Here is a 249926-nt window from a genome sequence, read left to right on the forward strand (position 1 = left end):
TGGGTTTCTGACACAGGTGGGTGAACCGTTTTATCTGCGGAGAACACGATATAAAAGAGGGAAATGCAGTTGTTTAGCTTTCTGAATATTGATATCACTAAAAAAAAAAAAACATCTGTATGACAAAGTTTGGTGTGAAATATTGTGAAATAGTATTACAATTTGAAATGACTGTTTTCTATTAATATAACAAACTACATTTGAGGTCAAAAGTTTACATCCCCCTTTCAGAATCTGCAAAATGTTCATTCTTTTACCAAAATAGGAGGGATCATATAAAAATGCACATTATTGTTTATTTAGTACTGATCTGAATAAGATATTTCACATAAAAGATCAAAGTGATAGTTGTTCATGAGTCTCTTGTTTGTCCTGAACAGTTAAACTGCCCACTGTTCTTCAGAAAAATCCTTCAGGTCCCACAAATTCTTTTTTTTTTCAGCATTTTTTCCCCCAGCATTTTCCAACAATGACTGTATGACTGTGTGATCCATCTTTTCACACTGAGGACAACTGAGAGCATCATATGCAACTATTACAGAAGGTTCAAACGTTCACTGATGCTCCAGAAGGAAAAACCATGCATAAGCCAGGGGGTGAAAACTTTTTGAATATGAAGATCAGGGTAAATTTAACTTAGTTTGTATTCTGGGAAACATGTAACTATCTCCTGTAGCTTCTGAAGGGCAGTACTAAATGAAAAAATATGATATTAAGGCAAAATAAGAAAATTGTACACATCTCTATTCTGTTCAAAAGTTTTCACCCCCCAGCACTTAATGCATGATTTTTCTTTCTGGAGCATCAGTGAGATTTGAACCTTTTGTAATAGTTGCATATGAGTCCCTCAGTTGTCCTCAGTGTGAAAAGATGGATCTCAAAATCATACAGTCATTGTTGGAAAGGATTCAAATACACAAAAATGCTGCAAAACCAAAGAATTTGCAGGACCTGAAGGATTTTTCTGAACAACAGCAGGCAGTTTAACTGTTCAGGACAAACAAGGGACTCATGAACAACTATCACTAAACAAAAAAACACAGCTGTAGATCATTCAGGTAACAACAGTATTAAGAGTCAAGGGGATGTAAACTTTTGAACGGGATCATTTTTTATGAATTCAACTATTATTTTCTCTTGTGGACTGTATGTACACATCTTTTGTGTGAAATATGTGTGAAAAATAAATAACAACTTGCTGATTCTGAAAGGGGGATGCAAACTTTTGACCTCAACTGTATTTAAAATATCCGACTTCAAAGAACAAATCTTTCATTGGGCATCGCTTTTTTCCATTAACACATCAAGTATTGTTTTCATTAAAATGTATTTAATTCTGTTCCTCACTTGGTCATATTGGACAAAAAGACTGTCCCGTATTAGCATATTTACACCTCAGCCAGTTGCACGCTGTCTGTCATTTTCTCCGCGCTCGAGCTGCTGTGGCAACAACGTCTCGTAAGCAATGCAGGTGTTTTGTATTTGGATGCAAAAGTGAACATAAGAGTCTTCATGTTTCCCCAACATCAGAGCCACTGAGGACGCAGTGGTTTAGTTTTGTTTTTGATGGTAACACGCCACCAAATATATAAAAAACGGAAGAGGAGGCGGAGTGAGCAGTAGCTTATCATCATTTAAAGAGACACACACCGAAATGGCTCAATGTGAACAGAGCTGTTTTTGACAAGATAAATAGAGGTTTTACATGACCATTGAGGAATTTTAACAAAGTATTTTGCAGACATTTCATGAAGACCCTAAAGAATCATACCAACTTGTGGAAATTGGACATCCGATGTTCCCTTTAAAATTTTCCATTTACCGCACATTAGACATAAAACCATTTTGGCTATAAAATCCTGATTCTTGTATATAAATCATCAACCCTCAGAATATGTCCTTCAGAAAACTGGTTCAACCCACCTGCAGATACAGAGGACTCCGGCATCTCCTCATAAGTACTGAGGTCCAGAGGTCGGCCACCCAGCTCCTCCTGCAGGTAACGTGCAGTGGTCCTGCAGAAGCTCTGCATGGACAGAGAGATGTACTTCTCTCTGATGAACAGAGCTTTGACCACACATTTAGCAGCATCCAGTAGATCAGTAAATGGAACCTTGGGGTGTGTGAGAAAACAAGACTCACTTAAACATTGTCTGTCTGTCTGTCCATCTATCTGTCTATCAGAGGTGGGGATTTTTCAGTGACCACTTCTTTGGGTCAGTGATTAATTTACAAAAGTGCATTCCATACTGTATGAATATGGGCAGTAGCAGACGTTTAAATGTTCTATATTTTTTACTATTAACATTCTGTATTTTCCTCATTCAGCTATGCTTTTTCTTGTGAAAACCCCTCAGCTGTGTAGTTGTCAGCTCATGTTTCCCTCAGGAGTTTGTGTATTTTGTGTGGATGTATGAAACTTGGTTCTCCCTTAGGAGTTTATATAATGTCTGTAGTGTCCACTTCGGTTCTGCCAACAATATCTTGTTTTTGTATAACACAAACAACAGGAAAGTGAAAAACAGAGCTGTCGCTACCCCACATTTCTCCTCTCCAGAGATCGCGACTCTCTGATACTCCCTCTCAGGGACGAGCTCTCTTTCAGGATAGGGTTCTTTGGGCGCCTGGCTTTGTTCTTTCATATACCTGAAAAAGAGTAAAGGCAGAGCATGCTGATACTAGTTAAAAAACACTGGGACTCACATGATAATCTTAAAGAAACTCACTCCAGATCTGTTGCACTGTCAGTTTTCATGAAGTCCTGTTTGGCTCGCAGTAGGATATCAGGCTCAAACCTCAAGAGAAACGGCATTTAATTAACTCACTGTGGGTCAAAGGTCACATGTGCATACAGAGCAGAAAATGTTGGACTAATATTGGTACATGAAGGGTGGAGTGAATTTTTCATTACGTATTCCTAGCTGAAAAGACTTGTACAGTTGGACATCAGCATGCAGTATGTGTGTTTCAATTGCTGGATTATAACATGGAATATTAATTTTAAGCAAATATAATTTTAAGCAAATATTCATTTCATTTAGTATGGAAGCCGTTTCAGCCACTGAATCAAAAAAAAAAAAAAGGTTGTTGTGACTCACAACTGAGTTATAAAGTCAGAATTGCAATATATAAGCTCACAATTCTGACTTTTTTTCTTAGAATTGTGAGATATAAACACAATTGTGAGAAATATTTTTCTCGCAAATATGAGTTTGTATCTTCTCGCAATTCTGACTTTTCTTGCAGTTGCAAGTTTATTTCTTGCATTTCTGACTTTTTTCTCAGAATTGTGATCTATAAACTCGCAGTTCTGAGAAATCAAGTCAGAATTGCAAGACATAAACTTATAATTGTGAGTTATAAAGTCAGAATTGCAAGATACAAACACAATTCTGACTTTCTTCTCAGAATTGCTTGATATGAACAATTGAGAGAAATACTTTTTTTCTCAGAATTGTGAGATAAACTCACATTTGCGAGTTTCAGAGATTCAGAGATTTTCACTATTTTAAGTTTATATCTCACAGTTCTGACTTTATTTCTCAGAATTGTGGCTTTATGTAACGCAATTGTGACTTTATAACTTGCAATTGCGAGAAAAAAGTCAGAATTGTGAGATAAAAAGTTGCAATTACGTTTTTTATTTTTTTTATTCAGTGGCTGAAATGGGCTTCCATAATTTAGCCTTTTTGTGGTAACAGAGTTATTTTTTTTTTTCCTTTATAATTTTTTGATGAATAGAAAGCAGTTTTTTTGGAATAGAATTTGTAACCTTTTACTGTTATTTACTGCTGAATAAAAGTAATAATTTATTAAAAAAGAAAAAATCTTACTGACCCCTAACTTTTGAATGTCATTAGCAATAGTACATCCATTAAACAGCATATTGGTTGACTAACTTTACTAGCATTAGTTTTACTTTGACATTAAAAGTTTGTTGGCCATCTGGCTTTAGCAACAGAATTTTGGGTTTAAGGGAACTGTGGAATTTTAGGTTACAAACATGGCTAAGTTTAATATTAAGGATTTCTTTCTGTATCTACACAGAGAAAAAGTCAAAAAGCTTGTGTATTGCAACCACTACAGCTACTGGTCGAGTTTCATGATGAATTATGGTATGTAGTACTTGATATCCTGGCTGATTTGCCGCTCCAGTCGGTGTCGCCTCTCCTCCAGCTGCTCAATAGGGCTCTCCTCAGGGAACTCGTATGGAGCGCTCCGCATCTCGCTCTCCGCCAGGCTGCGGGAGAACAGCTCCTAAACGCACACAATTACGCACTCATTTATATAACAGCAGAAACAAACACAAAAATGCTCTCATGCATCCTGATTATTGTGATTGCTGCTTTGTTTACCTCCGCAATCTCTTTGTATTTGCCATCCATGGATGTGCGCAGGTCAATTTGGCCGTGCTTGGTTACAGGGTTGCCAGGCAAAGAATACTGGGATGTGAGGAGGTGTCGGCCAACACGGAGATCCACTAGGAACATAATGAGAAAGAGATCTTTATATTTCAACAGAAATGGCTTGATTCTGATTTTGCGGATGTGAACATGGAGGGGAAAAACATCCATTTTATTCAGCCTTGTTTTTCTGCTGTCCAAAGAAAGGCAGGGTCAGAAAGCTGCTGAAGATCTGCAACTGTTTGTCTCACAAAACAATGGAGCATTTAGGTGGGAGGACATTAGTTTGTATGTGACTGTGTGTTGGCCTTAGTCTTAGTATGCCCACTTAACTTGTGGGCAAGTATAGACCTAGCGCCCACTCAAATTACAGCATTGCTACACTGCAAAAAGTCACTGCAATATACAAGATATTAAGCATTTAGATATCAACGTGGTTACATGTTAGAAATGTTTTTAATGTTTTTGAAAAGTCTTTTATGCTCGCCATGGCTGCATTTGTTTGAATAAAATTCAGTAAAAACAGTTACAGAGTCAAATATTATTACAATTTAACTTTTTTAAATTTATTTTTCTGGATTTTTTTAAAAGAATTATTTGATGTACAGACAGTTAAAAAGAACAGTGTTTATTTGAAATAGAATGTTTTTATGTCAATGATCAATTTAATGCATTGCTAAATAAAAGTATTAATTTATTTAAAAAAACATGTATATTTTTGTTTGCTTATCTCATTAGGAATACACTTTCAAGCATAATTCATTAAGATAAAATACTTTAAATAAGGATATATAGATATTTTTACAAGAACACAGGACAAAAAAAATACTGATTGCCTTTTTTTTTTGTATAGTGTAACCCAAAGAAAGAAAAAGATTTTCCGTTCACATTCAAAGTTATTACAGATCAGAAATATTTTAAGATTCACAATATTGTGCTTCACCAACGAATGCTTCCAAACACTTTCACTTTAATGTGAAGCTCGACCCTTCTGCTCAAGTTCCATAGTTCCCGTGAGTGATATCAATCTTCCTAAACTCTGACGCTTGATCAAATATTCATAAGCCTGATGAATAATTAAGCAGCCATGTCTAGCCTCTGCACTGCAGAGAACAGGACATCTCGTCCCACCGTGAAAGCACACAGGAAACGGACCGAGTATAGATGGATTCCCCTTTTTACAGCCACCAGCAAAATTCATGAAGCTCCCGAAGGTCTAAAAATGTAGCAAATCTCAAAAATGGTTTGCAGTACCAATGTACGTACAGTAACAGCACTTCAGAGCAAACTATACGTAGCCTGCTGCCTACAGTAGATCCGCAGTGGTTACAATACAGATAACAGCTGTTTTTCTGGCCTGAATTCATCCTGAGATCATGTGATGAGCTCAGCAGTTAGTATATTGACATATTCATCACTGTTTTACTAAGAAGAGCTGAAACTTCCCATTTTGAGCCTGAGACGAATCCATTATTATGAAAAGCTACACTTAACATGAGGGTTTTTTTGACTGTGGAAGCTTTTTCATCGTAGCAGCGTAATCATTTCTTTCATATTTTAAATCCCTTGCTGTATAATTCTTAATCTGTATAAATGCATGTGCTTGCTAATCGCTGTTATTTTGATCTCCTGGTTTTAGAGTTTCACCCTTAATCTGAATTATTCATATAAATTAATCCAAATGACTTCTTCAACACTGGACTGTATAGATACTGCACTACATTGACAAAAAAAAAAACAAAAAAAAAAATTCTCAACCTCCTTAAATAAAACATTGTTAAAATAAATTTGATCAAGAAGAAAACCATAAATGTGATTGAGATATTAAGACTTAAACAGAGAAAAGTTCTTAAAAAGACAATAGTGATATTTACAGAACAGTAAAGTCTCATCTTTAAGATTATTGTCTAGTTTTTATTTTGGTGTAAATGTAAACATTTATGCTTAAAAGCATGAAAAATTCTTCAACTTTATTAAATATTTTTTTAAATCTTAACATATAAGATTTTGCTTCTCAGGTATTCATCCATTCAAAAGTTTGGGGTCAGAAAGTTAAGCAGTACAACTGTTTTCAACAACTGATAATAATGAGAAATGTTTCTTGAGCACCAAATCAGCATTAAGAGGTGGCCCAGAATCCACATCTGAAGTGGCATTTCTGAAGACGCTTTCACAGACTGTTAAACAGACTGTTTAATGCACATTATTTAGCCAGCAGTTACAAATGCATATTTAATGCTTTAATGTTTAAAATGCTGAATACTGATATTTGAAATTATTTGGAGGAAAACAGGAAAAATATACTTTAAATATAAACCTAAAATCACCAGTGGGTGGCAGCAAATCAGTCACCGAGTCATTCATTTAACCAATTCTTTCAAATGTCCGAACGTTGTTGTCAAAATACAGCAAAAGCTAGAAAAAACTAGACATAAAGCGTCTAAAGTATCAGTCAATTCATGTTAACTTCTAGTTTATTGAGCTGTTTATAAAATCAATGTCACATTTGCAATCATGCTGATATTTGGAGAAAAACACCACTCTTCGTGTGATATTAACTATATCAAATGATATAGAGCATTTCGCTAGATGTAAACATACTGGTCCCGATACACTTCCTGTTTCTTTTTTTTTTTTTTTTACTTTACACAAACATCACAAAAAAATACAACCAACATAACATTTGACTGGATGAAAATGTTACATTAGCACCTTTAAGATGTATTTGTACATGTGAAATTAAAAAAAAAAAAAAAAACAGGAAGCGCTTCTGAACCAGTGTTGTTTACATCTAGCAAAATGGTCTATAAATATGAAAGACATATAAAAGTAATATTTGTAAGTAATAAAAGGGCATATTTGCTTCCTTATCTTGAATTTTAGGTGAATTCTGAATGTATTTTAATAAACTAAATCACGCAGTGAAATCGTGAACTCTAAAAGTGCTCGAGCAGTGCGGGTGCACTCTCTGATTGTGTTTTTGTTTGGTTTTTGCAATATACTCGATAATGTCAAATCTATGGAAGTCCATTTCTGTCACTGAATAAAAAAGAAAAAAAATGTCATGACTTTTTAAATCTCACAAACTAATAAAAACTTGCAGTAGCTACGTACAATGTCAGAACTGCATAATATAAATTAGCAATTGCGAGTTATAAAGTCAGAACTGAGATCTGAGAAAAACTTGCAATTCTCACTTTCTCACAAATGTTAGTATCTCACAATTCTGACTTCTTTCCTCGCAGTTGTGAGTTTATAGAGAGAAAAGAGAAAAAGTTACATTTTTTAAAAATTGCGAGATATAAACTTGCAATTCTGAGAAAAAAGTCAAAATTGAGAGATATAAACACGCAATTCTGAAAATAAATCAGAACCGTGAGTTTTTGTTTCGCAATTCTGACTATAACATGCAATTGCAAGGTTTTATCATGCAATTCATGCAAGTCAGTATGATACAAACTTGCAATTCTGACTTTTTTCCTCGCAATTCTGATTTTTATTTTTATAGAACTGTGTGAACCAAAGTCAGATTTGTGAGATGTAAATTCGCAATTGCGAGAAAAAAAGTCAGAATTGTGAGATAATAAATAAATAAATAAATAAAAATTCACAATTACCTTGTTTATTTTTTATTCAGTGGCGGAAACTGGCTTTCATACAAAACATACATTGTTTAAAAACAATTACGATACTATCATAGATGATATATATCACACACCCCTAATCAGCATATTAAAATGCTTTGTATTTTTAATAAAAAAAAAAAAAAAATGCAGTCTTGGTGAGAGTAAGAGACTTATTTAAAAAAAAATGTACAAAATCATACCAACCCAATTTGCACCAATAGCCTCGTAGTTAGCGTGTCAACATATAGCGCCACTGCGCTGCAGGCGACCTGAGTTCGAATCCCGGTTCGTGGGCCTTTCCCGATCCCACCCCCTTCTCTCTCTCCCACTTCGCTTCCTGTCAAAACTACACTGTCCTATCTAACTAAAAGCGTAAAAACAGCAAAAATAAATAATAAAAAAAATCGTACCAACCCTACAGTGTAAAACTGATAATGTTTTACTGTTAAACTAGATAAAAATGTAAGAAAACTTGACATATCATGTTAAGATCAAAAACACATGATAAACACAGTTTAATTTTGAGTAAATAAAACACATTGTTTGGCTTTCTAAATGCAGCAGACTTTGAGTATACAGTACTTTTTCAATAAACAAACTTGAGTCACTGTCATCCTCTAAGGGACTGACGTCTGTTGTTTTTCTAGAGCTTTACCATGATTCCTATTCATAACCTCAATAACAAAGACTTTGTTATAACAATGCACGCATTCTCCCTGCAGAAAGTAGGAATCGCCATCCGCCTTCTTAGACTCAAGTACTAATCACAAACTGCTGCCGTGTAATTATCCACAGCGCTCAAACACAAACGAGAGTAGCAGAACTGAATAATTTAAAGTTCGGTATCAGCGGATGCGGCCCATAGCTGCCCGAATGGAGTCATGTTATACTAACCCTCATTCTACTGGAGTTTACATAATGCTTTATAAGACCCTGCTCCTCATTGTTTTACTGTTCTGGTAAAGTTAATGTGCAACATACTTATCAGTGAGTTTACTGAAGGTAATTAACGACAGGATTGTCTAGGAGATAAACTTGTTGCTAAAATCCGTGTGGCCTTTTCGCAGGCCCAGATGGGTAAACTAATTATGACAATGGTAGCTTATTAACACACAACACAGATAGACACAGCATGAGATGCACGCACAACCTCACACACTTATAATCACACTCTCTTTTCACACTTCTCATTTACCTCCACACAATCACGGCCCACATATTTCTCACTTAACTGCAAGCTAAAGCATAAAGAAGAGTATAGCAGGAACTTTTGTCAGGATTTTTGATGTTCGTGTGTGTGTATAGACCAGTGGAAAGCCACAGGTGGAGACTGATATACCCACTGGCTTGTGTATAATCTTCTCATGCGTGTTATTTTGGGAGTTTCATGCTTGTTATATAACCACCATCCCCTTCAAACACTGGATCACTACATAAACAGCAAAGCAGAAAAACACTCAAAACAGGTCAGAGTGGCTAACCTCTCCTGTACGAATGAGCTTCAACCATGCAATTACAAAACACAGGTAATGGAGCATTCTAAACATTCTAGAATGAGGGTCTATAAATGTCACATAATAATGAATGGGAGAGGTGAATAATCAGTGTAGTGAGATACAGAGCTGAGAGATAAGAACAGCACTAGAATGACCAGCGCCCCATATGACACAGAAGATGAGGTCAAAGATTAGACTGTAAGTTAAGACACCATCTCGCTCAGAAAATTGCGTAATATTTGTGTATTTATCCGCTTTTGTGCACTTCATATTTAATGAATTATTTTATTTTTAAAATAAAAATAATCAATAACATTTTATTTAAATTTATTCTGCTTTCTATCAAATATACACTACCAGTCAAATGTTTTTGAACAGTAATATTCAGAATAGTTTTTCTTCTGCTCAGCAAGCCTGCATTTATTTGATCTAAAATACAGCAAAAGCAGTAATATTGTGAAATATTTGTACTATTTACTGTTTTCAACATAATAATAATAATAATTATTATTATTATTATTGATTGTTTTTGGAGCAGCAAATCAGAATATCAGAATGATTTCTGAAGGATCATGTGACTGGAGTAATGATGCTAAAAATTCAGCTTTGAAATCACAGCAATAAAATACATTTTTAAATATTTTCAAATAGAAAACAGTTATTTTAAATTGTAAAAATATTTCAAAATATTACTGTTTTTGCTGTATTTTGGATCAAATAAATGCAGGCTTACTGAGCAGATGAGACATCTTTAAAAACATTAAAAAAATCTTACTGTTTAAAATCTTTTGACTGGTAGTGAAAGTATGTACAATGTTTCTTGAGCAGCAAATCAGCATGATTTCTGAAGGATCACGTAACAATAAAGACTGAACTGCTGAAAATTCAGATTTGTTATTACAGAATAAGTCACATATTAAAATGTTTTAATGTTGATACCGATAACTAAAGATCAAGTAGACCAACAGCCGATATTTTGAACCGATATGCATGTCTGGTGTAAAAATGAAAATTAAGAATGAGTGCTCTGACAAAAACTTTCTGTAAATGCTTTTAAATTATATTATCGAAATACCGATAACCATAAAAATGCTTAATATCGGCGCTGATAATAGTCCAAATCGATAATCGGTCAACCCTAGTTTTAATACAGTTCTTATGTATATACACTGTATTTAACCTGTTAGTTAAGTGAGGATTTGTGAGGGTTTTTTTTTTACTTTTCTTTTTGCTGTTGTAAACATTTAATTAATAAAAATTTTTATAATATTTATATATATTTATATTTCACAATATGATTTTTTACTGTATTTTTTGATCAAATACACAGCCTTGGTGAACATAAGAGACAATAATACTTTACAACAGGGTCATTAGTCAACATTAGGTAACTACATTAGTTAACATGCACTAAGAATGAATAATACTTATACAGCATTTGATAATCTGAGTTAATGTTTAACTAACGCATTACTAAAAATCACAATTTGTGTTTATTAACATTAGTTAATGCACTGTGAACTAACACGAACAATGAATGACTATTTTTATAAACTAACTTTAACAAAGATTAAAAATAGTGTAATAAATGTATTATTCATTGTCCATTCACATTAGTTAATACATCAAATAATGTTAACAAATGACACCTTTTTGTAAAGTTTTACCAAGACTTCTTTATAAAATGTTTTTAATAATATCTTGTACATATGTAGATAATGAAATATCTCAGAATACAATAACTGATGTGCCATTTCAGGCATTAATGTTTCATATACACAGAAACATACAAACATCATTGAGGCAGCTGAGTGAAGTCTTATATAACAATGCCTAACGTGTGATCTAAATTTATATTAGCAGCTGGTTCTAATGCTAACTCTGACATACTTCGTTAAATCCTGAGCAAAACCGAGCCACGCTGAGGATTACAGTTACCTCACTATCTCCAATCAGGGCCACTCACTGTCACCATGGCAACCTGATGTTGCGTTCCTTTGTTCGCTCACTTGACACCTGACATGACCCTACAAGATTGGTGTAAATTAACCTGGAGCTGAGTAGAGCCTCAATCGCTATTTAGTATATAAAACTAACTATGGAACACATTCAAGGTTTACGTGAAATCGCATGACTACAACTACAGTTTGCGGTGATGCATTTAGAATAATAAACTGTGTCCATGTGTTTCCTTCATGTTTTGATTGAAACATAGTAGCTGGTTTCTAACCGGTCGACCACCTGGCACTGAGAGCTGGTTTGCTGATCATCCAAGAGGATTTACCAATGTGGACCCATTAGAAACCAGCTGTAAGAAACCAAAACACGTCGACCAGCTTAAACTGGATTTCCCAGTAGGGTTTGGAGGCCTCAAAACCTCTTTTCCTTTAAACAGACACAATCTCATACACAGACCACATCCAAGCAGCATCGTTCTCTATTACTTCTTCAACTGTCCACTTAGTCTGTCATCAGTGAAACACAACGCTAACCACAACACCTTTAAAACAGGACAATACTGAGGACAATCAATACATCCACACAGTATCTTTCAGCACACACACACACACACGTGCATGACTCCCAAGGGAAAAACATGAGCTGACAGCAACACAGCTGAGAGCTTAGAGATGGAGCGAAGCAGGGAATGAAAAGACACTGAAAGAAATAAACATCTCAGAATACGTGCAAGCCATTGCTGGAAATCTCCCAAAACAAGTCAGAAAAGAGAAAAGAATGAAAGGCAGACAGAAAGAACATGTTGCAAACACAAAGCTACACTTTATAAACCAACACACATCTTCAGCAAAGCATGACTGTCATTCATTCATTCACTCACTCACTCGCACACATTGTCTCATGATTCAATCTGTCCCACATACATACAGTAAACACAGCTGATGGAGCCGAAGCATCCACTCTCCCCTCCCTCCTCTTCCTGGTTCCTGCCAGCTGTCTGGGCTAGCCACTGTCATCCCCCTCTCATTTAAATATCCCTGACACATGGCTGGATCGTACCACCTGGCCTTCAGGGGCAGGGGGAGCTCGACAGCATCACTGCCGTCTCTGTGACGGAGTGGGCTCGACGGCGTCTCTCTACACCCCCCTGTCCTTCACCTCTGTGACGCGTCAGCAGGACTGCAGTGCATGCGAAAACGCTGGAGGATGTTTTGAGAAAGGGACAGAGAAACAGAGACTCCCTTGGAAGCTGAAATAGAGGTCATGGCAGCTTTTTCGTCAACAGACAAAGAAACTAGAGACTGATATAAGATCTGGCGCGTTTAGATTATTAAGATTATGGGTTTGTCATTATACTACAGCTGTCAACAAACCATTACTGTCAACAGAATATTGAGCTGAGCATTACTGTGAACGCAGTTGCTTAAACCCATGTAGAGTGTAAATGATTCTGCTCTTGCATTCGGAGGGTTTGAAAGGTGTTTCTGATCATCTGAAGCTGTTTAATCAGAGGGAACAATAGCATCCCTGAATCCTGCTCTGCTTTTAGAGGGAAAAGGCTTTGATGAAGACATCAGAGAGAGAAAAAGAGACAAAGATTGCACTGATGAGGCTTTTGTGAGCCTTTGGAGACCAACTGCTTTTATTTGCTCCTGTGATTCCCCTTGGTTTATTTTAGGGAAAAATAAAATAAAATAAAAATGGACCAGTCTTATTTAGATTACTATGAAAGCCAGTTTCCACCACTGAATAAAAAATAAAAAAGCTAATTGTGACTTTTTATCTTACAATTCTTTACATTCAGCAAATCTTACTTTTTTCTCTAAATTACGAGTTTATCTCGCAACTGTGATTTTTTTCTCTGAAATGTGTGTATATATCTTGCAATTCTGACTTCATAACATGTAATTGCAAGTTATGAAGTAAGAATTGTAAGATATAAATCCGCATTTCAGAAAAAAATATTTAAAAAATTATAGATATAAACTCACAATTTTGAGTTATAAAATCACAATTCAGACTTTTTTTCTCGTAGTTGTGAGTTTATATATTGCAATTCTGACTTTTTTTCCCCCAAACTGTAAGAAATGAATGGAGTCAAAACAACTGTGAGTTTTAAAGTCCAATTTTGAGGAGAAAAAAACTTTGATGTTCTCAGAATTGCGAGATATAAACTTACATTTTAGCAAAGAAAAAAAAAATCACAATTGCAAGATATGAACTCACAATTGAGAAAAAAAGTGAGATTTTTATCTCACAATTCTGACTTTTTTCTCACAACTGTGAATTTATAGGTCACAAATATCACTTTTTTCTCTCTAAATTGCGAGTTTATATCTCGCAATTGTGATTTTTCTCTCTAAAATGCAAGTTAATATCTCACAATTCTGAGAACATCAATCTTTTTTTCCCCCTCAAAACTGGACTTTATAACTCGCAATTGTTTCATCTGCATTCATATCTCACAGTTCTGAATTGCGACTTTTTTCTAATAATTCTGATTTTATAACTCAAAATCGTATTTATATCTTGCAATTCTGAGGAAAAAAAAAGTCTGAATTGCAAGTTTGTATCACAATTCTGAGGGAAAAAAAGTCACAATAACCTTTTTTTTATTCAGTGGCAGAAATGGGTTTCCATAATGTCCATAATGTATTAAGAAACAAATATGATCTAAAAATGACACTTAATGCATTAAAGAAATAGTTCACCCAAAAATGAAAGCTGTCATCATTTACTCACCCTACGCTAGTTCCAAACCAGTATAAGTATGGAAACAGTTGATGATAGCCATTGACTTCCACAGTATTTTTTCCATTCTTCTTTTGTTTCACAGAAGAAAGAAACTCATATATGTTTGGAAGAAGAGCAGGGTTAGTAAAAAATGACAGAAATTAATTTTTGGGTGAATTTTACACAGTGTTGTAAAGCTTTTACAAATATATACTGAAGCCTATTTTACCTATGAGTTTCATTAGTTGTCAGTTATTTATTTGTATGCTCTTTTTACTTTAAATTGTAGATAAGCAACCTCAAAGAAAACAAACAGAAGCAGGAATAATGTATATTTGAAATCTTGAGATACAGCAAATGAATATGAAGTATGCTTGCCTGAAACGATGTCTTGCTAGTTCCACCTAGTGGACAACAGCAAAACAGTTTGTTCTTTGGATTCTACGATCATAGAAAAACTCATTCTTTCAGTGGACTTTTTAACTACTGTGCTTAATTCAATCCACAAACACTCAAGTACATATGCACCTATACATATTAAGAGTCTAACTACCCTGTTGTAAAAGCACAAGGGTCTTTAACAAACCATAAACTTCCTACCTCACCGGTGAAGTCCCTGGGAATCTTGGGAAGCAACGGGTTGGGTAGATTGGAAAAAAACAACTCTAAATAGTAGCTATGTGGTGGCTGAGAGGGGAGGCAGTAAAAGGGCTCCTTCAAAGAATCCCTCCTCTTCTATACCACATTGAAGGCAAAGGGAGGCGCCACAGGGGTTAAAGTTCAAGGCGTAGCAACATCTGATGTGTGGTATATACAGAAAGCTGGAGGCTGAAATATGAACTATGACCAAGTTATAACACTAAAATTTTTAACTTACCACTACAAAGAGGAGCACAAATTGGTTTATGTATGCTTTTGAGAACAGTTTAAGTAATCAATCAGATCAGCCTTATCTTCTCCATCGTTAATGATCAAAGAAAAAGTGAGAAACATTTCAGCGATCGTAACCCAGACAGGGTCCCGAGTGACATAACAGGAAGAGCTCTGTGTACAGAACTCAAGTGACTCATCAGGTAGCGGTCATAATCAAAACAAACAGCAATATAATTGTACATTGACTGCTGGTAGATTAAAGTGAAGGTTAGTCAAAGGTTATTCAAGGCATGTTATTAGAGGCCTCTAAAATGAGAGGTAAATGCAAAGAAACATGTTATTTGCTTTATTTTTCCATGATGCTGTAATTCTATGTAACCTCTAAGAATAAATATATACAGTAATACAAGTCTTAGACCGCTAGTATTTTCACCAACAAAAACTGGTTTTAAGTCAGCTATTTCTATCTTTTGCTGTGGTGTGTCAGTAGGAAATATCAGTTTACATTTCCAAACATGAAGAAACAAAAAACTGAGACAGATTAAATCCAGAAGAACTGGGGCAAATTCGACAAAATGCTTCAAGAAACCTACCTGCAAGTGTATCTAGGGCAAAAGCTGCTTTAAATGCAAAGAATGTTCACACCAAATATTGATCTAATTTAGCTAATAGAAATTAATTGATACTTATCTATTTATGACATTATTTTTGACAGCATCCACATTTTACAGCATTTTTACACAAGTGCCTAAAACTTTTAACAGTACTGTAGCTTTGTAGGTCTCTTGAACCATCTTGGAGACGTTGACACAGTTCTTCTACATTTAACCTATCTCCGTTTTTTCTGAATTTTGGCCAATACAATAATCAATCAATATTTGACTAACTGCAGGTCCACATATACAAATTTTGTGTAATAGGTTTCCCCGACGCGTCATCAATTGGTCTCATTGGCGGCACTGAATGTAAACAACGCCACTGAACCAAACAAAATTCGCATATTTTGCTGATTATTTCTGCTTAAGTTTTGGGCTGTACTAATTAGTCGAACCGGGTAAAACATTTTTGGAGTACTACAGACTGCCAAAAGTTACAACAAATCAAGGAGAAGAGTGCAAAAAACTGTCTGAGGAACAAAGGGAGTTTGTGGTTGGCCAAACTAAACCAGGATTTCAAGGGCAAGAATCGTGACAACATTAGTGTTTTTTCTTATAATTTCCAGACAGGTAGGTGAAATATTAGGCTAATATCTTAATTAATACTGCTCAAACATATCTTTACCGCCTATCAAATTCTAAGTTCCTCACATATTGCGCCATTACCTGCTTACTAAGTCCTTCTCTATATGATTTAGCAGCTTCCACGCGTTTTTTTCCCATGGTTTAGACAGCAAATTAGCACAACAACGTATTCTGTAATACATTAACCGTGCAATCCATTTTGGTGTTTACATCCATGACGTAAGTGCAAACCCAGATACAACCTAGGGCTCTATGATTTCCACAATGTAGAAAACGCATACAACGCGGAATGTCACTTAATTTGGCCAATTTGGGGTGATTAAATCAAAAGTAGGTCAGTACACTGAAATCGAAACGCGATATATACTAGTTAATATTAAGTTGCAAAAATATAATTTAAACACGAACCTGCATGTCTCCCTCTGTATAAATGGCGCAGACACATGGTTTTATTTATACTGAAACGCGCCTGGCGCTTGTGGTGTTTTTTTTTTTAGCTTCAGCCGCCTCAATACAGGAGTACATAAACAGATAATCTCTAGAATTGATCTGAGAGTCCCTTAATGAGCATTCTACCGTTTCTTTTGAGAAAAAACTATTATATACAAAAAGAAACTTAAAGGTCTTCACAGCAACCCGTCAAAATAAAAGTCCAGTTTTACTTGAAGAAACTGTGACAGAAATATATTACTTAAAGGGGTCATCGGATGCTAAGTTCACTTTTACATGTTGTTTGAACATTAATGTGTGTTGGCAGTGCATGTACAAATCAAATAATGATAAAAATCCATGCAGTGGTTTTTAATTAATCTATAAAAATAATATTCCTTTTTTTAAAATCGAGCTGTTCTCAAATGCCTGTCCTTGTGGTGTCACACCCACAGAGGCCACTCCCACGATAGTTGATTGACATGAGCGTTTTACCTCAGATCAGCTGTCAGAGTCCGTCCTCTTTGTTTTGATGCTGGAGCAGGGATGTAAGTTAGACAAGAATATCTCCGACTGAGCGATTGAGGTGTTGTGTTGCTGGATGTAATAATGAACATAGTGGTCGTCATTTACTCCCGACATCTGAGCCGCTGAAGATGCAGTTGATTACGTTTGTTTGTGAAGGGAATGCGCCTCCCGATCTACGTATATCCATTTATGTTCGCGAGAACATTTATGATCCAGCTTCACTTACAGCAGAAGTGAGTATAAGGGTTTTTTATGAATCTTTGCGATCTTTGCTAATAAAGTGCTAGTTAGCAAGTTTAGCGGGTAAATGCGGCTAAAGTAAACAGGCTCATCTCTCCACAGAGAGAAGAGAGGGGCGGGGCGAGCAGAGCTCATTTGCATTTAAAGCAGCCTCGACCAGAATGAGATGATTTTTGTAGAGTTGATTTTGACAAGGTAAAAAGGGTGTTGTTTTACACAACCATTGAGAATTTTTAACCAAAGTATATTATAGACTTTTCATTAAGACCCTAAAGAATCATATCGACTTGTGGAAAATGGGCATCCGATGACCCCTTTAATGTATTGATAGTACTATTACTATTCCTATGGCATAGAAATAAATTCAGGTACGTTTAGACTACAAGAAATGTGGATCTGAAATTTCTTCAAAGCGAAAGGGAGCATTTATTCATCCATGCGTTTTCACTGAGGCCTTTCTTCCAAATCATACCTTGTATTTGCACATTCACGGCCCATTAACATGTCAAGAATGAGGCACAGTAAAAGCGCACACAGGCTTTCAGTAATCAGACACTTGATTGCTGCTGAAATGCGAGAGGAATTTTAAATATTGCATGTCGCAGTGTCTCTAAAAACACTATTTAAAGGACTTTTTATTTAAAGCAAAGCACAGACTATATACTTATTGCAGCGTGTGTGCATTTGTGAGAGAAAGAGAACTGTTTTGTGCCTGCTTTATTACTGTGGTTGTTTAAAACTGCACGGAATTGCTTTTGATTTAGCCTAGTGTCATTTTTTAAAGGTGGCAGCAATATGCCACCTGCTATGCATCCATGAAAATGTGAAGATGCTTTTGATAACATTTCCCTCAGACTCATGAAATCATCCTGCCACAGCAGGACAAATGAGTCTCAACAGAGATAAATGCACATTCCAGAACATTGTTTCAGGTTTTAACCACAATATCCAAGGCACGAAGAACTAATGAAAACATGCACCGCCTAAGTAAATGTGTTTGTGCTTCCAGCACTGGATAAAATCACAGTTTCTCTGCAGGAGAGAGGTGTGAAGTGGTTTTTGGATCACATCTTATGTAAGCCTTACGCAATGCTGGCCTGACCACAGACAATGTGTTGCATGCATTTTATGGATGTGGTCTAGACCAGACACTGCCGTAATTGGTGCATGTTTGATTTCCCTCAGCTGGCTTTCTTGCAATTGAATCAGGAACATTATCTGGATGAATTTATTCAGGAACTGAGGCATTATGGTTGCAAACACAATCAGCTAAGTACTGCCAATGTAATTATAGCTAAGAAATAATGTGTAATACATAACTTCCTTTTTCCACTCATCAGAGAAATATCAAATACAGACCCAGGAGGTATTATTACAATTCAGAGAGAAAAACATTGATGTGCAGTAGTAGTTTTAGCTCTGCAGGGACCCGTAGGAAAGAAAGAGACAGGAAAAAAGAACACAGTCGTGCAATAGTTTCAACAGTGTCCCTCAAATCAACAGGTATAAAAGTTTCTCGATTATGTGGATGCTCGATTACAGAAACTCTCCTGAACATTTAGCACATGAAACTCAAATGTGAAAGGGAACTTACATGAAAATATGCTGAATATATGAAATGTACATGTAAAAATGTACATCTAATGACACATTTTCACCGCACTCTCACGCACACACTTTTATAAACCCATATTGTTTTTGAACAAACACTTACCTCCACTGGCTGTGTACTGCAGGCTGCCTCTCTTCCTGAAAGGGGACGTGGGTTTGCCTGAAGGCAGCTTAGAAGACATTTTGGCTTGAGATTCACCAGAGACGGACAAAACACTGGTTGATTAGGCACTGAGAATTCCTAGTGGGGGACGAAAGAGGGGGGACACACTCGGTCCAGAGGGGCTTTGAGAAGGATGTTCAGTCGTGTGTGTGTGTGTGTTTGTGCGTGCGTGCGTGCGTAAAAGAGAGATCCCCGCTCTTCGGATGCTGCAGTGGGGGAACTGGCTCCTCCCCACACCTCCCAGTGCCCACTCACACGCTACCACACGCTGCCTGCATGCTGTCACTCCGCACCGTTTCCATGGAAACCTCCGAGCCAGGTGGAACGTGACAGCGAGAGTACGGTGGGCATCTAAATAATGCGGTGATGATGATGAAGGAATGCTTCTCATGTCACTTTTCTCACAGCCCCAGGAGACGAGAAGAAGCATGATGAGCCACACGCTGGCTCAGGGCTCAAAGTTTAGTCAGTCGGAAGAGGTGCACCATGCGCTGGGTGGGGGAGGTTACTGACTCTGAGTTGCCTTTGTGATGAGGAACAGCTGGAATCATCTCTGTGAAATGGAACATAGCACATATGAGATGCACAATATCAAAACTTGAGGAAAATCCATTAAAGAGTCAAGAATGTTTTTTGTTGAGCATCTAAATTACCAACACACAGGAAAAAATTAAATGAGAGGATCATATGGATCATAACAGTCAGACTCTAATTATAACATGAAAATTAGTTAACAGTCAAGCAAAGTCACTACCTAAAAACTATCTTCACTATCATTCCACTGCATGTTAAAACAGAAGCTGATTTGGAAATTTAATGAATTGCAATTAAAAAGAATTTAACACAATCATAGAACAGGTTTTTCCAAATGATTTTGAACAAAACATAAATATAGCAGTTTTAGCTATTAGTTATATCTATTTATTCCTGATACTGTAGAACATTCTTTTTTAACTCAATTTTTCTTAACTAATTAACTAAAATAATTTGAAAAATAAATGTAAAAAAAATGTTACATGTTGTAATACACATCACATACACAGTATCATTTTATAATAAGATTTTGAGCGTTATATACATATAGGGCTGTCAAATTGATTAATTGTGATTAATCACATCCAAAATTAACGTTTTCGTAATGTTTTTGTGTTTATTTGGTAATGAGGGCTGTGTGGACACAATAATTTAATTAATTTATTAATTTTAATAATTTAATGGGTCTAGCTTCTGGTCTCATCAGCGCCCAGCTATTTTTAGCAGTACAAAACCGCTTGTTTTGCTGCTTGATATTGCAGATTGGTGTGTCTTACCATATTATTTTAATGTACTATCTTAAATGAAGAAAACAATTTTAAAGAGAACATTTTCCAGAATAAAAAATACAGTAATTTACTCACCCCCTATGTTTTTGTTTTGTTTTTTTGAAGAATACATTTCAGGATTTCTCTCCATATAGTGGACTTCTATGGTGCCCACAAGTTATATATGGGTGTGTGTGTGTTACTGTTTTTGCTACATTGTGGGGACCAAATGTCCCCACAAGGATAGTAAAGCCTGAATTTTTGACATTGTTAAAAAATATTAAAAATAGTAAATGATGTTTATCTGAAAGTGTAACAATGCAAACATGTTTTCTGTGAGGGCTAGGTTTAGGGTTAGGGTTGGGTTAGGAGATAGACAATATCATTTGGTCAGTATAAAAACTATAGAATAAATAAAGTCCCCACAATTCACAAAAACAAACGTGTGTGTGTGTGTGTGTGTGTGTGTGTGTGTGTATATATATATATATATATGAAGAATTCAGATGCAAAAGCCTCTAAATCCATCTAACGTATTTCTTTAAAATTAGTATTTTATTCTGGCTACTTTGTATAGGTTTCTATGTAAGTACTGGTACTTCTGATTGGGCTGAGGCTGGGATTTAGCGAGTTTGAAGTAAAAGTTCATTAAATATAATTTAAAAAAAAAAAAAAACTAAGTTATGTATTGACTATTAATATACGCTGATGTTACTGAAATATGTATGCTGTGTGTCATGTATTAATGGGAAATTCATATTAAAAGTGAATTCTAAAAAATTAGAAACAATTTAAAAACTGCATTTTAATTTAATTTTATCTAACTTCAAATTTGCTTCATAATTCTGCATCTCAACAGGTACTGCAATTCCAACTCAAAAGACAAAAGACATTCTCAATTCTCTTCTAAATGTCACACAACCCTGCAGTCAAGTAATGCTGTCACTTCATGAGCTGCTCATTTTTACTTGTCAATAATGAGAATGCCTGTGAAATGCTAGTGACAGCATACACTGACCCTCATCAGCAATGTACAGCGAGGGGTCTTTACATAACAAAAGAATCTTTCTGTCTCTGTGCTGACTGGACATGTCAATGCAACGCTAAAAATGCAGCTCCATGGGCCCTGGAAACAGCATTAGCTTACATACAGAGCCAAAGGCTCAAAAAAAAAATGTATTAGGTATTAGCCTCCTGCGAAAAAAGCATTTAATGGCATTACAAAACATAGGGTCTTCGAAGGAAATCAATATATTAAGTAAGTTAATTTTGAAGAGATACTTGTTGAGATTTCCCTCCTCATAAGCGAACGTGTATAACATGCAGAATGTATTAAAGCAATGGGTTATACCTCCCTCTTGTGGAGACTGAGTAATGCATTCACGTTTGTTCAATAATGCCCTGTTTATATTAATGCATCAATAGCACAACAAAACCTATATTGCTTAGAGTTAATTCAAAAACCTCAATAACAAAATACCAAAATCAATATCAAATCACTGGCAAATAAATAGCATTATTTGCACAAAAAGTGTGCATGTTTTTACCCATGTACTGCAACAGGACAGAGCATTTCACTGAGGTTTACAAGCAAATGTCATGAACAATAGTGCCTGATCTCACAAGAGACCGTAGGCGTCTACTGTACAAGCTACACCTTTATATGAGTGCAAGAATGAGTCATTAATGATTCAAACAGTCCTTCCACTGGGAAAACCTCTCATGCTGTTTAAATTCTGTGTCATGCCTGAATGCAGTTCAGGTCTCTGCAAAAGCATGCATTTAGCTATTCCGTTCGCTCTCTGTCACATACTAATTGAAATGCATGCGTATTAGCATGTAAAATGGTGACATCTGTTTATGCATAATCAGGATTAAAATATCTAGAATGCTGGATTGAGCATTTAATATAACCTGCAGAGAAATAATATCAGAAATATATGGAATGCAATTTTTTGCATGGATCCAGTCCAGTGAGCAAATATTTCAGTAAAAAAATATTCACAAGACTTCCTGTCTTCAGTGCCACTGATAACAGTCCCAGATGTGCAGGGCTTTTGGTTCATCTCAGCCTTGTACTAGTCCACCAAGCTTGTGCTCGGTCTTTCTTCAAAAAATCCCCTCATCATTCATCAGTTCTAACCAGAAGGACAGGAAATAACCATCTAAAATAATCCCGCTCCACTGTCACCCACCCTGACCCACGAGGACCTCGGCTAGTAATCTTGTCAGCAGCGTGGAAGCCGTCCTGGAGTGTTAGAGGCAGGCCTGGAGCACAGAAACCTTAATGAGATTGGCTCTGATGAAGAGAAGGATACCATGATTAGCTTGCTATATTCCTCTTGGAAGCATTTAGGGATTTGGGTGCTCACAACCTGCCACAAGCAGTAAGAAAAAATCTGCTTACCTAAAGTGACGTGGGTTGAAATCTCGCTTTCACAGAGAAGTTGGTTCGTCCCATCATCCATCTGGGGAACGGAGAACAGGTGACGGCCTGCACAAGCTACCGAGTGGGAGGGTCTGGATATGTTTCTGGTTTTAGATCAGTGTAAATGGATTTATTTAAAATCAACTGAAAGCAGAGCTAATGATTCGCTGAGGAGCGATTGTTGACATGTAGGCCTGTTCATTTTGTAGCGATTTAGCAGTAGTTGAGACGCTCAGAACGCGATTTTGCATTCCGCTTCTTTTAAATCGTTGTGTTCTACGTAAACATGCGGGAGACGGACGCTGTGTCAATTTAGAAGTCTTTTAAAATACTTGATTTTTCCATATTTCACAAAATCTTAACACATGTAATAAATGGCTGTGCTTTTCATAACTTAATTTCATCTGAATATACGCATTTATAAGATTTAGTCAGTCAAAACAGTTTTGAGGTTAATTTATCATTGGTATCATAGATCTCTCTGGAAAACTATGACGCTGTATTATAATAAAAAAAAAAAAAAAAAAAATGTTTTTATGTTTATTTGGTAATGAGGGCTGTATGGACACAATAATTAAATTAATTTATTAATTTTAATAATTTAATGGGTGTGGCTTCCGGTCTCATCAGCGTCCAGCTATTTTTAGCAGTACAAAAGGGCTTGTTTTGCTGCTTGATGTTAAATGGGAAGTTTGCTACCAGAACAAAAAATACAGATCATTTACTCACCCCCTTGCCAGATGTCCTTCAGTCGTGAAGAAATTATGTTTTTGTTTTGTTTTTTTGAAGAATACATTTCAGGATTTCTCTCCATATAATGGACTTTTATGGTGCCCACAAGTTTGAACTTCCAAAATTCATTTTAAATGCAGCTTCAAATGGCTCTGAACAATCCCAGCCAAAGTAGAGGGGTCTTATCTATCAAAACAATTGGTTATAAGTTTATATACTTTTTAACCTCAAATGCTTGTCTTGTCTAGGTCTGAGTATTCTGGTTCAAGACAGTTAGTGTAGGTCGAAAAACTCCCATCTAATTTTCTCCTCCAACTTCAAAATCTCCTACGTCGCTGTTTAACTTTTTTTGTAAAGGGCGTTTGATCTTTGCACGTTAACACTGCATTTTGGAAGTTCAAACTCTTGGGCACCATAGAAGTCCACTATATGGAGAGAAATCCTGAAATGATTTCCTCAAAAAACATAATTTCTTTGCGACTGAAGATAGAAAGACATGAACATCTTGGATGACAAGGGGGTGAGTAAATTATTTCACTATAGCGACTAATGAACTGGAAGTTTTGCCCATATGCTTACTTCTGCATTAAAGAATAAGGAGGACAGGCAAATTGAGTGAAATTTTACATTTTGTGTCTCACAACTAAATTAACAAATGTTTCTGTATATTTCCCTTAATAATGCATTGACTGATGCATCATCATCCTGCACATGCAAAACTTAAATCTAAACATGTCACAATTTTAAATTAAATACATAAAAAGCATGGCATCTTCCCCAATTATACTCAGGAGATTTGCCTTAATAGATGCACGTTAGCAAGAACAATTTGTACTTATTAATCCTTGGGACATTCTGTAAAGAGTATATTGTCTGTCATTGTTCAAAATTAACAAACAAAACCAGCAAATGAAATCAGTTTATTTGAGATCATTGACATACACAGAAATAAATAGGAAACAGCCGCCTCATATTGGATGGATGAGTAATACAGACAGTCATTTTTGGACTGCATTACTAGGTTGATTCATTTAATGCAAGCTTTAAGCCAGGATAAAAATAAATCAGTTTTCACAGCCCAAAGAGAATAAATCTTATTGATCAGTTACAGCGGACGGTTAATGCAGATTCATTCCCTTAAGCGCAGTGGGTGGTGGAGATAAAGATCTGTTCAATGGTGTTAAAGATGATGTTAGAGAGAAGAACGGTGATCGCATGGCAACTTCAGCGCTGACTTCACCACTCCCATCTACCGGAAATGAGACACACTGACCTGTAAGCTCTCCTCCTTTACCTCTAGTCCCCCAAGCTCGAGGTTACATAACACGTGAAACTGCTTGTGTGTGTATGTGTGTGCATCGAATAGAAAATGCTATACATGTGTCAACCCCGCAGAAGAGTCTGCCAAGGACAAGAGTAAAACCCTTCATCCTCTGACCTCTATAAACTAAATCAGTTCAACAGACTGAAAATATTAAGAAAACTGAGTTTGTGGTGCCAATGGACTAAGAATACAAAGAATCAGATTTTTAATACATGCATATTACTGTAAAACTTCAACTTCATTTTCCTAAAACTTCTAGAACGAACAAAACCTTCACCATATGAGCCACAAATCCGAACAGGCTCCAACTGATCACACACTATCGCCTGATCAATGTCAAAAGCTAGTTCACTAGAAGCACTGGTCCTAATTTTTACAACCTTCATTTCTGTCCTTGTTAGCTGAGCTAATAGGATTGGCTGGTTCACACAGGAAGATCAGCAAAGCCCTCCCCAATCCTAAGCTAAGACTTTTGAGGTGGACAAGGAGGAATTAGAGGGGATAGAGCGACCAAAGGAGGAAGCAGGGCATTCCGCTTCAGTCTCTGTGCCTGTCTCTATCCACTCGTCCGCATCGCGAGGTAGGTCAGTCACACCTCGAAGAAGAATCAACACTTTTGCGACCCTCCTCCTGCCACGTGATCCAAAGTACAGGGCCACCTGTATCCATTTCTCTCTCTGCAAAGCACAGGGGGAAGCCGGCAAAATTTCTTTCCTTGAGGAACTTGACAGGGAACCGTCAGACGACGAGATGGGTAGCGGAGCGAGCGCAGAGGATAAGGAAATGGCCAAGAAGTCCAAAGAGCTGGAAAAACAGCTCCAGGAAGATGCCGATAAAGAAGCAAAAACGGTCAAACTTCTGCTGCTGGGTAAGACTTTGGTGTTTGTTTGATTTCTCTAGTCCACTGATGTTGAGTTAAGAGATTCTACCTCTAGAATGAGCTTCTGATGCAGAACCTTCAGATGCTTTACGTACATTTGTACCTGCAACAGGTGGTCAGATGAAATCCAGTAAAATGCAGGGCAGAACTTTGCTGCAGATCTTAAGTAGTTTCTGAACATAAGGTATGTGCATCTTTGATGAGCGACAAGAACTAACCAGTACCGAACAGTGACTTTAAAATTGACGACACTATGAGGAATTTTGTTCATCTGTTTTTCTTCAAGGATTAAGAGTTACAGATGCACTGAGGCTGTAAGCAGACAAATCTGACTTACAACGGATTTGAGACAACCACAGGTTGTGTAATTATATTATAAATGACACAATTGTAATCAGTTGTCATGACTTCATAAGGTGGCCTTTAAATACAATAACAGATTACATGCAAACATTTTTTACACATGGTAACCATATAACACCTATTTGACAACATTTCAGATGGTTTTGCATGTGAATTAGGTGATGCACGTCATCTCTTTTTTAGTATAAATGATATTTACATCTCATTAATTTATTAATGTTTTCAAAATTAGCTTTAAAAAAAATGTTCAACTCCAGCTTTGCTTAAGCAACACGTCCGCATTTTCACTCCAAATGAAGTCGCCTTAAAAGATCACAACCTGAGGAACCCTGTGAATTGTGGCATATTGACAATAAGACCAGAATCCGATTACTGTGATGATTTAAGCCCCGATCCTCTTAAGCTCAGGTTCAGTTTATCTTCCAACGGGAACAGAAAGCAAAGGTGGCCAGTTTCAGTGCTCCTAACAGTTTATTACATCAAGACACCTTACATCAGCCATTTCAGCAAATCACTGTGAGACTGATGCATTGATTAAGTACTGACCTGATTTCTTGCAGCTTGACAAGTAACTTCCTGTTTGAAACGGAAGTTTATAACCTGCTGTTCTCAGATAATAATAACATCACATAAACATAATAAAACACTACACTGTAAAAAGTTTTCACCACACTGTAAAAAACAATTTGTTGAGTCAACTTAAAATAATTAGTAACCTGGCTGCCTTAAAAACTCAAAAAAAGTTTATTCAACTTAAAATTTTAAGGCAGCTGGGTTACCCATCAGTTAAGTTTAGCAAACACAAATATCTAAGTTGTTACTTAGTACAACTTAACATTTCAAGTTGACTAAACTTATTTTAGTTGACTGAACTTAAAATTTTAAGGCAGCAGGGTAACAAATTATTTTAAGCTGACTCAACAAATTATGTTTTTTATTTTTTACAGTGCAGTTTCAACTTAGAAACTTAAGTTCAGCAGCTGCCTTAAAATTTTAAGTTAAATCAAGTTAAAACTACAAGTCATTTTAACTAATTACAATTAAATGAGTTAAAATGACTAGTACTTTTAAGTTGATTTAACTTTAAATTCTGATCTAGTAATTAAAGTATTTAGTAATTAAAATATTTAAGTATAGCTGATAGATACATATTCTGTAGTAAATTTTGAAAAAGCATTTTGAAGGTTTTCTCAATAAATCAGCAAATCACTTCGAATTTTTCTTGCACGATAAAAGATAAAGGGTGTAGTAATAATAGCACTGATATGTGTTCATACCTGAGATTTAGGAAGCAGAATGCTGTTTTTCAAATAATTTAATCTAGTTGCTAAACTAAGCAGTCGAATGAACCAACGGGGATGACGCATGTTCTCTGAACACATCTCCACGGCTACGCTAACTCAAGAAGTAAAGGGCACATAAGAGTGACAGTTGCCACGGGAGATGGTTGAGCCCCACCCCCTTGCCCTGGACTGACTGGAGCTCCAAGACGAATCAAAGTGTCAGTGATCTTCTGAGAAGCTTTCCCTAACACAAATCCAATTGGGTCACTTTATAAGCAGGTTAAAGAGCCTTCCTTTGACCTGGCCATCAATGACAGTCGATAAGTTTATTTTTAACAGAGCATGTAATGCTTTTCATTGGCCTTGATGTTACAGAAAATAAACAATTCAAATAAATTCAGTGTTAAGACTTACAGTAACCATCATGCACACTGTGAAATTATGTGTTTTACTGCGAAATAGTCAGTCTTTCTGCTTCAGAATTTTACAGTGTGTTAATTGCTGTGGTTTTGTAATTATGTGTGAAATTTACTAGCAATTTAAAGGCTAGAAGTCATAGAGAGACATATGATTTAGCTGGAAGATTGTCTGGAGTTCAGTTTAAGTGCATTTGAGAGCTCCTCATCTGTTCTTATGTTGCTCATACATTGTTCTGTATCATATTTCTCTCTCTGTCTTGTAGGTGCTGGTGAGTCAGGGAAGAGCACCATTGTAAAACAGATGAAGTGAGTTTAAATTCACGAAACATCCAAAACATATGCTTAAAACAGTCAGTTTGTGTCTTTAGAGGCTGTGGAAGTATGTAATTTAGGATGTATATTTTATCAAACCTTAAGTGAAATTAAAATCTCATCCATGCATTCTAGACTTTAACAGCTGGTGTGCGTTTGGGAAATGTTAGTACTTACACTATTCTACCTCTTGTAATGCTAATTTGTGACCACCAGGTGGTAGTGAATGTGAAGCCTGATCTGTATGTGCTCAACTTCAAAACATTAATCAAAAACACTTTGTCCCCCCAAGAATTCTCCATCAAGGTGGTTATACAAAAGAAGAACAAATGGAGTTTCGATCTATTATTTTTGGCAACATCCTGCAATCTGCTCTGGCCATCATCAGAGGCATGGAGATGCTGGATATCAACTATGGGTCACCAGCATCACAGGTCTGCAAAACAACTCCAAAACACAAACAGAGCAATGATTGTTATGTTCACACGCTGAAACGCTACACCATACACAGATTTGGCATTAAATAAAAATGTAAACTGTCTTCTAACTTAATTATAAAAAATGAAACATTGTGTACGGATGAACTGTTCACAATAAAATCAATGTTAATTGTGAACACACTGGTTTGTAGTGCAAACAGTTTTACCGTTTACTACACTTTGTTATTCTGCTCATTATTTCCCTACAGCGGCTAATGAATCGGAAGTCTGGCTAACAGTGGGCCGTTTCTTTGTCTCATGCAGGAGGACGGTCAGAAGCTCCAGAATCTGTCTGACTCCATCGAGGAGGGCACCATGCCCCCAGAGCTGGCAGATGTCATCAAGAGGCTATGGAAGGATTCGGGTGTACAGGCCTCGTTTGAGAGAGCTGCTGAGTACCAGCTGAACGACTCCGCTGGATAGTGAGTACAACTCTCTTGTGCTTACATTGTCCATAATTCACTTTGTATTATGGGAGGTTCAAAACTCAGTCCTGCAGAGTTTAGTTCCAACCCTGCTTCAACAAACATGCCTGTAGTTTTTGAAATAATTCTGAAGGAGCTAGATCAGGTATGTTTAAATAGGGTTAAAGCCTAACTCTGTGGCCCTCTGTGGCCCTCCAGGAACAAAGTTTGACACCCCTATAGAACACAGATGTTATTTTTTTGAAGATTTCCAGGAATTTAGCAGATGAACAATTCATGTGTGTCTGCAAATTTATGGCTGATTTATGGCTCATCTCCAACAGCTACTTGAGCGAAATGGACAGAATCTGCAAACCCGACTACCTCCCCACTGAGCAGGATGTGCTGAGATCTCGAGTCAAGACTACTGGTATCATCGAGGAACAGTTCTCCTGCAAAGAGCTCCATTTCAGGTGTGTCTTACCTGGCTAACATGATCGAATCAACTGTTGTGTGAGCCACAAAAATTGCTACTGTGAAGAAACTCAAGACCAAAAATGTGACCATCCACGTGAGAGGACCATATTAAGTAGATTTCAGCTGAGCTTGTGTAACTAGAGCAAAATACATTTTGAATGAAAGCTTTTCATGATTTTTCACTGGGCCGCAGGATGTTTGATGTGGGTGGCCAGAGGTCCGAGAGGAAGAAGTGGATTCATTGTTTCGAAGGTGTGACTTGCATCATCTTCTGTGGAGCCCTGAGCGCTTACGACATGGTGCTGGTAGAAGACGATGAAGTGGTAAGTGCTGATCTTAAGCCAACACCAAAAAATAAAAGTTCTTTATTGCCATCTGTGGTTCCAAAATAAGCTTTTAACATTCCATAGAATGTTTCCATTGAACCAACGGTTCTTTTTCATGGCATAAGGTACTTATATTTTTAAAATATTCTTTACACTAAGAAAAAATGGTTCTTTTTAAAAAAAAAAAAACATTTGTTTACTGAAAGAAAAATGGTTCTTCAATGGCATTATTTATATTCTAAATATCACAGAGACCATTAAATAGATTTGATACTGATGTTTGAGGTTCTAGCAGTGCACCTCAACTTATATTATCTTCTTGTGTCTCACGTTTCTCCCAGAACCGCATGCACGAGAGTCTCCATCTCTTCAACAGTATCTGCAACCACAGGTTCTTCGCCACAACTTCCATTGTGCTTTTCCTCAACAAGAAAGATCTCTTCCAGGAGAAGATCAAGAAAGTCCACCTGAGCATCTGTTTCCCTGAATATGATGGTGAGGAAACAGTAATTTACCCCAAAATGAATTCTCTCACTCATTCTGTTCCAATTTTGTATGATTTGACTGTGAGATTTTTTTTCAAGAAAACATCCTGGCCACTCTTTCAAATATACTGAAGGTGAATGAGGACTAGAGCTGTTAAGATACAGAGTGACAAAAAAGTATCATACAAGAGGTCAATACGACTTATGACTCTTTAGAAGCCACATGATAGCTTTGTGTGCGGTACAGACTTAAATTTAAAGTTAATAATCTCTTAAAAAACCTCAATGGACTATTTGACTTGAAATAATCACAATGATTAAAGGTGACGACAATATTAGTGAATAATGACTTTAATTCAGTCTGTTTCTAATATGCCTTTTAATGGCTGGCATGGACTTTTTATGATGCTTTTCTGTTGTTTTTTAAGCTTAAATACAAATACAACAGTCATAACCATCTTTATTCAATTTCCTCACCAAATGTGATGTTGAAAATCCAATTTTCCAGGTCCAAACACATATGACGATGCCAGCAACTATATCAAGGCTCAATTTCAAGATCTGAACATGAAGAAGGGAGTGAAGGAGATCTACGCACACATGACCTGTGCCACGGACACAAAGAACGTCGAGATCGTGTTTAACGCTGTGACAGACATTATCATCAAAGAAAACCTTAAGGACTGCGGTCTGTTCTAAACACTCTCTGCTTTTTCAAAGGTATGTTCCTTAAAAAAACCAAAGAAGATTCTTATTCTGTGTACACTGGGTGTAAGTAAATCTTTAAATTGAATAACTCCCATTGCCTTCAATTGACGGGTGCCACGTTTCTACTTGTATCATCTGAAGATGGCGTAAAACTTCCACGCTTCCAGTGTAGACAGTGTTAGAACTTCAGAAAGTTCTATAAAATCTCTTTGAATTTAAGAACTGACTCAAAAAAGTTTTTTTCCAGATCTTTCTGCCCCATCCCCACCTGCATGATTGGATTTACTCTGGTGAAGTTGCCACAGTAACAAAAGAACATCCACAGGTGGCATGAAGGTGAACTCTACAGCAAGCAGTCAAGTGTGGTCAGCGGATCCCCAGCCAAAGAACAACTTTAACAACTTAACCAAACCTCACAGACTAGATCCTGATTAGACTAATGGCCTCTGCTCTCCAAAAGGACTCTAAAAACATTTCCTGTCAAACCACTAGTAGAGTCAATGAGAGAAGGATTACCAAAGAAAGTGGACTTTTGATGCTATGAGTTATCAATGCTTGTAGAGAAGCTTCCTCTCAATGTGTTTTAATATTAAACTTATAGAGGTTTGACTGTTAGATGTTTTTTTCCATTCATTCCAGAAAAAAAGGAAAGCAATTAAATATTGCTGTATTAAACTGTAGTGGGACCCCATCACATCCCATGTGAATAATTAGAAACATTCTTATGTACAGCATTTGGTTTCCGCTGAGAGAGTTCAAACTTGCATATCAGCAAGACCTGATTGTTTGAATTCAGCCAGCTCACACAATATATGAAGGATGTTGTATGCCCCAAACATAGTAGGGCAGTATGTTTTGTAAATAAGAGTAGGAAAAAAAATTGTTTGGAAAAAGATTCTATATAAAATATATATATGGAGACATAAATCTATATATTTATGATACAGTATTACAGTAACAAGTAAAAATTCTAGAATGGCCTGTTGCTTTGTAAAACCTGAGGTCTGAATATGTGGAGATGTTCTGGAATGTAAATGTAGGCACATGAAATAAAGACTTGCATCAGTTCCACTGGTTGCTGGTGTTGAATTTGCTATAATGTGCTGCAAATGGCTGGCCATTAGCGCTACTGTAATTGCACACTTTCACAAAACACTGACCTTACATTGTTTTAATTGGGATTTTCAAACACTGATCCTTTGTGTCAGAGCTAATTTTGAATGAACCACAGTACAAAACACTCTTTTTGCTAAGAGTATTATGTAATCAAAAAAACAGGTGTCTTTATGACAGCTAAAATGAGTAGTAAAGATATCTAACAATCGTGAGGGTACACATATATACACATTCAGAGCCACAGGCACAATCAGAGAAACAATTGGAATTGTAGGAAATAAAGAGCCAAAAATGGCAATTGCACATTTGAAGTAATAGACCAGATACACAAGACAAAATACATCTAGGTATGATTTAAGTAAAAATGTGTCTTCACTGTTTCAACATAATCTTGGATCCATTTAAAAAACAGATTATTTTCAACTCATGTTGTAGTTCTGATTATGATTACGTATATACTATATGTTTCTTTAAAGGGGTCATCGGATGCCCATTTTCCACAAGTTGATATATTCTTTAGGGTCTTAATGAAAAGTCCATAATATACTTTGGTTAAAAATTCTCAATGGTTGTGTAAAACAACACCCTTTATACCTTGTCAAAATGAGCTCTGCAAAAATCATTTTGTTCTGGTCGACGTTGCTTTAATTGTTAATGAGCTCTGCTCGCCCCGCCCCTCTCTTCTCTCTGTGGAGTGACGAGCCTGTTTACTTTAGCCGCATTTAGCCACTAAACTTGCTAACTAGCACGTTATTAGGAATATATGAATATACTAGGAATATACTCACTTCTGCTGTAAGTGAAGCTGGATCACGAATAATTCGCCCAAACATAATGGATACATGTAGATCGGGAGGCGCGTTCCCTTCACAAACAAACATAATCCATTGCATCTTCAGCAGCTCAGGTGTTGGTACTAAATGACCAGTATGTTCATTATTACATCCAGCAACACAACACCTCAATCGCTCAATCGGAGATATTCTTGTCTAACTTATATCCTTGCTCCGGCATCGAAACAATGGAGGTTGGACTGTTACAGCTGACACTCATGTCAATCAACTATTGTGGGAGCGGCCTCTGTTGGTGTGACACCACACTGACAGGCATCTGAGAATGGCTCAATTTGAAAAAGGGGATATTATTTTTACATATTAATTAAAAACCACTGCATGGATTTTTATCATTGTAGGGTAGATTTGTACATACACTGCCAACACACATTAATGTTCAAACAACATGTAAAAGTGAACTTCGCATCCGATGAACCCTTTAAACAAATGTTATTTGATTGTATTTTTTCAAAAGTGCAGCAATTGGTGACATTGTACTTTGGAGTTACACATGATCTAAAAAGACTGAAAATTAAGGTTTTTAATAACACTCAATAGAAAGGTGTTCGAAAAATTAAACAAACCAAGTTATTAGCATATTAGTGATTCAGTGCTGTCATTAACGTTAGTTGTTCATTTGCACTTTCATGTTTACAATAGCTAAAATACATTACCAGTCAAAAGTTTTTGAACGGTTAGATTTTTAATTTAAATTTAACAATTTAATTTATTTTTCTTAAAGAAGTCTCTTCTGCTCACCAAGCCTGCATTTATTTGATCCAAAGTACAACAAAAACGGTACAATTTTAAAATATTTTTTCTATTTAAAATAACTGTTTACTATTTGAATATATTTTCAAATGTAATTTATTCCTGTGATTTTAAAGCTGAAATTTTCCTGTGATTTTTAGCATCATCACATCATCATGATCCTTCAGAAATCATTCTAATATTCTGATTTGCTGCTCAAAAACATGTATTCTTATTATTATGGTTTGAAAAGTTGTTGTTCAGGTTTCTTTGATAAATAGAAAGTTCAGAAGAACAGCATTTGAAATAATGAAAATAATGATGTAGTCTTTTGTAACATTATAAATTTCTTTATCATTACTTTTGATTAATTTAAAGCATAAAAATATTATTCTTATAATTTATCTGTAATTTAAAATCTTCCTATTTATCAAAGAATCCTGAAAAAAAAAATGTACTCAACTGTTCAATAATAATAATAAATGTTTCTTGAACAGCAAATCAGCATATTATAATGATTTCTGAATGATCATGTGACACTGAAGACTGGAGTAATGATGGAGAAAATTTAGCTTTGATCACAGAAATAAAATTCATTTTAAAATATATTCAAATAGAAAGCAGTTATTTTAAATATTAAAAATATTTCACAATATTACCGCTTTTGCTGTATTTTGGATCAAATATATGCAGGCTTGGTGAGCAGAAGAGAATTTTTTAAAAAACATTAAAACTCCTACTGTTCAAAAACTTTTGACTGGTAGTGAAGTTAAAAAAAGCACAGTGATATAGAAAAGAAATCACAGATTGTTGCATGAAACCAAACCAAGTAGATGAATGTACCAGCATTGGAATACCATACTTTTTACTTGCACATGCTGGTAACTCTGGCTGTTTGGCATGTTTTGGGAACAAGATATTACAGACATCGAACTTGATGTCAACCCTTTTCATATTAAATACAGGTATTACAAACCAGATCACATTGTGTCAGTTTGTTTAAAAATACTGAAATCCACAGGATTAAACAAAAGCACATCACACTAGTTTTAGAAAAATCTGTACTCCATCAAGAATGCAAATCTGTTGTGTTTTCATGGCATTTGTTCCCAAGTGTTCCTGACCCAACATAAGGTCATTATTTTTGCACCATTCAGAAATGTATCTGTGAGAAAAACATTTTTTCACCCCTTTACTGGTCCTTATGAGATACAAAAATAGTGTGTTATATAAAGTGTTATATAAAGTGATCCATGTCTAATTAGTGAAAAAATAAACTGTGTCCTGTTGGTGTGTGATCGGGCTGTGAATTACTAAAGTATGACAATAACACAATATACAACAATAGTTCCCACACTAGCTCAGTTTCACTTCTCATCATAGTGACTTAATTCTGAGAAATTCTGATATGTATGCAAACTTAAAGACAGATCTAAAAAATTAATAAATTAGCTAAATAATCACTATGAAAAACTTGGCAAAATGGTAACTTTCCCACAAGAACTGATATATTGTTATTAAAAGGACTCGAAATCTGCTTGCAGTGTTTTAAAAAAAAAGATATTTGATGCAACGGCGGTTAGCATATAGTCACATTTTACCATCCATTGTGGATTATGATCAATGCATAGTGGTGTGTCATGTAATACCTATAGAGGAAACAGGAAATGAATATAATGGAGCTGTATGGGCAATAAAATAAAGACTAAAAGGAAGTGGAAAAGAAATAATGTCCATAACAGACTGTCATTAAGAAAGGATACGGGAAAAATGTCCATGGGCATAGGTACCGCACTTAGCGTGAAGAGTGCATGCTGATGGAAGTCTCTCTCGCTCATTCGCCACCGGAGGAAACAGACGAAACCAGGAGCAACCAGACAGTGAACCTTGGAAATCTTCCATAAATAACTGTAAATAAAAAACATGTCTTAATGATACATATGAAACATTTTTCATGTTGTTAAAAAGTTAATTCACTCAAAACTGTAAATTCTGTCATTAATTACTGACTCTTATGTCGTTCCAAACCCATAAGACCTTCATTCATCTTCAGAACACAAATTAAGATATTTTTGATGAGTTTCGAGAAATTTCTGACCCTGCATAGACAACAATGCAACTACCACGTTCAAGGTCCAGAAACGTAGTAAGAACACTGCATGTAGACATTTGCTGAATAAAGTCATTATTTTAGTTTGCTTTGCACACAAAAAGTATTATCATAATTTCATAAAACTTTTAACATGTATTTTAGTAATGTACTTACTACTTTTCTGGGCCTTGGACATGTCAGTTGTGTTGCTGTCTATGCAGGGTCAGAAAACTCTCGGATTTCATCAAAAATATCTTAATTTGTGTTCCGAAGATGAAGGTCTTACGGAATTTGAACGACATGAGTGTGAGTAATTACTGACACAATTTTATTTTTGGGTGAACTATCCCTTTAAGACCATCCAGGGGTCTGTGTTTTTTGATACATACGGTTCTATATTTTAAACTTACAAGAAAATAAGTGCAAACATTAATCGATGATTTCAGTATAAAAACATTTGCATAGAAAACTATGCAGTTGGTGAAAAAGATTGACTGTATTTCTCACAATTTGTCCTGTAGGCCCTTTTCTCTTTTCGCTGCACTGACCTTAGCAGACAGAAGATGCTTCAATAGAGGCCACACTCTATGAGGTTATTCTTGATGATGACATCAGTGACCGCATCAAACACAAACTGTACGTTCTTGGTGTCCGTGGCACAAGTGAAGTGTGTGTAGATCTCCTTTGTGTCCTTTCTTCTGTTCAGATCCTCAAACTGGCACTGGATGTAGGCCGCTGCCTCCTCGTATGTGTTTGTTCCTGAACATCATATGACGGAGATGAGTTTTAAGATTTTTGTGATTTTGTCATTTTTGACTTGTTTATTTATTGAAAGAAATCAAAACTTTTATTCAGCAAAGATGCATTAAAAGAGAAGTTCATTTCCAGAATACACTTTTAGTCGTAAAGAAATTAAGGTTTTGAGGAAACATTCCAGGATTTTTCTCCATATAGTGGACTTTAATGGGAGCCAATGGGTTGAAGATCCAAATTACAGTTTCAATGCAGCTTCAAAGGGCTCTACATGATCCCAGCTGAGGAATAAGGGTCTTACCTAGCAAAACGAATGGTCATTTTCTTAAAAAAATACAAATTTATATACTTTCTAACCACAAATGCTCGTCTTGGCACCAGCCTGACCTTGTGCATTACATAATAATGTTGGAAAGGTCACACAATACATGTGGAGTACCGACCCAGTGTTTACAATGTAAACGTGCAAAGAAAGTCAAACACCCTTTACAAAAAAAAAAGGTAAAACAACGATGTTGGATGATTTTGAAGTTGGAGAAAAAAATTAGATGCAGTTTTTCGCCCTTCACTACTTTTTTTGAACCACAGTACATAGACGAAAAACTAATCAAGCATGACTTTTCCAATGTGATTACGAAATGTGTCAAGCATTTGTGGTTAAAAAGTATATAAATATTAACTTTTTAAAGAAAATTGCAGATAATTTCACTAGATAAGACCCTAATTCCTCGGCTGGGATTGTGTAGAGCCCTTTGAAGCTGCATTGAAACTGTAATTTGGATCTGGCTCCCATTGAAGTCCACTATATGGAGAAAAATCCTGGAAAGTTTTCTCAAAAAACGTAATTTCTGTTTGACCGAAGAAAGACATGAACATCTTGGGTGACATGGGGGTGAGTAAATTATCAGAAAATTTTTATTCTGAAAGTGAACTTCTTTAAACTGATCAAAAGTGACAGTAAAGACATTTAAATTTCTAGAGATTTAGATTTCTACTTCAAATAAATGCTGTACTTCTACTTCTATTCATTAAAGAATCCTGTAAAAAAAATGTAGAATGTGTATTTTATGGAGACTGTCACATCAATAAACCCAAAATAAGATGATGATTTGGGGAACAAAATAAAAATACTCAGTTACATTTGGAGGAGTGTATTAAAGCATCTCAGTGATTCAAGGTTTTTAGTCCAAATTGAAAAACTACTAATTCATCATTTTGAAAATGAAGTGAGGCAAAAGTTTCTGCTAATGGTCCAGCCCACTGGCAAAATAAACTCTGCCACTTTTCATACATGACTGATTTCAATGAAACACGCAGAGGACAAACCAACATCTGTAAAGGTACTGTGTTTAAAATATAAAGACTGTGAGAGACGCTAAAACGTCTCCAAACCGGCAAGACTCAGCTGTCACCGGCCCTGAAGGATGATGACTAGCAGACACAAAACAGAGTTTTCCACAGTGCTTGGACAACGAAAAGCTCCCCTCCTCTGATAGGCTGTTCAAACTCAACCTCACATAGTCCCTACTTCAGTTTTACACCGTTCTATAAACAAGCAGTAATTCATCCACTCTGTCTTTTGCCCTAAAGGCTCCACCAATATAATGATGCTCGAGTAGAAATATGACTTTCTGATTATCTGCAGATCCATCTAATTTTAGACATGATTCAAAAAGTTCATGTTTTCCAGGGCTGAACCAAGTTATCAGGAGTAACACAAGTAGTTCTGAAACACACTTTTTCCTGAGTGGGATCGTCATTAGCCACATGCAAATTCAACACTGAGTTTAAGTGCAAGTTACTAACGTATGCATGTTATTTAAACCACTAAATAGCCTTACAATCATAAGGACAATAATTCAACATTTTATATATTCTCACCAGAGTATTCTGGGTAGCATATCGTGAGTGGACTTCTCTTGATCTTCTCCTCGAACAGATCCTTCTTATTGAGGAAGAGAATGATGGATGTGTCTGTGAACCATTTGTTGTTGCAGATGCTGTCAAAAAGCTTCATGCTCTCATGCATACGGTTCTGTGGACACATTGAGATCATATGACTAATGTTCATATTTGATTGGACGTTGCTTAGTTTGACATTTGAGAGTTGAGATTTTCAAAAAGTACATTTGAAAAAAATCAAAAGTGCGCTGCAAGGGAATCAAGGGTTAATTCGTTCTATAACACTGTGCATATTGACTCCACTGAAAATCAATATGCAACCTCAAATCAACCTTGTATGGAAAAATAGTCAGTGTATTTTAAGAAATTAGGTCTCATGAGGAAACTATGCAGCCTTTCCAGAAGCTATGAGGAAATCGCTTTAACACAACCAGGACGAATGGAACATCCTCTGTGGTTCTGAAATATCGAGATCTGGAAGTAGCCTTTCTCACTGATCACATTATTTTGCGAAATTTTCATTAATCCATCATATCAAATGAATTGGCCCTGTGATCTTGTTAACAGACTAGTGTGGCATTCTGATTCATCTCCGTAGGGATTACTTCAGGATGGTGAAGGAAACTCACCATCTCTTCATCCTCCGCCAGCACCAGGTCATAGTCGCTGAGTGCCACACAGAAGATAATAGCGGTGACGCCTTCAAAACAATGAATCCATTTCTTCCGCTCTGAACGCTGGCCACCAACATCAAACATCCTGTTTGGACACAAGAAGTATACAGTGATCAGGACATGAGAGACAAAGAAAGAAAGACAAAAAGAAAGAAAGAAAGAAAGAAAGAAAAATACTAATAAGAAACACACAAGTTCACACATAAACACAGTTGGTTATGTCTAAAGAGAAAGTAAACAGTTGAGAGAAAAACGGATGCCTGTATATTAGATGCGTGCAGATCTCAAACAGCAGACTAATGCTGCCTTCACGTGCTGTCGGAATTACTGTAAATACGAATATCCTAATCGGAAATTGGACATGAACAGCTTCTCAAGTCGTACTACTGGGAAACTCAGATTATTTTGAGGTGCATTCACGCCATGTTGAAATTACTGTAATTTTGAGGTTTCAACATGTAAATGGCTTTCATGTCCTCAGTGAACTCATAATTACAGCTTGTAAGATGGGACTTTTCTGTGAGCTCATATAAGAAAGAAAGAAAGAAAAAAAGAAAGAAAAAGAAAGAAAGAAAAGAAGAGTGGAGACTTACTTGAAGTAGAGCTCTTTGAAGGTGAAGTGTGTTTCCACAATGCCAGTGGTCTTGACTCGAGTCCTCAGCACATCTTGTTGAGTGGGCATGTAGGTGGGCTGGGATATCCTATCCAGATCATTCAGATAGCTGGACAAGAGACAAACCGAAGTGAGCATTTTAAGTGGAACTATTTAAAAAACAACAATGAAAATGTCAAGATGATTTAATGAGTATTTAGAAGAATATCACCTAATCAAATCCTGTTTATTTTCTCTTTATTTTCTTCACGAGTTAATAATACTACCAAATTAAATAATACTACCAAATTATCATGCAGGCTCTATTACATAAACAGACTCAGTTTTTGGATGGAACACATTTAAAAAGGCTGAACTCTTTCTGAGATCTGCATAATTATGAATATCAGCGGATATTACTTTACTTTTATTATATGTTTTTTTGAAGCTGGCAACCGGGGTCTGTACGATTTTTAAATGTTTTTGAAAGACATTTCTTATGCTCACCAAGGCTCCATTTATTTGATCACAAATACAGTGGTGTGAAATTTAAAATAACTGTTTTTATTTTAATATATTTCAACATACCGTAGTGAAAAAAGATGCACTAAAATATATCTGAAATATATTTTGTGCTAAGTATACTACAAATACATTTACATATTTATGCGTTTAATAAAAATAGCCTGCAGCTGTACTTGGTACTGGTATACCTAAAGTCTGCTAAATTGGAACAACTAATTTTGTTTTTAATGCACTTTAATTGTGTGGAACTTGTGCTGAGGTACAACTAAAGATATACTGAAGTATATCTGATTGTGCTAAAGTGGAACTTTTGCAAGGTGCACTTTAAACATCCTGCATTTAAAGACTGGTATTATATAGAGATCATACAATCCGTATTAATAGTGATATTAAAACACATGGTATAGGCATAAAATTAAGAAATGTGGATTGTGCAATAAAGAAAATTACATACATACATCTTAAGTGATATGTCAATAAATATGTTAATAGATTTGAAATATACTTATATATTATACTTATATATTTCAGGATATATTTTTGAAGATTCTTTGATGAATAGAGATTTTTTTTAAATACAATTTTTGAAACAGTACAAATACCTTACTTTTGATCAGTTTGTGTCCTAACAAAAAAAACTTATTGACTGTGGTGTATCTTTTCTACTAATATTGTAGGATTAAAAAATTATTATGGTGGTAAAATCTTCCCATTCAGGAAACCAAAAATGTCCATATTGGATCCTGTGACTCTATTGAGTGTTTTAAATCTAATCTGAAGACAGATCTCTACTCTTTTGCATGTGACCCTGGACCACAAAACCAGTGTTTTGTATAAACATTTTCATGTATAAACCCAGATTCAAATAAGCTTTCCATTGATGTATGGTTTGTTATGATAGGACAATATTTGTCCAAGATGCATCTATTTGAAAATCTGGAATCTGAGGGTGCCAAAAAATAAAAATATTGAGAAAATCGCCTTTAAAGTTGTCCAAATGAAGTTCTTAGAAATGCATATTACTAAGCAAAAATTCAGTTTTAATATATTTATGGTAGAAAATTTACATGGAACATAATCTTTCTGTAATATCCTAATGATTTCTGGCATAAAAGAAATGCCAACATTTTTTTTTTTTTTGACCCATACAATGTATTGTTGGCTATTGCTACAAATATACTTGTGCTACTTGTGCTAGACTGGTTTTGTGGTCAAGGTTCACATACAATTTTCCTTAGATGCATTGAAACGGACAGTGTTTTGTTTTAGTGGATATGTGTAAAAGGTGTTTTGTATTTTTAAATGTACAAAGCACTTTTGTCAACCTGTGTTTTAAAGGGCACCTATTGCGCAAAATTCACTTTCACATGTTTGAACATAAATGTGTGTTGGCAGTGTGTGTACACAACCACACTGTAATGATACAAATCCACCCACTCCTTTTTTTCCAGTCTCCATAAATCATAAGCAGTGTCTCAGAACAAGCCGTTCACATTAATCCATAAAATTTGACGTCACATTTTACAGACCTCATCCACGGCTGTTGACGGACATTAAGAAATATCTTCTTATTATAGCTATAGACTTTATTCAGTCCAGAGCAGTGAGTGATTTTGTTTATTTTATTGTTTGAATCATATTAACAGCATAGACTCCAGTAGGTACTGTATATTATGCTGCTGTCACGGTCACAGATCTAATATAAACATGCAATTTCTTTCCCAGCTGTTTACCTTCACAAACATAACCGACAGTGTTTTTGTAACTTATGTGTGTTTTCAACATAAACTTGTGTGTATTTGACCATTTAAGCACAGTTTGGTACTCTGGCAGCCGCTTTCTGTGTGCGTGCTTTGAATGTGAGCTCAGTAAATCGTATATCAGAAATTGAAACTGATTTGGCTATAAAACGCATGATTTCAGTGCGATAGACATGATAATCAAAACCAAACAGATGTTTTTTAGCAAAGTATCTGAGGTACAAGCTGTAAAGGTACAGCCCTTTTCTGGAAAAGTGGGCGGGGAGCAGCAGCTCATTTGCATTTAAGGACACATGCACGAAAACAGAGTGTTTCTGCTTGCACTCAAAATAGGCATTTTCAAAATGATATAATAAATGATCTGTGGTCTATTTTGAGCTGAAACTTCACAGACACATTGGGGCCCTTTAAATGTGCTGTAGACTTAAATATTGATTGACTGACTGATGGGGAGGGGGTGCGAAAAATTAAGAATCACTGCAATACAGGCCTGGTGATACTAAAGCACTGCTGTCCCAACCCTCCAGTGTTAATTTCGTCAACGAAGACGACGATGAAAAATATTCATTAACAAACATTTTTTCTGTGACGAAGATGTTGACGAGCTAAAACTAATATGTGATGCTAAAAAGTATGGTGAAATTTATGCCGCCTCCTCATTAACAAGACGGGACGAGAAAGTTATTTGAGGACTACTGGAAATTGAAAATACACCCTATAAGCTTACCGTCCTCTTTCAAAATGTGCGTCTCTGTCATTAGATTGCAATTGGATAAGGGGCGTTTGCATGTTTAGTCTCAGCATGCCAGCCGCAATGGAAAGATAGGCTACCAAAATGCGAACCTGTGATTTGACACAACGGCCTCAGCACCTGAAGGGCTAGGGATAGACTCACCAGATGTCCCGTTTTTTGTAGTCACAATTTGTTGTCAATTAACTTAAAGTTAGCGAACGTAAACAGATGGGTAAAAACTGAACGTGTCAGTATTACATGCATGCCTTCCGTATTAAAGGGACAGCATTCCTAATTAAATATTATCTGTCTTTAATGTTAGCCAACAAAATATGTTAAATAAATGTATAGCCTACATGTTAATTAAACTAACTGTATCTGAAAAATGAGTTTAATTTGTATCTCTAGCGTATTTGTCTTATTGTGCCTCTTTTTCAAAAGTGATAAATTATATATATATATATATATATATATAAAAATGAACAACTATAATTATAATAATTTTATAATAATAAGTAAAAGTACAAGTATAACAATAAGTACTCCTTCTTCCATACTGTTAAAGGGATGGTTCACCCAAAAATGAAAATTGTCATAATTGATTCAAGTTTTCCCAGATTCAATCCTTGACTCAAATGTATCATAAGCTTTAATTTTTGTGTAAAGAATTAATGATTATTTTTGTTTGAAGACTAAAATAGCTACCAAAATAAATGCTGGTAACTTCAGTGTGACTAAAAGTAATGATTAAGAGTTGACAAAAATGCAGTGAGTTTTCTTCGACTAAAACTAGACTAAAACTATGAAAGACTCAAATGACTAAAATGTGACTAGGACTATTAATCATTTTAGTCTCAAGATAAAGACTGTCAAATGCCTGTCAAAATTAACACTGAAACCCTCAGATTTTGCTAAAACACAGAAGCACAAAGCTTCTCTCTCACTAGAAGATTTGTCTCTATAGTTTCGCTGCATTAAAGCATGAGTTCACTGAGAGGAAAGAACTTTGCTCATGATTATTATCACTGGAAACATTCTTAGTGGCTACCAAAGCTGAAAACAGAGCAAAAGAATGACTGTAACATGGAAAAATCTGAGGGAAAAAAGTTGGGCAATGCAATTCAGAAAGCCACAAATTTCCCCACACTCAATGAGCTGGAATCCACCAGGTAAAAAATGCTGAACAAGTTCGCACAAGCAAAATTAAGTACAAATGTGCCTCAAACCTGAATCTTTCCCATTCAGGAAACCACAACCTAATTTTTTGTTAATCAATCACTTCAAACAAAAGCATGATTCGTGGAGACAAATTATGGCACATTAAACCAAATGTACTGTAAATTAAAATAATATTTACTAAAGTTATAAGCCAAAATAAACACTGGAATATTTTGTTCGAATAATTGTTTACTTTAAGCCAGTTTCTCTAAACAGTGTACCAAAAAAGACTCTTAAATGTTTACGAATGTTACTCCATTATAACAGAATTGCATTGCAAGAAACAAATTACAAATTACACATATTTATATATTATTTGGACACTTTCTGGTTGTCAGACATGTTAATGTGATGAACTACGTCTGTGGTCTCTCTGCTGTGCTGCACAGAAAAGCTTGTGATAAACCTCTATAGAGCACTTAGGTGCACTTACTAGGCTGCTGAATCATTGAGCTGATACTCTCGTGATCTGACGAAACACGTCTGCACTCCTTCATCCCTCCATAGCCGGCGAATGACCCCGGAGAGCTCAGGGGTCATGACTCCTTCCTCTGCAGTGCCGGCAAGCACAAAGAGCTGCCGAGCATCGTCCTGATGTTGAACAGAACAACATTAGAAGACAATCTGATTACTGGTCTCCAATACACACTGTCGGTCAATTCCAGCTGAGTTTGTTATCCATAAATCGTTGGCTGATTCAAACCAAACTCTTTTTGACTGACAGACGTTTATTTTTGTGTGATAGCAATTAGAAATACATTGCTGATTGTTTATTCTATTACTTTGTTGTATTCTTCACATTCAAGTCAGGTATAATATAATTTCTTTCTGAACAAATAGATATGTTTTCCTCCATGGCATTTTTCATAAACTGTTTTAGTTAAAACGTGGGTAAATACTGCTATTTATTACTATGTGTATTACTGCATAGAAATATGATAACATAACATTCTTCTTTGTTCATGTAGTAAAAAACACTGTGAAAACAAAGCTGGATTCTTAGAACGGTGACCAATTATGGTGGTACACAGCGTCATGATTTTATAAACGATCTGAAATATTTTTGTCCTGGGAAGGCTGAAAAAAGAAACATTTTTCCAAGTACTAAACTCTGTTTGGGTTGAATTTTTTAATAGGCATCACTGAAGTCAAATTCCAGTCTAGACAAGAGAAGTTATAGATGATTGTTTATTCTGTGGGTGTTTTAATTTATTTATCTTACCGCTCTTGCAGGATCCCCAAAGTCGATCTTTAAACGGCCCATGGCCCTGATAATGGCAATGATGGATTGAATAGTGTTGCTGTAAACCACGACTTTGTACTGCTTGCACTCTTCGTCTGAGTAGCCATCTTCATGAATGATCCTTAAGTAAAACAAATCAGATAACGACACCTACTACACATCAAACAAAACAATTATATCAACAAGATCCAATAAGCCAGTAACGTTCCCTCTGTGTGCTGTGTGCACAGCCAGCCTTTTAATTCTGATGGTGGTCCTGCACAAACCAAAAAATTCAGTTCAAGAAGTAAAAACATTGAGGGAAAAATGTGATTTCTTTAATGGCTATATAATTATTCATTTCTATATGTTTTAGTATAAAACATTTATTATATACAATGATTTTATATGTATTTTGATTACAATTATTAACTGTATTATTTCATTTTTATATATGCTCTAATAATTCATATTAATAAACGACATATATGTATGTGTGTGTGTGTGTGTGTGTGTGTGTGTGTGTGTGAAATCTCTGTATAATATACATATAAATTTATGTATAATATTAAATAATTTAATTTAAAACAATATAATATTAATAGAACAACAGAAATTAATCATTAATAATTTTATAAAGATACATTTAAAAATGATATATACAATGACTATATATTTCTTTTGATTACAATTATTAGTTATATTATTAAACATTTATATGTTCTGATCATTCATATTAACAAATTATGCGTGTGTGTGTATACACAGAAATGTCTGTATAATATATACATATACATTTATGTATAATATAAAAGAATAACATATAACAATATAATATTAATACAACAATACAAACTAATAATTACTGATTTTATTAAGATATTTAAAATATTATATACAATGATCTTATATTTATGTGGATTATACTCATAATAATTTTTAAGTTGTTATAATCAATGTTCATTTATTTTCATTATATATATATATATATATATATATATATATATATATGTATATATATATATATATGTGTGTGTGTGTGTGTGTGTGTGTGTGTAAAATTACTTATCAATAATATTTAAAATATTATATACAATGATTTTATATTTATTTGGATTGTACTCATATAATAACTATATTAAGTAATATTTACATATTTCTAAGTATATATATATATATATATATATATATATATATATATATATATATATGTATATATATCTATATATAAAAAATTACTTACAATATAATCAATAATACACATATATAATATTTATAATATATATTTATTTATATATATTATATATATTTATAAAATACTATATATATATATATATATATATATATATATATATATACTTAGAAATATGTAAATATTACTTATAAATTATATACATGTATATTACATAATACATAGAAATGTGTAATTACATATATAAATAAATATATAATACACAAACACACACCCATACATATATATATATATATATATATATATATGTATGTATATATATATTAAGAAATATTAATAAATATAAAGCCTCAAGGTTTTGCACAAAATCTAGAGGGAACACTGACTACTAGTCTCATTCTTGCATATCAGCATAAAGAAGATTAAAAGATTTTTGATCAAAAATCAGAACACTCACTTCATCTGCTTAACTATTGTACTCTTCCCTGATTCCCCAGCACCTAAAAGAGGACAAACAACACAAAACGTTGTTGATGAGGTTGATATAGCAAATCGATAAATGCAGTTTACTCGCCTGACCCCAAACATCACACGCTCAGGAGAAGGTCTACATTAGATGAATAGAAGCTTTCAACCTCTGCCTCCCACATCACAAGCCCAGCATGAGCTGCAGAACGAGCTCTCTATTTCGGGTTCTGCTTGCCATACGGTGAGATTAAATGCCCTGAAGATGAAAGCTTTGTCTGATGTTAGTTCCCCCAGCCCAAGTGTTTGTGAGGACAGTGGGAGCTACGATAGGTGAGCTTTTTATAACCGAGTCAAATGACTCACTTAAATGGCTTATTAACTAACACACCAGAAAGACATATTTGTACCAACATGAGCCAACAGGCCAGTGGACACATGGCGTGTATGTAATCCAATGCTTTACTTCTGAGCTGACGAGTAAAATGAGTAACAGGAATAAATTGTGCATGGTTTACATTCATATGCTATTTAGCAGGAACTGCATTACATTTTTAGCACATTTTGGATCACTTATATATTGGTTACCTATGTTTGTTTTATTGAAATGAATAAGACTTGAACTTGAAACATCCTTTGGCTTGCCATTCTGGTGAAAAATTCAGTCCAGTAACAGTTGGTCGACTGTTCAGTCTTCAGGATAATTTGTGCCGGCGGTTGCATGCAGCAAATCTACTGTAGGATGCATTACTGGTTAGATCAATAATGTCTGCTTCTGAGGTGTGGCTTGCTGCCATATTAGCCCAAATTTATGGCATGGTGAAGGAATAACTGTGGGTCTTGGGGGCTAGAGAATCATGTGGAAAATTTCTTCAGAGAGTCTTGAACCACAGGCATGCTGCAGCTGAAAATAAGAAAGCCAAAAACGTCCTGCCACGTCTGATGAGGCCCTGGCACAAGTAAAAGGTCAATGAGTTATCAATGGTTGAGTGAAACAGAGGTTTCATGAAAATCAGTTCTGGACATGCCAAAAATTCTTGCCAAACAGATTGAGAACACGCAAACCTATTGACCTTTCCACCCGTGTAGAGTTAAGCAAGCCTGATGTGGGTTAGTCATTATTTTAAAGGAGTAGTTCACACAAAAAAAAGCTGAATCAGTTCAATTTGTGCATGAATCATTAGGGATAGTTCACCCAAATATGAAAATTCAGTCATTATTTACTCATCCTCAAACCTGTATGAGATTCTTTCTTCTGTTGTGAGTAACCAAACAGTTGCTGGTCTCCACTGACTGGGGATCAGAAATGTTTGGTTACCCACATTCTTCAAAATATCTTCTTGTGTTAAAGGGATAGTTCACCCAAAAATTAAAAATACCCCATGATTTACTCACCCTCAAGCCGTTCTATGTGTATATGACTCTGTTCTTTCAAACGAATACAACTGGAGTTATATTAAAAATGTCATGGCTCTTCCAAGCTATAATGGCAGTGAATGGCTGTTGAGATTTTGAAGTCCAATAAAGTGCATCCATCCATCATAAAAAGTACTCCACATGGCGGATGAAGTAGGATGTAGGTGTAGTGTAAGCTCCGGTGATAATATGCTGGTCTCGTGAGAACCAAGTTCTGTTTACAGCAAAGGAAAACCAGTCTCCTCTCGGCTTATACTGAAATCCTTCAGTTTTTTTTTTTTTTATGAATCCTTGTTTTATATTCCTAATTTTCCTAATTCCTTCAAAATTTCAACATCCATTCACTGCCATTGTAAAGAGCCAAGGAAGAGCCAGGACATTTTTTAATATAACTGATTGTATTCGTCTGAAAGAAGAAAGTCATATACACCTGGAATCACTTGAGGGCGAGTAAATCATGGTGTAATTTTCATTTTTGGGTGAAAAATCCCTTTTAGCCAAAAAAAAACAAAAAACGTATTGTTTCATACAGGTTTGAAACAATTTGAGGGTATAATGACAAAACTTTCATTTTTTGGGTGAACATTATTTTTGCATGAACTGGATAAATTAATTCACTAAAGAGACTTTTTTTTTGCAAAAAATCATGAACCTGGCATTATTACTTCTCTCATTAACATACCGCATGTAAAATCAGCAATAAAAATTTGACAACAATACTACCATAGATTTTGCTTCTTCAGATCAAACATACAGAAAGTGTATTAGTTAGGGATCTCACAATACAATAATATCGCGATACAAAGTCCACGATACAACATTTATTGTACCTGAACTTTAAAGGGGACTCAACCCTCTTTTTATTTGTGATATACTGTCTCAGTCTAATTTACATTTACACTGAAATAAATAATTTAAAAAAAAATAGAAAAACAACAATGACGATAATAGCCATATACTGTAAAACAACTGCACTGCAAAATAAATGAAAATTAATATTTCATAGGTATATTATTTTTGCTTTCCACCACAGTAGGGAAATTACAATACTTCTTTCCTAATTTCTACAGTTGAAAGAGATGGCAGTAGAGCTTTTATTTTGAAGCTTACAAAAACACGTCTCATTTCAATCATCTGGCACGAACAATAAGCATAACTGGTGGCCATAGTATTAGTTATTATTGCAAAAACTGTTATGTGTGTTACAAAGTAAAATGAACCATCAACTGGTCCACATGAATGAATGAATTATTCAATCAATCAATCAATTAATCACTTATTTTGAGGTTCTCATTGTAAGAACTCTGATTTAGAATCAGCCAAAGTCAACGTATTCATTCATTCTACACAACACTTTTTCCTAACAACCACAGCTCTGCATTTACAGCCACTTGACTGAGAGCCACACATGGTCTGGATGCTGTCCGAGCTTCAGGTCTCGCACTGGGACTGTGTAGCACAGCCACAACCAGAATCTCCACATACACATCTGTCAGTGCTTTGATTGGGCATGTGAATGGCTTGCTTCTGCTGTAATTATACAGTTAGCTGCAGTGGCATGTGCAGTGTGGTTAAGATGGCCGCTATTATCAAGCCCAGCTGAGCAGAGCCATGCTTTATAACTTTTTCTTTTGCCATTTATTACAGCATTTCAACAGTACAGGTTTATATTGAGCAGTGAGCTGACCTTTAAAGACAAACCCCCTACTAAGCAATATCCTCCTGTGGGATAATCATGGTATTATCAAACAGAAAACTAATTTTACATTGAGAAGTCATCCCTCAGTTGACAAGCAAAAAGTTTCTTTAGATGCAGCTTTTGTATCAATGCTAAATTTGTTTGTTTTTTTAAATGATTTTTTGCGTTACGTGTCCAAAATTTGGACAGTTTTATACAATATCTGATGCACATTCATCATCTTTTTACGACACCAGACGTCCTAATTACGAGTTTCCAGAAAGAGATGAACAACTATGGACTTGCTTTTCTCTGTGGAACATCAAAAAGACATTTTGAGAATTGTTTCCATGTTTTTTGTCAATAAAATGGAATTCAGTATGCTCCAGTGTAGTTTGGTTCCTGATTTTCTTCAAAATATCTTCTTGACAGAAAGCTATACAGGTTTGGAAAAACATCAGGGTGAGTAAATGATAACAAAATTTTCATCTTTTGGGAGGAAAAGATGAAATCTCTTTAAACAAACCACTTGAATTGCAGTTCAGCCAGAAGTAATAGTAGAGTCATCATAGCCTAATGCCCCTGAAACTGCTGATGTCAGGAGACTCAGAGAGAGCACAAAGAAAAAGCCACAAGTGAGTTCCCACAATGTGATTAAGCGCAGAGCTCATTGTGCAATGCAAATTACAACTCATCCATACTCAACTCTGCTAGACAGTTGCAATCCTCTTGCCTACAGGGACGTAGCCATGCTGTCTAATCTCGCCAGCGGCATTCAAACGGCAAGATCGTATAAAAATAACTGGCAACTCAGGATGAAGCGCAAGTTCTCTGTGATCAGGCCAAAGGAGTTGATCTTCGTCCAGCTGTAATGTCAGAACTCGCTGTCCTTGGACAGTTCTTTCAGCGCGGCTTTTATTTATGAACTGCATTCTGTGTTTAACGGAGCATGTAATATTCGCCTCATTGAAATGCTCGCCCCACTTCCAGCATACTGTGGGTTTCTGCATTCAGAGTAAAAAGCCATCACCCCCCTCCCCAAACTTGCCCCAATGCACGATTTAAATGCCAAGAAAGAAAGGGTTTCATAACTTAAGAAAATAGACACAAAAGGAGGATTTTTATGCACACAAAGACTTGTACAAATGGTGATCCACAGACATGAATGCTGTCTCGTATATGCCATGTCTAATCTTTCTTGAAAACATTGCATAAGAATATGACAACATCACCAACTGACCAAACAGCTGATCATACGTTTTGATTTTGTAAGCTACTGCAATAGCTTTAACCTGTTTTAAAGGAGTAGTTCACTTCCAGAATAAAAATGTACAGATAATGTACTCACCTCCTTGTCATCAAAGATGTTCATGTCTTTCTTTCTTCAGTCATAAAGAAATTATGTTTTTGGAGGAAAACATTTCAGGATTTCTCTCCATGTAACAGACTTCTATGGTGCCCCAAATTTGAACTTCAAAATGCAGTTTAAATGCAGCTTCAAAGGACTCTAAACAATCCCAGCCGAGGAAGAAGGGTCTTATCTAGCCAAAAGATCATTTATTTCCTAAAAAAAAAAAAAAAAAAAAAAAAAAAAAAAAAAAAGTACAATTTATATGTTTTTTAACCTCAAACCCTCGTCTTGTCTAGCTGTGAACTGTTTTTTTTTTTCAGGTCATGACAGTTAGGGTATGTCTAAAAACTCCCATCTTATTTTCTCCTCCAACTTCAAAATTGCTGTATTTTTTTTTTTTTATCTTTTTTGCATTATCACTTTGTAAACTCTGGGTTTGTACTTCTGCAGCGATGTAGGATGATTTAGTTGGAGGAGAAAATGAGATGGGAATTTTTAGACGTACCCTAACTGTCATAACCGGAAAAAAGTTCACACGCAGCTGGTTAAAAAGAATATAAATTGTAATTTAAAAAAATAATAAATAACCAATCGTTTCACTAGATAAGACCCTTTTTCCTTGGTTGGGATCGCTTAGAGCCCTTTGAAGCTGCAATTAAACTGCATTTTGGAAGTTCAAATTTGGGGGCACTATAAAAGTCCATTACATGGAGAGAAATCCTGAAATGTTTTCCTCAAAAAAACATAGATTTTTACAACTGAAGAAAGAAAGACATGAACATCTTGGATGACAAGGGGGTGAGTACAATTATCTGTACATTTTTGTTCTGGAAGTGGATTTCTCCTTTAACTGAGAATGGATGTAGAAGAATATCACAGTCCAAAGGAAAACAATCCCACACAGAAATAACAGATGTCATTCCATATTTGACCACTCCTTAACAAACCACACTGTAAATTAACCCGAGAAACCACCTCTCTGTCACAAGCCACTTGCTACTTTATGAGAATATCTATTTCTGTTAATTCATTCAGCACTTTTTATCCAAAGCAACCCAAACGGTCACAAATATCTGAGACATTTCTATAGTTTTGTCTACAGCTACTAAACACTAGCTGACTGCCTGCTTCTGTTATCTAGGGTGCTTCTGTCTCTAAAAAATTAGTATTCTACCGACAAAGCATGCAGAAACAAACAGACAGACAAAACTCTAATGGTGCAAATCAGCCATTATCTTCTGCATTCCATCACGCATTGATAGCTGGAATACTGCCATAATCACACCATTACTTTCCACTCTTTTGCTGTGATTCCCAAGTGTGTGAGTATGTGGGTTTGCTTCTGGTGTCACACAGTGCAACCAAATGCTGTAGGTTAAATATGGTAATAAAATGTGATGCTCACTGGATGTTTGGGACACTGGGGGAGGATTACCACTGGGAAACATGTTTTGACAGCACACTGAGCCAAGACTAGTACAAACACAACACATTCTGAACCCACTGCAAATTAGCCGACAGGTCTGAATAACATTCAACAGGTTGTCGATCTTTGTTTTACACTCTGCAACCTATTACAGCTGAATGCTAAGTTTGATTGCTGGCTTAAATGTTAACATGACAACATGCAGTGATAAGTTCACGTTTTGGAGCAGTTGGCATTGAGTGCATTAGTGAAGATAATCGAGTTAAACCGTGAAATGACAGAAAAAGAATCAAAATATACACATTGTATTCGCAAAAAAAAGCATGCATTTGCATTTTCAAAAACATTTATATTAGCAAAGTCTACTGTGTCATACCGAGCAGCAGTAGTTTGACTTCTCTCGATGCTTTTTCTCCGTCCTGTCGCAGGTCCCGATCAATCATCTTACTCCTCTCCATCGCTGCTTTATCTTCAGCACTTAACGTGCAACCCATTTTGCAAAACGTTTATAAAACGATTAATAAAAGCCTTTAAAACTGAACGTTGTAGTAAATGTCCTACAGCTTGAAGAATAACGATGCCAAAGAGAGGGAAGGCGTTGGCAGGTTCGCACCAGCGTATGAAAACGGCTACTTTAAAACATATTAAAGCGGCGGTTCTGATAACACCAAGCTTATACGGGACCGCGGTCCACTGGCTGGGACAGAGCAAATGATCCAAAACCAAGGACCAGAAACCCTGAAGAACAATGTTTCCGTGACTAAAAACTTTCCACTGATGAGGTTCTGCGGTCTGCTGTGAAAGCCAGATTAAGTTTTTTCGCGCAAATACGGTATCCAAGAGTGTATCCAAAACATGTAGCTAAATGTCTCGAAGTGGATCACAGTTAGAGCTGTTAACGACTCGGTGTTTTTGAACGAATCTTTTAAATGAACGAATCGTTCTCGTTCACTTCCATGCACTGACTCACATGTTTCGTTTGCTGGAGTCTCTCCCTTTTGAAGCGCGTGACTGCTTCCCTCCCTGCAAAGACTGACGCCTGAACCAATAGAATTCCACTGCGGCTTGTGAGGAAGCAATATTATTGGTTGGACCCATTGAATGAACACGCCCATTTTACTAAACGAGTCATTTTTGAGTCTGAACGACAGTCGGAGCGGCGCTAATCGAGACATCTAGTTCTTAAACGAAGATTTAATTATCATTGTGTAGAAAGACTAAGTATATACATCTAAAACGACGTAGGATTGTTATTAAAACTTTTGCTTTGTTACTTTTTGTAACACATTTTAATGAAAGACATGCTTCTTTCATTCTTAAAGGGATAGTTCACAAAATGAAAATTATGTCATAATTATTCACCCTCATGTCTACCAAACCTGTAAGACCTTCGTTCATCTTCGGAACACAAATTAAGATATTTTTGATGAAATATGAGAGCTTTCTGACCCTTTATAGACAGCAACGCAACTACCACGTTTAAGACCCAGAAAGGTAGTAAAACAGTCCATGTGACATCAGTAGTTCTGAACCGTATAATTGTTATAAACTAAGAATACTTTTTGTGCGTGAACAAAACAAAAACAAAAACATTTCTTCTCTTCCGTGTCAGTCTTTGACGCACCTTTACAAGAGTATTACGACGTACTTCGTTATGTCATAACTGTTTCGAAACGCTTCGAAATTGAAATAGTTTGCCGTTGGGGGGTGAGCTCTGTGAACCCGTGAATCATTCACTGAGATCAGAGATGTGAACCACTGAATCAGAGTCTGTGGTTTTTCCCTTATCTTGGATCAGTTTAGTCAATATGTAGACATTTTTAACGACACATATGTGTAATTAAAAGGATGAGATGTAGTTAATAGAACAATTTATAGTAGAACGTCACAGTTATGTCACTTGCAGTTGCACACGCATAGTGGTGGTAGAAAAACACTGGTAACAAGTGGAGGGAAACGGGTAAAATCCATGGAATAAGAGAAAATAAAAATAAATATTTGTGCCATTTGATGCCAGAATCAAAATGCAAATAATTTCTATAGAATACTGTTGTCAAAGATGCCATTCAAAGTTAAACTGCAACGATTACTCTACTTTTAAAGGATACATTTGATTTAAACAATATGTCTACATAATATTCACATATGCTGTTTGTAGGGGATGCATTGTATTCACCCTACAGTTCAGCATGACAATATTTAAACCTATTACTATTAACATTTAACATAACATTTATTTATTTTATCTCACAATCTCCTAGTTGGGCCTTCATAACTCAGTTTAACTCAACAATAGTGAGTCTGTCAATTGTCAGGGGGAAAAAAAAAGCCAGAGCCTAGACAAAAAGAATGAACGATGAGTTGGTTTTTCTTATCAGAATTGCGAGAATAAAATCAGAATTTTGAAATATAAACTCAGATTTACTTTTTAAAATTCTTTTATTCCATGGTTCAGTAGATCGCTACTTGAAAAACGTCATTTTCTGCAACCAGATAGGCTCCGCCTACAAAAAAAAACATCATCACTGTTTGCAAACACTAAATTGGTCTATAATCTCTTACTGGCCTCTATATACAAGCTGTCCATAAAACAAACAAAGCAAGCCCTGCAAATTAATATCCGCTGAAATACTTTGAAAACCACATATTATCTGGACACCTTATATTTAATGTTATTTTATTGCATTTAATATATTATACTTTTAAAAAAAAATTTGCAATGGGTTTTTTTTGTTGCATTTACACAGTTTTGGCCATCAGGCATCACTAGCGTGTGGTGTTTCGAGCGCTTCGAAGCAGTGAATCATTTTGCGTTTGGTTCAATTCGAAGCTTCGAAAAAAGTTTGTTTCTCCCATCGTTATCACATGGACTATTATAACAATATCCTTACTACCTTTCAGCTACCTTGAACGTGGCAGTTGTGTTGCTGTCTGTGCAGGGTCAGAAAGCTTTTGGATTTTATCAAAAATATCTTAATTTGTGTTCTGAAAATGAACAACGCTCTTAAAGGTTTGGAATGACATGAGGGTGAGTAATTAATAACAGGCTTTAAATTTTTTGGTGAACTATGCATTTTAAGTAATCATTTAAGTGATGATTCACTCATAACCCTCAAAAAGGCACTTATGCTGCACAAACACTGAATGAATCGGTGAATCTTTTAAGTGCATGACTCAAGAATCAACTCACTGGAATAGGATCTGTTCAAGAGAGCACTGCGCATAACCGTTTGATTATTTAGGATAGTTTAGTTTTAAAAAAAACGTTTGTTAAAAAATGTAAATACAAACTAGACTGTCGTCTCAGTGCATGTTTACAGACAGAGATACAAACTTCTGCATTGTTGCTTTGTAAAGTGATGCAGCAGGTTATGATAAGGGTCTTTTGCTCATGAACGCACTCCCTTAGCCAGAGAAATGTCACAGAGGATAAGTTACCATGGAAACACCAAGTCCCACAGTGGTTGAGAATAAAGCCTGTGTTCCGCCACTGAATCACAGTTGAGCTGAGTCTGGATTTGTTTAGTCTCACTGTGGATCTCGGACTTAAAAACAGGAATGTTCCTTTACCTGCCATCAGATGCAATATAGGGATGCTTTTACACAGAGGCAGGTCTCAAAATTAGCTTAATTGTTTAATACATATAGAAACACTTTTAATAACTGGGATCTCTTAATTAATCACTCACCCCTGTCTAAGATCACATGAAGTCAGGTTATACTGATTATTTATTCATCTATAGGTGATGCTACCTGTTGGGTTTATCTCTGCAGTTTATCACATCCTAATATTATCCACCATATTCCTAAATGTGGAAGTAAGCCTATGGGTGAGACTTTAGGTTCATTAGGTGCTATAGGGAAATAATGAGAAGAATAACATTGTGCAGTAAATGGTAAAACTGTTTGCACGACAAACCAGCGCGTTCACAATTAAGATAATACATTAAAATAAAATAGTAATACACAGCCGTTTGCAATATCAAGCAGGAAGACAAGCTGTTTTGTATGGATAAAAAAAGGTGGACGTGAATGAGACAAATGAGGGAATCAGACCAATAAAATTTACAAATGGCTGCGCCCACTGTTATGTGAAAAATGGTGGATAGTTGAATATGCATACAGATTTCAACATTACAGACTCCCAATGCTTCTGCTAATGATTAATCAAGTTATACACATAATATAGCAAATAATGTTTAGAAACCTTTTCAGAGATTTAAAGTTGGTTTATTTTGATTTTAATGAAGCCATTATCTTTTGTTAATCCAAACAGCTACTGAAAACTCTCTGGCTGGAGCGCTATATGAGAGGACGCACAAACTGATCTCTAATCAGCGACGAGGAGCAACCTCCCCCAGTGCTGCAAATGACTTCACAAAGCTCTCAACACCTTCATCTCTCAGCAGAGCTAAAAGGTCAGGTTGTTTGAACTTCACCACTAGGGGCCTCCCTCTTACTTACCAAACATCAAAGTACACACTGATGTGAGTTGCACTGATGTGTGTTTGTGCACAAGTGTGTGTCTACATCTGTTTGTGTGTGCGTATTAGTAAATATTTGAATATATATAAATAAATAAATATATGAAGAGTTCATTTGCAAAAACAGATAAAATCATGTTTTTTTTGTCATTGTGCATTCCAGTTAATCTCAATCAAACTGCAGTTGGGTTATTTTGATTAAGTAATAATAACTAAAAAAAAAAAAAGTAAGTAACACAGTAAAATACAACAAAACATGATAAAACATGATTTTTGAGTTATTTGTTTAAACTCTTCATATATATATATATATATATATATATATATATGAGAAGAGGAGAAGAGAGGGGACAACATGATGTGAAATAGGGAATTTCATAATAATGGTATTTGCACTCTTAAATAATGGTTTGTTATACTGATTCAATTTCAGTTAAGTTGAGTTTACTGAATTATTTGAGATCTCCTTCAAGGCAGTTATTAATAGTGGAGGAGCTTTAACGTGATTATGATGGTATCATTAGCTTTCATTCAGCCAAAAGCCTAGTAGGTGAATCAAAAAAATATATAGTTATTATATTTTAAATGTTATTTATACAGTTCTAACCAAAAAACTATTTATAATTCTAAATGTAAAATTATAATTTATATTATAAATTATAAATACACTACGGTTCAAAAGCTGAGGTCTCTAAAACTCTAAAAGTCTTATTTACTTACCAAATACTACAAGTCAAAAGTTTCTGAACAGTAAGATTTTTAATGTTTTTTTTAAAGAAAACCTCACCAAGCCTGCATTGATCCAAAGTGTGTGTGTGTGTGTGTGTGTTTTTTAACTATTTTCACTATTTTAAATAACTGTTTTCTATTTGAATATATTTTAAAATGTAATTTATTCCTATGATTTCAAAGCTGAATTTTTAGCATCATTACTCACATGATCCTTCAGAAATCTTCATAATATTATGATTTGCTGCTCAAAAAACATCATCAAAACTTAATCAAAGAATCTGAAAAATGTACTCAATTGTTTTAAATATTGATAATAATAAAAAATGTTTCTTGAACAGCAAATCAGCATATTAGAATGATTTTTGAAGGATCATGTGACACTGAAGACTGGCGTTATGATGCTGAAAATTTAGATTTGGTCACAGAAATAAATTACATTTTAAAATATATTCAAAAAGAAAGCAGTTATTTTAAATAGTAAAAATATTTCACAGTATTTCTGCTTTTTCTGTATTTTGAATCAAATAAATGCAGGCGTGGTGAGAAGTATTCTTTAAAAAAACATGAAAAATCTGACGGTTCAACATCTTTTGATTGGTAGTATAGTAATAAATAAGAAAAAATATCTTTATTCTATATTTATTTTATTAAAAACACTAAAATAGTAACAAATAAAATGAATTTACAGCACCAGAAACCACTTTAATCTTTTTTTTTATTATTATTTATTATTGTATTTTTAAAAACACTGTATTCCGTGATATCTTTACGCTTATATATTTTCCCAGGCTTTTTTGATGAATAGAAAATTCAAAAGAAAATAATTTATTTAAAACGATATGATAAATGTCATTTTTGATCAATTTATTATGTCCTTAATCATTTTTTTTTTTAATGGCTGACCCAAAGAAACTGACCTAAGATTTTGAATGTGTATAAACAGTTAAGAATGCACCTCTGTTTCTATTTACATTTGAGTTGCTTTGTTGCTTTTTTTGACCCAGCATAATCTTCTCTCCATTTTATCAGAAAAACCATCAGCGCTCATGTCATTACGATGGAAAATTAGAAACCATGTGTTTCTACTGTCTTTCACCTCAAACTCTCAAAATAGCAACCACCAAAATAGCACCCACCAAATTTGGTTTTATGGAAATTAACTTTACTGTATTTTTGTATGCTGCTCATTCTGCTTATGGCAAAACATAGCAGCACTCACACTGCACTGACACAAGAACACATGCTAGGTTTACCCATAAACAAAAGGCCATTGACACTGAGATGAATCTTGTCTGCATCACAAGAACAACGAAGAAACAACACAGCTTCTTTTAATAAAGCAGAAGACTGCTGAGAATATCATCTTGTTGTTATAAACTCTTTTTCAATCCTTGGAATATTGTTCAAGTACTATGGTAACATGCTTTAAGCAATGCAATAGAATTACCATGCATGTCCAAAAGTTTGTGTACCATGCCCAGAAAACATGTTTAGTGATACATCAAAATTCAAACAGTCTGGATAGCTATATTAATATTTTGATGATATAAAACAAGGAATATATGTATACATATCTTGTCTCAAAGACATTTTGCATATGCAAGTGTTCTGTTTTTGGACTGGCTGATATCACTGATCTCTGTCTGGATGTTTTTATAGTCCATGCAGTGAAGAGAGAGATACGAAATGCCATAATTTTCTACCAATATCTGAGAACTCAGCTGATGATTCAGATCTAATGTGAAACTTGCTAATGAGTGAAATACCGCAGGTGTAGTACAATCTTCATTACATCTAAGAAATGAAAAAAATAATTATAACAGCAGTGTTGCTATCTTAAGGAAGTGGGTGGAAAAGTACAAAATCTAAAAGGACATCTTTAATGGCACATGTTTGCAGCTGACCTGATTGTTAACCTTTTGTCAGAGACTATCTGATTGTCCCTCGCCATTTTGTGGATCAGGTGCTTCAGCAAACCGAGGCCCCGGGGTGGAAACCACCATCTTCATGTCACAAGGTGTGGAAAATGTGACTGAGTAAACCGAGGCAGTTTTTACTCTCTGTAAACACACTTTACTTTTTTTTTTTCCAATCTGAGATTGTATCTCTTTATGGCTGATTAGCGAGTCTTGCCATATGAATGTGCAGTTTTTAGAACTTTTGCAATTTTGGAATTTATCACATTCTCTTAGGGTTGTTCTTTTGCATGTCCGTCAATATTCAAATGACTAGAATAAACAAATATTTTTATCATCAACTTTTGTAAACGCTCTCCGAATTTTTTTTCTACAGGTCAGAGTATACACTACTGTTCAATAGTTTGTTGTCAGTAATATTTTTTTTTTTAAAAGACTTTAATTCAACAAGGAGGGGTATAATCCAATGGGGTTTTGGACAATATTGGCATGAACCCTTTTTAATTTGTGCTAATTGTGCACTGATAAGGGACAACATAAACTACGAAAACATATTTTATTACATAAACAGTTTATACATAGAAAAAACTTAAATTTTCGATTCATCAAAATATCCACCATTAGCAGCTATTACAAATCTGCATAATCTGGGCCTAAATTCATTGTATTCTAAACTTAATTGTTAAAGCTATTAAGGTGTGCTGGCCCAAAAATCTTTTAAAAACCTGGGCCAAGTTTAAAGCAGTAACCAGGCATCACAGCTGGCAAAGGGGCATGTCTGACTTTGACATGTATATATAGCCATTATTATGTAATCAAAATGAAAATTATTATTGCTGGTCTTCAATGATAACGTCAAGTTACTTTAATGTATTTGCACCAAAAAATTATAAGGATTTATGCTGATGTTGTCCAAAACCACACTTTGCCAGGGGTGTTTCCAAACTTTTGGAGGGCAGTGTATATACATTATAAAATATTTAATTATATATTTCATAATATTAATGTTTTTTTTTTGTTTTTTTTTTTACTGTAGCAGCTTTAAAAGTTCACTTCCAGATTAAGAAATTCCTTATAATTCCCCGAGATACTCACGTCTTTCTTCTTTCGCAAAGAAATTAAGGTTTTTGAGGAAAAAATTCCAGGATTTTTGTCCATATAGTGGACTTCAATGGTGGCCAGCCGTTTAAAGGTCAAAACTGCAGTTTCAATGCAGCTTCAAAGGGTTCTACACGATCCCAGCCAAGGAATAAGGGTCCTGTCTAGCAAAATGATTGGTCATTTTTTTTAGAACAATAAATATTTATATACTTTAAACTACAAATGCTCGTCTTGCACCAGCCTGACCTTGTGCATTGAGTAGTGATGTTGGAAAAGTCATGCGTGACGTTGGCGGAAGTACCGACCCAGTGTTTAAAAGAAAGTCAAACACCCTTTACAAAAAAAAAGGTAAAACAACGATGTTGAATGATTTTGAAGTTGGAGGAGAAAATGAAATGGAGTTTTTCGCCCTGCCCTACTTTTAAACCGAAGTACACAGAACTAACCGTGCCCTTTCCAACGTCACACATCGCAGAGCTAGTGCAAGACTAGCATTTGTGGTTAAAAAGTATATAAATATATATATTTTTATGACAATTGCAGATCGTTTTGCTAGATAAGACCCTTATTCCTTGACTGGAATTGTACAGAGCCCTTTGAAGCTGCAATTTGGACCTTCAAACTGTTGGCCACCATAGAAGTCCATGATATGGAGGAAAAATCCTGAAATGTTTTTCCCAAAAAACTTAATTTCTTTGCCACTGAAGAAAGAAAGACATGAACATCTTGAAATTTTTACTCTAAAAATTAAAAGACTTTTTTCAAAAACATTTTAATCAAAATCTTACATCAACTGACTTTTGAACATTAGTGTACAAAGAAAGGATAAAAACCCTTGTACACCACAACCACCACAGACTACATGTGTTTCAATGTTTTTAATTTATTTTTTGAGGAAAAAAACAAAAATTCGAAATATGACATTGCTGACGGCCATAATTTTACGGCAACTAAAGAATTAGAATCTACCCACCACACAAACAACCTTGGTTCAATATTAGTGCATGCTCCAGATTTAGTTGTTACAGTAATACTGAGTTATTAACCAATTTTATACTCATTTATCGTCTGAATGAACATTAGGAGCCTTAAAAATTTGTAACATCAACCACTTGCGGTACACACCGCTTTTTGAGTACAGATTCCACGTCACAATGTTGCTTTCATGTTACATTGTTCAGACAAATATCGCTGAATCTATGTAAATAAATTTCTGTCTAGTGGTAATGTGCTGGAATGAGGTCACTTCATCAGTCCAACATCTCTCCTCAAAAGAAAAAACTATGCTTTGGGAATGACAGAAACCTACCAACCAAAAATTCAAAACAAGCTATGTACAAATTCATTGTATCGGCAGAGTATAAAAAGATCCAATGGTAAAACGTAGCAACAATATCTGATACATTAAATATAGATTTCACATCTGAAAATATCAACCTTGCAGTTCCGATTTTGTCTTGATACAATTGTCTGATATATTAAGATCGTTCATGTGTTGGTGCTCTATGAACTCCGAGGTCTCCTCCATGATCTGGCCAGGAATGTGGAAGTCAACAGATGGCCTGCGGAGCTCGGTGGAGAGAGGATTGTCCTCCTCCTGTTGAGGGATGGAGATGCTTTGGGAATTCCTTGGCCGCATATTGCAACCGGTGCCCTGAAGAAACTGGAGAAAGTTCTCCTCGATAGAAGCCTCTCGACTGGGCAGCTGTTCATCTTCGCCGGGACGCCCCCACTTGAAAACGAAGGCCAGGTTTCTGGCCAGCTCTTCCCTGATCTGCCGATTTAGACAGCCGTAGAAAAAAGGATTGGAGGTGAAGCAGAAGTACCCGATCCAGGTGAACACGTCCTCCAGCTGGGCCATGCGTGCGAGGGACTCGTGAGAGGACGGCATGACGGCGCAGTACAAGTGGAAGGAGAAGTAAGGCAGCCAGCACCCGAGGAACTGACCTCCTACGGCGACTAGGACCACCGCGGCCTTGCCCCCGCTGAAAGTCCTCTGAGGGGTGGTCCGGGCTCCGCTGAGGCTGGCCGCCATGCTGGAGCGGCTGCTCAGAGATTCAGAGCGCGGCCGAGGAGTCTCCATCCAAGTGGGGACTGGTCCCTGCTGCATGGCAGCCACCCTGGCCACCTTAAACATGTTGCAGTACACCACAAAGATGATAAGGACTGGACACAGGAAGTACATGAGGGTAAAAAGGACCATGAACACCAGCCGTTGGGGCCCTTCCTCCATCCAGTGGAGCGAGCAGCACTTTGGTTCAACGATTTTCCCCACAACCTTCCCCAGAGCCAGTCCCGGCTCCTCTCTATCGAGCGCCCAGCCGAGTAAAGGGAATGCGGACATGAGGATGGCTTTGATCCATATTCCAATCAAAACTGAAACCACCAACCCCACGGTCATTTTCACCTCGTAGCGCATGGGATGAACGACATAGTAGTATCTCTCGACGTTGATGGCCGAGATAGTGAGGATAGCAGCACTGATCAGTCCCACGCTCAGACACAGGTAACCCTGACAAAGAGCCTTGCTGAAAAAGCCCTGACCTGACAGCATACCCAGAGGCATTAACACCAGGGCCGCAATGAGATCCACCAGGCAGAGATGGAAGACGAACACAAATTTACGTAGTCGCGGCGTCCTGGCGATGACTGTCATTACGGATAAGTTGCCCACTATGGCCAGTATGTCCATCAGGAGCATGGTGCACAAGCCGAGCCTCTGGAGGAGGTGTCCATCTCTGGGCTCGCTCAGTCCTGAGGCGTTAGGCTGGGTTGTGTTCGGACGCCAAGAGGTGGCGTGGGTGATGTTCCACAGTGAGTTGTAGGCGGTTGTATGCTCCATGAGAGGATGGAATGAGGATTGTGGGCGGAGGTGATTCTCATGGGACTATCACCCATCCTCCCCTGCTGAAGAGTGGGATCCAGCAGTACCGTTCGATGGTGGAGTTCTGTCGGCGTTACGACATGCTTGTAGAGGTCGGAGTCTGGAGTTGGGGCTGATTAGGGTTGAGATGTCCAGTTTCATCATTAAATATTCACCTCTGAAGTCCCTGGAGCTCCACTGTGCTCAAAGTCCAGCAGCTCCAAATGAGACATGATGGAACTGTAAAAAGAGAAAATAATTAGCAGGCAACTTTTAAGGAATAAGCCATGCTAGTGCTGAATAAAAATATAGATTTTATGAATAACAGCGATATTCTTTTAAACAAACTTGATTTTTAAAATCCTAAGGATTTAAATATTTTAATTTACTGAATCCATCAGAGCAGTTACTAAATTAACAATACATTAACCTGTCAGGGCCAATAGCCTATTGGGCAGTGCGTTGACATATGGCGCCATTGCACTTTGAGCGCCCCGTGTTTGAGTCCCGAGTTCCTGATCCAGCCTGCCTGCCCCCTCCCAGTTTGCTTCCTGTCTAACTACTGTCCTATCAAATAAAAGGTAAAAAGAAATGCCAAAAATAAATCTTTACAAAAAAAACCAAAAACAATACCTTAGCCTTGCAAGTTATTATATGTAACCCGCACAACAAAACCAGTCTTAAGTATCAGGTATATTTGTAGCAATAACCAAAAAAATATTGTATGGGTCAAAATGATCGATTTTTCTTTTACACCATAAAACATTAGGATATTATGTAAAGATCACGAGATCACGTTCCATGAAGATATTTTGTAAATTTACTACCGCAAACATAACAAAACATATTTTTTTTCTTTGATAGGACAGTGGAGATGAGACAGGAAGTGAGCAGGAGAGAGGGATCAGGAAAGGTCCATGAGGCAGGATTTGAACTCAGGACACCCACTGCACAACTGCACCATATGTTGCACTGTCCACAAGGCTATTGGTGCCAACATCAAAACAATTTTTTTATTAGTAATATGCATTGCTAAGGACTTAATTTGGGCACCTTTAAAGGCGATTTTCTCAGTATTTTGATTTTTTTGCACTCTCAGATTCTAGATGTTCAAATAGTTGTATCTCTGCCAAATATTGTCATTTAGCAAACCAGCAAACCATACATCAATGAAAAGCTTATTAATTCAGCTTTCATGTGATATATAAATCACAATTTCGTAAAATTGACCCTTATGACTGGTTATGTGGTCCAGGGTCACATATTATAATACATTTACATAGGGGTGGGCAATATGGCCAAAATCTTATACTGCGATATGAGTCATTTTATTTCATAGTAATGATATCATATCACAATATAGTTATTATAAGGTCTTTATGACATTAACATTTTTGATACCATAGAAATTTCACAAATTTCTTGTCACCAGTGTCAATATCACAAAAAACTTTAAATTAAAAAAAAAAAATATCCTCACGCTCACTGAAGACAAGTAAACAGTCAGCGATTAAAAAATAATAAGAAACTAATTACAAGCAATAGGATGAAAAAAGTACAGTAGAACAAATGAATAAGAAACGTTACGTACATTGTATAAAGTGATCAAATGTATAAAAACACAGCATATTCTTAACTGTGTAAATTAAATAGGGCTGCCCTCGACTAAAGATTTTTCTGGTCGACTAGTAGTCGTTCACTTTAGGCATTATTCGACTGTTAGTCGCAAGTTTATTAATAAATCATAAAAATCATAATAATCAGCCGTTAATTGCCTACATAGCTTAATGAGTGCTCAAGTTCAAAAAGCAAAAATCTTGCCACAGCACACCGGCAGATATAATAATTATGAATGTGTCAGGGAAAAACAACAAAGAAACTGCATTAACGTTTATTTATTGATAAACTAGTGCTTTCTTTGTTTTCGGCTTACGAGATGAAGTCGACGACACTGACTCATCATTTCTGCAGTAGTGATGCGCCTGTTTGCATCATACGGATTACATAATCTGAGAATATTTGTTTTCCATTTAAATTGGTTCATTTGAAAGTAGACATTTTGCTATCTATAGATATATATTTAATGTCTAGGCAAGTAAACACAGTTTCGGTTAATTCTTTTTTTCTTGACGAGCTCAAGTTCACAGAGACTGAGACAGGCGAAAGCGCATTTGCTTTCATTACTTTACAAAAGCGCAACGTTTTGTTATTGTGAGTGCACACAAATAAATGTAGAATCTTTACAGATTCAAAAAATGTATTACTCTTATCTGTATGACCAAGAATGACGGATTATTTTAAAAGACCGCACCAACACCTCCATTTCATTCATTAATAGTGTCTACTGGTATATCACCCACCCCTACATTCATATGTAAGTAAAATGGATATTATAACTGAAATATATGCCCAAATGTATTGGAATCAAATCAAAATCTGAATGGAGTCAAAGGTTTATGAATCAGAATCAGATCCAGTAATGTAAAATTCAGTAAAATCCTCATCAATACCCAGCTCTAAAATTACTCAAACGTACAGTATGTGAATGAAAGACACCCTTTAAAATCCTTTACACTGTTGGCAGTCATGTGCTCGGTGTTTATGTTCGTAACCTCACCTTGCATACTACCTCACATGCATCATCAAATTTACAATGTAATATTTTACTGTAAAGACACTGGACCAGCTTTGTTTCTCCACAGCATCAATCCATCCTGTTCTTTCTCTGAGGGCACAAACTCTCCCTTGTGACACAATGTGGTCAGTGTTGTGACAAGAACTCCAAAGCATCTCTAATTCAGCTATAAACTGTTGTTTTAGTACATCTCTGTAAGCATAGAGACTCTGTTTTCTGCCTAAGGCTTGTGTCCACAATGATCTCATGGTTCACTATTGTAGTAGTGAAGGGAAGGAGCTGTTCTGTACCTGGAAGGTATCACAACTGTGGTTTGGCTAGACAAAAAGCAGTTAGAGCTACAGTGGCATGATTATCCACATGACTGTGATCAGCTTGATTGTGATGATAATAGTGATCATTTTTAGCCTATCATCTTCATCATAAGGTTTGGGTGCTTCAGAGGCTTTTTTAGTTTTAAGTTAGCATTAAAAAAATACGAGTTTGAGTCCCAACTCGCTGTCCTTTGCCAATTCCGTTCTCAACTGTCCATCTCATGCCATGTCATTCTCTACTGTCCTGTCTGTTAAAAGGCATAAAAACTTTCTGATCTGAGATGAAGGGGCTCAATGACACTATAGTGATTGGTGAACTCAATACATTTCTAGATAACCTCCTGGGATTTACCTGTGATGTTTACATAACTAGGCCAGAACCATTAAGATACCACTAGGCCAGGATTTCCGTTGTGCTAGGCAATCCAGCACTGTTAAATGCGAAACAGGAAGCTGTTACCTTAAAGGTAAAGCATGCAATTTGTGGTTTAAATTCTTCCTTCTGTCACAGTTACATGTACAGAAACTTTCACAAAAGGCTCTTTCATAAAATAGACTACACTGACATGCAAAGTTATAATTGAGCTGCAGCAAGTATACTGTCCATGACAGAAAGATAATCAATTTTTGAAGGATTAACACGCATAAAGCGTGTCTTTGTGAACAAACGCACGCTTCCAAAGTAAAAGAGATAAATATGAAAATTATGTTATCACTTACTCACCATCATGCAATTTCTAACCTGCAGGACTTTCTTTCTTCTTTAGAACACAAAAGATAATGAGAAATTCCACTTTTTTTTTTCTCATACAATAAAAGTAAACAAAATAGTTGGTTACCAATATTCTTCAGGATATCTTCTTTTACGTTACGTAAAATAAAGAAAGTCAAAGGAAGTTCAAGGTTTGAAATGACATGAACGTAAATAACTGAAAATTTTCAGTTTTTTAATTGTAGTCATATTAACATGTTTACACTACCATTCAGAGATTTGGGGTTGGTACAATTTTATGTTTTTGAAAGAAGTGTCTTATGCTCACCCAGGCTGCATTTATTTGATCAAGTTATAGTAAAAACAGTAATATTGTGAAAAATATTATTCGATTTACAATAATTGTTTTCCATTTGAATATATTTCAAAATGTAATTTATTTCTGTGATTGCACAGCTGAATTTTCAGCAGCCTAAACTCCAGTCTTCAGTGTCACATGATCTTTCAGAAAGCATTCTAATATGCTGATTCAGTGCTGAAGAAACATTTATTGTTATTATAAATTTGAATAACTGTTTAAAATAAGCTGCTTAATATTTTTCTGGAAACTGTGATACTTTTTCCCGTAATTTTTATAGAACAGAAAGTTCAAAAGCATTTATTTTAAATAAAAATATCTTGTAACATAATAAATGTATAAATTATTTTACCGAATGGCAGTAAACATTTCTAGACAAAGCCGTTCTACAGTCACACAATCTAGGCCTGTTAGACTGACTTCACAAAAATCAGACCCATAGGGTTTCAAGTTCAAAAATTGAACTTTGATTGTAAACAAATTGCTATTCATTCCATTTGCTATTTCATTAACGGTAATGGTGCATGCTTCACCTTAAGGAGCCATTTCCACATTTGTGCTTTAAAAAGTTGGTACAGCCTAATGTTTTCTGGTTGAGTTATATTAAATATAATATTTGAATCATAAAGCCACTTAATTAAGATTTCACCTGCTACCAGTACATTTTACAAGCTACATCTGACAAGCTTTGCTTTTAGTTTACAGTCACTACAGCTTCATAATAAGCACTACGGAGAAATGCTCATTCGTTATGTCAAGATCTGTGATCTAGAAACCTACATATCCATTACCCATGTCATGGCGTACTGTAAATAATCATGAAAAAACATTTCTATCAAAGTTTGCAATCATCAGCCAGTGAGGACTCTAACACTCATGCACATGAACAGAAACATAAACACATGATTTAGTATTTGTTCAGTGAGTTTCATTTGTGTTTGGTTGTGGGAGAATTTAGGGTTTTAAAAACAACCTGCGCTTAGGATTCAGATTAGCGGTTATGCTCTCAAATGCATCTGCAGGGCCGAGATGAAGCCCGCAAATGCGTTTTAAAACAGTCGACTTTCTGTGAACCCTCCTGCACTTTGTGAGACAAGAATCTGCGAGCAACTAACAATCTCAGGGGCTGCCAACTGAGAAACATATGACCCTGTAATATGCACATGACTCAGTATTTACTGCGATGAAAACTAGCTCTGTTGTTCAAAAACCTTGTGTTTTCCCCCTCCCTTCTTGTTCTTCTTCTCCTTCTCCTTTCCTCCCTTAGGGTGACCAGTGCTGGCACTTTACAACTAATAGCCCACTCTTATAAACATGATGTCTGCTGTCATCACCTAAATAATCCACTATCACCCCAACGAGCGCCAAGTTCATTGTCTGCTTCCAAACAGTTCCCATAATCCCCCGAGGTGAGCTGTTTCAGTGCTAAATTACATATATGTCATGTATGTCAACACCTTCATTCAAGGCCACCGCTGGCTTAGATTCCTAAGAAAAGATACAAACAGCTATTCATCCATCTCACTGCCTGGTGATGGACCCTACAAAGCAAGACCTGAGAAGCGTCTAACTGCAAGAGCGAGATCTTGAAAACCATTTCCAACTCGTCCGTCTGGAAATACTACAACATATGCATGTCATCCAGGATGCACAAGTTTAAACAGGCGTCGATGTGAGCTATGGAGTTAAAGGAACCGTAGCTCCATGAGATGTGGATGAGGAGAACGTACCTGTAGTGGAGAGGTCCAGCAGCGAGGATCTCCTCTTCAGCTTCCAGGGTTAGTGTCGCGCGACAGTGAGAGAGGGATAAAAAGAGGGGGAGAGAGAGAGCGAGAAAGCTAGAGAGAGAGGTACCCAATACCCCTCCTCACCTGGCCCTTTCATCTCTCCGCCCCTCACCCTTTCACCCGCCCACACGCATGTACACACACACACACATTCACACAAACACACAGAGAGAGAGAGAGAGAGAGAGAGAGAGATATCGCCCCCTCCCCCGTCAGCGATGCTTCAGGCAGGCGGCTGGTCCAGGTGGTCAGGCTGATGTTCACGCTGCTGAGAAGATGGAGAGATAACAAAAAGCGTTGTCTCTTTAGGCGACGCCGTACGAAACCCGCTCTCGCCCCTTTTCTGACACACACACATCCACACAAACACACATAAACATGTGCTCTCCCTCACACGCGCACAGGGCAACTGCAGAGCAGAATGGAGAGGAGACAGGGATGCAGGCAGGCAGGCAACCCTCCTCGCTTCACCAGGTCCTAGTGCCCTCCCGTTCCCCGCGCGTCCGTCCACTGGCTCTCTTAGGCGCATACGCTCGTACACATGGGCTGCGGTACGAGGTCACGTCGGGTTCTTTGGATCCATGGGGGGGTGTTGCAAAGAAAAACAGTCGCTTTTCCCCCCCTCATTCAGTCTCTTACTCGGGCTTGGGTTGATCTCTATGGCCAATCCGTTAAAAGCCCTCTCATGAGACCCTGATTACTGTTTGTTTGTGGTTGCAAAGTCTGCCAAGGCGCAAAGGGACTGCGAGAAAAGATCAGCGGTTGTGTCGTTTCGGTGATGCCAAGAACACAGAAAATTACTCTAAAACTAAGGCTTTGGAGGACATCAAGTGTCAAATAAAAACATATTTATTTAAATTAAAATGGAAATTTAGCACAGTTTATTTAAAATGACTTTCTCTGTCAAATAGTTATTTCTCCAATAGAATATTTCTTGCATTAAGCCACCCCCCAAAAAATGTATAAATATGGCTCAAATAAAAAAGCTGAATTGTAATTAGTGAATATATATATATATATATATATATAAAATTATTTTTAATTTTAATTTTCAGAACTAACATACATATTAGTGCTGTGCAACGATTAATCGCAATTAATCAAATCCATCAGTTAATCGTTTTTGTTTACACACATATATCATATATCATATGGATTTGTCATGTAAACAAAAACTTTTTGGATGCGATTAATCGTTTCACAGCACTAATGCATATTTCCCTCAATGCACTTCAATTTTAGTTTCAACTTTAATTGTTGTCTTAAAATTTCACTAGCTGGAATTCCCTTATGTCAAATTATCTGTGGCAAACTTGTAGTTAATGTGCAGCAAATTTATGGCAAGTAAAACTTACATGTGATCTCACAGCAACATTGCAGCCATATTTCTGTAAGGGATTCCATATATCTTTTTCGCACTAAAATCAATACTGTACAGCTTTGCATCTTTTTAGGGTGCACAGGAGTCATCTAGGAAACAAGATACTGTATAAAAATGATGCGCACTATCACTAAAACAGCTAAGAGCACAAAAGTAACAGCAACCACTCATTTGGCACTCACACCGCTGGATACAAAACTCTTGTTGCATATGGAGCAGTCTTACAAAAAGAATGACTCATTTATTTATTTCAGCAAACCGGACAAACTACAGAACCAAATAAACAAATTCCTGATGCCTCGTTTTCCGCTTATTTATTAGCATCAGATAAACAATGCCTAATTGCTAACATATGCTCAATGGTTAAAAATCACAAGTATGCACTAAAATAGAAGTCACATTGGAGATTTGGATAACACTCAAAGAAAAACTGGTTTAGGTATATTTTGCACTCTCTTCTGCTTCTTTTGTGATTTAAAGCATTTCTTGCCTTTTCAGGACTTAGGTGTGGCCACAGTGACATTTTGGCGAAATTCCGCAGACAAAAAACTACTGTTTTTTGTCAGTAGTGTGACGTATTAAAGGCATGTAAAGCAATGTTAAATATGTGTTCTGAGTAGGGTTGGATGATGTCTACCAAACTGGCATCAGACGATGTCTACAGTAAAACATTGTGATGGACAATGACATATGCCCGAAGTGCGAATCCGTATTCGGAAAGGCACAAATAATACCATTCTACGGAGCCACAAAAGTGACATGGTTAGCCACTTGCTAGCGGTAGTCTATTATATTACAGTACATAAAATTGACTTACAGATGCCTTATAGAATGATGGTGAATGATTTGCAGATCCTGAGCACCACTGATAAACATCCAATCTTGTAAAATGTGTGGTAAGTACTGCACTCCATAGTATAAACAGAGTATGTGTGATCGCGTATCCAGAAAGTGAAAGTAAAAAGCGAGCACATTCAAAAGCAATTTAAATAGCGTCTCCCAGGGGGGCGGGGGATATCACAATGCTGGCTTTTTTTTGTCATCCAATTGGACATTGTGATGTCTATCCATTGATGGACAATGACATCGGCACAAGCCAAGATCTGAGTTTGTCACACCATAGACGAATGTGTTATCAAACACCCAGCCAAACTGGAATGATAAAAAAAAGCCAAGTAAATAAAATAAGTTACTAAAATCTTTAAAAAAAGGCAGTATTCTCTGCTCTCAAACACTGGGGGCGTGTCGGCTGTCTGTGCTGAAACCACGCCCACTGCCATACGCCACCAAAAGTGTTTTTTCCCAAGGCTGGTGTATTTTTCCAATTGTTCTCAATTAGAGTGCTGCGTTTTTTAAAACGCCAGGAGCATGCCTAGCGCTTTTTTTCTCTGTACCGAGAGTTGAAGAATGTTGACCTTTGAGTAAAACGCTGTGCTCATCACTGTCACTTTCTAGTCAGCTAACCAATCAGAGTGGAGTTGGGACGGGACTAATACCGACCATCCTGCTTGTACTATGACTAAACAACATTAAGAGAAATGAATATTGCTTGTCTCTGAGTATTTATGTCTTTACTGTAACTTGCAATTTAAAGGGCGAACCACTAATGCTAATGCGCTCTAGTTATTAGGTGAGGACCCACGCCCAGTGGCTCCAGTGCGTCAGAGACATGATTTCAAGCCCACCCAAAAAATCCTAAACACCAAAATGGTGAAAAACTGTTTAACAGTCTAATTCCACAATTCATTTCTACATAGTTCACAGTATTTGTAACGTGTTTTCAGCAACGTTTCTAACATTTATAAAGTGTTTAGAAACAATTCTTTGAATTGCTTTTACACTGACTGGGATGGTTCACCCAAAAATGAAAATTCTGTCATTAATTACTCACCCTCATGTCGTTCCAAACCCGTAAGACTTTCGTTCATCTTCAGAACACAATTTAAGATATTTTAGATGAAATCCAAGAGCTCTCCGACCCTCCATAGACAGCAACGGTCCTACCACGGTCAAAGCACAGAAACGTAGTAGGGACATTCTTAAAATGGTCCATGTGACATCAGTGGTTCAACCATAATTTTACAAAGCTACAAAAATAGTATTATTCAGCAATTCTTTTCCTCCGCATCTCCCTAGTGCTATTATAGAGAGTACCACGTGGCGCAGCGCATGCATGTTCTACGTCAGCAGCACCACGCGTATGTGCCGTGATACTCTCCATAATGGTGCTAGGCTAGGGTGACACGAAGAAGAAAAATGGTTGAATGAAGTTGTTGTTTTTTTTCTTTGCACACAAAAAGTGTTTTTGTAGCTTCGTAAAATTACTGTTGAACCACTGATGTCACATGGATTAACCAATTTATTTATTTTAAAAAAAAAAAAAACATTTTTTTGGCATTTTGCCTATGTTAGGATGAGACAAATCTGAACTGTCATGAAGCGAAGTGGGCGAGAAATAGGGGGCGGGATCGGGAAAGGTCCTCGAGTCAGGATTCAAACTCGGGACGCCCTGTAGCGCTATCGGCGCTGACACATAGACTGTTTTAACGATGTCCTTACTACGTTTGTGCCTTGACTGTGGTAGGACCCTTGGTGTCTATGCAGGATCAGAAAGCTCTCGGATTTTATTAAAAATATCTTAATTTGTGTTCCAAAGATGAACAAAGGTCTTACGGGTTTGGAACGACAGGAAGGTGAGTAATCAATGACGGAATTTTCATTTTTTCTTTCACTTTAAGCAGTAGAAGTCACTTTCAAATCAAGCAACTTTCTTTTGTTCAACACAGTGAACCTGTGTTACCAACTTAAATTTTTTTTAAATGAATTAACCTTATTTGAACAGACATTTTTGTCTTTCAACAAAATTTAATCACTAATGATTTGCAAAGCAAACTGACACCCTTAATTGTAGTCCTATGTAGCAATGCATGTTTTGTAAAAACATTTGCTTCCAAGTTTGAGGTACTGTATGACCGAGTAATTTATGACGTAAAACACTGAAGTCTTTTTAAGTAATGTTCACCACAGATCTTACTTCAGTCATAAATCAAAAACTGCTAATCTAAAAACCCATTAGAAATTCCCAAGGGACCCCATGGCTAATTCTCTTTAGAGTTTTAGGACTACAAACTGAACCGCTCTATATGACTGAACATTCTCTTTCTCTGGGAGTAAAACTCACCCAGAGAAGAAATAATAATAAAACTCTTATGAATAATTAATAAAACGATGAACAGGACTGCAGGACTTGCAATAAGACAATTTTATTCTAGTCGCACTGATTTTATAGTGCAAGAAACCACACATATTTAGTTATTACAACACAAGTGTGAATTTTTTTAAAGAGGAAAACAAACATTTATGAAGACAAGCTTAGCTTTGCTAAGAGGATGAATTGCTTTAGCTCCGCTGCCTATGTAAACAAAGCATATTGAGAGACCAGCCCTAAGACACTAGGGGGGTTGCAAGGCAACGCATTTAGACACATGAGACCCCTCTCATTTGAGATGCTGTAACTTTTTGCTCATGAGAAAACACAGCCACAGGGGCACAGAGATGTTGTTGGATGATCAGAATCTGCGATTGAAAGATGAGACTAGATCACAGCGGTGCACAGCTTGATCTGGTTCTCGGTTCACTGACACGAGTCTTCCTCCCTTTGTTTGCGGACAACAAGTAGAGCGGCTTACATGGGATCGCGCCATCAATTAATCAATAGATCAATAGCGAGACGCATGGAAAGACGGTCGGTGGGCTGACTGTCAATAAAAGGATTAATGGAATGGGAAAAGATAACAATAGGAGCGAAACAAGAACACTTGTGTGTGAGTGAGGAGGCAGAGAAAGACAGCAGGCTGAAGGTGTTGAAAAAGACAGAAATAGCATATACTTGCTCAACCCGGCAGCACCAATCACGGGAGAGGCAAAATACAATGGTCTCCATGACAACTCAGGAGACCATAGACTCCAGGCTGCCTCTGAGCAATAACAGTCCAACCATCTCCCTGTGCGACAGCCAGTTATAACCGACTGTATTTTTAGCACGACGCTCCAAAAATAAACACATACACACGTACACGCCCTGTCACAGAGGTATGACTCATCCTTAATATCTTTAATACCACCAATTAATCATGGCTGAAGGTGATATTGCTGCAATTACAAATTTCTTCAAATTAAAAAGCACTCAATAATGATTTGCCTTTCTATGCACAGAGCATGTTTGACACCAGTGGAGATATTTAAAAATGGAGAGGCATTTCATTCATTGTATTTGGCTGAAATATCACACCCATAATAATGCATAAAAATGACTAGCCTAATGATGACAAATATACATGGCAATGTGGGAATGAAAGGGATTTCATTTTTGTAATGGTAAACAATAATCTAGATGTTCTCATTTTTGTACAATAGAGTATGTTGACTGTAGGGGGCACTCTTAGATTAGAGAAATTGGGTAACACAGCTCTGCAGGATTGCTAAAATACTTTACAGTGCTCCTCATCTGTGCCAGCCTCAGACAATACATATTTTTATTCAACATGAGTGACAAAATTAGTGTACATCAACATGAGATTAGTCCATTTGTCAGTGCTTACCAAACAAATTCAGTTAAAAGCATTTTAAATACTTGTTACAAAATGTTCCTATAGATCACCAACTGAAATAAGTGAGGTAAAGACTTTGTTTTTTAAATCATTGGACAGTTTTAAATGCTTGTCTTTTCTGACCCTGTGCGTTTGTGTGTGTTCAATCGTAAGTACCTTACAATTGTCATGGCCACAATTAAAGATTTCTACCTTTTCAACCTTTGCTGTTTTAATTTTTCTAGACTCTGTTTTAGTGGTTAGATAAAAAAAAAATAATCACAAAGCATGTCTAATTAATTAAAATCAGGAAACATAAAAACAATTTAACAGCAATATATTAAAAATGTAACAAAAAAAATATTTTAAGGCCCTGTGAAATATGGTTCTTTTTTTCCTTAAATTTAGCTTTATTTTTTTTTAGCAAATTCTGTGTTTTCCATTAATTTTAAATTTTAATGGTTTCATTACATTTTAATAATAAAAGCATCTATAACAATTGATTTTATAAACAATTAATTTATTATTATTTTATTTATTTAAATTTAGAAATGCTGTGTTGTGTATTTACATTTTTCTGATAAATAAATTATGGTAAATATTTTCTTCTGGTAAATATTCCTTTAAAAATAATGATTTAATAATTTCATTAGTAGTTGTACTATCATTACATTAAGTAATATATTTCTGTCACAATTACTTCAAGTTAAACCAAACTTTTATTTTGAAAGGCTGCTGTGGAGACTTTTAAGTTTCTGTTTGTATATGATACGATGATAGTTTTTCTCAAAATAAACTGTAAACTGCTCATGAAGTGACTCTCAGAGCAGCTCTAGAGATTATGTTTATGTGTTCACGTACCGAGACGGCATAGGCTGAAAACACTGCGAGCATCACACTTCACTGTGTGTAGCAAACAAAACCACACATCTACACCATTCATTCACGCAGAGACACATAGAACATGCAGGATTCATATTTAAATAATATTTTTGAGGCTTAATATTCACAGACACTAGTCCATATCGTGTTTTGATTGACTTGACTGACCTACTTTTGATTTATTCATCCAAAATTTGGCAAATTCCGTGACATTCCGCGTTATACAGTAAATTCCATTTTTATGACTGGATTCCGAAATTCCATTTCCGCATTGCAAAAATCTTTGGATATGTTTACACTAGTGCGTTTTATTCTGAAAACTCCAGGGTTGTGTTTCAGTGTAAACAGGACAAAACGGAGACTTTGGAAAACAATGGCGTGGCTGCCCATATACTCTCTTTGTATCCTTGGCGAACATGTAAACAGTAACATCATGCTCATTATCAACAGTCATGCGATATGCGTTTTAGTTGTGTAGTGTAGACGAAGATTGTTTCTGAAATGCAGTGAAAACGCCAGTGTAGACGAGGATCGTTTTTATTTTAAAACGTTTTAAAATAAAAATCACTCTAGTGTAAACAGGGCCTTAGGGCACTATACGAGTGTCAAGGGTGATCAAACAGCCAGAGATTGTATGTTTTTCACAGTCAGCTGACTGTTTGATCACCCTGGACAAACTAAATGAAATCATGATGATAGATTTGAGTTGACAGTAGATGTGTTTCCATTACATATGTAAAATTTTGGCAAAATTTTATAAATGTTAAAAAAAGTGTTGCGAAATGATGCCGTTTTCATTAACCAATATTTTGCGACTAAACTTAATTTTTTCCCTCTCGCGAGAAGTCATGGCAACAGATTTTAATGGGATTTTGACTATATTTAATCAAAGGAGGCGCATGCGTGTATCTTTACAGAAGCAGCACAGAGCACCACTTCTGAAACGTGCGCGGCGCGGCTGGTATGAGCACAAGCATTGACTACAGTGGCCGTGATCAGCTCCGGTGGCCGTGTCAGAGCTGTAATGCTAAGCATTAATGCCAAGAAAAGCCCCTTATACTTGAGAGCGGCCATGTATGAAGTGTTTTTTGGAGGTTACAATACATTGAAGAATGATCATATGACTTTTTACATACGCCATGTGACCTGTAAATGCGAATATGTATATATATATATAAAATATTGTTTTTGCAAATTGCCTGAAAACCACCTCATGTGAGCATAAAAACGTTTCTGTCATATATGGGCATTTTTGCGAAATTGTATTTTCAATTCGCAATTTCAATTTGTGCAGTTTGAAGGGTAATGGAAACGCAGCTTAAGTTGTAAGTAATAAGACTGCAGGATACAGCTACTGACATTTTTGTGATGATTGCCTCTTTGGGCTTTGGTAGCAGTGAAAAGAGAAGCTCTTCTCTTGTTCTGACCTACTTACAGTTTCTTGAGAGCAGGAAAGTGTACAGCATTTTAACATACACATACACAGAGGAACACACACAGGCAATTACACACCAGCACAAGCCTCACTCCTGCTGGTCAGATGGACTTTTCACACTTCACACATCTCCTCCCATCCAGCATACACTCAAATACGCCCTTCATAGGAGCATTTTTGTTTTTACACAAATTAAACTACTTGGAAGTTCTTTGAACAAGTAAATTTGATATATAGTCTGCAGAATTAATTTAGTTAAAACATGTATACACACACACACACACACACATACAAATATATATATATATATATATATATATATTTTTTTTTTTTTTTTACACAAGACAGGGTTTAACAGAGGGCAAATGTCTTTCAACAAAACATTTTGCAGCATTATATATAATGCCAGTAATATGTGTTAAAAGGGCACATTTTCTGCCTGCATGGGAGTCTGTGTAATTATTTTAATTGGTTTTTATAGAGCACGCAGTGCATCCATTGGCAACAGCTAAAGCCCAGGGGAGCCTGTGTGAAGTCCACAGGATTGCACTCACTGCATTAATGCCTAAGCAACGCAGAGTAACTGTAATTATTTAAAAAAAAAAAAACATGGAAAAGACAAGACCTTGGGTCTGAATTCCTGTCACAGACACAGATAATAAATAGATCACAAGTCTTAAATAATGAATTACCCCTCCTCTGTATGCGCACTATGCAAAAGGGTTAGGGTTAGGGAATGTATTAGATGGCCTAGTACCACCATCCAGCAAAGAGCTATGAATGAAAGCACAGGGCCTGCCAAATACACGCACATCCAAGCATCCATGTGTGGGTGCACTGTACATCTCTAGAGCATGTAAGAGGCTGTTTACATACAGTATGACGTGTTCTAATGTCCATCTGCAGTTTTACTTTTATATAACATATTTATCCATCCATAGTGTATATAGTGGCCTCAAAATACGAGCATTGAAGTCTGACGTGGAAGAGAAGAAATGGTTGAATAAAGTTATTTTTGTTTACTTTGCACACAAAAAGTATTCTCATAGCTTCATAATATTAAGACTGAACCACTGATGTCACATGGATTATTTTAAAGATATTCTTACTACCTTTCTATGCCTTGAGCATAGTATCTGTGTTGCTGTCTGTGCAGTGTCAGAAAGCTCTCTGATTTCATCAAAAATATCTTCATTTGTGTTCCAAAGATGAATGAAGATCTTACAAGTTTGAAACGACATGAGGGTGAGCAATAAATGACAAAATTGTAATTTTTGGGTGAACTAACTAGGGCTGCAATGATTTCTCAATTCTATTTGAGTAACTGATTTTTAAAAATACTTGATTGCATTTTGCCTGTGTCGAGTAATCAGCAAAATACCAGAAGTGGCGCGTTCCACATATTAAACCCATTTAAAAATCATAATAAATCATAATGCTATTAAGAATTCACAAATGCTACGATTCAATTAGTTAAATAAATATATGTGATGCAGGCTTAATATATGGGCTTTAATTATTTATATGCATGTAGGTTACATACGTGCATATCAGAGCAGCCTGGTTCACAGTAAATGGTGCTACAAAATCTGCTATCATTTACAAGTGTGGACTGTCTCAAACTTCATTTCTGCATGTTGTTGTGAGGACGGGTTTATTATAGCGTTCATCTGGGAATTCAGTGTGCGCTATTTCATCGGCTTTGTAAGGTAAATCATTTATAAACCTACGCAAACACAAGAGAATACATCAATATATCTCTCGATATGACAACTGTTCTTCACAATTTCAAAATAAAGGTTTAAACTTTTACTCTGAGTTTACATGTTTTAATGTCCACGTATTCAAGAAATTACAGTGGCTGTAGCTTTTCTATCATAAGGAAATGGACAAATATTAAAAGATTAAGTAGAGATTTGAATTAAATGTTGTTTAGTCAATATTAAACAAAGATTAGATCACAGAGTAAAGTGTAAAAAACAACTGTCAGGCTGTTGGCGTCCTCTGCAGGCATTTGTTGTGTAATGTAGCTCTGTTTTTAATAATACATTATGTATTTTAACAGATTTGTTCTTGTAAAACCATATTACTTGCTTATGATACTTTATTTGAACTAATTATTATTGCCTCATTGCTATTATATATGTATTTTAAGTCATTTTAAAGACTATTGTTCACTTAGGTCTCTTTTTATTACTACAAAAATTAATTAGAAAGATCTGATTAGAATCAGAACCAGATCAGAATAATCGTCAGATTACTCAATTACCAAGATAATCGTTAGTGACAGCCCTAGAACCAACCCTTTAATATTTACACTTTTTATACGCATTATTTTCATTAAAAAAAAACTGTCAAATCTAGAGATGTTTTTACCGTATTCTATTACATGGCCGTTCAAACACAACTTGACCAAAATGAGACAATATGGAGACTTCAGAAAGTTCAGTGCTGAGCACATGACACCAGCATCTTAGTGATTATGAAGCTGGGTATCGGCCAAACAAAACTCCATGACAGCTGCACAGGTACTACTGCTTCACCTAACCACATCCATTACAATCTAAGTTCCAGTAATCTACATCCTTTTGACTGATCGATTGACTGGTGGCTATTTTAAAGAAGCAACTCAACCATGTGGAACTGGCTGACAGTGGTAGACAGATGACAGAGGACAGTGAAGTTAAGAGGAACACTGGAACAACTGGATCAACAACAATGTCAAGCCTTTATGCATAAGTATATGCACTCCATTGAAAACCATATGACCAGAGAGCAATTAACCACAGCTTGAAAAGCAAAGGCACCTTACGCTGATGAAGCTGAAGAGAGCATCTCATTCACTTCTCTCTAAGAGCATTATGATTATCTGCAGCACTTCACACCTCACACACCTCCTAAGTGACTCCATACATCACGTCTAAACACCAAGATGTTCATTGAGAGATTCTCAATACTCCTCATATTTATGAGCCAGTGTCTGTATCATTCTGCTTTCCATTATCTGACAGAATAGGGTCTGGCAAATTCAGCCTTGCCTTCTTTTGACATATCCCTAACCTGACTGCTATGCAGAAATTTTTTAATTGCCATACATGCAGAATACCAATGCCTGCTCTGCTTGTGAGGATCTCATTAGAAACATTTTCACCTACAAAGAGTTTTTAAGCCTCAGCTCAAAAAACAGTTTGCATGTCAGATTTTAAGCAAAAATATGGCAACCTCAACCCACATCAAAGTAAAATTATTTATAATTTAACGATTGTTCACTTAAAAACTACCAGTTTAAATTTTTTTGAAATATCTGTAATCTGTAGTATCTGTAGTATTTTATCATAAAAAAGTACTACCATTCGAAAGTAAAATATAATGTTTCTCTTATTCTCACCAAGGCTCCATTTATTTTAGATAAAATCTATTTTAAAAATCACAATATTGTGACATATTAATTTAATAATAACAATAATAGTAAAATTATTTTTTGTAACATATTTCAGAATTGTATTTATTCCTGTGATGGCAAATCAGAATTTTCAGCAGCCATTACTTAATTTATAATGTTACATGATCTATCAGAAATCAATTAGTGCTCAAGAAAGATTTCTTTATTTTCTTTTTACTTTCAGATTATTTTATTAATTCTTAATTTTTTATTTTCTTTGCTAATTTATTTTCAGCATTTATTTAGCAAAAAAAAAAAAAATATATATATATATATATATATATATATATATATATATATATATTTAAAATGGAATCTTTTTTAACATTGTAAATGTTTTACAGTCACTTTTGATAAATTTAATAATACCTGAATAAAAATATTAATTTCTTTAAAATAAAAAATCTGACTCCAATCTTTTTAACAGTAATACAAGAGGACACATAAGAACAAGTAAATGTTAGATATAGTGCTGGGCAACGATTAATGGCATCCAAAATAAAAGTTTTTGTTTATGTAATATATGTGTGTACTGTGTATATTTATTCTGTATATATAAATACACACACATACAGTATATATTTTGAAAAAAATATTTACATGTATATATTTATACTCATATAATTTATATTATATAAAAATGTATTTAATATATAAACAATATATATTTTCTTAAATATATAAATATGTGTGTACATATATATACATAATAAATATATACATACAAACTTTTATTTTGGATGTGATTAACCGCAATTAATCGCTGCGCAGCACTAGTTAGATATTAACATAATAATTCAATTTTTTTTGTACTTGAAATCATCTCTACCTCAGGGCTGTTTACTAACTTTCGGCAGGGCGGCATGAGATCACAGTCTTTCCTGTGGAACCAAACTGGAGTCACTGAACTGAATACAATAAATACATAAATGAATCAAAAACAAGATATTCCAGTGGCCTAAATTTGAGAACCGCAGAAAGAAAAGAGCTCCTCTCACATTCCGACTGAAACGGAGAGAAAATGAGCAGTAACATCATTAGCCATTGTATTTACAGGGGCTGTGTTTCAATGCTTTTAGTCCTCAACCAAAGCCCTGTAAGATGAGCATGATGGGAAATGTTTGCTTAGACTTTGGAGAGAGTTGACAGACAAGCAGAGCTACATTGCATGGTCTGTTTTATATTGTGATAATTCCTCAACCTGGGCTGTGTCCTCTTTAATCCCTGGGTATGATCACGTTACCAGAATGACTCAATTTAGTGACTAGTTCACACAGGCAGGGATGATCTTGAATGACTGTGCACTTCTCTAGCTGCCTGTACTACTGAAATGTTCTCTAGGGGGCGCCCATGTTTACAGCATGCTGAGGGTTGTAGATCTTGCACAGCACATACTAAAGTCCCTCAGCCAACACAGAAAAACTGAACAAGTTTAATTCAAATTATACGAGTGGGTGGGAATAAAACATATTGAAACATTGAAAGGTTATTCCACCATTACAGGTTATAAGGCATAACCTGTATAGAAACAAATGCATCTGATTTGCAATCTCAAAATAAGGTTCCTTTGGGTCAGAAAGCTCTCAGGTTTTATCAAAAATATCTTAATTTGTGTTTTGAAGAAGAACAAAGGTTCTACAGAATTAGAATGACATGTGGGTGAATAATTAGTGACAGAATTTTCATTTTTGGGTGAATTATCTCTTTAGATGTGTCCTTTTTAACTGTTCTTGTGTCTTATATGGCTGCAGTGTCCTTGGTTGAGAGTTATGGGATCCCAAGTGAATTAACTGCGCACTGCAGCAGGACATGACCCCATCCAGAACATTGCAAGGTGTTTCATCCTGTTAGTCTATGGCTTCCTTTGACTAATGAGCTGTTGAGGACAACAGACCCATTCTCAAGATGCCTCTTATGCCTGAAAATATCAGGCTGTAAGCACAACAGAGCGCATTTGCCCTGAATATGTCCTATATAGTTACAGCCCTGCAGAGTGCCAAATAGATATTTATAAGCCCAACACTGGGTACTGCAAAAATATAACAACCCATAAAAAATAAAATAAACCAGCAAATACACAACACTTTTAAACTACACCACACTGCTATAGTTCAGGGTCGCATGATTTTTTTCAAATATTTTGAAAGAAATATGCTCACCAAGACTGCATTTATTTAAAATAGCCGTTTTCTATTTAAATATATACTAAAATGATTTATATATTTATGAATGTCTTTACTGTCACTTTTGCTGTACAAAAGTATTAATAAAACAACTTACAAACTTTTGAACGGTAGGGTATGCAAGAGGGTACAAATTACTATTATTTTTAAACAATGTGGAATGACTTGTGCCATAAATTATGTAATTTTAAAGGTGGCATATCATAAAAATCCAACTTTTTTCGTGTTTAAATGCTATATTTGTGTCCCCAGTACATCTACCAACCCAGAAAAAGACAACCCAGTAACCTTGTTCTGCAAACATGAAAAAACTAGCGTGTCAGATTTCATTTGTGATGTAGTAGGGGGATCTTATTATAATATTTTCGCCCCCTTAATCTGCATGTTTCCACTCACGGCGCCATGTTTTTAAAAGTGACAATGGTGTAGAGGTCGACCGATTTATCGGTTTTGCCGAAAAAGGCAAAAGGCAAAAATCCATGCCGATAGTTTTTTCTGGGTTGGGTCCGTTGCTGGAGCGGCTGAGAAGGTCGTCATTATCCAGCAAAGTCCCTATAGTCTTTGTTATACAGCAGGAGACCGGCCTCTAGTGGCGGAAATCACTGACAGCACGTGTCGTTTGTTTAGACACGTGACACTGCACTTCAAAGGCAGATATAAAACATGGACAACATAACGGTGTGTACAGTATACCGTAATGTATTGTCGCACGGTGAAGAATTACACAACCAGGTGATGACAGTGCAAGCCCCGGAGGGTGGATTTTATTGACAGTTCAAATAAAAACGTGCAATAAACTCTGTTGCCTTTCCCCTGTGCGTGCTGCTGTGCTCTCTGTGCTCGGTGCTTGTCTCAGTGGGGGTGAGGCCGATCAGGTCACGAGCTGCTGTCTGTGGGTACAAGGGAGAAAGAGCGTTAGTGTCTGTCACCATGAGGAGAGCGATCTCCCCGTCTGTGCTTCCAGCAGCTCTTCTTATCCGGCCAGGTAAGTGGCTGCAGCTGTGCCTGATCGGCGTGTGATGGCGTGTTGCAGGTGTGGTGAATCCGTTGCCAGGGCGACGCTGACGAGAGCTCGGGAGACGTGTCACACTCCCCCCCCCTAAGCGTCGAGCTGGTCCTGCAACGAGAGACGTTAGCGTAGTATGGGGAATATAGGGGGGGGCGGGGAGTGCGCCCTGACAGACCTGCAAAAGCTCACCACAGCCTGGAGAGTCCGTCTGCGTTTGCGTTGTCGGCCCCGGCCCGGTGTTTCACTGCGAAGTTGAAGTCCTGGAGCGCAAGGAACCACCGCGTCACTCTGGCGTTGGTGTCTTTAGCTCGGGACATCCACTGTAGGGGGGGCGTGGTCTGTCAACAGAGTGAAGCGGCGGCCCAGCAGGTAGTAACGCAGTTCCAGGACTGCCCACTTGATGGCCAGGGCTTCCTTCTCCACGGCGGCATACTTGGACTCTGCTGTGGTCAGCTTCCTGCTGATGTACACGACTGGATGTTCCTCGCCCTCCTGGACCTGGGAGAGGACCGCGCCCAGGCCCGTGTCGGAAGCGTCGGTTTGCAGCAGGAAGGGGCAGCTGAAATCCAGAGCTCGGAGGACCGGCTCGGAGGTGAGGGCGGCCTTGACCCTCCGGAATGCCTCTTCACGTGCTGCGTTCCACTGCACCTTCTCCGGCTGCCCCTTCCTTGTCAGGTCTGTCAGGGGAGATGCTAGCGTAGAGAAGTTAGGAATAAAGCAGCGGTAGTACCCCGCCAACCCCAAGAAAGCTCGCACCTGGGTCTTGGTCCTAGGAAGGGGGGCGTTGAGGATGGCCTCCACTTTCCGCTGCTGAGGCCGGATCAGCCCCCGGCCGACTTGGAACCCCAGGTACTGAGCTTCTGCGAGGGCAAGATGGCATTTGCGGGGGTTGGCGGTAAGCCCAGCCCGGCGTAGTTCCGTCAGCACCCTCCGCAGCCGTCCCAGATGTTCCTCCCAGGTCTCCGAGTGTATGGCGACGTCGTCAAGGTACGCCGCAGCATAGGACTGGTGGGGGCGGAGCAGGACGTCCATCATGCGTTGGAAGGTCGCCGGCGCCCCGTGGAGGCCAAAGGGGAGGGTCCGGTATTGCCAGTGGCCACTAGGGGTGGAAAAAGCAGTTTTAGGTTTAGCGGATTTAGTGAGTGTTACTTGCCAGTACCCCTTTGTGAGATCGAGTGTTGAAATGAACCGGGCCCTCCCCAGGCGTTCCAGCAACTCATCCACACGGGGCATGGGGTAGCTGTCAAACTCGGAGACCTCGTTGAGACGGCGGAAATCATTACAAAAGCGGAGGGAGCCGTCGGGCTTAGGTACCATTACGATGGGGCTGGACCAGGCGCTGCGAGATGGCTCTATTATTCCTAACTTCAGCATCTCTTGGATCTCATCCTCAATGGCCTGTCTCCGAGCCTCGGGGACCCGATAGGGCCGCTGCCTGACAATGACCCCGGGTGGCGTGCGGATATCATGCTCGATGATGGAGGTCCGCCCAGGGCGAGTCGAGAACACATCGGAGAACTGACTGACCAGCTGTTGTAGCTCGGTACGTTGGGCGGCCGAAAGTTCTCCTCCCATGTCGACAACCACGGGATCGGTGACGGCGAGTGCGGCAAGCTGGTCCCTGGTTCCCACCCAACGCTTTAGTAGGTTGATGTGATAAATCTGTTCCTCTCTTCGTCTTCCAGGTTGGCGCAGACGGTAAGTTACCGGTCCAATTCTTTCCGTGATGGTGTATGGCCCCTGCCAGGTTGCGAGGAACTTACATGCGCTGGTGGGAACGAGTACCATTACCCGGTCACCAGGATGGAACTCCCATGGTTGCGCCACCCGGTCGTACCGGCGTTGTTGGGACTGCTGCGCCTTCGTCAGATGTTCCTTGACCAATGGCATGACCCTCTCGATCCGCTCGCGCATCTCTCTGACGTGTTCGATCGTCGAGCGGAGAGGTGCCGGCTGCTGCTGCTCCCATGCCTCCTTGGCGACATCCAGGAGCCCTCTAGGCTGCCTGCCAAAGAGGAGTTCAAATGGAGTGAACCCGGTGGAGGCTTGGGGAACTTCGCGGATTCCAAATAGAACATACGGAATCAGCAGGTCCCAATCCTTTCTATCTTCAGCAGCCACTCTCTTTAACATCTGTTTAAGGGTCTGATTAAAACGTTCGACCAGGCCGTCCGTTTGAGGGTGGTATATCGTGGTCCTGAGCTGTTTTACCCGCAGCAGCCGGCAGAGGTCAGCCATGAGTCTTGACATGAAGGGGGTCCCTTGGTCAGTCAGTATCTCGGAGGGGATGCCGACACGGGTGCAGAGGAGAAACAGCTCTTGTGCGATGTTCTTAGCGGTGGCTTTCCGTAGGGGGATGGCTTCGGGATACCTGGTTGCGTAATCCACCACCACTAGGATGTGCTCGTGGCCCCGGGCAGACTTTGGCAGCGGCCCTACCAGATCCATTCCAATCCGCTCGAAGGGCACCTCAATGATGGGTAGCGGAATCAGCGGGCTGGGGGGAGGCATTCGGGGTGCTGTTCGTTGGCAGGTTGGGCACGCTTGACAGAATCTTTTGACATCTCCATCGAGGCCGGGCCAGTGAAAACGATCACGGAGACGCTGGACGGTGTTGGCTGCTCCCAGATGCCCGGCCATTGGATGCGCGTGTGCCAACTCCATTACCACTTCCGTTTTGCTCTTCGGGACTACTAGCAGCTGTTTCCTCTCCCCCCTCCGCTCTGCGACACAGTACAACAGGCCGTTTTGGACAATGAAATGCGGGAGAGGATGGGGTGCAGGCTGATGTTCCTGGCCTTCAAGTACACGCACTTGGTTCCAGCAGTTTTTAAGTCGATCATCTTCTCTTTGTGCCTTGGCAAAAGAGCCCCCTCCTGTTACCTGCTGGAACACGTCAAAGAACACGTTAGAATTTTGGGAGGGGGACTCACCATCTCTCCCGCTGTCCGAAGCTAACAGGGCCGGGCGTGGTGGTTTCCTTCCGACTCTGCGCTGCTGGCGGCTCCCGGTCAAGCGGGCTGGCTGGGTGCTGTAGCGGAGAAGCTGATCAAAGCCGGGCCAGTCTCTTCCAAGCAGTAAGGGGACCGGTAGGTCCTCAATGATCCCCAGTTCTACAGGCCAGGAGCCGGTGGCTGCAGCTATGTTGACACGCCGCGCTGGGACATGGCGGGTGTCACCGTGGACACACGTGATGGGTAATAACGCTTTAGAGTTTTGGCGGGGTTGCAGGATGGCGGCTTGGGCGAGACTGATGGTGCTGCCAGAGTCTAGGAGGGCGATGACTGGGCGTCCGTTCAGCTTGACCTCCGCTCGCGGTGCACCTCGTGGCGGCTCTCGATGAACAATACAGCCAGCCAGCCAAGCTCGTGCAGGTGGTAGAGGTTCCTCGGTGGGCATGGGTTCATCGGCGGGGCCGGGAGCTGCGGGCCTGTGCACGTGTCGCGAGGTGCCCTCCGGCGTGTGCCGCTCCTGGACCACCCTCCGAGGGAAGGACAGTGCTCGCTCCCCTGGGTCACGGTGATGCGCTGCCTCCGCCAACTCGATGGATTCAACCAACTCTGCGACGGTGGAGGGGTTCCTCATGCCCACCGCTCTTCTTGCGGCAGGGGGAAGAGCTCTGAGGAACCGGTCAATGATGACACGCTCCGCTACCTGGATGACGGTGGGGTTTCCAGTCAACAACCAGTGATGGGCGAGTCGGGCAAGTTCGGCAGCTTGGGCGCGGGCTGGGCGGCGAGCTTTGTACTCCCAGTCTTGAAACAGTTGGGCGGCAGAAATCGGGGAGAGACCTAGGCGGCCGAGAATTTCTCGCTTCAGGTCGTCGTAATTCTCCATAGAGTCAGCGGGTAGTGCGAAGTAAGCCCTCTGCGCCTCGCCCGTGAGCAGCGGACCCAGCAACCGCGCCCATTCCTCTTTGTCCCATCCTTCCCGGACGGCAATCGTCTCAAACATCTGCAGATAAAGTTCTACATCATCATGACTTGTTAACTTTTGCATAAGTTGGGTCACCTTAACCCGTGGGTCGGGTAGCGGAGTGTGCTGAGCGTTGGAGAGGCGGAGAGCAGCGAGTCCTTCCTCCGTCGCCCCCTGGCGGCTAGCAATGTGCTCCATTATTTGCTGTTGTCGTACACTGACTTCGGTGAGACACTTTAAGATTTCCTCCATGCTTGGGGAGGAGCACTGTCCGGTTTTCCGGTGCACTGAAAAAAATTAACAAATAAGGGAAAAAAAAAATCAGTCTTCGGAACGGCGGGGTTGTGTAATTCTTCACTGCAATGCCCGCATTCTCCACCAGATGTCGCACGGTGAAGAATTACACAACCAGGTGATGACAGTGCAAGCCCCGGAGGGTGGATTTTATTGACAGTTCAAATAAAAACGTGCAATAAACTCTGTTGCCTTTCCCCTGTGCGTGCTGCTGTGCTCTCTGTGCTCGGTGCTTGTCTCAGTGGGGGTGAGGCCGATCAGGTCACGAGCTGCTGTCTGTGGGTACAAGGGAGAAAGAGCGTTAGTGTCTGTCACCATGAGGAGAGCGATCTCCCCGTCTGTGCTTCCAGCAGCTCTTCTTATCCGGCCAGGTAAGTGGCTGCAGCTGTGCCTGATCGGCGTGTGATGGCGTGTTGCAGGTGTGGTGAATCTGTTGCCAGGGCGACGCTGACGAGAGCTCGGGAGACGTGTCACAGTATGTTTTCATGTCATTACTAAGCAATGAATTTGTTGACTAGATGCTGCATTAGTGAGGAAAGGACAGCAGTATACTTTTGCCCATTTGGTGATCAAATAAAGTCTTGTAGACGCGTCCAGTGTGTGTGATACCGGATCTTCTAGACGTGGCACTGCACTTTTGTCTATTGTGTGACTAACATATTTTTATATTTTGATTAGATTACCACAAATGTTCTAGAATAGAAGCAGTTAAATTGTGAAAGTACACAATATCCATATGTATGCAATTTCAATACTGTGGCCTTTGTGTAGATATTTAAAGATGGCCATCTTTACACTGTGTGCATAATTATTAGGCACGTTGATATTCTGGTCATATTTTTTTACCAAGCACATTTTACCAATTCCAAACCACATCAATCTTAATAACTACTATTAATTTTGTATTTAATCATTTATACATGATATATATTTGTCCATGAAGGCTGGAAGTGAAAAACTCCTTATATTCAGGTTATGCATAATTATTAGGCACGTTTTCTTTTACATATAAATAAGCCAAAAAAGAGATTTAACCCAGACTGAAAAGTCAAAAATTATTAAATGCCCAAGAGAAGGATGCAAAACTAATGCAATACTAGAATTTGCAAAGTTAAGGCTTGACCACTGGACAGAGAAATGCTCGCTGGGTCAGCAGGGTAAGAAAAAAAATGGTGGAGAAGAAAAGACACGTTAACTGCAAAAGAATTAAGAATTAAAGTAAAGAATTAGCTGTGAAACCATCAGGAACCATTTAGTCTCCAGCGCTACCATTTTCCAGAGCTGCAACCTACCTGGAGTCTTCAGAAGTTCAATGTGTCAGGTTCTCAGAGACTTTGCTCGAGAAAAAAACCTAAAAAAGGACCCTCACTTAATAAGAATAACATTCTGAAGTGTTAAGAAATACATGAAGACAGTTTTTTATAGGCTTTATAGACAGATAAGTTGAGAGTGACTCTTGAAGGACCAGCACCACATCCTCTTGTACTTCTGATTCAAGAATTTGTCTTCCAGAATCTAGCAGTACATTTTGGGAGTTCATGTTTAGGTCTGTCTCCTATCCTGAAAAGTCTGACTTGCAGAGATGGACTAAAATGAACTCCCAAAACTTACTGCCAGATTTTGGATGATAAATTCTTGAAAGAGTGGTATAAGAGGATTTGATGCTGGTCCTTCAAAAGTCACTCTCAACTTATCTGTCTATAAAGCCTATAGAAAACAGTCTTCATGTATTTCACAACACTTCAGCATGTTATTCTCTTTAAATGAGGGTCATTTTTTAGGATTTTTCACCCAAGAAAAGTCTCTGAGAACCTGACACATTGAACTTCTGAAGACTCCAGGTAGGTTGCAGCTCTGGAAAATGGTGGCGCTGGAGACTAAATGGCTCCTGATGGTTTCACAGCTAATTCTTCACTTTAATTCTTAATTCTTTTGCAGTTAACGTGTCTTTTCTTCTCCACTGTTTTTTTCTCACCGTGCTGGTTTCTCTGTCCAATGGTCAAGCCTTAACTTTGCAAATTCTAGTATTGCATTAGTATTGCATCCTTCTCATGGGCATTTAATAATTTTTGACTTTTCAGTCTGGGTTAAATCTCTTTTTTAGCTTTTTTATATGTAAAAGAAAACGTGCCTAATAATTATGCACACCTGAATATAAGGAGTTTTTCACTTCTAGCCTTCATGGACAAATATATCACGTATAAATGATTAAATACAAAATTAATAGCAGTTATTAAGATTGATGTGGTTTGGTAAATTGGTAAAATGTGCTTGGAAAAAAAATATGACCAGAATATTAGCGTGCCTAATAATTATGCACACAGTGTAGCTTGATTGTTGATGTAATGGTAACACTTTACAATATGAGTCCATTTGTAACATTAAGATTGATCAAAGCTGTAGAATAGAAGTATCGTTCCTTTTTAGAGTGTTAATTTCAGCATTTACTGATATATTTTAAACATTTTAGTTGCTTTTGTTAACATTAATGAACAATGAACTAACTGTAATGATCAATATATAATCAATATTAATATTTTTATTCATTTACAATGTATGGTTTAGCAGGCTACTTTTTTTAATAGTATAACACTATTTATGTTCCGTTCAGTATTCATTTTAAAAACTATTGCTCGATTAATAGGTATCAGCTAGTGTGGTCCGACCAAGTTATCAGTATCGGTAAAATCCAATATCGGTCGACCTCTACGATGGAGTCCCAGCCTCAGAGGAGACAAGAGAGCAGTGGATTTATTTATGTATTTACTGTATATTATGCTGTTGCAACACAGATCTAATATAAACATGCCATTTCTTTCCCAGCTCTTTACCTGGGAAAGAGCTGGGAACATAACCAACTTTTTTTTGTTTGCTCACATGCCGTGTGACAGCCGCTTTCTGTGCATGTGCATCAGATGTGTGTGCTCAGAAAATACATGATATGGCTTTCAAATGCATGATTTCAGCACGATAGACATGATAATCAAAACCAAACAGCTTGTTTGCATTTAAACAGACAAGCATGAAAACACTGTGTTTCTGCTTCCACTCAAAACAGGCATTTTCAAAACAATATAATAAATGACCTGTGGGGTATTTTGAGTAGAATCCTCACAGACACATTCTGGGGACACCTGAGACTTACATTACATCTTGTAAAAAGAGGCATAATAGGTCAACTTTAAAGTGCGCAAAAGCATAAAGCTTTCAATGAACAACCACCATTGTCTATACAGCCTACTAAATTGCAATGGTCAACCATATCTAATGTTTGTCAGGTCTCTTATATTTTTTTTTAATGGAAAAGCTGCTCAATTTCCCTCCAGGGATCGATAGTTTCTTATTATAACAGAACACCAAAGGTTGATATTCAATACCACATGCAAAATGAAGAGTTTGAGATTACAGAGGAGGATTTTAGTAAGCGAGAGGAAGGTTATTCTCATGCATTGAACTGAAGGTTAAAGCAATAAATCGTCGGCTTGACTGCAGGTTTGTTTAACGGAGCTCTCTACACAAAGACTCAAGGCTATTGGCAGTCTTTGACAGGCCTGCTAGATTTCATTACCTGATTTGTGAGGTTATGAAGATGCATTGTGTAGTAAACATTACTGTTTAGCCTTGCAGGCAGATTTAAATACAGTGGAAAAACAATGCCTCCCACACCTTACAACAAGTTTACTTTCAAATTGAAGGTATTTTTAGGGTAGAACAATACTATTCAATAGGTTACGCCAAGATTCAGCCATTGTACGGTAAGCATCAACATTGTACACCAGCAAGTAAACAATTCTGCAGTATTTACAAACAGAAAACTGTTTCAGTTTTTTGAGCGATGCACATTATACAAAACTATCCTTAAAAAAAACAGCATTCAAAGCATTCAAAGAAAGTAATCTGATGTGAAGCACTACATGCTTCCCTGCTTTCCAGAAGAAAAAGAGAAAGCATTTCATAATAAGAGTGTTGATCTTACATTCATGAAAGCATGACATTGTAGCAGACATCTGACCCTTAGTCATTCATTCTGCACAAATCCATACACACAGATTTAAACTCACAGGAATGCACACACACACCTTAATCACAATCCTTAATCTCTTTCCTCTTAGCGAGTCCATATTGTACACGTGTGTGTGAGTGTGTTTCTGTGAGAAGAGAGACAGCTAGTCTAGGGCAGGATGGAAGTTCTCACTTTAGATAGATGTTGGCTGCTTATTATAAACTTAATGCCAGCAAGCATGTTGGAGGAGACCAGCTGTTTGTTCTCTGGACAAACTGCCAGTCACATCCTGTCCAGTCTCTTGGTCTAACACAGTTTGATTACATTATTTGGCCATAGTCTTTCTTAAAAATAATAAATAATAAAAAACAACTTACAGATGAAAAGACAAAACAGAAGCCTGCAATTATTGCAAAAATAGACAATATTGTCATATACTTACCCTGGTGTTGGTCCAAACCAGTGTGACTGCATCATGGCATTTGTCACTATCAAGCTCCAAAAAACACAAAAGTAGTTCATATGATTTCCGTGTGTGTTATTGCGTTATTCCAAGTCTCATATGATATATATAAAAAAGGACCAAAATTTAAGTCGTTATTTACTAAAAAGAACTGCGCTCTTCCCGCGTTGGAATGTGGCGCGTGCTTGAACTTCTGTTTGTTTACACTGGCACAGCTCAGTGAGCATGCTCAACACCATATAAGGAAATAAAGGCGGAGCAAAGGAAATGGAAATCTCATTGGTTCCCATGCTTATCGTCAATGCAGTTTTTTTGGGTTTTTGTGTTTATTTTACATCAAGGTAGATTTTGATGTGTCAAAGTGACTATCTCTGTGAATATACTAAGCGATTTTGCTAAATTAAAATTTTGTGTAACATATTATATAGAATTCTTAGCATCCCATTGATGTGATAATTGTAAATTATGTGATAATTTAGTGAAATATTAAGATTCAAAATCCTGAATGTGAATTAACTTGAAGAGTAGGCCTACTTTAGTTATCATATGAGGCTATAACAGGGATGTGCAACGTTGGTCCTAGAGTGCTGACATCCTGCAGAGTTTGGTTCCAAAAAAAAGCCTGCAGCCCTAGTAATTCTGAAGACCTTGATTAGCTTGTTGTGTGTGTTTGATTAGGGTTGGAGCTAAACTCTGCAGGACAGTGGCACTCCAGGACCGACGTTGCCTATCCCTGGGCAATACTGTTAGCATGATGTTACACTTACTGCCAGATGATGCAAGTTTGTTAAAATGGTAGGAGTGGGGTAATCTGAGCCAGTGGCTTGCACCTTCTTATTATTGTAAAGTATTATTTTACTGTAATTCTACATTATATTTCATTAATTTTAGACCAAACATTTTTGATTTTGTTTTTTTGTTGTTTTAAATTTGATTTTGTCAGTTGCACAGTCCATTCATTCAACAGTCAGGTCAGTTGCAGTACATTCATTCAGTAATTTATTTATTTGTTTATACAGTTGAGGTCAAAAGCTTACATCCCCCTTTCAGAATCTGCAAAATGTTAATTATTTTTTTAAGAGGGATCATACAAAATGCATGTTATTGTTTATTTAGTACTGACCTGAATAAGATATTTCACAAAGATGTTTACATATAGTGCACAAGAGAAAATAATAGTTGAATTTATAAAAATGACCCTGTTCAAAAGTTTACATCCCCATGATTCTTAATACTGTGTTGTTACCTAAATGATCCACCGCTGTGTTTTTTTGTCCAGTGATAGTTGTTCATGAGTCCCTTGTTTGTCCTGAACAGTTAAACTGCCTGCTGTTCTTCAGAAAAATCCTTTAGGTCCCACAAATTGTTCGGTTTTTCAGCATTTTTGTGTATTTGAACCCTCTACGGCAATGACTGTACGCTTTTGAGATCTATCTTTTCTCACTGAGGACAACTGAGGGACTCATATGAGAGCTGAGGGTTGAAAACTTTTGAACAGAATGGAGATGTGTACATTTTTTTTATCTTGATCAAAATAAATAGTACTGCCCTTTAGAAGATACAGAACTTTTGATAGTTACATGTTTCCCAGAAGGCAAAATAAGTACATTCATCCTCATCTTTCAATTCAAAAAGTTTTCACCCCCCAGCTCTTTAATGCATGTTTTTTCCTTATATGTATATAATTCCTTATATGAACTGTATCTTTAAATAAAACCTTTAAGAAGTCATCCAACAATCCATTCAATTATCCAAACCTCTTTGTCCTTATTAGGGCTGCAGGGAGCTGGATCCTAACCAAGCATCTTGAGCCACAGGTGGGGAAAGTCCCTGAATGAATGGCTCAATTTACCCCACATGGGGGGCAAGTTGAGCCAAGACACTACTTTTCTCCGAAAAGGCATATTTTGAAATCAATCAGATCATTAAATCATTAGATCCAATATGATTATCACCCCACTGCCCCCTACATTAGACCAATACGTGATTTTTAACATTTATGTGGTTACATTACAATAATAAGGAAAGACACAAGTAAATCTTATCCGTCTCTAAGAATTTGCTTCTACTGTATTAGATGGCTGTATAGCACAGAATGTCAAAGATTAATGTGGGGGAAAGGATGTCACTAAAGCCCTTAAATCTCACCACAAGGCTGTGTGGCTGAGCACAAGATTACTACAGCTGAATAAGAGCTTTACTTAACACCATGAAACAAATCAGTGTAATATAACATAGCGGGACTGACAGAAAAAAAATCATGCTTTCTTCGCATTCTCTGAAGATAAACAGAGAAAACGCACAGCTGCTGTGCTCCTTTTACAGGCAGCAGATTCACAAGAGTGCAATAACTTTCTTTGATATATTCTTTTTTAAAAATGATTTATCTGACAAAAATTACGTAGATTATATAGAGATTAATGTGCTTTTTTCATGACACATACCTGCAAAATAATATGAAACCCTTTCTAAAGAACAGGAAAAAAAGAAGAGAAAGAGAGATTTCACATAAGTGTAAACCGATGCCATTCATCTTAAACATATGAAAAACAAACTGCTTCCCAAATCTGCACCTCCTGCTGAATGATTACGTAGAGGTATTGCAACTGAATAAAAACATTACAGCACAGTCTGTCTTCTGATTACATAAGCTCATAGTTGCCAGGGCCTTCAGGGACACATTGTGCCCATCACATGGACGGAACTCGCTCTGAAAGGACACTTGAGTTAAGATCCCTCTGATTTTAGGAAGTATTTTAAAGCTACAGTCATCCATTTGTCATTTAAGAGAGGCCAATGGAGCTTTGCAGGTCAGCCTCATTTTATTACCAAAGGAAATGTATTATATAGTGATTGTACTTTTTAAACTGTTAAAATATCAATATGTTGCACACAATACAATTTGTCTGAGATGTGTTTGAGATGTTGGACAAACTGTTCTCTATGTCTATCTCTTTGTGTCAAATTAAATACAGCATCTAAGGCCTATTGATGTAAAATTTCATTGTTGGGTTTTTCTCAACAGTGCCACATGTTCGTTAATGACACATAAGTTCTACATCCGCACAATGGGCTGCATTAATCCTGCAATTAGTGGGATAATTATCTTGTAAATCCACAAGCATCTGAGCCTTCAGTCAGAACACTTGGCGGTTTATTGCGCAATAATCAATAACGTTGGCTGTGATCCTCCTCAGTCATCACACACTTGCAGCCAGCTGAATGTTATGCGTAAGAGCGATGCATGTTGGGACAGAAATATAGGAGCTTGTTCTCTGTCATTAGTATACAGAGTAACACATTTCTACTCTTTTTCATCTGCATTACTGGACACAGCCATTGCATAATCAAACTAGTCATTATGTGAGGGGGTGGAGTCTACAGTCAGAGATCACAGCAGGAGAACATCATCTGGGCCGGTTCTTAAGAAAAAGCTGATGCTGGGGAAACTTTTGGCAGACGACCAGCTGCTATTGTCAACAAGAGAAAGCTCCGAATGAAAATTAAAACACAGACAGATATAGGGATATGAGGGTTCTTAAGAGGGTAAAATGATTGAATAAATTCTAGCTGAACATCCTAAATCCACCAAAATGCAACATCCTTTTTCTGTTCAGTTTTCCTTACATGACCTGCATGTGATTCACTTGTACAGTCTGGTCAGTATCAAAAGGGAAACGGATACTCTGGACGCTATGTGGTGAAATCATATTTATGATTTCTAATATGGCCATAATACGCACCCAGTCATATGACACAAGTCTTTACTAATTCCGTTGCCTTTGCATTCTGCACTTTGAGACACTCCCTGCTGTTTCATGTTTCCTGGGTGCATTTGCTGCAGTGACTTCCCTCCTATTTTTCATTATTCAAGCCTAGTGATAAATAAATAAAGACCACAGTCCAAGAAAAAAGCAGGCAGGAAACAGGACATTTGATCCTGCAATGAATTAAACCAGCAGGACACAGTATCGCTCTGTTATCGGTTTGTATCTCTGTTAAATAAGACACTTGTTGCCCTCACAGACGGGTCACTTAAACCCAGGTGTGCCTGTTTACGTGCAGATGCATCTGCAGGTTACAAAAGAACTTTAGTGTGTTTTGCTACTATTTTTCTTTACTATACTGACTTCTTTTTTGTCTGAATATTCAGCAATAATAAAAAACATCTTTTTTATTGTGTTTATATGTGTTTTTATTTATCCATTCAATCCTGAAAATGCCACAACAGACATATTTTAGTGAAAATATGATGGGCAGCTTGTGCTTAAAGAGATGTAAATTTGATCCTTTTTTGACAAGGTGGTATTTGGATGGTCAGATTTGATCAAATGTAGTCCTTTTAATATTTAAACTCTTGTCTGTGAATTTTGTGCCTTGTAAAGACCTACAGATATGAAAGCTGCTGATGGTATCTGAGGATAGATGGCTGGGTTATTACATTAGCCTGATTGGATGCTGCTGTACTGGAGAGAAATGGTTTTGTGGCCTGAAATGGCTTACAAATCTTCTCCCATGAGCAAATGCATTTCCTTTCTGGTAAAATCTCACTATCCCAAGCCAGAAGGCAATTCTACTTTCATAATCACAGTATTTGATAGTCTTTAATACTCCATAACAACCACTTTTGCCAACTGGAAATGTCACAGATAGGTAAGCCCAGTATACAGTTGAAAAAAATACGGGGCAGGATACTCTACTCACTAGTTTGCTTTTAAAGCCTTGTTGTGTTTATGTAAACTACTATAAAACAATAGAAACCATCACAGAATTTGTAAATTGGTTATAATGGGAATAATATTGGTTTTAATGGAAACAGTGCCTGCTGGTCTCTATTGATCATTGGTCGCCTTCTACTGGTGGCTTGTTAAAAACCACTAAATCCTAATGGAATATGTCCTAAAACACACTACAGGAAACCATTTTGTAATGGTTTTAATGGTTAAACGTTGATGGTTTATAATGTTCGTAATGGTATTTGTAGTGGAAACCATTAGAATTTCTGGGATGGTTTCTATTGTTTTGTCTTACTTACGTCAGGATTTGGTCAGTTACCCAGATGCGCAGCCATATTGGCGATACTTGGATGTAGAGGTCACATTAACCGAAAATTGTATTTAAAACTGTGAATTGGTAATCTACCGATTTGTTTTCCAAAATGCCAGCTATGGGTCAAAGTAAACCAAATGCTGTGGGGTAAGTTGAGCCAACACTTTAATTTACACCAATATAAGGCACTGAAATTAAGTTAAATCTCTAAAGTGTAAACTGGTATTTTAATGTGATTTTACACAAACTGGTTTAGTTTATCATATATATATTAGGGGTGTAACGATACATTGTCCGTACCGATACGTCACGGTACGGACATCTCAGTTCGGTGCATGAGGCCTTACAACGAATACAGGCAATTCACCCTCAATCCAGAAGGGGGTGCCCGCAGTAATGCAACGCTGTTTGATAACCGCTAACAGAAGAACAGCGAATGCCGTGAGTTGCGCATTTGAAAATAAAGCCCACTAGACAGTGACCATGTGCTGATTCTGAATGTGTCTCTCACTGACAAAGGAGTATAACGTTACTTTAAAGGCTTGCGCATTCAACTGTTTGCTAAATGGAGCTTTGTGCTCGTGTGTCCTATCTCATTCGGCAAAAATCCAAATATTCCATAATATTTCCATATTTGCGATGTATCCAAATGCTAAACTATTATTTAGTATGTAAATTATAGGCTGTTTTACTTCCAACGTTGAAACAATAAGGCGGGCGCGTTAGGTTCACTGTGTTTTATTTTGATAAAGTACCAACTGCGCTGTCAAGTTAGCAATGCTGGAAGCCTGGAACTGATAAGTTTTGTGTGTGTGTGCACCGGTGCGATTATTTTAACTGTTTCCCTATACCAGCAAAATCAACTTAAAACACACTCATTTATTGTCCTATTAATAATGCATCACTGTAAAATGTCTTTTGTAAATTAAAGAAAACAAATAGGATGTTTGCAAAAATAGGATGTTTCCTTTTTGTCACAAAAAGGAACTGAAACTCAGCATATGGGCTACGTTATGTGTTGTGTGTTGTTAACTAAATCAAATATATTTCAAGTATTTATTCCTTGTATGCATATGTACTGCAGATATATATATATATATATATATATATATATATATAACATTATAATTTGATATAATATTTAGTATTCTCACATCTAGGTGGGAAAAAATGTCATTTGTACTACTGTCTGTTCAAAAGAATTGAAAAGAAACTAAGCATAGCAAGCATAGTAGATTTGTTATTGTTTTTTCCTGTTGTACCGAAATCGTACCGAACCGTGACCCCCGACCTGAGATACGTACTGAACCGTGACATCTGTATACTGTTACACCCCTAATATATATACATATTATTTGTAGTTTATTTGATAGGGACAGTCTACAAGTGCGCCAAATCCTTCTCTAAGATTCCAGAAGATGATTTTCATCACATTATAATCAAATACATCTTTCCACCTGTAGTCCCTGGTCTGTTCAACATTGCAGAAAAGCCACCATGCCAAGAATCTTTTGACTAAAATGTTTCTTAGTTTCAGTGACATTTATTCCGTCTGTCTAATTGAGTTGTTGTTTCATTTTACTCAACAAACTCTCCATTTAGTCTGTTTTGGGAAGGTTAACACTTTTGTTCAACATATTGTTTCAGAAATGTTTTGATTTTTCATTTGATTGGTTTTGTTTCACTTAGATAAGAAATGAAATATGACTGTTTGTAAAATGAAATTTGATTATTAAGTTCAAAAGAGGTAAATTATCTTTAAAATTTCACGTGGGGTTGAATCAGATTCAGTCAGATGGTGTGGTGAGTTTTTTACCCAGATGGTTCATCTTACCCACTGACTCGGGTCAACTTACCCCCACTGAGCAAACGACGTCCAAACGACGTCATTTCAACGTCTTTGTCGGAATATAGACATGATCTGCACGTCGGGTGGACGTCTCATGTTTGTTGGGCCCCTAACCTGGCTTTTTTAAGAAGCCAGATTTTTTGAACCCTTTGTCAGAGCTACATTCTGATGATTTAAAATGATAGGAAACATTCTAAAAATACTGTCATTGTACTTCGGCCTTATTTTTAAAATGGCTCATCTTACCCCACTCTCCCCTACACTCCACCACCCAGCAGTTGAGAAACACTGCTCTATCACCTTTTTTTTGCCGTAAGAGCAAGGCCATTTGTAAATTTTATGGGTCAGGCTTCCGATCTCATCCAGCCAGCTATTTTTAATAAAAAGTATTATCTTAATTATGAACTTACTTCCACGTTGAAGAAAAAGGTGGATAGCAACCATGCTACTTACTGTATTTCATAAACAGTGGCTATCAATTCTACTATTTTAGCCTTTTTGACATTATAGTAAGGCAGGATTCAGTCTCAGGTCACCCAAAGCACTGTTGTACTAGCCTGTGTGCTGGAGCTCTGCCCACAATGCTATGGCTCCAACACTACTAACATCTTCAAACAAAACAATGTGCTCTGCATAAACGGCCCCTTACTGCACCCATAATTCTAATGCTACACTGTCTGCCAACTTGCATTGCTATAAATTACCATAAAAATCTAAAAACAACAGCTTTGGCTCAGAAATATGCTCTCCCTGCTGACCTAGAAAGCGTTAGCCTGAGACTCATTAAGGAAAATGTTTATTTTCACATATGCTTGCAGTGCAACTACTGACTGAACAAGAGATGAGTGGGAGAGTGAACTAAGTCTAGCAGTGTGCCGCTCTCAGTAAAAATCTTTTGGCAGTGTGTCTTTGAAGCAGCCTACTCAGACAGAGGGACAGTCTCTTACCAGTGATAACAACTAGATCCAAAAAGCAGGTGCAAAATCTCTCCAGCTGCTTGAACAAATCTTAGTTATTAGCTGAGGATGGGGGCGACTTCCTGTCTGTGCTGACTAATGAGCCCTCATAGTGCTGTTCATCTGGAAAACAAGAGAAAAATCAGAGTTAACCTTTTTGCATTAAACCCTTGGAATATTATGATGCAATTGCAAAAGCTGTCGCTGCATATGCTTCAATCTGTGTCTGTTTGACAAATTAATTCTGAGAAATAAAGACATTCTGATCATCGTAGTTAAGTTTGCAATCAATAAGCATTGAATACTTAGGAAGATAAAGAAGAAGTGCTAGAATATTTGAGTGTGCGCAAGCATTAGCAGCTCTCTGGGTTTTTAAGTGCACTTCAAACCGCCATGAAGCCGCAGATTTAAGAGATCTCGTGTAAGACGGGCCCTGAGCGAAGACCTCTTAAAGGAGCTGGCAAAGTCATGAGCATGAAAGGGAATCCATCAGTCCACTAAAGAATGACCAAATCCCTGCGGTTATACACTGAAGTAACAGATAATTCTGGATCATTTAGCTGCATATTGACTGAGCTCTCCCCATGGAAGCTGAAAGCAAATACTGCAGAAGGGGAACTGCCCCCATGAATAAACCACCTGCTCCTCTATTGTTACCCTCGTCAGTCTAATTATGTTATAAATAACCAGTATTTTCTGGTGTACTTAGGAGTTATGTGTTATTCACTTTGCATTGACTGTTGTTGCCGTGCTTTAACTGTTGCTGCAAAACAACAAGCTAATTTAACAAAAAAAAATGTATTTGCTCACTGCATTTTTTCCATAAAATACTCAATTATGTCAATTAATAAAATATCCTAAACAATAAAAAAAAATTTACATGAGAAGAAAAAATATTTATTTTTTCTAAGAGAACATTTCTAGAACAGTAATATATATATATATATGTATATAAGTCATATGGGTCAACTTTTTGAAATTGAGATTTCTTAGTATAGGACAATATTTGCTACAGATACAACTAGATACAACTATTTAAAAATCTGGAATCTGAGGGTATTGAAACATTGAGAAAACAGAAAAGCCTTTAAAGTTGTTCAAATGAAGTTCTTAGCAATGCATATTACTAATCAAAATTTAAAGGGTTACACCACCCTAAAATGAAAATTTTGTCATTAATCACTTACCTCAATGTCGTTACAAACCCGTAAAAGATTTGTTCGTCTTCGAAACACAATTTTAAGATATTTTATATGAGTGCTTGAGACTGTCCCATTGACTGCCATGTAAATACCACTGTCAAGACCCAGAAAAGTATGAAAGACATCGTCAAAATAGTCCATCTGCTATCAGTTGTTCAATCTGAATTTTATGAAGCGACGAGAATACGTTTTGTACGCAAAGAAAAAAAAATGATTTCATTTAACAATTCGTCTCCTCCAAGTCACCGTAGCGCCATTTTGGAGAGTATCCGCTGGACGCAAACTGCGTACGCCATTCTGTGTTAGCCACACCACACGGATACGTTTTCTACGTTTATTTACGTTTTGATTTGAACGAAAACAGCGTAACCGGCGTACGCAGTTTCCGAAGACGAACCAAGCTTTTATGGATTTGGAACGACATGGGGGTAAGTGATCAATGACCAGATTTTTTCATTTTGGGATGGAGTAACCCTTTAAGTTTTGATATATTTATGATAGGAAGTTTAAAATATTTTAATGGAACATGATCTTTACCTAATATCCTAATGATCTTTGGCATAAAAGAAAAATAAATCGCTAATTTTGATCCATACTAGGGTTGTGACGATGAGGAAATTTCCCCACCGGTTAATCGACATGTGACAACACCGGTAATACCGGTATCACCGTGGGGGTGGGGGTTTCCTCTTTTCCTCTTTTTTTCTGCGTTTAAATAGCTTATAAATGCGTGCGTATTATACTTTCACTTTCAGTTTTGCGGGAATTGGCAATTCGGCGTCAATTGTTTGAATGGACGACAACGAAAGAACAAAAAAAAAAAAAAAAAATCACTGATATTAAACAGAACTTTTATTAACATAACGAAAAAAAAAAACAACAACGCCATTCTCTTTCTGTAAATTCGACTCCTCTCGTTCTCCTCACGTGATAAATGAAATATGACGTATTGTAGCCATGTTCAGTTTTTAATTATAGTGCATGCTCTCGTCTTAAGTAAATTATTTAGAATTATATTTTCCATTTAATTCAAATAAATATTTAATAAAAAAACGAATACTTAAAAAAAAAAAAAAAAAAAAAATGTGGGGACGGTGTCACGGTGGAAAAGTGATGTCACCGGTGTTGCGTCTTAAAACCGGTAACACCGTCAACACCGTCTATCGTGGCAAGCCTAATCCATACAATGTATTGTTGGCTATTACTACAAATATACCCTTGCTACTGGTTTTGTGGTCCAGGGTCAAATATATATCCATTTAAAATATTTGAAAAAAAAAAAAATTGTAATATTATTTAACATTATATTTTACTGTATTTGTAATCCAATATATGTAGCTTTGGTGAGGATTGGAGACCTATTTTGTTACTCCACATTTTGGTTTTCGTATGTTTTTAGCATACTTAAAACAAGAAAATAATGCAAATGTGAGAAAACTAAGTTTTTAATACAAAATCAACTTTTTCTAGTTTTATAAATGATTAGAAATTTATGACAATACTACTGATTCAAAAACAGTGATGTGAACTTAAATGTGGAAATTAATTAATAATTTATCTTTTTTACCAGCCCTTTTCACTCTCACGTTTTGCTGTATTTATACCACAACTGACATTAAACGCACCTGCCGGAGACCAAAGAATGTGTTTACCATCTGTATGTGTCAGCCAGGTGGAGCACAGACATTGACTACAGCTCTGTTTACCATTGTGGAGACAACACAGGGATCCAATTGTCTCTTTAGCATTGCAAGCTATTGTTAGAGGGATGAGTAATTGTTGGAAAGCAAGAACAGAAAAGGAAAGATTCTTAGGATCTCTCTTAGTTCAATATATTTAAATGCTAATTTGTAATCAAGCGGTGAGCGTCCTATATTGTGACTTGTGTTATCAACAGCAGTTTTTTCCTCATATTTTTTTGTTTGTTTTCTGCCTCTTTCTCACTATATATCTGTTGTCTTCCTCCCTGGTAAACCCCGGCTAAGCAGACATCCCAACAACAATCAGAGGGTGGGCAACCCAACCGCCACGGCTCATGTAAAACCACAACAGTTGCCAGGCAACACTGTTCCCTCCACAGCAGGAGCAGGAGTCCAATAGAACATTAATGATTCTGAGCACAAATGCACTGGACTGCTGGTGTCTGCCAGATATTTTACTATGGTTAATTACGCAAGAAAGTGACTGCAAAAACACATAGAATTTTACAGTTCATCTGGGCTAATGAAGAGGCTAATGGAAGCTCAATCTTAGGCCTGATCTGGAGGCTGTGATGTGGATCTGTACAGTATCACTTTTAAATTTCCAGCAGGTTTAATTACATGAATGACTCCTACCTGTACATGTCCTTGTATGGTTTGTGTTTGACATCCTAATTCATCTTGCTGCTTGTTCTCACTTTAACAATGATTTAAGATGTTCTGCTGGCAGTTTTCCCTTGCACTCAACCCTGGTCTTTGGGTCCCACATAACAGCTAACAGACACAGTGATTGTGATTGTGATTGTATGTTTTTTTTGGCCTGTTATGGTATTGAGTACACGAAAGTCTCCATGATATTTTTCAGTATTTCTTCATTTAATTGAGCTTTTTACAAAAATGAAAAATTCTGTTATTATTTATGACATCTCATGTTGTTCCAAACCTGTATTACTGTGGAAATGCAAAGAAGATATTTAGATTTTTTTCTCTCCATATAATCATATCATAATCCATAACCCAGTCAGTGGCCAACATCATGACTGGACCCCACTGACTTTCACTGAAAAAAAAAAAAAAAAGTAAAAACCAGTCATAAGGGTCAATTTTTTAAAACTGAGATTTATACACTGTCTGAAAGCTTAATAAATAAGCTTTCCATTGATGTATGGTTTGTTAGGATAGGACAATATTTGGCTGAGATCTGAGAGCGCAAAAAATCTAAATATTGAAAAAATCGCCTTTAAAGTTGTCCAAATAAAGTTCTTAGCACTGCATATTACTAATCAAAAATTAAGTTTTGATATATTTACAGTTGGGAATTTACAAAATATCTTCATGGAACATGATCTTTACTTTAATATACTAATGATTTTTGGCACAAAAGAAAAATCGATAATTTTGACCCATACAATGTATTTTTGGCTATTGCTACAAATATACCTGTGCTACTTAAGACTTAAGGTTTTGTGGTCCAGGGTCACATATGTAGCAAGTGTTTGCAGCTATATATAATAGCAGGGTTCAAGTGCTTTAAGGCATTTAAGAAAATATGAAAAAGACATTACGTATTATTTAGCAAACCAGTGTCTACCTAAATCAATGATTAAAATAGGCATTTTTGGCAATTCCATTTTTTTTTTTTTTTTTTTTTTTTTTTGCTTTTTTTTGCTTTATGATAGGACAGTTATTAGACAGGAAGCAAGTCCAGAGAATTGTACTGCAGTGGTTTTCTTGAGGTTAAGCAAAAAATCTAGGACTAGTTCGCAAAAGTAGTTAAATAATCTTGAATAATTAACGAACGATTTGATTGACAGCAGTCACGCAATATACAATCGTTTACACAAGTCCGCAGGAGGCTGGTCCCAGTCATAAACCCCGCCCTCTCCATGTAATCCAATGGGACGTGAGACAAACTAAGGGTGTAATCACACCAGAAAGTCCGCTAGTTCACTTGCTTTGGTCCAGAAAAAATACAATGTTGATTTTTTTTTTTGTTTGTTTGTTTGGTGTGGTTAGCTTTCACACTGCCCTTTTTGCAAGTGAACCAGAAATTGTAAACAAAACCACACGTGTGCTTAAGGTCATCCATTCATTGGTTCATCCATTCCACCGTACTAGAGTTCATTTGGAACCACCACATGCGACAAGCTCTTTAGGAGTTATGAGTGATTTCGTACCTTTGATCGCTATAGCGCCGCTGTCCGGCCAATAAAGGTGAGTCTGCACTTGAACCCCTAAAAAAAAAATAAATAAATAAAAACAATTAAAAAAAATCTCCTTTTGTGTTTTGTTTTTAGCTGTACCTGATGCATGCATAATTTGGCCTACGCTCTTAAAAATAAAGTATCCAAAAGACGTTTTTTTTAGTGGTGCAACACAAGAACCAATTTTGTTTCCTTGAACCTTTCAGTGAACAATTCTTTGAAGAAGATTTTTGTTTTGTAATAATGTAAAGAACCTTTTTTCCGTTATGAAGAATCTTTTGTTCAGTTGAAAGGTTCCATGGATGTTAAACTTAGACATGGAACAATAAATCCCCAAAGTAAAATTTACTTTTAAGAGTTAATTCTAACTCCTCTTTTCAGTTATAATCAACATAGACTGTAAAATCCTTTAAAAAGAAACATAATCAAGGTATTAATAAATCTTTGTGCATTTGGAATGGTTTAGATAATAGGCGAATGATTTATTGAGGATTATATGGATTCATCCTTTAGTTCTGCAACATCTCCAGCCCACCTACTGTGATCACCTTTGTTCTCTGGCTCTGAGATTTATGGAGCAGTTCAAAAGCTCCCGCTGGAAAGAGAATCTGAGAGAGAAAAGAATGACAGAAAGAGAGCTTGATGTCATTTTGCAGGTCTTAAATGTCAATGGTCATTGCAAGAACATGAATTTAGCCAACACACTCTCATCCAAATGGACACAATAACCTTCCAAATCAACCCGAGTCATGCTATTAATATAGACATTAATTAATACGGAACACGTCAGCAGAGAAGACAAGCGATCTCGGTATCAGCAGAGCTAAAATATCAGTATCGGATATCAGTAAGAGCTAAAATGCGTCTAACAAATTAGTTATGGCGGCTCAATTCTGGGAAGTTGTGGAATTATTTATTTACTGGCATTTTTAGCTAGCATATTGTGTGCATTCTGAGACTTTTATTCATGGGATGTTGTTTTAAGGTACATTTTTTATTAGATAAAAGGAGAAAGGCAATTAATTAAAGACCAGACTAATGCAATTACGTATGCAAGAGTGCAATTACAAACCTGGAAGAGCATCAGTGTCAGCCTGTCGCCTACTCTCCTGGGTTTTCATGGAAGAGAATTACACTTGCCGTCTTGATGTTTGTTACAAGTGTCAAATTTCTATCTTTAAATAACATATTATGCAATAAAGGCTCTATTACTGTATATTGCTTTGGGTATTTTTTTTACAAACAACACTTTACAATAAGTTTCTATTCTTTAACATTAGTTAACTACATTAGTTAACATGAACTAACAATGAAAATTACACCTGAAACATTTATTATTCTTAGTTAAAGGATTAGTTCACTTCCAGAACAAAAATTTACAGATAATTTACTCACCCCCTTGTCATTCAAAATGTTCATGTCTTTCTTTCTTCAGTTGTAAAGAAATTAAGGTTATTGAGGAAAACATTTCGGGATATTTCTCCATATAGTAGACTTCAGTGGTGCCTGCGAGTTTCAGCTTCAAAATGCAGTTTAAATGCAGCTTCAAAGGGCTCTATACAATCCCAGCCGAGGAAGAAAGGACTTATCTAGTGAAATGATCAGGCACCATATAAGTCCACTATATGGAGAAAAATCCTGAAATGTTTTTTCTCAAAAAAAAAAAAAAAAAAAATAATAATAATAATAATAATAATAATAGTAATAATTTCTTTACAACTGAGGAAAGACATGAACATCTAGGATGACCAGGCGGTGAGTATTTTCTCTGTAAATTTCTGGAAATTAACTAATCCTTTAATGTTAATTTATACATTTGCTAATACATTATTAAAATCAAAAGTTGTACCTGTTAATATTATTTAATGAACCTGAGCTAACATAATGAACTGTTGATGTATTAACTAACATTAACAAATATATTGCTCATTGTTGGTTAGTCAATTCATAAATGTTAATGGAACCTTATTGTAAAGAGTAACTGTAACGGAGGCCACCGGGTAGGTGCTGTGCAGGTAAACCTCACTCCCCTGATCTCAAGAGGTGCACTAGCAACTGATGGTAGTGGCTGTAGTTGTTAGCCATTTTGTTAGTACGCCTGCCTCCCATGCCTGAGACCCGGGTTCTAGTACTGCTCGGGAAGGGGTTACATAACCATAACATATGGATTTAAATGAAATGATGTTGATTTCCAATAACTGCTACATTAACTAAAACATAACAGCATAAAGGAAAAACTGTACGTATTTATTATGTATGTATTATCATTCCCTTTCTCCTGCAGTTGCCTCATGTGTGTCAGAAAATCCATGATGTTTACTCTGTTTTGGAACATGATAGGTGGCTTAACTGGTATAAGCTCGTCATTCAACCCGGTATTACGCCAAAGCGTGTAATACCAGCTATCATGTTCTAAAACACATCTATCAGTAGGCTACAAGCTAAAATAGATATAAAACAAAATTCTAAAACAGATTCTTTCTTCCCAACATTACTTTAAAGGAGAAGTCCACTTCCAGAACAACAATTTACAAATCATTTACTCACCCCCTTGTCATCCAAGATGTTCAAGTCTTTCTGTCTTCAGTCGTAAAGAAATTATGGTTTTTGAGGAAAACATTTCAGGATTTTTCTTCATATAATGGACTTGATTAGTGCCCAGATTTTGAAAAAAAGCTTCAAAGGGCTCTAAACAATCCCAGTCAAGGAAGAAGGGTCTTATCTAGTGAAACAATCTGTCATTTTTTCGAAAAATAAACGTTTGTATACTTTTTAAGCACAAAAGCTCGTGTAGCACAGGCTCTGGGATGTGCGTCCATGATGCTACGAATTAGTAATGGGTCGTTCTTGAATGATTCTTTCATTTTGTACGAATCTTTAATGTGACTCGGGAAGAACGAGTCATCTCGGGGAATGATTCGTTCAGTCGCGCATGCGCAACATCCTATTATGTTCTGTACTGGAATTATTTCACCTGTTTCAAGTCTTCGGGTTTTTCAAGTTGTTTGTTCATCTTATGGGGCTGTCACATGATGAATGAACAACTCAAACCCAAAAACTTGTCAGATGGTGAGGTGAGCTAATCATAGACCAAAGACCGCGTTCGCTTTGTAAACACTGGATCTGTAGTTCTGCCTACGTTCCGCATGACATTACGACATGATTCAATAGTACGTAGCATTGTGAATGCGCATCCCAGAGCCTGTGCTACACTGTAAAAAACAATTTGTTGAGTTAACTTAAAATAATTTGTAACCTGGCTGCCTTAAAATTTTAAATTCAGTCAACTCAGAAAAAGTTTATTCAACTTGAAATGTTAAATTATACTAAGTGACAACTTAGATATTTGAGTTGAATCAACTTAAAATTTTAAGGCAGTTTTACCCATCTGTTAAGTTTAGCAAACACAAATATCTAAGTTGTTAATTAGTACAACTTAACATTTCAAGTTGACTAAACTTATTTTTGTTGACTGAACTTAAAATTTTAAGGCAGCAGGGTAACAAATTATTTTAAGCTGACTCAACAAATTGTGTTTTTTATTTTTTACAGTGTACACAAGCTTTTGTGCTTAAAAGGTATAAAAATTGACAGATAAAAAAAAAAAAATGACAGATCATTTCGCTAGATAAGACCCTTCTTCAGCGTCTGGGATTGTTTAGAGCCCTTTAAAGCTGCATTTAAACTACATTTTGAAAGTTCAAAATCGGGGCACCAATGAAGTCCATTATATGGAGAAAAATCTTGAAATGCTTTCCTCAAAAAACAATTTCTTCACGACTGAAAACAGAAAGACATGAACATCTTGGATGACAAGGGGGTGATGACAAGGGGGTGAGTAAATTATTTGTGAATTGTTGTTCTAGAAGTGGACTTCTCCTTTAAATTTCACCAATCTGATTACTTACAAGTAAAAACTTCCACAGATCATTTTTCCATGTCATTTTAAGTATTATCTTGACATAACAAAGTATTCATACCAAAGTGTGTTAGCTCTGCACTTACTTTTTTTGAATTAGTTTTCCTATTAAAGGCAATTATATATGGTTAATTCAGATGATTTAAATGAGGAAAGCAACGAACGCAAGAGGCGGGATTTATTCAATGAACCAATCACAGCCGAACATAACCATTCTTATCCAATCATATCGCGATGGAGGCATTGCCCACACTCACATGACTCTCCCCTCTTCAGGGGGTCTGTTTTGTTAAAACTCAATGGGCTCACGGGAGTCGAGAAAGACCTACTCCCGCTGTAACTTTCCCTGCTGCTGGTATCGCTGTAGAAAAATGAGTGATACACTAATGTAATATTTTGTAATATTGGCGATGTTTTGTTTTTGTACTACGAATTTTTTTCTCATCCAAAATTTTGAGGAGGCCCCCCTTTCCTCCTCGAAGAAAACACCCATAATAGACAGACAGATAGACAGATAGATAATTTATTGTAAATAACCTAGCCTTATTGTGACAAGAATAAGCTAATTTCATTAATGTGTAATTATTGTACACACAATGCTGTATGTATTCACTGCTTTGAATGTAAATCAAAACGAGAGCAAACCGTCAGTTCAGCTGAGAGATGGACCTCTTCACGGATGCTTCGCCTATGCGGACACAGACTCAAGTGCTCCAGTAGGAGCCGCTGATTGTGTGTGTGTGTGTGTGTGTGTGTGTGTGTGCAGGTCTGCTCATGCGCCCATGAAGAGATGCTGCTGCTGCTGATCAGAGGTGTGTGCGCTGCGGCGGGCTTATTTACACCCGTTTAGTCACACTGCATCATAGAAAAGCTCTGGCGCTCCTTAGGAAATGGACTTTCTAAAGGGATTAATGTGTCTCTGCGGTGATACATCTCAAGGTTAGTACTGAGATATGGCGTTGAGTCTGTTTCTTTACGTAATGTTATTCTTGTCCGTGTTAAGCGCTATCGGTGCGTCTGCCATCATTTATCGCGCTGCGCTCGTGCTGGAAACGTTTTATTTTCAGTCTCTCTGAAGACTACACGTCTACACCTCTTCCTCGTCGTTTCCGTTTTGCTTTTCTTTAAATGGGGAAGACGTGTTACACTGCTGTGATGTGAAATGGATAAAAAGAAAATGTTTTACTTTGAAATGACATTTTTAGGCACAGCAGAATGCAGGTAATATATTTATGCGGTTTCGGGGACTGTGTAGTATTTTATCCTATTAAATTCACGGGTTACTGCATGCATACGGTAAATGGTGCAATGCTACACCATGTTGAGTCCGTAGAGGCCATAACACAGAGATCTTAACACTTACAATGAGTTTTGCCCGGAGCGTTCATCAGTTTTTTTTAATGACATGCAAACATATAAAAATACATAAACGATTAAAATAATAAATAAAACACATTGTTTTTATACATTTAAACACCGGCATGTGGGCCACGTACTCTTATCTGAATGAATATCAGAGCTTGTTTGTAAACCTGTGCACATGCATAAGGTTGTGGCACGCTTGTCTTGACAATACTGTTTTCACATTCATTCATGTTCCCTTAACCCGTTCATAACCGAATTATGTTCCAAGGGACACAAAACATGACCGTGCTACTCAAAAACCTTGTTGGAAAATCCATGGTGGTTTGTGGTTAATAGTCTTTAGTTGGCGCAAGCTAGCTCATTGACCAGCTACCATGTAATAGAGACTTGTTTGACAACCTTATGACCACATGGTAGCTGGTCCAACACGCTCTGCCAGCTGTTACCAGCTGACATGTTCTAAAACAATTTTTACCAACCATAAACTTGGTCATAAAGTCAAAAAAGTGTTAATGATAATGTTGTAATAAGTAAATGGTTCTGAAGGGTTCAGGTTATATTCTGTTTTATCAGTTTAAGGTGAACTAATAATTATAATTTATATAGCAAAGTGTGTACACTTACAGGGACGGTCCTGTGGATCAACTTCTCAAACCTGCGCTCTTTCTGTGACCAACTCAGAGTTTTTATTTTCTTCACAGTGCCACACCACCTACAACTTTGGCATGTTTCGGACAGACGTAGAAGTTGAATATTAATACATAGCCTAGGCAATGTAGTGCAGTAGACGTCTCTGATTTTTACAGGTAAATGACTTAATTTAAATATAATTAAATTATAAATATAGCAGATAGAATTATGTCATTTTTTTTCAACACTACATTTCAAAACAAAAATATGTTGTCAAAATGCAGTAATGAAATAAAAGGGACAGTTCACCCAAAAATGAAAATTCTGTCATTAATTGCTCACCGTCTTGTTGTTCCAAACCTGTAAGACCTTCATCTTCAGAACATAAATTAACATACCCTGCACAGACAGCAACGTAACTGACACGTTCAAGGCCCAGAAAAGTAGTAAGGTCATTGTTAAAAAAATCCATGTGAAATCAGTGGTTCAACTGTAATTTTATAAAGCTATGAGAATACTTTTTGTGCATATAGAAAACAAAAATAACGACTTTATTCCAGTGTTAATTTTGATAGCAATTTTTGATTTAGTTTTAGTCATAGTCTTTTGTCTGAGTTGTTTTAGTTAGTAGTCTAGTTTTAGTTGACTAAACAGCATAAGATTTTAGTCGACTAAATCTACAGTAGATTCAGTCAGCTAAAATCTAATGGGTTTAGTTACAGTGAAATGCATTTATTAAGAATTTCTCTAAAATTACCATAGGTTTGTATAGGTTTGATATTAAGGTTTTATCAAGGTCGACACCGATTTAACTGCTGTGACACACAACATGCCTTTATATTAAAATTTAACGAAACCACTTCTTATAAAGAAACAAGAACATGGTCTTCTTTTCAGTGAAATGCCTATGGTTATATAGGCTACTTATGCATTCTTTATAACAACTTATTTATCACATTCTTCATTCTTTCAAGCAGACATATTCATTTATATAAATAAATTTAGATAAATCTTTATAAGGGCTACTTAAGTGATTCAGTCAAGAGCAGTGAGTGATTTTCTGTCTTTCTTTTGTTGCTTGATTAACATCAGTGCCACAGACAATGGCAACTAAATTAGGCTGCTGTCCCTTTAAAACCAAATGCACGTTTGCAATGTACTGATACTGATCTTTTTTTTACAGTCCATGACTGATACACGTCCGATATTCTCCCAACTGTTTATGTTCACCTAAGACCCTTCTTCGAGTGTGTTTATGTGAATACTCGTCAAAATGGACAATCCGACATCATTTTGTGTATTTCATTTGTGTATTTCTGTTCAAGCGACATGAAAGACTACCCATGTGCTGTGTGAGAGGCACTGCTTCAGTGCCTGCGCAGAGAAAACCAGATCAAATTGAGTTTTCCTATGCTTCATCAAATTTATCCATGTCTGCTCTTCTCTTACTCCCAGATATTGACATTTTTGAACGTTTAATGAGATGTGCAGCAAATCATATAGATCAATAGGTTAATCTGGATAGATCAATAGGTTATGATACAGTTCAAATGTTCGCATCTAAACTCCTAACCGCAGCAGATTCGGTTTGAATGAATCTCTTCTCAAATCATCCCTCCCTAACATTTTCGTCTCTCTTAGTTCATCATCTGTATATTCTGGTTCAAAAAAGTAAGGTTGGGCAAAACATTGCAATTTATCCTCTCTGTTGAAATCTTTAGACTTGTTTACAGAGACCGTTGTACAGCATGTATAGCATACATCATTGTTTGCTTGTAAAAAAGGTGAAGTGCATCCGGGTTCTGCATCAGAAATCCGGCTTCTTTGTCAGCAGCTTCACACACATACGTCGTGCTACTCTTGTGAACATGCAGTGAAGTCTGACACGGAAGGGAAGAAATTGTTAAATAAAGTTATTTTTGTTTTCTTTGCACACAAAAAGTATTGTCACAGTTCATAAAATTATGGTTGAACCAGTGATGTCACATGTCCTTACTACCTTTCTGGGCCTTGGACGTGTCAGTTGCATTGCTGTCTATGCAGGGTCAAAAAGCTCTCGGATTTCACCAAAAATATCTTAATTTGTGTTTTGAAGATAAACTAAGGTCTTACATGTTTGGAACAACATTAGGGTGAGTAATTAATGACAGAATTTTCATTTTTGGTTGAACTATTTCTTTAAGCATTTACTCTGTAGCTAAACATTCTATGATTTGATTTGTAAATGACATAAAAATAAAACAATAAATAGACAGTGGGTCTAAACAGGTTAACTATTGAGATAATTTGTTTCTAGTAAAGTACATCAAACATAAATCACTTTTGTTTCTTTTTGTCTTGTAGCTCTAAATTTGCATCATCAGTCCCACAAGCTGTTCCTCCAAACAGTGTGGAAAGGATTTACACAGCCACATTACTGAAGAGGATTCTGTGACTTATGCTACATCCCCATTTTAACTGCGTGTCAGAAATGCCCCCTTCCATAAAGTGGTGCATTAGGTGGGCTGTCTGCTTGTCCTTTATCCTTGCACTGATCCCCAGGTCCAGAGCATCGACGCTGAATTGTCACAAAATGTGCATATGCGCCAGCAACATCGTCAGCTGCTCCAAGATGAACTTGACGACGGTTCCATCCGACCTGCCCAGCTACACAACTGTGCTTGACGTTAGTTTTAACGAGATAACCGGACTACGCGCACAATGGACCAAGCACAAACTTCCCAACCTCCACAACCTCTTGCTTAGCCACAACGGTTTGTCGTTCATCTCCTCTGAGGCGTTCATTTTCGTAAAGCAGTTGCGTTACTTGGATCTGTCATCGAATACCCTCCGACAGCTGGACGAGTTTATTTTCGAGCCGCTCGTACATCTGGAGGTTCTGCTGCTCTACAACAACCAGATCTCGCAGATCGACCGCACAGCCTTCACAGGCCTCAGCAGCCTGCAGAAGCTCTACCTGAGCCAGAACCAGGTGTCCCGCTTCCCTCTGGAGCTCGTCAAGGACAAGAGCCGACTGGACAAGCTGAGCCTGTTGGACTTGTCTTCCAATCGGATCAAAGTTCTCCCCATTCAAGACCTCCAGGCGCTGCCGGCCTGGATCAAGAACGGGCTGTACTTCCACAACAACACCCTAAACTGCGACTGCGCGCTGTACAGTTTAATGGCTCATTGGTATATCCGACGGCTCAATTCAGCTGTGGACTTCAAGGACGATCACACCTGCTTGCATCCTGGCCCGGATAAACGGGTGCGTTTATACGATCTCAACGTTCATATGAACTGCAGCACGTTTAAAGAAACCGACCAAGAGGCTTATTTGGAGCAGACACTCACCCTCAGCTGTGATACCAGACATCGGAACATGTCCAAGACCTGGATGCTACCTGGAAACATAGTGTTGCCGCTTGGCAATAACCAGAGCATTGTGGTTCTTCAAGACGGCAGCCTTGAGATAAAATCGATACGACCTGAGGACTCAGGTGTGTACACTTGCTTTGCCGTGAGTGAATACCTCAATGAAACGCTCTACGTGGTGGTCAAAGTCCACAACTTTACCCTCAACGGCAACGGCGAGACCCTCAACACCGCTTACACCACTTTGGTGGGCTGCTTGGCCAGCGTAGTCCTGGTTCTTATCTATCTGTACATGACGCCCTGTCGCTGCTTCTGCTGTCCCGACCAGGGCAAAAAGAACCAGCATGAAGACAGCATCCACTCCTCCATGCTCAGTGCCACCCCGACGCACGAGGACATGGCAACCAAAGCAGAGCTCAACAGGCACGTGGCCTTCATAGATCCCAAGGACTTGCAGGGACAGAACGGAAAGGTGAATCCAAACGGAGAGGAAGAAGTGGATGAGGAGGCCATGCAAGGAAAAGGAAAGCGAAAGAAATCAGTGGCAGACTCGATTAGTTCAGTCTTTTCTGATACTCCCATTGTAGTCTGAGGGAGAGGATGTGTATTTTTGGCTAGAGACAGTTCTTTGTTGTGGCTTTCTCGGACAAAGAGACTGAAGTACACAGTTTGCCATCCTCAGTGTTTGGCTGTTTCTGCAAAACCTTTCCAGCATTTTAATCTGTAGCATTTAAGTATATACTGTGAAAAGGTCTTGCCATATTAGTGGAATCTAAACTTGGAGTGTTTAGATGTTCCTGTGAGTTTAAGCCCACTAGGTGTGACTAGAGGTAGTCTGGGTAAACAACAAATGCAATTTGCAAATTCTCAATGATCAAGCTAGGAAGCTAGGTTGAGACACATTAATACATCCTCTATATAATCACATCATAAGCATGAGCTTTGCAGACTGCTAATGTTAAGAAGAATATAGCATAGAATGAAGCCCTTGTAGCTAATCATATTTACCACATTTTATGCTAACTGACCAACCTTACCACTTTATGTAAAGCCATACGCAGTTGGTCAATGCACTATAGTGTTTGAGAGTACAGTCACAAGAAAAGGTTGGAAACTGATGGTTTCTATGGAACATTAGAAGTTGTTTTGAATGAAAGTCAAACAGTAAACTGAACATTAATTTTTCACTTTAAAGGGAAAAAAAATATTCTGGTAAAACTCGAATGGCTGTTTGAATCTAGATCTTTTCAGTCTGGTTTCATTAGCAGTTTTAGAAGTTCAAATGTTGGAAACCAAATTGTTAGAACTTAGACAGTTCCATCTATATGAAACTATATTTAAACGCAGCCGTTTTTGAACGCAATACCCGTCACATAAAAAATGCAGAACGTGTGCATTTTCAGCCGCTTGAGCTCATCTGTCATGACAACCAGGGAGTGACATATAACCGAAATGCTAATGCAATCTTTTAATAGAATGACGTGTCCCATCTGCTTGCGTTTTCATCTCTAAAGCTATAATGATTTGAGCCTGGATTCAACAGCCAAAAGGGTTTCGGACACTCAGACCTCTTCTCACTCTGCGTTCATTTGCACTTGTGGTGGTTGGAGTCGGTGCTGACTCATCCATTGTCAGAATGGATGTCATTTTTTTTAAGCCTTTGAAGCGCCGAGGTAATCTTCATCAGATAAAAAGCCAAAGGCTGAGGGAATTTTTAATGACTTTTTTTTTTTTTAGCTCACACCTTTGTAATTTTCAGAATTAATAAAAAATCAAGTTTGAAGTTTGAACTCAGGTTAAAACGCAGTGATTAGCCGAATGTTCTGAAATCAGCGGTTCTCAATTCCCCCGCTCTGCATATTTTGCGTGTCTTTCTTATTTATCGCACCTGATTCAGATAACCAGCTCATTAGAAGAGAGCTCCATGCATGATTGACACACAGTCCCTACACACACAGTGTTCATTGCTCCCTACTCCCTGAGCACGGGAAATACGTTGAAGTTTACTTTAAGACGGAACATTCATTCACCGATTTGCGTTAGCGTGTTTACTCAGGTGAAACTTACTAGAGAAGTGTGGAGTATGACACAATACACCGCTGTAAATAAATACAATTTAAATTTACGTCTCAGACGCTTTAACGCCCTTTGAATGGAACACGCTCCGTTCGAACTGGGTTCATGGCGGAATATTCTGTTAAGTCCACTTCGCAGGGCACTTACGGTCGAAAAAAACAACAACTATAGAACTATAGAACCATCACAGAAAATTCTAAAGGTTTCCACTACAAATACCATTACAAACATTACAAACCATCAACTTTTAACCATTAAAACTATTAAAAATGGTTTTCTGTAGTGTGTTTTGGGACATATTCCATTAGGATTTATTGGTTTTAACAAGCCACCAATAGAAAGTGACAAATTACCAGTAGAGACCAGGGTCCATTACAGTTTCCATTAAAACCAATACAAGTCCCATTATAACAAATAAAACCATTACAAATTTTGTGATGGTGGCTATTGTTTTTTTCAGCAGGGTTATGCTCATTCCAGACAAGTTTGGAAGAGGGAATATCCAGGTTGACTTCCAACTTCTGGGAATTTTAGTCAATCACACGTCACGTTAACATATTTCTGTCATTTATGGCAAAAACAGAAGAAAACTGCTAACGAAAAGATAAAATTAGGTTGTTTTATAAACGCAATGTCTGATGTTTTTTAATTTGACAAAAGGTAACTTCACACTATGCTTGTTGGAAGCAGTGACGCCAAATGACGCGTTCTGGTGAGGTTGGGGTAGATTGATTTCCCCACAAGTCAGATATCCAACTTTAAGAGGTATTACAGACATTATTTCCAAGTAAGAGATGGGGAAAATCCTAATTTTGAGTTGTCTGGAATGCAGCATTATTCTTTAACGCAGAAGTAAGCCTATGGTCGAGATTCAGGTTCATTTGCCGCAATAAGGAAATAACGAGAAGAATAACAACGTGCAGTAAACGATAAAACTGTTGGCACTACAAACCAGTGTGTTCATAATTAAGATATTATATTAAAACTATATGGAAAGACACCAATCAGTATGAAGCAGCAAAACAAGCTCTTTTGTACAGCTAAAAATAGCCGGACGCAGATGAGAAAAATAAGGTGGATATGCTCCCTTCGAACTGGAATCATGGTGAAATACGCTGTGAAGTCCACTTCGCAGGGCTCTATGTGGCTGAATAGAACAAACGTCTGAAGCAGTGTTGCCAGATTGGAAATGTCCAAGTATTGTACCAGAAGCTCAAAATTATAGTATTTGGAAGAAAATTAACATACAGTCGAACGTACAGAATACAGCTATTTATCTAGACCCATAACTTTCTGACACAACCTGCAAATTACCACAATATATAAATAACTAGACGTACCTTAGTGGGAAGGTCAAAACTCCACCTCTAAATCTCTGCCATCGGAAACCTGCATCTTGTCAGATGTTGAGGTGGTCCTTCTGAGTTACAGATGGATGTCATGGGCTGCAACATAGTACTCGTTGGCTTAAAAGCAGGCCATGGTAGACATAGGATCCACAGCTAGATCAGTCAGTGTAGAAGTCATCATTTGAAGTGTCACGAAATTCTGAAATTATCATACATAATGGGATTTTTCATTATTCGTCATACAGAGGTCAAATTATCGTACTTCCGGCTACACTGGTCAGAACTGATAAGAGATACATACAAAATGTGAGCGGGGGTCGTGAGGACTGGAATTGAGAACCACTGTTCTGAATTATTACTACAGGCATACAGCAGTGATCTCTCACAGACCAATATTATATTTGCATATACAATGCCATAGGAATCTAAAAACACTGCTATGAATCATAATGTAATGTGTAAAGGTTGTTGGCTGTGCTCAAGGAAGATATGACTAGATGCATTCCAACCAGATATCAACATTACGCATTTCTGTTGCAACATTATTGTCCTGGTGGACTTGAAAGCCATGATAGGACTGTTCTAGAACACCGGTCAATGATGTTAGAAAACCATACATGGACTTAGAAAGTCCAGCTTCTCTAGAACCCTTAATTCTGGGAATGCCGCTTGCGTTCTTCCGTTCCTAGAAAGAAATCGGACACATCTCACGTGTTAACCATCACCACGTATTTATAACAGGGTCTGGTTGGGATCAGCGGGAGCAGTCTTAGTTTCCTCCGACCTCTTTCCCTAGTAACATCGTAATTACATCCTGTTTTGCGAGCGAGGGAGTGGGTGAAGCTATTAAATGTTTGATAGGTGGATGAACTCACAAACAGTATTATCTCAGGGAGAGGGAATGACAGATAATAGCAGCTATGGCAGACTGCAGTCATGGGCAGTTACGGTCTCTTACACGTCTCTCCAGCTGCAATCCAAAATTAGTGTGGAGGGGAGGGAAAGGCCTTACCATCACGAGCGCTGTGGGAGGAGGCCTGAGATCTCTGCGGTCGGTTCGCAAAGAGACAGAAAAGCCAAGTGCTCCCCCTAAAACCACATCCAGCAGCTTTTCGCCCCTGTCGTGTGTGTGTTCCTCTGAACCGTGTGTCCTTGGCTATTTCGCTATGAGCAGAGTTCTTGTGAAAGACCACTGTTCATTACTCAGCATTTGACAGTACATCTGTGCTTTTGTATGTGCAAACAGTGTTTGTTTTTACAGTGTTTATGAGATTGTGTCATTTTAGGTAGCTTTTTTCCCCTTGAGGTTCCAAAGAGACTGAATTAATTCCTTGTTCTTCTGTGTGTTGTTGTTCCTATACAGTTGTCTAGATTCCACTTGTGACTATAGGATATTGGTAAACCTATTTTAATGACACTGACTGTAAAGGTCTCTCTCTGTCATGTATTTTGAAATCTGATCATCTATTTGTCTATTATATGTTGTTACTTAGGCACATAAATTGAGATTTTATTAATGTCGCTTAATTAAATCGCAAGAAGCATCACAGACTGTATCTAAGTACCAAAACTCTGTTGTGTTAATTTGAAATTAACCTGAATTGCTGTTTGCAGCCATTTTACTTGTGTAATCAGACGTATTTCTGAGTGAAACGTGATATTCAACAAAAAAAAAAAATATTGGGGCGGGAAATTGATTGAATTGTGAAAAGTGGCCGTTATAATACAGAATGGAGCCAGACCGAATGCAAGTTTGATAAATAAAATGAAGAGCTCTATGAACATATTTAAAAAACAAAACAAAACAAAAAAAACAAAAACAAAAGTTATTTCAGGAAAAGTTATTCTGATCAATATTTTAAAGACCGTCTTGGGTTACGCATGTAACCATGATTCCCCGAGAGGAAACGAGACACTGTGTCCCCTAGTGGACACTTTGAGGATGCTGCGTGAGTTCCCTAGAAGGGGAACATCTTGGGTTATGCCCTAAACCATGGTTCCCCAAGAAGCAACAAAGTGCTGCATCCCCAATTCCAGTCCTGGGGGACCTCTCCCTTATTTACCACACCTGATTGAGATCATCAGCCTGTTAGTTCAGTTCATCAATCTCTCTACTAATAATCTGACGATCTCAATCAGCTGTGTTAAATAAGGGAGACATGCAGAATGTGCAGAGCAGGGGTCTCTCAGGAATTGAGAACCACTGCTCTGGAGGACACTTTTAGGACACAGTGCGAGTTCCCTAGAAGAATAAAAACTCACCTGCCTGTAGCTTCCTAGTAACCCTTCAGACCTTGATTAGCTTGTTCAGGTGTGTTTGATATGGGTTGAAGCAAAACTAAGCAGGGCTGCGACTCTCCAGGACTGACGTTCGCCACCCCTGCACTAAACCATGGTTCCCTGAGAAGAAATGAGACACTGCGTCCTCTAGTGGACACTTTGAGAATGCAGCACAAGTTCCCTAGAAGGGGAGCGTTTTGGGTTACGCGTGCAACTATGGTTCCCCGAGAAGGAGGGAGACGTTTCGTCCTCTAGTGCAGTGGTTCTCAAATCCAGTCCTGGGGCACCCCTGCGCTGCATATTTTGCATGTCTCCCTTTATTTAACACACCTGATTGAGATCATCAGCTCCCAGGACTGGAATTTAGAACCACTGCTTTAGTGGACACTTTGAGGATGCAGCATGTTCCCTAGAAGGGGGAATGTCTCACACTTTGGGACACTTTGGAGACTCAATGTGAGTTCCCAATATGGAGAATATCTTGGGTTAGGCACTTAAACCATGGTTCCCCTGAGAAGGAACGAGATGCTGCGTCCTCTAGTGGACACTTTCAGGATGCAGCGCAAGTTCTCTAGAATGTCTCAGGTTAGATGTGTTACCATGGTTCCCCAAGAGGGAAAGAGATGCCTTGTCCTCTAGAGCAGTGGTTTTTAAACCTGTCCTGGGGGCACCCCTGCCCTGCACATTTTGTATGTCTCCCTTATCAGACACACCTCCAGGACAGATTCTAAAACCACTGCTCTACACATTTTGTATGTCTCCCTCATTTAATGCACCTGATTCAGATCATCAGCTCATTAGAAGAAAGATCCATTCACTGAACTGAGTGTGTCAGATTCAAAAACATACAAAATGTGTAGAGCAGTGAGCCCCGAGGACTGGAGTTGAGAACCACTGCTCTAGAAGACACTTTGAAGACACGGCGCAAGTTCCCTAAAAGGGGAATGTCTCTGGTTACGCACTAAACCACAATTCCCCCAGAAGGAACAGGGCACTGCATCCTCTAGTGGACACTTTGAGGATGCAGTTTGAGTTCCCTAGAAGGGGAATGTCTCGGGTCACGCATGTAACCATGGTTCTCCAAGAAGGAACGAGACGCTGCATCCTCAAAGTGTCCACTAGAGGATGCAACATGAGTTCCCTAGAAGGGGAACTATTTTTTCCTTGAACTGAAGATTTGTTCACAATAAATCTAGTAAATAATAAGGAGATAGGGTGAATTTTGATTACATGTTGACTTGCAGCCTCTTAGAATGTCAAAATAGATATTAATAATTAATAATAGATATATTAGAAGCACTTGTGCAAACTGTCCTATATTAGCTTTAGTACCAGTTTAAAGGCCTGTTCGCACCAAGGACGATAACTAATAATAACTAAAAAAGCTTTAATAATCTTTCTAATTCTTTGGGAATAGTAGAGTCCAAACCTAACTTTAACGATAATGAGCCAGAGAAAACAATATGGTTAGAATCACTTTCACATATTTTTTTTTCTGCTGACTAACGATAAAAAAAAATCTGAATCCAACTTTGAAAAACTTGAGCATTTAAAGTGCCAAATGACATAACTGCAGCACATACCTATAATAGACATAACGTTTTGCTAATGTGGACACTAATATATTCATTCTTAGTTATCATTTTTGATATGAACGGCCTTAAAAACCAGTTGTACTAGAGACTAGATCAAGTCCATTCTGTTCTTTACCAACACTTAGACTCTTAAACTCTAGATTAACAGAATTGAAAATAAGTAACAATATCAACAGAATTTGATAGTTGTGACTAATTCTAGTAAGTCTAGATTTAAGTACATAAAATGCATAAACACAGAAGTAGACTAACACAAATCTACCAGAATTTCAGCAATGCATATTTATCTATACCAATTCTTAGTAAGCAAGCATAATACACTGTGTAAACCCTAAATGGTTTGAATTCTAAAGTCTCAGACATCATTACTGGTCTCTGAAAGTGAGAAAAAAATAGAAATGTTGTCAAGTCCAGTATTAGAGCGAGAGGCCTTACTGTAAAAGCTTATTTAGTCTGAATGTCAAAAACGAGACTGATGAGTGCCGGGTGTCGTGGATCCCTGTCCTAGAGTGAAACCGACTGATTCCAGATCAGCAGTTCTCCCACATGGAAGTTTACTTATGAGAAGTATTATTCATCAATAATATAAAAGTGAATAAAAACATAATTGACTGTTTTTGCCTGTTTTATGGTTTCTGTCCAGTCAGACATACAGAAAAGTGTTAGATTACATTTAGACACTATTTATCTAAAGCAGCTTACAGTTGCATAAACCATTAGTTTCCACAATAACCGCATTATATATCAACTATATTTAAAGATAAACAGGAGATGTATTATTGCCATGATTATATTAATTGTCTAATCTGAATTAAACACTGGCCCAGAGGGACGAGATTAAATTATTTTCTGTGTTAAATTGACAGTGTGCCACAAATACTGATTTTTATTTAACCCAAAATACTCTTTTAAAGCAGCACTCACTTGGTTATTTCTACGACATCTGTAAACTAAACCTCGCAGCATCTACGCTGAAGTGAATGACCATTGTTGATCCAGCGCAACAAACAAAAATTGACCCTTTGGCCTGTCTGTGTAAAATGGAGGTATTTAGCTGTTTAGTGTCATCTAGTGGTGAGATCAAGCAGTTCAATTCATAAAGAGCAAGACAACAGAAACTTGTTGGCATATTTATTTCCAAGTCCATTATCTGACAGTCCATTTAGCAGCATAAGGAAGGTCTTGAGGTATTTCTATATTCATTTGCAGGTCATTCACAAATACATTCATTCACATAGAAATCCAGTATACAAAACAGACACACATACATACATACATACATACAGATACGTCCTCCTACAGCAAACTTCAAATGATTTCATCATCCTGTGCATAAAGTCTGTGGCAAATACATGGCAGTAAGCCTGTGCTTCTGGAGGAGTTTAAGGCAGACTCCCTCAGTGAAGAAGCTTTGGCTGTAGGGAGAAAAGAAGAGCAGATGGTCAGGAAAAGGATCTAAATTCAAAGCTGAGACTCAACCACTGTGCTGAATTAAACCTTGATGATTCATCTTAACAGACTATCAATCTGTGACTTCCGATACTTGTTGTTCTAACACTGTGTATTTTTATCTTTGAAGTGTTTAAAAAGTAAGCACTTGCCAATTTTCTTCAATAACTTTAATTTATTTCCTTTCCCTAATAAGAGGATTATATGTCTACCAAGAGCTTCTTGAGCTTCCAGATTCCTAAATACTGGTCATATTAGGTTATTATTTAAAGGGGTCATCGGATGCTAAATTCTAGCCTCGTGGTTAGCGCATCAACATATAGCGCCATTGTGCTGCGGGTGACCGGAGTTTGAATCCCGGCTCGTGGACCTTATTGCACCCCCTTCTCTCTCTCCCACTTCACTTCCTGTCAAAACTACATTGTCTAAATAAAGGCATAAAAAACACACACAAAAAAACAACAAACAAAAAAAACAAAAAACAAACAAACAAACAAAAAAAAAAAAAAAAAAAAAAAAAAATATATATATATATATATATATATATATATATATATATATATATATATATATATATATATATATATATATATATATATATACACACACACACACACATATATTAAAAACTATAATTATATATATATATATATATATAAAAATGTGCTAATAATTTTTTATATATATATATATATATATATATATATATATATATATATATATATATAGCTTTTTTAAATTAGATTTCATCTAAACTATTCATTAAAACAGTGAAGAAATACAAGAGAAGTCTATTTCTCCATATTTCTCCCAAAACTGCATGATTAATTGTAACATACTGAAAGTTGATAATTGACAATCTTACTATAAATCCAAGACAAGACATGCAACAAATGGTTAAAAAAATAAAATAAAATAATGCACCTTTTGTTAAACATACCTTCTGTGCACCTATTTTCTTTGGCAGACTGTGGGAGGTTGATGCTGGTCTGCCATCCCCACCCCAGGACACCAGGCTGGAGTGAGTTTGGGAAAGGGAGGAGAGGAAATTGGGTTTAGGGGCACACAAATTGTTTTTGACGGGAGAGGCGTCACTGGTCTTACGTTTCCTTCCAGGCCCTTTATGCTCGTACCCAACAGCCCTTTGATTGAGCCCTGAGACCCCTCCCTTATCAGACTCTGGGGAGGGAGAAGGGGAGACGTGGGAGGGGCTTTGCTTAATCAGCCCCTTAATTTCAGGCGGGTGTGTTTTGTTGCCAGGTGGGTGTGCGCCATTAAATGGTCCATGTGGTGACGAAATCGCAGTTCTGTTTAAGGAGGACTGGCGGTCCTTGTGGTGGGGGAGAAATAGGATTTTAGACTGTCCTGGTGAGTCCTTGTCCTCTTTGGGAGATTTCCGCCGCTTGCTGGCTGTGGGACTCTCCTGAAGATCCCTGAAACCTGTTTGCAAAGCCTGTTTGCTAGTCCGACCCGCAGGGTTACGGGGCCGGGCGGGGCCTGAGATCGTCTGGGCTTTTGTTGGTTGTTTGGAGGTGGCTGCTAGGTTAGTGGGCTCTGATTGTCCTGAGGTGCTTGTCCTGAGAGTAGAGGTGCTGCGGATGGGTACTGAGCTGCGCGTGGCATCATGAGAATTGTAGGTGTTTGTGGTGACTAGGGGTTGATGTGAGCATAGTTCTGACACCTGAGGGATTTTCCTGCAGATAGAGGATATACTTAAAAATTCAGAGGCACAAGAAAAAAATACATTGTTGCACAAATACATTTAAAAACATCCCTATTTGTAACTTAAGCAAATAAATGAATATAAACTTATTTAAAAATATGTATGCATGTATATATATATATATATATATATAAATTATTATTAATATTTAATAATAGTAACAGTAATAGTAACAGATCAATTAAATATAAAAAAAATGTGAACAATTTATTTTTTAATCTTTAGACAATTATACTGATAAAATATTTGTAATGAAAAATAATTTAAATATAAAAAGATAAAAAGAAATAAAAGAAATAAAACACAAACATTAGATGAAAATTAGTGCTGTCAAACTGATAAATCGTGATTAACTGAACCCCAAATAAAAGTTTGTGTTTACATAATATATGTGTGTGTGTTGTGTATATTTATGTGTATATACACACGTACACATTTAATAACTATTAACATTAATGCATTAATAGCAATATTTTGGATTTTATTAGTTGTGATTAATCGATTTGGCTAGTGATGTCAAATAGATAAATCATGATTAACCGTATCCAAAATAAAAGTTTGTGTTTACATAATATATGTGTGTGTACTGTGTATAATTATATTTAGATATACATGTTCACATTCAATAAATATTAACATTAACATATTAATATTAATATTTTGGATGCGGTTAGTCGTGATTAATTGATTTTCACTAGATTTGACACGTCAAATCGATTAATCACGACTAACCACATCCAAAATAAAGTTTGTGTTTACATAACGTGTGTATACTGTGTATATTTATATGTATATATACACATGTACACATTCAATAAATATTAACATTAACATATTACTAATAGTATTTTGGATGTGATTAGTTAATTAATTGATTTGACTAGTGCAGTCAAATCGATTAATCATGATTAAACCGCATCCAAAACAAAAGTTTGTATTTGCATAATATATGTGTGTGTACTGTGTATATTTATATGTATATAATTGTACACATTCAGTAAATATTAACATTAACATAATATTAATATTTTGAATGCGATTAGTCATGATTAATTGATTTGACAGCACTATCAAAACATAACTGAAAATGAGAAATGCTGCCTTGGCAACTAGCTGAAATAAGTTTAAGTTGAAGTAATAAAATGAAATAAAAATGCAATAAAAATACTAAAAGCTATATAGAAATACTAAACTCAGCACATTACTAAAACTTGAACTAAAATACTCAAAATATAAAAATTCCAATTCAGAAGCTAATTCCAAATATTTCTTATTTGTTTACTTTTTTTCAACACATTTGTTATGCTGATCATATTCATAAGAAAAATACTGAACTAGAAGGATTTTTATAGTGGTCTCAGACTTCTAACCCACTGCATTTTCTCAATCGGCTAAGTGCTGAAAACACACAAAATAAGCCTTGTGAATGTCACAAGCTCATCATCCTGATGTAAAACATCTTACTTCCATAGATAAGTGCTGAGGTGCTGCTCCATCATGACACTGAATGCTGACCGCAGGTGGAGCAACCTTCGGTCAAACGCTAACACACTACGGCCAAGTACACGTGCCCCGAAGGTGCAAAGCTGGGTAGAAAATGAGAGAGGAGACAAACATGGGTTCAATTTACTCCAAATGGGATATTATTGAATGAAACTGGGTTTTTTTTTTATTCTGAACATCATTTTACATTATGATTTAGAGGGATTTTCGCACTTTTTAGTTTAAAAAGTGCTTACATTTTGTAAAATACTTACAGCTAGGGGTTTAGGGTGCAAGGTACTTGCTGGTAAATGAGCAAAGTCTTCACGGTTCTCCCCATCACTCTCCTCACTGGAGAGATCGGCTGAGAGAGACTCCACCTGAGGCTCCTCAGAGCGCATCACCTCCTCCTTCATCTCTACAACATCCTCTGATGGATTCATGGACCTGTAAACACACACAGTAAGATAAATGTCCTGTCCAAGTACCAAACAAGCTTGACAGCTTTCAGTCTCCATTCACTGCAAGTCACTTGACTTGAATTTTGAACAAGTACCCTACGTTTTTTTTGTACCAAAACAACAGACCTGAGAATAGAAGAGTTAGTTATTTGGCATTTGTAGTGCAGAGGCCCAATCTGAGACGCAGGGGTCTCATGGTGGGCTGAGCCTCCATCAGGAACCTCTCTGGGCAAAGGGGGGCGCTCTCGAGGCTTTGAGCTCATCTTCAGCTCCATTACAAGCTGGTCGAAGGGTTTCCGCCTCCCTACCACCTGCCGGCGCTGATGGATGGAATGGATCTGCGGGAGAGGAGATAACATAGAAATATCAGACAAAGTTTAATGCTTCAGTCCGAAATCAGTCAAATTTTATGTTGGCGTACTTGTTTCTGTATATAGAATATATACTCACATTACAGGTCAGGAGTCTGGTGCACAATTTCTTTCTCTCAGGATCCATCACCCCACAGTGCTTGTCCAAGTCACATTCTTTCTCTGAAATAAACAAACTGGTTTTAACAAGAGAAAACATTCGAAATGGGCAATGCATATTAAAGACTGACACGGAAGAGCAGAAATTGTTGAATTAAGTCATTATTTTGTTTTCTTCGCACACAAAAAGTATTCTCGTAGCTTCATAAAATTACGGTACAACCACTGATGTCACATGGACTATTTCAACAATGTCCTTAGTACCTTTCTGGACAGTTGTGTTGCTGTCTATGCAGGGTCAGAAAGCTCTCAGGTTTCATCATAAACAGGCTCCAGACTGTGACCAAATGGTTGCATTTTGCGACTATTTTTTCCGTCAATGCGATCTAATTTTGTGACCAGTCGCACTGGCGCAACCACCGCGTTGTTCAACTCATTAGTGCTGCCATTTCTGTTGCATACGTGAAACATCAAATAGCAAATGAAACAAAAGCATAACAAAACCATCCTAGGTTTGAGCTGCGCAGCACGGGCCGTTTATCAGCTCGGACTGCAAAGCAAACAAACTTGCCCAAACCCAAAGCAGCCTTCCTCGGGAACCAAAGTTCATTTTGCGACACTGTTACTCTACAGTACCTCACGATCCAGTGAGAAGCATTGAATTCGTTGCAGAATGAATAAGGGTTGCTGCGAGATCTACTAAAAAGCATTCAAATTCTGCCCAAAACTCTGTTGACATACGTTAGAAAATTAGAAGTAGCAACACTAACTAGAGACTAGAAATAGTCGAATGTTATTACATTATTCATGGATTGTACAACCTTTTGAGAGAGAAATTCAAGCATTTTTCATTGACTTTCAAGCATTTCACACAACTATTACCAGCACTTTAAAGTGCTAAAGTGATCCAATTTGAATGTTTTAATGGGATGAGCAAAATATACTTAGTAGTAAACAAATGCTTATATAAAATTAAAAAAAAATACATAAAACTACCATTATAACCAGTGGATGGCAGCAGAGGAGCACTTACTGGCTTATTAGTTATTCATTTCTACTTTTTGCTATTATAAAATATCAAATCAAAAGGAAATCAGATTTTGTCAGAGTTTTACACTTTTTGTGTATAAAGTAAGAAAAGTCACAAAGTGCCTTGGAAAACAAACTTTTCCTCAATGTGTGACTAAATCACACAATCACTTTAGTTCAGGGGTGTCAAACTCATTTCCTGGAGGGCCGCAGCCCTGCAGAGTTTTGTTCCAACCTTGCTTCAACACACATACTATGCAGTTTTCAATTAAAGGGGTCATCGGATGCCCATTTTCCACAAGCTGATATGTTTCTCTAGGGTCTTAATAAAGGTCTATAATATACTTTGGTTAAAAATTCTCAATGGTTGTGTTAAACAACACCCTTTTTACAATGTCAAAATGAGCTCTGCAAAAATCATCAAATTCTGAGGGGATTGCTTCTTTAAATGCAAATGAGCTCTGCTCACCCCGCCCCTCTCTTCCCTCTGTGGAGTGACGAGCCTGTTTACTTTAGCCGCATTTACGCGTTAAGCTTGCTAACTAGCACATTATTAGGAAAGGTGATCGCAAAGATTCATAAAAAACACTTATACTCACTTTTGCCGTAAGTGAAGCTGGATCACGAATGATTTGCGCGAACATAGACACATTTATGTAGATCGGGAGGCACATTCCCTTCACAAACAAACATAATCCATTGCATCTTCAGCGGCTCAGATGTCAGGATTAAATGACGACCACTATGTTCTTTATTAGATCCAGCAACACAACAACTCAATCGCTCAGTCGGAGATATTCTTGTCTAACTTACATCCCTGCTCCGGCATCGAAACAATGGAGGTCGGACTGTCATAGCTGATCTGAGGTAAGACGCTCATGTCAATCAACTATCATGGGAGTGGTGACACCACACCGACAGGCATCTGAGAATGGCTCGATTTGAAAAAGGGGATATTATTTTTACAGATTAATAAAAAACCACTGCATGGATTTTTAATCTGATCCTGACGCCACCATCTGTAGAGTCGGTGCCACTGCTCTTAAATGTTAGTCTGGAGCCCTGATAAATATTTTAATTTGTGTTCTGAAGATGCACGAAGGTCTTACGGGTTTGGAACAGGTGAGTAATTATTAATAGAATTTTCATTTTTAATGGATTAAAATAATCACAACCTTTCTTAATTTGAAATATTATCCATGTGACAGCATGTCTGAAATACTATCAAGCTTGTAGACACAAAAAAAAAAAAATTAATTCCCCATTATGGGTTGCATCAGAGACTTACTAAGTACTTTCTTGTAGGTTCTGCTGTATGTTCTTGGTCCGTGTGGATGAGTGTGTGAGTCCAAACTCTTCTGAATTGGTTTCTCAACTGATGGGGCTGCTTTTTTTGGTGGTGTGGTCAAACGTTTCGGTGATGGAGGGGTTTCATGGGAAAATTTATCCACCTGCTGAACACTGGAATATAACATTGGAATGAAATAACACTGAAATAAACAGTGGACACGTTAGGACAAGTCAAACTGCGCTTCACTTTTCCTCACCTGGGTCCTTCACGCTGTGGTTTGGAATGTCCCTGGTGGGGAGAATGAGTTGGTGGGACTCGTGGGGGTCCAGCCCCCTGGAGCCTGCTGTCTTGACTCTCACATATGCTTCCGTGTTGGGAAGGGGGGTCTCCCCTGTCGGGGTCGGTCAGGAGAGCAGTTGAATGGTGTGTCGTAAATCTCGCTAAAGAGGCCATGGTGACGCTCACAATGCTTCTCAAATGCCTGTGGCTTCACCACCTGCCCACAGTGGCTGCACACTACCAGGAAGAAGTCATCATGTGCTGGGCAGTGGCCATATATCGACATGTCTGTGAAGACAAGTAAAATGTTTTCATGTCTGGCAAGGCTTCACTTTGAATGTCAAAATCATTTTATTCGTCATCATTGCAATTGCATTTACAAACGCCTCCTCACCCTCTTTCTTAAGAGTCATGGTTTCCATCCGTTTCTTCACATTTTTGCCACACTCTTCCAGAGAGGACCCTAAAAGAGGCAGTGAAACAAACGGACGATCAAAACAGGAAATTAAGCACTGAGCAAAGTCCATTCACACTGACACACCCTTTGAGTGTCCATATATTAAATAACTAACTGAATTTAATTTGGTAATTTCAGATGTTTCAAGAACTGTACGATGTTTAAAGGGAAAGTTCAGCCAAAAATGACAATTACCCAATGATTTACTCACCCTCAAGCCATCCCAGGTGTATATGACTTCCTTCTTTCAGACGAATACCATCGGAGTCCTGACTCTTCAAACTTTATAATGGCAGTGAATAAGTGTAAAAATTTGAAGTCCAATAAAATGCATCCATCCATTATAAAAAGTGCTCCATGTAGCTCCGGAGGTTAATAAAGGCCTTTGAAGGTGAATCGATGCTTTTGTGTAAGAAAAATAAATTTTTTATAAACCGTAATCTCTAGCTTCCGCTAACTGACACACACGCTTTCACGAGAGTGTGGAGTTACAAGTACAAAACGAGGATTTGTAAAGAAAAAGGATGCACAAATGCATCGACTCACTTCAGGAGGCCTGTATTAACCCCCCAGAGCTATGTGGAGCATTTTTTTTATGATGGATGCATTTTTTGGACTTCTGTTGGACTATCAAACAGCCATTCACTGCCCTTGTAAAGTGTGGAAAAGCTCCAATTGTATTCATCTGAAAGAATGATATATACATGATGGCTTGAGGTTGAGTAAATCATAAGGTAATTTTCATTTTTGGGTGAACTATCCCTTTAACAGAATCAACATATGTTCAGGTATGTGTATTAGCTTAGAAAATCCTTGACAAAGTTTTTATTTTTGCAGTCGAAAAAAACAATTTATTGTTAGCAATGCGTTCACGGTGTGTAAAGGTTGAGTCAAATTAGGAGTCAGTAGGTGTGATGTGAAACCTGCAAAGTTTAGTGATGAATTTTAACCACAAATGTGACGTCACTTTACTTGCTGTTGGCCTACATCTCTTCCAGCAGTTTTAGCAATTTGTTTATTATTTTGATATAGCATTATTTGTAACCCATTTTATTTCACATCCAGCTTAGGCTCTAAGATCTTAACCTCCTGAGACCCAGGAAAAGCATTTAGTAAAAAATTTGTATTTTTTCATGTCATTACATTGTTTACAGCATTAATAAAATGTAAAAATATAATAATAATAATTACAAAATTAAAATTTTAAATGATATTTTATTCATAAGTTATGATATGTTCTCAGTAGATAAAAAAACATGAATAAACGTGCATAGGCAAAAATAGCTGTTTTTTTTTTTAATCAATATATTTTTAGTTTTCAGGATTTTTCGGTATAAAGATGAGTCTCAACTGTGTTATAACAATGATTTTATGTGCCATTTTTCTTTATGCAAAATGTGTGTAAAATGGCCATAAACAGGTTTACTCATTATATACAGTGTATCTATAAACTAAATCTAATTTGCATGTTAATGTGTTTTTGGGACAAAATGTAATGAAAAAAGAAGTGCAATAATGGGAGTAATAACTGACAAGATTTTCATAATAATATATAATATTTCATAGGAATACTGAAATATAATTTCTCTCCCTATTCATTTGTTGTGTCTCCCAAAATGTGTAAAAAAAACATGCTTTTAGTCCCAGTGTCCTCATATGAGGACATGTATGAAATCAACGCCCTGTTTTGTAAAAGAAAGTCATATTTTGATTTGACACCCCATAACATTTTCCTGAGATGTTGATTTATGACACACAGTTTAAAAATGAGTCAGATTTAAATGATAATTACAAAATAGTATCATATTTACATAAGAGGACATTTTTGAAGACCAAGGAGAGGGAGTGGTCATGGTGAAACATCCCAACATTTAGTATCTCTGAAAATCCCTGAATGTGCTCTGTAGGAGAAAATCACTAAAACATAATGTCCTCATACTGTATGAGGATGCAGGGTCTCAGGAGGTTAAGGTGGGCTATTAGACTTCAGGGTGGGCTGTAGAATTGTGAAGATGGCTGATGTCAAGTTCATAACTGGGTCACTCCTTTAGACCCTGGACTGTTCTTTTGAAAGTTTGCCGAGGCCCCCTATTCGGCCCTGGTCCCCCAGTTGAGAACTGCTTTAGATATACCATCAAATGTCAAAGCAACAGCGCCGAACGTTCCCACTTGTAATGGCCACAGCTCACTGCATTCATAAATATGGGTCATTTCCTGTTTTACATGAACCACATACATGAAAAATGCAATTCTTATTATTAACCAGTTGATAAGCAAGACAGACAGAGAGAGACCAACTCAGTATGCTATATACAGATGTAATGTAAAAAAAAAAGTCAGAGCAAGGGCAGTTTGATGTAAAGATGCCTCTGGCTATTGCAGAGGGAAATATCAGCCTAGCGTTTCACGTACTGTCACTGCGTGAAAATCTGATAATAATGAGATTTTCTCGCGGCGACCAGAACAATTATAAACCTTTGAGTGTGTAAATGGGTTCAGATATTTATTTATCTTGATAGTTCTCTGGCCAGAGACTCGTCTCCACCTTTACTTCCCGTCGCGCTGGCTGTCAGATCACCAAAGATGACATACTGAGCCGCATCTTTCGGCTTTAAAACGCTAACCAACACGACAACATACATAATCCGTTTAGGCAAATTACAAACTCATTTTCAAGACTGTACATTATAATAAAAGAGATATTCATCGGCTAAACGGAGCGCTAGGACCTGGGAGATTTTCCAAAAGTACAGTGTGTCGGCTTGCAACCCGTGCGGCGCTAGGACCCGGCGGGGCCTTTGTTTGGGTCGTGGTGGCCGGGGTTTGCTCTTTTCGAACAAATCCATTTCCTGTGCTCGCTCGACGCGATTATAGCCGAAAGTATCGAGAGCTCGACGTTATTTTACTCACCATCCGACGTGGATAGGTTCGCTTTGTCGATCCAAGCGGCCCAGCTTTGCCCTACAAAGTCAAGGATGGAAATCCGCCGATCTAGGGCAGCCATTACTGTCTTAGCGCGTGCACGATCCGCCACCATCACGACGGGAACGCATTGCGACGTCATCTTGCGCGTTCACTACGGATTACCTTCTAGTGATGAGAGGTCCGACTCAATTCGGCGAGTCGGCTCTTTTGAAATGTTCGTTTCAAAGAATCAGTTCACTCAAACAGATTCAGTGATTATTTTACGTTCCAGCCAATAAAGAAACCTGTCTCCATAAATCAGAAAATAAAAAAGACAGAAACCAATTCACCAGACGGCTTTTAGAAATTAAAAATATCCCTCTGTTAAAAAAAACACGTAGAAATAAACTAAAAAGTTTGGTTAAAAGTGCTGAAGTGGGGATTTCTAGCTCAGTCAAAAATCAAAACTCCTTTTGAGAAATGTGTATAATATAAGAGTAATAATATAAATGATGATATTTGTTTTTGGATGTTATCTTTCCACTGGAAGGAAGACGTTATGGAAGTAAAGTAGTCCAAAATATATGTATATAAAAAAAAGATCAAAGCATTAAAAACAATATTTTTGCATGTTGTGCCTTTTCTTTAAGTAACTTAAAATTTCGGTTCACTCCAAACACTTAACTCAAGAGAAATAAATGTCCGAAACAGAAGACTTGTTGAATCGAGATCTGCTCAGATCGATTCAATTAGATTCGTGAACAAATTGTTCACTCTGTGACCGAGTTCAACGATTCATTGAAAAGATCCGTTTCAAAAGAATTACCTCACGAATCGGACATCGCTTCATGCTCGTGTCCGTACATTTGCTGGAAATACCCATTAAGGAAATACCCAATTTTCTGTATATTACATCATACTGTGTAAACTCGGTTAAAAAAGGCAAAAAGAAGAAATAGCAAGTTAATAAATCATAATAGTAATAAAAACATCCTTACAACTCACCAACAGTTGTTCACAATAATGCAAGCTGATTCTGTTTACATTTTGTCTAAGAAATGTGTTTTGCCTTTTATGCAGTTTGTAGCCAAAGTAAATTAAAATGATTAATTTTCATAAATAATTTATCGAATAGAAATTACAAATATGTGGGCTAACTAACAATATGATGCACACACACACACACACACACAAACCAGTTTGTTTATTTATTGATTTATATCCTTATTTTAAGAAAGCCTCAAACAGTATTAAACACAAGCAAAAACAGTCGTGCCTGATATAATGTAAACATTTCTTAAATACAGGCTACAAGGCACACAGTTCAATTAATAACAGTACATTTCAACCACAAAAAGCACAGTGGAAATGTTAAGCCGAGATGATATTTTATAAAGGCAAAACTGACTAAACATAACAGAATTGTGTACTGCACAGCTTTCTTTGTTATAAAAAGGGAACAACATCAAAACAAATTCAAATTCAAGTTATATATCAAATTCAAAATATAGTAATTCAGTGAACAGGAGCTAAAAACATTACGTACATTTTGCTCATGATTGTAACAGTAAAGAGATGAAATATAACATTTTAATGAAGCAATTTACTTCGTACAAACTTCTTTTTTTTTTTGCTAAGGTGCCCTTGTACCTTTCCTAAGTATACAGCTGTGCTGTAGTGTGTAAAATGCACATCTAAATTTGACCATATTTGAATATAAGGACCTTTAGTGAATTTGTGACACAGGTCAAGTAAGGACCACAGTAGCACCACATTAATACTGCAACAACACCTGCTTGATGAATGTGGATGTGACCTGCTGTTTAATTATGGCTGTCCTGCTCCCGCTTGCTGATTGGCTGACTTGTGTAATGGCGTCTCCTTGTAAAGGAACCAGCAGTTGCCTCCCCACAGGATAAGGTTGAGGAATCCCAAGATCTATAATAGATTCATAGGTTCACATTATGTGCATTAGTAACCTCATTTGATTTTTTTTTTATTAATTTGATTCACATTACATATGTACAGACAAAGGATGGCAGTAAAAATAAGCGGGAAAATAGGATAAATAAATCATAAACAAGTAAAATAAATGATCCATGTATTATGTCATGGGTTTAGCATTTTACTATACATTATAGTCCTCTTACCACTGAAGAATTGAGGCGGCCCATTAAGGGGATGTGCCCAGCAGTACACTTGTTTACTACTTTGGCACACAATTCAGTCGTGTGCACAAGCGTATTTGGATTGGTTGAATGTTTCACACCCGTAAGGCCTTTTCCCCATGCAGATGAACACACCAGCCAGAGAAACGCAAAGATCCAAGTTAACAGTAGATCCTAATGAAAGTAACATGTAAAAATATATACATGTAAATTATTAAATGTATTATTAATAATATTATTATAGTTATTCTAATATACCTGTCAGATGTTTGGAATAAATATAATTCTTAATGTTTTTGAAGTCTTATGTTTACCAAGACTGCATTTATATGATTAAAAATACAGAAAACAAAAAAACATCAGAAAGATCAGAATATTCAAAAGAAACTAGCTTTCTTTTTATATATTTTATATATATTTTACTTCAGTCTTTAGTGTCACATGATTCTTCAGAAATCATTGTAATATGCCGATTTGATGCTCAAGAAATATTTCTTCCTATTATCAATGTTGAAAACAGCTGAACAGTTTTTTTTATGAATATTAAATACAAAATAATTGAATTTTTTTGGAAAAAGAAATCTTCTGTAACATTATTTCTTTCTTTATGGTTAATTTTTCTCAGTTTAATGTGTCCTTGCTAAATAAAAGTATTAATTTCCTATTTATTTAATTTATTTTAATTTCATTTAAAGAATTGAATTCCTTAGTTTCTTTTCTTAAATTAAAACAAATGATAAAAGGGTAACTTAAAGGGTTAGTTCACCCAAAATAAAAATTCGGTCACTAATTATTCACCCTCATGTTGTTCCAAACCCATAAGACCTTTATTTTAAATATCAAATTAAGATATTTTTGATGAAATCCTAGAGCTTTCTGACCCTCCATAGACAGCAACACAACTACCACGTTCAAGGCCCAGAAACGTAATAAGGATGTCAAAATAGTCCATGTGACATCATTGGTCCACGAGAATCCTTTTTTTCTTTTTTTATTCTTGTAGCTTTATAATTACATTTGAACCACTGATGTCACATGGACTATTTTGTTATTCTTGTTACCTTTCTGGGCCTTGAACGTGGAAGGACCTTCGCTGTCTAAGCAGGGTCAGAAAGCATGTAGATTTCAACAAAAATATCTTAATTTGTGTTTTGAAGATGAACAAAGGCCTAATGGGTTTGGAACAACATGAGGGTGAGTAATTAATGACAGAATTTTCATTTTTGGTGAACTAACCCTTTAATTCCGCTGTGCCATTGCAGTAATAAGTTACAGAAACTAAGCATACATTGACTTCTTTTAAAAATCCTAATTATTCCATAGGTTTTATGTTCATATGTGTTATTAATGCACCAGTGTTTTATATTTAACACTCAAATGCCTTTACTTTATCCTCAAGACACTTTGTTTGGACTAACAGTTGCAGCTGTTGTCAGAAAAACCCACCCGTCTGTTTCTTCATTTACACACAAGCGGAACTCTTCCCACCCCCACACAGCTCAGAAACAGCTCACAAAACTTCATACAACCAAGTGATGCTGAAATCCAGCATAATATCGAACAGGCTAATTTAATAACAGTCAGGAAGTGTGTAAATTAACTTTTCAGACATGCAGTGACTGGCATTCACTTCCCATACAACATCTCAGTCAGCCACTGAATATGAATTGAATATGCAACATGAATATGAAGGCATGCAAAGACATAGCAGTGGTTAAGAATGCACACAGAAGTATTAAAACAGATACAGTGTGAGCTTAAACCTATACACACTCACAATGCTGGGGCCACGAGGAGATTCACGGTAGATGTGCTGGTAACCCAGATACAACACGAGAGTAACTGTGCTGTACAGGAAAGCCAGAACTCCAATAGCTACAAAGAACTCGGCGGAAGATGAATAATCTCCAATCAGATGTTTGGTTTTAAACGTGGTTCCATTTACTGTGCAGTTTGGGATGTTGTAACTGTGGGTACTGAGCCTTTGCAACAAAGAACAAAATTATTACAAATATATTTATTAAAAACAATGAGTTTCAGATACATTTTAATCATATCATTTACCTAAAAGGATAGCTGAAGGATACATTTATTTCCTTGTTGACACTGTTCTGGCACTTGACGTTGAAACTGCTAGAGCCAGAATAACCCCCAGTTGTAGCAAAAGCAAAAATAGCAAATATCTGTAAACACAGTTAGTGAATACAAAGAGATGGAATGAATGAACGTTCATATGAATACCACAGGAAGCGTGTATATAATTAAACTAAAACTAGCATATGAAGAAATGCAAATAATCTATCTGAATCAGCATTAAAAGCCTCACACAGCCTCAATGCTTTGTGGTTCCTCTTTTTAACGCCATCTTTTTACAAAAAAAAAACAAAAACTTATAGACAAAGACAATACAGAAATTGTTTACAGACACCTTATCTTTAAGCTATCTGATAAACCACAAAGATAAACTGGGTCACACAGCTGAATCAAGGAAAAAATGTACACCACATTAACCCAAAAAAAAGGATTCGTTCGGTGACTTAAATAAGGAGAATACTGCCATATGTTGTGACTTTCTTTCTAATAACGTGTGATGTACATACACAGAATAGTTCAAAATCGTAAGTACATTAACAGAAAAGCACGTACCCATTCCAGTACACGTATAAATCCCAGGGGCTCATTCAGAGGGCTGATATCTAACTGAAACCCGCTCATCATGTTCTGCAAATAAAACAGCATCAGTAGCGGCCCATCAAACAACCGTTAAAAAGGGTGCGATAACCAAACATCCGGTGTTCTGACAATTTGTGCTACCCTGTCAGATTTTGCTACCTCCCATTAAAACAGATGGTAGCATAATTCGACAGCGAAAAATGCTACCTATCAGATTTTGCTTCCAGCATGATATTAATATTGTGTGAGGCTTTATTAACGTGTACACCTACCCCAACCCTAAACATAACATTACAGTATGAAAAACACAGTGTTGGTAGCACAATCTGACAGGTAGCATTATTTGTTAAAACACCGGAAACATTTGCTGCAGCATTTTCTCGAAAACTCTTTTCGCCCCTATTTCATCATATCTGAACAAAATTCTGCATTTAGCTTGAGCGAATTAAAGTCTGTAAAGCGCAAAGCGCTGAAAGCTTTTTGTTGCACTGAAGAAAAGGGGAGATTAAGAAACATTACCTTGTCCTAATAGGGGTTCGATCTTCAACTGGCTGGCAGGAGCCGCCACTGACAGGTCATGTGGTGGCAGCTGCCAGTCTGCCTGTCAGTGGCTGGTGGCAGCTGCCAGTCTGATGCTGGCAGGTCACGTGACCTGCCAGTGGCGGGCTGGTGGCTGGCAGTCTCAACCGCTTTAGATCTGTGAGTATAACGCGTTCTCTGTCACTCTAGCTGCAAGGAAATACACTGTTTTATTGTTATTAATGTATTCTTATAACTCTGTTCTTTAGTATGATTGACGTTTTAGTTTTTTTTTCCACAATTAAAAAGATCAAATGAAGGTGATCAGGACTGGTTGCTTACTGACGCTTCGCCTAAACTCGGAGCGCTCTCGCGGCTGTCAGACCTGCCAGTGGAAGCTACAATAAGCTGCCAGTTGAGAACACGGCCATTTGAACACTTTATTCATAATAAACCTCATAAAATGTCGACAAATTAAAAGACTAGACCCATAAGAATATATTAATGATCATCAAGTAATATATTTCCTTGTAGCAAGAGTGGCAGAGAACGCGTTAACCTCGGAGCGCTCTCGCGGCTGACTGAACTGCCAGTGGAAGCGACAATAAGCTGCCAGTTGAAATCACGGCCATTTTAACCGTTTATTCGTAAGAAACCTCCATAAAACGTCGGCATATAAAAAGACTAGACCCACAAGAATATATTAACGATAATAAAATAATATATTTCCTTGTAGCAAGAGTGGCAGAGAACGCGTTAACCTCGGAGCGCTCTCGCGGCTGACTGAACTGGTAGTGGAAGCGACAATAAGCTGCCAGTTGAAATCACGGCCATTTAAACACTTTATTCATAATTAGACTCCATAAAATGTGAATAAACTAAAAGACTAGACCCACAAGAATATATTAACGATAATAAAATAATATATTTCCTTGTAGCAAGAGTGGCAGAGAACGCGTTAACCTCGGAGCGCTCTCGCGGCTGACTGAACTGCCAGTGGAAACGACAATAAGCTGCCAGTTGAAACCACGGCCATTTTAACCATTCATTCGTAAGAAACCTCCATAAAACGTCGGCATATAAAAAGACTAGACCCACAAGAATATATTAACGATCATAAAATAATATATTTCCTTGTAGCAAGAGTGGCAGAGAACGCGTTAACCTCGGAGCGCTCTCGCGGCTGACTGAACTGGTAGTGGAAGCGACAATAAGCTGCCAGTTGAAACCACGGCCATTTATACACTTTATTCATAATATAACTCCATAAAATGTGGATAAATTAAAAGACTAGACCTATAAGAAGATATTAAAGATCATAAAATAATAATCTGCCGAAAATCTGTTGTTGCTGAAACTTGTTGAGGCATACTGCCAGCTGGCAGCTGCCAGTCAGCCCGCCACTGGCAGGTCACGTGACCTGCCAGAATCAGACTGGCAGCTGCCACCAGCCACTGACAGGTCACGTGACCTGCCAGTGGCGGGCTGACTGGCAGCTGCCAGCTGAAGATTGAACCCCCTCTCCTTGTCCAGCCGCCAGACAACTTTCACAAAGTTGTCAAAGTTCCTTTCCCTTTTCTTGTTTCTGCCTTAGACATGGTTTTGACCACGTGATTTGTGACGTGTTACCATCACCCAGACAAACTGAGGCATGGGCGAGCTAAAAAAAAAAAAAAAAAAAAACGTTTTTCAGTTACCAAGCTTTTTCTGTCACATCTTATCGTTGTTTATCATCTTAGCTGTTTATATTAAATATTTAATGCGTACAAACTGTATTGTGCGTAAATGTTGGAAGATATTATTTGGTGACATTCCTAGGAATTTTCAGTCATTATAAAATTATAAAGTCTTAAACTTGATTTACAGCATTCAGCGTTGCTCTAATCTGACCACAAGAGGACGCACTTATCTAGATGTAGTTCTCACACGAGGCGGCTCATTCCCATAGGTTGTTCCTCATTAACGTGTAAATCTGGCTTTTGCTATGAATAGCCGATACTGTCTTTTAATATTTGTTATTACAGACGGCCTGTTACATTAATTCATATTATAAGTGCCTTTTTTCATTTTGCCATTTTTGCTCTGTCCCCACTCCTGTGTTTATATCTTCTTGCTATTAACCTAGCAAATGCACAATGTGATGGAAAAAAGGAAAGCTACATTTTTAAGCATTGCTGTATTTTAAAATTTGTACATTTGGTTTAAAATTACATCACGCATTAAAGGCATAGTTCACCCAAAACCAGAAATTCTGTTATCAAATATTCGTAGACATTGTCTTTAATAGTATGGAAAAATACTATGGAGGGTTTAAAGTTCATGTCATGATTTAGTCACGGCTATATTGGCGATATTCGGTGTAAACAACAGATTGCATGGTTAATGTACTACTGAATACGTTGTTGTGCTAATGTATGCTGTTTAAACAATGGGCAAAATATGTGCTAAATTATATAGAGAAGGAGAAGGACATAGGACATAGTAAGCAGGAGAGGGTGCAATATTTTGACAAACTAAATTTAATAGGTGGTACAGATACATACGAGCAATATTATTTAAAATATTAGCCTAATATTTCACCTACCTGACTGGAAATGATAAGAACAAACAGGAATTTTGTCAAAATTCTTGCCCTGGAAATCCTGGTTCAGTCTGGCCAACCACAAACACCTTTTGTTCCTAAGATAGTTTTTGCGGTCTTCTGCTTGATTTGTTCCATATGTTTTTCCTGGTCTGACCAATTAATACAGCCCAAAACATGACATTGACCATTTTTAGCAGCAGTAATCAGCAAAATGTCTGAGTTTCATTCAGTTCAGTGGCATTGTTTACATTCAGACCGCTTGTGTCATGAAAACACTCTAGAAAACTATAGAAGTCAGTGGTTACAGTCAACTGTTTAGTTACCAGCATTCTTCAAAATCTTTGGGGTTCAGCTGAAGAAAGAAGCTCATACAGGTTTGTAGGCTGAGTAAATTATTACAGAACTTTCATTTTGTGGTGAACTATCCCTTTAAATGTCTTTCCCATGTTGTGTAAAATAATGTTGAGTGAACATCATGTTGCAAAAGGGTCTCATGTGGCCTAAAATTTGCAACTGATGGTGAAAAGGAACAGTCTGTCATTGGGAGTTTCTTGATCCACTTGTTTTCAACTTAACTTTGAAAAGTTGCCTAGCTCTCAGTGGACAGGAGGTGCCCAGACGTTACAAAGTACAGTCACTAGTGAGGAATTCAGGTCACACCATCTTTACTTGTATGACAGGTTTTTCCACCCATACAGAATTTTATTGTGCACTGCAGAGTTAAAAGGACATTACTGCAGTCACATTGGGCTGACATTTAGAATGATAATCTTCCTTGAAAAAGCAATGACGTCCATACTTCGCCTCTTTAGCAAATAGCAAAATGTTAGCTGCTAATAGAAGACACAGGATGAATTGGAAGCACGTGGCTCTCGGCCATCAGTGCAGATCTAGAATAAGCATGACTGCAGATCAGAATTACAGAGAACCGATGGGAATCACAATAAGCCTTTTTTCTGTGTCACATGGTTTGTGATCATGGGATAGGCTATTCCAGGCCAGAGCCTGAAATAATCACATGTACACACGCACACACAAAATATAACTGGTAATTAAAAATTCTACAATTTGGTTATGTTGGTAAATGTTATTTAACTTTAACACAATGCTGAAATCTAAACTTATAAACAGTTTAAAAGAAAAAACAGGGATGAAATCAAATGGCTGATCACAACTAAACAACTAACCCTTTACTTTGTTGTATTTTACATGTTCCCACGTGTCTTCAGTAACTGTGAAAAATCTTGTTGGTGTAATACAATGATAAAACTGTTAGAATCTGGGGGAAGATGCACTAAATTCATCCAGAATGATATGAGTCAGAGACTGATGATAATGCACTGTTACATTGTAGGCTGATCTGTGAAGTGCATGAACAGATGCTTCTTTCTTCCACGATGCACACTGGAAGACCACACTAAATTTTCCACTGTGATCTCACTGAGAATGTATTGACAATATGAGTCATGCACTTGCTCTTGTTTCATGAAATTATTTTGCTGATATAAAAATAAGCAGAGCATGTGTGCAGCCAAAGTAGGCATTGTTATTTGACCTCTAAAAGAAATTAGGATTTAAATAAGGAAGACAATGCATGGCTTTGGTCAAATTATGAAAACTGCATTCAGCCAAAAAGACTCGAATAATCTGAAAAAAAACATATCTTATCTTTAATGTTAAATCATATTAAATAGGTGAAAATGGAAAAGTGGTTCACTGATAATATGCATGTACAGCCGTTAAATTTATATTTCACCTAAGACAATTTTATGTATGAAACGGATTAAACATGATACTGTCCTCTGAAGTGTGTCGTGTCAAACTAACTTGACCGCACTAGGTGCAGCTACAGACCAATCAGAAACTCGCACCAGTCGCTGCAGCCAATCAGGTGCAGGCTCTGCAAGGTGCATTCTTCTCACCGTTATTTTTTTTTTTTTTTGGTAGCTCTTACTTGCAAGTGTTTAACACGAAATACTGTCAAGGATACTGTCAGTCTATTAGAGCAACTTGCCTGGTGTGCGATTTTTTTGCCACCTTGATAATTATCAATTGTCATTGCTCAAATAAAAAAGGGCGTTGATGTGCTCTCTTAGGAGGCAGCACTAATAATATGAGCAGTAGGGACCTTTCGCTGTCACAGGCAGTCTGTTTTTGTTGATACCGTCAGCAGCCGCTTAGGAGGGAGACACAGAGGAATTAATGCGTATTTAAACAGCAACACAGTCGTGTTGGAAAATACACTGAAGACGAAAAATGAGAGGCCAAGGATACTTTATTGCACTTTTATTCTTTCCCATGGCATTTGCGGTGGATTTCCATGTAGAGCCAGGATCCTATAACGCGCACCGGGTGTATATGAAGTCTCCCGTAGCTGCCAGAAGTCTAATCGGGACGGAATCGGATGCAGATATTTCTCAAATCCACCGTCACATCCAGAAAAGGAGCGCAGATGGTGGATCAGACTCCTGTAATGGGTTGGAGGGATTTGAGAGCAAGTTAACTAGAAATACGCACAACGTAAGTTCACTCGATGCTGCCCCACGGTCGTGTCTCAAAACCTAGGGATCTTTCCCTAACTAGACAGCATTTTTGACAGCATATGTGCGTCTTAACTGAGAGTTCTCAAAATCCGTTTTAACATTTACACCTGCAGACTAGCTAGTATATGTTTTATATGTTGCTAGTAACTCAATAACTAATATTTTTACTATGATGCCTCGTATCAAATGAATATATGAAGTAATATGTATGTAGTGAATAACCAGTAACAGTAAAAATAGTACTAGCGACGTAAAAATAAATACTAACGTTAGTTGTTCCTAAAGAATACATGTTTTGTTGTTATTTAAACCTCACTAGATTTTGAAACACAGCCAGTCACATTTGCTTAGCTTAGAAGCATGCAAATGTATTATGAAAGCACTTTTGTGATAAACAGAAATTGAAATAATGTAAACTGTGATTAAAAATGCTCATTTTCCTTTTTAGTAGAACATTTTCAAAACGAAACTGATTTGAAGACGCATAAGATTTTACATAATTTTCTTTACAACTTGTTTTTATAGCAATAAGACGTTGCATTTGGAGTTCCTCTTTGGCAAGGAGGTGTAGTTCTTTTTTCACAAGCTGTACAACCAGTTAAACTGGTGTGACAACCTGTGTAACCCTTCTTTTTTTCCAACTGGCTAGGCGTTTTTAATGCATGCTAATTTGTGCTAAACCATATACTTTATAATACAAGCAAGTCTTAATATTACAAAATGGAACAGTGAATAACACTTGCGATCTAAAATGACTTCCTTTTCTCAGAAATACTTGTGGTTGCTTCGTGAACTGGCACAAAGAGTTGTTTGAGGGTTGGATAAAGCTTCATTATCTCACCTCTACCTCAGGTCCCTCAGAACTAGAACTTCCTTTGCTCATTACTCACAGCGGTGTAAACCTTCTCAAGACAGTGATATTGTGGCTTGTCTTTCTGTAGAAGGCTATCATGAATTTACAAGAGGTGACAGGAACTACCACAACTGTGTTAATCAGCAGAAAACAGCCTGTAATTGTTTTATGATCATGCTTGCTCTGACCTTTTGGTGTTTATATAGTGTTTGGATATTATGTTCAATTCTAGAATGGGTTCAGAAACACTAGATGGGATTAGAAGATTTAACTGTTATTTAAAGGGTCGCAGATGAAGGCCTAGAGCAACAAAGTGAAAGTATTTCAGTCGTTCACTGCATTCTTTCTAGGTGTATCCGCATGAGAAATGAGAAAAGAGACAGTCGGAAATCTAGCCGTTTGAGATTTTCACGAGTCTCACATTTGCTTTGACAGTGTAATGGAACTTTTTTTTAGACAGATCAATAATGCATCACCATTCTTTTTAATACAAGTTACAAAACATATAAACCAGTTGTCAAACAACCACTTTTAAAAATTAAGAATTAAAAAAATCAAGATCTAAATGAAAATTATTATTTTTCCCCTTTAATAACTATTGATCTTATTGAAAAACATGCAAATCTTGAATCTTATAGAATCACATGTTAAATTGCGTTTAATGAATTTACTATATCAACACCCGCAATTTATGTTAATAAAGGTTTGTCATTACAGCAGAAATACTAGAGGAAATATCTTTATATAAAGTATTATATTTACAAGTCAAAAAGGTTGAGAGTCACTTAAAGTGTCAAAACCAAACGGATGATGAAAATATAACACTGTTTTGATATGTTATCTTCAGTTTCACAATTTATTTCGTTTTTCATCTATGTAATTTGTCAGATCAGTCCTTCTGGTACTGTTTTGAGTTCATTGATGTGGGTATAGTCGCGAGGTTTTTGATTTAGTGTTTTGTTTAAGATCAGCATGTGTTTTGCATAGCCTGATATTTGCAGTGTCTTTCTAGGACATGCAATAAAATCCTTTATAGTGTGTATAAAAACTCTTATAAAACTAGTTTGTTCATGATGATACACTTTGCATTGCTTTTGTTTAAAATTAATAAAATGTGTGTGGTTTTTTTTTCAGTTTACCTTTCAAGATATGAGTCGATCTGTGTCTCTGGCCTGGGTGGGGGATGGAACTGGGGTGAGTTTCACTTTTTGATAAATTATGTTTACACGCTATTGTACGCTTGCCGATCTGAGACGAAGTCGCCGGAAGATCCTACCACCATGCTAAAAATTCCTTTCAAGGTTAGATGAGGACTTTTTTAGCTTTAGGTTTAAATTTATCTTGATAATCTTCCCAGATCTCTTTGGCTGTTCACAAAAGCTCATGAAGGACATAAACACAACTATCAATATGGCCAAATGCAAACTCATAACTAGTTTGACCTCTCTCATGCCCCAGTGCACATTCAATGGCCATGTCAAGAAGTCCTTATTTTTACCCTGCCTATTACTGCAGTGAAAACAATGCATATACTACCATTTAATTACAGTTAACTGCTTTCTGTTTTATTGTGTTTTAAAATGTCATTTATTTGTGCAATGGCAAAGCTGAATTTTCAGCATTTTCCATTCTTGAAGATTTGTGTCTTCATGTCTCAATCTTAGGTGGTACTGGCCCTGACAACATTCCAGGTGCCAATAGTCTTCCTGCGATTCGGTCAGTCTAAACTGTACAGGAGGTGAGTGCTGGTTTTAATCGTGTGTTTGTTTTTGTAATACCAATGTAGTATTTGCTTAACCTAATTTCTTTCTGAAACCTCCATTCTTTGTCACAGTGAAAACTATGGAAAGACATTTGAGGATGTCACAGAACTTATCAACAACACCTTCATCAGCACCGACTTTGGGATCGCAATTGGGCCGGAAAACTCTGGAAAGGTGGGCAAGAAATGTCGAAAATCCAGTGTTTTAGCAACTCCTCATATGTCCACATGAGCTGGGAAGCTGTAATGTTAAAGATTTTCTCAAACTGCTGAATTAGCCTGTAGATGCAGCTTTGTCAATCACAGTAAAAATAGACCTTTCTGCTTTGCTGATGTTTCAATACTCAGTGCATTGGATTTGTGACTGCACTTTGAAGCCCTGATATTGTTTCCCACAGGTGATCCTCACGGGAGATGCTTCCGGAGGGAGTGGTGCCAGAATTTTCCGTTCAAAAGATTTTGGCAAGAGTTTCATCCACACAGAATTGCCCTTCCACCCACTAATGCAAATAATGTACAACCCTCAAAACTCGGATGTTCTTGTAGCCATCAGCGTCACGGTGAGAGCCTTTAAAACTTTTGTTATTTCCTCTTAGTTTAAAACTTTTTGGTGTCAAATTGAAAGTTACTAAGAGCCATTTGATCACTTTAAATTGATCAATTTTATTAGTGTAAATTTGTACACCTATTTCAGAAAGCATGCATTATGACCACATATTGCATTTAAGCCCTTAGTTTATCTCACAGCAAAGTTCAAAACTGTCAATCCACACATATTGGGTTTCCTGAACTGATAAGAGTTCTTGTTTTGTGGTTATCTAAATGACATGATAACATATTAAATATAGTAAATGTTTGCTATTCACTTCCTCCTCAAGTATGTTTTTAACGGGGTCATGACATGGATTTTTTTTTTTATCATTTTAATATGTTCCTTGAGGTTTACTTGTAATGTTAATAAAGTTTTTTGCACAAAAAAAGACAAATAAATTATTTTTTTTTAACCATTCATTCTGACCCTCTGTCTAAAACTACCTGTTTTAAGGGGCGGGTCCTTTAAAGCATCATTGCATAGGAAACAGTATCAACGCACAACGCCATAGTCATGTTTTGACAACATGATCAAAATAAAACTGTCATTTCCAGACAAAGCATTATGAAATAATTTACTTACCGTTTGTGATGCAGCTGCAGTCAGATCTAGACATTGTGCCTCTTTTACAAAACAAAATATTCTGAACAATTATCTGACACGATCTGGGATGCCGTTAAAAATAAACTATCCACTTGTTCCTTATGCTGGGATCCTTCCGATATCTGTACAAAGATGCGGACAAGCTGTTTAAACCGAACATGTCAAAGCGAACGTTCTTTCACTCCTATTGATGACAGACTCAAGCGTGTGGGCTGTGTTAGAAAGTGAACACGCGTCTGTATACTGTATTCAGTGTAGACAAGCTAGCGGCAGTGATTGTAATTAGGGGTTCAAGCGTGTAGAGTTGAAACTCTATTGTAATTGTTAGAATGGTCACGGATCAGCGCTCTCCACGTAAAGCTGATCTTGCAGAACAAAAGCGCTACAGCAATTAAAAATACGAAATCCCTCACAACTTCTAAACCGTCAGTCACAGGCTTAATGTCTTATGTCATTGGAATCCTTGGCCTCAGATTATATTGCGATCCTGGTGAAATTTTGGGGTATTTCGCATTTTTTGAAAAACCTACTTTTGCGAACTAGTCTTAGGTTTTCGATCGGAACCGAACCAGTACAGAAAGATTCTCTGGAGAATGAATATCTATAATTATCAAAAAAAATAAAATTGAACTTTTGTCGCAAAGGGGCGCCAAAACTTTTGAAAGTGGCAGGGACACTTTTAATAAAAAGCCTATAACTCATGAACGGATGAAATATCGTTGCCAAACTCAGAACACTTGTAAGAGGTCAGTCTGAGGCCACGGGAAAAAATTGCGGAGCTTGGACACTTGGTGGTGCTGTAAGAGGGAAAAAACATAAAAATGGCTATAACTTCACAACCATTTGTCCTTTCAACATAAAAATAAGTGTGCACGGTCTTAGTCCGAAGTGCCATCAGTGTCTACAAGGACATTTGTGTATCTCAAAAAACATGGATGACATTGGGTGATGAAGTTTGAGCACCTGTTAGGCAAGGTTAACGGACGCCGATTGGAACAAAACTCAGTGGGCCTGTTCAACTCATGGCCCCAAAGGTCTGAAAGAAACTTGAAAGAAATTGGCCACTGGGGGGTGATATTGTATTCTTCAAGTGCGTAAAAGATTTTACGTCGCACAATTTTTTGCACATTTGCGCGATATCCATATCATATGACAGAACTCCTCATTCCGGACAACTTTGCCTCTAGAACCACTGCTGTCAATCAAATCATTTGTTAAATGATTGAGAAGATGTAAAAAACCTACTTTTGCGAACTGGAAAAAAACACTGCAGTACTAGGTCAATAATTGTCGAAAAAAAATTTACATTTACCCTTTGGGAGGCTATAACGGGGCCATTTAGAAAAGGGGCCTGTCCAAATTTACCCAAAATCCTGTAAAGCGTAAAAGAAAACTCAAAAATTGACGAAACCTGCTGAGCACATGCGACAGTTGATTCTAAACAAGCATACAAAGTTTTAAGGGGATCGGGGATTCAAACGAGCTGTTTTCTGAGGGATATTACTTAAATGCTTTTTTACTGATGATGAGGACATTTTAAGTTATGAAACTTACAGGATGTATTAAGCATATAAAGACCTATGTCAAAAGATCAAGGGAAATTTGGTTTCATGTCATGACCTCTTTAAAAACAAAAAGATATACTTTCATAGTGCTTTTATCCTCCTTATGCTTTTCAAGCGGTGCGTGATATCATTATAATATTCATAATATCATCTTATTGCTGTTGTTTTAGCATGATCTCTGGATCTCTAAAGACTTTGGTGCAGAATGGAAGAAAATCCACGAGATGGTGTGTGTGGTCAAATGGTAAGCTCTTTATGATTGTTAAAACCACTCTAGGAATGAGTTTTATTTTTGTGAAGACACAAGGGATTCAGGGTTGAGTGACTTTATATAGTAGGGCCTGTTTTGTTTTAGGTTTTGACCAGTGTTCTGGATCGTTCTGTACATCCAGGACACACAAAAACACAAACATGCAAATATGGCCACCATGGCAGCAACACGAGACATTCTCTGCTGAGTCACCCTGTTTTTCCACACGGCTCAGCTTTCAAATGTCCGAGGAAGCTTGCCTGCTCCAGATAAACTGCTGCATCAAACCTTAGTCGGATTCTCCAGTTGTTTGAACTTGAATTCAACAGTCTTTTATTTATACACTTCAACAGGGAAGTAGTTATATTGACAAGGAAGTTCAGTAAGGCTAATCATTTATTTGTACATTTAATGTTTGACCAAGGGAGCCGGATCTGTTTGGGAACCTTTTGGTTTATATATATATATACTGTATAGTTCCTTCAGTCCTCCTCTGAGCATTCCTGACTGTAGGTTATAGTTTCATTCTCAGTGGTCCCTGCGGCGTTCCAAGTAACCTAGTTTTAAAAAAAGAACACTATCCCACCTTTTTCGAAAGACAGGATCAAAACGGCAGTAGGAAATTGGGTCAGATCAGTCAGACGTTATCTTGAGAGCTTGAGTCTACAGTGTGTGGCACTAAACATGAAAAGAGGATGCAAAGGTCGCATATGACTTCAGAAGCCAGGGAAGTCACACAAGAAAAACTAGGTTATTTTTGTTATGCAGTTCCTTTTCAATGGAAATCATATTCATATTCAAATTACAACATTCAGAATATGACTGTGCTGCAGTTTAAGGAAATATCAGTGTAAGTGTACAGTTTCTGAAATGGCCAGTTAAGCTTGGACTCTTTATTTAAGGAGACATGAAAATCTGACTTTTACTGTGTCTAAGTGCTATAACCGGGTCCCTGGTGCATCTACTAACCCAGAAAATGTGAAAAAGGACAACCTAATAACTTTTTGAGAAGATTTCTGTTTTTTTTTTTAATGGGCTTGGGATGATTTAGAGTGATACCACAAAACAACTCAGAATGTATCCGAATCTTTTGCTAAAGTTATATTTCTGCTGTTTTCTTGCCACGAATGGTATCGCTTCCTGGAGGATGAAGTCATTAAAAGAATACCAGAATAGTAAATGATACTGAGGACAGCTAAATGATACTGAGAAGAAACCTATGAAATTATTATAAGTTAAGATGTTTTGATTAGAGAAAGGTGAAAATGAAGATGCACTGAATGATTCAGATCTACCTGAAGGATTCACAGCTGTTTTTTTGTTTAGTGATAATTGTTCGTGATTCTCTTGTTTGTCCTTAACAGTTAAACTGCCCGCTGTTCTTCAGAAAAATTCTTCAGGTCCCACAAATTCTTTGGTTTTGCAGCATTTTTGTGTATTTGAACCCTTTTTAACAATGACTGTATGATTTTGAGATCTATCTTTTCATACTGACGACAACTGAGGGACTCCACAATTACAGAAGGTTTAAATGCTCACTGATTCTCCAGAAGGAAAAACCATGCATTATGAGCTGGTGGGTGAAAACTTTTGAACATAATGGAGATTCAAAAGTTTTTTTCTTATTTTGCCTGATTTTCATATTTTTTTCATTTAGTACTGCCCTTTAGAGGCTACAGAAGATAGATACATGTTTCTCAAAAGACAAAATAAGTTAAATTTACCCTGATCAAAAAGTTTTCACCCCTCAGCTTTTCCTTTTGGAGCATCAGTGAGCATTTGAACCTTCTGTAATAGTTGCATATGAGTCCCTTAGTTGTCCTCAGTGTGAAAAGATGGATCTCAAAATCATACAGACATTGCTGAAAAGGGTTCAAAAACACAAAAATGCTGAAAAACCAAAAAATTGGTGGGACCTGAAGGATTTTTCTGAAGAATAGCAGGTAGTTTAACTGTTTAGGACAAACAAGGGACTCATGAATTATCACTAAACAAAAACACAGCTGTGGATCATTCAGGTAACAATGCAGTATTAAGACTCAAGGGGATGTAAACTTTTGAATAGGGTCATAAAATGAAAATAAGAAATGCTGCTTAGGCAACTAACTGATTAATTTCAGTTAATGCTGATTTTATTTCACATTTTAGTTTTAGTTAACTATAACAACTCTGGTTTGTTGATAATATTCCTTTAGTGTGGCAACCTGAAGACTCCTCAACCTGAGTCACTCCCTTAAGTCTTGTCTTAACAATACGCCATATGATCTGAGACAATCCTAGCTATCCTGTTACGACAATGCCATGAATTTTAATGAAGAATCAATCGCTATGTAACCAGCTTCTTGTTGCATTGTTCGTTTGTTATATATATTGCAAAAATATGATTTGTGTGGTGATTATCATGACCTATGTCTCATTTGTTGACATTTTAATGGTCAGCATGTTTGTACTTGTTAAGCTGCAAACAAATGAGTGATCTGAACTGATCTGACTGCTGTTGTTTCATAAGGTCTCCAGAGTTTAATCTCACGGATCAATTCTCTCTTCCTCTTTTTCACAGGGGAATGGATACTCTGTTCTTCTCCACCAACCTTAACGGATCATGCTGTGAGTAGTATTTATAGCTTTGTTGATCTAAGGTGTGGTGACACGAATTAAACTGTACAGTTTAAACTCTATGCATTTTTTTCCTGATGTTTGGTAATATATGCATGTGCTTTTTTGCGAGGTGATTGCACCAGTGTTAGACTGGATGATGCAGCATCCTGTGAGTGGGGTTGCTCAAGAGCTCATTAATAGCATTTAGATTAAATGTTGTTAGAAGCTTTTTGGATTAGAATTCAGCATCCCACCGTGGATTTGAGTCAGCAAACCTTATGTAATTATTACTGTGGAAAGCACGCTACCACTGCCGCCCAATGCGGTAACAGCAACTCATAAAACCATTTCTCTAGTAATGTTGCTGTTTGATGTTTTTTTTGTTTTTAGATGATAAAGGGGTGCTGGTGCTGAGAAAGTCAGCTGACCTTGGTGCTACCTTTAAGACGGTCGCCGAAAGGATCTACTCCTTTGGGATCGGTGGACGCTTCCTGTTTGCTTCAGTTATGGCTGGATCAGGAAACGTAATGCCGTCAGCATCAGAGGTGTGTGAGGGTGCACCTGAGTATGTGTGTTTGTGTGCATATATGAATGCAATGTGTCAAGTGTATGCATGTTTTTTAGGATATGATACGGGCAATACATGTGTCGGTGGACAAAGGTGAGACGTGGAACATGGCACAACTTCCTCCCGTCGGCCATGAGCAATTTTATTCAATACTGGCAGCCAATGATGAAATGGTCTTCATGCATGTGGATGAACCAGGAGGTGAGTTTTTCCTTTTTATGTACCATAACCATAATGTGCTTGCAACCTAGCATTTCCTATGGTGTAAACCATCATAAAATCATCTGTGCTGCCATTGAGAAACATTGTTTATTGTTTTGAAAACTTTTATTGGTCAACCACTGGCTTCTAGTAACATCAATGAGTGGACCGTTGATAAAATGCCAAATTAAACACAAAAAACACAGAATTTTGAACAGTACTGCTTGGTAGACCTCAGTGTTTCTGTGTCTTTTAACTGTATTGTGTGTGTGTTTCTTTCTTTTTCAGACACTGGGTTTGGCACCATCTATGTATCAGATGACAGAGGCACTGTGTATTCCAAGTCTCTAGAACGCCATCTGTATACGACCCCAGGGGGTGAGACAGACTTCACGAACGTCACTTCCCTCAGAGGAGTCTACACTACTAGCGTGCTGGCTGAGGGTATGACTGCATCCTACACAAGACGGACATATGCTTATAATCTGGCCGTAATATTTAACATCCGATTGCTCCAGAGGGGCCGAACCACAAAATATTAGCCTGTTGTTACTTTTTTAAATATAAACATGATTATGCATATGATATTTAACATCACACAGACCACTGTTCAAACGTTTGGGGTCGGTAAGATTTTTTTATGTTGTATATGGCCACATTTATATGATTAAAAATACAGTAAAAACAGTAATAATTTTCTGTTTTAATGTATTTTAAAATAGTTTATTTCTGTGATGGCAAAACAGTGTTATTTTTGTATCATTTAGAAACTATTGTAGTTTTAAATAATATTTTTAAATTAGTTTCATTAGTGAGAAAAAACATTTATATTATATGGTTTTAATTTTAGTTCACTATAATAATCTGAATTTTCAACAGCCATTACTTCAGTCGTCAGTATCACATGATCCTTCACAAGTCATTCTAATATGCTGATTTGGTATTTAAGAAAAATTTCTTATTACTATCAGCGTTAAAAATAGTTGTGCTGCTTAATATTTTTGTTGAAACTATGATATATAACTATATATTAACTGTCACTCCCATTTTTGAACACAGACATAAAAATGCATTATCCAGACTTAAATATTTATAATTCATGAATGAAAACATTTTGTAATATGATTTTAATGCACATTTTCCATGGTAATGCACTCTAATGCATGTCTGATTTTAAAATGCCTTTCAGGGATGAATTTTGAGATTTTAAGTTTTGAACTGATATTTAATTTCTTTTGATTTCTAAAACGTGGTAGGGAAAAAGGCTAAGGTCAGAACTCATGTTATGATGTAGATTTTTGTCACTCTTGACATATATTAATCTATTACTTTTCCCACATAATTTGTAACACATAAATATGGTCCAATATCTTTAGTCTTAGACTTTTCCAACAATGTATAGTTTGTCTTTTGTCAAGTAAAATTAGCCGTCCCACAGGGGGGGACAGTGACAGTTAAAGGGTTAAAGGGTTAAAGGGTTAAAAAAAAAAAGCTAATTGCGACTTTTTATCTTACAATTGCAAGTTTACGTCTTGCAATTCTGACTTTTTTCTCAGAACTGTGAGATATAAACTCACAATTGTGAGTTATAAAGTCAGAATGGTGAGACATAAACTTGCAATTCTAAGAATGTATCAGTCATTTTTTCCCTCAAAATTGTTATAACAATTCAGAATTGCAAGATATAAACTTGCAGTTATAAAAAAAAAGTCAGAATTGTGAGATAAAAATTAAAATTCAGACTTTTTTCTCACAAATGCGAGTTTTTATCATGTAATTCTGACTTCATAACTTGCAACTGCAAGTTTATATCACGCAATTCTGAGAAAAAAAAATCTGAATTGTTTTTATCTTGCAATTCTGACTTTATAACTTGCAGTTGTGATTTTATATGCCGCAGTTCTGACTTTGTATCTCAGAATTGTGAGTTTGTATCACACAATTCTCATTTAAAAAAAACTGTGAGATAAAAAGTCGCAATAGCCTTTTTTAAATTTTTAAATGTTTTTGTGTTCTCTCTATTTCTCTTTTCTGCTAAAGACGGCTCTGTACAGACAGTAATATCGTTTGATCAGGGTGGAGAATGGGTTCCTTTGAAGAAACCAGAGAACACCAAGTGCGATTCTACAGCCAAAGATCCAGAAATGGTAAGAACCACTTTTAAGGGATGTTGTATTAATTGGGCAGATGTGGCCAAATAGTTAAACTACTTGAGAAGACTACCTCCAACAGTATGTCTTTATACTTACCTTGTGTTGTCTTCCTCCTGTGCAGTGTAGTCTGCATATTCACGCCTCATATAGCTCCTCCATGAAGCTGACTGTTCCCATGCTGCCTCTGAGTGAACCTAATGCTGTGGGACTTATATTGGCTCATGGTAATGCACGCACACTATTAGAAACCATCCAAAGACCAATTCAGTTCTGTGACAAATTGAAATAAGTTTTTTGTTTGTTTTAGTGTTTTAATTTAATTGGCAGTAATAATAACTTGCATTGAACGAAACTTTGAACTATTTCACTCACCCTTTTTCAGGCAGCGTAGGTGACGCAATCTCATTGATGACTCCTGACGTGTACGTTTCTGATGACGGAGGCTACACCTGGATGGAGGCTCTGAAGGGGCCGCACCATTACGCCATCCTAGACTCTGGAGGCCTGCTGGTGGCCGTGGAGCACAACGAAGCCAAACCCATCTCTGAGATTAAGTGAGCATCGTTTTATTATAGTTTTTTTTTAATATTTTGAAATATTTGTATTTTTATTGTAGTACATTGAGTTAAACTAAATGAAAAAGGCAACTAGCTGAAATAAAATACATTTTTAAATAATAAAATTAAAGGGTTAGTTTAATGAGATAGGTTAAGAATTCCAAGAATGAAAATTCTGTCATTAATTACCCTTTTTTGTGTTTAAGACCGTTTATCTTCAGAACATAAATTAAAATATTTTTATTGAAATTCAAGAGCTTTCTGACCCTGCAACGACAGCAACACAACTACCACGTTTAAGGCTTAGAAAGGTAGTAAGGACATCGATAAAATAGTCCATGTGACATCAGTGGTTTAACCGTAATTTTACGAAGCTACAAGAATAATTTTTGTGTGCAAAGAAAACAAAAATAATGACTTTATGATTGGCGTTTACATGGCCGGTTTTCTATGCCAACCTAAAAATATGCAAATATGCGAACTATATCCGGTAAAACTCTCTACTTGTGTGTCTCTCAGGTTCTCCACCGATGAGGGGCAATGCTGGCACGTTCATAAGTTCACCCAGACGCCCATGTTCTTCACAGGGCTGGCCTCAGAGCCTGGTGCCCGCTCAGTGAATGTCAGTCTGTGGGGTTATGAAGATGCTCTGATCAGCCACTGGGTAACTTACACCATTGACTTTAAAGACCTGCTGACACGTAACTGTGAGTGACCAGTTCTGTTTGAACCACACAAAATCAAAGGCATGTTGCACTTATATAATTCGGTTGAGCACAAACTAATCTTTTTGTCTGCTTCCCAGGCAAGGACAGCGATTACATCCAGTGGCTGGCACACTCTGATGACATCAGCGACCCAGAAGATGGTTGCATGTTGGGTTATAAGGAACGTTTCCTGCGTGTGAGAAAGGACTCTGTGTGTTGGATTGGCAGAGATTACATAGTCACAAAGCAGCCCACGCCATGCAAGTGTACACTGGATGACTTCCTGTGGTGAGTGGGAACCAAAGTTATAGCTTTGCTTTTTTCAAAATGAACTTTAAATTTCATTTTAGTTTTAGTTTAAGGAATGCATTGTTTTGTTGGACTTCAGTTATTTTATATACGTTTCTATTTCATTTCTAAATATTTTCTAGTCGTATCCCACACTGACACACATTTAAAGTCATTTACAGTAATTTATCATGTTTAAATATTGATAAATTTAGACCTTTAATTGTGATTTGTTTCATATTGTTCGAAATTATGAATAAAGACATGAAAGTTTTCAGATATGTCAAATATTCTCTGCCCTCTTCCTTAGTGACTTTGGATACTACCGTAAAGAGAACAGCTCAGAATGTATTGAACAGGCTGATCTCAAAGGCCACGATTTGGAGATCTGCATCCATGGGAAAAAGGAACAGCTGCAGACCAGCGGGTAATGTCCTCTTTATTGTTTTCCATTGCTTTAAGAATAATGGTTTGTCCTAGCATTATTTAGAAGACAGTTTTTACTTTATTCTCTATCATCTTGTATCTGGTTAGCACATGCTTGTCCCTGACATATTAGGAAAGCTCTAGAAACAACATGGAGATTGTTTCATGGTTGTTATTCTTTAATAGGTACCGAAAGATTCCAGGTGATAAGTGTGAAGGAGGGGAACAACCAGAAAGGAGGATGATTGACATGAGCAAGAGATGCGTTAGCGACCTGCTGGAGCCTCAACTGCTGGTTAGTATGCATTTAGCATGCTAGCTTAATCATTCAGACAGGAATTCAAATGTGTTTTAACCTCAGTCATTTATTCAGTATGTATATATACGCAAATGTTAATAGGTTACCCTAAAAATTAGTATTTTTTTAATTTTTATAATATAAAATAATTAGTGCTATTAAAATGAGCGCAGTTTCCCATTAAACGTATATTTAACGTATTTAACGCAGGGGCGGGGCTAGCGTTGGCCACCCCACTCACAACTGCTGCTTCTGTCTCTTTTTTCTTGACAAGAAGTGTTTATTTAGTCGCACAACGTCTTTATGACCACATCAAGCAAGAGGCTTTTCAGATGCGCACTCAAACTTCACCTCAGCGCCAGGCGCTAGTCAAACAAGCGTTGGAAAGTTACAGGTGATGAGGGAGAACAACAGTCAGATGAGATGTTGTCAGGCCATATGTCAGTAAAAACAAATTTTCCTGTCTTGTCAGCCTTTATACTGTGTTCGTAGCATGCGCACTTCGATTGCACAGATCCGTCAGATCCGCGTCACGTTCAGCAGCGGCAGCTCTTAAAGTAATAGCAGCCAAATAAGCTAATAACCCAGCTGTTGTGATGCCTGTTAATCAAAGAACGAAAGAAAAAAAAGAAGAGGAATCAATTACTTACAATTACTACGTAGCTTTAAGGATTCATCTATATTTAATTTAGTATTTAGTGTTTGACAAGTTTATACAGTTTCTGTATATTTTTTATATGCTTTATACTTGCCAGTCATAAAGAAAAATGTAACAAATATTAAAAATATACTGTTTATTTTGTTTCTACATTAACTTGAAGTTTGAATGTGAAATAATTGCAATATAAAGGTATGTTTAAATAGTTAGGTGGGATTAATCTGGATTATTTTCAGAAAAAGTGTGTGATTAATTAGTTCATTTTTTTTATTAATTGACAGCACTAAAAATAATATAGAGAGAAGTATTTTCTACTGGAAAATCCAGTTATGACATTTTGATTAAAAACATACACATGGATGAATAGATGCGTTTAGAAAATAGATGAATTTGCACTCACGTGCCTCTTTTTACCTTGTATCTCTGTAATCCACAGACAGATAAACCTACCTCACATACCGCCCCTATCATTGCGATCGTCATAGCCGTCCTGCTGACCGGTGTAGTGATTGCAGTTTTGTTTGTAAAGAAGTACATCTGTGGTGGAAGGTCAGTCTATTCTCCAAAACTTTTAAATGTTTCATATAGACTACATTTAAATATATCAAATAAAATAAACATCACTCTTTTTATTTTACAGGTTCCTTGTACACAGATACTCTGTCTTACAACATAATGCGGAAGCCAACGGCATAGATGATCCACTAGAGACAGATGTTGCTGGAGCACCCAAGAATGATTTCCATGATGACTCAGATGAGGTACAGCTTCGGGCACTAATCGAGTCACCTAACCATTCGTCTTAAAGGCTTAGTTCACTCCAGAATTAAACTTTCCTGATAATTTACTCACCCCCATGTCATCCAAGATGTTCATGCCTTTCTTTCTTCTGTCAAAAAGAAAGAAGGTTTCTGAGGAAAACATTTAAGGATTTTTCTCCATATAGAGGACTTAAATGGGAATCTGCAGGTTGAAGGTCCAAATTGCAGTTTCAGTGCAGCTTCAAAGGCGATCCCAGCCGAGGAATAAGGGTCTTATCTAGCGAAACAATTGTTCATTTTCTAAAAAAATGTAAAATGTGTATACTTTTTAACCACAAATGCTCATCATGCACTAGCTTGATCTCACACACTACGGAATCACATTGAAAAGGTCACACGTGACGTAGGCGGAAGTACCGACCCAGTGTTTACAAAGCAAACAGGCAAAGAAAGTCAAAAGTCCTTTACAAAAACAGGTAATACAAAAATGTTGGACGATTTTAAAGCTGGAGGAGAAAATGAGATGGAGTTTTTTGTTTTACCCTTCCCTTTTGAACCAAAGTACACAGACAAAGAATTAACCACGTGTGACCTCTTCAACGTAATTACGTTATAATCATGCATCGCAGAGTGCAAGACGAGCATTTGAGGTTAAAAAGTATGTGCTTTTTTTTTTTTTTAAATGACCGATCATTTTGCTAGACAAGACCCTTATTCCTTGGCTGGGATTGTGTAGAGGCCTTTGAAGCTGCAATGAAACTGCATTTTGGACCTTCAACCCGTTGATCCCCATTGAAGTCAACTATATGGAGAAAAATCCTGGAATGTTTTTCTCAGAAACCTTAATTGCTTTTCGACTGATGAAAGAAAGACACGAACATCTTGGATGACATGCGGGTGAGTAAATTAACAGGTAATTTGAATTCAGGAGTGAACTTATCCTTTAATTATTTACTAGCTGCCCATACACTGTCTTTTTCCCTGGCTAGGATTTGAAATGGATGCCATGATAGCACGCTATTGGTCAAACTTCTTTTCAGTCAGTACCTTTAGCAAGTATGAAAAATAATAGGAACCAAAACCTAAACATTTTAGGCAACTGAGAAATCCTGGCCAGAAACAAAGAGGACGTATGATCAGCATATTTATATTTAGTATTCAACTTTCATATTTCAAATAGTTGTACTTATCTTTCTAAACGATTGTGTCTTTGGCAGGACCTGCTTGAGTAAAGAACATTGAGTGAGCAGAAGAAGCTACATTTCCTGTCATTCAGGCATTACTGCTGCTGTCTCTATCTTCCTAAAGCACAAACCAGCCGTCAGCTTTCTCAGATTTAATCTACCAGCTAACGTCATGCACTTCCTTGCTTCTCGACCAACGGGAGGGAACCTGGTTGCTTCTCCACCAATAGAAAGCTGTTCTCGAGATAGAAGAGTCTTGTGAATGTAACACTGCTAAAAGCAGTGAAGAAGTGTTTAAACTGCTGTTTGTGGGAGTTTTACAATTTTCTTTTGACATTGGGGTCTTTCCGGGCGCGATTTGAATAATCAAACCTTTGTTCGATGAGACTGTCAATGGGGTACTTGTAAAATACTTGCTTTCTTTTTATGTACAGAACTAGAGGTATTGTTTATCCTCATGCTGATATCAGATTTTAAAATTGTTTGAGCAGAAATTTCAGAATACAGTGAATCATATCAAACGCATGTAATGCAAGCATCCCAGGTTTAAATACTGTGCTACTGAACCCTGACTGTGTTTTTCACTAGAATGTGATCAGAACTGCTGTCAATGTCCACTTTGCTGTAAGTAATCAGGTGTGTGAATGAAAATAGCAATAAAATGAAACAGGCAATAGATTTGGCTTCACAAAAAGTGAAAATATTTAAGATTTATGAACATTATGTACTGATACTGTGTAGCTATATCATAGGCTGTGAGTTTGATAAAGGGAGACAAATAACTATAAAACATGGAGATCATTTTCACATATTACATGATCGATTTGTAAGCTACTGTTACACTTCAAACCATTTCTGTGACAGTTAGGAAAATTTTTGTAATAATAAATATTTTTATGAATGAAGCAATGATGCAAATGCATGTAAAATAGAATACAGTTGTAGTTTGTGTACAACCTTGCACATTTTGCCCGAATCCAATTTTGTAGTTAAATCATTTCGTAGCTTTCAACACATATGCTGTTTTTTGCTTCATCTTGACAGCAGGAAAGTCCCTTAACATCAAGCAGAAAAAAGTGTGACTTTTTTTTTTAAACCATTGCACACAGATACACCTAAAACTTGACTAAGTGTTTGTGTGACAAACCATTAGTCGCAATAACTTTGCATGTGCTATTTTCATATGCTGCAAACTTCAGTGTGGTGAGAACAATTCCAGTGGTCTGAGGTCTTTGATCATGTGATTATCATTTTGAATATTCAAATGCAATAGAGCATTTTTAACATCTTCCTGTTTGATGTTTAATGTCTGATGCAGTGAGTTTCCTACTAAGTGTCTATTTAAATATCAGCCATTTTCAAATTCTAATTCTCAAAAGTCTCATTTTCTTGAAGACAATCTCCTTCGCAAAGACTCAGATTATGAGTTACATAGTGTTTAATAGGTATAAAAATCCTAGTGTATATTTTGATTCAAGTGCCTAGCATGGAGGCATAGCTTGTGCCTTCCCATGAAATATAGATCTCATCTTCAATAATTCTAAAACGAGAATGACAAATTTATTAGTTGACAAGTTATATGTGAATATACAACAAAATACAAGTATGCCCCTAAATTACTTAATACTTGCTACTAAATTGAGTTGCTCTCCATGCTTGGGGTAATAATAATAATAATAAATGCAGTGCAATTGAAATGTAACAGTGCAATTTCCATTGTGACAGTGATTTTATTTATAAGAGGTGTTATGCTTTTCTTGCTGTGCAAAATCAATGTACATATTAGTTGTGAAGCTCTGTACATATACAGCAATTCCGACTTTGTATCTTTTATTTTTGCTCTGTATATTTGGAAAAGAACTGTTTGAGAAATAAATTGATTTGTCCCATTGATTTTTTTATTTTTATTTGTGCACAAGAGCAAAAAAGCAAATTCGACAGAAAACAAATTTAAAGGGAATTATCAGACTTATGTTTTAGCAGCCAAATGTTTTAGCAAATGTTTTAGCAGCCACTTAAATTCTGTACAGGAAGTTACCTTCACTATCAAAAAACTCTCTTCCCTTCTGTTCCACTGGACTGGGTTTTTCCTTCAGCGTTTGTGCGATATGCTCCAATTCTTCCTCTGTTAGAATTACTCCATCCCACTCCTCCTCCATCTCTATATCATCCCTCATGTCCGTTTCAGCTGTAGCGCCAGGTTGCTCTTGTAAAGCAGGTGTCGCTTTCTGTTTAGCTGGTAGCTGTGATGCTACTATGCTACCACTAGAGGGCACAAGTCCAGTCTCAGTGTCCCTCACTGTAAGCGCTCCTGTGTTTCCAGAGGGGAGCACGGCTGGCGTTGGAGTATTTGGCAGTCTAGATTGTTCCGTTTTTCCATCTCTGAGATACTGGGGCCCAATACTAGTTAACACTTTCGAATCCTGCTTTAGCTTTCGAACTGCTGATGGGGTGAATTTACTCCGGAGGACTCTGGAAATGACATCAGGGCTTACAGAGAAACCCTCCGCTAATCTCTGTAGTGTCCATTCCTCTGGTGACTCCTGCTTTAAGTACCTGTAAGAAGAGACATATGATTGGTCAGTGTTTGGAGGGACAGCAGATAACTATAGTTTTATTGGCTAGACATAAAATGTTATAGAGGGTCAGTTATCCGGATGCACGACCATATTGGTGATACTCGGATGTAAACAACAGTGTGAACTGCACGGTTAATGTACTACTGAATATGTTGTTCTGCTAGTTTATGCTGTCTAAACCATGAAAAAAATGTGTGGAACCTGCTAAATCATAGAGAAGGACTTAGTAAGCAGGAAAGAATGCTATATTTTGAAAAACCAAAGTTAAGATGCGTACGAGCTTATATTTCACCTACCTGACCGGAAATGATAAGCACAAACACAAATGTTGTTCTTGCCCTGGAAATCCTGGTTCAGTTTGGCCAACCACAAACGCCTTTTGTTCCTCAGACTGTTTTTTGCACTCTTCTCCTTTATTTTCTTATAACTTTTGGCAGTCTATAGTACTCCAAATGTTTATTCCCGGTCCGAGCGACTAGTACAGCCCATGACATGACAATAACTGACCATTTTCAGCAGCAATAATCTATATATGCTAGATTCATTCGGTTCAGTCGCATTGTTTACGTTCAGTGTTGCCAATATAGCTGACTGATAACGCGTCATGTGACACTGAAGACTGGCGTAATGGCTGCTGAAAATTTAGATTTGCCATCACAGAATAAATGATTAAATTTTAAAATACATTTAAAAAAAATTGTTTTAAAATTTAATAATATTTCACAATATTACTGTTTTTACTGTATTTTGATCAAACGAACATTTAAACAGTGGCCACAGCAAAAAGATAAACACTGCAAAATATTACATAATACTAATCTGCTGTCCACACTACTTTTTCTGAAGAAAGATTTTGTCCTTAACAAATACTAAAATTACTAAAGTCCTCCTAGGTGATTTTGTAATATAGTCACATGCACATGGTGCAGTCAAATGCTGGTTATGAACACACTGTAATATATAAAAGCGCTTGACCAATCAGAAGCAGGTATTCCAAAGAGCTTTGTAATAAGCAGACATATTCATAACTGGCCACTTTCACAAGGCAACAGAATACGGTCATCAGTAATGTATTTGAGTCCTTAAGATGGTTACGTTCACACACAGTACTGTTATTTACGGGTGTGACACCCGCATACTACAGCCGAACTCACACTGGTACATTTTCAGGACTCACAACGGGCTTGAAATACGGGCTTGGCTCCCGTTGCACGTTCATACAGACAGTATTCAAGACGCTTCTGTTAGCTGCTGTGTGAACGGGACATTTCGACACGTACACCTTTAAGTAAATCTGGTTGTCAATCCCAAAAACTGACAGTGTGAACGCAGCCACTAATACCTTATCTGCTGAATTGCATCCCAGCTAAGTCTTCTCTCTGGGGCTCCAGGGTTGTTCATTTTCCTCTTGATGATGTGAAATTTTGCTGCTTTACGCATTCTCTTCTCTTCACTGCACAGGAAATATTGTTACTGGATGATGACAGCAGTATTTGATTTTGTGCTTCTGTATAAGGACTTACCTAATAATAGAGTTCAGTTTGGCTTCTACTGCATCCATATCATTGTCTTCTTCAAACATGTCTTCCTCTTGTTTCTGTTTTGGATGCGAATCAGGATACCTCTGTGACATCCACCCATGTGCATATCGACTGGCATGGCGACAAACCTGGCAAGCAGCGGGTCCTGGGAGAGGGGCCAGTTTGGTGGCCAAAATGCAGGCCATTCTCCACGGTGTGGCCATTCTGTACAGTCAGGGCCACAAAAAACAGTGACATCTTAAATCTAAAATTGCAACTGAATCCAATATAAAAAGAGTATTTATCAAATAATACCTATTTGATAAGAGTCTGAAGAAAAGAGTACACAAAGTACAGTGTTTGATTTTTTTTGTGCACTTGTCAATTTTGAATTTGCATCTGTAGATTTCCGTTTCAATACATATACAATAAATCATGCACTGCTATTTTTTACTGGCTGTTGACAGTTTCTGATTTATTAAGTGATAAAAAGAGATATCCAAAAACACCTCTATAAAAACCTTAAAGCTTTAGCTTAATAAAACAAGAATTTTTAATCTGGTTTCATCAAATATTCAGATTTTTTCTTATGTATCACTACCAGTCAAACGTTTTTGAACAGTATGATTTTTAATGTGTGCTTTTTTTTTTAAATAATTATCTTCTGCTCACCAAGCCTGCATTTATTTGATCCAAAAATACAGCAAAAGCAGTAATGTTGTAAAATGTTTTTTACTATTCATCACTCTTACTGGATTTATTTGAATATATTCTGAAACATAATGTATTTCTGTGATCAAAGCTACATTTTCAGCATCATTACTCCAGTCTTTAGTGTTACATGATCCTTCAGAAATCATTCTAATATGCTGCTCAAGAAATATTTGTATTATTATTATCAATGTTTAAAACAGTTGAGTACATTTTTTCAGGATTCTTTAATGAACAGAAAGATCAGCACTTATCTGAAATAATAATAATAATAATAAAAAAAAAACTTTTGTAACATTACACACTATACCATTCAAAAGCTTGGAGTTTTTTTTTTTTTTTTTTTTTTGGAAATACTTTTATTTAGCAAGGATGCTTTAAAATGACCAAAAGTGATGATACATTTATAATGTTACAAAAGATTTCTATTTCAGGTAAATGCTGTTCTGAACTTTCTATTCATCAAATAAATCTGAGAAAATTCAGATCAGCTATTTTCAACATAATAATAATAGTAAATGTTTTTTTGAACAGCAAATCAGAATATTAGTATGATTCCTGAAGGATCATTTGACTGCAGTAATGATGCTAAAAATTCAGCTTTGAAACCACAGCAATAAATTACATTTTAAAATATATTCAAATATAAAACAGTTAATGTAAATAGTACAAATATTTCGAAATCGTACTATTTTTGCTATACTCTGAATCAAATAAAGGCAGTCTTGGTGAGCAGAAGAGACTTTTTTAAAAAAAAAAAAAAACATTGCAAATCTCTGCTGTTCAAAAACTTTTAACTGGTAGTGTAAATATATCATGTTCATATTTAGTATGTACAGCATTTCAGAAAACTTGTAAAACAAAACAATTGTTTGATGTATTGTGATTAGTCAGCTGAGAAAGTATGGTAATACGTATAATTTATTTCTATTGTTTTTTTTTTTTTCTTTTTTTTTTTTTACCGTATTCATCTGTGGTGTTTTGCTTTAAATATGTAGTTTCAAACTAAAAAAACACGCTTATTCATTAAATAAAATTATGACACTTATCAAACGTAAGCCTACTTGTAAAACAGAGCATTTCAATCTTATTAAATCTGCGCTATTTCTACAAAGTTAATTTCCACATACAAAAGGTCACATTTATCGTACTCTTTTTCATAACTCCGACTTTGGTCTTAACAACCATACAATGTCAAATACTACGTGAACACATTTTGTAAACAGTGCTTGTAAAAACACTCACATGTACCTCTTGCTCTTCTTTCACGATGACATTACACCGGAAGCATTTGGTTTAACCGCGCATGCGCAACAGTCATTCGATTCTTTCCGACTCGGATCGTTTCTACTCGGCAAATCTCGGCTCCGTTCGTCGATCACATGCGTCAAGCCTGCCCCCTTTCTTCTCTGTGTGGCTCATTTTGCGCCATTTTGTCCGCACCACTGTGTTGATTGGGTTTTTGAGATCTGTAGTGGAGCCAATCAGAAGGGTACCGGACAACCGGAGAAACGGTAAAGGGTTGCGCTTGCTCTAAGGGAAATGGTAGCTGACAACACGGATTGGTTTGTCAGTGACCAACCAAATGACTAATTCTGAAAAATACAGAAATCAAATCGGTTAATGCGAGAGGGAAAGAAGAACGCGAGCCATAAGCGATGCGTGCGTGACAGTATACGCTAGACGTGTATGATACTGTTAGTGCAGTCCCAAACAAAGACAGACCTGCTATGTTTGTGAAATATGAGGCTGTTTTGTGCTAATTAAAGAGTAGGTCTAATTTCAGCCCATTTTAGTTACCTTGGTTTGCTCATGTTAAGTAAAAAATGTTGTTTGCTAAACAAACCCCCTTGAAAGGGTTTGTGAAATGCTTTACATTTGTCAATTATTTAAACCTTATTGTTAACTTCTCAGCCCTTTACTGTGTATATGTAGCTAAATACATCAGACATACCCTTAGTAGGTAATACAAGACTCTGTTCATAATGTTAAGCACCTTCAACAAGGAAACACTCAGTCTCAAAATACACCTGGCTTGTGGCCCAAACCTACAACTAGGGACAACATCAGACTTCATTTGTTTTTGTAGAAATCTACTAGTTGTGATTATGCTGAATAAAAAGTATGATATTCCTTGGACTAATATTACATTTATTTTTTGTTTTTGTGACAAAAATTAGGTGAGGAAGGAAAGATGGAGCAATACACCGCTACAACCAGTGGGGATCAGATAGTGGTTCAAGCTGCCAATGGACAAATCCAGCAGCAGGTAAGAGCCAATGTAAACAGGTTGCTGTTTAATCAGTTACCTTTATTATGGAAAAAAAAAAAAAAAAAAATACCATGAGTGTGGTTTTTATTTGTTTTTCCGTGCATTTTAAAAACTTATCTAAATTGTAAAAGTTTGTATATCAGGTGCAGTAGTATTTTTAAAATAGCAGGAGGGTAATCTGCTTCAGGAAGTGGTTTCCAATTCAAGGAAAGGACTGGATAAATAGTTCTTGTAGTGGCCTACAGTCGTTCCTTTGAAATGAACTTTCTCAGTCCTGATAAAAACAAGGTTTATGTGACACAAGCACACCCAGTGTGTTTTGCAACATGCTTTTAAACAGAAATGTGAGTCAGAAAGAAAATATTTGTTTTTCTTTGAGTTCTATGTTTAATTGTTTTTTTTCGTTTTTTTTTTTTTTTTTTTGGACAAAGGAGCTGTTGTATTATTACTGTAGAACTGGTTGTCGAACTGTTTTGCTTCAGGACCCAGATTTAATTTCTTAAAGCATGTTACTGGTCTTGCTATGAGCAATTTTGTTGGTACATGTTATTCTACTGAAAGCTAATTTTGAGTCACAATGTTACAACATTTTCTTTCTCTGTTATAACTGTAATTTTCACTAAAAAGGTCGACCAAGAGTCAGATATATTTCTTAAGATGTATGAAAAAATTTTATTGACTAAATAAATAAATACATTTCCAGTCAAAACAATAAGATTTTTAGTGTTTTTTGTATTTGATCCAAAGTACAGTAAAATTTGTAAATATTTTTACTATTTAAAATAACTGTTTTCTATTTGAATATATTTTAAAATGTAGTTTATTCCTGTGATTTCGAAGCTGAATTTTTAGCATCATTACTCCAGTTCTAATATTCTGATGTGCTGCTCAAAAACATTTATTAATATGATGTCGAAAACAACTGAGTATAGATTTTTTCAGGTTTCTTGATGAATAGAAAGTTCAGAAGAACAGCCGAAATAGTAATCTTTTGTAACATTATAAATGTCTTTATCATCACTTTTGATCAATTTAAACCATCCTTGCTAAATAAAAGTATTAATTTTTATCATTTTTATCAAAGAAAAATTATATTGACTCCAAGCTTTTGAATGTTCTAATGTGCAATGTTACAAAAGCTTTTTATTTCAGATAAATGCTGATCTTTGCTTCTTACTGTTCATCAAAGAATCCTGAAAAAATGAACTGAGCTGTTTTAAATATTGATAGTAATCATAAAAAATGTTTCTTGAACAGCAAATCAGCATATTAGAATGATTTCTGATGGATCATGTGACTGGATAATGATGCTGAAGTGAAAGTTTAGTTTTGATCACAAGAATAAATTACATTTTAAAATATATTCAAATAGAAAGCAGTTATTTTAAATAGTACAAATATTTTAAAATTGTACTGTTTATGCTGTACTTTGGATCAAATAAATGCATGCTTGGTGAGCAGAAGAGACAATCTTACTGTTCAAAAACTTTTGACTGGCACTGTATTTATTTATTTAGTCAATTCAATTTTTTTCATACATTTTAAGAAATGTATCTGTCACTTGGTCGACCTTTTCAGTGAAAAAAGACATAACAGAGAAAGAAAAAGTTATGACATTTTGACTCATACTGAATCTTACAGTTTAAAAACTTTTGACTGGCTCTGTACATTTAAATAAAAAAATAAATATCGGGACTTTGCTCCTCCATTTAAGAAAATTCCTAAACCGTTGTGGGGTTGTGAATGTAGAATATCAGTCTGAAATGGACATTGTGAATTACAGGAGTAGCTTAGGATTTAAAAAATAGGGCACGCATTCATTACTAGTGCATTTCTGTAAGAGATGATGCAGAGCAAGGTGTGATGTGGGATTGTCCACAGGCTCAGGGCACCGTAACAGCAGTTCAGCTGCAAACAGAAGCACCCGTCGCTACTACAGGCCAGCAAGTGCAGACGCTCCAGGTAGTTGTGTGAACTCCGACCTTCAGGCTTGTGATGTTGCATGCATCATGTCACACTGTCTGTGAGGATGTGAGCTCGTCCAGCATGACTTGCTTTTACTTACAATAGATCGGGATTGTCCAGTGGGCTTTCTGCCATGCTCCATGTTGCTAATGGAGTCTAAGCATCTGCTTAGGACACATTTTGAAAAAGGATTCACCTTTTTTAATGTGTCTGGAACAGAATAAGGAATAGCTGTGGAGACAGTACTATAAAATCACCTGTGTTTGTCTTCAGTGTGTGTTGCATGTTATAACCACTTCATACTGATCACATCTGAGTTGACAACACTGTATGGATTTTGATGAACTGCATGATTCTCACTGATCATGTTTGTGTCAAAATACAAACATGGAATGAAACGCTATCTACCTTTTTACAGCCATTACCACCAGCCCAAATTAAAGAGGCCTTAGTAATTAGAAAGTAACTAGAAAAACAGCTATTAAAAGTGTATTTTTCAGGTTGCATTGTAAATGTTACCATATGTCCTGTGTAATGCCTTCAGTTGCATGAATATCTATATCTGACCCTTTGGCCCCATGCTAATGTTCAGTGCATTTGTGCGCTCAGGTCCAGGGTCAGCCGCTGATGGTCCAGGTGAGTGGCGGGCAGCTAATTACATCCTCAGGTCAGCCTATCATGGTACAGGCCATGTCTGGAGCTCAGGGCCAGACGATCATGCAGGTGCCCGTGTCTGGAGCTCAAGGCCTTCAACAGGTAAGTGCAACTTCTTAATGTTAGAAGAGAGCAACTTAAATAGATCTACAGATTGTCTTATTATACTTGAAGGGAAAGTTTACCCACATGTCGTTCCAAACCCGTGAGACCTTCGTTCATCTTCAGAACACAAAAGATATTTTTGATGAAATCCGGGAGCTTTCTGACCCTGCATAGATGGCAACACAACTGAAACTTTTGAGGCTCAGAAAGATAGTAAGGACATTGTTAAAATAGTCTATGTGACATCAGTGGCTAAACCATAATGTTATAAAGCTACGAGAATACTTTCTGTGCACAAAGAAAACAAAAATAACGACTTTATTCAACAATTTTTATCTCTTTCTTGTCAGACTCTGCCATGCATTCACAAGAGTACCATGATGTATGCGTCTGGTGCTGCTGACGCAGGAGCTGGCGTTCTGACGTAGAACCCAGATGTACAAGCAGTTTCGAAAAATTACAGTTACCACTGATGCCACATGGATTAATTTATTATTCTGAGTCAGTTGTGCTGCTGTCTATGCAGAGTCAGAAAGCTCTTGAATTTCATCAAAAATATCTTAATTTCTGTTCTGAAAATGAACGAAGGTCTTATGGGTTTACAACAACAGGAGGGTAAGTAATTAATTACAGAATTTAAATTTTTGGGTGAACTATGCCTTTAACAGTATAATGATCTAAATATCTCTGCTAAGTTTATTATTAGTAGTGCACATATTTTATGAAGCAATGGATGATAATTTTGTTTTTTTTTTATATATTATTAATTTTAAACTTAAGAGTAAACTGATCTTAATGTCTTCTTCTTAATGCTCATAGTTGATGATTTTCAAAGTCTGCATTTACAAAGTTGAGGTTAAAAGTTTCCATACACTTCAAAATCTTCAAAATGTAAATTATTTTTCCAAAATAAGAGAAATCATACAAGTCCACAAGAGAAAATAATAGCGTTTATAAAAATGCCCATGTCCAAAAGTTTGCATATACTTAATTTTAATACTGTTGTTACCTGAATGATCCACAGCTGTGTTTTTTTGTTTACTGATAGTTGTTTATGAGTCCCTTGTTTGTCCTGAACAGTTAATCTGCTCGTTGTTCTTCAGAAAAATCCCTCAAAGTCCCACAAATTCTTTGGTTTTCCAGCATTTTTGTGTATTTGAACCCTTTCCAGCAATGATTGTATGATCTTGAGATCCATCTTTTCACACTGAGGACAACTGAGGGGCTCATATGGAACTGTTACAGAAGGTTCAAACACTCACTGATGCTTCAGAAGGAAACACGATGCATTAAGGGGGGGTGAAAACTTTTGAACAGAATAGAGATGTGTACATTTTTCTTATTTTGCCTAAATATCATATTTCTTTCATTTAGTACTGCCCTTCAAAAACTACAGACGATACTTACATGTTTCCCAGAAGGCAAAATAAGTTAAATTTACTTTGATTTTCAAATTCCAAAAGTTTTCACCCCCTGGCTCTTAATGCATCGTGTTTCAACAGTATTAAATATATATTAATTATTAACACAGTATTAAGGATATGTTAATTATTAACACAGTATTAAGTATTAAGTACATGTAAACCTTTGAACAGGGTCATTTTTATCAGTTCAACTATTATTTTACTCTTGTGGTCTATATGTAAGCGTATTTTATCTGAAATATCTTATTCAGGTGAGTATTAAATAAAAAAAAAAAAAACATGCATTTGGTATGATCCATCTTATTTTGGTAAAATAATAAACATTTTGCAGATGTTGCAAGGTGTATGTAAACTTTTGACCTCAACTATTTGTGTTTTTGAATTCTTGACTGAAATTCATATCTGCCATGTTATCTCTGTTTGTGTATATGTAGATCCAGTTGGTTCAGCCGGGTCAGATTCAGTTGCAGGGTGGTCAGACTCTCCAGCTGCAGGGTCAGCAGGGTCAGGCTCAACAGATCATCATACAGCAGCCTCAGACTGCCATTACCGCGGGCCAGAACCAGGTCTCAAACACACTCTAAGAAAATGATGCCCTATTAACTATAATGACCAGAGATAAGGCAGATTATATTACTGCACACAGGTTTTGTTGTGTAGACTATAAATGAATTTGTGTTGTGTTTCACAGGGGCAGCAGATTACAGTTCAGGGACAGCAGGTTGCCCAAACAGCTGAAGGACAGACCATTGTATACCAGCCTGTGAATGCTGATGGCACAGTTCTGCAGCAGGGTATTTAAATACACAAACAATATCTACACCTGGGTTATCTGTCTTCTATTAATGTACATTGTGTTGGTTTTTTTTCAGTTAACTCTTGAAAAGATTTTCAAGCCAAATATAGTTTTGGAGTTTTTAGCAGTACTAAATTGTGAAAACATGATATAATTCAGCCATAATATTTCTCGCTATGAAAATAGCCACAGAAGCTGGAATGGTGGTAAACACAAACAAATACTATTAATGTACATTATATCTGACATGAACAACATAAAATCAGTCAGGGTTTTAACACACGTGATTATACCATTCTACACACGTGTACTGAAGGTTATTCAGGTTAAAACTGTTTGTTCTCTCTCCTCCATAGGCATGATCACCATCCCAGCAGGCACCCTGGCAGGCACTCAGATTGTCCAGGCAGCAGGGGCCGCTAACACCTCCACAACCAACAGCGGGCAGGGTACAGTTACCGTTACCTTGCCAGTATCTGGAAACATGGTGAACGCTGGGGGAATGGTCATGGTAAGACCTCCTGATGAGGTATCTAACAAACTTAAACCGTCCCTTTCATTTGTGATCACAGGTGTGGGGGGGTTGCATGCTGTGTTAATACTCAATCACCTTGCTTTTGGATTTGGCTTTTCACGTGCAAATCCATCAAACTAAAAGTAAACACAGAAATCATCCAAGTGATTTCACGTTAAAGGGAAAGTTCACCCACGTGTTGTTTCAAACCCACATGAATTTCACTTTTGTGTTATTTTAGTATTGTTTATTTTGTTTTAGTATTTGTTATTTTTGAAGTAGCTTTTATATTTTCAGTTTTCATTATATTATATATATATATATATATATATACACACACTCACACAACCCGTTTTACCATTTAAAAGTTTAGTGTTTTTTCAAAGAAGTCTCTTATGCTCATCAAATTTGCATTTATTTGATCAAAAATACAGAAAAAATTAGTAATATTGTGAAATATTATTGCAATTTAAAATAATGGTTTACTATTTAAATATACTTTAAATCATAATTTATTCCTGTAATGCAAAGCTGAATTTTCAGCATCATTACTCCAGTCTTCAGTGTCACGTGATCCTTCAGAAAACATTCCAATATGTAGATTTATTATCAATTCTGGAAACAGTTTTTGCTGCTTAATATTTTCTTTGAACTTGTGATATTTTTTCAGGATCCTTTGTAAAAAAAAAAAAAAAAAAAAAAAAAAAAGGACAGCATTTAAAAAAAAAATAATCTTTTATAATATTTTTTTAACAATGTCCTTTTATAATATTTTTTTCATTAAGAATTAGTTACATTAATAAAAGGCGATGGTAAAGACATATATTGTTAGAAAATATTTCTATTTTGAATAAATGCTGTTTTTTTTCACTTCTTATTCATCAAAGAATCCTGAAAATAAGTAATAAATCAGCATATTAGAATGATTTCTGAATGATCATGTGACACTGAAGACTGGATGAAGGATGCTGAAAATTAAATTTTCCATAACAAGAATAAATTACACAATATTTCACAATATTACCTTTTTTCTGTACTTTTGATCAAATAAATGCATCTGTTGTGGTTGTGTATTATCCATCATATATTATTTTAGCTTTAGCAATTTTAGTACTTCAAAATATTTATTTCGGTTAGTTGTCACATTTCTAATTTTCGTTTTTTATCTGATACTTACATTTTATTTTAGTTACACATACAAAATTGCAAAATCTGGGATCTGGGCTGTCAAGTTTCAAAATGACGAAAAAGTACCATCAAAGTATCATAAAAGTGGTGAAATTTAAGTAATTAACTTCAACTCAAAAACACTGATTTCAGTTTGATGTGAGGAGTCATCATAGATGATTTTAAGATTGACTGATGATGATGTGGAAAATGTGTTTGAATATGCAGAAGTGGGAATGAGACATGAAAACTACACAAGAAGGGAAGTTTATTAGTGACTACAGTTGGGTCTCTTTATCAAACCAAATAAAATTATGACTTAAGAAGATTTGAATTTAAATATAATACCATATTGTCAAATATAAATTCAAACTGGCCACTTTTATGAAATGTGAATGGTACTTTCTTTGTCATTTGTCACCCTGGATCTCCTTTCACTTTTATTACATGCAAAAAAGTGACTAGGATACTTTTTTTTGTTTTGTTTTGAGTCCCATGAAATAAAGTGATACAGGTTTGAAACAACACAAGGGTGTAAATAATGACAGAATATATATGTATTCATAGACAAACTATTATTTTAATACATAATAGCATTCAGTGTTTTAAAAAATCCTAGTTTCAGGAATCTCCCTAGAATTTGATGATTTACTCAGAAGCATGTGAAAAGTAGCAACCTCCATCCGCTGTGTTAATCTTTAGCACTGATTCAAGTGTAAGGCTTGTCTCTTCACAAATGATCCACTCAGATGTTCTGTGGGTGTCCTTTTCTCACGCTAGCGTGTCATCGTATTTCAGTCCATTTACGTTAGCTGTCACCTGACTGATCACTTGATTTGCTAATAATTTGATTTGATTTGATTGATTGAAGTTGTTACATTTGCAAAAACATTTTTATGTGTTTGGACATAGCAGACTGAATTAATTCTACGTGCCCCTTTTATTGCCCGCTCTGCCAGATGGTGCCAGGCGGTGGTGCCGTGCCAGCCATCCAACGAATCCCTCTGCCAGGGGCCGAGATGCTCGAAGAGGAGCCACTATATGTTAACGCCAAGCAATATCATCGCATCTTAAAGAGACGACAAGCTCGTGCCAAGTTAGAGGCAGAGGGCAAGATCCCTAAAGAAAGAAGGGTGAGTTTTCCTCTTGTCAATGCCAAAATAGACATTTTGAACTGTGCCTCATTCCTTACTCTCTCCTACAGAAATATCTTCACGAGTCACGCCACAGACACGCCATGCAGAGGAAGCGTGGCGACGGGGGCCGGTTCTTCTCACCTAAAGAGAAAGAAGAAATGGCCTTGGCCATGCAGGTGAGAGCGCAGGGCCACATCAAGCAGGAAGACCTACACAACGCCACCGAACTCGCAAATGCGCATTGGCTGCCCGAGCATACTTCGCCCCTCGCATAGACTGAACTTCTTAGCAGATTCGTTCTCACTGCTTGCTTTGTGACATGCTGTCATTGGCTGCTCTTGCACGCATCACCTCCTGCTTTTTCCTGTGCTTGTTGGCTGTCCCATCATGTCTCATTGCTAGTTAAGCATTCGTGCGTAGACTGCATGATCTGCTAAATCTGCTGTGTGGTATTTTATGAGCTGTCTGTGTGAACTTGGATTTCCAGTTCTGCCATATTTAACAGAAAAAGATAATCTCTTCACTGTCGTGACATAATCAGGATGAAAACGCTGATATTTCTGCATTGTACTGATGCAGCTCTTCAGGACTGAGAATTGCCAATGTGATGTGACTTTATCAAGTGATTGTGTGTTTGGTCCAAGCGTTGCTATTATTAACATTGTCATTGGTAAACTGTGGCAAAGTCTCTGCCTAAAAAATATGAAAATTATTTTTTTGAGGGGACCAGTTTAAAAGAAACATGATTTGTTTGAATATATATATTTTTATGTTGTTTTCTACATTTCTTTTGAGAATGCATTTCTGTTGGGTTTTTTTTTGGATGTGGTTCTGTTCTTGTGCTTGGCTTTCATGCATATGCAGTGTCACCACTGTGTTCATATTTGTCACATGTTGTGATTTTTATTCTGAATAAACATTCTGACCGACTTCAAAAAGGTTCACTGGGAAAAATAACAGCTTGTGGCCAAATTAAACTACTTTTCAAAAAGTTTAAAGATAGATTAGCTCACTTACAAAATAAAAATTTTCTGATAATTTACTCACCCCCATCTCATCCAGAATGGTCATGTCTTTCTTTCTTCAGTTGAAATTAAGCTTTTTGAAGAAAACATTCCAGGATTTTTGTCTATATAGTGGACTTCAGTGGGGATAAACGGGTTGAAGGTCCAAATTGTAGTTTCAATGCAGCTTCAAAGGGCTCTACACGATCCCAGCTGAGGAATAAGTGTCTTATCTAGTGAAACAATCTGTCATTTTCTTGGGGAAAAAAAACAAAAAAAAACACACACACACAAATGCTCGGCTATGACGTTGGAAAGCTTATGCATGGTTAGTTCTTCACTTGCGTACTTCGGTTCAAAAAGGTAGAGAAAAACGTTGTTTTACCTCTTTTTGTAAAGGGCGCTTGACTTTCTTTGCACGCTTACTTTGTTAACTCTGGGTTGGTAATTCCGCCTACGTCATGCGTGACCTTTCCAGCCTGATTACATAATGCATCATAAAGTCCAACTTGTGCAAGACAAGCATTTGCGGTTAAAAAGTATAGATATTTTTTAATTTTTAAAAAAAACGACCAATCGTTTTGCTAGATAACAGCCTTATTCCTCGTCTGGGATCATTTAGAGCCCTTTAAAGCTGCATTGAAACTGCAATTTGGACCTTCAAATCGTTGATCCCCATTGAAATCCACCACATGGAGAAAAATCCTGGAATGTTTTCCTCAAAAACCTTAATTTCTTTTCAACTTTTTGAAAAAAGAAAGACATCTTGAAAGACGTGGGGGTGAGAAAATTATCAGGAAATTTTTGATTCTGGAAGTGAACAAACCCTTTAAATTGATCAAATGTGACAAGACCTTATAAATCTGAAAAAATGTATCAGTCTGAAATTTAACATTATTTTAAATTGTAATAATATTGAATTGTATTATATATATCATTGTATTTTTAATCAATTAAATGCAGCCTAGGTGAGCAGAAGAGACTTTCAAAAACATTTAAAATCTTACCAAACTTACCAAATGGTATTGTAAACTGTGCTTTGTGATACATATTCCTGTTTATCAAGTCTTGTCAAGTCATTTTTATTTTATTTAACGTTAAACAGTTCTGTAGAACAGAACTCTAAATAGCTGCCTTTTCTCTGAAATCAATGATGTTGCTGCTTGGTAAACATAAACCTTCCTCTGTTTTTTCTTGGTTATTCAGTGTTTTTCTTGATGCTGTAAATCATGGTGTCCCGACCCCAGTGAAAATACTAGTGTGTGAAATGTGGTCTAGAGGTGCTGAGTGAAGCAAATCTGAATTAGTTGTGAGGGTAATAATTGACCCTTTTCTTCTCCCATTCCCCAGCAGGAGCAACAGGAACAGAACCAAACCGGAGACGAAGCGGTGGCCCAGATGATCCGGGTGTCATAGCACTAGAACTAGAAATGTTTTTTTAAGTGACTCTGAAGGCCCAAATTTTCACCATTGTGAATCACCGTCTCCAACGCAACACTAACAGACAGTCCTAATTCATCATGGCCTGTGTTCCTCCTGTCTCATGTCTTCCACTGAAAGGAGGGGCCCATCTGTTTTCTCTTCACGGTCTTGTATTGCTCCAGAGGACACGCATAGAGCCATTACTGTTAATGTACAGCGTAATGAATTCAGCTTGTGGTTTAAAAAGCAATTAAATAGCAAAACATAAATTAACCCACAGAGAGACAGAAAATACGCAGTAAGTAATGACTCATTTACTGTGATGTTTTTTCAAAGTTGACAGTCGAACAAAGAATTTTGCCAAGGAATTGCATGAAGACCAAGGTGGTCTGTTTGATTTTCTACTTTTTTAGCCTTACGGACAGTTCTTGTCAGGTCTGACTGGGATGTTACATGGAAATGATGTAGGTTTGTCTCTTACAAGCTAATTGTGGTGTTTTTCAGCGTATTGTACATGTTTGGCATGGGGAAAAGAGCATTGGGAAAACAATGCAAAGGCAAAAAGGGCAACATTTTCCAGAAATCAGCCCTCATCTCCAAGGAAACACTTGACATATAGGGTGTTCTTGCTTACAAAGCTTTTAGGTTTCGCCCATAACATCAAGTCATTTTACATTAGTGTTTTGATACAACATTCGTAATTTAAGTGAGGTTTGTGTATCCAGTCACTGTCTTCCTGGGTCATCTAGTTCCTACTTGGAAATGCAAATACTCTTATTATGTTGGACAATGAAGTCGTCTAACCTGCATTTTGATAAAAATTGTGTGCAAAACACATTGTGAAATATCTTTGTGAACTTGTCTTTATTATCATAAACTGTGTGAGCACAAGAAGGCTGAAAATGATACTAATTCAAACTGTGCAGTGTTTTAATCTACTTAGCTTTTTTGTTTTTGTTATTTTTACAGCAAAAGTACCAGAGTTACATATCAGTTAAGGTATGAGGAATACTTTCTTGAAAAAAGGCACCAGAAGGTTAAAGTGGTAGTTGACCCAAAAATGAAAATTCTGTCATTAATTACTCACCCTCAAGTCGTTCCAAGCCTGTAAGACGTATGTTTATCTTTAGAACATAAATGAAGATATTTTTGATGAAATCGACGAGCTTTCTGACCCTGCATAGACAGCAACGCGACTGACACGTTCAGTGCGTCGTGGTATTTTTGTGAAACGCGGGTCGAAGACTGACACGGAAAAGACGAAATTATTGAATAAAGTATTTATTTTTGTTTTTACTCAAGATGAATGAAGGTCTTGCGGGTTTGAATGACATGAAGTGAGTAATTAATGACAGAATTTCATTTTTGGGCGACCTATCCCTTTAAGAAGCACAGTTTTAAAAGGGCAGTTAAAACGATAGTTTACCCAAAAAAATGACAAAAAAGTTTCCTACTTGTATGACTTTCTTTAAATAAGATGTTAGACATGCACATTCACCGTTTTCTTTTATTGTATTGAAAAGATGCAACCTTTTTGCGTCTCACAGAAGAAAGAAAATCTCGAAAAACGACCGTTAAGTAAATTATTATTATGTGTGTGTGCGTGTCGATTTATTTTCAGTATTCTGCAGGTCATTCTATTCGTGTTTGTCTTCCGTTATCATTCTGAATAAGTTTTGACATTTCTCAAAAACATATTTAACTGGGTTTAATAATGTTATATACATTTTTCCCGCATTTTCATGAGGTTAACCGCTCAAAGTCAATATAATATCGTAAACATTAGTTGTCTTCGACAAGAACTGTGTAAAATAACGTCTTACAAGCGAGAGATTACGGTAAATGTACCGTTAAAGACAGTTCTCGTGCAACTTCCTCTGCGTGCAGGTGCTCGCCTCTAAGCCCCGCCCATCGCTGATGCTGCTGCTGGCCGTCAACCGGACAGTCAAATATAATAATCTGTGGTCCACTGCAGCTTGAAGTGATATTACGTTCTTATAAACTAGCATCCGCATCCGTTTTCTACCCGCAGCTTGTTCCTCTCCTGCAGACGTTTTTTGCGCAATCACCCCTTCCGCTTTTGAGATAGTCGGAGCTTTTGAAGCGCTCCAGCAACGTAAGGACGAATCGAAAGGTTACAGTAACAGCTGAAGGACTAGCGCGTAAAACCACCGGCAACGGCTCGCAAAGCGTGTAGATACAGATTGCCATGACAGAGTGTGGTGGGGATGCAAAGCTGGAGGTGAAACAGGCCAGCAAAGAGTTTAAAGAGAGCGAAAACGTTGCCGAGAAATACTCCGCGATGACAGGCACGAAGAACAGCGACATGAACATGAACGTCGGCGAGCTGTCCGCCGCATTCACTGCGGTCCCGACCCACAAATCCATGAAAAAGGTAAGAGGGACGTGTCTTTTTCTCCAAGCTAGCTGTTTTTTAAGGGCTAAACACACGTTATGTGTGTCCTGAAAACATCGCACTTGAGTTTGGGACATGTTGCTCAGTTTACTGGGATCATTAGGAAAGATTATCCCCGGCAGGAGTTGAACTAGAGGTGTGCTGGAGCCTATTACAATCACGTGACGTATGTTTCAAGCGTTTCTTTAGTTCTTTCTTGCCGCATCCAGTGATTTTCCCTGAGCTGTCACATCTGTAATAGCCACCGACCTTTGTCCACTGTAGTTTACAAAGGGTCAAATGCTGGAATCTATCGTATAAGCTAAAGGAAATGTGGAGAAATATGTGTTTCGTGAATGTATTTAGATTTTTTAGAAAGAAAAAAATCGACCTACAATTGCATGTAGGACAGCTGACGGTGTCAGAGCACTTCACTGCATAGATCAAAGAGTGAAGATGCAGCATAGATAGATAGATAGCTAGATAGGTCGTTTACACTGGAGAGGAAAGATGATCCAGTCCAGATTGTGAAAATGTATTCTCTGTGGCCCTCTGAAGTGTGTGTATTTGTGTGTGTGTGAGTGGGTGGTAAAAGAGGCACACTACTCTGCCCACTCGCTCATGGAGTTGTCAGCTGGTTATACAACAGAGCCAAGGGCTGCTCTGCTGCTTCTCTTCAGCTGCATTACACTCAGCGCCAAATCAAATTCAGTGCTGACGTTCAGATGTACTCTTTAATATTTAAAAAAAAAAAATCCAGTTTTGGATAGTGTGTAATTTAGCATTGTTATAAATCTTTCAACAGCAACATTTTACACTTTTGCACTCTTGAAAAAGACTGCATGCGCAGTACTGGAAAAACTGGGTGTAGGATTTACTTTGAAACAATTTTAACTCAGAAATATTATAAATGATAAAGAAACAAGTAACACATTCAGTTAAACATTGCATTTTTAGGTAGAAAGGCTGAAGTAGTATTTTCTTGTCAAACGTACAATAATCTTCAAAGTAATTTTTTAAGTGTCAAAAGTTTTTGAACTGTAAGATTTTTAATGTTTCTTTTTTTTTTTAAAGAAGTCTCTTCTGCTCACCAAGGCTGCATTTATTTAATTCAAAATACAGCAACATTTTTCTATTTAAAAATTTGTTTTCTATTTGAATATATTTTAAAATGTAATTTATTCTTGTGATTTCAAAGCTGAATTTTTAGCATCATTACTCCAGTCACATGATCCTTCAGAAATCATTCCAATATTCTGATTTGCTGCTCAAAAAACATTTATTATTATCATGTTGAAAACAGCTAAGTAGATTTTTTTTCAGGTTTCTTTGATGAATAGAAAGTTCAGAAGAACAGCATTTATCTGAAATATAAATCTTTTGTAACATTAGAAATGTCTTTATCATCACTTTTGAGCAATTTAAAGCATCCTTGCTAAATAAAAGTATTAATTTCTATAATGTCTTTCCCAAAAAGCTTTTGAATGGTATAGTGTATAATGTTACAAAAGCTTTTTATTTCAGATAAATGCTGATCTTTGGTTCTTTTTATTCATCAAAGAATCCTGGAAAAATGTACTCAATTTTTACTGTACTCCTGTAGTTACATGGACTCACTAGCAGATCTCTGATTCTTGTGTTTATCTGGTGCAACAACCCTAACATAACGTGTTCATCTTTCAGCGCACAAATGAGCTCATAAGAGCTGAAGTCTCTTTTGAGAAACACTCAATGGTTTGAGTATAGCATCTGTTTTCCCCTCTGATCTTGTGTATTCCCTCTTTTGTATGTACTGGCAGTGCTTTCCCCTTGTAATCACAGTATTTTTGTGTAATTGTATCCTTTTCTCCTCACAGTTTGAGGGTGTGAGAAAGTTTCTCTCTCTGTACCTCCGCTAGCTTTGTCCCTGTGTGAGCGGGAGGCTCTGATAACATTGTGAAAGAAAGTTGCATTGAGCTGAGAAATATGACACACATCTACTGAGTCGCTCAGGAACATTTTCCCCTGTTTCTGGGACCGAGACTTGGCATGGAGCCGTGGTCCGGCCCTACCTGCTGAGAGCCATGCGGTGACCTTGGGTTCTTCTTGTTGTAATTGTTCTGTGTTTTCTCTTCAAATGTTCATCCTGTAGTTGTAGTAACAGTTTAGTTACTCAGTCTCTTTCTTTGAATAGATCTGTTCCGCTCATGTGTACTTTGACTTACAAAGTTTCTTTATGATACATCCATCATAATGAAATGACTCCTTTTGTTGCCATACTGCTTGTTATACGTAATGCCCATAGTTTTGGAGATTAGATCAATTTTCAGAGAAGCTATTGGTTGCTCGTCCAGTTTTGCTGAATAGATGCATTGAGGGTTTTAGACCGATGTTGCTGCTTCAGTGCTTGAGCCGCTATTAGGGTCTCTTTACACCAAGCAGTCATCTGAGAGAGCTTAGATCACGTTTCATTTATTCACGTTAGACCATTGGCACTTCAGAGCCCAATTATTTCATTCTCTCAAGTGGTTTGAGCAGGACGATTATTTTTGACTTGGTTGAGCAGATTGCTGATATGTCTTTAAACAGAGTTTCAGAATGAAACTCAGCCAAATCATGTTAGGCCAATTCAGTTGACTTTAAAAAAAAAAGGTTGAAAACTAAACAGCTCAATCAGCTGTTTAATTAATCAGCCTGTTAATGGTAAAAGTCTGTCACAGTCTGTTCATCGTTAGGCTGTGACACTGTGAGTCGTGTATAAAGTGGGGACTTTATGGTACATGGCCTTTTGTAGTTCATTTATTTATTATTTTAAAAAAAAATCACAAGAAAACAGAAACTATGTTTCTGATAAAAGGTAATTTATTATGCCGCCCTCTGAATGTAAAATTCTACAAAAAGTAATTTTTTATGCTATCAGAGTAATGGTCAAAAACTTTAGTCTGCTTGTGTATATAGACATGTAAAAGTATAAGATGTATGTGTGTATATATATATATATATGTGTGTGTGTGTGTGTGTGTGTGTGTGTGTGTGTGTATATATATATATATATATATATATACACTACCGGTCAAAAATTTTTGAACAGTAAGATTTGTAATGTTTTTAAAGAAGTCTCTTCTGCTCACCAAGCCTGCGTTTATCTGATCCAAAATACAGCAAAAGCTCTAATATTGTGAAATATTTTTACTATTTAAAATAACTGCTTTCTATTTGAATATATTTTAAAATGTCTTATTCCTGTGATCAAAGCAAAATTGTCAGCATCATTACTCCAGTCTTCAGTGTAATAATTCTTCAGAAATCATACTAATGACTTTCCAGGATTCTTTGATGAATATATATATATATATATATATATATATATATAAAGAAATAAATTATATAAATTAATACTTTTATTTAGCAAGGATGCTTTACATTAATCAAAGTGATGATAAAAACATTTATAATGTTGCAAAAGATTTCTATTTCAGATAAATGCTGTTCTTCTGAACTTTCTACTCATCAAAGAAACCTGAACAAATTTTACTCAGCAGTTTTCAACATAATAATAATAATAATAATCGTTTTTTTAAACAGCAAATCAGAATATTGGAATGATTTCCGAAGGATCATGTGACTGGAGTAATGTTGCTAAAAATTCAGCTTTGAAATCACAGGAATAAATTACATTTTAAAATATATTCAAATGGAAAACAAGTTATTTAAATAGTAAAACTATTTCAAAATTTTACTGTTTTTGCTGTACTTTGGATCAAATAAATGCAAGCTTGGTGAGCAGAAGATACTTCTTTAAAAAACATTTAAATCTTACTGTTCACAAACTTTTGACTGGTAGCGTATATGTGGACTGTAGGCCAGTGGTTGTTATTAGGGTTATTATAATGTTTTCTGCCACAATAATGACATTTCATTTAAGGGTAATATTAGTATTTGCAATAAATGTGATTCATTTGATTGTTTAATAGGTGTATCATGTAAGAAACTCATAAGAAATGTATATTTAATTGACAGCCCTGCATTTTCACTATTAAATCAAAAACCCAATACTATGTGGAGTGCAGTAGAGTTCTTTGTTTTTGTTGTCAATCATGTGGAGTGTAGCGTACACTGCATGACCTCGGCCTGGGATTAGAGAGACTGTGGCTGAAAGCCAGACTGGTTACATTAGGACTACAGCAGGTATTGGCAGAGTCACGGTAAACGGCTCAACAGCGTCTACTTAACGCTTGAGCGTCTGCTGGCCTAGTATTGCCTGTCTGTTTGGACCACGATGGATCATTGTGAGCTGTAAAGCGGAACAGTCAATGAACTGGATGGATTTCTTTTTCTTCTATTTTTAGTCAGATCTTGGAATAGAGTTGACCAACGTGACCTATAGTGGATGCTTTAGGGGTTTACAGAAACATGGTTTAATTCCCTCCAGATCCCTGTTTTATTAGCTGCCCTGAATGAACTCTGCAGGAGAGTCGGTTTCTGACGGCACTGGGAGAACCAGTTGGATTAAAACACTCCGGGGCAACAAGTACACCCTTCCTTTAGTATTCCTGAAACATTTAGTCACCACAAACAGACGGGTCGACGGCCCTTATGGTGGTTGCAGGGAATGGTAGATTACAGAAGAGAGTGAGAGCAAAAGTAGGCTGGCCGGGTTTGTGAGTGCTTGATTTATTGGTTCCCTTGTCACCTCCCATACCCTCATGTCCGCTGTAAGAACTCCACTCAGAAACTCCCCCCTACACCCGCCCGTGTGGAAAACTACATTGGTGAAACACCAGTTGTAACAATACACAGGCACACAGGCCAGAGACAGCCGGCACAGACAGGGACCATGAACCATGGTTATGACTTTCCCAGGGTAAGTGCCACATTACTTTTCCATCCTGTAGAGCACAGGAAAAAAGCTTAGATTTTTTTGGTGACAGTCTGTGCTTTTGGAAGTATATATGGTTTATAGACATAACGTCTATATATTAAGAGACAGAAAGACTATATGTGACCCTGGACCACAAAACAAGTCGTAAGTAGCACGGGTATATTTGTAGCAATAGCCAACAATACATTGTATGGGTCAAAATTATCGATTTTTCTTTTTTTATGCCAAAAATCATTAGGATATTATGTAAAGATCATGTTCCGTGAAGATATTTTGTAAATTTCCAATCATAAATATATCAAAACTTAATTTTTGATTAGTAATATGCTTTGCTAAGAACTTCATTTGAACAACTTTAAAGGCGATTTTCTCAATATTTTGATTTTTTCGCACCCTCAGATTCCAGATTTTCAAATAGTTGTATCTCGGCCAAATATTGTCCTATTCTAACAAAACATACATCAGTGGAAAGCTTATTTATTCAAAACCAGTCAAATTGACCCTTATGACTGGTTTTGTGGTCCAGGGTCACATATACGATACTTATACGATACGAAATATACGATACTGAAAAAAAGGAATTTAAATATATCAAAATATGAATAGAAAACGGTTAAAAGTAGTATTTTTTCCATATGTATACTATATATAAATATATTATAAAAAAAGTAAAATTATATATATATATTTTAGAAACTGATATTGATATATAATATATATATATATATATATATATATTTTTTTTTTTTTTTTTTTTTGATAAGTAGTTATATATGTGTATTTTTTTCTCATGTGTATATATATATATACATTTTCATTTTTTATTTTCATATTCTACATTTTCACTTACATTGTTGAATTGACCTCATAATGGCCCTTGTCTGTGATCAAGTCAACTGATTTGGTAGAAATCACACATAAAAATCATTTAAATAAAAATAAAAAAATGTAAAGTTCTCAGTTCTTCTCTGAGTAGGACATTTTGAGACATGATGTGCTGTTTTTCCAGGGACTGATGGACTAAAATAGACTTGAGAAATTATTACTCAAAATATGGTGAAGTCATGAGTCTGACTGTGTCAAACAGAGATATTTACATCTGCCACAGTCATACGTTGTGAGTTTAAGTCAGTTAGGCTATGTCTTTTGACACTTTCATTGGACTGTCCCACTACATAACACTGGCTGGGGCAGTTAAGTCTGGTTTAACATAATCCACAACCTTTTAGATCATTACAGCACATTGCCAGTGTGTTATAAAAAAGAATATGGTGCAGTTTAATAATTTAACTGACAGTGTAATCAGCGAAATGAGCTGGAAGTGATGTTAATGCTTATAAGGCTTCATCACGGTCCATAGATTTTTCTTCGTCTCTGTCTTTTGACTGAAGAATTATACTCCAATATTCTCTGATCATAACCATCCAGTTATTTCAAGAACTTTCAGTTCAAAGCCTTGCCTCGGGGTCACAATACCGCCTCGCAACGGCATTTTTATTATCACTCCAATTTCCTTGAAACATCAGCTGTGTGTTGTGTCAACTTCACTGGCATGTCCCGCAGTTTTGTGTCCAAACATACCTAACTCAGGACTTGATGCTGTCTGGCAAATCACATGCTAGATAACAGATAAACCTATTTATGATAGTGTTAAAGCAATGGTGCAGGGGGTTGGAAAGTAGATTGTTGACTGTTTTGAGTAAAGCGAAATGTGTAGTGGGTCACTGCTTATCAAACTGAAATCTGAAGTCATGTAAAGTTAGATTATAAGAAAATTCCCAGATGTCTTTGAGTGTCCTTATTCTTCGATATAAAAAATCAATACTTTTATTCAGCAAGGATGCATTAAATCGTGACAGAATGTTGATAATTTGATAAATGTTTGTTAAATGTGTTTCAGTGGTTTCTTTACGCACAAAAAATATTCTCATAGCTTCATAAAATTAAGGTTGAACCACTGATGTCACATGGACTATTTTAGCCACGTCCTCACTACCTTTCTTGGCCTTGAACATGGTAGTTGCGATCCTGTCTATTCAGGGTCAGAAAGCTATTGGATTTCATCAAAAAAATCTTAATTTGTGTTCCAAGGATGAACAAAGGTCTTACTTGTTTGGAACGACATTGGTGTGAATAATTTTTGCTGAATTGTCCCTCTGGGTCTTTCCATATTGTCTATATTTCACAGTAGGAGTTGTGATGGCAGCTGTGTTTTGTAAGAGTGAGGGATCTGCTGTTTTGCCTGGAAAAAGTATCGGATTCATGAGTGCTATTGAACTATCCAGAACCCTTTCCTAAGGATGTGGTAGTCTGTCTGTCATCAGTTGCATTTAATTAAATCTCCTGTTTTCATATACTACACAGACAGATGTTCTGCCCTTTCTATCTGTCTGTGGTGCGGTTGGACAGTAAATATATTAGATGTTTTGGATTATTTGACTGCTTATAACCAAACACAAACACACACGCAAGCACAATCAGATAAATGTCACTTGTTAAGGTCACAGGTTAGAGCTTCAGCCTGAAGCTTCAGGCATCTTAGATTTTGCGACCTTTTGTAAAGTATTTGCTTTGGTCGTATCTTGCCACCTCAAAACATTCTTAAAGCACCTGACGTCGGCTAATAATTGTGATGATGCAGTGATTCTACAGTGAGAGCAAACATGTTTTTTTTGTTTGTGCCAGATGCAAATGTGCACTACCTGTGGTTACATATCAAACCAAGTGATTTTGTAATGATCAGCTCAGTTTTCTAAAGCCCATATTGCAGTTCACAGTAAATCTGGGTTTGCAGTTGCTTTGAAGCTGAGCGGCTGGTGATCCGTGTCTGTAGATGAGACATCTGTGTATGAAAGAAACATAAATCAGGTCTAAAAAAGGAGCACAGTCAGAACCAGAGCTCTGCTTCTGTGATTTACCTGCACATTATTGTGTAAATCTAATAGTCCATCCCAGACGCCCCGACCCTCCCCATCCTCCCTTCCTTTTCAGACGTATGATCACTCCTACATGAAGTGTTATGTGATGAATCTGTCTTCATTAGGTATTTTTATACAGAAGCATTTGTCATTCATGATAGCGTTAAAGGAGAAGTCCACTTCCAGAACTAAAATTTACAGATAATGTACTCACTCCCTTGTCATCCAAGATGTTTGCGTCTTTCTTTCTTCAGTCGTAAAGAAATTTAGTTTTTTGAGGAAAACATTTCAGGATTTTTCTTCATATAATGGACTGCTATGGTGCCCCGAGTTTGAACTTCCAAAATGCAGTTTAAATGCGGCTTCAAACGATCCCAAATGCGGTTGTAAATGATCCCAGCCGAGGAAGAAGGGTCTTATCTAGCAAAACGTTCGGTTATTTATTTTCATTAAAAAAACTACAATTTGAAAACTTTTTAATCTCAAATACTCGTCTTGTCTTACTTTGCCTGGACTCTGTGTATTGTGGTTCATTATTTAAAATCATCCTACATCGCTGCAGAATTACTGACCCAATCTATGCAACATGAACATGCAAAGATCATCAAACACCATTAACAAAAAACGTAAAATTTTGAAGTTGAGGGAGAACATGAGATGGGAGTTTTTCGACATACCCTAACTGTCATGAACCGGAAAAAAACAGAGTTCAGGCAGAGTAAGACAAGATGAGCGTTTGACATTAAAAAAGTATTTAAATAGTATTATTTTTATGAAAATAACATAATTTTGCTAGATTAGACCCTTCTTCCGTGGCTGAGATCGTTTACAACCGCATTTGAAGCCGCATTTGGAAGTTCAAACTCGGGGCACCATAGAAGTCCACTATATGGAGAAAAATGCTGAATTTTTCTCCTTAAAAAAACATAATTTCTTTACGACTGAAGCAAGACATGAACATCTTGGATGACAAGGGGGTGAGTACATTATCTGTAAAGTTTTGTTCTGGAAGGACTTCTCCTTTAATGTTTCTGTCAGCCTGTGTGCACTGTGAGATTTAACTTTCAGCTTATATTACTTTGCTTAATCACTTTAATGACCTCTTGAAATTAAAATGTAAATAAATTAGGCCATGTTTTTCTAATATCTTTTTTTAACCGAATGAGAATGTCTCTCGACCTAATATATCACACATCAAGGCACATCCGCTTAAATATCCGCATCACATTCTGTCTACTAAGTCAGTTTTTTAAATGGACCATAATTGTGTCCTTTACTGGCATGAAATCCTGTGCATGTGGTTCAGTGATTTGTGGGCGTCTAAAAGGGTGGTTACTAGTAAATTCATTCATAAATGTCTATTCTTTTCTTTTTCTTTCACTGCAGTCACTAAATATTTGCTTGGTTATATCAAATGCTTTCTTTATCTTGTTTTAGATCATTAGACATGACGTTGTGGAGTATGTTTCCTTACAAGGTGCATTAATACACAGAACACTGACTGATTGGGCAACATAAACTTAACTCAAAACAGCACTGTTTCAGTGCTAATTTGAGTTTACTGGAAAAAATAACACTACTATCAGAGTCACTTCTATAGTGACTTTTGCTTGTGATCTTCATGCTCAAGCTATACTCAAGCTGTAATTTAACAGTCAGGTTCATCTGCATTCTCCACAAAACAAGATCACACACAGCACACACACAGAAAACTGCAGTACACAACCTTCATCGGCCTGCAAGCACATATCCTATGAATATTTAAAGTTTTGCATTATTAAAACGACTGAAATGGAACTGAAATCCCCTGATGAGATCCGTTCCCCACATCTGTTATGTAATTGTAAAATATTTCAATACAGCAGCGAGCGGATGCTATTTATAGTATCTTTTTAGGCTATATTAAGAGTCTGCTTGTTTGAAGCTGTGCTGTTCCCTAGAGTATTTTAGTGTATTTAATGTTCAATAGTTATGTTTCAAAGTTATATATTCGTAGTGTGTTTGATTATAGTTGAACTACTTGAAATCAAACCTTAAGTTCTGAAATGTGACCCTGGACCTTGGACAGTCGATCACCTGAAAGGTGAATAAATAAGCTTTCCATTGATGTATTTAATGTTTGTTAGGATAGGACAATATTTGGCTGAGATACAACTATTTGAAAATCTGGAATTTTGAGTGTGCAAAAAAAAATCCAGGGTCACAAATATAAAATATAAGGAGATATTGGTGCTGTTTGCCATTTTTAAGGTAAATTCAGATGCAGAATGATATATATTTCCAGTGTATGTCTTGGAGTAATTACTTAGCTCATCCAAAAATGAAAATTCTGTCATCATTTCAATCCAAACCCATAAGACTTATCATATTTTTTCCCCTCTATTGAACGTCTAGTAAATTATGATAGAATTTTCATTTTTGGGTGAACTATTCCTTTAACTACATGCAAATGTACTGCTCACATGTTCATGTTTCTGTCTCTCCCCCACCCTCTCTTTTTCCATGCCTTCATCTTACTGTAGCAGATTCAGTTTGCCAACCAGGAGGAAAAACAGGAGTTCAGCAAGTTCCCTACAAAGACCGGCCGTCGCTCCTTGTCCCGCTCCATCTCTCAGTCCTCCACGGACAGCTACAGCTCAGGTCAGACCCTCATCCACCCTCACTGCAAGCCAAGCATAGACACATGTATGTCAATACAGTTCAGTAGTTCGGAAGAACAAAAACACAAACATCACGTGGTGTGAAGCATTAAAGGCATGCAAATTTACAATTGAGGTCCAAAGTTTAAATACACCTTGCAGAGTCTGCAAAATTATTTGACCAAAATAAAAGGGATTATACAAAATGCATGTTATTTTTATTTAGTACTGACCCGTATAAGATATTTCACATAAAAGATGTTTACATATAGTCCACAAGAGAAAATAGTAGTTTGTCCTGAACAGTTAAACCGCTTGCTGTTCTTCAGAAAAATCCTTCAAGTCCCACAAATTCTTTGGTTTTTCAGTTTTTTGTGTATTTGAACCTTTTCCAGCAATGGCTGTATGATTTTGAGATCCCTCTTTTCACACTAAGGACAGCTGAGGGACTCATATGCAACTATTACAGAAGGTTCAAATGCTCACTGATGCTTCAGGAGCAAACAGTGCATTAAGAGCCAGGGTGTAAACTTTTGAACAGAATGAAGATGTGTACATTTTGAGTTATTTTGACTAAATATCATAATTTTTTATTTAGTACTGCCCTTCAGAAGCTACAGAAGATACTCGTACTTTGTAATGTTTCACAGAAGACAAAATAAGGTACATTAACCCTGATCTTTAAATTCAAAAAGTTTTCACCCCCTGGCTCTTAATGCATAATTTTTTTCTTCTGGCACATCAGTTAGCATTTGAACCTTCTGTAATAGTTGCATATGAGTCCCTTAGTGTGAAAAGATGGATCTCAAAGTCATACAGTCATTGTTGGAAAGGGTTCAAATACACAAAAGTGCTGAATTTTTTTTTTTGTTGGACCTGAAGGATTTTTCTGAAGAACAGCAGGCAGTTCAGTAACTGTTCAGGACAAACAAGTGATTAATGAACAACTATCACTAAAGAAAAAAAAAAACACAACTATGGATTAATCAGGTAACAACACAGTATTGTAAGCGTATGTAAACTTTTGAACGGGGTAATTTTTATAAATTCAGCTATTATTTTCTCTATATATCCTATGTGTAAACGTCTTTTATGTGAAATGACTTATTCAGGTCAGTACTAAATAAAAAATAACATGCATTTAGCATGTTCCCTCTTATTTTGCAGTATTAACTTTTGACCTCAGCTGTATACAGTTTTAGGTCTAACACCTACTTAATAGGTAAATGGTTTTATTTTAAAGAAATAGTTCACTCAGAAATGAAAATGTACTCACCCTCAGGCCATCCAAAGTGTGGATGAGTTTGTTTTTTCATTCTAACAGAATAGAAGAAATTTAGCAGTACAATATTGTCTCAACAATGGATCCTTTGCTGTGAAGGGTGCCATCAGAATAAGAATCCAAACAGCTGAAAAAATCACAATGATTCACAAGTAATTTACACTACTCCAGTCCATAAATTAATGCCTTGTGAGAAACGGTACATGTTTGTAAGAAAAAAAAACATTATTAAGATGTTTAAAAGCTCAAAAAACTCGACTTGTCTAAATCAGGAGAGAAATATGCACATATCAAGCACTGTTTCTAAGCAAAAACAGTCCAAAACACCTCTAAACAAAAATGTCAGAAGATTTTGATTGACTTTTGCCCAGCAGTAATGTTTTAAAGGTAAAATAAGCAGCTTTTCACTTCAAAGACAATGTGTACAATGATGGACTGGAGTCATTTATTTGTGGATTATTTTGATGTTTTTATCAGCTGTTTGGATTCTTATTCTCGTGGCACCCATTCACTGAAAAGGATCCACTGGTGAGCAAGTGATGTATTGCTACATTTCTCCAAATCAATGAAAAAACAAACTCATCTACATCTTTGATGTCCTAAGGATGAATACAATTTGAGCAAATTTTCATTTCCTTTAGGTTCATTGCAGAAACTATCCATCAACAAGAACATCATTGTAGCCCAAAACTGCTTATTTCTTGTTCAAGCTAGTTTGTGTGTTGTGTAATATAATCCCAGGTCAGCTTAAAGTGAGAACTACAGACTTTTTGGTAGCACTGGCACTGGATCAGACAAATTCGCATTCCTAAATCATTCGTAATACCAACAAAAGTGAGGGATAAACATTCCTGCATGTTTGTGACTGCAGACCAACTCTCTCCCCCCAAAAATAGCTGACTGCTGAAACAGAATTGTTAAATAATTTAAGAAGATCAGGAGTTTTTTTCTATATTGCAAATATGAATAATTGCATGCATGGTGTTTAACTTTAACATGGTGCTTCTGTGCTCTTGTAGCGGCCTCGTACACCGACAGTTCAGATGATGAGACGTCTCCTCGTGAGAAAAGCCAGGTCAACTCAAAGGGCAGCAGCGACTTCTGCGTCAAGAACATCAAGCAGGCCGAGTTCGGACGGCGGGAGATTGAGATCGCCGAGCAAGGTTTGGAGACTCACATTTATGCTTGGTACCCTCTAACTGGTTACCTGTGCATTTGTGGGAATGTTCATGTTGCTGTGTGATAGGTCAAGGTGGATTTGCGTACATAACAATTACAACATTGATTCTCAACATCTTTGTTATGTTTTGTCAAATTTTGATAATTAATGTTATTGGTTTAGTAAAGTAATGTTGACTCTGGACATCTGTTGAATGTTGAACACAAATGTAGGTGTGTGTAAGTGCTGTCAAGTGAACAAGGTTTGGTAACAGCTGCTGCTGTCAGGAACAGCCATTGTTCTCCATTTAATTGAATGGCTTAACTGGGTCAAGATCTCAATGCCAGCCACACAATACATACATATTTAAATGAATAGTTCACTCAAAAAGGAAAAACATATCATCGTTTAGTTATTTCAAGTCCATATGACTTTTCTTCTCCTGCAGAACTCTGACTAGACATTTCAAAGAGCTTTTGAATGTCTCTAAGACGAATGGCAAATGTGCTAAGTCTCCTGAAGCCATACAAATAGCTTTGTTTTAAAAAAGACAGAAATGTCTCAAGTTCAACTCGCTGACTCAATGATCCAGAAATAATCGGTGTATAAGAACAAAGCTACTTGGAATATTGTGCATGATTCATATCTGCCATTTTAATGGTGCTTTTGTGTCGTTTTTGCTTGAAAACGTCAGGGCACTTTAACTGTAGTCTATAGAATTTCTCCTGTTGTGTTCCACAGAAGAAAGAAAATCAAATATGAGTGTGAGTAAATGTTACGGAAGTTAAATTTGTGGCTAAACTATTTCTCTGCTGGAATTTCAGACTCTAGACTCTGCTTTCCGTAATAAAGTTGTCTCATCTGTCTCTATCACGTTCACAGATATGTCTGCACTCATTTCCCTGCGGAAGCGAGCTCAGGGGGAGAAACCCCTCGCTGGGGCTAAAGTGGTTGGCTGCACCCACATCACTGCACAGACTGCAGTAGGTTCTCCTCAGGGCTGCACTTATTCAAACACACTTCTTCTACAACGAGTCTTTGACTCTAATGCAAAATATTTACACATTTCTATGGTTTGTTTGAATGAACAATAAAGTTAGCTGTACGCGCAGCACTTTTAGGGACTGATTTGCGAGACATTTTAGTTTACTGAAATTACCAGCTGACCAGACCAGTACATCGACCAGGGAAATAGGTGAATTTTGAGTAAATATTGTTTAAAATCAATGTTTATTTAAAACTGCAGACTGTAAATGTTGGCGCTCTAGTGGTTAATAAATAGAATGTGTCTTGCGGAAATACACTGTAGCCGGAGCTACTTCTCTCTGTTTATGTCTGTGACAAATTGCGCATGTACTGGGCTACTCCGCAGCGGTTCCTGCAAGAACCAGTCTGAAATAGACCAAATATAAAAACTTACCATAGGTGTACTGTAGTGATTTAGGATAAGCCAAAAACACAGTTTGGGAAATGGATTCATGATGTACTCGCTTACTATATAAAAATTTGTAAATTTTAAACACTGCTATAATAAATTGTATTTTATATTGTCCATTCATTGGATACCCTACACTCTATAGGTATGTATTTTTAGGAGTTCAGTGTTGTCACTATTCACTAAAACTATAAAAAAAAATTGCTTTTATTCATTAAAAAAAAAGCTGAAATAAAGATATAGATAAATATTAGATTAAAACATAAACTTAAAAAAATGTAAATGAAAATGTTGACTTGACAAATTAAATAAAATATGTTGAAGTACTAAAATTACTATAAAACTGAATTAAAAATAATTTAAGTTAATTTAAGTTATAATTTAATAATTTAAGTTAAATAGAAATATATTTTTAAAAAGTAAAAATTCAAAACAAAAAACAAATAAGCATAACAAAATTAATAATACTAAACTGAAATGAAAATATGAAATGAAAGTGAGTTTAAAAAATTAATACACTATAAAATTATATAAATAATACTAAAATAACACTGTACCAGCTTTGTTGCCATATACAAGAGTATAACAAAATTACTAAAACAACTACTAAAAATAAAAATTTAAATATGAAAAGGTGAGTTTAAAATGTTAATAAACAGTATAAAAGTATAGCAATAATACAAAAATGACATTATACAAAAGAACATAAACTTACTAAAATACTAAAAATAAAAACTGAAAATATGAAAAAGTGAGTTTGAAATATTAATAAACACTACAGATACTAAAATAACACTACAAATAAGCACAACAAAATGAATAAAACAAACACTAAACATAACAATTAAAATGAAAATATGAAAAAGTGAGTTTAAAAAATGAAGAAACACTATAAAATTATATAAGTACTACTAAAATAACACTGTACCAGCTTTTTTGCTATTAAAAGACAAAAGAGCATAAAGTTACTAACACAAACACTAAAAATAGAAATTAAAACTGAAAATATTAAAAAGGGAGTTTTTTGAAATATTAATAAACACTATAAAAGTATAGAAATAATACTAAAATAACACTGTACCAGCTTTGTTGCTATTAAAAGACAAAAGAGCTTAACATCACTAACAAACACTAAAAATGAAAATATAAAAAACTGAGTTTCAAATCTTACTAAACACTAAAATTCTATAAATAATACTAAAATAACACTGTACCAGCGTTGTTGCTATTAAAAGACCCAGCTTCAGATATCAAATATTTACTTTTTTTTACCTTATTTACCTTATTAACAGTTTTTTTTTATTTTCGTGTAACTAAATCAGAACCACAGCACCCACAATGTATTATGTGCTTATGTGTGTACATATCTTAACACTAATAAATATATATACACAACTTGTTACTCTTGTTTGCCTTCCCAGCTGTTTGATTTGCTGTGCTGGTTTCTTTCAGGTCTTGATCGAGACACTTGTGGCACTGGGCGCTCAGTGTCGCTGGACTGCCTGTAACATTTACTCCACTCAGAATGAAGTGGCCGCAGCTTTGGCAGAGAGCGGTAAACAGCCCTCTAAACTTGCACAGTTGTCTGAACTACCAATTCCCTGATATTCTGGGCTCACTTTCTATTTATTTTGTGCCCTTTAAAGGTGTTTCAGTTTTTGCCTGGAAAGGTGAATCAGAAGATGACTTCTGGTGGTGCATTGATCGCTGCGTCAACGTGGAAGGCTGGCAAGCGAACATGGTATAATGTTCTGCACTTAATATGTAGTGATACTAAATGAATTGCATCAGTAAGCAGTGTCTGTTCAGTGCTAATAACCAACCTTGTTGGCAAATATTATTTTCAGTAATTTACCCAACATTTGCCCATTGTACAAACTACGTCTGCATTACGGCATATGACGTCTATTTACACTTTATGTAAACAACATCTGTTGCTGTTTTGTACGTAGTGTAAGCAAGATGCTAACTGTTGCTATTTATACTTTGTGAAAACATAGCTTCCACTATTTACACTATTCAGCACACTGCTTCTGTTAAATCTCATTCGCCGCTGTCAAATCAGTGTTTATTTAATCTTCAAAACAATTATTAGTATCTTTGTATGTTTGCAGACTAGTAATCATCATACATTTTCTCACAGATCCTAGATGATGGTGGAGATCTGACCCACTGGGTGTATAAGAAATATCCCAGTGTCTTCAAGAAAGTACGTGGGATTGTTGAGGAGAGCGTTACAGGTGTACACAGGTAAGGGAGAACTGTGGGACATTTAAAATTAAATTAAATTAAATTAAATTAAATATCATTTTTAAATGGTATATCTTGAACAGTGTTTGCAGATTGCTTTGGATAAAAGCATCTGCCAAATGCGTAAATGTTAATTTATTTTATTAATTTTATATTTTCATTTGATATTAGTTTAGTATATACAGTTGAGGTCAAAAGTTTACATTCCCTTTGCAGAATCTGCAAAATGTTAATTATTTTACCAAAATAAGGATTATACAAAATGCATGTTATTTTTTATTACTGACTTGAATAAGATATTTCAAATAAAAGATGTTTACATATAGTCTACAAAAGAAAACAATAGTTGAATTTCTGAAAATGACCCTGTTCAAAAGTTTACATACACTTGATTCCTAATACTGTGTTGTTACCTGAATGATCCACTGCTGTGTTTTTTGTTTAGTGATAGTTGTTCATGAGTCCCTTATTTGTCCTGAACAGTTGCTGTTCTTCAGAAAAATCCTTCAGGTCCCACAAATTCTTTGGTTTTTCAGCATTTTTGTGTATTTGAACCCTTTCCAGTAATGAATACCATAATATTATTTTAAGATCCATGTTTTCACACTAAGGACAACTGAGGGACTCATATGCAACTATTACAGAGGTTCAAACGCTCACTGATGCTTCAGAAGGAAAACCGATGCATTAAGAGCTGAGGGGTGAAAACTTTTGAACAGAATGGAGATGTGTACATTTTTCTTATTTTGCCTAAATATCATATTTCTTTTTATGTAGTACTGTCCTTCAGAAGCTACAGAAGATACTTACATGTTTCCCAGAAGACAAAATAAGTTAAATTTACTCTGATCTTCAAATTTCAAAAGTTTTCACCCCCGGCTCTTAATGCATCATGTTTCCTTTTGAAGCATCAGCGAGCATTTGAGCCTTTTGTAATAGTTGCATATGAGTCCCTCAGTTGTCATCAGTGTGAAAAGTTGGATCTCAAAATCATACAGTCATCATTGGAAAGGGTTCAAATACACAAAAATGCTGAAAAACCAAAGAATTTGTGGGACCTGAAGGATTTTTCTAGCAAACAAGGGACTCATGAACAACTTTCACTAAAAAAAGGTAACAACACAGTATTAAGAATCAAGTGTATGTTAACTTTGAATGGGGTAATTTTTATAAATTCAACTATTGTTTTCTTTTGTAGACTTCATGTAAACATCTTTTATGTGAAATATCTTATTCAGGTCTGTACAAAATAAAAAATAACATGCATTTTGTATGATCCCCCTTGTAAAATAATTACCATTTTGCAGATTCTGCAAGGTGTATGTAAACTTTTGACATCAACTGTAAGCATATATTTTGTCATCCACACAAATAACCTAACACAACGACATATCTTTTATGTATTTTAATATTAATCTGTAAATGAATAAAATAATGAGATTAATCACAATTGTATATTTTAAATAAACTGACAGCCCTATTTATGTTTGAATCATATTTGTCTCATTATATTCATTCTGTTAGGCTGTACCAACTCTCCAAAGCTGGCAAGCTATGCGTTCCTGCTATGAATGTCAATGATTCTGTCACCAAACAGAAGTTTGATAATCTGTACTGCTGCAGGGAGTCCATCTTGGATGGGTAAGACACCTGCAATGCTGAAATGTGCTTTTTAAAATATATATATTTATATATATATTCTTAGTATATCTTCTTCTGACCAAGCATGAACAAAACTTATTTAAGGAAGAGTATAATCACGCTTGACTTCCTCTTTTTTCTTAGTCTGAAGAGAACGACAGATGTGATGTTTGGTGGGAAGCAGGTGGTGGTTTGTGGCTACGGAGAGGTCAGTCAACATCTGCGCTTTTGCAAAATGCCCCAAAGATAATCTGCATAATGCAAAAATAATCTCTAAATTGCCAGACTTTATTTACTACAAGCACAGAATTTGAAGAACATTTCTGTGTGTTTTGTTTTCATTCTTGTATTGATTCTGGCGTAGGTGGGAAAAGGTTGTTGTTCGGCTCTGAAAGCACTTGGAGCCATTGTGTGTGTGACGGAGATTGACCCTATTTGTGCTCTTCAAGCTTGGTAAGACATTAGATTTATATAATATTATAGTATTTATCCATATTTTGAATTGGCTTTTAAGTTTATATTTTAATTTTAGATTTGGTTTCAACAATTTTGTTGTGATTTTGGCTTTATTAAAAATGTATATATATATATATATTAGTTTTAGTCATTTTTGTACTATTTTATTTCAGTTAGTTCCAAAGGGGAGTGGGGTGTTCTCATTTGAGACCATCTGATTGGATAAATATCTGTGTAGTGAAATTTGAGTCATCAGTATTGTGGCCTATTTTACTTGACGAAAGACTGTACCTTTTAAATATGTATATTTTATATAGAAGTCTATTTTTTTTTTTTTTAAGATTTCATATACACTAAAAACCAAAAATATAAATGCACGATAAAAAAAAATTAAATATCAACTTTTGTAAATGGTTGTAAAACGTAGCTTTAGTTCTTAGTAATATCAGAGCAGTTTTGTATCGAACAATTTGTGTACACTAGTCTCTCAGAGACTTCCACAAATAATATAAGCTCCCTATATTAACTAAACACATGGCCGTGGGAAATATTTCCACAGGAAGTCTGTGAATAAGCTGAAGTGATTATTTATCAAGAATATTTAAACACGTTTTCCCTCATTGTCTGCTGAGGTATCAGTTCGATTTGTTTTTATCTCCCTTATAGTATGGATGGCTTCAGAGTGGTGAAGCTCAATGAGGTGGTTCGCCAAATGGACATGGTTATCACCTGCACGGGTATGTCTGGTTACAGTTGGCTCGTTTCCACTTTCAAATCCATTTCCTCTGTTCCATGCAGCTCTTATCAGCACAAACACATCCTCCCAGATGCCCTTGCATTGAGTTGCCATGAAACGGTTCGCCCTTTGACAGCTGTAAGAGTCTGTAGTCTGGGAAAAGTAATGTTGGCTCAACAAGTGACAAAGTATTTGTGTGAAAACATATTTAAGAGATGAGTCAAAGGCACAACTTTGCATTAAAGGTATAGTTCACCCATAAATGAAAATTCCGTCATTATTTACTCACCCTCATGTCGTTCCAAACCCGTAAGACCTTCGTTCATCTTCGCAACACAAATTAAAATATTTTTGATGAAATCCTAGAGCTTTCTGACCCTGCATAGACAGCATGGGAACTACCACGGTAAAGGCACAGAAAGGTAGTAAGGACGTTGTTAAAACAGTCCATGTGACATCATTGGTTCAACTGTAATTTTATGAAAATACAAGAAAAAATTTTGTGCACATAGAAAACAAAAATTTCATCAAAAATATCTTGATTTGTGTTCTGAAGATGAACAAAGGTCTTACGGGTTTGGAACGACTTGGGTAATTAATGACAGAATTTTCATTTTTGGGTTAAGTAACCCTTAAAATGTAATTAAAATTAATTTAATATTAAGTTATTATTATTTTTAAATATTAATTTTAAATATGGAAAGATTTGTTTAATATGTTTTTGTTCCTTAATAGAGGAGCAAAAAATTTTTTCTTAATAGAGTGCAACAGTGCCCATCCATTTTTTTCAGAAGTGTAGTTCCAGACGTATTTTTCCCATTTATTTTAATGAGGTATAAGCCATGAAACCAACTAACCAGCTTTGTGGTGACTTACAACATAACAAACTTATTATTTAAACGTATTATTATTGAAACATTTTATTTGAAGAAAACAAGTATTAATGTAACACATTAAGACACATTAAAGACTGTGTGCTTTAATTAAGGAAGAAACTACCATTCCATTAAGCATTTTGAATTATGTAATCAAATTAAATATGATGGATGAATAATGACTCTAAATGCGTAAATGTAAATACACTACCTGTCAAAAGTTTTTGAACAGTAAGATTTTCAATGTTTTTAAAGAAGTCTCTTCTGCTCACCAAGACTGCACTTGTTTGATCCAAAGTAAAGCAAAAACAGTAACATTTTTAAGTATTTTTTTTACTATTTAAAATAACTGTTTTCAATTTGAATATATTTCAAAATGTAATTTATTCTTGTGATTTTAATGATTTTAGAGTCATTACTTAAGTCACATGATCCTTCAGAAATCATTCTAATATTATGATTTGCTATATTTGTTATTATTATGTTGACAGCTGAGTAGAATTTTTTCAGGTGTCGTTGATGAATAGAAACATAAAGCACCCTTGCTAAATAAAAGTATTTATTTCTATAACCCCTTCTAAATAAAATATACTGACTCCAAGCATTTGAATGGTATAGTGTATAATGTAACAACAGTTTTTTATTTCAGATAAATGCTGATCTTCTATTCATCAAAGAATGCTGAAAAAATGTACTCAACTGTTTTAACTATTGATAATAATAATAGAAAATGTTTTTTTGAACAGCATATAAGCATATTAGAATGATTTCTGAAGAATCATGTGACACTGAAGACTTGAGTAATGATGCTGAAAATTTAGCTTTGATCACAGGAATAAATTACATTTTAAAATATATTCAAATAGAAAACCGTTATTTTAAATAGTATTTTAAATACTGTTTTTTTTCTGTATTTTGAATCAAATAAATGCAGGCTTGGTGAGCAGAAGAGGCTTCTTTAAAAAACATTAAAAATCTTACTGTTCAAAAACTTTTGACTGGTAGTGTATATGGAAATACAAGTATTTATGTGGGATTATTTTTGTGCCAATAAGAATGAACGTAACTTTATAAAACTGAACGTAACTTTCCAAGAAACGATCAAAAATATGCCACTGCAAAAGAAGAAAAACACAATGAAAATGAAAAAATGAACTCAGTCGCACGAATTTAACATGCTCTTCAAATATGCTTCATTCTTTGTTAATGATTTTCAAAGAATCGTTTTCGCGAATCATGGATTCTGAATTACGCTTCGCAAATTTTCGTTTGCTGTTTTGGCACAAACCTCTCGTGGGGGCGGGCTTAACAGCGATCTACTCTGATTGGCTAATGAGCTTTTGATGGACAGTTGCTCTCTGACCTGGAAGCACGGACGGTGACGTCAGTGGCGCAATACGTCGTGCTTTGTTTATAGAAACTATCAGAACTGTTGCACACTGTACATGAATAAAACTTTTATCGATGTTATTGATTAACGTTACTTTAGCAACACGAACTTCAAGCTGCCCTGAGGGACAAGCTGAGGTGGAAGATGATGCCGCTCCGTGTCTTTCCTGGGAGCTCATCTTTAGAAACTAAGAGACGACCGTAGGTGAAATACTAATAACATTAATACTTAATATAAACAAAGCACGACAATTGCACACCGCAACAACTTTCCAATATGTGCGCCACTGACGTCACCGTCCGTGCTTCCAGGTCAGAGAGCAACTGTCCGTCAAAAGCTCATTAGCCAATCAGAGTAGATCGCTGTTAAGCCCGCCCCCACGAGAGGTTTGTGCCAAAACAGCAGACGAAAACGTAAGCGAAAGCTGTGGCAACGCATTCAGAATCCATGATTCGCGAAAAACGATTCTTTGAAAATCATTAACAAAGAATGAAGCATATTTGAAGAGCATGTTAAATTCATGCGACTGAGTTCATTTTTTCATTTTCATTGTGTTTTTCTTCTTTTGGCAGTGGCATATTTTTGATCGTTTCTTGGAAAGTTACGTTCAGTTTTATAAAGTTACGTTCATTCTTATTGGCACAAAAATAATCCCATATATTTAAGGAGATAATTTTAAAAGTGTAGGGAAATTGAACTAAATTGTCATAAAGTGTTCTTTCAGCATGATTTGCTAGTTGTGATTCTCTGATTGGTGGAGATTTCCTTGCAGAATCATGGGTAATTTAGTTTTTCACTAGGAATTCCAAATAATGAACGAAGTTCAAATAATGTTCAACAAATGAACATAAGCATATACCATCAAACTAGTAAAAACATCAGTGGTTTAAATAAAGTTATTGTTAAAAATATGTTGCCCTATAGAAAAAAAATGTGATTTTGCAATAAGGTTCATTAGTTTAACGTAAACTAAGAATGAACAATACTTTACAGCATTTATTAATTTTAGTTAATGCACTGTGAACTAACATGGAACAACTATATTTTTATTAACTAAAATTAATTAAGATGAATAAATAGTGTAATGTATTGTTCATTGTTTATTCATGTTAGTTAATACATTAATGTTAACAAATGACACTTTTTTGTAAAGTGTTACTGAGATTTTTACTTCTGGAACTTGTCTGTTGCACTCTATAAATTCACAAATTTTATTAAGAAAAAAGACGAGACTAATTGTAATTAGTATACACAAATAATGTGTATTGAGGTTTTCTGAGGATTCCTGAAGATATGTCTGTTTCTACAGGGAACAAAAACGTTGTGACCAGGGAGCACTTGGATCGAATGAAGAATGGCTGTATTGTCTGTAACATGGGTCATTCCAACACTGAGATTGATGTGGTGAGTGAGTCTCAACCTTCCCTCACATTTATCTTTAACTGATGAAAATATTTTTCTGTTATGAGGAGACTCTATTCGCTCCCGCTGTAGTGTTTTTTTATTTTATTTTAGGTAGTCTAGGGAAAGAATTTTTTTACATTAACAGCTGTAGATGTTCCATGAACAGCAGGGTCATTCAATCAACCTGAAAGCCTCTTAGCGACATATTTTTGACAACAAAGTGAAGTGCGCTGACGTTGTTCATCGTGAATGTCTTTTTGCATTTGTGTGTGTGTGTGTTCTAGCTTTGCCGGTTTATCAGCCTGCACTGGACAGAAGTTAAAGCGCGTGTTAGTTTGTGTGCGCTCATGTGTGGTGTTGTTTTCTGTTCCAGGCGAGTCTGCGGACTCCAGAGCTCACCTGGGAGAGGGTGCGCTCACAGGTCGACCACGTCATCTGGCCTGACGGGAAACGAGTGATTTTACTGGCAGAGGTCTTTCCTTCTTCTCTTTTTTTCATGAATGTCAGTGGTATGACAGATGGACTCTACTGTTTATACTACAGTAGACATACTTGTCATATTTGCATGGAAGTCAGAGTTCAGGACTGCTTAATGGTATTTACCCACAAAGAATCAAAACAGAGCAGTACGTGTCCTGAACAAGTCAAGATGAGCAAGTTTTCGTTATTAAACGATATTGTTGGGTGCAATACAATGCAGAATTTAGTTGTTTTATAGTTTTAGAGGAATACCAGAAATTGATGCATTAATATACACTACCAGTCAAAGGTTTTTGAACAGTAAGATTTTTTAATTTTTATTTGATCCAAAATCTTGTGAAATATTTTTTATTATTTAAAATAATTGCTATTAGAATACTATTAATACTTTTATTTAGCAAGGATGCTTTAAATTGATCGTAAGTGATGATAAAGACATTAATAATGTTATAAAAGATTTCTATTTCAGATAAATGCTGTTATTCTAAACTTTCTATTCATCAAAAGCCCTATACGGATGAGGCTCGTTTTATAAACTACATTTGAGTTTCGATTCTTTTCACCTGACATCTGCGATTTAATCAGAGGATCAATGAGTTTGCCGGAAAACAGCAGGCAATTTGCTCTGGAATTCTTACAGAGGTTGTGTGAGAAAAACACAGACGTGGCTGATTCGGATGGGATTAAAATCGCAAAATACGTCTGTGAAACAGACCCCCTGTAAAACTACTTTTTTCACTAGAAACCTGAAAAAATTCTACTCAGGTGTTTTCAACACAATAATAATAATAATAATAAATATTTTTTGAGCAGTAAATCAGAATATTATAATGATTTCTGAAGGACCATGTGACTGGAGTAATGATGCTAAAAATTCTGAAATCACAGGAATAAATGACAATTTTTAAAATATATTCAAATAGAAAACAGTTATTTTAAATAGTAAAAATATTTCAAAATTTTACTCTTTTTGCTGTACTTTGGATCAGATAAATGCAGGCTTGGTGAGCAGAAGAGACTTCTTTAAAAAAACATTAAAAATCCTACTGTTCAAAAACTTTTGACGGGTAGTGTACATGTGCGATCATAATGTGTGAATATGTGTATATATATATATAAATACATAATAATACATATGGTCAAATAATATATAGTTATATTTTATATACTAACGTTCTTAAGTTTGGCATCAGTAAGACTTTTTTTTACAGAAATTAATATTTTTAAGACATTTATAATGTTACAGAACAATTATGATTTTATTTATTTTATTATTTTTTTTTTTTTTACAAAAATATTAAGCATCACAACTTTTTTTCAACATTGATCATAAGTGTTTCTTGAGCACCAAATCAGCATTAAATGATTTCTGGAGGACCATGTGACATTGAATCTTGGCTAAATAGCAGATGATAATCCAGTATTGCCATCACAGGAATATTAAAGTATATTCACATAAAAACAGTTATTTTAAATTGTAATAATATTTGACAATATTGCTGTCTTTTTACTGTATTTTTGATGAAATGAATGCAGGCTTGAGCAAAAATCCTACCATCTTTGAACTTTTGAACAGGAGCATATATTTTTATAAAATATAATATTAGTCTGTTAGTCTTACTTTTTAACAATCTTACTTTTTTAACAGTGCTTATGCACTGATGCTATGAATAGTCATATGTTTTGGTTTGTATCGAAGTTCCAAATAAAGTAAAAATAATGAAATACAAATAAGTATTTAATTCTTAATGCAAAAAAGGTGTTGCCACAGAATATTTATAATCAAAAATATTCTTTCTATCAATCCACCCCATTACATTTTTTGTAAGAAATTAACTTTTCCAGTAGGGGAATTTTTTTTATATATGTGGAGGCAATTTTTTAAAATTTACTCAATTAGTTTAAATATTTTAAAGTGTTGTCAATAACAATAGACTGTTTAAAATTCTATTTAAATTATACATTTAAAAAACAGGAGCTCATAGGGCTGCAATATTATGACAAAAATCATTATTGTAGATTATTGCTTTTTATATTGTAATAATGATTATTAATATTGATATGGAAAACATCTGCACTGTGTTGTTTAAGATAAGGGAATTTGTGCGTGTGCGCACCCATCAACAGCTCCGCCATTTTCAGCGCTGACTAATCTAGGTGCCTCTGAGTTCAACTGAAATGCGTCTGATTGGTTATAAGGCTAAACACTGCACAAAAAAGTGCGTAAAAGCAATCTGATGCAGTGTGAGCGAATCTAAATGTAAGTTCTCGAATTGAAATTTTTTATTCATTTGCACATTTCATTTTAATCACGACAGCCGTAATATGTTGTTTAATTGTGCTGGGCCATTTTTGCCCTTTTGTATTGAATTTATGGGGTATTTGTTCATTTTGGAAGCATTTTTGCAACAAACCCTCGTTATTTTCCGACCCTGCTATATAGCCTCATCTATGTACTTTTTGTGCTCTCCTACTTGATCACACTAAATCTCAGTCATTTGTGTGCTGTTTTTCAGGGCCGGCTTTTGAACCTGAGCTGCTCGACAGTCCCCTCATTTGTGCTATCAATCACGGCCACAACCCAGGTAATTTAACCCGTCTCGATTTGGGTTTTAGCCCGAAATGCGTCTGTACCCTCTGTGCAGATGACATTTTATCCATTTATGTTAGTGGTTCTGAGTGCTGCTGCACAGCTGTATGATTATTATGCCCGATTTAACATCTCTAATCGCAGGCTGTTGTGCTCTTTATTTTAATGTTAGGCTTTGGCCCTGATAGAGCTGTATAATGCACCAGAAGGTCGCTACAAACAGGATGTCTACCTGCTGCCCAAGAAAATGGGTAAGACTTATCTCAACTAATCACTACTATGACTGAAATAAAGCAGTTATGTGCATTACCTGTCATAAATCCTGTATGTGTATGTGCGTGTGTTTCAGATGAATATGTGGCCAGCTTGCACCTACCCAATTTCGATGCTCATCTTACAGAGCTGTCAGATGAACAGGCCAAATATATGGGCCTCAATAAGAATGGCCCCTTCAAACCAAACTACTACAGGTATGAGAGGGGCTGTAACTGATAGTTTATGTTCCTGTTTCAGGACAACTCATTAAATAACCCAAGAATAAAATGGTTGGTCACATACTGCCCTCTGCTGGTTGTCAATGAAAGTTTTACAAAACCAGTGAAATTGCTAATAGTCTTTCAACATATTGGTCTAGTACAATTTTAATAATAATAATAATAAAAAACAATAATTATTTCAGCTTTGCATTCACTACTGTTGAAAAGTTTGTGCACCGTAGGATTTTACTAAATAAGTCTTTCATGCTCACCAAGGCTGCATTTATTTAATCAAAAATAAATAAATAATAATTAAATAATTATTATATTTATTATATATTTATTATTAATAACTTAATAATAAATTAAGTAAAATATACACTAATATTGTGAAATATTATTAAATATTATCTTAAATTAACTGTTTTCTATTTTAATATATTTAAAAAATGTATTTATTCCTGTGATGACAAAGCCTAATTTTCAGCAGCCATTACTATAGTCTTTAGTATCACGTGATCCTTCAGAAATTATTCTTACATGATGATTTATTATCAATGTTGAAAACAATTGTGCCATTTAATTTTTTTGTCAACTGTTTTTTTGGAACAGAGTTTAGTAGTAATTAAAATCTTCTGTAACACTATAAATGTCTGCACTAAAAAAATCTTAATGACCCCAGATTTTTGAATGACAGTTGAACTCATAACAACCAGTGAAAAATAAACAGTTTCATATTATAAATATTCTTCATGCCAGACTATGAACAAAATTCTGTTGTTTTACTTACAGATATTAGTGTGACTGGATGGATTCAGCCTTCATCAAAGATGGAGAGACCTGTATGAGACCAGTGAAGCAAGAGATTTATTTTCTATTAATATACATTTCTTAAATGAAACTTGATTTTACTGAATGTTATTCTTATTTAATAGTGTTACTAATGTCCAGTGACAAAATATACGATCATGTCACTTTTAGGCTTATGTGCATTGTTAGAACTCATGTATTATAGGATTTGTTGTAAATCATCTTTTAACCTAAAATATGAAAAGGACCACTGTCTATGGCTCTAAAAATGTGCCAAATATTGGTTGTAGTTACTGATCAAATAAGAGAATTGATAATTATTACTATGCTTTGTTTTTACATGGTTATTCCGTTCACCCAAAGTTACGCTACACTCGATCGTTCATGACCAAAAAAAAGTCTTTGTGGCTTTTTAATATAAAAATGTTAGTCTCAGCATAATATTACTGATTTATCGCTCTAGAATAAGACAATATAAAAGCAGTTTTTTGAATGAATGTACTGTGTATTACTGCTAAAAGCTAGAGTGTTCTGGCAATACGATACACACCACTGTGTGCAGAAACTTCCGTGACCCGGCAGCACATGCTGCTAAATATACCCCGCTTGGGGGATTTTATGAATCGTGTCACCAATAGGGATTCTTCTCCCTTTCACGTTCTCACACACTTCCATCATCTCTGTGGCCTTTTACAAATTCTTCTGTTAAAATAACGTAGACCATTATATGTTATTTAGGCCTGTCTTAGATGACAATAAATGTAACCACAGTTGAAATGAGATTTTGGGATATTCTGTGAGAGATATTCTTGCAGAATATTATTGACTCCCAGTATACCCACACATAGTAGTTAGACTTACAAGAAGCACACATATCCTGATCACCATCACTGAGGGACTGCAAATGTCTTAAGCAAATATCACTGTGAATGCTGTCATTTGAATATTTGCCTCATCTGCACTTTGTGATTTACCTTTGCATACATCATTTGTCATGTGTTCCCCTCTGCCTTGATGTCATCGAATCCCTGCATTAAAGATCTTGCTGTCACAATATGTATTTTGACTCATATTTATGCTATTAAAATCCCTGGTGAAAAAACAGCATATGCTGGTAGGTATGTTTTGATGCTGGAATGCTGGTTAGGTAGGTTTTGGTGCTGGTTTAAGCTGGTCCTTTGCTGGTTTACCAGCAAAAACCAGCAAAGGACCAGCTTAAACCAGCAAAGGACCATCTTAAACAAGCAAAGGACCAGCTTAAACCAGCTAAGGACCAGCATAAACCAGCAAAGGACCATCTTAAACAAGCAAAGGACCAGCTTAAACCAGCTAAGGACCAGCATAAACCAGCAAAGGACCAGCTTAAACCAGCATCAAAACATACCTACAATCATCTGTTGTTTTTTTTTTCACCAGGGATCACAAACATTTCTTTCACTGTGTACCTTATTACATTTTAAATTAATACTAATGCAGCAATATTGCTTTTACGATGAGAGATTAAACGTGTGTAACAGGAATTTGGGCGGGAAAACGTTAGAAATAAACGTTTTATACTATATAAGGCAAAAAGTGTGCATTGGTGGCCTAAAACGACAATTCGCGCATGAGCCCATTTAATTTGTGTATTTTTGAACTGTAGACTAAAAGGTAGAATTATTTAAATATGTAAATATTCCAAATAATTTACATAATAGAATAAATCCGCCCACAATGTTTATGAAATGTGTTGTATTTCATATGCAGTAATCACAAATGCCTATGATTAGTCCATCATGGCCATCGCTGAGAAATGTAACAGAAATCATGTGACAAAGACGTCAACAAACAACGCTTTAAACAACACTACACAGTAATAAACAGTTAAAAAGAGTTCAAATAAAAATACAGAATTAAAAAAAGAAAAAAAAAAAAATATATATATATATATTATTTCGAAACGTCGTCTAGCCCTACCCACCTGTTGCATAGTAATCAGGGTTCTACTGCTTATTCTGTTTCTAAATTTGGAGAGCAGATGTTTCCTCGCAGTATGTACGAGATCATCAGCGCGCGCCTGGAAGCTTCAGGACTCTAAAGTTACTGCCAGAGTCAAGAGAAGACTAGTCTTTCTAGAAGCAGCATGGGAGGTATAAAACTCTCAGAGGCGCCCAGGCCGAGGCAGTCGAGACAAGACAACTTAAGCAACCTGAAGCAAAGCAGAGCTGAAGAGTCTGCTCTCTGAAGCGAAAGAAGAAACTCACAAGACCTGTAAGTGAATCTTAGAGTTAACTTTGAAATATAGTTTATATATGCTGTATATTTTATATACAAATCTAAAGTTAAAATATAGTTAGAAACTTATAAGTAGATTTTTTTAAATGATTAAACAAGTTGTTACATGATTTTAATATTTAGAGAAGACAGTCGGTAATATTCCAAATATTGAATGTATTTGTATATACATATATTTAATTTAGTGCTGTCAAACGATTAATCGTGATTAATCGCATCCAAAATAAGTTTCTGTTTACCTAATATACAGTATGTGTGTATACTTGTGTATATTTATTATGATTTGTAAATATACACACATACAGTATATATTTTGAAAATATTTAAATAATTGATATTATATATAAAGATTTTTAATATATAAACAACACAATATTCTTAAATACATGCATGTGTATTTATATATACATAATAAATACACACAGTACACATAAATTATGTAAACAAAAACTTAATCATGATTAATCGCTTGACAGCACTAATTTATTTATTAAAATAATTATATTAATATAACTTTTGTTATTAAATAACTCAAGGTTGAGTTTTGAATTTTTTTCTTTATATTGCAGGTGATATTTAACTATAGATAATCAAGATGTCTAAAGGTGTGTCCATTGGCATTGATCTGGGAACCACGTACTCCTGTGTGGGGGTGTTCCAGCATGGCAAAGTGGAAATTATTGCTAATGATCAAGGAAACAGAACCACTCCAAGCTATGTTGCCTTCACCGACACGGAAAGACTCATCGGAGACGCAGCCAAGAACCAGGTCGCCATGAACCCCAACAACACAATATTCGACGCCAAACGGCTGATTGGTAGAAAGTTCAGTGATCCGGTGGTCCAGTCTGACATGAAGCTTTGGCCCTTCAAGGTCATCTCCGAAGACGGCAAACCAAAAGTTCAAGTCGAGTACAAAGGAGAAACCAAGACATTTTACCCTGAGGAGATCTCATCCATGGTCCTAGTCAAAATGAGAGAGATCGCCGAGGCCTACCTGGGTCAGAGAGTCAACAACGCCGTCATCACGGTCCCAGCGTACTTTAACGATTCTCAGAGGCAAGCGACCAAAGACGCAGGGGTGATCGCTGGATTGAACGTGCTGCGAATTATCAATGAGCCAACAGCTGCCGCCATCGCCTACGGGCTGGACAAGGGCAGGAGAGGGGAGCGCAACGTCCTGATCTTCGACCTGGGTGGAGGCACCTTTGATGTGTCCATCCTGACCATTGAGGACGGGATCTTTGAAGTGAAAGCCACAGCAGGAGACACTCACCTGGGTGGGGAGGACTTCGACAACAGGATGGTGAAGCACTTTGTTGAAGAGTTTAAGAGGAAGCACAAGAAGGACATCAGTCAGAATAAGAGAGCAGTGAGAAGGCTTCGAACGGCCTGCGAGAGAGCTAAAAGGACCCTCTCATCTAGCACTCAGGCCAGCATCGAGATCGATTCCCTGTTTGAAGGCATTGATTTCTATACTTCCATCACAAGAGCTCGCTTTGAAGAGCTTAACGCTGAGCTCTTCAGAGGCACGCTGGAACCGGTCGAGAAGGCTTTGAGAGATGCTAAAATGGACAAGTCCCAGATTCACGATATTGTTTTGGTTGGTGGCTCCACCAGGATTCCCAAGATCCAGAAGTTTCTGCAGGACTTCTTCAATGGAAGGGATCTCAACAAGAGCATCAACCCAGACGAGGCGGTGGCATATGGAGCAGCGGTGCAGGCCGCCATCCTAATGGGCGACACCTCGGAAAACGTTCAGGACTTGTTGCTCCTGGACGTTGCTCCTTTGTCCTTAGGTATCGAGACCGCAGGTGGAGTCATGACTGCTCTGATCAAACGCAACACCACTATCCCCACCAAGCAGACGCAGATCTTCTCCACATTTTCTGACAACCAGCCAGGCGTCCTGATCCAGGTGTTTGAAGGTGAGAGGGCCATGACCAAAGATAACAATTTGCTTGGCAAGTTTGAGCTCACGGGTATCCCACCAGCTCCACGAGGAGTACCCCAAATTGAGGTGACCTTTGACATCGACGCCAATGGCATCCTGAACGTATCCGCCGTGGACAAGAGCACAGGGAAAGAGAACAAAATCACCATCACCAAGGTCGATTGAGCAAAGAAGAGATTGAACGGATGGTCCAAGATGCTGAAAAGTACAAAGCTGAAGATGAGGTGCAGAGAGAGAAGATTGCAGCGAAAAACGCCTTGGAGTCTTACGCCTTCAATATGAAGAATAGCGTTGAGGATGAAAAACTGAAAGGGAAGATCAGTGAAGAAGAGAAGAAGAAGGTCATTGATAAGTGTAAGGAGGTTATCACTTGGCTGGAGAACAATCAGATGGCTGATAAGGAAGAGTATGAGCATTATCAGAAGGAACTGGAAAGTGTGTGTAATCCAATCATCACTCGGCTGTATCAAGGAGGAGTTCCTCCCGCAGGTGGCTGTGGATTCCAAGCCCAGCCTGAATCACAGGGCCCCACCATTGAAGAGGTGGACTAAAGAAGAGAAATATGGTACAAGATTACTTTTAGTGTTAAATAAGATATAGTGGCTTTAGTTTATGAAACTTCCAGATTTATCCACCTTTTTCATCAACACGGGAGTAAGCTTTTGGGTGAGACTTCTGGTTCGTTATCCGCTACAGGAAAATAATGAGAAGAATAACAACATGCAGTAAACGGTAAAACTGTTTGTACTTCAAAACCAGTGTGTTCATAATTAAGATAATACTTTAAAATAATATGGTAAGACACACCAATTTGTAATATCAAGCAGCAAAGCAAGCTGTTTTGTACCGGAAGCCATACCCATAAAATTTACAAATGGCTGCGCCCACTCTTACGGAAAGAAAAAGGTGGATAATAGCTAAGTTGTTTTATAGCTTGTTTGTCAAATGTGCCTGAATTTAAATGTTGTAAGACAACTGTCTTTCAGCTGTGTCAGCTGAGAATTTCATGAATGGAATGGAGTAAATTTAATGTTGAATGTTTTATTATAATTTATTACATGTATTTATTATTTACAAGAATAAAAAATAAATGCTAATTTTAAAACATGAAAAACAATGAATCCAGTCATTTTTCTCTAATAAACATGTAGAAAATGCATGCTGTTAAACCTGCTCTACTTTATTTGTACACTAGGTGACGTTGTAAGACAAACTGAAACTAACTTAGAATTTACCACAAATGGAAAACAACAGATATTTTATATTGTTTGTATTTAGTCTTTAAACGTTTTAAAAAAAATATAACAAATACAATTAAGGACTTTAAATGATCTATAATTTTCTATATAATGTACACTACCAGTAAAAAGCTCACCAAGCCTGCATTTATTTATTATCCAAAATAGAGCAAAAGCAGTCATGTCACATGATCCTTCAGGATCCTTTAGAAATCATTACAATATGCTGATTTGCTGTTCAAGAAAGATTTATTATTATTATTATTATTATTATTATTATTATCATCAATATTTAAAACAGGTACAATTTTTTCAGGATTCTTTGATGAATAGACAGATAATTAATAAAAGAGAAAAAAAAAGCTTTTGTAACATTATACACCATAGCATTCAAAATCTTAAGAAATTCATTATAGAAATAAATACTTTTATTTAGCAAGGGTGCTTTAAATTGATCAAAACTGATTTAGACATTTGTAATGTTACAAAAGATTCTAATGAACTTTCTATTCATGAAAGAAGCCTGATATAATAAATTAAATAAGATAAAAAAGATAATAATATTTTTTTTTTTTTTTTTTTTTTAAATCAGAATATTAGAATGATTTCTGAAGGATCATGTGACTGAAGTAATGATGCTAAAAATTCATTAAAAAAAGGAATAAATTACATTTTAAAATATATTCAAATACAAAAGTTACTTTAAACAGTAAAAATATTTCGAAATTGTACTGTTTTTGCTGTACTTTGGATCAAATAAATGCCTGGTGAGCGGAAGTGACGTTAAAAAAATAAAAAAATCGTACTGTTCATATATTAATATTAATATTACATATGTTAATATTAATCCTTAAATATTTTTAAACAAAATTGCCTCGGACCCAGTTCTCTTGCACATGATTGGACATTGGACTCAATGGACCCTTTCACACTTCTGAGATGGAAACTATCAGGGTCAACTACAGGCCTAATAAACAATAATAATATTTTTTTAGTTTTATTTATTCCCATATGCACCGTCAGAAAAAAAAAAACTTTCCAGAAGAGGATAAAAAAACAGAACGATAGAAAAATAAAACGATTGATTATAAGGCTGTCAGATTATAGAAATATATCAATATATCAGCAGCAGTATTTAATAAAACACCAAATATTGTGTTACAAATGCCCACAAAAATGTAATTCAAAAATAAATTAACTTAGATTTACGATGTTAATTAATGCGGAAATGCGTCATCATTAGACCGTAAAAAATGGTCCATAATCTGATAAACTGAAGCTTTCTCCTGCACTAATCAAATTGAGCTCACGTTCATACGTAATGCAGCGCTGTAAGGGTTACTGAGGCGCTGGAGCATCATCATCATCATCCTCCTCCCATGGGCTGTGTCGTCTGACTGTCACAAGATGCAACAGATCTTTTCCAACAAACTGATGATACCATCTCATCCCTCGGCAACAGACGTTTTGGCCTGATGTTGACGTGCAGTCAAAGTTAACATCGCAGACGCTCTTCGGCAAGGTTACGGTTTTATTTTAAACTCACACGTTGTGGTTAAGGAATAATGCGCGCACAGGTGACTAGTACTAATTCAACGACAAGGTGACTAGAGTTTTGAAAGAGATGAAATGGAGAGTCGTTTTTAGATTAGTTTGACTTTTAATCTAGTCTGTTTTTCTTTGTAAATATAATGAGAAAGCGTTTCACTCGGTCCTGAAACGCGGATGGTTTGCTCGTGTTTTGGTGTTTACTATCGTGTGAAAGTGCCTATGAATGAGGAACAACGCAAGCATCCACCCATAGACTGAGAATCAAGAAGAGTTTCTCCGTTAACAGGTGGTTCCTCGCGCGTCTGACGGTCATGTTGACGGCGGAAACTCTCTACAGTTGTTCGACTTTCGTAACTGACGACAGCTGCGCAGGTTTAGAAAGCCAAGAGAGTTACTAGGTGAAAGCCTCTCTATCTAAATCTATGATCAGCTCGGTGTGTGTTTCGTCGTACCGCGGGCGCAAGTCAGGCAACAAACCTCCTTCCAAATCATGTCTGAAGGAAGAGATGGCCAGAGGCGAACACTCGGAGAAAATCATCATCAACGTCGGCGGTACTCGCCACGAAACCTACAGGAGCACCCTTAGGACCATACCAGGCACGAGACTCGCCTGGCTCGCCGAAACGGACCAGCAGGTGAACCCGGACGCAGACACGGGACAGACGCCCTCCTCCGCCAGCGAATTCTTTTTTGACCGACACCCGGGCATTTTCGGCTATGTGCTCAATTACTACAGGACTGGCAAGCTCCACTGCCCGGCGGATGTGTGCGGCCCTCTGTTCGAGGAGGAGTTGGCATTTTGGGGCATCGATGAGACTGACGTGGAGCCCTGTTGCTGGATGACCTACCGCCAGCACAGGGACGCAGAAGAGGCGCTTGAGATTTTCGAACCGCCTGATCCGGAGGATGCAGAGGACGACCAGGACATGCCCAGACGCTTCGGCATCGAGGACAGCCCTGGCCGCTCCAGGGGATGCTGTGAAGTTTGGCAACCAAAATTATGGGCGCTTTTTGAAGATCCGTATTCTTCGCGTGCAGCCCGGGTAAGAGAATGCACATTACACTAAATTTTGCTTTCTTTTTCAACAAATGGTTGAAGAGGAGATTGTAAACCTTTATCAGAGGTCAAACTAAAATCATCTAAGCAGTTTTATTTCTATTTTGCGCATACATGTGACCCTGGACCACAAAACCAGTCATAAGGGTCAGTTTTTAAAAATTGAGATTTGAGCTGAATAAATAAGCTTTCCACTGAGGTATGGTTTTTAGGATATGACAATATTTGGCTGAGATACAGCTGTTTGAAAATCTAGAATCTGAGGGTGCAAAAAAAAAAAAAAAAAAAAAAAAAAAAAATCTAAATATTGAGAAAAGCAACTTTAAAGTTGTCCAAATAAAGTGCTTATCAATGCATACTAATCAAAAATTAAGTTTTGATATATTTATTGTAGGAAATTTACAAAACATCTTCATGGAACATGATCTTTACATAATATCCTAATGATTTTTTGCATAAAAGAACATTTGATCATTTTAACCAATACAATGTATTGTTGGCTATTGCTCCAAATATAAATATGCTAATTACAACTGGTTTTGTGGTCCAGGGTCACAATAAATGTTTTGAAAAAACAAGCAAACAAACATGACAATATATGACATGAAAAAACATATATGACACTCAGAAACTCAGAAAGCAGAATAATTATTTGAAGAACATAATGAAACTTTCAGATCTGTTTTAATCTCCAAAAATTGTTCTATATACACAGAAAGGTTACTTTAAGATGTCAAAATGAATCTTCATTTTAAGGAAGGGCCAAACCTAGTAGCCTAATAGTAGTAGTAATAATAGTATTTGTAATGATGGAAAAAAACAATTCATAACAGAAATGTGATTTATGACTAAATATCACGTATTTGGTAATTCAGAGTAGTAGATCTTTAAAGTATAGTTTCAAATGACAATGAATTGGAGTATTAATTTACACATTATATAAAAAAATTGTTGGATAGAGTTGCAAAGGTCAAGACCTCTAGTCTGGACAGGCATATAATTTGTTTAAAACTACAGTTTTAAAAATAAAGTTTCTCTACTGGTGTTTGTGATTTCTTGAAGAACCTTTAATATCCATGGAACCTTTCCATTGCTCAAAACGATCTTTGTAGTGGAAAAACATTGTTTAGAATGTTCTAAATTACATACTAAGAATGTTCAAATCTTCACACTAAAAGCTGGAATGCACTGCACAACTTTTAAAAACTGAACAGATTTTAAAATACACTTACCAACTTTATACACAAAACGACTGAGGAATCACATACTACCATTCTTTAAAATGGTTTCGATCACAACAAAGGAGAAGCGTGACAAGTGAAAACAATGTGTGTTCTAAAATCATCTCAAAATATCAAACATGTTTGAAATCCAATGATTCTGATGGCTCTGGTTTTCGGTAACTAGGATTGACTTGACTGTATATTGGAAGAAAATCAGGGCAAGAATCGTGTAGTGAATTCCAGCCTTAAGAAAAAAAAATGTTATTTTAAGAACTATCCATCTAAAGTTTTTGGGGGAACCCAAAATGGTTCTTCTATGACATTGCTTCTAAAACCTCCTTTTGGAACCGCTGGAACCTTTTTTAGAGTGTACCTACAAGTTTTATTTAACATCTAGTCTCCCCAACATACAATCTACAAAAAGGGTACGGAAGCTTTCACTGGGGCAGTACTCTTTCAAAAGGTACGCATTTGTACTTTGTTTACTCCTATAAGGTGCATTTAAGTACCTTAAAGGTACATATTAGTACCTAAAGTGTACATTCATGGTATTTGTACCTTTCAAAAAGGTGACAGCTTTTGTAATTTTTCTCTGAGATATAATAATGCTTTTGAAAAAGTAATAATGGGACACTAAAGTGTACCATATTCATGATCATAATATGCACATCTAAACTAGAAGCCATTTTAATGTGATTAACAAAAATAGCACAGAGGAAATCTGTATGTAGTATGTAGTTTCAGTTACGCAATTCTGGTACAGGTGCATGCCAACACGTGTTGCATTATGGCCTTTAGAGCTTTAACTCTCAATCTGTAAGTTAGCTTTGAATAAATGTCATGATCAGATCATCCTTACTCTGTGGTTACCAGTAGAAACACAATCATCTCCAACTGTCTGTTGAACTGCACCTGTCTCACACTGTGGCAAACATACACTCTAACCCAGATGCCACCTGCTCTAGTGTTAATGTGTCACACTCTGATGTCAGACGTGTGAAATCCTCTCTTGCTGTGATGGATGAATGTCACTCAGACAACTTTCTGTGATGCTTCAGAGACAGAATGATTTATATTCAGTTAAAACTCATTCTGTGCCGTATGCCCACTTATCAGAAGTGTTCAAAGTTGTGCAGCATTCAGATATATGTATGACTCCTGTGTTAAAGCTTGGTGATTGCACTGGAATTGCCTCAAACCAGCCCTTAGAATTTTAGACTCAGTTTTAGGCAAGATCTGTGTGTGTAACAGAAAATAAATGAGGACAGAGTAAGAGAGCATATAATGCTTTTAAAACATCTATGTGTCAGTTTCAAGTCCATCAAATGATGATGGGATGATGGACAGGATGGGCTCTCAGCAAGTATTACCATGATGCTATTAGAATAAAGTGTTTTATCCCCACTCACAGTCCTTCAGCGGGTTGGTTTGATTTATTTGTGTTATAATGTGCTCTGTGCTTTTTCACATTAGACAGTCATGAATTGCTCACCATGGCTGCATTTACTTGACCAAATACAGTAAAACTGTAGTATTGTGAAATATTAGAATGTCTAATATATGTCAGAATGTAATTTAATCCTGTGATGACAAAGCTGAATTTTCAGCAGCCACTGCTCAAGTCTTCAGTGTCACATGATCATTCAAAAATCATCATAGTCTTTGATTAAGAAAGTTCAAAAGAATGGCAGTTATTTGAAATAGAAATCTTTTGTAGCATTAAATGCCTTTACTGTCACTTTTAGTCAATTTAATGCATCTTTGATGAATAAAAGTACAACAAATCTAAAAATAAAAGTATTTAAAAATTTACAGATAATATACTCAACCCCTTGTCATCCAAGATGTTCATGTCTACCTTTCTTCAGTTGTAAAGAAATTGTTTTTGAGGAAAACATTTCAGGATTTCTCTCCATATAATGGACTTCAATGGCGCCCCAATTTGAACTTCCAAAATGCAGTTTAAATGCAGCTTCGAAGGGCTCTAAATGATCCCAGGCGAGAAAGAAGGGTCTTATATAGGGAAACAGTCAGTTATCTTCTAAAAAAATATTACAATTTATATACTTTTTAACCTCAAACGTCTTGATTTTAAAGTTGGAGGAGAAAATGAGATGGGATTTTTTTGACCTACCCTAACTGTCATAACCCGGAATACACAGAGCACACGCAGAGCTAGACAAGATGAGCGTTTGAGGTCAAAAAGTATATAATTTGTACATTTTTAAAAAAAAAACTGATTGTTTCACTAGATAAGACCCTTCTTCCTTGGCTGGGATCATTTAGAGCCCTTTGAAACTGCATTTAAACTGCATTTTGTAAGTTCAAACTCGGGGCACCATTAAAGTCCATTATATAGAGAGAAATCCTGAAACGTTTTCCTCAAAAACATAATTTCTTTACGACTGAAGACAGAAAGACATGAAAAAAAGTGCTCCTAAACTACTCCTTTAATTTCTTACTCAAACTCACCTAGGGATTTTGTTATCACACCTATTTTGCGAGTGCATTTTATAGCTAATCATATCTTTCATATCTGTTTGGAGGCACATTTCAAGGTTGGATTCAGTTTTAATTACATCCCAAGCAAGAGCACCCTTGGCAGAGGGTTTAAATCGGTAATGTGAAAGCTTTTTATTGTAGGGCTGAATCTCTGTTACAGTATTGAACCCTGGACATTTAGCTCCTTTATTTTGACCGAGAAATCAATTTCTTTCCTTAGAGAAGTTTAGAGGTGATTAATTGCTTTAGTTGCCTGGCACAGAGGTTGCTTTAAAAATGCTGTCATACGATGTGTTCCTTTTCTTCAGGGTGCAAAGCAGACATCAGGTTTCATTGATATGCAATGTGTTTGTCACAGCTGAGCTGCTTTGATTGTTAACATTGACACACAGCTGAGCCATTGCCTTGAGGTCCATTACTTCTTCATCATTATTAAGCTGGCTGTTTGTTTTCCTAATTAATTTAGATGATTTCTAGCATAAAGGCCTGACGGACTAAATGGGGAAAGCAGTAATCAGGGAGAAAGAGGTGAAAGAAAAACCTTCTAAAGAATAAACCTCTCAGAGCAAACAAGATGTCATTATATTCCAATCGCACAGAAATGACAAGGAGCAAATGGTTGGGCTTCTTGGACCCTGCTGCTCTTCGGCTCTCTCAATTATCTCTGCCTGCAGAGCATTATGGGCTGCAAAGCTCAAGTTACCATATACTGACGGCTGCTCAGGCCAGCTAATACAGTTAGAAAGGGGGAAAAGCCATCTGAGCTTTTATTAATCACATGAGGGCTTTTATTAATCATGAAATATAAATGGCAAACAAGACATAGAAAGAGATTGAAAGATGGCAAAAAAATCATTTTCTTAAACAGTATTTTCATCTTGTTTGCCTCAAAGGGACAGTTCACCCAAAAATGAAAATTCTGTCATTAATTACTCACCCTCATGTCGTTCCAACCCCGTAAGACCTTCATTCATCTTGGGAACACAAATCAAACTATTTTATATGAAATCCAAAAGCTTTCTAACCCTGTACAAACAGCAAGGGTCCTACCACAGTCAAAGCACAGAAACATGGTAAGGATGTCTTTAATATAGTCCATTTGACATTTGTTTTCTTTGCGCACAAAGAGTATTCTCGTAGCTTCATAAAATTAAGGTTAAACCGCTCATGTCACATGGACTATTTTAATGATGTTCTTACTACCTTTCTGGGCCTTGAACGTGTCGGTTGCGTTGCCGTCTAAAATGATTGAAGGTTTGGAATTAGGGGTTTGGAACGACATGAAGGTGAATAATTAATGACAGAATTTCCATTTTTGGGTGAACTATCCCTTTAAGAAAATGAATCATATTGTTTTCTTACCCTATTAAAAAGAATAATTTGATCCAAATAGTCTAATAAGTTAATAAGGGGTAGTCTACCCAACTATGAAAATTCTATCGTCATTCACTAAACAAAAAAATATATTTTGAAAAATGTTGGTCACACTAACTGCCATTGTATTTTTTGTCCATACAATATAAGTCAATGGCAACCAAAACTACTTAGTTACCAACATTTTTCTAAATATCTTCTTACAGGTTTGGAATGACATGAGGGTGAGTAAATGATGACAGAACTTTCATGTTCAGGTGGACTGTCCCTTTAAGCTGTTCTCTAGCTGTTGAAATTTGTTGTATGTCTTGATTGTTTTAGTTGGTTTGTGCGTTTGGATGTGATGTGTAAGCCCTACCTCATAATTACAGCATTACGTTCTCACCGTCATGGTAATTAATCACTTGTCGGGTAATTGACCGAGGGCAGACAGTGTCTGGATGTGTGTCGTGCTAGGCATTCTAGTTGCATGGTTTTGAATGGTTGTGTGCTATTAAAAAAAAGCCTTTAGAACTGCTCTTGGCTCTAGTGGAGAAATTATAAACTTTGGCTGCATGATTTAGAGGAAAAATCTCATTATGATTTTTCTTTTTAAAAATGCAAAAGCATGAACAAAAGAAAAAAAAAGATAAATAACACCTGGTTTGTTGTGCTTGTTTATACGACTGCACAGTTTGGCCAAAAATGTTGTCAATATGACTAATAATAATTATGATTATTATTAATTATTAACATATACTGCTAAATCAAAATATTAAACAAATAAGAAATACAATTGTAATAACACAATGTCATTATTAAAATAAAAAGACAAGTATTTAATATAATAATAATTTCTTAATTTCTTAAAAATCAGGAAGTATGCATTTCTGAGGTATCAAAATGGTGTCCATGTATTTAATATGAAATATGAGCCTTATGCATGCACTGAAGAAAATATAGTTTCAAATATACATTATAAGCAGCTCAAACTCAATGCTTTCAGAGATGGAGCTCTTCACTATGAAACTTGCTGCATGTAAATCCATTCTTTAAAATTCACAAGTCAATCATAACTTTAAAAGTTATGATTTCATAATTGCACTAGGCCAAATTGCAGTTTTAGTTTTATTTTGATTAATCATGCAGCCCAATTGAACCTTCATGACAAGACTCCACAGTGAACGTATGACTGAATTATTGTATGACTCACAATTGTGCTGATTTTTAAGAGCAACGCCACTTTTGCTTGTTTAACATTACTCAAGGTATTTGTTCTGAAATGGCTTATTTATTTTATCATTTCAAACAGCTATTGTAGCCAGGTAGATTTAAAATTTAATGTTAAATGTAAAAATGTAAAAATCACAATGTTGCCATTTGTGTTGCAATATTGCCACCAATATATGTGTGTACATGATATATATTGCTCAGCCATAATGCAGTTACACATGGCTTTGCAAAAGAGACCAATTGACCCTTTGCAGACAGCTTGATTGACAGGTGATCTGACCAGTTGTAATGCCGAATCTGCCTTTTTGTTTGACAAACGAATCAGACAGGAGACTAGATTAACTTATGTGGATTTAAACTTGAAAAATTGTGTGTACTGATGTTACAACGTTAATGTTTTTTAAGTAAAGAAGAAAAGACGATAGGTTCACGTGTCGATTAATCTAATAAGGCAGTACACTGATCTGTCACAACACATTTAAGAAGTCACCTGCTCTGGCTTGTGTGTCCGCGTGTTGTTCATTTCATCTTTATTCTGCAATGTATTTTTCACTACATGAGAACGTGATGTGTAGTGTGAGTGCGGCATTGTTTATCGGACATAGAAACTGTAACTAAGGAGGGCGTGTTTTTGCGAAGGGTCGATTTTCAGATTTAACTCAATAGCATATTCAGCATTGAAGTGTATTATTATTTTACCAAGCTCTTAAACCTTAATATTTACATAGAATTTCATCTGCTGTTGAGAATAATGTAAAATATGCATCTGCTTAGGTATTCATGCCTTGTGCTGTCAAAGATCTAAATTTATAAAGGCGTAAACAATTGCCTCTAACAAAATGTGAATCATTGCAATAACTGTTTTATTTTCTGAATAACATAACACAGATGATTGAATTGCTCTAGATTCTGAACACTTCACTGAACTTGAGAAATGACTAGCAATGAAATGTGTGCAAATGAAGCTCTTGCTTCACAAATTGACAGTTATTCTGTTGTGCTTTGGTTGATTTTACATCTCTCTCTGTCACACACACACTCACACACACACACACTGTGAGAGTGAAAATGTATTGTTTCTTTGCCTTGACCACTGCTGATGCAGCAGGCTTTTTGGGTGGGTGATATGGCTTAAATTATTTATTATCACAGAATGTATCATTAAAGGAGTTAAAGGAGAAAGATGTACAGACAATGTACTCACCCCCTTGTCATCCAAGATGTTCATGCCTTTCTTTCTTCGGTCGTTAAGAAATTATGTTTCTTGAAGAAAACATTTCAGGAATGTTCTCCATACACTCTTAAAAATAAAGGTGCTTCAAAAGGTTCTTCAAGCGATGCCATAGAAGAACCATTTTTGGTTCCACAAAGAACCATTCAGTCAAAGGTTCTTTAAAGATCCATTTCTTGCTTACATTTTTATAATCTGAAGAACCTTATTTGCCACAAAGAACCTTTTGTCAAAAAGATTCTTCTATGGCATTGTGAAGCACCTTTATTTTTAAGATGTGCATGTGTAGTCTGTGTATTCTGGTTCAGTACAGTTAGGGTATGTCGAAAAAACTCCCATCTCAGTTTCTCCTCCAACTTCAAAATCATCCTATGTTGCTGCAAAAGTTCCAACCCAGTGATTACAAACTGAACGTGCAAAGAAGATCAAACGCCCTTTACAAAAAAAAGGTAAAGCAGCAATGTAGGATGATTTTGTAGTTGGAAGAGAAAATTAGATTTTTTTTTAGAAAATAACCGATTGTTTTGATAAATAAGACCTTTCTTCCTCAGCTGGGATTGTTTAGAGCCCTTTGAAGCTGCATTTAAACTGCATTTTGGAAGTCCAAACTCAGGGGCACTATAGAAGTCCGCTATATAGAGAACATTCCTGAAATGTTTTCCTGAAGAAACATAATTTCTTTACGACTGAAGAAATAAAGACATGAACATCTTGGTTGACAAGGGGTGAGTAAATTATCTGATAATTTTGGTTCAGAAAGTGAACTTCTCCTTTAATGATTTTCAAGATATGAAACAGGTGGAAATAATGTAGAACCAGTTGATTTCCTCATCCTCAATTGCCTAAAAAAAAAAATTATTCAACATTTTTGTTCTTTAATAAAATAAACAAATCATGTATTTATCATTAGATTCTGACTGCCTGCAGCCTGCCAGATTCACAGTTTTTTTCATAAACAGTTCTTAAAGGAGAAGTCCACTTCCAAAACAAGGATTCACATATAATATACTCACCCCCTTGTCATCCAAGATGTTCATGTCTTTGTTTTTTGTTTTTTGAGGAAAACATTTCAGGATTTTCCTTCATATAATACTGATATACTAATATACTGATATGGTGCCCCGATTTTTAACTTCCAAAATGTAGTTTAAATGCAGCTTCAAACGATCCCAATGCGGTTCCCAGCGATCCCAGCCGAGAAAGAAGAGTTTTATCTTATTTTCATTAAAAAAAATACAATTTAAATACTTTTTATTCTCAAACACTCGTCTTGCCTTTCTCTCCCTGAACTCTGTGTATTCTGACTCAAGACAGTTAGGGTATGTCAAAAAACTCCAATCGTATTTTCTCCCTCAACTTCAAAAATCATTTCAAAATCATCCTACATCGCTGCAGAAGTACCGACCCAGTCTTTGCAAAGTGAACATGCAAAGAAGATCAAACACCCTTAACAAAAAAGGTAAAATAGCGATATAGGACGATTTTGAAGTTGAGGGAGAACATGAGATGGGAGTTTTTCGACATACTCTAACTGTCATGAACCGGAATAAAAACAGTCCAGGCAGAGTAAGACAAGACGAGTGTTTGACATTAAAAAGTATATAAATTTTATTATTTTTAAGAAAATAACCAATCGTTACGCTAGATAAGACCCTTCTTCCTTGGCTGGGATCATTTACAACTGTATTTGGGATCGTTTGAAGCCACATTTAAACTGCATTTGGAAGTTCAAAATCGGGGCACCATATCAGTCCATTATATTAAGAAAAGTTCTGAAGTGTTTTCCTCAAAAAACACAATTTCTTTACGACTGAAGAAAGAAAGACATGAACATCTTGGATGACAAGTGAGTAAATTATATGTGAATCTTTGTTTTGGAAGTAGACTTCTCCTTTACATATGACAGGTACCGTACAATCACTAATTCATGCATTTATGTATGGATGCAGAGAGTATTAGAAACATTAGCTAAAAAAGCAAATGGAATCTGTACAGGTGGGATGGGTCTTAAATAGTGGCTTACGCACTGCACATAACCTCAGGTTTTGACAAGGTGCTGGATTAAAAGAACCCCCCTGTTTATTGTAATTATATAATCTTGAAATCATGTAAACTGTGTGTACGAATCAAGTCATAAAAGAGACCGTAAATATGAACAGACACAATGAACATTTAAACAGAACTCAAGCACGTATTCATTGCTGTACGTATCTTCCTAATAAAACTCACACCAAATTTATACCTGCACAAGTTGGTCCAGGAATGCATGCAGTGTACAGCGGCCTGCAGTCTGAGCCTTATATGAGCACAATGACAGTCTGTAAATAATGGACTTATGTCTCTTGCACTTTCATAGTTACGTGCGACAGAGTATGAACAGGTTGGCTTTGTTTGTTTAGAAGTAGGGTAAACCATTTGGCATTTAGATAAACCAAAATGCAGATATTATTCATAGGCTAAACTCGCTCACAGACATAAATGCACAGCTTGCTGCTGACACGTCCACTGCAGTGCTGTTTGTAATGTTGGGGCTGATTGTCAACTTGAGCAAAAAATGAATATTTTTTATTTACAGTGGAGAATAAAGATTAAAACAATTATTATTTTTAGATTTTATAGGTTTTGTAAAACGGATAGTTCACCTAAAAATGAAAATTCTGTCATTCTGTCACCCTCGTGCCGTTCCAAACCTGTAAGACCTTTGTTCATCTTCAGAACACAAATTAAGATATTTCTGATGAAATCCAAAAGCTTTCTGACCCTGCATAGACAGCGACGCCTTTAGTTGCTGAATTGTTTTCGCAATTATCTTGCACAGCCACAGACTTTTATACACTGAAGAAATACAAGCTCAAGGTCAAGGAGGCCAAGTGCCAGAACAGCTTGATTCACAATTTAAATTATTCACCACTTTCATTCCTGGGCCGTGGTTTATCTGACCCTGACCCAAGTGCATTTTGACCTGACATGTTACTGCTGTGACACATTGTGCAGTAAAAACTGCCTTGACTTTCGTCTTTTAGCGTTCTTGTTCTCTAAAATGAGCATTCGTAAATGTACACACAAAAGCCAGTGTGGTGAAATGTACCAAATGCACAAACACTGTTGTTCATGCAGAGAAAAGACAGTCTATTGAGTCTCTCTAGGGAAATATTTGGCACAACAACTCCATGGGCTTCTGGCTTTGGACTCGGAGTTATATGACAGACAAAATAATAGTGATTTAATTCATCCCTGGTGTATGTGATTGGTTTTGTTCTCTACAGCCTGCTGCTTAGGAACATTATAAAGGATGGAGGGAATATGGTTCTTGTCAGTCAAAGCAAATGTCATGGTTCACTTGGTATATTAAAGCTCTAAAGTACTGTAGTGTATTTGTAAAGATATTTATTCATTAAAAAACCTTTATGTTGACCTGGCAACTTTGAATATGTGGAAGTATGAATGACACATAAGATGTATGACAGTGAAAAATTATATTAACAATAGTCACTAATATTTTTCATTTCATGTTTATCAAACAACACAATAACATTTAATGGAAAGTGGAAAGTGATCATTTATCCAGTCTTGGGGATTCAGGTTCAGGGACTAGCATTAACACACCTCCCCTGAGGACTTTGCCGGAGAGTTTACAGGGATTTTTCTACTGGCCCGGTTCAAATTTTTACTTGTCCGGTCAAAATTTTCACTGGCCCTGCCACAAAAAAATAGAATAGTTGCTGTTATCATTATTTTTGATTCATGTTATCTTTTACTTTAGTAAACAAGCCTATATGACACCAAAATTTTACATACCAATTAAATTGTACAATTCTCGATTCCAGTTTTGATACCACAGCAATACCTACTAGCCTAACAAATATGAAGTGCAAACATTATTTGTTTGTTCAAAAATTCTTTAATTATTATTAATATTTTATTACAAATTAAAAGATGCTTTAGGAAAAAACAGCAGACAGACTGAAAGAACGCAGACTCAGCTGTTGCCAGCAGGTGGCGCTGATATAATAACAGTGATCTTACGTTTCTTTGGTTACAGCTGTAAAAAAAAGCAGCCCGGTGCTTATGAACGCCACTTTAAATGCATTATCCAGAGGCAGATGAAAAGAAAACGCCATGTAAACTTTTCTTAAAACAGTCAGTTCCCCTCAGTGATGCATTCATATAAACCCCCGTTTCGATATTTAAAATAATATTTCCAATATTTTGCACATTGTGAACCTTGATCTTGCTCTGCCTGCTACAGGACTTTTTCCTCTTTGTGTTCGTCTTCAGTGTCTCTGGCCTCTACTAACGGATGTTTAAAGAGTTCGGCATATTTCCGCACACGGCATTTTGAAAAATGATTGCATGCAGTTTGTGTGCACGCCTGGAACAGAGATTAGCTAAAATCAATGCATCTTAAATATATTAATTGGTAAAGCTACAAAGTTAATCATCAAGACGGGTATTTTGACATACTTTTGTAGGCTATTTGTCCGTCAGAGACACGTCTCTGAAATTTTAAATAAACAAGGCTTAAAAATACGCGATAATGATAAACTTTTTGACAAATTTAAACAAATTTGTCAACTGTCCTGAGCATCTTTCACACTGGCCCCGGGCCATCGGGTACTCCTTATTGTCAAGCCCTGGATTATATATATCCTTTATATTCTATATATTGAGTCTTCCTGCTTTATGTTGGCAATGTTTTTTCTTGTTTGACAGTTATGAGAGGCTTGAATTATTTTCCATGGAAACTTAATGGTGAAACAATAGTGTTTGCTCATACAGGTGGTCTGGAATGTGACAGCTGCACTATGGGAAAATGTCTTTGTGAGGTGTGACTAAATGCAAAATGAGCTGGAGGCTGCTGTAGTGAACAGCTGGTATGGGAGACTATCTAAGTCGTTCTCTCTCTTTAACCCTCCTCTTATCTATTTTTCTCTCTCTCACATATACACATACACTCAAAAGGTCAAAAGGTTAGGATCAGTAATATTGTTAAAAAGAGGCAGTAAAAACTTATTTGAACTTTATAGACAACTGTTTCAACATTGATTATAATAAGAAATGTTTCTTAAGCGCCGAATCAGCATATTAGAATGATTTCTGAAGGATCATGTGACACTTATAACTGGAGTAATGATGCTAAAATACAGCTTTACCATAACAGGAATGAATTCCATTTCATATATTTATAGCCTATAGTTATTAGAAATTGTAATTATATTTCACATTTAGGCGGCCCTATGATTATGTCAAAGATTTGACAAATTTTGGATGAATAAATCAAAAGTAGGTCAGTAAGCTTGAATCAAAACGCAATATGGACTAGTGCCTGTGAATATTAAGCCTCAAAATACTATTTAAATAAAAATCCTGCATGTTCTGTGTCTCTGTGTGAATGAATGGCACCGATGCACGGTTTTGTTTTGTTACTACACGCATACTGAAGCGTGCAAGGTATTTTCAGCCTCTGCTCTGAGAGTCACTTCATGAGCATTTTACCATTTCTTTTGAGAAAAACTAACGTCATATCAAATAAACAGAAAAAAGTTCAGTTTAACTTGAAGAAACTGTGTCAGAAATATATTACTTAATGTAACTATAGTACTACTACTAATAAAATTATTATTAAAACATTATTAAAAAAAAATATTTACTATAAAAATTATTTAATTTATTTATTAGAAAAATGTAAATACACAACACAGTATGTCTGAAATAAATAAATAATAAACATAAACTGATTTGATAGGACCCTATACAACATTACTGTTTTTACTGTATTTTTGATCAAATAATTGGAGACTTTGTGATTTTTTTTAATATTTTAAAAAAACTTTTTACCAATATATTTGTCATAGATAAACACATAAATCAGAAACATCTGGATGTGTAGTCGTAGATGTGTTTGTGAAAGGGTGTGCCATGACAAAGCATATTTCATCTATCACCATCACATTTTTCATGATGGAGCCTAAAGATTTCAATAGCTGTTATAGTAAAAAAAAGCTCAAGTGTTAATGCTGCCAGATTGATTTTAGTGAATCACTCAACAAAAATAGTGATTTCCACATCAAAATGAACTAAGTAGATCCCACGTAACAATCATTGTTTATTTTTATGATTGATACTACGCTAACAGCCATCTGGACTTTATGTTAATATATTTTTAGCACAGTGTAGCATGTGCTTACTACTGTTACTGCACAATCTTAGCTCATATTTTCATATTCCTGCTTTATAGACATAATTTGTATAAATGCTATAAATGTACAAAACATGTTGCACTGGACACTTGAGAACAGCATTTGTTTAATGAATTAGTCTCAATGAGCTGTTGCAATAGGATGTATTTATGATGTGTGTTGTATCATGTGATATAGTGCTAGATAGACGTGCATAATGACCCATCTGTCCAGCAATTTACAACCCCACTTAAACTGTTTGTGTTCAGCACTCTGAAAGGTTTTGTTAATGTTGTAACAATGGCACTCTGTGGGGTGCGAGAGCAGCTCGACTCAATTATTTCCCCATTTCCTCATTAGAACACAGAACAATGCCACATTAAGGAAAATATGGTGTTTGCTCAGTATTATGGATGTGAAGAGCCAGTATGAGTCAAGGTGCTGATGTGAAGGCCTGTTTACATCAAGGATGATAACTTTAGAGGGTATTAATAATTGTTATAGTTTAGTGTGAAACAGTAGTATCCACACCACAGCTAGAACAATAATAACATGGAGGAACAATATTGTTAGACTCACTTTCAGAATTGAGTAAACTCTAATATGTCACCCTAGACCACAAAACCAGACTTAAGTAGCACAGGTAGATTTGTACAATAGCCAAATAGCCAAAAATCATTAGGATATTAAGTAAAGATCATGTTCCATAAAGACATTTTGTTAATTTCCTACTGCAAATATATCAAAACTTAGTAAACTTGATTAGTAATATGCAGTGCTAAGAACTTCATTTGCACAATTTTAAAGGTGATTTCTCAATATTTAGATTTTTTGCACCCTCTGATTCCAGATTTCAAATAGTTATATCTCAGCCAAACAAATCCTATTCTAACAAACCATACATCAATGAAAAGCTTATTTATTCAACTTTCAAGTGATGTGTAAATCTCAATTTCCATAAATTGACCCTTATGACTGGTTTTATATTGTTGTGAATAGGCTTTAATTCAGATAATGCTGCAGATTCAATGATGTTGTGGTGGTAAATTTCTAAAAAAAGGTCTACACCTGTCTTTGGAAACCCTTTAAAACTTTTACTTTACTGCCTATAATTAAAACATTGTTGACTCTAATTGTGTACCCGAAATCATGGCCACAAACAAATATCAAATATCAATTTTAGCCTCAATTTTAGCCTTTTAGCCTGACAGCACAGGCTCGACATCAGTAAATCCTAAGTGATGTTAAAAGTTGAAAGGATTTGGTTCAGGCTTGTTATTATTGCTAGAAAGATCTCCTGAAGAAGTGCCTTTTAACACAGACGCCCTCGCTCACTCTGCCCACATACCTGTTCTCATTTAATTACCACATTTGCATTTCAGCTGCTGAAAAAAAAGATTCATGTGTTCCTGAATAGGAGTGAAATTGTTGCTGGTTTGAATCAGAGGGCTCTTCCCTTGTTGTGACCACTTTGCCATTGATTAAAACTGATTAAAGTACTTCAATACAGCACTTTAATCAAGGGTGAAACAAAAGGGCTGCTGAAACAGTTTGCAGTTTCTGTTGCCAAGTTTTATTTAAGGTCCTCCTGGGATTTATTTTCACAAGTGCATTGTGTAAGTCAATCTAGGCTTCTTGAAAATTAGAATAACGTCTCTATTTACATTTTTGGAAAATTAAAAAAAAATTGTATATATGCTACAATTCAAAGCAGTTTTCAGCCAGAACACCAACAGTGTTTATTCCTTTTCACACAAATTATGAGTACAGAGGCAGATAATCGATTAATAGACTTATTTTTGAGTAATGACATCATTTATAAACCAAACACAAGTCATGATAATTGAACTCAGAGACGCTAGCTAAAATGGCATGGTTGCTTCAGCCAATATGTTTTCATCTCACGAGTGCTTTTAACACTGTCGGTTAGATTTAGAGTAGGTTTTATTGTAGGTTGTACGTTTTAAACACTAAAATAGCATTAACCTTTTAGCGCCTTTCACCAGACTTTTGACTTTGAAAGTGAAATGTGCAAGAAGCACCGAAATATCATTTTACAAAATGCTGCATATAACCATCTTTAACTAGTGAGTTGCCCTTGCATAACCCTACTGTTATCCAATACAGAAAAACTTGTTTTGTGTGAAGTCAAATCCATGTCTATTCAATAAAGGGTCTTTGATCTAAAAAATATTGAAGACTCCTGCTCTTAAAGGATCAGTTCACTTCCAGAATTAAAATTTCCTGATTATTTACTCACCCTTATGTATTCCAAGATGTTCATGTCTTTCTTTCTTCAATCGCAAAGAAATGAATGGTTTTTGAGGAAAACATCCCAGGATTTTTCTCCATATAGCGGGCTTCAATGGGGATCAACAGGTTGAAGGTCCAAATTACGTTTTCAATGCAACTTTAAAGCGCTGTACACGATCCCAGCCAAGGAATAAGGCTCTTATCTAGCGAAATGATCAGTCATTTTCTAAAAAAAATGTTACAAATATATATGAAGCGTTCAGATGCAAAACCAGCTAAAAGCCATCTCGGTCAAAAATGAGATAATGATACTGAGTGAATGCTCTCGACACATAGTATACATCCATCAAATACTTTTTCTTCAAACTCACTAAAATACCAGCTTCAGCCCAATCAGAAGTACCGGTACTTACATAGAAACCTATACATCTGAGCCTAATAAAAATGCATTTTGTTAAAGAAAGACGTCAGATGGATTTGGCTGGTTTTGCATCTGAACTCATATATACATTTAACCACAAATGCTCATCTTGCACTAGCTATGCGGTACACATGCACGACTTGTAGCATTGCGTAGCCATGTTGAAAAGGTCACACGCAGTTACTTCTTCGTCTGTGTACTTTGGTTCAAAAAAGGTATAGGGTGAAAAACACCATCTCATCTTCTCCAACCAAATCGCATGTTTGCTTTGTAAACACAGGGTCGGTACTTCCGTCTACGTCACGTGTGACCTTTCCAACGTAATGTGTGAAGTCGAGCTAGTGCAAGACAAGCATTTGTGGCTATATATATATTTGATTTTTTGTAGAAAATGACAGATTGTTTCACTAGATAAGACACTTATTCCTCGGGTGGGATCATGTAGAGTCCTTTGAAGCTGCATTGAAACTGCAATTTGGACCTTCAACCCATTGACTCTCATTGAGGTCCACTACATTGAGAAAAATCCTGGAATGTTTTCCTCAAAAACCTTTATTCCTTTAGGACTGAAGAAAGAAAGACATGAACATCTTGGATGACATGGGGGTTTGTAAATTACCAGTGAACGAATCCTTTAAAGCTCTGTGATTGATTTATTAAGCATGACAAATCTTGAACTGGCAGCTTGCAGTAATACTGTAAATCAATGAATTGTTAAAACGGTTAAAAGTGATTCCGTCATAATCTACATTTACAGTTTACTGCTCCTGTGAGGATGTGTGTAAACAAATAAAATTGATTACGTCGTTCTGGGAGCGCTATCGTGCCGCCCATGGGCTTGTATCTTCCTCAGCATGATAACAAGTCTCCAACTGTGCAGTGCTGGTGTGACATGGTTGTCATAGTTACCCCCACCCCCCCACCCTTCCACCTCTTGCTTTGCTACTCTTATTCTTTATATCTGCATGTTTCATTTACTTATACAAAGACAATATAATTAATGACTCTTAGTTCAGATTTGACACTTAGTCCACATATTCATCTAGGCTGTTGCTGCTTTCAGATGATAGCTGATGATTTTCACTGAACTTAATTTCAGCTAATTTAATTGTTTGCTGCTAATGAAGGAAAAAAATGGCCTCCATTTGTTTTAAATTTTGAGATAATACTCTGTGTTTACAAGGAAGTAGTAATGTGACATACCAGATAAGGATGGGCGGTGTGAGTTTTTGACTGAAATATGAATTAAAGTTCACTTATAGGGATAGTTAACCCAAAAATGAAAAGTACTTACCTTCAAGCCATCCTAGGTGTATATGACTTTCTTCTTTCAGACGAATACAATCATAATTATAATTTTAACAATTTCCTGGCTCTTCCAAGCTTTATAATGGCAGAGTATGGGTGGTAATATTCAATAGTCCAATAGAAGTCCAATAAAGTGCATCCATCCATCATGGCCGAATAAAGGCTTTCTGAAGTGATTTGATGCATTTTTATAAGAAAAATATCCATATTTAAAACTTTATAAACTGTAATATCTAGTCTTATGCACATACGTCAGAGAGTACTGTTCCAAAACAAAACACCAGTCATGAATTAGAAGTACAAAACAAGGATTTGTAAAGAAAAATGTTGGAGGATTTCAACTGAAGTCAAGAGGAGACTGGATTTTCTTTTACTAGCGTATTACTAGCATATTCTCACTAGAGGTTACGTTACGCCTATGTCCTATGTCATCCGTTGGACACCACTTTCTCGTGAACGCATGCACAACAGTTAGTGGAATCTAGAGAATATTTATAAAGTTTTAAATATTTTATTTTTCTTCCAAAATGCATTGATTTGCTTCAGGAGGCCGTTATTAACTCATCTGAGCCATGTGGAGTATGTTCTATGATGGATGGATGCACTTCATTGGACTTTTGAGAATTAACACCCATTCACTGACATTATAAAGCTTGGAGGAGCAAGGTCATTTTTTTTATATAACTCCGATTGTATTTGTCTGAAATAAGAAATTCATATACACCTAAGATGGCTTGAGAGTGGGGAAATTTCCTTTAACGGAAAAAAAGTGTTATTATCAAATAACACTTTTACTATTAAACAGTATAATCATACTTTTTCAAGTGTGTAAGAGAAAATGTTGAAATTTCATATCATAAAATGTGTTTTTGCACAAGATTAATATAGGGAGTGATCTGTTAGTGTTTATTGCTCTCTTATGTTGGGATTTAAGAAGGTTTCCTGTGATTAGGTTGAGGATGGGCCATAAAAGATATTTTTTGATAACTCAGATGAAATATGTACTGAGGAATATTTTTAAACATAATTGGTTTAAGGCAGTCAATTTCCTCACAATGTTGCAAAATGTAAAAATGCAAAATGTGCAGTTCATGACCCCTATTCCCTTTTATTTCTATATTATGACATTTTTTTGTTGTAAAATCATACTAAAATGATATGTGCACCTCAGGAAACATTATGACATAATGATAATAAAAAAGAATGTAGTTCATAACCCCATTTCCCTTAATTTCTAAATTATGACAATCTAAAAATCATACTAAAATTGTAAGTGCACCTCTGGAAACATTATGAAATAATTTAAAAATGCAGTTCATGGCCCTCTTTTCCTTTTATTTCTAAATTATGACGATTTTTGATGTGAAATCATACTAAAATTAGAAGTGCACCTCAGAAAACATTCCGAAATAATAATATTTTTAAAAATGTAGTTCATGACCCCTTTTCCATTTATTTCGAAATTATAAAGTTTTTAAGTTTTGATCTAAAAAATCATAAAATCTAAAAGTTTTGATCTAAAAATCATACTAAATTATAAGTGTACCTCTAGAATTAAATTAAAAAATGCAGTTCATGACCCCTTTAAGGTATTTGTGACTGTTTATTGAGATGTGTTTAATTTCTGGTCTTATCTTTCAGATAATTGCCTTTGTCTCCCTGTTTTTCATCCTGGTGTCCATCACTAACTTCTGCCTGGAAACCCATGAGGTCTTCAATGAACTTCATAATGTCACAAATCCAAATGCTGAAAGCACCATGACCCCCGTCGCCCCGAGGATGGAGATGGAGCCCAAACCAGTGCTCACATTGGTGGAGGGAATCTGCGTGGTGTGGTTTACCTTCGAGTTTTTGGTCCGCATCATATGTTGCCCGAACAAGCTTCTCTTCATCAAGAATCAGCTAAACATCATTGACTTTGTTGCCATCCTGCCCTACTATCTTGAGATGAGTTTGACCGGCGTCAAATCCGAAGCTGCCAAGGACGTCCTGGGCTTTTTGCGCGTGGTCCGTTTTGTGCGCATCCTACGGATCTTTAAGCTCACTCGACACTTTGTGGGTCTCAGGGTTCTCGGCCACACCTTGCGGGCGAGTGTGAATGAGTTTTGTCTGCTCATCATCTTTCTGGCCCTCGGGGTGCTAATCTTCGCCACCATGATCTACTACGCTGAACGAATTAGCGCAGATCCCCATGACCCTAGTGGCTGCAACCACACGCATTTCAAGAACATTCCCATTGGCTTCTGGTGGGCGGTGATAACAATGACGACAGTAGGTTATGGGGACATGTACCCTAAAACGTGGCTGGGCATGATGGTGGGTGCGTTATGCGCATTAGCAGGTGTGCTTACCATTGCCATGCCAGTGCCCATTATTGTTAACAATTTTGGGATGTACTACTCACTGGCTATGGCCAAGCAGAAATTGCCCAAAAAGAAGAAGAAGCACAATCCAAACCCACACATGGTGCTGAACTCTGCCTCATTTGGGAAGTCTGAAAGCAACTCACCAAGGAACAGCACACAAAGCGACACATGCCCCCTTGCTGGTGAAGAGAACCTTGGAAGAAACCGCTCAGGTAGAACATCAGGATTTCCATGACAATAGTGTTTTCTAAGAGGTGTGATGAATTGAATTGTTTGATAAAATGAGGCTAAAGACACCTGGGATATATGGCTCATTTTAATTTTATTTTCTCCTAAAATACTAGCAAAACGTAAGCCTGAAATCCTTAACAAAGCATTATACCGGAATAAACTTTGGGATTATTTTAACAATGTCCTTACCACCTTTCTAGGCCTTGAACGTGGTAGTTGTGTTGCTGTCTATGCAGGGTCAGAAAGCTCTCGGATTTCATTAAAAATATCTTAATTTGTGTTCCGAAGTTTTTGAATCTTACGGGTTTGGAACGACATGAGGGGGAGTAGTTAATGACAGAATTTTCATTTTTGGGTGAACTATTATTTCTTATATATTCACTGCAAATGAATTGCCATGAACATTGACATCCATGTTTTTGTCTTTTATCAGATTCAAAGCAGAATGGCGATGCTACCGTAACTCTTTCTGAAGAGGAGAGCTGCAGTCTGACCCAGCCACTTCTCTCCTGGCGAGAGGTGGACCCTACGATGCTCACGCAACAGAGACAAGACCATGAAAGAGGCAACCTGCTTCCTGCTAAATTCTGGAGACTTTTCTTGTGGAGCTGAACCCGCCATCCACACAGGTAAATGGAAAGTGATGGCTTTAGAGTTTGTCTTGTCCAGTGTTTAAGTTGACATATTTTGCTAAAGTAATGGTGCACAACATTAGAGATATTATAAGTTATTATGGGAAGTGTAAAAATATTTTGGTTCATTATGAAACTGTGACAGGACAAATTAGACTATGGTAGGGCATCACAGTCTAGGTAATTGAAAGGAAACACTGTATATATATAGTTCTAGCATGAAACTCTAGATGCCGTAGTCTGAAATAGGTCTAACTCAATCTGACATCATTATCACACATCACAGCTGATTGGTTCTCTCCTGTATTGGTAGCCAGTGAGTTCAAATATATGGTTAGTGCTTGCTATAATAGTTGCAGTGCACTTTAGAAACCCTCCACCATCCCCAGCTCCACCTGTATAGATTTGCTATGGATTGATCATGTATGCAGTGGTGGGTATTCATATATGTTATTTGTGCAGCAGCAGTTTTTTTTAACATGCTCACAGCAGCATGTTTTATATATATACAGTGAAAAGTGCAAGTAAAAGTGAGGTGTGGAATTGTGAAATTGGAGGTGGAAGAGAGTACTGGTTATTTACTCCCCCCACCAACAATTCCTGTTGAACCTGAGGCTCAAACCCACAACCTTTGGGTTACAATTCTGACTCTCTAACCAATAGACTGCCCAAGTGTATTGCAAAATAATCAGGGATTAGGTCTTGTGTCATTTATTTGGACTTATCTTGCAAAAAATAACCAGCCTCCAGCATTATCCTGCTCATTATCTGTGTTCTTCCCAAATAAATGGACATTAAATATTGATTTGCGGCAATATTATTTTATCATATAAAAATCAAGAGCTCGTAGAGTGCAATAAGGAACATGAAACTATCAAAGCTATACAGGAAATCATTCAGTAGGACAGTTTAAGAGTCATTTTAAAAAAAGATTTGACTGCAGAAGCCTTAATTGACTAATCAGTAATAAAGTATTCTGGAGCAGAGTAAAATTAATGTATTTTTCATCGCAAATAGCCTTGTGGACAGGGTGCTCACATAAAGCGTTGTTGTACTACGGGTGTCCCGAGTTCGAATCCCATTCATCCTCCTCTCTCTACCACTTTGCTTCCTGTCTCCTCTACACTGTCCTCTAATTTAAATAAAGGGAAAAATGGCAAAATAAATCCTAAAAAGTATTTTTGTCAGTCATGTTATGTAGCTGACATTTCAAAACTGAGAAAAATAAGATGATAACATCACACAGAACATGAGAGCATTACGACAGACAAAGCATTCGGTCAAAGCATCCTTCATTACTGGCTGCTGTCAAGTCAGACTTTGACTCAGCCTGAATGACTTGCGCCCCGGCCCCCGAATTCCCTAAGGCTCTGACAGGTTGCCGGCATTCTATTTCTGGAGATAACCGCTCGATCATGAGCTGCTTAAGCAAACATTCCACCTTTTACATCCTTGAAGCCCCTGTCTCCATTTGAAAGAGCAGAACGAGTCTTCTTCTCAGTGCTGCTAATGTGAAACAGGAGCTAATTAGCACCTGTTGCTGTGGCAAGACACCTTATAGGTGGGAATCTTCACCTGAAATCCAGAACATTACACCGGAAAAACAAGTGCTGCAACTGGGAACTGCAACAATTTGCCATTTGCTAAGATTCGCCATTAATGCGTTTTGAGGCAGAGTATGAAGTATGAATATTTCCATAAATTAATAAATGAATAACTAAATAAAGTCTTGTGATCTCATCTATGGTTTCATTGAGTAATGACAGGAAATATGAATTTTAAATACACCAGTTAGCATGAGTTTTGTTTTGATTCAAAGATTCAAACAGAGGTCGTCTAAGCCCTTCAGACATTCTGTGACGGTTGATTTCATGTTTGTGTGAAAAGCCGTGCAATTTTCCTCGCTGATGTGGAGACCGATGCACTCTGGGAATCAATGAGGGGCAGAGCGACAGCAGCTGTGGTCCTGTCAAACTAACAGTGATTACAGGCAATAATTCCCTCACCAGACATAGCAAAGATGCTCCGTCTTTGGAAATGTCATCGCTGATGTTAAAAATAAATACGTACGAATGATCTGTAGATCAGAAACTTGTGGCATTTCTTCTGTTTATTGAAACATACCTGTCAAACAAATAAGATAAATGTAAGGAAAGAAAGTAATCAAATGAATAATATTAAAGCGATAGTTCATCCAAAAATGAAAATTTAGTCAATAATTACTCACACTCATGTCAGTCCAAACATGTGAGGCCTTCGTTCATTTTTGGAATACAAATTAAGATATTTTTGATTAAATCCAAGAGCTTTCTGACCCAGCATAGACAACACGTTTAAGGCCCAGAAAGGTAGCAAGGGCATTGTTAAAATACTTTTTGTATGCAAAAAAAAACAAAAATAATGACTTTTTCTTCTCCTCCGTGTCAGTTGTCGAAGTGCATTCACGACCACAACCCATGCGCGAGGTGCTGATGATGCAAGAGCTGGCTTAATATAAAAATTAAAATTGTTTTTTCATCCCCTATTGGTAAAATTATATATTCTCACTGAAAAAAGTCTTAAAGGAAAAGTTCATTTCCAGAACAAAGATTTACAGATAATTACTCACCGCCTTGTCATTCAAGTGTCATTCATGTTCATGTCTTTCTTTCTTCAGTCGATAAGAAATTATCTTTCTTGAGAAAAACATTTCAGGAATGTTCTCCATATAATGGACTTCAATGGTGCCCCCAAGTTTGAACTACCAAAATGCAGTTTAAATGCAGCTTCAAATGGCTCTAAACGAACCCAGACGAGAAAGAAGGGTCTTATCTAGCGAAACGATTGGTCATTTTCAAAACAAATTGACAATTTATATTTTTTAACCCTAAATGCTTGTCTTGTCTCGTCTCTGCAATGCGAATGCGATAAACTCCCGTCTCGTTTTCTTCTTCAACGTCAAAATCGTCCTACATCGCTGTTTTACCTTTTTTGGTAAAGGGTGTTTGATCTTCTTCGCATGTTCACTTTGTAAACACTTGGTTGGGAATTCTGCAGTGATGTAGGATGATTTTTAAGTTGGGGAAGAAAACGAGATTGGAGTTTTTCGACATAACTGTATTGACCATATTGAAATGGAAGAAAAAAAGGCAAGACAAGCATTTAAGGTTAAAAAGTATATAAATTGTCAATTTGTTTAAAAAATAACCGGTTGTTTTGCTAGATAAGACCTTTTTTCCTCGGCTGGGATCATTTAGAGCCACTGGAGGCTGCATTTGTACTCCATTTTGGAAGTTCAAACTTGGGGGCACCATTGAAGTCCATTTTATGGAGATAATTCTTGAATTTTTTCCTCAAGAAACATAATTTTTTATCAACTGAAGAAAGAAAGACACAAACATCTTGGATGACAAGAGAGTGAGTAAATTATCCGTAAATTTTGGTTCTGGAAGTGAACTTCTCCTTAATATCTTACATAGTTTTGCTAAATGCATTTATCTTGTTTTAAGCATATTTAGATATTTTTACGTGAAAATGAAAAAAACATGATTTTTTGCAGTAAAGACAGAGTCTCCTTGGCTACTGTCTTCTCTCATACTGCGCTGTCTTTTTCAAGCCGACTTCTTTCTTGATTTGTGTGTAATTATGTGGCAAGCCAGTCATGCAGCACTGAAAAGCATCATCTACAGCAGTTCTGATGTGAGTTATGGATCTGCTTCTGGTCCCGATAGGCAGCTCAACTTAATTGCTGCTAATAGGTTTCCATTAGCAACATGGACAGACCCCACACCCTCCCTGGCCTCTGGGTTCACTGCAGAGCCTCTGAAGGCCAGCAGTCTGCTTGATTTAATAGGCGAAAATCTTTCTTTTTAGACAGTCATACATAAATCTGCAGTGCTGTTGACGGACATTTTGCTTGATTCAGTGATCCACATCCCACGTCATTGTAACGTGTCAGTCTCAGAGATTAACTTTATTAAGCTATTGATTTTTTGGGGCATTTTTTTTTTACTTTATAGGGGATTTTTGTTGCCATACAAAACACACATAAATGTCTATTTATGTGAAATAAAAATATATTAATTGAGCTAAATTAATTTCTTTAAAAAATTAATCTTAAAGGGATAGTTCACCCAAAAACAACAATTCTGTCATTAATTACTCACCTTCATGTTTTTCCAAACCAGTAAGACCTTTGTTCATCTTCAGAACATAAATTAAGATATTTTTGATTAAATCTGACAGCTTTCTGACCCTGCATAGACAGCAACACAACCGACACGTTCAAGGCCCAGAAAGGTAGTAAGAACATTGTTAAAATAGTCCATGTGACATCATCAGTGGTTCAAATAAAGGTGGGTCAAATTCATTTTACTTTCATTAATACAAGTTTGGTTCAACTTTTTTCTCTCTCTACTTGTCTTTGTTTCAGAGAGCTGTAAAGATGCGCTTACATCCCCAGGAAACTACACTCAAGCAGAAGTCACTACCCTGACCTGAGGGGGGTTTGTCCTGATGGGACACCAGCTCACCAGTCTTTCATCTTCTCATCAGTCATGCATCGTCTTTCTCAGTCAAGAATATGAAACATTTCTAGTCAAATCATCATGTACGTCTGTCCGTTTTCAAGCTGCCAGGCATGCATTTGCATGATAGAGCATAAGTACTTTTGGTCATATGTAACTTTAATGTACTTTTATATTTAGGACACATGAAATCTTAAAGTAACTCTTAAAAATATTAATGACGTCGCTGAGGTCCTCATTAAATCAAAGTAGGATCATTTTGAAGCCATTTAAATGCTAGTGCAATCTGAAAAGTTGGGAAAATAATTTTAATGTTATTTTTAGAGACTTTTAAAAGGACAAACCCTTTAATATCTCCTTCCCTAACTTGCTGTTTTATTAAGGAAATTCATCAAATCTGCCTTTGTTTGATCAAAAACACAGTAAAAATATAGAAATTGTGTTTTATATTTTAATATATTTTATTCCTGTGGTGGAAAAGCTGAATTTTGCTGAAGCGAAAACCATGATACCTTTTTTCCTCAGGATTCTTTGATGAATAGAAAGTTCATAACAGCTTTTATTTGAAATTTTTCTAACATTTTACGATAATTGTCTATACTGTAACTTTTGATCAATTAAATGTGCCCTTGATGAATAAAAGTATTAATTTCTTTAAAATAAAAAACGTACAGACTCCAAACTTCTGAACAGCAGTGCACATCAGGATATATAAAGCATTTCTCCTCCCTTGATTCTCAACTTGTCTTTATTTGGACAAAAGCAGAAAGCGGTCTGCGTCTGTACAGTATCGTTCCAGAGATCACAGGCCAATGAACACAACTGTAAAAATGGCTCATTTATCACTGTACAAAGAACCGCTGAACAACAAACAGTTTTCCAAAAGCATTTAATGCAAAATATCAAAAAGTTTTTCTTATAAAGAAATACATTTTTTTAAAAAGCAGCTTTATTAAAGAGCAGCTGCATGCTCTCCCAACCTTCGTTTTCTGTAACCAAACTACATAAAGTCCTACATTTTTAAAACATCAGCCATTAATATTCATAACTTCGCTGGTTGAGATGGGACCAAACTCAGAAAACTGTATGTTCCGCAATGTTAGTTCACTGTAATCTAACCTTCTTTTGCAAGTACACCTGTCCAAGTTGTGCCTACTGTCTTGTAATACTAATAATACTAATTAATTATAATAATAATAATATAAAAAACAACAACAACAGTGAAATGCTGTTAAGAGAGGCTCATATCGTTGAGATGTCAGTTATGTTTGCACACACACACACACACGCAAATTTATGTGTGAGATTTTTTCCTGGTTTGTTGTCTGCCATAGTTGCCTTATGTTTCATAACAACAGAGTTCAAGTGCAACACCATGCTATTTAGATCAGAAAATGTAAATATGTAGCAGAGTATCACTATCTAGCCAGAAGATGCATTCACTGTCTAGTTATACAGATTGTTTTCATAATGGTCCAGCAGTATCTGCCTTTAGCCAGTAACCTTGAGTATGTTTGTGTGTTTCAGGGATGACGTAACATGCTAAAAATGAGGCTCTTATACTAATATATGATAAGGTATACTCTAAAAAAGGTACAAAAGCTGTCACTAAGGCGATACCTTTAAAAAAGGTACACTTTTGTACTCTATTTACCCTTAAAGAGTCATCAAAATATCTTAAAAGTACCATAATAGTGGCTAATTATGGTATATTTTAGTACCTTTTAAAATCGTACTGCCTCTGTGACACTTTTGTATCCTTATTTCTGAGAGTGTACAGAACATGTACAATGTTATATGTCTAAAGCAGCTCATATCTTGTATTTTGTAGGCATGTGTGTCTATGCATTTCTGCTGGAATACAAATAAAATCTAAATATTGAACTGAGGCTTGCGCTGCTTTATTTCAAGCGCTGATGTCTAAGATGCAGCTGTATGTTTTGGAACATAGTCATTGTTGTGTATTTGATTTGAGGAGGAGAGCCAAAGCCTCGGCGCGTCTGTCTGATTGCAGACCTGAGCTTGCGCCGGCTCCACTCGCACAGTTTTAAACAGAGCAGAATACACATCCATCTCCATGGCGACTGTGAGAGATAAGCCCCATTAATTACTGTTTAGCTCCTTCTTCCCTATATGCATCCTTCTCTCTTTCTCCCCTCCTTCTGTCTTTCTCTCACACTTTTTCTCTCCTTGTTTTTTTTTCCATAGTATACCACTTTAAAAAGTGGTAAACATGCATTTTTAAGCAATAGTTCACTCAAACATAAAAATCCTTTACATAAAAAAGGTAAAACGGCGATGTAGGATGATTTTGAAGTTGAAGGAGAAAATCAGATGGGAGTTTTTCGACATACCCTAATTGTATTGACCTGGATTACACAGAATATGCATGCGCATCGCAGAGCTAGACAAAAGGAGCATTTGAGGTTAAAAAGTATATACATTTGTATTTATTTGTTTATTTTTTAAGAAAATGATCTATTGTTTTGCTAGATAAGACTCTTATTTCTCAACTGGGATCGTTTAAAGACCGCATTTACCGCCTGTCAGAGAATTGCGCGCACGCTCTCACTGACATATTTTTTGAGCAGCCAATGTGTGATCTCTCCTTAGTACTCGTGGCCAGTACTGCTAAAGTGAAGTAGTTTAGTTTTACTTTTCTGTAGTTTTTCAGTGGCTTTCAGTCATATCATTGACATTACCTGAGCAATTGAAGGCTGCATGTTTGGATGGAGCAAAAATGTAAGTGTCCAAGCATACATACAATTCCTTTGAATGATAAATGACTTTTAACTTAATGTCATTAAACCGAATGTATAAAGGAAACGGTAAAAATTAATTTTAAAATTTACTTTTCACTAGGGTAAATTTCTACATGCTATATGTCATGCAATAGCATCATTAAACTAACTAAAAATGGACAAAAGTGTTTTTTTTTTTTTTTTTTTTTTGGCCTCACTCTCTGACTCCATAAAGGCTGCCGTGTAATTTGCTCATGATTAAGCATATAAAAAATTTAGGGGAAGCATTTGTGAATACACTGAAAGGAGAAGTCCACTTCCAAAACAAAGATTTACATATAATGTACTCACGCCCTTGTCATCCAAGATGTTCATGTCTTTCTTTCCTCAGTCATAAAGAAATTATGTTTTTGAGGAAAACATTTAAGAATTTTTCTCCATATAATGGACTGGTATGGTGCCCCGAAATGCTCGTCTTGTCTTACTCTGTCTGGACTGTTTTTTCCCAGTTCATGACAGTTAGTGTATGTCGAAAAACTCCCATCTCATGTTCTCGCTCAACTTCAAAATCATCCTATATCGCTGTTTTACCTTTTTTGTTAAGGGTGTTTGATCTTCTTTGCATGTTCACTTTGCAAAAACTGGGTCGGTTCTTCTGCAGTGATGTGGAATGATTTTGAAATTTTTGAAGTTGAGGGAGAAAATACGATTGGAGTTTTTCGACATACCCTAATTGTCTTTAACTGTAATACACAGAGTTCAGGGAGAGAAAGGCAAGACAAGCATTTAAGATTAAAAAGTATTTAAATGGTATTTTTTTAATGAAAACAACCGATCGTTTTGCTAGATATATCCCTTCTTCCCCTGCTGGGATCGCTTGAAGCTGCATTTAAACTGCATTTTGGAAGTTCGGGGCACCATACCAATCCATTATATGGAGAAAAATGCTGAAATGTTTTCCTCAAAAAACATAATTTCTTTACGACTGAAGAAACAATTTGCTGTTTACCCAAAGATTCACAGCCCTAAAGTCCACTATATGGAGATAATTCCTAAAATACCGATAGGTCAGTGGGTTTTAAGGTCCAATAGCAAAATGATTGGTCATTTTCTAAACAAAAAAAAAAGTAATTTACATACTTATAACCACAAATGCTTATGTTGTGCTAGCTCTGCAATAAACTGATTTATCGCAGACATCTCATTTTCTCCTCCAACTTCAAAATCGTCCTGACATCGTTGTTTTACCTTTTTGTGAAAAGGCATTTGACTTTCTTTGCACGTTTGCTTTGTAAACACTGGGTCGGTAGTTCCGTCTATATCATTTGTGTGATTACATAATGCGTGAGGTTGAGCTAGTGCAAAATGAGCATTTGTGGTCAAAAACTGTACACATTTTTTTTTTTTTAAACGACAGATCGTTTCACTAGATAAGACCCTTATTCCTCCGCTGGTATCATGTAGAGTCCTTTGAAGCTGCATTGAAACTGTAATTTGGACTTTCAACCTGCTAATCCCCACTGAAGTCCACTATATGGAGAAAAATCCTGGAAAAACCTAAATTTCTTTTCACCTGATGAAAGAAAGACATGAACATATTTGATGACATGAGGGTGACTAAATTATCAAGTGAATTAATGTTAAAGATGAAAAGCTGATACTCTCTTATGCACTTGTTGATTTATACCTACAGTAAATATGTTCCAGGGACTGTATTCCCACACTGCTGTTATATTCACAGTTATAGAATACAACAATACCCCCCATTTTTTTTGCGGAATCCATCAGCTGAAAGGAGTATCAGAAGCACAGGAAGTGTGCCGCAGTGAATGATTTAATAGTCTAACATGCACTAAATAACCTCCTTGTGTCTAAGGCTTGGAGTGAGTGACACACATAAGCTTTCACGCAGGGAATGGGCGGCAGCATTTCATGTGTTCTGTCATCCACTCGCACTCCAATTAATTCCATTGTATTTCCTTCTCTTTTGTTGTCTTTTTTGCCCCATAAAATGGGTTGTCATGGCAATGTCGAGCGCAGTTACCATGGAGAGCTGCTCATCCGCCACTTCAGCCGGGTCGCAGAAGTGGCCAGTTGGAAAAAAAAAAAGCAGAAAGGGAAAATGCATAAGTGGCCAGTTGGTTTCTAGCTTGTTTTCTGCCTGGGCCTGATTGAGCATTTGGGTTCCCTGGTAACAAATGTTTGTTGTTGAGAGTAACAGCTGTGACAGACATTCTGTTCTGAGGACTTATGACCCATAGAAATGTTCAATCTCTATACAAACACACCTACAACAGAATGTTTCTAGTGTAGACATTTATTATCATGCTGTAAAAGGTAAAAATGAGACTGTTTTTACTTATATTAGCCTCTAGGAAAAGTAAAACCAAAAGTGAAATATATATCAGATGAATAAAAATATGTCATCTTACATATAAATGGTGCATTGGCTGAAACTATATATTAGGGAACAAGAAAATGACCAAACTCACTATTAAAGATGAGGCAGACTGTAATAAATAACAGTCAAACACTAAAGCTTTTGACAGTGGATAGGCCCTATTGAATTCATTTTGTTCTTAATATCACCAGTGCTCACTCGCAGACTGATATACGCTCACCCACTTTGTTTTACCCCCAGCTCTTGTGATAAAAGAGGTGCCATGATGGAGTTGTCATGGTTACGGTGCTCTCGGGTGTCTCTCGCCCCCCCTCCCCGTTCATCATCTTCTCAACACTGGAAATGGCGAGACAGGTTTTGGGTCATTATCCCTAAGATTCATGCTGTGTATGGACAGGTCCTGCTATTTCTTCCAACTGTCCATTCGTCTTCTCTCCCTTTCCTTTTTTGGTTCAGACGTCTTTTCATTTTTGGAGACTGAGCGGTCACTCTGATGGTGTCTCTAATTTAAGCTTAAGTTACAGACTTCAGGATTTTTTATGTAGGGGAGCCTGGAGAATGTGTTTAATTATATATACTTCTAATGTACTAGGATATCTTACTGAGCTTTAACATTATATTTAAAGGGATAGTTCACCCAAATAATACAAATTTATACTCACCTTAACCTTCACAACATACTCACCATCAAGTTATTCAAGATGTAGGTGAGATTGTTTCTTCATGTTGACAGATTTGATGAAATTGTATCGAAAATGCATCCTCTGCTGTAAATGGGTGCCCTCAGAATGAGAGCTCACACAGCTGATAAAAACATCTCAATCCACAAGTAATCCACACGGCTCCAGTCCATCAACTAACGTCTTGTGAAGTGAAAAAGTACATGTTTTAAGATGTTTTGCAACTTCAAACCATTGTTTCTGGCTAATACAATCCTTTATCTCCATTACTGCTTTCTCTGAATCAGGAGAGAAATATGCAGAGATCATGCACCATTTACATGCAAAAACAGATCAGAACGTTTTAAATGTTGAGAGGACTACAGGAGATTTTTTTTTACTGGATGAAGTGTTATGGATTATGGACTCATATTTTACCCAGAAGCCACAGTTTAAAGCGCTTTAATGTTGGATTTTTATAAACAAGTAGCTATTCACTTCACACAATGTTAATTGATGGACTGGAGCTATGTTTACTACTTTTGTTGACTACTGATGCTTTTATTAGCTGTCTGCACTTTTATTCTGACGGCACCCATTCATCCCAAAGGATCCATTTGATGAAAACCTAATTTAATACTCATTTTCTCTAAATCTGTTCTGATGAAGAAACAAAGTAATCTACATCTTGGATGGCCAGAAATTAACTTTTCCATTAAGAAGCAATATTTGCCCCCCTTGAATTGATTTCCAACTGCCATTTTTACATTTGTGAGAGTAATTTTTATAATCACCATATTATTTTAAAAACATATGTTGTTTTTAATGTCTAATACTTACATTTATCCAATTACTTTAATCAATATTTTAAACTGTTGTCAATGACAATAGACTGTTTAAAATTGAATCTAAATTATACATGTAAGAAACAAGAGCTCATAGGGCTGCAATGTTCTGAAAATAAAATCAATATTGTAGATTATTGCTCTTTATATTGCAATAATGATTATCAATATCAATATAGAAAATATTTTTGTTTCGTTTTGGGCATGTCACATTCGGCCTTCATACACAAACATGACGTTCCATGACATTAGCCAAGACTAGCACAAGTTATGCAAAAACTGAAGCTACGAAATTCATAATTTACATTGTATCTGCACCGTGTTGTTTGTGATGAGGGAATTCACGAGCAACAATAACAAAAGCTGTGGCGTTTTCAGCACTGACTAATCTAAGCGCCTCTGATTGGCCAATGCAGTCCTAATTTCAACAGAAGTGCGTCTGATTGGTTATAAGGCTCAACGCTGCACAAAAAACAGCATATAAAAAAATCTAATGCATTTTCACATTTCATTTTAATCTTGACAGCCGTAATGTGTTGTTTAATTGTGCAGGGGGATTTTTTGACCCTTTGTCTTGACTTTTTGGGGCATTATTCTTCATTTTGTTGGCATTTTTACCACAAGCCCTTGTTAATTTCCAGAAAAAAATTCATTTTGGGGAGAACTATACCTTTCATATAATAAAAAACATGATTTTTATGCTAAATTCAGTCCTATTACATAAATATTTCCAAGTGTTGTTCAAAATATGAACATCTGGGCAGAATTAGAACTCTTTCCCAGAAAACATACTGTTCTCGAATGTTTCCTGTTCACCTTTGTGTATCTTTCCTGTCAGAGTCCTGTTAGAGGCCCAGTGGACCCACGTAATCAACCTTTGGCTTGGCAGAGCCATGATATCCAAGTTTAGCATGATGCTATCAGATGCGTTCACATTTACTATTATAAGACAGATGAACAAACAAATGTGTGTTTATACTTGTCTCAATCAACAGGCAACAACAAAAAAGAAACCTCCAAATCCTGTGGATCCAGTCAGATTTAATCTGTGTCAATACTACATCAATAATGCATCAAGACTGCAGAGGTATATAATTTAATTTGACAGTAGCACTTAATTTTATGCAAAGATATAAAGATAACTTTACACATGATGACAATTTCTGAGAAATGATTAGAAACAGGAATGCACTATTACTGTTTAGTGTTTTTCTTTCCTCCCGTGGGCCTTTAGTCCTGTTACCCTAGGTACCTTAACATTTCGGGAATGAAAAGGTCAGATTGAATCTTTGCTAACAGGGACTTTCAAGTAGCTAGATTTATTTATTTATTTATTTGCATATTGAACCCAGTATCCAAGGAAACCAAATACCTGCAGGCATTGACTTTACTATCACAAATCGACAGCCAACAGAAGTAAAGTTTCTAAAGTTTAGATCGTTTATTGATAGTTTGTTGTTTGACACAGTCGGTGTAAACACCAGCATACTGAACATTTTTAACTTTTTTAATTTTACTTTTCAAGCATTAATCACACACTATAGAAACTGGCATATATGAGCATATAGGACCATTTGATAACCAGTCACCTTGTTTCTTTGAACAAGAAGATAAAAATGCTGTAGAGAAATGGGTATTTATCTGTTCAGGAGTCAAAAGCTTCTACATTTGAGAGGCTTTTATCACCATGAAGTGGACAG

The 249926-nt window shown here is 36.5% G+C and overlaps 13 protein-coding genes and 2 long non-coding RNA genes across 36 annotated transcripts in view; 7 read left to right on the plus strand and 8 right to left on the minus strand.

Moving 5' to 3' along the window:
* Nucleotides 1-19518, minus strand: part of ampd2b (adenosine monophosphate deaminase 2b) — a 29480-nt gene extending 9962 nt beyond the window's left edge. Inside the window, exons 1-7 of one of the 5 annotated variants that reach the window (XM_051117588.1) lie at nucleotides 19243-19518; nucleotides 4356-4480; nucleotides 4127-4257; nucleotides 2727-2795; nucleotides 2538-2646; nucleotides 1924-2113; nucleotides 1-34 (exon numbers count right to left, since the gene is read on the minus strand). The exon at nucleotides 1-34 is cut by the window's left edge and continues 93 nt beyond it. In XM_051117588.1, coding sequence (XP_050973545.1) covers nucleotides 1-34; nucleotides 1924-2113; nucleotides 2538-2646; nucleotides 2727-2795; nucleotides 4127-4257; nucleotides 4356-4480; nucleotides 19243-19321 — 737 coding nt within the window. In that variant the 5' untranslated portion in view covers nucleotides 19322-19518. Of the gene's footprint in view, nucleotides 35-1923; nucleotides 2114-2537; nucleotides 2647-2726; nucleotides 2796-4126; nucleotides 4258-4355; nucleotides 4481-8233; nucleotides 9908-12403; nucleotides 12546-14817; nucleotides 14913-19242 lie in introns of those variants that run through there. The other 4 variants (XM_051117590.1, XM_051117592.1, XM_051117589.1 and 1 more) reach the window with 4 other exon arrangements.
* A 67-nt stretch (nucleotides 19519-19585) lies between these two features.
* LOC127170341 (uncharacterized) lies at nucleotides 19586-23450 on the minus strand. Its single transcript, XR_007828342.1, has 3 exons — nucleotides 23011-23450; nucleotides 22799-22902; nucleotides 19586-19855 (listed from the first exon to the last, which is right to left on the minus strand). It is a non-coding gene; the product is annotated as an uncharacterized LOC127170341 (long non-coding RNA).
* A 2126-nt stretch (nucleotides 23451-25576) lies between these two features.
* On the plus strand, nucleotides 25577-31619 carry gnat2 (guanine nucleotide binding protein (G protein), alpha transducing activity polypeptide 2). The gene is made up of 9 exons (XM_051118216.1): nucleotides 25577-25955; nucleotides 28296-28338; nucleotides 28637-28778; nucleotides 29088-29245; nucleotides 29572-29700; nucleotides 29898-30027; nucleotides 30372-30525; nucleotides 31024-31235; nucleotides 31471-31619. The coding sequence occupies exons 1-8, from the start codon at nucleotides 25838-25840 to the stop codon at nucleotides 31212-31214; spliced, it is 1065 nt and encodes a 354-aa protein (XP_050974173.1). The 5' UTR covers nucleotides 25577-25837; the 3' UTR covers nucleotides 31215-31235; nucleotides 31471-31619.
* Nucleotides 31620-32464: 845 nt separating this feature from the next.
* Nucleotides 32465-53903, minus strand: gnai3 (guanine nucleotide binding protein (G protein), alpha inhibiting activity polypeptide 3). Its single transcript, XM_051118215.1, has 9 exons — nucleotides 53298-53903; nucleotides 47043-47085; nucleotides 45394-45535; nucleotides 44605-44762; nucleotides 39937-40065; nucleotides 39299-39428; nucleotides 38649-38802; nucleotides 36563-36773; nucleotides 32465-35830 (listed from the first exon to the last, which is right to left on the minus strand). Exons 1-8 carry the CDS (start codon nucleotides 53413-53415, stop codon nucleotides 36583-36585), a joined length of 1065 nt encoding a protein of 354 aa, XP_050974172.1. The 5' UTR covers nucleotides 53416-53903; the 3' UTR covers nucleotides 32465-35830; nucleotides 36563-36582.
* An 8123-nt stretch (nucleotides 53904-62026) lies between these two features.
* On the minus strand, nucleotides 62027-70277 carry gpr61 (G protein-coupled receptor 61). The gene is made up of 2 exons (XM_051118214.1): nucleotides 69767-70277; nucleotides 62027-64257 (listed from the first exon to the last, which is right to left on the minus strand). Exon 2 carries the CDS (start codon nucleotides 63994-63996, stop codon nucleotides 62587-62589), a length of 1410 nt encoding a protein of 469 aa, XP_050974171.1. The 5' UTR covers nucleotides 63997-64257; nucleotides 69767-70277; the 3' UTR covers nucleotides 62027-62586.
* A 31020-nt stretch (nucleotides 70278-101297) lies between these two features.
* Nucleotides 101298-112551, minus strand: LOC127170339 (uncharacterized). Its single transcript, XR_007828341.1, has 4 exons — nucleotides 112288-112551; nucleotides 106915-106987; nucleotides 106353-106409; nucleotides 101298-101396 (listed from the first exon to the last, which is right to left on the minus strand). It is a non-coding gene; the product is annotated as an uncharacterized LOC127170339 (long non-coding RNA).
* amigo1 (adhesion molecule with Ig-like domain 1) lies at nucleotides 111043-120628 on the plus strand. Its single transcript, XM_051118213.1, has 2 exons — nucleotides 111043-111237; nucleotides 114637-120628. Exon 2 carries the CDS (start codon nucleotides 114731-114733, stop codon nucleotides 116237-116239), a length of 1509 nt encoding a protein of 502 aa, XP_050974170.1. The 5' UTR covers nucleotides 111043-111237; nucleotides 114637-114730; the 3' UTR covers nucleotides 116240-120628.
* Nucleotides 120629-124064: 3436 nt separating this feature from the next.
* On the minus strand, nucleotides 124065-134664 carry atxn7l2b (ataxin 7-like 2b). Its single transcript, XM_051118212.1, is given in 11 exon segments — nucleotides 124065-124362; nucleotides 125337-126090; nucleotides 127584-127705; nucleotides 127877-128048; nucleotides 128189-128400; nucleotides 128513-128595; nucleotides 130850-131022; nucleotides 131109-131231; nucleotides 131233-131419; nucleotides 131526-131594; nucleotides 134499-134664. Coding segments are annotated over 11 exon segments (2067 nt in total). The 5' UTR covers nucleotides 134653-134664; the 3' UTR covers nucleotides 124065-124344.
* A 1023-nt stretch (nucleotides 134665-135687) lies between these two features.
* sypl2b (synaptophysin-like 2b) lies at nucleotides 135688-139971 on the minus strand. 2 transcript variants are annotated; one of them, XM_051116316.1, is made up of 6 exons: nucleotides 139853-139971; nucleotides 139307-139381; nucleotides 138725-138843; nucleotides 138438-138642; nucleotides 136643-136834; nucleotides 135688-136430 (listed from the first exon to the last, which is right to left on the minus strand). In XM_051116316.1, exons 2-6 carry the CDS (start codon nucleotides 139376-139378, stop codon nucleotides 136320-136322), a joined length of 699 nt encoding a protein of 232 aa, XP_050972273.1. In that variant the 5' UTR covers nucleotides 139379-139381; nucleotides 139853-139971; the 3' UTR covers nucleotides 135688-136319. The 2 variants fall into 2 exon arrangements, with proteins under 2 accessions (XP_050972273.1, XP_050972272.1); XM_051116315.1 differs by lacking the exon at nucleotides 139853-139971 and having other exon boundaries at nucleotides 139307-139777.
* Nucleotides 139972-144389: 4418 nt separating this feature from the next.
* sort1b (sortilin 1b) lies at nucleotides 144390-162896 on the plus strand. Its single transcript, XM_051117095.1, has 20 exons — nucleotides 144390-144956; nucleotides 146967-147026; nucleotides 147497-147570; nucleotides 147667-147769; nucleotides 147993-148154; nucleotides 150525-150598; nucleotides 153165-153211; nucleotides 153593-153747; nucleotides 153827-153971; nucleotides 154260-154415; nucleotides 156012-156118; nucleotides 156246-156348; nucleotides 156507-156678; nucleotides 157201-157388; nucleotides 157487-157676; nucleotides 157987-158103; nucleotides 158289-158397; nucleotides 159495-159607; nucleotides 159699-159819; nucleotides 161037-162896. The coding sequence occupies exons 1-20, from the start codon at nucleotides 144693-144695 to the stop codon at nucleotides 161049-161051; spliced, it is 2475 nt and encodes an 824-aa protein (XP_050973052.1). The 5' UTR covers nucleotides 144390-144692; the 3' UTR covers nucleotides 161052-162896.
* ngrn (neugrin, neurite outgrowth associated) lies at nucleotides 162529-167118 on the minus strand. Of its 2 annotated transcripts, none has more exons than XM_051117097.1 (4): nucleotides 167059-167118; nucleotides 165106-165327; nucleotides 164925-165035; nucleotides 162529-163559 (listed from the first exon to the last, which is right to left on the minus strand). In XM_051117097.1, exons 2-4 carry the CDS (start codon nucleotides 165324-165326, stop codon nucleotides 163019-163021), a joined length of 873 nt encoding a protein of 290 aa, XP_050973054.1. In that variant the 5' UTR covers nucleotide 165327; nucleotides 167059-167118; the 3' UTR covers nucleotides 162529-163018. The 2 variants fall into 2 exon arrangements, with proteins under 2 accessions (XP_050973054.1, XP_050973053.1); XM_051117096.1 differs by having other exon boundaries at nucleotides 167065-167095.
* Nucleotides 167119-167236: 118 nt separating this feature from the next.
* On the plus strand, nucleotides 167237-178446 carry nfyal (nuclear transcription factor Y, alpha, like). Of its 13 annotated transcripts, none has more exons than XM_051116364.1 (10): nucleotides 167237-167327; nucleotides 167994-168082; nucleotides 169967-170050; nucleotides 170660-170806; nucleotides 172668-172799; nucleotides 172925-173027; nucleotides 173386-173558; nucleotides 175670-175843; nucleotides 175915-176022; nucleotides 178201-178446. In XM_051116364.1, the coding sequence occupies exons 2-10, from the start codon at nucleotides 168008-168010 to the stop codon at nucleotides 178264-178266; spliced, it is 1062 nt and encodes a 353-aa protein (XP_050972321.1). In that variant the 5' UTR covers nucleotides 167237-167327; nucleotides 167994-168007; the 3' UTR covers nucleotides 178267-178446. The 13 variants fall into 13 exon arrangements, with proteins under 13 accessions (XP_050972321.1, XP_050972323.1, XP_050972325.1 ...); XM_051116366.1 differs by having other exon boundaries at nucleotides 178204-178446; XM_051116368.1 differs by having other exon boundaries at nucleotides 173386-173540.
* A 1717-nt stretch (nucleotides 178447-180163) lies between these two features.
* On the plus strand, nucleotides 180164-209123 carry ahcyl1 (adenosylhomocysteinase-like 1). Of its 4 annotated transcripts, none has more exons than XM_051116359.1 (17): nucleotides 180164-180667; nucleotides 190972-191086; nucleotides 193387-193530; nucleotides 194409-194509; nucleotides 196414-196516; nucleotides 196608-196702; nucleotides 197105-197211; nucleotides 198736-198852; nucleotides 198997-199060; nucleotides 199217-199305; nucleotides 199975-200045; nucleotides 203619-203713; nucleotides 204087-204185; nucleotides 206710-206778; nucleotides 206956-207034; nucleotides 207133-207253; nucleotides 208052-209123. In XM_051116359.1, the coding sequence occupies exons 1-17, from the start codon at nucleotides 180482-180484 to the stop codon at nucleotides 208056-208058; spliced, it is 1662 nt and encodes a 553-aa protein (XP_050972316.1). In that variant the 5' UTR covers nucleotides 180164-180481; the 3' UTR covers nucleotides 208059-209123. The 4 variants fall into 4 exon arrangements, with proteins under 4 accessions (XP_050972316.1, XP_050972315.1, XP_050972317.1 ...); XM_051116358.1 differs by having other exon boundaries at nucleotides 180165-180667; nucleotides 190969-191086; XM_051116360.1 differs by lacking the exon at nucleotides 180164-180667 and adding an exon at nucleotides 185375-185510 and having other exon boundaries at nucleotides 190969-191086.
* A 973-nt stretch (nucleotides 209124-210096) lies between these two features.
* On the plus strand, nucleotides 210097-213149 carry hspa1b (heat shock protein family A (Hsp70) member 1B). The gene is given in 3 exon segments (XM_051116357.1): nucleotides 210097-210319; nucleotides 210913-212448; nucleotides 212451-213149. Coding segments are annotated over 2 exon segments (1908 nt in total). The 5' UTR covers nucleotides 210097-210319; nucleotides 210913-210938; the 3' UTR covers nucleotides 212849-213149.
* Nucleotides 213150-214825: 1676 nt separating this feature from the next.
* Nucleotides 214826-243464, plus strand: kcnc4 (potassium voltage-gated channel, Shaw-related subfamily, member 4). Its single transcript, XM_051117298.1, is given in 5 exon segments — nucleotides 214826-216129; nucleotides 235488-236424; nucleotides 236877-236947; nucleotides 236949-237072; nucleotides 241487-243464. Coding segments are annotated over 5 exon segments (1821 nt in total). The 5' UTR covers nucleotides 214826-215508; the 3' UTR covers nucleotides 241555-243464.
* The last annotated feature ends 6462 nt before the right edge of the window (nucleotides 243465-249926 follow it).

The sequence above is a fragment of the Labeo rohita genome, chromosome 8 (genome assembly GCF_022985175.1).
Source record: "Labeo rohita strain BAU-BD-2019 chromosome 8, IGBB_LRoh.1.0, whole genome shotgun sequence".
In the NCBI taxonomy this organism is placed as follows: Eukaryota; Metazoa; Chordata; class Actinopteri; order Cypriniformes; family Cyprinidae; genus Labeo; species Labeo rohita.

Coding starts and splice junctions, on each gene's coding strand:
- sypl2b (XM_051116315.1), bottom strand. CDS start 139,399: ATGCTGTTTTATTTGCAGAACATGATGAGCGGGTTTCAGTTAGATATC. Junction 138,844..139,306: donor TTATACGTGTACTGGAATGG/GTACGTGCTTTT, acceptor CTGTGTTTACAG/ATATTTGCTATTTTTGCTTT. Junction 136,835..138,437: donor CTCCTCGTGGCCCCAGCATT/GTGAGTGTGTAT, acceptor TACTTTCATTAG/GATCTACTGTTAACTTGGAT.
- gpr61 (XM_051118214.1), bottom strand. CDS start 63,996: ATGGAGCATACAACCGCCTACAACTCACTGTGGAACATCACCCACGCC.
- ngrn (XM_051117097.1), bottom strand. CDS start 165,326: ATGGCCACACCGTGGAGAATGGCCTGCATTTTGGCCACCAAACTGGCC. Junction 165,036..165,105: donor AAACTGAACTCTATTATTAG/GTAAGTCCTTAT, acceptor TTTCCTGTGCAG/TGAAGAGAAGAGAATGCGTA. Junction 163,560..164,924: donor GATGCAATTCAGCAGATAAG/GTATTAGTGGCT, acceptor CTCTTCTTACAG/GTACTTAAAGCAGGAGTCAC.
- gnai3 (XM_051118215.1), bottom strand. CDS start 53,415: ATGGGTTGCACGTTAAGTGCTGAAGATAAAGCAGCGATGGAGAGGAGT. Junction 44,763..45,393: donor TTGGGGATCCTGCAAGAGCG/GTAAGATAAATA, acceptor GTTCAACATCAG/GACGATGCTCGGCAGCTCTT. Junction 36,774..38,648: donor ATGCTACCCAGAATACTCTG/GTGAGAATATAT, acceptor TATGATGTTCAG/GAACAAACACATACGAGGAG.
- ahcyl1 (XM_051116358.1), top strand. CDS start 180,482: ATGACAGAGTGTGGTGGGGATGCAAAGCTGGAGGTGAAACAGGCCAGC. Junction 193,531..194,408: donor GATTGAGATCGCCGAGCAAG/GTTTGGAGACTC, acceptor TCACGTTCACAG/ATATGTCTGCACTCATTTCC. Junction 199,306..199,974: donor ATTTGTGCTCTTCAAGCTTG/GTAAGACATTAG, acceptor TCTCCCTTATAG/TATGGATGGCTTCAGAGTGG.
- amigo1 (XM_051118213.1), top strand. CDS start 114,731: ATGCTACATCCCCATTTTAACTGCGTGTCAGAAATGCCCCCTTCCATA.
- sort1b (XM_051117095.1), top strand. CDS start 144,693: ATGAGAGGCCAAGGATACTTTATTGCACTTTTATTCTTTCCCATGGCA. Junction 150,599..153,164: donor ATGGTGTGTGTGGTCAAATG/GTAAGCTCTTTA, acceptor TCTTTTTCACAG/GGGAATGGATACTCTGTTCT. Junction 154,416..156,011: donor TACTAGCGTGCTGGCTGAGG/GTATGACTGCAT, acceptor TTTCTGCTAAAG/ACGGCTCTGTACAGACAGTA.
- nfyal (XM_051116374.1), top strand. CDS start 168,008: ATGGAGCAATACACCGCTACAACCAGTGGGGATCAGATAGTGGTTCAA. Junction 170,051..170,659: donor AAGTGCAGACGCTCCAGGTA/GTTGTGTGAACT, acceptor TTGTGCGCTCAG/GTCCAGGGTCAGCCGCTGAT. Junction 173,559..175,669: donor TGGTAAGACCTCCTGATGAG/GTATCTAACAAA, acceptor CCGCTCTGCCAG/ATGGTGCCAGGCGGTGGTGC.
- gnat2 (XM_051118216.1), top strand. CDS start 25,838: ATGGGTAGCGGAGCGAGCGCAGAGGATAAGGAAATGGCCAAGAAGTCC. Junction 29,246..29,571: donor CTGAACGACTCCGCTGGATA/GTGAGTACAACT, acceptor CATCTCCAACAG/CTACTTGAGCGAAATGGACA. Junction 30,028..30,371: donor TGGTAGAAGACGATGAAGTG/GTAAGTGCTGAT, acceptor CGTTTCTCCCAG/AACCGCATGCACGAGAGTCT.